The sequence below is a fragment of the Equus quagga genome, chromosome 6 (genome assembly GCF_021613505.1).
Source record: "Equus quagga isolate Etosha38 chromosome 6, UCLA_HA_Equagga_1.0, whole genome shotgun sequence".
NCBI classification, from domain to species: Eukaryota; Metazoa; Chordata; class Mammalia; order Perissodactyla; family Equidae; genus Equus; species Equus quagga.
The window spans coordinates 107319358-107600985 of record NC_060272.1 but is presented as its reverse complement, the minus strand read 5'-3'; the positions used below and the strand labels follow the sequence as shown (position 1 = coordinate 107600985).

At 36.2% G+C, this 281628-nt stretch overlaps 3 protein-coding genes and 1 pseudogene across 5 annotated transcripts; 2 read left to right on the top strand and 2 right to left on the bottom strand.

Moving 5' to 3' along the window:
- Positions 1-14645: 14645 nt before the first annotated feature.
- Positions 14646-19171, top strand: RLN1 (relaxin 1). The gene is made up of 2 exons (XM_046664689.1): positions 14646-15042; positions 18663-19171. The coding sequence occupies exons 1-2, from the start codon at positions 14832-14834 to the stop codon at positions 18995-18997; spliced, it is 546 nt and encodes a 181-aa protein (XP_046520645.1). The 5' UTR covers positions 14646-14831; the 3' UTR covers positions 18998-19171.
- Positions 19172-75715: 56544 nt separating this feature from the next.
- On the top strand, positions 75716-86691 carry INSL6 (insulin like 6). The gene is made up of 2 exons (XM_046664947.1): positions 75716-75995; positions 85386-86691. The coding sequence occupies exons 1-2, from the start codon at positions 75716-75718 to the stop codon at positions 85703-85705; spliced, it is 600 nt and encodes a 199-aa protein (XP_046520903.1). The 3' UTR covers positions 85706-86691.
- A 5608-nt stretch (positions 86692-92299) lies between these two features.
- LOC124240792 (26S proteasome regulatory subunit 10B-like) lies at positions 92300-93441 on the bottom strand (annotated as a pseudogene).
- Positions 93442-104981: 11540 nt separating this feature from the next.
- JAK2 (Janus kinase 2) lies at positions 104982-245153 on the bottom strand. Of its 3 annotated transcripts, XM_046664544.1 has the most exons (25): positions 244627-245153; positions 244237-244318; positions 201045-201290; positions 178390-178513; positions 169694-169811; positions 165919-166064; positions 159235-159556; positions 158336-158455; positions 155976-156133; positions 154214-154325; positions 151831-152017; positions 150815-150942; positions 148574-148708; positions 147365-147452; positions 141384-141511; positions 140461-140599; positions 138677-138828; positions 138367-138517; positions 137497-137633; positions 120061-120250; positions 119323-119447; positions 118980-119152; positions 110604-110721; positions 109010-109123; positions 104982-108763 (listed from the first exon to the last, which is right to left on the bottom strand). In XM_046664544.1, exons 3-25 carry the CDS (start codon positions 201265-201267, stop codon positions 108656-108658), a joined length of 3396 nt encoding a protein of 1131 aa, XP_046520500.1. In that variant the 5' UTR covers positions 201268-201290; positions 244237-244318; positions 244627-245153; the 3' UTR covers positions 104982-108655. The 3 variants fall into 3 exon arrangements, with proteins under 3 accessions (XP_046520500.1, XP_046520501.1, XP_046520503.1); XM_046664545.1 differs by lacking the exons at positions 244237-244318; positions 244627-245153 and adding an exon at positions 203711-203757; XM_046664547.1 differs by lacking the exons at positions 244237-244318; positions 244627-245153 and adding an exon at positions 197218-197320 and having other exon boundaries at positions 201045-201174.
- Between the last annotated feature and the right edge of the window lie 36475 nt (positions 245154-281628).

Genomic DNA, 281628 nt, shown 5'->3' with positions numbered 1-281628 from the left:
GTTCTAGCCGACTTAGTTTATGTTTGTGGGTAACGTTGAAGGGTGCTTTATGATGTAGTACTTAACTACACTGTAAAAGATGATAGCAGTGCCCCAAATCTACTCAAAACAGCTTTAATAGCAAATACTGAAATTATGGTCAAGATGTTAAAGAGAGAAGGGAGACCTTTAGAAATCGTCTGGTCTAAGCCCCATTTTATACTAGAGAAACTGGGGGCCCTTAGTGCTTTACCTAAAGTTCCACATCTGGGAATGGGAGTTTGTACTAAAATCTTGGTGTTTGGTATCCATGGCAGGATTCTTTCCAATGCAACATGCTGCCTTACTCTGAAAGGACAGTGACAATCAAAGTCAAAATCAGAGATCATTTTTGAAGACTATCACATATGTTTAGCCTCAGAGCCTTAGAAAGTAGTCTGAGGTGGGGTTAGAAGGGCACGGGTTAGAAGAGGATGGAGAGGGAGCAGACTCAGATTGCAAAAGTACTCTACAACCAATGTAATCCAAATATGAGCAATGTGAAATTGATAATCTATTTTATAGATTTCAACAGTTTTAATATACACATGTTCAAATGTGATATTCCAGAGACAATAGCCAAAAGCTAGATAGTTTTTCTGCTCCACTCTTTTGAAAGGAACAAACTCTTGCTGGGAAAATTTCTTTTTTTTTTTTAAAGATTTTATTTTTTCCTTTTTCTCCCCAAAGTCCCCCCGGTACATAGTTGTGTATTCTTCGTTGTGGGTTCTTCTAGCTGTGGCATGTGGGACGCTGCCTCAGCGTGGTCTGATGAGCAGTGCCATGTCCGCGCCCAGGATTCGAACTAACGAAACACTGGGCCGCCTGCAGCGGAGCGCGCGAACTTAACCACTCGGCCACAGGGCCAGCCCCGCTGGGAAAATATTTTTAAATAAAGCCCATTGCTCAGGTGCTGTGGTGTCTCTTGGCCTTGGAGAGTGTCTGTTCTTCTGTTCTACAAGAGGCATGGAAATGCTGCCTCAGGTTTGGCCTTGTGGATGTGCTCAGGAGATTTCAGGAATACCCTGCATACTATCAACTATCTAATGTGCAGAAATTAGTTTCTAATATTCGGAGCTATTTAGGATCTTTGCTGATTTTTCTACTAGTAACTTTGGGTCAGTCTTGAAGGTTATGAAGATTGGAACAGTACTTGGGCTGCCCGTGCACCAGAAAGCCCAGACGGGCTGGGGGAAGGGGAGGAGGAGTGAGGAGGCCTAGAAAATAAGAAGAGGGGCAAGGAAGAGAGGGATGGAGCTGAGTCAAATGCCTTTCACAGCAAACAGCCAAGAATGGCTGCCAGAGTTCAGTTACTGGCTTAGGTGGAGGAGCTGAGCCCCCAGGGACCAAAGTCACCCATGGGATCCCCTCACACGCCAGTCTATTCAGCTATACTAACTCGTTTCTCAGACTACTTGGATGACACTAAGAAGTATGGCTGGGGCAGTACCAATTCATCATGACTACTGATAAAAGCAACTGGAAATCCACATCTCACTGATTAAAGACTCATAGGCCTCACTGAGACTCAGGTTTGGATGACATTTCTGGTTCACAATTTGTCAGTCCACAAGTGTCACGAGGCTGAATGATGGAGCACTAACCTCAGTTGATTTATTTTTTTCTTGGGGGACTTCATCTGTGGTCAGCAGCAGTCTATGAATATTTTCTGCTCTGCCTGAACATGAGGGACAGGCAGACCCTGAATGTGAGTTGGTTTACACGTTTCATTTCATAGGAGGACAGAGTTCAGGATGTGTCCACATCAAGTCATGTCCTAGATTGGCAATCTGGGATTCCAGCTTGGTGAACATTTCAAAAACCTGTAAGAGAACAGCTCTTGATTGTATGTGAAAGTCAACGGATTAGAGATATTAGTAGACCCTGAAATGTGATAAGGGAGGTCTGTGAAAAACTGTCAGGATGTCAGGCTTTCAGGAATAGAGGTAACAGTTTTTCCGTCTCTTCCCACCAACCCAACACCATGAATTTACTGCTGATAAACATAGGACTTGAGTAGAAGGCAACACCAACTCTACCCAACAAGGTAATTTTGGGAAAAAAAGCAACAGAAGAGAGAGCGCTAGGAACTCAATATGGGTTCTGAGGTACTTGACAATTCCACGTCTTGTTAAAATACTGCAGAGAAAAAAACGTGGCCGCTGGAATACTTTTCTTTTCATCTTTAAGGAACTAAGAATTTTGAAAAGAGTCCAACTAATGCTCCCTATTTCAAACTAGCAATAATAAAAAGACACGTAGGGTTTGAATACGGTTTGTGCCTATCGATAGTTACTTCCCTGACTCAATAGTGCTTGGAAACACAGGGTACTGGACTGGCCTTCCAGCCAGTTCCCTTGTCTGAACTGAAGGCTTAGGACAAGCCCGCCACCTCTGAAACAGCCTGAAAGTCGAACGAGGCAGGCAAAGGGGGTTCTGTTCAGCTTCTTTACAAGTTCCAGGGGAGCAATTCAAGCAGAGACATCCATTTCCTACTAGACTAAGAGTGTTTTAGGAAAAGGAAAAATTCAGATAGCCTCATGGGTCATAGTTAAGACATTCCGTTCTCCTTTTGCTCAGAGATATTCACTTCTATCTCTTTTAGCTGTCTCCGTGTAGGATCTCCCTGAAGCAGACTTTGCAATAATGACTTTAGCAGTTATTGATTTGAAAGGTGATCCCAGAAATGCTAGTGGGGAAGTAGGATAGGACAGAGAAGGAAGCTAGTAAATGAAGTGTGACCCAGGAAGTTACCTCTGTGAGTAATTGGTGCTTAATCCTGCTGGGGACTCCGGGAAATGGTTTGGAAGACGCCCTGCCTTTCACCCCAGAGTTATGGCACCCGAGGAGTGAAAGAGCTGGGGTTTTATAACCCACTCTTGAGTTCATCAGTGGAGGGCTGCTCCTGGTGCATTTTCCCCCAGCACTTACGGAGTTCAGGCAAAGTGGGCTCTTGAGGCTGGAGAAAACCCTCAGGTCAAAGATGCAGGTGCTAGAAACTGGAAGTCAGATTAGCTCAAACCAAAATTGTAAGGGCCAATGGGAAGTAGTTGAAAGCAACTCATATTTTAGTTACTGACAGTGTTACTTTGTTTAACTTTACATCTCTAAGTAACATTCCAGTGTAGCTACTTCTTAATTTTCAACTTTTTAAAATATATTCTTTTTGACATACCATATAGATCATGAAGAATTAGCTCTCTTAACTCTCACACCCCACCACGTCCAGCACAACTCCCACTCACTTGCATCCTTCCCATTCCCCCATCCTACCAGTACTGTTATGTGATCATTTTGGTTGGATCGGTGTTCAGTGTTTACATTACACTGATGAGAACACTTTTCACAACTGTGCCATGTAGTAAAGTACAATTGCTTTCCCTTTCTTGCTCAGCTTCCTGCTTTCTCTGGAATTAGTAAGTCTGACTGTTGTTTTATGTGCTTAATGTTCTATATAATTATCACTCCCTTAACCTCAAACTCTTTGTTGGTTTCTAAATCTCCTCGGAAGACATCCAGTCACATCCATTTTTCAATCAATATCTTCTTGAAGAATGTGGAGACTTCTGACCTGCTCTCCCCTGGACTGTTGTCCCTCTACATCTGGTACTCAGCTTTCCTCCTGAGTTGTCCCTTCACCACGATGGTGCGGGTTCCCTTCTCGTGTTCCTGTGTTGTGTCTTTTGTTTCCTATATTCTACGTTGTGCTCCCTCATTTGCTGGAACTCAGCCTCCTGTAGCTTTCTGAGAAAGAGAGAATGGAGGAAAAATGTTGAGACCTTACATATCAAAAAGGTCCTGATGGATTGGCTGGGTACAGAAGTCCTGATTATTAATAATTTTCCATCAGGATTTCTAAGGCATGATCTGATTTTCTTTTTGTATTTTTCAGCCTGCTTGGGTGTCAGCACCCTGTGCCGGGAAGCCCTCCTACCCAGATCCCCCTCCTCACCCTGCCTGAGCTCCAACCACTCATGCTGGGCCACCCATCACATAGATAGATGTGCTCCTCATTCCACTCAAATGCCAACACCACTAGCCTGCTCCACTGTGCAGAAACCCTCCTTAACCAGTTCAGGCCCTCATACCTGGACCACTTTCCCTCTTCCCTGTCCCTAGTGTGGATGCCCTCCTCACTCTTCTCAGCTTCCAATACTCTCCTCTGAGCCACCACAGTCTTCTCTTACCCCTGCCAGCGTGGACACTTCCTCTGTTTTGTCCCTCCTATAGCTTTAGTGTGGAATTATGCAGAAAGCGAAGGGAAGAAGAAGAGGGAAAGAACTGAATTGTAACATTTCTCATCTAATATATATTTAGAATTTTTGAAACAAAAGTACTTTAAATTATATGTTAATGGTATTGATTTTATTGGTCAGATCATTTGATTTAGAATTTGAATATAGTTTTCACTAAAGAGTATTCATGCTGATTGGAGAAAAGTTCTCCAGTGAGTCATTCTGGCAATGCCAGCGAGCAGAAAGCAGGATTTCAAGGCCAAAGCAACCACGGAACAAAGGCCCTGGGAACCACGAACCTCCTCCTCAGCAGAAGAGGACTGAGTCCTGAGCCACTGACTAGTTTCTGTATGGGATACAGATACTCTCAAGAAGTGTGTGGGCCCTTCAAATATTTGAATATCCTCACTCGACCACTGAGAATTTGACTTTAAATACCAGCTTTAAAGCAATATATTTTAGAACTCACCAAAATACACTATTATACTCAGTATCCCAGACCAGTAGCCTAATGGTCTGTAATTACTGAAATAATTCTAATAGTGTATAATTTTAATAGTGTAAATGAAACTATTCTGTTGCTTTAATCGAGGATTTCTCAGCCTCAGCACTGTTGGGGCCAGATAAGTCTTTGTGGTGGGGGGCTGTGCAATGCATTGTAGGATGTTTAGCAGCATTCCTGGGCTCCACCCACTAGATGACGATAGCAACCCCTCTCGACCCCCGTTGGACAATCGGAGATGACTCCAAGTCATCTGCAGTTGAGAACCACTGCTTTGAATTTATAGTTCAATCATTTAGACTCTCTTCTGTCTTTGGTCAAAGTGTATGTTTTTTTCTCAAGAGTGATGAACAACCATTACTATTTAGCTTACCAGCCGCACAAAATTACCAGATGATTATTGAAAGATTGCTTGTGGTGCCAGCAACATAAGACGCTAATTTAAAATCTGCTGAGCTAATGCTACAACATTTCCGCTATTATCTACTCTTCAAGTTCCAAGACTTCCTATTGCATCCATTTTCAAGTAACTATATTCAAAGATGACTGAAAGCAAAAACAGAGCAATACAAAAGTATTGGATTTTAAAAATACATCCCAGGGAGAAAGTTTATCTGTCAAACTAAAACTTGTCAGCACTTTACAAAATGAATCATTTAACTTTAAAACTATTTCACTAGAGCTCCAGTTCGGTATTAACTTACTTAGTTTGGAGTTACATGAAAGATACTAATCTAAAAATCATGTTGAAAAAAAAAACAATTCCACTTTTCAATGGTGTTGTCAATGTTCTTGACCCATATGTGAAATGTACCAAAATCTGATTGGTATTTTGCTATATACTAAGTTAGAATATCATTTCTGCTATGATTTAAAAATAACAGTATAGATATTTTTCTTTATGATTTATCCTTTTTATTAGCTCATTTCTCAAGCCTCAAATTTTCGAAAGGTAAAGAGGAAGAGCCCACATCCCTCCCCAGGGATCTTAAGTAGGGCAGGACTTTAGAACTGGTATTTTAAACTTGTTGATGTGCTTTAAGTGGGTGAAGGAATTAAAGGGTTGGAGAATGTGTCTTTGATCCTCAAAGGATGAAGGTGTGTGTTACATATGTGCATATGCTAATTCTAAAAATCCAAACTGTAGTTAATTTTCAAAATCAAATCAATATGTCTTGGCTGTGTTGACTACCCGGTCGGCACTAAGGGGAGACAAAATTTTGGTGTGGTAGAAAAGGTACTGAATTCAACATGAAAAGTCTTTGCTTGAGTCCCACCAGAGACTCTCACTAATTGCGTGATCTCTGGCAAAGCACTTCCAAGTCCTACCCGTAAAATGGGGTAAATACCTACGTAACATGATTGTTGTGTGGGCAAAATGAAACCATGCTTGTCAAATTTCTCTGGAAAACTGTGGTCGATCTCCAGTGTTAAGAGCTCAAGCTCTGCAGACAGAGACTCTCCGTTTGAACCATCACTCTACCGCTCACCAGACCTGACTGTGTGACTGAATCTCCGTTCCTCCATCACCTCACTCGTAGTTTGGTGATACTAATATTACTCAGCTCAGAGGGCTGCTGAGAGGGATGAAAAATCAGATGACGCAGATAAAGTGTTTGCCCGATAATAAGCACTCGACATTTCCTAATGTAATTCATCTACGTTTATTGACATTCTCCGAAGCATGTTCCCTGTCTGTTACTGTTTTCATTCTACCCTATAACTTGCTGAGTTCTATTTAACAAAGAAGAAAATGATAACTGAAACTGCTGGCATTTTCTCAGAAAGTGACTACTCATTTTCTATGACACAATGGAGAGATTTGAGAACTAAAACTAGAGGAAGTGATGTGGTAAGTGGTCACATTTGATTGGTGCATTTAGATGACATTTCACACAAAAAGGTATAAATTCAACTAATGCAACCATGTATTAAACAAATGATAGTTTCTGAAAAGAATAAAACTGAAATCAGGGCTGTCCAGGAAAAGACAGAGTGTCAGGTCTCTGGGCCTGTAGACAAGGAAACCTGAAAGCAGGGAAATAGAGTGTTCAGAAAAAAATTGTGCCTATTAGGGAAGTGGTCCTAGGCATTCAAAACAGCTGGTTATTGAGTCTAATAGACTCAATCTCAGGAAACTAGTGAGAAGAAGGTCTCTTCACTCATTGCGATGAAAAGAGCAGATATTCTACACACACCAAACAGCAGAAAGGGGACTCTCATCAAAACTTAATACATCACTTGTTAGAAACCACTAAATCGGAGATGAAGAGAGCTCATAATCATACAGAGGCACACAACTTGCCCTAGAGTCTTAATCAATTTTTTTCTCCACTAGTCAGCTTAGTTCAGAATGCTTCCCTTTGTCAAATGCTTTTGGGTATCTCCCTCGCTTTTTAAACAAGGAGTATACCCAATCACAACTATCAACCGAGGTTGACAAATACAGAAGAATTAAACTTCATTTATGAGAAGTGCTATTTACAGTTCTGTTCAAACTTGCTGCTATGAAAACAATACTTCTTGCATATCAACAGAATTATATGCTTTTCCACAGCTTTACTATATCATCTGTGGCATGATAGGAAGTTCTTGAGAATCGCTTCAGAACAGTTAGTAAGGGATATTCTGAGATCTTTCAAGGTTGGTATATTGAGACAGGTACAAGCAAATATAAAATATAACTTAATTTCTCCATATATATGCATATTTAAGTGACATTTGATGTCCTTGCAAAATAAAAGGTTAATTTTGAAATTCAAGTAGGAAGGAATAAAGTAGGATTCTTCAGGTTCTATATTCATGACTGAACATCTTTGTACTAATTTTCACATGTGTTCCATTGTTACAAGATTGCAGTAGAGTGATTAATATGTTTCTATAAAACATTGGCTAGAACCTTAGACAAGTAAGAAAATATATATCCCTTTTCATTCATACACATTTGTTTTTCACCATATGAATTAGAATATCCTCGTATTACTGATGTTAGCTCTTTACAATACAATTTAAAGTGTTTCATAACCCATTTATGCTAAAGACTGGTGTATTTAAGAATTTTAACTTTATCAATTTCTTCAGGATTGGACAAGCAACAAATTCAATGGAATTATTCCCAAAATCATTCAACAGAGTCTTTGGGCAGTGGCTGCGAGGTAGTTTACCAACTATTCGGTGCACATCAGAAAACTAGGAACCTTTAAAACTACTGATGCCTGGTCCCCACACCAAGACACACTGATTTCATTGTTTTGGCATGCAACGTTAAGAGGGTTTCTCAAGCTTCCCAGATGGTTCTACCGTGCCACAATGTTGGGGAAACTTTGAGCTGGGGTAAAGGCCCAGGTTGGGAGTGGGAGACATGGATCATTGGCTAACCTGAAGCATCAGTCATCCTACTGAAGAAAAGATTCTAGATTACGGGGCATGGGAATAAGGAGGGTCCTGGGGCAACTCTTACACAATCGCCCAAGAGTTGTGAAATGTAAAGATGGAGCCAATTATTGGCCAGGGCATCCAATGCTGATAACTACGTGAAATTAGGCAACTGTGCTATCCTTCATCAGGGACATTCCAGTTAAGGGATGGAAAGCCGCAATATTCCACTGAATGTTGCTTCATCATGTATACAGTGATGATATTATCCATAAAGTGTACCAACTCCCATTATTGTTCACTCAGTTGATCCCAAGGGACTCTCCAGGAGCCAAGGAGTCTGCAAGAGGGGTACCCTACTCCAGCATCATGTCATCTAGCAAGGGTCTGAGGACAGGGGAGGTTGCCTCCTCCTTCAGGTCCAGGTTTGGCTCCATTCTGCAGCAAGGAGGCCTTGGTAGCCATGCTGAGCTTGAAGGGTGCTACTTCCATGACCCAGGACATAATGGGCAGCTAGGTATGCAGGGTCACAGGCCAGGGTCTCTCAGAGCCTCTATTTGCAGGAGAGGCCTGTATGTGGCCAGCAATTGCTGTTCTGATGGTATATGGTGCAGGGCCTAGGAGGACAGTTTCTTGCATCAGAAGCCCATGGACAATTTATGGCCATCATAGGTGGTCCAGAGACTCCAGGAGGCATGAAGGGAGGCTACCAAAGCCTCTACAATGAAGGTGTCTTGGAGGGCATTAACAGGAGTGCCCTCTGATTTCAAATTGGATAAATTCTAGAGCCTTTTGTTGGAGGGAACCCCATTTCAGGTGGGCCAATTTGTAAGTTACAGCCTCAGTGAGATTAAGTGAAAGTTGGAAATAAGGAATATGTTGACTCCACAACCCAACAAGGGCCAAAAGATGTCAGACTTGTATCAACATTGTGGGTGCTAAGAGGGTCAGTAGCTGTTTCTTGACAGTATCGAGGATGGATCAGCCCTCAGTTTACCAAATAAATTTTAGAAATTTATGGGAGGTGGTGGGGCCTTACACTATATGTGGGGCAATGGCTCATTCCTTTTTTGTGAGCTCCTTTGTGAATATTTGTATGGTCTTAACGAGTATATGAAATAAATCTCCTCAGAGGAGGATATCATTCAGGTCATCTCATGTCTGTGCTCCTGGAGAAAGGTGGACACAGTTAAGACTTTGCCTGCAAAGACTGTGTGATGGCAAGGCATCCCATAGGTACATGTGTATTGTGTCCCTTCAGAAGTGAAAGCAAATTGCTGCTGAGAGGCTATTGATATAGGCACTGAATAGAACTTAGTAGCCCAATCTATAATAGCAAAATATTGACCATTCCTAATTGGAGGGAACTAATCATTTCAAAACTATTGGGTACTGGCTCTTGGTACTTGGCCTTAATGGATGGGGACTATAGCATTAAGGTTAAGATAATCCACCTCCAGGAGCCATTCATTCATTCTGGGTTTAATTTAGAGGCCAAATGGGGCTGTTAAAGTGAGAAGCAGTGAGGATAATCACCCTTTAGTCACTAGGTCTTATAAATTGCCATCCTTGAAGACCCTGTTTTAATTTACCTTGGGCCATATTAGCTATTTTAACTCAGGGGGGAGGGAGTCTATTGGGTCCCATTTTGTTAGGCTGATATGTAAGTGCCAAAGACTTAACTTTAAAGCATCACCCATTGGGTCAGAACATCTATGCTTACTGTGGTCTATTTTAGGGCAATGCGTGCAATGGGGAATTTAGGCAAGACCACAGTTCTAACGGTTAAGGTGAGGCAAAACTATTTTTTCTCTATTTTATATGTCATAGCTCCCCTAGGATTATAGGGATTACCATGTTAATATTTACTGGGATCTCCATGTATAACTGTAATTTGAGCTCCGGTATTGATTCCGTCCATGAAAGTTTGCCAATTTGCACTTCAGCAGATGTTAAAGTTAATTCGAAATCTATGTTGTAGAGGTTCCAGAGCCAATCAGCACACTTTTATCTCTTTGTTGTATACATTGTTTGAGTACATTTTGGATTTCCAATTGGGTCAAATTGGGGACCTTTGCTTCCTTTTTTTTCCTTCCCCTGTAACCAGGTTCCTTCCTTCATTTTCTTTCTTTCTCCCCCTTCCTCTTTTGGTTGATCACTGGATATAATTTATTTTGGTGGGGGGTGGGAGGGGAGCTTCTTCTCTACCCTACTCTTATGGATAAATTTCTTCTTCCAAAGTCTCAAATCAGTGTCATCAGGCTTAGGGGCTACCCTCATGGCAATGGTTGCATTATAGGGTTTAAAGACTCTGGGCTTAAGTCAGGTTTCAATTAACTCCTGTGCTGTGACACAGGGATGCCATGGGGGTTTTCCCCTATAACCCTGAGGATCAGCATGTGTGTTGTGACAGAAGCATAGGCAGCAGCAGCAGAAGAGATATTTAAGGCATTTAAGGTAGCACTGCTATCTGCATTTAGGTATGTGAACCACAGCATGACACCTATTGGCTTTCATTTCTCTCTCTCTCTCTCTTCTCTCTGCACAGTCGCTCTCAGAATATTTTGTATTTCTAGCTGCAAAAAGTCGTGGCTTTCAGTTTCTGTCTCAGTCCGGTCACCCATTGTGCGCACCTTTCGGGTGGTTATGTGAAAAGTTCAGGAGCTCAGCAGCTGGCTTTGTAGGTAGCCACCTCCTCCTCCAGGAAATGCCAGTCAATCTCCCTAGGGTCAGGGTTCACATCCAATAAGATCATTTTGTCTATGGCCTGTGTGGGGGCCTTCAAGCTTTGTGACTGTCAGATTAGCCCTTTGGTATACTAGTGATTAGCAACACTAAGCAAAGCCTAGATCCATTGGATAGCAATTTTCTGTTGGGAGAGCAGTTGAATTACCTCCTCTGACGTTTTTGGAGGGACTGGTACCAAATGCTCCTTCCCCTTTCCTTTTCTCATCAGCATCTGACCACAGGCCTTCATGGATATGCACCTTGATACACAGGGGTTCAAGAGAATGCCTGCAAGAGCAGAAGGGGAAGCAACAGCACGGGAGATGAGCAAGGTCACTAACTTTGCCTAAGCAACAATTCTTCTTGAGCAATCAGGGTGCCATACTTCAGTCTCCCCAGGTTGGTGGTCTCCTTCCTTTCCACACACCTCACACGGGGCCATCCCTGAGCCTGTCCCAGGGGTGCACAATCACAGATAATATCCATATGGCTGCCTTCCAGCTGCCAGTGATGGTCACCAGGCTCGATGCAGCGACTAGATTGTTCTAGCTGGACCCTTGGTAAATGAAACTCAAGAGTCAAGCAGTTAAGGTTAGCTGTCCCTGCCTTTATAGGTGGAAGCTTAAAACTCTCATGAGAAACTGATAAATGTAAGCTTCATTTATTTCTCATATAAAACATCGACTCCACTTATACATATGTATCAATCAAGATTGTGTTCTCTGTAAATAACAGGAAATCCTACAACAGTGGCTTTCAATGAGCCTAGGGAGTAGGCCTCCAACCCTTTTTAGCATCTGAATGATGCCAGCAGGCACCTCCTACCTTTTCAGTCAGCTGTGCTCTGCACATAGCGCTTCCTCCTATGCTCCCCACCTCAAGGTCCCAAGATGGCTCCTGCACCTCTGCTCTCAGTGTACGTGTTTCAAGCAGGAAAAGAAGGGGACAGAAGAAGGCTTAGTGCCTAGATCAGAAAAGCAAGGGCTTTTCCAGAAACCTGCACATGTGTGTTTATGTTGCACTGGCCAGAACCATGTCACATGGACACTGCTGCCTGCAGGAGACATTGGGAAATCATTTCTAGGACTTGCAGCCTAGAGAGCTGAGGTAGGCAAAGGAGAAGGGTCTAGAAAGGAGATTGAGGTATCTGACCTATAGGTTCGCTTACTGCTTTGTACATACAGTGACTGTTTTAAAGACGTTAATAATTATCTATTGTTGATGCAAATAATCCACAATCAATCTATATCAAAATTGGGGTGAGTTTCTTATATGAGTCAGGTCTGGGGGCTATAGCCCAGGGAATTCCTTCTCCAAGGAAGGAAGCACTCTGAAGAAGTGGGGTGCACAGAGTGGTTATATACCATCTTGGAACAAAGAATATACATCATGTATAATAGGAATATCTCTTTTCCTATAGTCAGGAGATGCCTTGCTAGCATAGCAGTTCAGTGGTCACAAGGTGAAGACAGCAAGTTGATGGTCAGCAGGTCAGTGGTCACAAGATGAGGTAAAGCAAGTCAGTAACTAATCCTTAGCTGCCGGGAAGAAATGCTATCCTTAAAGAAATGCTGATATCCTGGAGGCAACATCCTTATCTTTAAGGGCAGCATTCTTGGCTTTGGGACACTATAAATGTTTATAGCAGATGTACAATGCATGCTCAACAGGCCACGTCAGGCCTTTCTGGAAAAACAACGTCAGGCCGAATTAGTTTTAAACCAAATAACTTCCTCATATAATCCAATATATCCTATTGCTTTCCATTTATTCATCACTATTAACCTTCACTATGCAGATTAATTTCAACTGGAGCTGGATCCAAGGGATACAGTGGAATCAAAGAAAGGGGGCTTTGGAATCCAGTAGACATAGGTAGCAATCCCAGCTCCTACACTTTCCAGACGTGTGCATGGCACACAATTGGTTGTTCCCTTTAATACGTGTTTTTGCTTTTTTGTTTGTTTTAAGAATATGAAATGCCTTTGACTTGTGCCTGTAAAGACTGTGAATCCTCCCTTTGCCTGTTCCCCTTACTAGTAGGGTAAGCCCACATCTGGCACTCACGCTACACAAAGCTGCACAAGTTACCTGACCACCTTCCCCTGCTTCCTCTCTCTGTAAAATAGGAGAATGGCCCCTTCCACTGCACAGCTGTGAGGACTCTGTAACACCACCTAGGCAAGGGGTTACAAAATTAAACCCTCCTTGGGAAATTTACGTTTTCAACAAGCAATTACTTTGGAGGACAGCCTTGCAAATGGATTATTTTTTGCAAGGACTGTCAACCACAGAAATGCCGTGAAACCTCAGTTTTGAGAAGCCTCTCCCAAACTGCTTGTCTTAGCAGCATTCAGTGTGAATGACTACACATGTGCCACCTTGGGATGCAGTTAGGCTATCTAAGGCCATTCTGTTTTGAAGGACCCCCTTGCTCATTAAAGACATTCCCTCTGACCATCTCAGAGCTTTGGTCAGATTTCTTTTGAAGACGTACATGATGCTTAGCATTTGACGAATGCAGTGGGCCCTGTTGAAATTAGCAGCAATCTAGAAATTACAATTATTCCATCCTGTAGCTTTGTTTATGACTAACATATTGTTGAGTTATTACTTTAATTCTAGCTACCCTAACTTCCTGCAAGGCTCTAGTTTACCTGGTGGAGCTGAGGTAATCTGAGTACATTATGAACACAAGCAAATACGATCCACCTATTTATACTTATAAGTTACTGTCCTAGAAAGATTGTTTAATGAGCATATCATCTCAAACTGCCTTGAATCTTTTTAAAAGTTAAATTAGGTGTTAAAAATTACCTCGACAGGGGCTGGCCCCGTGGCCGAGCGGTTGGGTTCGCGCGCTCTGCTGCAGGCGGCCCAGTGTTTCGTTGGTTCGGATCCTGGGCGCGGACATGGCACTGCTCGTCAGACCACGCTGAGGCGGCGTCCCACATGCCACAATTAGAAGGACCCACAACGAAGAATATACAACTATGTACCGGGGGGCTTTGGGGAGAAAAAGGAAAAAAATAAAATCTTTAAAAAAAAAATTACCTCGACAAATAAGCAAACATAGAATACAGTAAAAAGAGAAAAAAACATATGATTTTTGTGTTGTAACATGTGTTACCAAAATATTCTTTCTGAAACTGTAAGATTCCATACTTATTTTCTTTTTCTTTCGGTTTGTTTCTGTGTGTGTGTTCTCCAGTCTCTAGAGATATAGAATACTATCTCCAAGTAACATATTCAGGTAACTGGTTATAATCAAACTATCTCCCAGAGGGCTCGAAGGAAAGTGTACTGTAAACTTAACATATTGTACAAGCCTGAAGTGATGCTTTGAGAGTTTTATCGTTTTTACCATGATTTAGATAAAAAGTCATCAGTTCTCCGCTCTTGTCAACAACGTAGTCATTCATTAATTGTATTTTTATAGATTGATACGCCAGACACTATACTAATTAATCTAACATATTTAGATTCTAAGTTTATGCAGCAAATGTTCACGCTGGAAAACTCTGGGTGGTGAGAATATGGGTAACTTCAATTTCATTGTTGTTGATGCAATTTAATGTAGTAGCCACGCCTAGCTTTACCATACAGGAAAGACTTCAAATACTGACTAACTTTACGTAAGGATACAAAATGGTTTGAAGGTAAGAAAAGAGAAAAATAGAACCGTAAAAGGGCCAAGAGCAAAAAGATGGGCAACTGGAGGAAAGGTGGGAAGGGTGAGCAAGAGAAGCGGGCAGGGAGTGGGGGATTCCAAGGAGGTGGGTGGAAAATGGGGCGGAGCTTGGACGACTAACTCAAGGTCTAAGGGGTAGCCCCAAGGGCTATAAAGGCTTGATGGAGCCAAGCAGGAAAGGCAGCCTAAAGTCTAGGCACATACGCAGAGGCCGGTAGGCGACAGCAGCTGCAGTGTCTAGACAAAGGCAGAAACGTCCAGAGCAGCCGAGATCAGGTCCAGGATGCGGCGCCTGTTCTTGTCCCACGTGCTAGGGGCCTGGCTGCTACTGAGCCAACTTCCTAGAGAACTCTCAGGCCAGAAGCCCGACGACCTTATTAAGGCATGCGGACGCGAATTAGCACGCCTGCGGATCGAGATCTGCGGCTCCCTCTCCTGGAAGAAAACGGTTCTGAGGCTGGAGGAGCCTGGGCTGGAAGCCGGACAACCCGTAGGTAAGAGCTCCCGCCCCCGGCCGCTCCGCACTTCCCATTGGATGCTGTTGGAGTGCAGACCATCCAGAACCGCCAGGCTCCGACCCTCATTAGCGGCGCGCGCTCAGCCCCGAGTGCTGCTGGTGCCTTCAACGGCTTTTTGCGCGGAACTGGCGTTTCTAGTAAGAGTCTCACCGGGGAGGTCAGTAGAGGGAGGGAAAGCAGCGGGAACAGCAAACGGCCGCACCTGAAAGGCACTTGGTGCCCTTCATCTCCTGGCACCCAGGGTGAAGGGGTGGGGAGAAGGGGGAAGCCACAGACGAGGTAAGGCTGCCCAAAGATCCGCAGGAGGTGGGGCGCCCTCGGCCCTGACCCCAGAGTCAAGGTCCGTCGGCCGGATAACGGGCGTGCTGGCGGTTGGGGCAACTGCACAGGACATCTCGACTTGAGACGACTGCGGGCATAATTCCTGTAGAATATTAATAGAAGAGTACCACAGATTTCAGGGATTTACTGTTCAAAGGGCGGAAGACCAGATTGCATTGCGTTTGCTTTGTAAATTCACTTTTTCTGAACAAACAAGTAATATAGTCATATTAATAACTGAAAAATATACATAAATACAATAAGAAAAATGAAAAGCACTTATAGATATTAAAGACTTTGCAAATATGTTAATTTATTGAGAAAATGAAAATATCTATGTTAAATGAGGAACAGGAAAGCATGTTAACATTTGCAGATTTGTATGTATATCTCCAGCCTTTTCACTTAACATATTGTGAGCGGTTTCTCACATTGTAATTCTCCAAAAAGATAATTTAAAATTTCTTTGTAGTATTCCATGTCATAAGTCTACCATATATATTGAACCATTCCTAGCGGATCTTTAGGTTGCTTCCAAATTGTTGCCTGAAAATGGTTTCCCGAGCACATTTATATACAGCTATTTGGCCAAATTTCTATTTCTATAGAAGTTACTTGTGATTTTAAAGTATTTTTAGAGAACCATCTTTAATGATACCCTGTTACATAATTTAACCAGAAATAACCTAACTAAATATTGCCTGTAAGTGAAAATCAAGAGAAATGTTTACATTACTAATTAGAAACGTTTGGGAAGTTCATGTCAATAATTTGAAAGTCATCTAGTTTTAAAATCTCTATTGTTAGTTTCTATTTGTTTTTACATTGTAAAGTTGTTAGCTAACCATTTTTCCCACAAGTTGAGGGAAATACTCACAGTACCCCTTTTAAAAATAAGATAGACATTTTGAATTAGAAGAGATCTATATTAGTGAGATGTTAGTCCAAAATCTAGTGATTAAGAGGTGTTTGAATTCAGGTCTATTAGAATATTATCTTTTAGTTAGACTCCAGAAGCTGAAGTTGTAGATTGCAAAACGTTTCAAAACAAGTTTAAAAAATAATTTTAATAAAAGAGTACAACACAGACAACAAAAGAAAAATTAGACAAGTGGGACTACGACAAACTAAAAGGCTTCTGCACAACAAAGGAAATGATCAACAGAGTGAAAAGGCAACCTAGAGAATCAGAGAAAATATTTGCAAACCGTCTATCTGATAAGAGGTTAATTTCCAAAATCTATAAAGAACCCCTACAACTCCATAGCGAGAAAACTAATACCCCAATCTAAAAATGGACTAGACACTAGAATAGACATTTCTCCAAAGAAGACATACAAATGGGCAACAGGTGTAAGAAAAGATGCTCCACCTCACTAATCATCAGGGAAATAGAAATCAAAACCACAGCGAGATATCACCTCACACCTGTCAGGATGGCTATTGCAAAATAACAAAAGACAAGTGTTGTTGAGGATGTGGAGAAATTAGAACCCTTATATACTGTTGGTGGGAAAGGAAAATGGGGCAGCCACTATGAAAAACAGTGTGGAGCTTCCTCAAAAAAAAAAAAAAAAAAAAAACTCTAATTACCTTATGATCCAGCAATCTCCCACTTCTGGGTATTTAGCCAAAAGAACTGAAAGCAGGATCTTGAAGAGAGATTACCACTCCCATGTTCCTTGTAGCACTATTCACAATAGCCAAGATGTGGAAACAACTTAAATGTCCATCCGCAGATGAATGAAGAAAGAAACTGTCGTATAAATATTTACAAGGGAATGTTATTCAGCCTGAAAAAGAAAAGGGGGAAATCCTGCAATATACACCAACACGGATGAACCTGGAGGACATGATGCTATGGGAAAAAGACCTGCCACAGAAGGACAAATACTGCATGACTCCACTTACAAGGATCCAAAATAGTCAAACTCACAGAAGCAAAGAATAGAATGGTGGTTGCCAGGGTCTGGGAAGAGAGGGAAATGGGAAGCTGCAGAGCAACGTGTATAAGATTTCAGTTATGCAAGATGAATTGGTTCTGGAAATCTGATGTAATAACATTGGACCTATAGATAACAGTGCTGTGTTGCACACTTAAAATTCTGTTAAAAGGGTAGATCTCATGTTAAATGTTCTTACCACAATTTTAAAAAAAGAGATATGTGGGAACTCTGTCATATTTTTGTGAATTTTCTGTAACTTTAAAAGTATTTCAGAATAAAAGTTTATAAATTATAAAAACAAAAAAAAAGACTGCACCAAAACACAGCCTATGAATAAACATCATAGAAACTACATTTGTTTTGCCTGATTGGTCAACTGCCTTTAAGTATTTGGAAAGTTACTATCAGCCTTTCTCTGCATTCAGTAAGGTCCCAACTAGAGAAGGTTTAAGTTAGAGCAAGGAGAGGGTTTTTTTGGAGGTGAGTAGGTTGAATTAAACTTAGGATGTCTTCCTGGAGGAAAATGCCAAAACTTCTGACTACTAAAAAATGATATAAATTCTCATGTGTCGGTGCCAGTTTAGAACTTGAAGGAGAGAGAGCACTAGGAGGAAAGATGAAATGCTGAAGTACGTTTTCTTTCCACTGAAAACTCCAGCTGTTGAAATTTCTTTTTGGCTGAAAGGAGAGCAACTGAGACTCTTGCTACAGAATTCATAGGAGGTGGACCAGCCCCGGACCATTCCTGCCTGGATGAGGGGCATGGTTTTCTCTGATCAGTAGGCATCGCTGGTTACCCAGGAATCTACCCTCCATGCTGTGATTTGTATCTCTTGGCCACATTGTTTCCACTATTTCAAGAGTACTGCCTTAACACTAAGCTGAGAAGGACAGTCTTGCTCTCCATGAGGAAGAACAGCAAGAACTGATCCAGGTTTACACTCTAATTTAAACTTCATCTGTGTTTCTAATTTGTTTTGGTGCTAAAACTCTCAAAATTGTGTAATCAGGATAATTAAGGTTAGAAGAGAGTTTACATGACTGGAAGTTTTTTGAGTCAAAAGTGCTATGAGGAAATCATGAAGGGGACATGAGAGACGACAGAGGGTCAAGTGGAGTAAAGCTGAACCTTGGTAATGTTGTAGAACTTTAAGCTGTCCGACGATAAGAAGCTAAGTTGTTTAGATACCAGGATACTTACTGATTCTGTTTTAATGTTTAATTTACTTGAGACAATGCTTTCCTTTTTGTCTATGCAAAATTTTATAATTTTCCTGACGTTCTTTGACATGAATATTTTTTTCTCCTCTCCCTTTTTTTTAAATTTAGAAATTGTGTCATCCTCCATCAGCAAAGATGCAGAAGCTTTAAATACGATGTTGGGACTCAATTCTAATTTGCCAAAAGAGCAGAAAGCAACACTGTCTGAGAGGCAGCCATCATGGAGGGAGCTACAACAACCTGCATTAAAGGATTCAAATCTTAACTTGGAAGAATTTAAGGAAACCATTCTGAAGAGACAAAGTGAAGTAGAAGATGACAGTCTTTCAGAATTAAAGAACCTAGGCTTAGATAAACATTCTCGTAAAAAGAGAATGATTCAACTGAGTCATAAGTGTTGCTACTGGGGTTGTACCAGAAAAGAACTCGCCAGACAATGCTGAGATGAAGCTAATGATGCATTTCATATAGATGTTCATGTGTGTTCTCAATGACACACTCACTGATGCCTCTGTCAACTGCGCTAATTATTAGAATATGAGAAATCATTATTAGTGTTTAGATTTTTCATTTGTTGTCTAAGAAAATATTCCTTCAGTTATTGCAGTGTCTGCTAATAAAACTCTTTATGCAAAAAAGTACTTTTGTCTTTTTTGTTAATCATATAATTGTCATTTTTTCAATACTGTTAACCCAAAATGACAATAACATCTTTATCACTTTAACCACACACAACAACTCAAAAAAAAATTTAAAAATAGATAGCTTAGGGGGCTGGTCGGGTGGCATAGTGGTTAAGTTCACGTGCTCCACTTGGGCCGCCCGGGGTTTTCCGGTTCGGATCCTGGGTGCAGACCTACACTCTGATTGTGGAGCCATGCTTTGGCAGGTGTCCCACATATAGAATAGAGGAAGATGGGCAGATGTTAGCTGAGAGCCAATCTTCCTCAGCAAAAGAGGAAGATTGGTGATGCATGTTAGCTCAGGGCTAGTCTTCCTCAAAAACAAAAAGTAAAAATAGATAGCTTAGTAAGACGCTATGTCTTGCATTAGAGAGAATGGATAAGTCTACTTTTGAAATTTGTATTTGATAAATTATAATCTGTCATCCACTCTTTTTCCTCCAGATCTAATGCCCAAATGTTTTTTCCCTACTTAATATTAAATAAACTATTAAATTCCAAAGAAAAAGCACAAACTCATCTTACACAATGCCTAACACCAGGTACACAAAGTGGACCAAAATGTTTTTTATTAATATTAACTCTTAGACTGGATATACAAAGAATCATGAAACTTGGACATTTCTGGTAGATTTTAAAAGATTTCTGTGTCTTATTGAACTATTAATTGCAAACAATCAGAATGGACACTAAATCAATTTAACTTAGTTGGGGTCATATAAACTCAAGTATTTTTCAAACTATGGTTCTCTTAGTTCTACTGTCTAAGACACTAAAAAGTAAATTATGTTTTCTTAAGGAGAAAAATGAATAGACATATATATAGAAGAGAATAAACAACGTAGTGTGTGTAGAAGAACTGGTTTAGCAAGGGAAAACACTTTATGGTCACTATTTTAGAATTTGCAAACCATTTCTGTGACAAAACAACTGTGAAGCAATATAAAAACTTGTTCAGATAGTAAATTAATATAGTTATCATCTTAGTATTTAGCCAGTACCTTCAAGTTAAACATACCTCCATTTTTAGACTGCATTTAGAGGAAAATGCACTTCAGTAGCAAGTTAATCTCCATCAAATATCTATTAGGAGAATTTAAAGGAATTAAAACAGCAACTCCCATATTTCTAATTCCCACACATCATTAATCATAACCAGGCTTCTCGTTCATTAAGTCTTCACCAAGGCCGCCTTGTAAAACTTTGTAAGTGGCTGCAGAACCTCAGAGACCAGAAGCCACCTTGGACAAAGCCAGGAAGAGTGCTATCTGAAATAGAAATTTCAACCTAGGAGAATGAGGGCAGTGTCCAGGAAACTTACAGCCTGGACAGGACAAACAGGCATCTCCCCAGATCCTGCCCTGCCTGGGGTCCTTCATCTGCTCTTCCACAAAAGGCCTGGAGACAGTGCTCCTAGTCCCAGAATCTGCATTTGCTACCTCTGATAATTGGACCACTTTTTAAGTGGTACAAAGACAATCTGTAGCTAACCATCTACTATAAACACTCAAGTAACCAATTATGATCTTTAAGATGTCTAATTCTCATGCTACTAAAGTCCTCCTAAAACTCTCAGCAGAAACTGATGAGTGTCTGCTTATTTTATTTCCTGTTTAAAGTATTTAGTCTGTTTATATATATATATGTATCAGTTACAATTGTATTCTTTGTAATAACCGCAAAATCTGTAACAGTGACTTCAAAGAAGACTGTGGAATAAGCATCCAACCCTGTTTAGCATCTGAGTGATGCCAGCAGGCACCTCCCACCTTTCAGTCAGCTGTGCTTTGCATATAGGCCTTCCTACTATGCTCCCCGCCTCATGGTCCCAAGATGGCTCCTGCACCTCTGGGTCTCATTGTGCATGTTTCAGGCAGAAAATAAGGAGACAGAAGAAGGTTTAGTGCCTCAATTGGAAAAGCAAAGGCTTTGCCAGAAACCTCCACATGTGTGTTTATGTTGCATCAGTCAGAACCATGTCACATGGATGCTGCTATGTGCAAGAAACATTGGGAAATCATTTCTACGACTTAGAGGCTAGTGAATTGAGATAGGCAAGGGAGAAGGGTCTAGAAAGGAGATTGGGTCAGTCAACCTATAGCTTAACTCATGCTCGCTGCTCTTGTACCTACAATGACTATTTCAAAAACATTAATCTTTATTTATTAGCCTTCACCATTAAGATTAATTCCAACTGGAGTTGGATCCGAGGGATATCATGGGAAAAAGAAAGAAGTCTTTGGAATCCAGTAGACACAGGTAGGAACTGCAGCTCCAGCACGTACCAGCTGTCTGCATGGATACGTTTATTTTTTCTCTTTAAAAAGATGTCTTTGTTTCTTTTGTCTTCACTGAAAACATTTATTTTTATTTTTAAATTAGTAGTTGTTATTTTTTAAAGTAGTTTTCGGTTTACAGAAAAAATATAGTGGAAAGTACAGAGAGTTCCCATCTGCCTCCTCACCCACACAGTTTTCCCTATTATTAACATCTTGCAATAGTGTGGTATGTTTGTGTCAATTGATGAACTGATATTGATATATTATTATTATAATTATTATTAATTAAAGTCTATAGTTTACATTAGGGCTCATTCTTTGTGTTGTATATTTTATTTTTTTTAATTAATTGACTTATTTTTAGATGAGTTTTAGGTTCACAGCAAACTGGAGTGGAAAGTACAGAAAGTTCCCACACACTACCTTCCCCCCTACCCCAACCTCCCCTACCATTTGCACTTTTGTTACATGTGGTACATTGGGTACAACTGATGGGCCAACATTGACATAACATTATCAACCAAAGCCCATAGTTCACATTATGGTTCACGCTTGGTATTGTATATTCTACAGGTTTTGACAAATGTATAATCACATGTACACAGCCTTATAGGATCATACAGAACAGTTTCATTGCCATAAAAGTCCCCTATGCTCCACTTATTCATCCCTTTCCCCCCACAAATCCTTGGCAACCACCAATCTTTTACTATCTCCATAGCTGTGCCTTTCCAGAAACTCATAAAGTTATTACACAGTAAATAACCTTTTCAGATTGGCTTCTTTCATTTAGTAATATGCCTTTAAGATTCCTCCATGTCTTTTCAAGGCTTGGTAACTCATTTCTTGATAGTGCTGAGTAACATTCCATTGTACAGATATACCACAGTTTGCTTATCCATTCACCTATTGAAGGACACCTTGGTTGACAAATCCAACATCACTTAGATTTTCTCTTATGTTGTCTTCTAGGAGTTTTATAGTTTTGCATTCTTTTATTGTGGTAAAATACACATACCATAAAATTTACTATTTTAACCATTTTTAAATGTACAGTTTACTGGCATTAAGTACATTCACATTGTTGTGCAATCATCACTACTATCCATGTCCAGAACTTTTTCATTATCTACACTGAATCTCTGTACCCTTTAAAAGGAACTCCCCTATTCTACCACCACAAGCCCCTGGTAACCACTACAGGTTTTCCTCAACTTACGATGGTGTTATATCCTGATAAACCCATTGTAAGTTGAAAATATCACAAGTTGAAAATGTATTTAATACACCAAACCTACTGAACATCATAGCTTAATCTAGCCTACCTTAATCATGCTCAGAACACTTACATTAGCCTACAGTTGAGTGAAATCATCTAACACCAAGCCTATTGTATAATAAAGTGTTGACTGTCTCATGTAGTTTATTGAATACTGTACTGAAAGCAAAAAACAGAATGGTTGTACGGGTACAGAATGGTTGTAAGTGTATCGGATATTTACCCTCATGATTGCCTAGCTGATTGGGACCTGCAGCTTGCTGCCACTGCCCAGTGTCGTGAGACAGTATTGTATTGTTAGCCTGCGAAAAGATGAAAAAAATTTAAAGTATGGTTACATCGTTTTTGCAACCATTATAAAGTCAAAAAGTCGTATGTCAAACCATCATAAGCTGGGGACTGCTGTATTTGATTATCTGTCTCCATGACATTGACTTTTCTAGATACCTCATATAATATAAGGAACCATATAATATTTGTCCTTTTGTGTCTGGCTTATTTCACTTAGTAAAATGTTTTTAAGGTTCATCCATATTGTAGCATGTATCAGAAATTCATTCCTTTTTATGGCAGAATAATGTTTTATTGCATGTATACACTGCATTTTGCTTATCTATTCATCCATTGATGGACATTTGGATTGTTTCCACCTTTTGGCTTTTGTAAATAATGCTGCTATGAACATAAGTGTACAAATATCTGTTTGAGTCCCTGCTTTCAATTCTCTTGAGTACATACTTAGGAGTGGAATTGCTGGGTCATATGGCCATTCTATTTTTAACTTTTTGAGGAACCATCATTCTTTCCACAGAGGGTGTACCATTTTACATTCTCACTAGCAGTGCACAAGGGTTCCAGTTTCTCCACATCCTTGTCAACACTTATCTTCCTTTTGGGACAATAGCCATCCTAATGGATGTGAAGTGGCATCTCATTGTGCTTCTAATTTGCTTTTTCCTAATGACTAGTCATATTGAGCATCTTTTCATGTGCTTATTGGCCATCTTCTTTGGAGAAATGTCTATTCAAGTCCTTTGCCTATTTTAATAGGGTTTTTTTTTTTTAAATTGAGTTGTAGGAGTTCTTTATATATGCTAGATCTTAATACCTTGTCTGATGTGTAATTTTAAAATATTCTTTTCCATTCAGTGAGTTGCCTTTTCATTCTGTTGATAGTCTTTTTTTGGGGGCCAGGGGGTAAGGAAGATTTGCCCTGAGATAACATCTGTTGCCAAGCTTCCTCTTTTTTTCACTTGAGGAAGATTAGCCCTGAACTAACGTCTGTGGAAATCTTCCTGTATTTTGTATGCGGGTGGCACCACAGCATGGCTGATGAGTGGCATAGGTCCATGTCTGGGATCCAAACCTATGAACCTGGGTCGCCATAGTGGAGTGCACCAAAGTCAACCACTATACCACAGGGACGGCCTCTGCTGATAGTCTTTTCAAGCATAAAAGATTTTAACTTTGATGTATTCAAATTTACCTATTTTTTCTTTGTTTCCTCTGCTTTTGGTGTCACATCCAAGAAAAGATTCCAAAATCTGATGTCATGAAGTTTTCCCCTGTGTTTTCTGCTAAGAGACTTACAGTTTTAACTCTTACATTTAGGTCACTGATCCATTTGAGTTAATTTTTGTATATAGTGTAAGGTAAAGACTCAAACTTTATCCATTGGCATGTGGATATCCAGTTTTCCTGGACTATGTGTTGAAAAAAACATCATTTCCTCACTGAATGGTCTTGGTACTTTGTCAGAAATAATTTGAACATATATGAGCATTTATTTCTGGGCTCTGTATTCTATTCCTTTGGTCTATCTGTCTTTCCTAATGCCGCTATCACACTGTTTTGATTACTGTAGCTTTATACTGTTTTGAAAGCAGGAAGTATAATACCTCCAATTCTGTTCTTTTTTCAAGATTGTTTTGGCTCTTTGGGGTCCCTTCAGATCTCTTATGAATTTTGGGATGTGGTTTTCTATTTCTGCAAAAAACGTCACTGGGATTTTAATTGGGATTGCAATGAATCTACAGATTGCTTTAGATAGTGTTGACATCTTAACAATATTGTCTTTCAACCTATGAATATGAGATGTCTTTCCACTTAGTTATGTCTTCTTCTTTGTTTTTTGCTGAGGAAGATTTGCCCTGAGCTTACATCCATTGCCAATCTTCCTCCCCTTGCTTGAGGAAGATTTGCCCTGAGCTAACATCTGTGCCAATCTTCCACTATTTTGTATGTGGGTTGCCGCCACAGCATGGCCGCCAACAAGTGGTGTAGATCTGCACCCAGGAACCTAATCCAGGCCACCAAAGTGGAGTGTGCCAAACTTAACCATTAGGCCACGGGACCAGTCCCAGTTATGTCTTCTTTAATTTCTTTCAGCAATGTTTTCTAGTTTTTAGTGCATGAATATTTTGCATCCTTGATTACGTTTATTCCTAAATATCATATTCTTTTTGATGTATTTTAAATAGAATTATTTTCTTAATATCCTTTTCAGATTAGTGAAGAGAAATTTGATTGATTTTTCTGTGTTGATTTTGTATACTGCAACTTTTCTGAATTCATTTATTAGTCCTAACAGTTGTTTGTGTGTATATGTGTGTGTGCAAGTGTGTGTGTGTAATCTTTAGGGTTTTCTACATCATGTCATCTGTAAACAGAGAAAATTTTTTCTCTCCCTTCCAGTTTGGATGACTTTATTTCTTTTTTTGCAAAATTGCTCTGGATAGAACTTCCAATACTTGTTGAAAAGAAGTGGCAAAAGTGGGTAGCCTTGTCTTGTTCCTGATCTTAGAGGAAAAGCTTTCACTGTTTCACCATTGAGAACGATGTTAGCTGTGGGTTTTTCATATATTGCCTTTATTATGTTGCGGTATTCCTTCTATTCCTAGTTTGTTGAGTGTTTTTGTCATGAAAAGGTGTTGAATTTTGTCAAATCTTTTTTTCCATCAATTGAGATGATCATGTGGATTTTTTTTCTGTCATTTCTGTTTATGTGGTATGTTACATTCATTGATTTTCAATATTTAACTATTCTAGTATTCCAAGAATAAATCCCTATTGGTACTGGTGCATGATCTTTTGAATATGCTGCTCAATTTTGTTTGTTAATATTTTGTTGAGAATTTTTGCATCAATATTCATAAGTAGTTTTGGTCCATAGTTTTTTCTTGTAGTGTCTTTGGCTTTAGTATCAGGGTAATGCTGGCTTCATACAGTGAGTTAGGAAGACTTGCCTTCCTCTTCCATTTTTCAGAGGAGTGTCAGAAGGATTGATGTTAATTTTTCCTTAAATGTTACGTAGAATTAACAAATGAAACTAACTGACCTAGGGCTTCTCTTTGTTAGAAGGTCTTTGATGACCAATGCAATCTCTTTACTAGTTATAAGCCTATTCAGATTTTCTATGTCTTCATTATTCAGTCTTGGGAGGTTTTGTGTTTCTAGGAATTTGTCCGTTTCCTCTAGGTTATGCAATTTGTTGGTATACAATTGTTCATAGCGCTCTAATATAATTCTTTTTATTTCTGTAAAAGCAGTAGTAATGTCTCCACTTTCTTTTCTGATTTTAGTAACTTGTCTTCTCTCTTTTTTTTCATTGTTAATACAGCTAACATTTTGTCAGTTTTGTTGATCTTTAAAAGATTCACCTTGGGCTGGCCCCGTGGCCGAGTGGTTAAGTTTGCGCACTCCGCTGCAGGCAGCCCAGTGTTTCGTTGGTTCGGATCCTGGGCGCGGACATGGCGCTGCTCATCATACCACGCCGAGGCAGCATCCCACATGCCACAACTAGAAGGACCCACAACTAAAGAATATACAACTATGTACTGGGAGGATTTGGGGGAGAAAAAGCAGGAAAAAAAAGAATGTGTTCTTTAATTTCCACAAATTTGTGAATTTTCCAGTTTACCTTTCTCTGTTGATTACTAGTTGCATACCATTGTGATCACAAAAGATACTTTGCATGATTTCAATCTGAAAATGTATTAATACCTGTTTGTTGGTCTACCTTGTGATCTGTCCAGGAGAATGTCCCAGATGTACTTGAGAACAACATCTATTTTATTGTCGTTGGGTGGAGTGTTCTGTATATATCTGTTAGATCCAACTATTTATTGCGTTGTTCCAGTCTCTGTTTATTATTGATCTTCTGTCTGGTAATTCTATCCATTATTCAAAGTGGAGTACGAAAGTCTTCAAATATTATTGTAGAGCTGTTTATTTTTCTCTTTATTGCTGTCAATGTTTGCTTCATAGATTTTGGAGTTCATATGTTTGCTGTGTATAAGTTTATAATTGTTATGTCTTCTTGGTGAATTGACCCTTTTATTAACATATAATGTGGTTCTTTGTCTCTTATAACAATTTTTGACTAAAACCTATTTTGTCTGATATTAGTATAGTAACCCCAGGTCTCTTCTGTTAACTATTTGCATGGAATATTTTTTTCCATCCCTTCACTTTCAACCTATGTACATCTTTAGATGTGAAGAGGGGATATAGTCGGATCATGGTTTTTGGGTGTTTTTATTCTGTTCTACCACTGTATGCCTTTTGTTTGGAGAATTTAATCCATTTGCATTTAAAGTAATTTCTGATAAAGACTTACTTTTGCTGTCTTGTTATTTATTTTCTGAATGTCATGTATATTTATCCCTCAAATCCTCCATTACTACTTTCTTTGTGTTTAGTTGATATTTTTGTAGTGGCATGTTTTGATTCATTCTTATTTCCTTTTGTATATTCTACAGATTTTTTTTGTGGTTACCATGGAGATTACATACAACATCCTAAAGTTATCATCTTCTATTTTGTCTTGCTACTAACTTAACTCCAATCACAATACAAACATATTATATACCCATTGATGTAGATTTATAATTTTTTAATATATTTGTATTTTAAATCTTGTAGAAAATAAAAAGTGAGATTATAAACAAAAATTACAGTAATATTGGCTTTTATATTTGCCCATGTATTTACCTTTACTTCAGATCCTTAGATCTTCATATGGCTTTAAGTTACTGTCTAATGTCTTTTCAGTTCAACCTTAAGGACTCCTTTTAGCCTTTCTTGTAGAGCAAATATAGTGGTAATGAACTTCCTCAGCTTTTGTTTATCTGGGCCTGTCTTAATTTCTTCCTTGTTTTTAAGGACAGTTTGGTCGGATAAGAATTCTTGGGTAACAGTTTTTTTCTTTCAGCACTTTAAATATATCATCCCAGTGCCTGAGGACTTGCCAAAATTTCTCCTGAGAAATTGGCTGATAATCTTATTGAGGATCCCCTGTCTGTGATGAGCCGCTTTTCTCTCACCGCTTTAAATGTTTCCTCTTCGTCTTTGGCTTTTGACAGTTGGATTATAATGTGTCCTATTGTGGGTCTTTGTGTTTATCCTCATTGGACTGGTTGAGCTTCCTGATTTGTGGATTCATGCTTCTCGAATTTGAGATGTTTTTGGCCATTATTTCTTCAAATACTCTCTCTGCCCCTTTCTCTCTCTTCTGCTTTTGGGACCTCCCATAATACATATATTTGTCTGTTTGATGATATCCCACAAATCCTTAGGCTCTATCCAATTTTATTCCTTCTCTATTCTTTCTGCTCTTCAAATGAGATAATTTTACACGTCCTATCTTCAATTTTTCTGATTCATTTGTACCTTCTCCAGTTTTCCTTGAATCTTCTAGTGAAATTTTCAATTTGGTTGTTATATTTTTCAGCTTCAGTATTTCTGTTTTGTTCCTTTTTATAATTTGATATTGTCTTTCTGCTTATATGTCATCTTCCTGATTTCTTTTAATTCTCTGTCCATGTGTTCCTTTAGTTCTTTGAGTATATTTCAGACAGTTGTTTAAAAATCTTTGTGTAGTAAGTCTGATATCTGGTCTTTCTCAGGGATAGTTTTAGTCAATTTACTTTCTCACTTTGGATGGGTCATGTTTTACTGTTTGTTTTTTTCTTTGTATGCCTTGCAACTTTTTGTTAAAAATTAGGCATTTGCAAAACAGCCACCTCTCCCAGTCTTTGCAGACAGGCTTTGTGTCAAAGAAATTCTTCACTAATCAGTTGGACATGTTCTGAGCCTTGGGATTAGCCCAAGGAGACAGCTTAAGGTCCTCTCAGGTCTTGTCTGAGCATATATCTTACCAAGGTCTTTATGTGGCTTTTATTTACACTTCCATATACATATTGCTTTGAAATGTCTTAATTTTCCCAAAGAGTCTCACCTAGCTTCTCCTTAGGGCCTTGGATAATCTATTGAGTGTTTTCACCAATAATCTCTTGCCCCACACATCTGCGGCTCTTGGTATCTCCGCCGCTTTCCCAGCAATGCTCACTGTTTCTCCCTGCCTGACATCTGAGTTAGACAAAACAGAGACAGTCCTTCAAGCAGCCCTGAGATAGCTTAGAACACTGCATATATAGTCTGTTCTGCTTCTTCCAGTTTGAGGAAAATAATTGGATACTAGGATGCTACCTTACCCAGACCAAGACCAAAACACACCAGCAAGCAGATGGGGCAAGGGCAAGCAAAAGTACAAAATTTCCTGCTAAACAGAATATAAGTTTTCCTTGATTGGTCATTCATTTGATTGCTGTAGGCCTTTGACTCTTTCCCAGAGCTCCTATAAGGTTATTTTATCCCATTTTTCATTGTTTTTTTTGATGTTTCCATGGAGAAAGAAGAACTTGGAGCTTCCTAGCCAGCTATTTTGCTGGTGTCACTCCTATAGTTTGGCGTTTTATATATAGGACTATGATGCATTTTGAGTTAACTCTTGTGAAAGGTGTAAGGTCTGAATCTATATTCTTTTTTCTTTTTTTTTGCATGTGGATGTCCAGTTGTTCCAGTATCATCTGTTTAAACTAAAATCTTTTCTCCATTGAACTGCCTTTGCACCTTGGTCAAAGATCAGTTGAATATATTTGAGTTGAGCTATTTCTAGGCTCTCCATTCTGTTTCATTTATTCTATTTACATATTCTTTTGCCAACACCATACAGTCTTCATTATTGTAGCTTCACAGTAAGTCTTGAATTTGGGTGGGATCAGTCCTCTGACTTTATTCTTCTTTTTCATTATGTGTCTGCTATTCCATTTGTCTTTTGAGTTTCCGTGTAAACTTTACAATTAATTTGTCAATGTCCACAAGCTAACGTATTGGGGTTTTGAATGGGATTGCATTGAATCTATAGGTAAAGTTGGGAAGAATCTACATCTTAACATTGAGTCTTCCTATCCATGAAAATGGAAAATCTCTTCATTTACTTACCTAGTCTTTAATTTCCTTCATCAGAGGTTTGTAGTTTTCTTCACAGTGATCTTGTACATATTTTGTTAGATTTAAACCTAAATATTTCATTTTTTGGTGCTAATGTAAATAGTTTTGTGGTTTTAATTTCAAATTCCAATTGTTCTTTGCTGGTATATAAGAAAGCAATTGAATTTATATATTAACCTCATGTTCTGCAGCCTAGATGTATTTGCTTATTAGTCCTAGGAGGTTTTTTTTATTGTTGTTAATATTATAGGATTTTCTACATAAACAATTATGTCATCTGCAAAGACAGTTTTATATCTTCCTTCCCACTTTGTGTCACTTTTATTTCCCTTTCTAATCTTAGTGCATTACCTAGGACTTCCAGTATGATATTGAAAATGACTGATGAGAGGGGACATCCTTGCCTTGGTGGGAAAACCTTTAGTTTCTCACCATTAAGTCGCATGTTAGCTGTAGGTTTTTTATAGATATTCTTTGTCAAGTTGAGGAGGTTCCCTTCTATTCTTAGTTTGCTGAAAGTTTTTTTTACCACGAATGAGTGTTGGAATTTGTCAAATGCTCATTCAGCATCTACTGATACAACCATATGATTTTTCTTTTTTAGTCTGTTGATATGATGGATTACATTAATTGATTTTCAAGTATTGAACCAGCCTTCCATATCTGTGATAAATACTGCTTGGTCATGGTATATTATTCTTTTTAAACATTGTTGGATTTGATTTGATAATATTTTGTTAAGGATTTTTGCATCTTTGTTCATGAGATATAAGTCTTTAGTTTTTTGTTTTCATGCAATGTCTTTATCTGGTTTTGGTATTACAGTAATGTTGGCCTTATAGAATGAGTTAGGATATATTCTCTATTTCTACTTCTGAAAGAGATTACAGAGAATTGTTATAATTTCTTCCTTAAATGTGTGGTAGAATTCATCAGTGAATACATCTGGGCCTAGTGCTTTCTCTTTTGGAAGGTTATTAATTATTGATTCAATTTCTTTAATAGATATAGGTATATTTAGATGATCTGTTTATTCTTGTGTGAGTTTTGGTAGATTTTGTCTTTCAAGAAGTTAGTCCATTTCATCTAGGTTATCAAATTTGTGGTCATAGAGTTGCTCATAGTATTCCTTTAGTATCTTTTTAATGTCCTTAGGATCTGTAGTGATGGACCCTCTTTCATTTTTGATATTTGTAATTTGTGTATACTCTCTTTTTCTCTTGGTTAGCCTGGATAGAGGTTTATCATTTCATTGATCTTTTCAATAAACTATCTTTTGATTTCATTGGTTTTTCTCTATTGATTTCTCATTTTCAATTTCATTGATTTTGGGCCTAATTTTTATTATTTCTTTTCTCTGCTTACTTTGTATTTAATGTGCTCTTATTTTTCTAGTCTCCTAAGGTAGAAGATTAAATGGTTGATGTTGGATATTTCTTCTTTTCTAATATATGCATTCAATACTATAAGTTCCCCTCTGTGCACTGCTTTTGCTACATCCTACAAACTTTACAACATTGTACTTTCATTTTCATTGTTAAACATATTTTAAAAGTCTGTTGACATTTTTTACTTGATTCATTTTATTTATAAGTATTGTTATTTAATCCATGTGTTATTTAGAAGTTGTTCAATCTCTATGAATTTTTGGACTTTCCAGCTGTTTATAAGTTATTGCTACCTAGTTTAATTCCACTGTGGCCTGAGTGCATACTTTGTATGATTTTTATTTCCTTAAATTTGTTGTGTTTTATGACCCAGATTGGCATCTATCTTGATAACTCTCCTATCTCAGAAGGAAGGAAGAGAAAGAAAGGTGCCAGGGTAACTAAATGAGAAATTAAAGGGAACCAGAGTCCAGGGAAATTTGTCCTTCAGAAAACTATAGCTGAAAATCTGATTGATGCACTCAAGCATTTGGAAGTTTCCATGGATTTTCTTTAAAAGTGAGATTTCATGGAGCCAGCCCTGTGGCATAGTGGTTAACTTCAGAATGCTCTGCTTCGGCAGCCTGGGTTCGCGGGTTCCGATCCTGGGCACGGACCATCAGCCATGCTGTGGTGGCTACCCACATATAAAGTGGAGGAAGATTGGCACAGGTGTTTGCTCAGGGCTAATCTTCCTCAGCAAAAAAATAAAAGATTTGGGAATCAAGGAAAGTTCAATTCTGGAATGAGTTTAAAACTTTTTAAAGTCATATGATATTTATAAAGATAAATTGCAAGCTAAGTTAAAACTAGCAAGGGCAACTTTCAACTATGGTAATCAGTCTAATAGGTCATATTGAATTCTGAAAAGCCAAGATAACCTACCAATCATTATTTTATATTTAATGTAGGTGGCATAGTTTTCACATATGCAATGTATGATAAACAGAGCTACATTTTATAAGCTTTCTGCATATCCTACATATAAGTGACCCTTATGTAAAGTCATTGTGCACAGTAAATATATTTACTTTCATTTTATGGATTTAAGTAGGAGTATAAAGTTATTTACCTTTCCTACATTCTGGGTCAGAGTTTTGCAAGTTTTTACATATTCTAATATAAAATAAGGGAAGAGTACCAAGGAATATAACAAATTTTCTCACTCAAACTAGGGAAAAGCAGATTGTAGTCCATTTTGGTTTTTTATCATTCTTTTTCTGAGAAAATATGTAACAATGGTGATGTTTAAGTCTTTGAAAAATATACCTCAATTTAATGAGAAAAACAAAAAATACTCACGGATAACCAATGTTAAACATCTTGCATATATATCCAAATATATATACACAAATATATAAATGCAAAAATGGTGTTCACATGTAAGTTCTACCACACACATGCCTGCTTCTGAACTTTCCCTTAGCAACCCACTCCATACATGAGTCTGTTATTTTAGTAAAATAAGATGTAAGGAAACAGTATAAGAGAGAATGATCAAAAATGTTATCTGGTGTTTCTCATAAATCCGTTAGCCAAAAAATATCCAAAGATTTCTTTCCAGAAGAACTTTTAGAAGATGTGACTTTCCCTTATTCTTTGTTTAATTATTCTTTATAAATAGTATGACAACCTGAAGTGAAAGCAGGACAGGCATCTAGAGTGGTTCTAAGACCCCTGTATTATTAGCCTAGGGCTGCTATAACAAAGTACCCAAACTGGTTGCTTCAGGCAAGAAAAATTCATTGATTCCAGTTCTAGAATCTACAAGTTGAGACATGGGTGTTGACAGGGTTCTGATCTTTCTGAAACCTAGGGGATTATCCTTGCTGGCACATCTTAGCTTCTGGTGGTTTGCCAACATTCTTTGGCATTCCTTGGATTGCAGCTGCAGCACACTAGTCTATGCCTGCATCCTCACATGGTGTTCTCTCCTCTTGTATGTTATATCATCTTCTTAGAAAGACACCAGTCATATTGGATTAAGGGTCCACCCAGCTCCAGTATGACCTTATCTTAACTAATTATTTATGCAACGACCATATTTCTAAATAAAGGTACATTCTAAGTGTTTAGGACTACAATATGTCTTTTAGAGGACATAATTGAACCCATAAGAGACCCCCAGGAGAATCTGAGACAGGATGGCACAGTTGCTTGAAAGAATACCTCTCCCTCTATTTTATCTCTCTCCCTCCCTCCACACTTAAAAATAAAAATAAACCGTTCTGCAGAGAACATGAACCACACAAAGATTTCTCTTGGGAATATAAAATGGTACAATCAATCTGGAAAACCATCTGACAGTTTCCTAAAAAGCACACACACAACTTAATATGTACCTATCTTACAACCCAGAAATCACACTCCTAGACATTAACCAACATTTGAAAATTTATGTCCACACAAAATACTTTATACGAATGTTCATAGCAGGTTTGTTATTCTTAGTAACCAAACCCTGGAACCCCTACAAATGCCCTTCACATGTGAAAGTTAAACAAACCCTAGAACATCTATATCATGGAATACTACTCATCATTAAAAATGAACCAAGCACTGATTTTTGCAACAACCTGAACTAATCTCTAGAGAATTAGGCTGAGTTAAAAAAGCCAATCCCCAAATGTAATATATGATTCCTTTCATAAAATAATAACAAAATTATAAAAATGGAGAATCAGTTTTTCAAGGTTAAGGCCAGTGGTGGGGCATGGGAGGGAAGTGAATGAGACTATAAGGCTTCCTTGTGGTGCTGGAATAGATGTATACGATGACTGTATCAAGGTCAATATCCTGGTTGTTATATGGCACCATAGTTTTGCAAGATGTTACAATTGGGGACAACTTGGTAAAGTGTAGTCAAGATCACTCTGTACTATTTCTTACATTCATATGTGCAACTCTATAATGATCACAAAATTAAAAATTTAGGAACAACAAGAAGACAAATAATCTGATTCAAAAATGGGGAAAAGGCTTGAATAGACATTTTGCCAAAGAAGATATACAAATGGCCTATAAGCACATGAAAAGATGTTCAACATCACTAATCATTAGAGAAGTGCAAAACAAAACCACAATGACATACCACCTCATACCCATTAGGATGGCTACCATCAAAAAAACCAGAAAACAACAACTGTTGGCCAGGATGTGGAGAAATTGGGACTCTTGTGCACCTTTGGTGAGAATGTAAATTGTATCATTGATGTGAAAACAGCATGGTGTTTCCTCAAAAAATTGAAAATAGAATTGCTATATGATCCATCAATTCACTTATGGGTATATACCCAAAAGAGTTAAAAGCAGGGTCTCGACATATTTGTACACTCATGTTCACAGCAGTTTTATTCACAAGAGCTAAAAGGTGGAAGCAAGACAAGTTTCATTGATGGATGAATAGATAAGCAAAATGTGGTATATGCATACAATGGAATATTATTCAGCCTTAATATGGAAGGAAATTCTGACTATTACTGCAACATGGATGAACCTCGAGAACATTATGCTCAGTGAAATAAGCCAATCACAAAGAGACAAATACTTCATGATTCCACTTATATTAGATAGTGAAATTCATAGAGATAGAAGGTAGAATGGTGGTTTCCAGGGCCTGTGGGGAGGACGAATGGGGAGTTATTGTTTAATGGGTATAGTGTTTCAGTTTTGCAAGATAAAAAGCATTCCGACCTTGGGTGGTGGTGACGGTTGCAGAATAATATGAATGTACTTAGTATCACTGAACTCTACACTTAAAAATGGTTAAGATGGTAAATTTTATGTTATGTGTATTTTACCAGGATTTTTAAAAAATTAAGGAATAATGTCAGCAAGATAATAGAATAGGAAGCTCCAAGCTCTTGTGATCCCATAGAAGCGTAAAACCAAAAAAAACAGAAATTGCTGAAATAACTTTATAGGAGCTTCAGAAAACAGTCAAAGGCTTTGAGCAACCAAGTGAATGCACAGGCAAGAAGCCGCTTTCAGGACGGTAGAAAAGTTTTGCCATGTTTTTATCGCCCTTCCCACACCACCTCTCTGGTGCAACAGTGGTCTTGGTCTGGAAGAGCCAGCAGCTCTGTTGTCAGTTTCCTCTCTCAAATGGAGGGAGTAGAGCAAATTTTATTTTCAAATTATTATGTACAGCTGACAGCTACCTGAAGGACTGGCTCCTATTCTCCCTAACGTGGATTTCAGGTGGGAAAAGCAATGGGCATTACTCATGAAAGCTGCAGGAAGTCTACAGAAAAACACACCCACAGATGTTTGGGGAAGAGATTACATATGCAGGTATACAACAGACCATCTACAGGCTGAGAAGAAGTGGGGCAAGACTGTAAGAAATTAAGGTTGAAACAAGCCATGTATATTGGGGAATTGAAAAAGCACACACATTAAGAAAAGACCTCAGAAGAGCTTAAACTTTCATCTAGGGCTGGTCACTAGGCTCAGAGCAAACCTAGCTATACAATCAAGGACTTCCCTAATAGATAGTCAATCTGCAAAGAGTGGGATAGGTGGCTGTATTTTCAAATGTCTCCTTTTTGACATACAAAGCATACAAAGAAACAGGAAAATATAACCCAGTGAAATGAACAAAATAAATTGATAGAAACTGTCCCTAATGAAGTCCTCCTATGGGACTTACTAGAAAAATCTTTAAACAGCTGTCTTAAATATGCTCAAAAAGCCTAAGGAAAATAGGGATAAACAACTAAAGGAATTCAAGAGAACAATATATGAACAAAAGGAGAATATCAACAAAGACATAGAAATTATAAATAGGCATCAAACGGAAATTCTGAAGCTGAAAAATACAATAACTGAAATGAAAAATTCACTAGAGACCTTCTATTGAATATTTGAAGAAGAATTAACGCCAACATTTTTCAAACTCTTCCAAACAAATTGAAAAGGTGGGAACACTCCCTTATTCATTCTATGACGTCAGCATTATTCTGATATTAAAGCCAGACAAAAACATGAGAAAAGAAAACTATAGACCAATGTGTCTTATGAATATGGATGCAAAACTCCTCAACAAAATACTAGCAAACTAATTTCAGCAGCATCTTAAGAGTATTATACACCATGCCTATGTGAGATTTACTCCAGAATGCATAGATGGTTCAACATACAAAGACCAATGACTGTAATATACCATGTTTATAAAACAAAGGGGAAAGACTACCTGATTAACTCAATTGAGGCCAAAAAACCATTTGACAAAATCCCCCATTCTTTCATAATAAAAAAAACACTCAACAAAGTAGAAATACAAGGAAACTTCTTCAATGCTGTATAGTCTATATTTGCAAAAGACATAGCAACATCAAATTCAATGCTTAAATACTAAAATCTTTTCTCACAAAATAAGGAACAAGACAAACATACCCCCTTTCACCACTTCTATTTATCATAATATTGGAAGTTCTAGCCAGAGCAATTAGACAAGGAAGGGAATAAAATGCATGCACATTAGAATGGAAAGAGTAAAATATTCTGCTCGTGGAAGACATGCTCTTAAATCCTAAATATTACACACAAAAAGTTAGAATAATAAATGCGGCATAGATGCATAATACAAAAACAATACTCAAAAGTCAGCTTTATTCTATACATTAACCATGAAATATCCAAAAAAGAAAAAAAGAAAACAATTCTATAACTAATAGAATTTTTCAAAATCATTTTAGAATAAATTTAAACAAGGAGCTAAAAGACCTGTAAATGAAAACTACAAAACATTACTAAGAGAAATTAAAGAGGACAAAAATAAAGAGATATATCTTTTTTTTAAGATTTTATTGTTTTCCTTTTTCTCCCCAAAGCCCCCCGGTACATAGTTGTATACTTTTAGTTGTGGATCCTTCTAGTTGTGGCATGTGGGACTCTGCCTCAGCATGGCCTGATGAGTGGTGCCATGTCCTCACGCAGGATCCGAACCAGCAAAACCCCAAGCCACCAAAGTGGAGCACGCGAACTTAACCACTCGGCCCCAGGGCTGGCCCCAAGAGATATATCTTATGTTCACTGCCTGGAAGACTACATATTGTTAAGATGAAATATTATCTAATGTAATCTACAGACTCAAAGTAATCTCTATCAAAATCTCATAATGGTTACTTTTGCAAATATAGAAAAATCCATACTAAAATTTACATGGAATCTCAAAGGACCCTGAAAAGCAAAAAGAAAAAATCTTTGAAAAGGAATAAATATGAAGTACTCACACTTCTTCATTTTAAAACTTGCTACAAAGCAACAGTAATTAAAACAGTTGGCACTGGCATAAAGATAGTCATATAAATCCAATGAAATACAATAAGGAGCTTAGAAATAAGTCCTCACATATATGAACAAATGCTTATTGACAAGAATGCCAAGACCTTTCAATGGGAAAGTACACACTTTTCCAGAAATGGTGCTGGAAAAATTGGATGACCACATAGAAAAGAATGAAGGTGGACCCCTTACTTTATACCTTATATAAAAATGAATTCAAAACACATCAAAGACCTACATGTTAGACCTAAAACTATGAAAATCCTAAAAGAAAACATGGGAAAATCATCATGATATCAAATTTGACAATGATTTCTGGGGTATGATACCAAAAGTACAATAAACAAGAGGAAACAAATATATTGGACTTCTCCAAAATGAAAAACAATGTGCATCAAAGGACACTATCAAGAGAGAGAAAAGGCAATCACAGATGGGTAAAAAATATTTGCACATCATATATCCATTAACGAATTATTATCCAGATATTTAAAGAACATCTACAACTCAACCACACAAAAACAACCCAATTTTGAAAATGGATAGGGATTTGCATAGACATTCCTCCAAAGAAGATACACAAAAGGCCAATAATAAGCACATGAAAAGATGCTCAACATTACTAATCATTAGGGAAATGCAGATATAGTGTTCTCTTATAGTATTTGTATTTCTGTGGTATCCATTGTAATTTCTCCTCTTTCATTTCTAATTCTATTTATTTGAGCTTTCTCTCTTTTTTTCTTTGTGAGTCTGGCTAAGGGTTTGCCAATTTTGTTTATCTTCTCAAAGAACCAGCTCTTTGTTTCACTGATCATTTCTACTGTCTTTTTTGTTTCAATTTCATTTATATCTGCTCTGATTTTTATTATTTCCCTCCTGCTGACTTTGGGCTTTGTTTGTTCTTCTTTTTCTAATTCTGTTAGGTGTAGTTTCAGATTGCTTATTTGGGATTTTTCTTGTTTGTTAACGTGAGCCAGTCTTGCAAAGAATTTCCCTCTTAGGACCACTTTTGCTGCATCCTATTTGACTTGGTATGGTATGTTTTCATTTTCACTTGTCTCCAGATATTTTATTTCTCCTTTAATTTCTTCAATGATCCATTGGTTGTTCAGTATCATGTTCTTCAGTCTCCACATCTTTGTCCCTTTCTCAGCTATTTTCTTATAGTTGATTCCTAGTTTCATAGCATTATGGTCAGAAAAGATGCTTGAGATGATTACAATCTTCTTAAATTTATTGAGGCTTGCCTTGTTTCCCAACATATGGTCTATCCTTGAGAATGTTCCATGAACACTTGAGAAGAATGTGTATTCTGTTGTTTTTGGATGGATTGTTGTTTTGGATGGATCCATTAAGTCCATATGGTCTAGGTTTTCATTTAATTCCACTATTTCCTTGTTGACTTTCTGTCTGGAAGATCTATCCATTGATATGAGTGGAATGGTGAGGTCACTTACTATTGTTGTGTTGTGTTACCTTTTAGGTTTGTTAAAATTGCTTTATGTACTTTGGTGCTCCTCTGTGGGGTGCATATATATTTATAAGCGTTATGTCTTCTTGGTGGAGTTTCCCTTTTCGCATTATATACTGCCCCACTTTGTCTCTCTTTACCTGTTTTATCTTGAAGGCTACTTTGATATAAGTATGGCAACACCTGGCTTTCTTTTGTTTGCCATTATCTTAGAGTATCATCTTCCATTCATTCACTCTGAGACTGTGTTTGTCGTTGGAGCTGAGATGTGTTTCCTGGAGACAGTGTATTGCTGACTCTTGTTTTTTTTTAATACATCCTGCCACTCTGTGTCTTTTGATTGGAGAATTCAATCTGCTTACATTTAGAGTGATTAATGATATATGAGGGATTAATGCTGCCATTGTATAATTCATTTTCCAGTTCTCCTGCATTTTCTGTTTCTCGTCCCATGTATTTCAGACTTCCAATTGGGTTAGGTAGATTTCTATGCTGGTTTTTTCCTTATTTATTATTTGTGTCTCTGTTCTACTTATTTTTTCAGTGGTTACCATGAGGTTTGTATGAAAAATCTCATATATGTGATAGTCTATTTTCTGATCACCTCTTATTTCCTTAGACTAAGCCCATTCTGTCCTTTTCCTCTTCCCCTTCTAAGTTGTTTTCATCACATCTTATTCCATCTTGTGTTGTGAGTTTGTCATTAAAATGACAAGACTGTATTTATTTTTGGTGTTTTCCTTCCCTTTATCTTTAATGTTACACTTCAGTGTTTGCTAGCCTGTTCTGATGGATAGCTACAATTTTCTGATTTTGTCTACCTATTTATCTCCCTAATCTGCGCTTTGTAACCCCTTTCTTCTTCTTTTTTTTTTTTTTCCAGATGTGAGGGCCTTCTTGGAGATTTCTTATGGGGGAGGAGGGGTCTTGTGGTAATGAACTCCCTTAGCTTTTGTTTACCTGGAAAAGTTTTTATTTCTCCAACATATCTGAAGGATATTTTTGCTGGATAGAGTATTCTTGGCTGAAATTTTTTGTCTTTCAGAGACTTGAATATATCATTCCATTCTCTCCTAGCCTGTAAAGTTTCTGCTGAGAATTCTGCTGAAAGTCTGATAGGGGTTCCTTTGTAAGTTGTTTTCATCTGCTTGTTGCTCTTAGTATTTTTTCTTTGTCACTGACTTTTGCAAGCTTCACTACTATATGCCTGTAGCAGGTCTTTTTACATTGATATAGTTAGGAGATCTTTTGACTTCTTTCACTTGCATTTCCAGCTCCTTCCCCAAGTTTGCAAGTTCTCAGCTACTATTTCTTTGAACAAGCTTTCTGCTCAATTCTCCTTCTCTTCTCTCTCTGGAAATCCTCATGTTGTATTTCCTAATTGAGTCAGATATTTCTCAGAAAATTTCTTGATTTCTTTTCAGTCTTAGTTCTTTCTCCTCCTCCATCTGAAGCATTTCTATATTTCTGTCTTCACTATTGCTGTCTTGTTCCTCCATAATATCAGATCTATTGTTTGGGGAATCCATATGCTTTTTTATTTCATCCATTGTGTTTTCATCTCCAATATTTATGTTTGGTTCTTTTTTATAGTTTCGATCTCTTTTTTGTGAAGGTCCTGACTTCATTGAACTGTCTAACTGCATTTTCTTTAACTCCTTGGGATTTTTTTATGATAGCTATTTTGAATTCTCTGTCATTTAGATTATAGATTTCTGTGCCTTAGGGTTGACTTCTGGGTACTTGTCATTTTCCTACTGGTCTGGAGATTTAACCTATTTTTTCATAGTGCTAGACAGTGTGGATTTGTGCTTCTACATTGCGTTAGTATCTGATCATTGCTTCCACCTGCTGCCAGTGGGTGGGGCTAAAAGGCTGTGTATTCTGAGCCCACCGTGACCTATGGCTCATCTGCCTGCTGCTGAACTGGGTGCCAGGCTTGGGGGAGAGGTGCTTTCTTTCTCCTGCACAATCTCAGGGGCTTCATGCTCTGCCCTCTTTATCTGCTCTCCTGGGCTGTTAGCTTGATGAAGGCATCCTCACAATAGTTAGTCATTTCTGTGTGACTTTCCCCTGAGCTGTGAGGGACCTTGGAGAGCATGAGAGTGAGGAGAACACCTGAGGGTATTCCCATGGAGGGTTGCCCTCTCCCCCCTTTCCTCTCGGAGCTGTAAGCAGTCCCTGGGTTGTTGCCCTTTGGAAGGAAGAGAAGATTTCTCTTACCTCATTCCACTTCCTCAGGGGGGGCTCCAGCACCTCCACCTTCTGATGTATGGCTGTGTGGGTCTCTCAGACATCTTTTGTGTTGTGTGGATGTCTTCTGTTGGAATATGAATGTCCTTTTTGTTGTATCTTAGAGGGGAGAGTTTACGGGGAGAGCTCACTCCGCCATGATAATGATGTCACTCCAGGGAAATGCAAATCAAAAGCACAATGAGATACCACTTCACACCCTGAGGACAGCTATCATCCCCCAAAAGGAAAATAACATGCTACTTCATGGATGAAACTTGAATGCTAAGTGAAATAAAACAGACAAAAAATGACAAATACTGTCTGATTCCACTTATTTGAGGTGAGTGGAACAGGCAAATTCATAAGGAATTGAAGTAGAAAAATGCTTACAGGGGTTGAGGGAGCAAGAGAATGGGGAGTCATTGTTTAATAGGTAAAGAGTGTTAGTTTTAGATCATGAAAGTTCTAGAGACTTTTGGTGGTGATGGCTGCACAACATTGTGAATGTATTTAATACCACTGAATTGTACACACAAAAATGATTCAAAGGATAAATTTTGTTATGTATATTTTACCAAAATAAAAAATGCTTTGAAACTTAAAAAAAAATTAAATACTTAAAAAAATCCTCACAAGACTGGATATTCACAAGTACTGGGTTTGGTTTGTTTGATGATGATAAGTCAGACAGAAAGTGAGGAATTCATAGAAGATATGAAGTAGGAGGGAAAGATTGGTGGTGAAATATAAAAAACAGCAGATTTGATACAAATCAAGTGTGAATTTCTCTTAAATACCCAGAATACCTTGACTGGACGCAATGGAGACTGGAAAAGAGGCAGGTAGAAGACTGTGAGCAAGGGGATTCAGTAAATGAATGCAGAACTACAGAAGCCATAACCACCTGGGGAAAAAGTCAGATTATTGTCTAAAATGGAACTTACAACCCAGAAGAATGAGGGCAGTGACCAGGAAACTTACAGCCCAGATAGGAGAAGAAGGCATGTGCAGATGCAGACAGCATCTCCCCAGACTTGTACCCTAGCCCTAGTTCCTCTTTTGCTCTTCCTCAAAAGCCCTGGATGCAGAGCTCCTGGAATCAGAATCCTCATTCATTGCCTCTGAAAATAGACCACTTTTTAAGTGGTACAAAGACAATCTGTGGTTAACTATCTATTATAAATACTCAATAATTAGCATCTTTGAAATATCTACTTCTTATGCTATCAAAATCTACCTAAATATCATGAGAAATGGATCATTGTAGCTTTAATTTTATTCTCATAAAAAAGTTTTATTCTGCATATATATATAATGGTTAGAATTGCGTTCTATGTATATAACAGAATAACCTACAACAGTGGCTTTGAACACACCTATAGAGTAAGCTTCAACCCTGTTTAGCATCTGAGTGATGTCAGCAGGCTCCTTACACTTTTCCAGTCAACTGTTCCTAGCATACAGGCCTTCCTCCTATGTTCCCCACCTCATGGTCCCAAGATGGCTGCTGCACCTCTGGGTCTCAGTGTCCATGTTTCAGGCAGGAAAAGAAAGGGACAGAAGAAAGTTTAGTGCCAGAAAGCCAGAAAGAAAGCTTTGCCAGAAAGCTCCACATGTGTGCTTATGTTGCAATGGCAAGAACTGTGTTACATGGACACTGCTACCTGCAGGAGATATTGGGAAATCATTTCTAAGTCTTACAGCCTATAAAGCTGAGGTAGGCAAGGGAGAAGGGTCTAGAAAGGAGATTGAGGTAGTCAACCTATAAGTTTACTCATGCTTACTGCTCTTGTGCCTACAATGACTCTTTTAAAGACATTAATATTTATCTATTAACATTCACCATGCAGATTAATTCCATCTGGAGCTGGATCCAAGGGATACAGTGAAATCAAAAAAGAGGGCTTTGGATTTCATTAGTCATGCATAGGAATTCTGGCTCCAGCACTTTCTAGATGTGTGCATGGCACATTGGTTTTTTTCTTTGAATACTGTCTCTTTTTTCTTTTCTTTTTTCCTTTTTTTTTTTCTGATGAGGATCAGCCCTGAACTAACATCTATTGCCAATCTTCCTCTTTTTTAATTTTTTTTTGTTTGAGGAAGATTAAGCCTGAGCTAACATCTGTGCCAATCTTCCTCCACTTTATATGTGGCTCGCCACCTCAGCATGGCTGATGAGTGGTATAGGTCCATGCCCAGGATCTGAGCCTGCAAAGCTGGGCTGCAGAAGCAGAGCACCCCAAACTTAACCACTATGCCATGGTGCCAGCCCCTGACTGCAGTTTCTTTTTATGGACATGCAAAGCCTTTGGTTGTGCTTCAAAAGTCTGTGAACACTGAATTTCCCTGTGACCTAGTAAGCCTACATCTGGCATGTGTGCTAGTCAAAGTTGTACTGCAAAACTGCATGATCACTTTCAACTTGCTTCCTCTCTCTGTAAAATGGGAGAATGGCCATTTCACTGGATAGTTGTGAGGACTTCATAAGACTACCCATGTAAAGTGCCCAGTTCACAATAAGCACGCCACAAACATGCATTCTTTCCCCGCTTTTCACTTCCAACCTTATATCTGCTTAGAGATGCTCCATGATCCATTTGGCTCTGATTCATGGAGATAGGCCACAGGAAATATATCTAAACAGTTTCTGACTCACATGAATTAAAGACCATATCTTCTTATTCTTTGTATCCTCTATGACTTTGCTTAGTTTATTTGAGGTACTCCAGAAATGATTGTCTGAACAAATAATTCTTGCTGCATTCTTCAATTATTCCTTATATAGAACTAAGTTGATATTTTTCTTAATCAGCTAAGTTGATATGTGTCTTAGTCAGTTTGGGCTGCTGTAACAAACTACTAAAGATTTGGTGGCTTATAAACAACAAACATTTCTTTCTCACAGTTCTGGTGTCCAGAAGTGCAGGGTCATGGTGCCAGCATGGTCAGGTTCTGATGGGGGCCCTTTCAGGGTTGCGGGTTGCAGTCTTCTCCTTGCGTCCTCACATGACAGGAAAAGTGTGAGAGAGCTCTCTGGGACCCCTTTGATAAGGGGACTAATCCCATTCATGAGGGCTCCACACTCATGATCTAATTAGCTCCCACGGCCCCATCTCCTCATCCCATCACAGAAGGTTAAGATTTCAACATGTGAATTTTGAGGTTACACAAATATTCAGCCCATAATGACATTAAAGTAATTTATTTTGTCAATCACAAAATTGCAAAGGATAAAATAAAAACAATTCAAAAATACTAAAACATTCAACAACATTCAAAAGGAAGGTTTTGCATTTTTCTGTTAAATAAGATGTACTATTAGTGAAATGTGTATTTAGAAAACAATTACTAAATATTTAGAATAATTCTACCTTTCGCAATGTAGACCATATAAAATATTAACCCATCGACCACTCTGTTATTCCTGTGCATTGTCTTCTTTAGGTGCAGAAGAAATTAAATGCTTCTCCAGATAAAGTAACGTTCCCAAGATGTAAAAAAAATTATGTAAAAACATGAAATGATTTATAGCTATCATGATGTATTGAATTGACACACTTCAATTTATTTTTAAACATTTTCATTTTGCATTATATTATTTCAGCTTACTATAATTAAGAATATTATATAAAATATTCTTTTTAAATGAAATCAATTCTTTTTGAGGCTGCCATTGACATTTTAAAAATAGACTTTATTTTTTAGAGCAATTTTAGGTTCACAACAAAATCTGAGTAGAAGTTACAGAGATTTCACATATACACCCTCCCCCAGCATGCATATCTTTCCCCCATGAACAAAATCCTGCACCAGAGTGGTACATTTGTTACAAACAGTGAACCTACACTGACACATCATTTTCACCCACCCATCCACATCATGCATTATGGTATCATGCAGAATACTTTCACTGCCCTAAAAATCCCCTGTGCTCCTGCTGTTCAGCCCTCTCTTCCTCTTAAACCCCAGCAAACAATGGTCCTTTACTGTATCCATAGTTTTGTCTTTTCCAGAATGTCATATAGTTGGAATCATACAGTATGTAGCCTTTTCAGATTGGCTTCTTCCACTTAGTAATGCAAATTTAAGGTTCCTTCATGTCTTCTCCTGACTTGATAGGTCATTTTTTTAAATGATGAATAATACCCCATTGTCTTGATGTACGATGATTTATTTATCCATTCCCTTTTTTTTTTTAAGATTGGCACCTGAGCTAACAACTGTTACCAATCTTTTTTTATTTATTTGGTTTTTTTCTGCTTTTTCTCCCCAAATCCCCCCAGAACATAGTTGTATATTTTAGTTGTGGGTCCTTCCAGTTGTGCCATGCAAGATGCCATCCCAGCATGGCCTGATGAGTGGTGCCGTGTCTGCACCCAGGATCTGAACCAGGAGAACCTGGGCGGCCAAAGTGGAGCATATGAAACCAACCACCCGGCCACAGGGGTGGCCCCTATCCATTCCCTTCTTAAAGGGCATCTTGGCTACTTCCAAGTTTTGGTAATTATGAATAAAGCTGCTGTAAATATTCATGTCCAGGTTTTTGTGTGGATATAAGTTTTGCAACTCATTCAGGTATAAAACAAGGTATACTGATTGCTGGATTTTATGGTGACAGTATGCTTAGTTTTGTAAGAAACTGCCAAACTCTCTCCCAAGGCTGTTGCATTTCATTCCTACTAGCAACAAATCAGAATTTCTGTTGTTCCACAACCTCTCCAGAATTTGGTGGTGTTACTGTTTTTGATATTGGCCATTCTAATAGGTGTGTAGTGATATCTCACTATTGTGTTAATTTATAAATACTTGATGACATATGAACCTGAATATCTATTCATATGTTCATTTTACACTGGTATATCTTCTTCAGTGAAGTATCCATTTAAATATTTTGCTAATTTTTTAAACAGTCTATTTGTTTTCTTTTTATTGAGTTTTAAGAGTTCTCTGTATATTTTAGATAATAGTACTTTATCAGATATGTCCTTTGCAAATATTTTTTTCCAGTGTGACCTGTCTTCTCATTCATTTGACAGTGTCTTTCTTAGAACAAAAGATTATAATTTTAATGAATTCAGCTTATCAATTCTTTTTTCATGAATCATGATTTTGGTTTTGTATCTAAAAAGTCATCACCATTCCCAAGGCCATCTAGGATTTCTCCTATGTTATCCTCTAGGATTTTATGGTTTTGCAGTTTTTTTGTTCTTAATTATTTTTTTGAGCTTTATTGAGCACAACTGATGAAACTGAAAGATATTTAAAGTGTACAACGTGATGATTTGATATACATATACATTACTAAAGGATTCCTCCCAGTGAGTTGATGAAAACATCCATCTACTCACATATTTACCTTTTTTTTTTTTTTTTTTGGTAAGAACATTGAAGTTCTACTCTCTGAGCAAATTTCAATTATACAATACAGTTATCAACTACAGTCACCATCTTATACGTTAAATCCTCAGACTTTATCCATCTTATAACTGAAAGTTTCTATCCTTTTACTAACTTCTCCCTATTTTCCCTACACCCCAGCCCATGGAAACCACTTTTCTACTCTCTGTTTCTATTAGTTTGAATTTTTTTTTTTTTTAGATGCCACATATAAGTGATACCGCTAAGTCTTGTCTTTCTCTGTCTGGCTTATTTCACTTAGCATAATATCCTCCAGGTTCACCCATGTTGTCACAAATGCCAACATTTCCTTCTTTTTTAAGGCTAAATTATATTCCATTACATAGTAACATTAAGCGCATTAAGTAACATTAAGTGTCTGATAACAGACCTTTAAGTTGATTCCATGTTTGGCTATTGTGAACAATACTGGAATGAAAGTGGGAGTACAGATATTTCTTTAAGATAATGGTTTTGTTTCCTTTAGATATACCCAGAAGTGGAATTGCTGGATAATATAGTAGTTCTATTTTTAATTACTTGAGGAAACTCCATTCTGTTTTCCATAGTAGCTGTATCAGTTTACATTCCCAACAGTGCACAAAGGTTTCCTTTTCACCACATCCTTGTCAGCATTTGTAATCTTTTGACTGTTTGATAACAGACATCCTGACAGGTGTAAGATGATATGTCATTGTAGTTTTGATTTCCCTGATGATTACTGATGGTGAACATCTTTTCATGTACATATTGGCCATTTGTATGTCTTTGCAAAAATATCTATTCAGGTCCCTTGCCTATTTTTTCATTGGGTTTTTGTTTTTGATATTGAGTTGTATGAGTTTCTTATATATTTTGGATATTAATCTCTGACCAGATATGTGGTTTGCAAATATTTTATCCCAATTCCATAGGTTGCCTTTCTATTTTCTTGATGGTTTCCTTTGCTGTGCAGAATCTTTTTAGTTTGGTGTATTCCCAGTTGTTTATTTTTGCTTTTGTTGCCTTTGGTTTTGGTGTAAAATCCAAAAAGTCATTGCCAAGACGAAAGTTAAGGAGCTTATTCCTATGTTTTCTTTTAGAGTTTTGTGGTCTCAAATCTTATGTTCAAGTATTTAATCCATTTTGAACTGATTTTTGTCTATTGTGTAAGACAGAGGTCCAGTTTTCCCGACACCATTTATAGAAGACGCTATCCTTTCCTCATTGTATATTCTTGGCTCTTTTGTCGAAAATTAGTTGACCATATATGTGTGGATTTATTTCTTGGCGGTCTGTTCCATTGATCCATGTGTCTGATTTTATGCCAATACCATACTGCTTTGATTACTACAGCTTTGTAATATAGTTTGAAATCAGGAAGTGTGATGCCTCAAGCTTTGTTCTTCTTTCTCAAGTTAGCTTTGGCTATTTGGAGTCTTTTGTGGCTTCATACAAATTTTAGGATTGTCCTATTTCTGTGAAAAATGCCATTGGAATTTTTCTTGCCTAATTGCTCTGGCTGGGACTTACAGTACTATGTTTAATAAAAGCAGCAAGAGCATCCATGTTGTCTTCCTGATCTTAGAGGAAAAGCTTTTAGTTTTTCACCATTGAGTATGATGTTATGGTGGGCTTGTTGTATACAGGCTTTATTATGTTGAGGGATGTTACCTCTATAACCCAGTTTGTTGAGAGTGTTTACCATGAATGGAAATAGAATTTTGTCAAATGCTTTTTCTGCATATATTGAGTTGATCATGTGATTTTTATCCTTCATTTTGTTAACATAGTGTATCACATTGCTTTATTTCTGGATGTTGAACCATCCTTGCATCCTTGGAACAAATCCTGCTTGATCATGGTGCATGATCCTTCTAACGTATTGTTGAATTCAGTTTGCTAATTTCTTTTGAGAATTGCATCTTTATTCATCAGGGATATTGTCCTATAATTTTCTTTTCTTGTAGTGTCTTTGTCTGGTTTAGGTATCAAAGTACAGTCATGCATCACTTAATGATGGGGATACATTCTAAGAAATGCATTGTTAGGTGATTTTGTAGCTGTGCAAACATCATAGAGTGTACTTCAACAAACCTAGATGGTAAATCCTACTATACACCTAGGCTATATGACTAATGTTATGGGACTTCCAGCATATATGTGGTCCATTGTTGACTGAAAGGTCGTTATATGGTGCATGACTGTAATGCTGCCATTGTAAAATGACTTTTGAAGTGTTTCTTAATCTTCTATTTTTTGAAAGAGTTTGAGAAGGACTGGCATTAATTCTTATTTATATGATTGGTAGAATTCACCAGTAAAGCCATCTGGTCCTGGGGTTTTCTTTGTTGGCAGGTTTTTGATTAACTGATTCAACCTCCTTACTACTAATTGGTCTGTTTAGATTTTTTATTTATTCATGATTCAGTCTTGGTGGGTTGTATGTTTTTATGAATTATCCATTTCTTTAGGTTGTCAGGGTCGTTGGAATATAATTGTTCATAGTTGTCTCTTGCCATCTTTTATATATGTGTGGTGTCAGTTGTAATGTATCCTCCTTCAGTTCTAATTTCATTTATTTGAATCTCTTCTATTTCTTTGTAAGTCTAGCTAAAGGTTTGTCTAGTTTTCTTTTCAAAGAACCAGCTTAGTACCAGTGATTTTTCTATTATCTTCTTAGTCTTTATTTCATTTATTTCAGCACTGATTTTTGTTATTTTCTTCCTTCTACTAACTTTGGGCTTAGTTTATTCTTCTTTTTCTAATTCCTTAAGGTGTAAAGTTAGGTAGTTTATTTGAGCTCTTTCTTGTTTCCTAATGTAGGTGTTCACTATGAACGTCCCTCTTAGAACTGCTTTTGCTGCTTCTAACAAGTTTTGGTATGTTGTATTTCCATTTACTTTTTTTCTAAGATTGGCACCTGAGCTAACATCTGTTGTCAATCTACTTTTTTCTTCTCCTTCTTCTCTCTGTTCTTCTTCTTCTTCTTCTCCCCAAAGTCTCCCAGTACATAGTTGTATATTCTAGTTGTAGGTCCTTCTGGTAGTGCTATGTGGGACACTGCCTCAGCATGGCTTGATGAGTGGTGCCATGTCTGCACCCAGGATCCAAACTGGCAAAACCCTGGGCCACTGATACAGAGCATGTGAACTTAACCACTTGGCCATGGGTCTGGACTCTCCATTTTCATTTGTCTCAAGATATTTTTCAATTTCTTTTTATTTCTTCTTTGACCCAATGGTTGTTCAATAGTATGTTGTTTAATCTCCGCATATTTGTGAGTTTTCCAACTTTCAACTTACAATTGATTTCTAGTTTCATATCACTGTGGTTGAAAAGATGCTTAATAAGATGCTTAATCTTCTTAAATTTATTAAGTCATTTTTGTGGCCTAAGATATGATCTATCCTGCAGAATGTTCCATATGCACTTGAGAAGAATGTGTATTCTGTTCCTTTTGGATGGAATGTTCTGTAAATGTCCGTTAAGTACATCTATTCTAACATGTAGTTTAAATGTAATCCTTCCTTATTGATTCTCTGTTGGGATGATCTATTCATTGTTGAAAGTAGGGTATTGATCTACGTATTTATTTTTAATTTATATATGTCTTTATATTTAAAGTGGACCACATATACTTTCATCTTGTTTTATGATCCACTCTGACAATCTATATCTTTTAATTGCTGTATTTAAACTATTGATGTTTAAAGTGATTACTGATATAGCTGGATTAATATCTATCACATTTGTTACTTTTTCCTGTTTGTTGCCTTTGCTCTTGTTCCTATTTTTGTCTGTCATTACTTTTCTGTCTTTTGTGATCTTAATTCCACGTTCTATATGATTACATTTTCTCTCCTTCCTTAGCATACCAGCTATAATTTTTTTTAGTTCTTATGTGAATGCCTTAGAGTTCACAATATACATTTACAACTAATCCAAGTCCACTTATAAATAACAATATACCACTGCCTGTGTAGTATGTGTACCTTATAATAAGAATAATCCCAATTCCCCCCTCCTAGGCTGTCATTCATTTCACTTATACATATATGTAAGTGTATGTAATAATTTGATAGTTATCTAAAGGGTCCATTGTCTAGAAAACTGTGTTAATATGTTAAAAAAATTTAAAAGTGATAAAAATTTATTCTCTTACACACAATTAACACACAGAGAATCCAGGACTTAATCATGACAATATTAAATATTTTACAGGAACATGTGTTACATATTCCCTCTGGGATTGTTGGATTATACTGCCCAAGTAATCCTAAGAAAAAAGCAGAAAGCTGGAGGCATCACAATCCCTGATGTCAAAATGCACTACAAAGCTATAGTAATCAAAACAGCATGGTACTAGTACAAAAACAGACACACATATCAATGAAACAGAATTGAAAGCCCAGAAATAAAACCACACATCTGCAGACAGCTAATCTTCAACAAAGGAACTAAATACATACAATGGAGAAAAGAAAGTCTCTTCAATCAACGGTGTTGAGCAAACTAGATGGCCACATGTAAAAGAATGAAAGTAGACCATTATCTTTTGCCAAAAATTAATTCAAAGTGGATCAAGGACTTGAAGGTAATATGTGAAAGCATTAAAGTTCTAGAAGAAAATATAGGCAGTACATTCTTTGACATCAGTCTTAGCAGGATCTTTTTGAATACAATCTCTACTCAAGCAAGGGAAACAAAAGAAAAAATAAACAAATGGGACTTCATCAGACTAAAGAGCTTCTGCAAGGCAAAGGAAACCAGGAATAAAACGAAAAGACAACCCACCAACTGGGAGAAAATATTTTCAAATCATTTATCTGACCAGGGGTTAATCTCCAAAATATATAAAGAACCCACACAACTCAACAACAAAAAAAAACCCTGATCAAAAAATGGGCAGAGGATCTGAACAGACTTTTTTCCAAAGATGATATACAGATGGCTAATAGGCACATGAAAAGATGTTCAACATCACTAGTTATTAGAGAAAGGCAAGTCAAAACTATGAGATATCACCTTACACTCCCTAGAATGGCTACAATCACCAAGACAAGAAATAACAAGTGTTGGAGAGGATGTAGAGAAAAGGGAACCAGAATACACTGCTGGTGGGAATGCAAACTGGTGCAGCCACTATGGAAAACAGTATGGAGATTTCTCAAAAAATTAAAAATAGAAATGCCATACAACCCAACTATCCCACTACTGGGTATTTATCCAAAGAATTTGAAATCAACAATTGAAAGAGACTTGTGCACCCCTATGTTCACTGCAGCATTATTCACAATAGCTAAGATGTGGAAGAAACCCAAGTGCCCACTGACTGATGAATAGATAAAGAAGATGTAGCATATATATACAATGGAATACTACTCAGCCATAAAAAAGGACAAAATTGTCCCATTCTCAACAACGTGAATGGACCTTGAGGGTATTATGTTAAGTGAAATAAGCAAGACAGAGAAAGACAAACACTGCATGACTTCACTCATATGTGGAAGATAAACTAACACATGGACAAAGAGAACAGATTAGTGGTTACCAGAGGGGAAGGGGGTTGGGGGGTGGGCATAACAGGTAAAGGGGAACATTTATATGGTCACTGACAAATATAATGTACAACTGAAATTTCACAATGTTATAAACTATTGTGAACTCAATAAAATTATTTTAAAAATTCATGTAACTGATAACAACCAACCAATTGCCCAGCACTGTGAAAGAAAAGTAAGAATTGGTAGAAATTGATGAGTCTGATTTCCCACCATTGTAAGAAAAATTCTCAATTAAATTCTGTACTAAGAATTGAGAGATAGCCCTAGAAGCCTCTGTGTTTTCTCACTCCTTGTCATGATGTCTGGAGGACAGATGTATGTAAGATTCCAGTTTTCTGTAATACTGAATGGGATACTGCATTGTAAATTTTAAGCATTATTGTATGAGCCTAAAATAATTTTATTGGGAATTTTAATCCTTTCATAGGACTTGGCTTAAACATTGTCAGTTTTCTTTCAATTGTGAAAAATTTATCAATACACCCATTGGAATGCTATGGATGGATATACCAGTCACTAAAGTAATATAATTACAATCTTGATAGGCATTGCATTGAATCTATAGATGGCTTTGCGTAGTATTGACATTTTAACAATATTAATTCTTCCAATTCATGAACATAGGATACCTCTCCATTTATTTGTGTTGTCTTCAATTTCTTTCATCAATGTACTGTAGTTTTCAGAGTACAGATCTTTCACCTCCTTGGTTAAGTTTATTCCTAAGTATTTTATTGCTTTTGAGGCTATCGTAAATGGGATGGTTTTCTTTATTTCTTTTTTAGATAATTTTTGTTAGTCTATAGAAAGGCTACTGATTTTTTGTATGTTAGTTTTGTATCCTTCAATGTTACTGAATTCACATTAGATCTAACAGTTTTTGGGTGGAGTCTTTAGGATTTTTTGCATATAAAATCATGTCATCTGCAAATAGAGACAATTTTACTTCTTCCTTGTCAATTCTGATGCCTTTTATTTCTTTTTCTTGTCTGATTGCTCTGGCAGGACTTCCAATACTATGTTGAATAGGAGTGGTGCTAGTGGGCGCCTTGTCTTGTTCCAGATCTTAAAGGAAAAGCTTTCAACTTTTCACCACTTAGTATGATGTTAGCTGTGGGCTTATCATATATGGCCTTTATAATGTTGAGGTATGTTCCTTCCTTCTATACCTAATTTGTTAAGAGTTTTTATCATGAGCAGAGTTTGACTTTTGTCAAATGCTTTTTCTACATCTCTTAAGATGATCATATGATTTTTTTCTTTCATTCTATTAATATGATGTATCACATTGATTTGCATAAGTTGAACCATCTTGCATTCCAAATATAAATCCCACTTGATCATGGTGAATGATCCTTTTAACGTGCTGCTGAATTCAGTTTGCTAGTACTTTATTGAGAATTTTTTCATGTATATTCATCAGAGATATTGGTCTGTAGTTTTCTTTCCTGGTAGTGTCCTCTTCTGGCTGTGGTATCAGGGTAATGCTGGCCTCACAAAATGAGTTGGGAGTTTTCTCTTCAGTTTTTTGAAAGAGTTTGACAAAGATTGGCATTAATTCTTCTGTAAATGTCTGGTTAAATTCACCATTGAAGCCCTCTGGTCCTGGACTTTTCCTTGTTGGGATATTTTTGATTACTGGTTCAATCTCCTTGCTAGTAATTGATCTATTCAGACTTTCCATTTCTTCCTGATCCAGTCTAGGTAGTTTGTATGTTCCTAAGATTTTTTCTCCATTTCTTCTAGGTTGTCCAATTTGTTGATGTATAGTTATTCATAGTAGCCTCTCATGATCCTTTGTATTTCTGTGGTATCAGTTGTAATCTCTCCTTTTTCACTTATAATTTTGTTGATTTGAATCTTCTCTCTTTTTTCCTTGGTTAGTCTAGATAAAGGTTTGTCAATTTTGTTTATCTTTTCAAGGAACCAACTCTTAGTTTGGTTAATATTTTTTGTTGTTTTCCTGTTCTCTATTTCACTTATTGCTGCTCTGATCTTTATTATTTTCTTCTTTCTGCTAACTTTGGGCTCAGTTTGTTCTTTTTCTAGTTCTTTAAAGCATAAAGTTATGCCATTTATTTGGGATCATTCATACTTCTTTTTTTAATATTTTATTTTTCATTTTTCTCCCCAAAGCCCCCCAGTACATAGTTGTGCATTTTCAGTTGTGGGTCCTTCTAGTGGTGGCATGTGGGATGCCACCTCAGCATGGTTTGATGAGCAGTGCCATGTCCACACCCAGGATTTGATCCAGCAAAACACTGGGCCACCGAAGCAGAGCGCACAAACTTAACCACTTGGCCATGGGGCCAGCCCCATCATTCTTGCTTCTTAATGTAGGTGTTTATTGTTATGAATGTCCTTCCTTTTTTTTTTTGAGGAAGATTAGCTCTGAGCTAACTGCTGTCAGTCCTCCTCTTTTGCTGAGGAAGACTGGCTCTGAGCTAACATCTGTGCCCATCTTACTCTACTTTATATGTGGGACACCTACCACAGCATGGCATGCCAAGCGGTGCCATGTCCACACCCAGGATCTGAACCAGCGAACCCCAGGCCACCGAAGTGGAATGTGCACACTTAACCACTGCGCCACTGGGCCAGCCCCCTGAATGTCCTTCTTAAAACCCTTTTGCTGTATCCCATAAGTTTTGGTATGTTGTGTTTCCATTTTCAGTTGTCTCAAGATATTTTTTATTTCCCCTTTAATTTCTTCTTTGATGCATTGGTTGTTTGGGAGAGTGGTGTTTAATTTCCAAGTATTCATGAATTTCCAGTTTTACTCTTGTTATTGATTTCTAGTTTCATACTATTGTGGTCAGATAAGATACCTAGTATGATTTCTACTTTATTGAGTTTGTTAAGACTTTTTTATGGCCAAATATATGGTCTATCCTAGAAAATGTTCCACGTGTACTTGAGAAGAATGTGTATGCTGCTGTTGTCAGATAGAATGTTTCGTGTATGTCTGTTAAGTTCATTTGGTCTATAGTGTTTTTCAAATCCACTGTTTCCTTATTGATTCTCTGTCTGGATGATCTATCCATTATTGATAGCGGGGTATTAAAGTCCCCAACTATTACTGTATTGCTGTTTCTTTCTCTTTTTAGCTCTGTTAGTTTTGCTTTATGTATTTAGGTGCACCAAAGTTAGGTGCATAAATATTTACAATTGTTATAACTTCTTGACACCTTGACCACTTTATCATTATATAACGACTTTCTTTGTCTCTTTTTTACAATTTCTAGTTTAAAGTCTATTTTTGTCTATTATAAGTACAGCCACTCATGCTTTTTTTTTTTTTTTTTTTGGTTATCATTTGCTTGAAACATCTTTTTCTCCTTTCACTCTCACAAATACTTGTGTATTTGAGGCTAAAGTGAGACTTGTAGGCAGCATATTGTTGGATCTTGTTTTTTTATCCATTCAGCCATTCTAAGTCTTTTGATTGGAGAATTTAATCAGTTTATGTTTAAAGTCATTATTGATAAGTAAGGACCTGCTATTGCCATTTGGTTAATTATTTTCTGATTGTTTTGTAGATGCATTGTTCCTTATTTCTTATCTTGCTGTATTTTTTTGTGTTTTGATGTCTTGTGATATCAATATGATTTGACGTCTTTATCATGTCCTTTTGTGTAATTACTACAGGTTTTCCCCTTGTAGTTACTATGAGGCTTACATTTTATATCTTAAAATTGTTACACCCTATTTTAAACTAATAGCAACTTAAATATAATAGAATTCCTAAGCTTTGCACTTTTATTTCTCCCTCTCACATTTTAGGTTATTGATGTTCTAATTTACATATTTTTACATTGTGTATCTAATAACACATTATTAGAGTTATGGTTATTTACACTAAATTTCTTTTTTAACTTTTAAGCTAGAGTTGTAAGTGAATTACACATCACCATTACCTACACATTACATATAAATTTGACTATACATTTACTGTTACCAATGAGTTTTATACTGCTTTCTTTGTTTTTTTTTAATTTTTATTTGACTCAATTCTGATGGCTTGCAAACTTGAATCACTCATTATCATCTAATTAGCTAGTAAGTCAGTTATATTTTATTTTTTATTGAGGTAACATTTGTTCACAACATTACATAAATTTCAGTTGTACATCATTGTATTTCAATTCCTGTGTAGATTACATCATGTTCACCACCCAAAGAATAATTACCATCCTTCACCACACACATGTGCCTACTTACCCCTTTCTCCCTCCTCCCTCCCAACTCCCATTCTGGTAACCACCAATCTAATCTCTGTATCTATGTGTTTGCCTGTTGTTGTTCTTGTTGTTGTTGTTGCTACCTTCTATTTATGAGTGAGATCATATGGTATTTGACTTTCTACCTCTGACTTATTTCGCTTAGCATAATACCCTCAAGTTCCATCCATATTGTCGCAAATGGCAAGATTTCACCTTTTTATGGCCAGGTAGTATTCAATTGTTATATATGCCACAGCTTCTTTATCCATTTGTCCCTTGATGGGCACTTAGGTTGTTTCCAAATCTTGGCTATTATGAATAATGCCACAGTGAACAGAGGGGTGCATATATGTAAATGCATTTGTGTTTTCATGTTCTTTTGATAAATACCCAGCAGTGGAATAGCTGGATTATATGGTAGTTTTATTCTTAATTTTTTGAGGAATCGCCCTACTATTTTCCATAGTGGCTACAACAGTTTGCATTCCCACCAGGAGTGTATGAGAGTTCCCTTTTCTCCACATACTCTCCAACACTTGTTATTTCTTGTTTTGTTAATTATAGCCATTCTGACAGGCCCGAGGTGATATCTCATTGTAGTTTTGATTTGTATTTCCCTAGTAACTAGTGATGTTGAACATCATTTCATGTGCCTGTTGGCCATCTGAATATCTTCTTTGGAAAAATGTCTGTTCAGATCTTTTGACCATATTTTAATTGGGTTGTTAGTTTTTTTGTTGTTGAGATGAGTTCTTTATATATTTTGGAGATTAACCCCTTATCAGATATATGGTTTACAAATATCTTCTCCCATTTTCATTTCATTCATTTTGTTGATGGTTTCCTTTGCTCTGCAGAATCTTTTTAGTTTGATGTAGTCCTGTTTGTTTACTTTTTCTTTTGTTTCCCTTGCCTGAGAAGACTTGGTATTCAAAAAGATACTGCTAAGACCAAAGTCAAAGAGTGTACTGCCAATATTTTCTTCTAGGAGTCTTATGGTTTCAGGTCTTACATTCAAGTCTTTAATCCACTTTGAGTTAATTTTTGTGTATGGTGTAAGATAGTGGTCTACTTTCATTCTTTTCCATGTGGCTGTCCAGTTTTCCCAACAACATTTATTGAAGAGACTTTCCTTTCTCCATTGTACGGTTTGGGTTCCCTTGTTGAAAATTAGCTGTCTATATATGTATGGGTTTATTTCTGGGCTCTCAATTCTGTTCCATTGATCTTTGTGTGTGTTTTTGTGCCAGTACCATGCTGTTTTGATTACTGTAGTTTTGTAGTAAATATATATGTATATTTTTATATATGTATATATGTATATTTTTAGATTGGCACCTGAGCTAACATCGCTTGCTGATCTTTTTTCTTTTTCTTCTTCTCCCCAAAGCCCCTCAGTACATAGATGTATATTCTGGTTGCAGGTCCTTCTGGTTGTGCTATGTGGTATGCTGCCTCAGCATGGCTTAATGAGAAGTGTCATGTCCACATCCAGGATCCAAAGCAGCGAAATCCCAGGCTGCTGAAGTGGACCAGGCAAACTTAACCACTCGGTCACAGGGCTGAGCATACTGCTTTGTAGTATATTTTGAAATCAGGGTGTGACACTTCAAGCTTTGTTCTTTTTTCTCAGGATTCCTTTGGCTATTCAGGGTCTCTTGTTCCATATAAATTTTAGCATTCTTTGTTTTTTTTCTGTGAAAAATGTCATTGGAACTCTCATGGAGATTGCATTGAATCTGTAGATTGCTTTAGGAAGTATGGACATTTTAACTATGTTAACTCTTCCAATCCAAGAGCATGGAATATCTTTCCATTTCTTTGTGTCTTCCTCAATTTCTTTCAACAATATTTTATAGTTTTCATGTACATGTCTTTCACCACTTTGGTTAAATTTATTGCTAGGTATTTTACTCTTTTTGTTGCAATTGTAAATGGGATTGTATTCTTAATTTCTCTTTGTGCTACTTTCTTGTTAGTGTATACAAATGCAACTGATTTTTGTATGTTGATTTTGTATCCTGCAACTTTACCATATTCATTTATTATTTCTAAAAGATTTTTGGTGGATTGTTTAAGGTTTTCTATGTATAAAATCATGTTATCTGCAAATAATGACAGTTTCACTTCTTCCTTCCAATTTGGATCCCTTTTATTTCTTTTTCTTGCCTGATTGCACTGGTTAGAATTTCCAATACTATGTTAAATAAGAGTGGTGAAAGTGGGCATACTTGTCTGGTCCTGTTCTTAGAAGGGTAGCTTTCAGTTTTTCTCTGTTGAGTATGTGTTAGCTATGAGTTTGTCATATATGGCCTTTGTTATGTTGAGGTACTTTATTTCTATGCCCATTTTATTCAGAATTTTTATCATAAATTGATGCTGTATCTTGTCAAATGATTTCTCTGCATCTATTGAGATGATCATGTGATTTTTTATTCTACATTTTGTTAATGTGGTGTATCACATTGATTGATTTGTGGATGTCAAATCAACCCTGAATCCCTGGAATAAATCCCACTTAATCATGGTGTATGATCTTTTTAATGCACTGTTGTACTTGATTTGCTAGCAATTTATTGAGGATTTTGCATCAATGTTCATCAGTGATATTGACCTGTAATTTCCTTTTTGGTGTTGTCCTTGTCTGATTTTGGTATCAGGGTAATGTTGGCCTTGTAGAATGAGTTAGGAAGCTTCACATCCTCTTCAATTTTTTGGAAGAGTTTGAGAAGTATAGGTATTAAGTCTTCTTTGAATGTTTGGTAGAATTCACCAGGGAAGCTGTCTGGTCCTGGTGTTTTGTTTTGGGGGAGGTTTTTGATTGTTGTTTTGATCTCCATACTGGTGATTGGTCTATTCAAATTCTCTATTTCTTCTTTATTGAGTTTTGGAAGGTTGTATGATTCTAAGAATTTACCCATTTCTTCTAGATTATCCATTTTGCTGGCGTATAGCTTTTCGTAGTATTCTCTTATAATCCTTTGTATTTCTGAGGTACCCATTGTAATTTTTCCTCTTTCATTTCTGATTTTATTTATTGAGCTTTCTTTTTTTCTTGGTCACTTTAGGTAATGGTTTGTCAATTTTTTTTATCTTTTCAAAGAACAAGCTCTTCGTTTCATTGAATTTTTTCTATTGTTGTTTCAGTCTCTATCTCATCTTTTTCTGCTCTAATTTTCATTATTTCCTTCCTTCTCTTGATTTTGGGCTTTGTTCGTTTTTCTTTTTCCAGTTCCTTTATGTGTACTGTTAGGTAATTTATTTGTGATTTTTCTTATTTGTTGAAGTAGGCCTGTATTGATATAAACTTCCCTCTTAACCACTTTTGCTGTATCCTCTAAATTTTGGCATGTTGTATTTTCATTTTCATTTGTCCCCAGGTATTTTTTTTATTTCTCCTTTGATTTCTTTGTTAACCCAATCATTGTTCAGTGGCATTTTGTTCAATCTCCACATATTTGTGGCTTTTCCAATTTTCTTGCAGTAGTTGATTTCTAGTTTCATACCATTGTGGTCAGCAGAGATGCTTGGTATTATTTCAAACTTCTTACATTTATTGAGACTTGTTTTGTGACCTAATATGTGATCTATCTTGGAGAATGTTCCATGTGCATTTGAAAAGAATGTGTGTTCTGTGGTTTTGGGATGGAATGTTCTGTATATATCTAAGTCTATCTGGTCTAATGTGTCACATAAGGCCAGTGTTTCCTTATTGATCTTCTATTTGGATGATCTATCATTGGTGTCAGTGGAGAGTTAAAGTCCCCTACTATTTTTGTGTTGCTGTCTATTTCTCCTTTCACGTCTGTTAATAATTGCTTAATATATTTAGGTGCTCCTATGTTGGGTGCATAGATATTTACAAGTGTTACATCTTCTTGTTGGATTGTTCTCTTTATCATTATGTAGTGCCCTTCTTTGTCTCTTGTTATAATTTTTGTTTTAAAAGTTTATTTTGTCTTATATAAGTATTGCTACCCCAGCATTCTTTTCATTGCCATTTGCATGGAGTATCTTTTTCCATCTCTTCACTTTCAGTTTGTGAGTGTCTTTTGGTCTGAAGTGTGTGTCTTCTATGCAGCATATATATGGGTCTCCTTTTTTAACCAGTCAGCCACCCTAAGCCTTTTGATCAGGACCTTTAGTCCATTGACACTTAAAGTAGCTATTGATAAGAATGTACTCATTGCCATTTTGTTACTTTTTTTCTGGGTGTTTTAGTAGTTCTTCTCTGTTCCTTTCTTCTTCTCTTGTTCTCTTCTCTTTTGGTTTGATGGCTTTCTTTATATGTTTCTTTATATGTTTCTCGTTTGTGATTACCATGAGGGTCATATATAATAACCTATGTATATAGCAATCTATATTAAGCTGACGGTCTTTTTAGTTTGAGCTCTTGCTAAAAGCTCTACTCTTTTACTCACTTTCTCCTATATTTTATGTTTTTGATATCACATCTAACCTCTTTTTTTGTGCATGTGTATCCATTACCCTCTTATGACAGAAATAGGTAGTTTTAGTACTTTTGTATTTTGACCTTTATATTGGCTTCATAGGTAGTTGATCTGCTACCTTTACTGTATATTTTCCATAAACAGTAATTTTATTGCTTTTTTTTTGATAATTTTCTTATTCCTATTTGTGGACAATTTCTTATTCCCATTCCTTCTCTTTTTCACTTAAATAAGTCCCTTTAGCATTTCTTGTAAGGCTGGTTTCTCGGTAGTAAACTCCTTTAGTTTTTGCTGGTCTGGTAAACTCTATCTCTCCTTCCATTCTGAACGATAACCATGCCAGGTAAGGTATTCTTGGCTGTAGGTTTTTTCCTTTCAGCACTTTAAATATACCATGCCACTCCCTTCTAGCCTGTAAAGTTTCTGCTGAGAAGTCAGCTGATAGCCTTATGGGGTTTCCTTTTTATGTAACTTGTTGCCTTTCTTTTGTGGCTTTTAGGATTCTCTCTTTATCTTTAATTCTTAACATTTTAATTATAACATGTCTCAGTGTGGGTCTCTTTAGGTTCATTAAGCTCTCTGTGCTTCCTGTACCAGGATGTCTGTTTCCTTCCTTAGGTTAGGAAATTTTTCAGCTATTATTTCTTCAAATAGATTCTCTTCCCCTTTGTCTCTCTCTTCTCCTTCTGGGACACCAATGATACAGATGTTATTGCATTTGATGTAGTCCCGAGGTCCCTTAGAACATTCACATTCTTTTTAATTCTTTTTTCTTTTATCTCTTCTGCTTGGGTTATTTCCTCTAGTCTTCCATCCAGCTCACTGAGTGGGATAAAAACACAGTTAAGCAACAGACACATCATAATCAAAGCAAAAAACAAAAGACAAAGGCAAGGAAATAATCTTGAAAGCAGTAAGAGAGTAGCTATTTGTCATATACAAAGGCTCCTCAACCACATTATCAGCTGATTTCTCACTGCCAACCTTGGAATACAGAAAGTAGTGGGATGACATATTTAAAGTGGTGAAAGATAAAAACTGTCAAGCAAGAATTCTATATCTAGCAAACTGTCCCTCAAAAGTAAAAGAAAAAATAAAACACCTCAGATCAGCAAACATTGAGGGAGTTTATTACCACGACATCTGCCCTAAAAGAAATGTTAAAAGGAGTCCCTCAGGTTGAAACAAAACCATACTAGATACAACTGAAAGCTATATTAAGATATAAATATCTCCCTTAAAGGTAAACGTATGGTAAAAATACAAGCCAGTATTATTGTAACTGTGGTTTGTAATTCTACTTCTTATTTTGTATAGTATTTAAAAGGCACAAAGACATAAAAGCTATTTAAAAATGTATGATAGTTTGTACACAATGTAAAAAGAGGTAATTTATAACATCAATAATATAAAATGGGGAAAGAAATAGAGCTGTATAGGAGTAGAATCTTTGTTTGGGATTGAAGTTAAGCTGGTATCAATTCAAATTAGATGTTATAACTTTAGCATGTTGTCTGAAATCCCCATGGTGAGCACAAAAAAATACCCATAGAATATACACAAAAGGAAATGAGAAGGGAATGAAAACATGTCACTACAAGAAAATCAACAACAACAAAACCAAGGTAGTAATGCAGGAAATAAGGGACAAAAAAGCTTTAAGACATATAGAAACAAATAGAAAAAATGGGAAAAGTAAGTTTTTCCTTATCAATAATACTTTAAATATAAAGGAATTAAACTCTTCATTCAACAAGCTGAGATTGGCAGAATGGATGAGTAAATATGATGCAAATATATCACTCCTTTAATTCACATATGATGCAAGAGACTCACTTTAAATCTAAAGGCACAAATAGGTTGAACGTTAAAGGATGTAAAGACATTTCATGCAAATATGGACCAAAAGAGAGCTAATGTTTCTATATAGTATGGTCTGAATATTTATGTGCACCTCAAAATTCATACGTTGAAATCTTAATGCCCTATGTGATAGTATTAGGAGGTAGGGCCTTTGGGAGTTGCTTAGGTCATAATGGTAGAGCCCTCATGAATGGGATTAATGTTTTTATAAAAGAAACCTCACAGAGCTCCCTAGCTCCTTCCACTATGTGAGGACACAGCAAGGACTTGACAGTCTGAAACCTAGAAGAGACCCTTTACCAGAACCTAACCATGCTAGCACCCTGATCTCAGACTTCCAGGCTGTGGAACTGTGAAAAAGAAATGTTTGTTATTTAGAAGGCACCCAAGCTATGGTATTTTGTAATAGCAGACTGAACAGACTGATACTCTATACATATATCGATAAAATAGACTTCTAGTCAAAAACTGTTATGAGTGATGATGAGGAAATTTCATATTAATAAAAGGACTTATTCATTAAGAATATATAACAGCTACAAAAATATATATCTAACAATCTACAAGCTGCAAAATATATGAAGCAAACACTGACAGAATTCAATGGAGAAAGTTCTACCATAAAGTTGGAGATGTCAATTTTTGTTGAAAAGATCAACAAGGTTGAAAAACATTTAGCTGGTTGATTAATAAAGAGAAAGGAGACTCCACTTAGTAAAATCAGAAATGAAACTGAGGAAAATACTACTGATTATAGAGAAGTAGAAGATATTATAATAGAATATTATTAACTATTTCTATGCTCAAGAAAAAGGATATATTCCTAGAAAGAAACTATCTACCAAGAATGAATCATGAAGAAACAGAAAATCTGAATAATTCAATATCTACTAAGGAGATTGAATTGGTAATCCGAAACCTTCCAACAAAGAAAAGCCCAGGACAAGATGGTTTCACTGGTGAATTCTACCAAACATTTAAAGAAGAATTAAAACCAACCCTTGTCAAAATCATCCAAAAAATTGAAGAACACTTCCTAACTCATTCTCAGGGGCCAACATTTCCCTGATACCAAAGCAAGACAAATATGCTACATAGAAAATAGAACTACAGACCAATGTCCCTTTTGAATGTTGATGCCAAAGTCCTCAACAAAAAACAGCAAACTGAATTCAGCAGAATATTAAAAGGATGATACACCATGACTGAGAGATTTATTCCTGGAATGCAAGGATAGTTCAACATATAAAAATCAATTAATGTAATACACCACATCAATAGAATGATGATGAGTAAAAAGCATGTAATAAAAGAATTTGACAAAATTCAACACTTTGTCATCATAAAAAATCACCAGCAAACGGGGAATACAAAGACTCTTCTTCAAGAAGCTAAAGAGCATGTGTGATAAATCCACACTTATCATTGTCAATGGTGAAAGACTGAAAGCTTATCCCCTAAGATCAGGAACAAGGCAAAGTTTCTCACTTTTTCTCCTTTAATTCAATATAGTAGACAGAGCAATTAGATAAGAAAAAGAAAAAAAGGCATGCAAATTGGAAAAGAAGTAAAATATTCTCTGTCTGAAAATAATATGAGCTCATACATAGAAACACCTAAAGATTCCATAACACAACTGTTACAGCTAATAAACAATTTCAGTAAAGTAGCAAGATATAAAATCAATATTTAAAAATTGTGTGTATTTATATACACTAACAATGAAAATCCATAAATAAAATGGAGAAAACAATTCCATTCATAAGAGCATAAAAAACAATAAAATACTTAGAAATAGAGTTAAACAAGGAGAAACCTACAGATATTTCTAAAAGAAAATTTACAGGAGGCATAAATAAATGGAACACATTCTATGTTCATGAGTCAGAAGACTTAATATTGTTAAGAGATCGATGCTACCCAAAGTGATCTACAGGTTCAATGCTATTCTTATAAAAAATGCCAATGACATTTTTTGCAGAAGGAAAAGAAAGATAAATAAGAACAAAGGGTTTTTTTCCTTAAAAAAGAAGAACAAAGTTGGAGGACTCTACTTCCTGATTTCAAAACTTTCTACAGAGCTTCAGCTATTGTAATCAAAACAATGAGGTATTGGCATAAGGATGGTCATATAAATCAACAGAACAGAATAGAGAGCCCAGAAATAAACTCTTGTGTATTTGGCCAAATGATTTTTGACAAGGGTGCCAAGACCATTTAAGGGAAAAGACAATCTTTTCAACAAGTCATGCTGGGAACTGGATGTCCATCTGCAGAAGAAGGACGTGGATGCTGACCTCACACATGACACAAAATTTAACTCAAATGTATCAAAGACCTAAATGTAAGAGCTAAAAATAAAATTCTTTTTTTTTTTTTTTTTTTGCAGAAGATTAGCCCGGAGCTAACTACTGCCAATCCTCCTCTTTTTGCTGAGGAAGACTGGCCCTGAGCTAACATCCATGCTCATCTTCCTCTACTTCATATGTGGGATGCCTACCACAGCATGGCTTTTGCCAAGTGGTGCCATGTCCACACCCTGGATCTGAACCAGCAAACCCTAGGTTGCTGAGAAGTGGAACATGCAAACTTAACCACTGTGCCACTGGGCTGGCCCCTAAAAATAAAATTCTTGGAAGAAAACATAAGGGAAAAATCTTCTTGACATTGAATGTGGCAATGATTTCATGGATATTATACCAAAAAACACAGGCAACAAAAAAAAAAACATAAATATATTGGATTTCATCAAAATTTAAAACATTTGCGTATCAAAGGACACTATCAAGGCAGCTGGCCCTGTGGCATAGTGGTTAAGTTTGATGTGCTCTGCTTCAGTGGCCTGGGGTTCATGGGTTCAGATCCTCAGCACAGACCTAGACCTCTGGTCAGCCAAGCTGTGGCAGAGACCTACATACAAAATAGAGGAAGATTGGCACAGATGTTAGCTCAGGGCAAATCTTCCTCAAGCAAAAAGAGGAAGATTGGCAACAGATGTTAGCTCAGGGCAAATCTTCCTCAAGCAAAAAGAGGAAGATTGGCAATAGATGTTAGCTCAGGGCAAATCTTCCCTAACAACGACAAAAAAAGAACACTATCAAGAGAGTGAAATAAAAACTCACAAAATGGGAGAAAATAATTGCAAGTCTTATACAAGATAAAAGTTTAATATTCAGAACATATAAAATAGAAAACAATCTCTAGAAAGGATGTTTAGCATGACATGAAGAGACACTTGGAAATTCATTTTTAAATAATGAATTTCTTTTTAAAACAGTATTGTATTCATGGACTGTTCTTCAGTCAGTCAACTCATAAAAATACCTTCACAACCTCAGTTTTGAAAAGGGTCTCCCAAACTGCTTATCTTAATGAAAATTCATCCAAAATCACTACTCCAATCATCCCGTAGCTCTAGACAGGTGTTATGTCAAGAATTACATGATGTCCACTATTTGGCAAATGATGACTAGGCCTTCCTTCAATTGTGAGGGACCTAGATCATATTTTTTATAGTATTTGGTAAGAGTATTTTTAAAGAGTATTTGTTAGTTTATTTCAAAAGTACCATAACTTCCATCAAGCTGAGGGCTTACCTAAGTGGAACAGATATAGTCTGACTAGATTTTGAACACAAACAAATAAGGTTTATAAACATGTGGTCCTATTTGCATTTAAAAGTTTATGTATATGTACTTTGAGAGTTATCTATCGAGCCCACTGCCCTCCAAACTGTGCTGACTTGTTTAAAAGTTTGAAAAGTGATACAAACTTCTGATCACAGAAACAATAAATATAGAATACCATAAATCCATCATAAAGATTGAAATTTTTGTACACAAACGTGTTACCAACATACTCTTCCTAGGATTGTAGAATTCTATTGCTTTTTCCTTGTTGTGTGTGTATGTATATTCTCTATTCTCTAGAGATAATAATTATAATTTCTAATTAAAATATTCAGATAGCTGGTAACAATTCGCCAATCACCCAAGGAAGTCAAAATAAAATAAGAAATTGGTAGAAAGTGATAGAGTCTGATCACTTGCCACTGTAAGAACATCTTCCAATCCAGGGCTCTCCTAAGACTTAAGAGGCAACCCTAGAGATCCATGTGTTTTCTTACTCCTTGTCAGGATCTGTAGAGAGCAGAAGTTCCCTCTAAGCTTAAGATGCTGGTCCTCTGCAATAATGAATAGGAAAGTCCATGTAAACCTTAAACATTATGGTACAAACCAAAAGTGATACTTCGGAAGGTTAATACTTTTCACAGGACTTGGTTGAAACATCATCAGTTTTCTTTCTTTTGTGAAAAAATTTCCATCCACCCATCACAATACTATAGGTGGATATACAAGGTACTACAGAAATCAATCTAATTATAGTCTTTTAATGCTTTGAAGAAGAAATACAAATAAACGTGGGGGTAGTTTGGAAAAATAATAGGTTAAGTGGCAAGTGTTAACCGAGATAATCTCCAGCTGATGAGCTTACAGGTCAGTTTTATTTTTATTTTACCTATATTTTCTATCATGACCATGACATATCTTTACATAAGAAAACAACAATAAAAATTACAGATATTTGAGTAAGCATATAAGTAGTTATGATGGAGGAAAGGAAGAAAAAGAGGTAGATTCAAATTGTAAAACAGGCAAGGAGTAGAACGACATTGGGAGCACAGAGAGTAATGTGGGATTTGCCAAGGGTGAACAAGAGCAGAGAACAAATTCTTTGGAAGCTCACTGATTCAAGAGCTGAGTGATAGCCCAAGGGTTGTAAAAGCTACCTGGAGCCAGGGAGAGAAAGTATTCTGAAGCTCAGGATAGGCACACAGGGAAGGCAGTAGGTGACAGCAGCTGCAGTCCCTAGGGAAAGGCTGAAACACCAGGGCAGGAGAGATCAGGTCCAGGATGCAGAGTCCGTTTTTATCTCACCTGCTAGGAGTTTGGCTGCTGCTAAGCCAACTCTCTAGAGAAAGCGTGGCCCATGAACAATGAAAAGGTGAAGTTAGTGGCATCGAATTCCGGAATACCATGATGGTTATGTGTAAGAAAGACCAGAAGATGATCTACAACATCCAGGAAAAGTGGCTACTGAGGTCTGGAGCCCCAGCAGGTGACAGCACTCACCTCTGCTGGTCTGTATCTCCTGTCATTTGCCATCGGCTGGGTGTGAGACCTCATTTGCTGCCAATGCTCAGCCTCACTCTGCTGATGCAGATGGAAGTAATGTATCAAAATAGTATCAGGGAGAGTCAAAAATACCACGGTGAAAGCATTAAGATACTCATGGGATGAGTTCACAGAAGGGCTGAATGGAGGAAGCAGAATCTTGGTAATATTGTAGTACTTCAAACTTCCCAACTCCAAGTAAACTAAATTGTTCAGATATTAGAACACTTGCTGATTCTGTTTCATGTTTAATTATATTGAGGCAATGGTTACCTTTTGGGCTATGCAAAATTTTATAATTTTCCTGATTCTTCTCAACATGAATATTTTCCCACACTTCTCATCCCTTTTTTTTTTAACTTAGAAGTCGTGTCATCCTCCATCAACAATCTTGCAGAAATCTTAAATATGATGTTGGAAAACATTCCTAATTTTCTACAGGAGCTGAAGACAACACTGTCAGAGAAGCAGCCATCTTTGAGGGAAGTACCACCTTCCCAACAAAAGGAAAAGGAAGCTATCAATATAATTAACTTATGTTGTAAAAAAGGGCGTAACAAAAAAACTTTCTTAAAATATGCACAACATAGAATAATTGTTGACTTCTACCTTATCTTCATGTATTTTCTCAATGGTGCGTTTACCAATGTCCAAATCAGTCACTACTGATTATAAGAACATGAGAAATCATTATTAGTGTTTACATTTTTCATTTGTTCTGTAACAACGTAGTCTTTCCACATTGTGCTTTCTCGCAAAAATCAATCCTTTTTCTGCTGTAGTTTTTTTTACTAATGGTATCGTTGCATCAGTTGCTTTTTAATCTTATTAACTTTATAATGATTATAAAAGCTTTATTACATAACTAACATAATAACTCATTTTATACACACCTAACACCAGGTACATACTAAAGTAATAAAATTTTTTACTTGGTCTTGTCAGTATAGACCATGTGAACATTAAACCACAAAGCTTGCAATTTTCTACCTGAACCAACGTGGCTTTTTTGTCCTCTTGAAATAATGTTTGAAAAGAATCAGATTCAACACCAAATACATTTGGATTTGTTTGCCCAAATAAACTCAATTGTTTTTCAAGATAGGGTACCTTCATGCTTCTAAAAGATTCAAGTAACTATTTTTAAGTGATGCAAATGAATAGTGTACAGATAACTGAGTAACTATATTTTTTCTTAGAATAGAACTAGATTGATAAAGGAATGCATTTAGGTTCATCATTTTAGAATTTGTAGAACATTTATGTAAGCAAAATAAACTGTGAAACAATATGAACATTTGTTAGAATAGTAAACCAGCATGGTATAATCTTAGTATTTAGTCAGTTTCTTCAACCTATATTCCTATACATTTTTTGTTAGAGTTTGTAGAGAAAGTGTACTTATAATAATTTAATCTCCTCCATCAAGCGTCTGTCAACAGAATTACAGAAGATAAAGACAGCAATTCCCATATTGCAAATCCCCAGTCATGGCTAATCATAACCAAGCCTCTCAGGTTCATCATGTGCTCCCCAAGGCCACCTTAAAGAGCTTCTTCACATGAAGGAAGCAGAACCAATAGAATGTAACTTCAGGGAGAAAGTCAACATTTTTCAAGAGTTACACTTTCATCATGGAAACTTTGTTGCTGATTTCAACACTTTCATTCATGTTTTATTTATTCCCCAGCACATTGCTCATTGTCAATTCGAGAACTCCATTTGCTCCAAGGTCCCCTCCCCACTCGACTAGTTCTCAAGTCATACTTAACTGATAACACTGAGGTCTTTCACCACCATCCAATGACTCAGTTACTTTCACTTAGTAGTACATACCACTACTCCTATCCTAACTTTTCCTCCATTTTAGATGGAAAAGTACGCCCAAAATGTAACCCTCTACCTGCCCGTGTGAGTTATGACCCATACTTTTCTTATTTCTAAAAGACTGTGTCTATGCATAACAGACACATGAAATTGCAAGCACAGTCTCTAGTGTGTAAGAAATACCCAACTTCTTCATTTTTAACAAATCGATATAAATCCAAATTCTGTCACTGAGTTGGGAATTTAGCGTCAGATATTATTCTAATGGAGCTGCCTCATTAAGCTGTGCTTGAAACTGAGGGTCTCAGCACCAAAGCTTTATGTCCCCAGGATCCATAGTTTTCAATGCCTTGCATCATGACACCTACTACCCAAGCCTGCATGGTCCCTTCAATTCAGCTGCTTGCCTCCCTTGCTGAGGGTCAGCAGAACTTTGCCAAGAGTGCTTGTTCCTCTGCTCAGGGTCCTGTTTCCCTAGGTATGCCACACAGCTATTCCTTGTGAGGTCTTCACCTCTCCAGGGCATTGTCAATCAGCATCGCACAGCAATAATTTGTTATTTCAGGACTCTAGGCCTTCAACTATTTTCTAGTATAAGGAAAAACTCTCTCTCTCTCCTCTCTCTTTCTTCCCCTTGCTCACTCTCGTTTGCTTCCTCTCTCTTGTCCATTGGGAACATTTGCATAATTTTTGGCTAACTAAGGTATTTATAGGTCATGGGAAAAGCAACTTTAAGAAGCTTCTGCTTTCTAGCCTGCAAAAGTGTGTCATATGGGAAAATACTAAGGCTCTGGATACTTGGTTTAAGTTTGTGGAGAGAGTATGGAAAGCTGAACGGAAAAATACAGAAAGAAAAAGTATTATCTCAACTAATTATCTTGCTACACACTTTGACCTTGCACATTATCAACCCCTCCTTCTGCATGGGAATCTTCCTCTATTTACTTCTAACATTTTTTATAAACAACAACAACAAAAAATGGTCTTTGCATCAACGGTTCTTCTGCCAAACCAATAGAACTGTTCCTAGTTCTTCACTTCTCGTTCCCTTTGGGACCCACTATGAACTGTTCCCTACCTGACTCTTACCCTGTTAGATTCTACACTGGCCTCCTACACCAAAATTCGATCTTAACTCTCTTCTCTTTTACTTCTCTTTGATATTTGACTCCACTGATGACCGTCTCTTTTTAAAATTCTCTTCTGTTTTTGCTTTTATGAAATGACATCATTCTGTTTACGTCTTCTCTCTTATCTTCTTTTCTCCTTCTTTAACTCTTTTCTTGCTTCTTCCCACATGAAATTGCCTCCTTTCTGTCTTGAAACTGTATACCCATCAGTCGGTCCTGATTAATTTTTAATACTTTAACTCACAACTCTTTGCTGTTGACTTCCAAATCTGGATCTCCAGGCTGGACATCTCAGCATATTTCTAACCCCACGTTTTCATTTTCTTTGTTAGCCAACTCCTCTGGAATGTTTTACAGTCATCTGAAATTCATCATGTCTAAAGCTTTACTGTGGGATTAGATTCCTTCATGATTTTCCTCGATGTCATCAGCATTTTCATCCTCTACAACTCAAAGCCCTTGTCTTGTAAAATTACTCTTTCTCTCTCACATCCAGCTTACATGTAATGAGTCACCAAATCCTATGATGCTTTCTTTAAAAATCACTTCTATCAGTCTTGTTTATTCCACTCTTTCCATCCTATTCCTAGCTCTCACCAATACATGGATCAATAATGTGGACTTCCAGTTGGTTTCTCTACTTTCAATTCTTCTCCCTCCTCTTCTGTATACATTACAGTCAAATTATTTACCTCAAGCTTCAGTTTCATCTTGTCCACAACTTATCCACAAATTAGTTTATAATCTCCTACTAATCCCTAACACAACTATTATCTAGGTTCTTTTCCCTAGAATATACTTTGCTCACTTGCTTTCCATACCTTTGTACCTGCCATCTTCTCTTCTTCCTGAAGTGTCAGCCCTGCCTCTCCACTGCTTAACTTTCCATCAAAGCCCAGTTAAGTTCTGTCTCCAAGATGAAACTTCCAAGACCACTGCAGCCCACACTAGTCTCCCCCTTCTATTCTCTACAGTTCATTTTAACATTTAACCAGTAATGTTTTTACTCTATTACATTTTCAATATAATTAGAATAAAAAGTCTAAGCTTCTTGTGCTTAAAGATATTTCACTTATTTCATTTATATCTCCTGAACACCGAAGACTTTTTTCCATGCCGAATTAATGGAAAAATCTCTTCTTTTAGAGCTGGACCATAGCTATATTGACTGCATACTCTCTTTTATGTACTGGAAATAAAAAGATGAAAAATGATTTTAAATGTACTTTCTCAAACTCTGGCCAAATTAACAGTGATATCTGATATATAAAGAATACAACATTTATTTTAAAGAGCATTCTACCTATTACCTCATTGCATTCTCAGACTCGAATAAAATAGAGATAGCAATAATTATAACAGCTAATACTTATTGAGTATTATGTGTCAGGCACTGTATTTTCTCATTTATTATCTCATGTATTATCTCATTTAGTGTATTATCTCATTTAATGTATTATCTTATTTAATCCTTTAATAGCTTTATCAGAAGATACTATTATCATCTACTTTTAACCTATGGCATATGTTCTTATATTCATGATATACATAAAGAAACTGAGGTACATAAGTTCTGCAAGTTTGTATAGCTACCTAGTCTTGTTGCTGGGACCAGCCTCTAAATGTCTTTACTACCAATGGAGTAAATTTTTAAACCCATTCTGAGGAGATTACCTTAGGTTTGTGTGTGTGTGTGTGTGTGTGTGTGCAGGGTTTTTTTTATTTTTTGGTTCGAGTTATTATTTCCTCTAACTTAAGGTTTTTGTCTCAAAAGGTTTGCTTTGATATTATGATATCATGTACCATCAACACAAAACTAGATTATTTGTTTTTATAATCTTCTTTTGACAAGTTATGTAAAGTAGGTTAAGAGTTTGTGCTCCTGAAACAGACTATTTCTAATCAGGCCTCTGCCCCTTACTACCTCTGTCATTTTAGGCAAGTCTCTTAATCTCTCTAAGTCTGAGCTCTCTCATTTATAAAGTGGGGATAATTATAGTACTACTTGATATGATTGCAATAGGATTAAATAGGGTAAAACACATACAAGTACATAGAATAATGCCTGATATGGGGTAATCACTCAGCAGATGATATGTTATTATGATCATTCTCTCAAAACATATCTTTGAATATATACTATTTGTATATATTCAAGAATACATATTTGGTATAAACACCAAGAATACAGTGTTAACAAGAGCAATGTTATAGTAGGAAAGGCAGACAATAAATTGGACAGAAAGTAAAAAAGTAAATAAAGGAGACATTACTTGTATTATAAGCAAGCAAGTACTATAGTTATTATAATTAATTGTGCCCACAATTAATATTCTCAAACTAAAAATTTAAAGGATTAAACCATGGGGAATCCTAGTTCCCATATCGAGATATCAACATAAAATGCTAAAACATCTTGAGAAACAAACAAATATTCTAGTATAATTCCTAACAATCCCATATTCCATCTTGCATAACTGAAATTCTCATTTATAAATATTCAAATATAGTTTATTGGGCAGCTCCCATTTTATCACAATATTCTGGAATACGGTAGCTAGGATAAGATATTAATAAATAAATCAGGAATTCATTCAGCAATAATAGTAACTTATTCATTCAAAAAAAGTCATTTCACTAATAATTTGTTGAATTCAAAAGTTCATTAAATCTCGCTATGAGATTAATTAGTACTAGCAGTTAAGAACGTGTCCATTCATTCACTAAACATTTAATAAGCGTCTATTTAGCAGTCACCGTCCTGGGCATTGAATAATAAATATGAAACATGGTTCCACTCCTTAATGAGCTTACCACTAGCAGAGAAGAGATGATTACAATGATTTTTCAAAAATTCACCATAGTGCCATAAAGAACTATAATTATGACATAAGTATGAAACAGGGCATAAGGGAACAAGCAGCCAATTCTCAGGGAGTTTATTCATTCATTCACCAAATATTATATGATTGTCGGTATTATTAACATTTCACTTATTATTTGCTGTTAACATTACGAATTATAATTGTTAACATTAAATCATTACCAAAAATCTACTATGTGCCAGGCACTGTTCAAGGCAAAGATATCAAAGTAAACAAGATAAAAACCCCTGCCTGCATGGAGCTTACATTCTGGTAGGAGGAGACAGACAGGAAACACAGAGAAGTCAAGCATATAGGACATCAGTCTGAAGGGAACGGCACGGAGAAACACCCAGTAGGGCGCGGGGACGGACCATGCAGAGCGAGCGCGAGCATAAATCACAAGTGCCGGGTCTGACGCATATTGCTGGAGAGGTTTTTTTTGTTTATTTGCTGCTTTGTAATACTCCTCTCAGTATAACGAATATTTTCCTTTCTCACAGGGTTTCCCTGATAAATTTCTGACTAGGACTCACAGCCCACTATAGTTTGGACGTGACTCGTTTTTCGAGGAAGGCGAGGAAATTGTGCTAATCCAACGACGTCCATCTTTAAAAGAATCCGATCGCCAGTTAATTCGACAGCACACACGCATGCCCCTGGGAGGCAGGGCGAAGCCGGGGGAACGGAAAATGGAGAAAAAGACACAGAGGCGGAAGGCAGAAAGGAGAGGAGAAGGAATCCTGAAGGGAAGCGGTGACACTGCGCCGAGCAGCGCGGGTCGGGTCGCAGGCTTGGGCGTCCGGCCGCCCCCGCGCCTCGGGCCGCCCCGCGCTGCCCCCGTGCGGCCGCCGGGCCGTCCCTCCGACCAACTCACCGCAGGCGAACGACCCGTGCCGCTGCGCGGCGCTGCCCTGCCCCTTCCCTCCTAACGTGGCGAAACGCTGTCATTCTCAGCAGGCAAAGCCGCTAGGGGGCCCTGTCACAAACTAGTTACAATTTGGCAATAGACAAGCCTCCATAATCTAGCAGCGGAGGAAGCGCAGTGTACCCCCGGGGACCCTCTTTGTTCTGGAGATTGAGGCGAACGCCCGTGTCTCCCTGCGGAACTAGCAGGAATTTCCCGAAGCAGCTTTGAATCCGACTTTGAAACGCGCTGACACGTTCTCGAACACGCAGGTTTCAGCAGGTTTGGTTGCCGACAACGCGTCAAGCCCTGAGGAACAATGGAAACGAGCACGGACACAGGCACGGCCCTCAGGGAGCGTGGGGCTGTGGAGAAGTTGTTAAGCGCCCCAATAAGAGGGAACAAACCGGACGATCCAAACACCGTGAAGGAGACGAGGGAAGGTTTCTCTGAGGAAGCGACGCCCCATGAACAACCAGGCAAAAAGGGCGGGAAATGCATTCCACTGAGGGAGCAACATCTTTTATGGCTTCATCGGTTAACTGGGGCCCCGTGTTTCCTTTGGTGAGTCTCTCTAGTGACGATGGGAGGAAAAATGAAGCAATCATTTTAAGAATTAAGCCTTGTTGCCTTCAACGGTCTGAGAGCCCCGGGGAGCGCCTGAGCCCAAGCGGGCTCGCCACCCCAAGCCTCGCCTTGGCGTTCTCGCGAGGTCCGCACGTCGTCGAAAGACCCGCCAGGTGCGCGTGCGCGGTTCGAGCGGGCGCGGGAGCGGACGGCGGTTAGAACAGGAGCGCGGGGGCCTTGGCTGGGGCGCGGGGATGCTGCGGCCTCTCTGCGTGTGTGTGCTGTTGCTCGGGCTCCCGCTGGTTCGGGTCTCTCTCGAGCTACGCGACATCAGGGAAGCCAGGAAGCTGTGCGGCAGGCACCTCCTGCAAGAAATAGTAAAACTCTGTGGCGATGCTAACTGGAGCCACTTCGAGGAGGAAACCCCCCCACCGCTGCTCTCCCAGGCCACCGTGGGGGTGGAAACCTTCATCCCCGACCGCTTGGAAAGCACCCAAACCACTTTCCCGGTCTGGGGGAGAGGCGCAAACCCAGGTAAAAATCTAAACCGAAGGCATGTTTGTTTATCCCTGTACATTGCCTATCCCCAAATCTGCGCTCCCAGTCGGTGAGTTCTCCAGGAAATGGAATTGGTGCCTAGTACACAGGTAATTTAGAGTTTTTATAAACCAGTATGTTGAAGATATACCAAACTTCTGTGAAGCTTTTTAACTTACGAGAAATAAGTATACACATAGAAGTCTACACATTGATGTAGGAATGCTGCTCTTCCCCAGCTTTCTCTTTCTGGAATACCCTTGTCACCTGGCAAACTCCATTTTGTCCTTCAGAGCCTAACTTGGGTATCATTTTCCCCATGAAATCATCACTCACCCTTTCATAGCTACTCCATTCTCCCTTCTACGACAGTATCGGACACGTAGTTGTATTTGACTAGCCCAGGACCCGCTACATCATTGGCCCTGCCCGGTGCAAGATAAAAATGCAGGGCCCTTGCGCCAGCCCTGATGGCCTAGTGGTTAAAGTTGGGCTCTCTGAACCAGAAGGACTTTCAACTAGGCACTGGGGCTTTGGGAAGGAAAAAAAAAAAGATTGGCAACAGATGTTAACTCAGGGCGAATCTTCCCCAGCAAAAATAAAAGTCTCCTACAGAAAAAAAAATGCAAGGCCCCTTGTTCAAAAAGCAGGAAAGAGCCATTAAAAGTGCTAAAATATAAAGCTTTTTTCCTTTTTTGTGCATATCTCGTCTGCTCACAGACGTTATTTATTGTCACATCAGACTTCACTTAAAAGTTCACACACTTAACACTTCACTTACAAGTTCAAAGATAAAATTTTGAGAATTTGAAGACTGTGACAATAGCACCTTACAGGCACGCATTAACTTCTTTTTAAATGAATGAATGAAAAAGATTATTACTGCTAAGGGAATGAAAACTTTTAAAGACGGAAACAATGGAAACCATCAGACTGAATCTTCGTCATTTTCTATCAAAGCTACCTACGCATAAACTCACTTTATCCTTTTCTTACAGTGGAGGAAGTGTCTCTCCCCAAAGTCTTCTACTTCTGCTTTTATTACATCAGTGACTCTCACACTTTAATGTGCATGTGAATCACCTGGGGAATACTGTTAACATACAGATTCCAATTCAGTAAGTCTGGGGTGGGGCCTGAGAGTCTACAGTTTTACAAGCTCCCAGGTGATGCTGCTGCTGCTAGTTGGATAATGCTTTTTGAGTAACAAGGGTCTGCTTCACCTCTCTCTCTCCCTCTCTTGTTCTTTTTGCCCAGAAGTGCAAGGAGGACCTTCCCTTTCTACTTGATGTTGGATAGGCATTTCTTTCAAATCAAATACTGTGCTCTCACTGCCTCCTATAGACAAAATGTTACCGTCAGATATCCAAGCTCGAGTTTTGTTATTTAAAAAGAGCTTGACTTCCTTTTCTTGAAAACGAGACTATCTCAGACTGCTCTGGATACTACTTTCTTAATTTAAAAAAGTCCACGTTAAAGCTCAGAGCTGATTAACGACCCCTTTATTTCAGGTGTTATTCACACTCTCCTGGAGGAATAAATGTCATTAATTAATGAGGAGGAAGCTGAAATGAAACAAAATTTGTTGGAAATAAAAACATATCTGACAGTATTTCAGAATTGTCATACTCATTAAACATAGTTACAATGGGAACTATGTAAGGGGCAGTTTGCTGAAGTGGAAATATCATGTGGCAATAAAGCCATAGTTGTTTTAAAATGTGTGGAAGAATGAAAAATAGATTTAGGTTATCAATATGAATTTGTATTAAAATTTTTTTAATTATTAATCTGTAAGGAAAGATTACATTTAATCTGTCCTCTGAATTTCCAGTGAATAATTTAGAAGCTGTAGAGAGGTATGTGTTCCCAGTATAGAATTCCAATATAGAATATATAATTATGCCATTTCTTTTGCATGTGAATGTGGCTGAAAGTTGATTAACTTTTATTTAGCTTGTACCAGCAGGACACATTTCTGTTAGATCAAGTCAATAATCAACAGTTTTAATCTTAATGAAGAGATAGTTTGGTACACTCATCCAAAACGTTTTTTTCTAGAGCTATTCATATATAACTTGAATCTGAAATTGTGTGCTTCTTGTTAGTGGATCCTGAAGGTAGACCATGTCTCCAAGACCTACCCCAGAATGTGGCACCATGAAACTAACATCATATTTCTAAATTCTGGCTGAGTATAGTGCATCTCAGCTCTTAGTGCCAGGTGAAACCATTAATATTTCATCACCAGCTTTTCATAATCCGTAACTCCCTCCAGTTAGATTGGCCATATCCCCCTATTCTTGGTCTTCATTCATCTATTATTGGTTTTTTGTTTTTTAGATATCATTATCACAACTGGGCCATGCAGGACCCCTCTTTTTTTGTATTAATTCAACACAATTTGAGTGCCTGTTATGTGCCAGGTATTCTTGGCACCTTGCTTGGGACGTAAGAGGGAATGGTTTCATTCAGGAGGTAGTGAAGGCTCCTGTCCTCATGACGCTTACAGAATAGTGAAGATAGACGCTAATAGTGAAGATAGATGATAAACATAAGTAAATTATACAGTATGTTAGATGATTAGTCTTCACACATCTCCTTTCTCTACTCCCATTCTCCTCCTCTCATAGGCAGCCATTCCAACGTGTGTATTATATATTTTTTGTATATGTTTTTTGCAAATTGTGCGTTGTTTCCTGTGCATGTATCTTAAAAATATATCTAAATGGTATTTAAGATCTATATCCTATTGTTATATGAACATTTAGTCCATTGCTTTCAAGTGCTGCATAGTACTCACATGCGTTCCCCACATTTTACTTCCTCATTCTTTCAGCAATGAACACCTAACTTATATAGCCTGACACTATAAATAACACTGCCATGAACATCATTGTATGTGCCCACTTATGGACCTGTGTGGACATTTCTCTGGGTTATATACCTAAGGGTAGAATTGCTGTGTCATAAAATATATGTATGCTTAATTTGCTTGAGGTGTGTCAGTTTGCTCTGCAGAATGGCTACACCAATTTATAGTTTCATCACCAGTATATGAGGATTCCTGTGTTCTCATATCCATGCCAATAGTTAGCATTATACAATTTTTAACTCTTGCCAGTATGATAGCCAGTTTCATTTTTCTCTTACTTGCTCTGGATTTGAGCATCTCTTCATTTGCCTATTGGCCTTTTGGGTTTCTTTTTTCTAAAAGTTTCCTGTTTATATATTTTGTCCATTTTTTGTTGGAATTGTTATTTTCCAGTTGATTTGTAACAGTTATTTGAAATCTAGGTACAATAGTAACCAGTTGTTGGTTTTAGATATTGCAAATATGTCCCATTCTATCATCTATTAGCGTTGTTTGACAGAAAGCCCTAATTTTATATAATTAGGCAATAAGTGTTTTGCCTTATTGTTCATACTTTTGAAATTTTGTTTCAGAGGTCTTTTTCTGTCCCTCTGTTAACTTTATAGTTTTACATTTCTCATTAGGTCCTTAATTCTTCTAGAACCCATTTTTGGTTCGGTTCTGGCTAGAGATGCTGTCTTAGTCTTCTCAATAAGTCTTATTTTTTTCTCTACATAAGGAGCTAGTTTTCTGAATGCAATCTACTAGATCATTCTTTTCTCATTGATTTGTAGAGCCACTTTTATTGTTTATTAAGTTTGTCTGAGCTTCCTATTCTGTTTAATTGGTCTTCTTGTTTGACCTTGTACCATTACAACACTTTTTAATACTATGACTCTGTAGGATGTCATGTATCTGGGAGGGCAAGTCTCCAATGTTTATTTTTTTCCCTTTAAGATTGAATAAGCCAATCCTCAACCTTTATTCTTCCATATATATTTAAAAGTAAGCTTATTGAATTTTTTTTAAAAATCCATCTGGAATGTTAATTGGGATATATGGAATATGTAGATTAATTTGAAGAAAATTGGCATGTTTTTAACATAAAGTCATTCCAACCGAAAGCATAGAATATCTTTGTATTCTATTTTTAGAATTTTAAAGTTTTCTCTATGGAGACTTTCTTTATTGTTGGTTAACTTAATGCTTAATACTTTGGGTTTTTCTGCTATTGTAAATGCTTGTTAATTGTATTTTCTAGTTAGTGATTGTTGGCTAGAGAAATGTAATTTTCATAGGTTGATCTTTAGTAATTATGCTGAACTATCTTAATAGTTCTAACAGTTGGTTTCTGTGGATTTTTCTATCATTTGCAAATGATAGTTTTGTCACTTCCTTTCTAAACCTTATACAGTCTTCTTTTATTTTTCTTATAGCATTGGCCAGGTCCTCTAGCACTGTTAAGTAGTGATGATTGTGGGATGTTTCATCTTGTCCCCAATTTTAAAGGGGAATGCATTTAAATTTCTCCATTAGGTATAATGTGCTTAGGTTTGTGCTATATAACCTTTGCTAAGATAAGGAAGCTTGCTAAGAGGTACTTTTTTATCATTATGAATAGGGCTGAACTTTATTAAGGCCTTTTTTGGAGCATCCTTTTGCATAATCATATGATTTTTTCTTTTATTAATTAATTCAGGAAATACTTATGGGGTAGGTACCTGCTAAGTGCCAGGCACTACTCTAGACCCTTCGGATACATCAGTGAACCAAACAAAGATCCCTGGCATCATGGGGCTTTCATAAGTAAGAAAGGTAATAAGTAAATATTAGAAGGTAATAAAGCTATAGAAAAATAAAAAGTGAAACAGGACAAGGGAGATCAAGACTGCCGGTGGTTGGAGGGTAGGGTATAGTATTAAATAGTGTGATCAAGGTAGTCCTCATTGAAAAGGTGAGATTTGAGAAAGGAGGTAAAGGGGTTAGCCAAGTAGATAACTGGGGAAAGAATGTTTAGGCAGAGGAAAGATCAGAGCAAATACACTTCTGCCTTGTGTATACAGCAAGGAGGCCAGTGTGGCTGGAGCAGAGAGAGTGAGTGTTCTGGAAGTAGTAGAAGGTAAGGTCAGAGAGGTAACAGGCAGGCCAAATAAAATAGAGTCTTTTAGACCCTTGTAAGGTCTTTGGCTTTTACTCTGAGTGATGCAGAGAGTCAGTACAGACTTTTGAGCAGAGTAATGAAATAATTGACATTTTAAAGGGATCACTCTGGCTACTGTGTTGAAGATAGACTGTAGGGAGGCAAGAGTAGAAGTAGAGAGACCTGTTAGGGAGGATATTAGAGTTGATAGTAGTTGGATGAGGATAATAGCAGTGGAGGTAGTGAAAATTGTTATTTTGTAGATATATTTGGGTAGATTTTATGTGAGATATGAGAAAAATAAAAAATGACTCCAATATATTAAAAATAAGCAATTCCAAGCTTTTTGCTTTGAATACCTGGAAGGATAGGGTTGCTGTCACCTGAAATAGGAACGACCTCAAATGGGACAGGTTTGGAAGACAACATCAGTAGTTCACTTTTGGACACGTTGAGTTTGAAAAGTTCAGGTGGACTTTTAAACATGTTGAGTTTGAGACATTGAAGTGGAGAGGTTGAGTAAGTGGTAGGATATATGAATCTGGAGTTTGGAAGAAAAATCTTGCTTGAAGATAGAAATTTAGGAGTCATAGGTATATAGATGATTTTTTGAACCATAAGACTAGATGAGATCACCAAAAGAGTAAGTATAAATAGAAAAGAGTACCAAGGACTGAGCCCTGGGAGACAACAGCATTAAAAAGTTGAAGAGGAAGTACTTGCAAAGCAGTTAGAAAAGGGGAAAATGTGTAGGAAAAAGAGTGAATTGGTGTCCTGCAAACCAAGTGAAGAAAATGTATCAAGGAGTGTTTTTTGATAAGTCAAATAAGATGAGAATTCACTGTTGAATTTAGCAAAAGTGGGGGTCATTCGTGACCTTGAGAAGTTTTGGTGGAGTGATGGAACAAAAGCCTGATTAGAGTGGGCTTAAGACAAAATGAGAGAAGAGGAATGAATTCGTATATATAGAAAACTCTACCAAGGAGTTTTGCTACAGAGGGGAGAAAAGAAATAGGATGGTAACTGGCAGGTAAGAAGGGCCAAGAGAAGTGGGTTTTGGTTTAAGTGGGAGAAATAACATATTTGTTTGCTGATAGGAGAGATTCAATAGAAGCGAAAAATTTATGATGAAGGATATAGAGAAGCATTGCTGGAGTGATGTCCTGGAGTAAGCAAGAGGAGATGAAATCTAGTCCATAAGTGGAGGAATTGGCTTTAGAGTGGATAGTTCACCTATGGAAATAGAGGAAGGCAGAGTATATGGGTACCGATGTTAAGAGATGAGTAAAAAAATGATGAAGGGAGCAAATGTAAAGTTCTCTTCTGATTCCCTCAATTTTCTCATAAAGTAGAAAGTAAAACCAGCTGAAACTGATGATGAAAGTCTATTAATATGATAAATTGCATTGATAGATTTTGTGACCTTGACTATCCTTGCATTTCTGGGATAAACCCTTTTTTAATATATTTGTAAAATACGTTTATGGATTCAGTTAACTAATATCTTATTTCAGACTTTCAAATAAACATTTGTAAGTGAAATGGGCTTATACTTTTTTTTTTGAGTCTCATATTGTTCTTACCTAGTTTTGGAATAAAGATTATGCTAGCTTCGTAAAATGAGCTGGACAGCTTTTGCTCTTTTCCTGGAACAACTTGCATATGATTAGAATTTACTGTTCTTGAAAAGTAGGTACAACCTACTTTTAAAACCATCTGTGTGTGTCTTTTTTGAGAGGTGATAACTATGACTGCCCTTTTAATTTCTTTAAATATTGTCGGTATGTTTAAGTTTTCTGTGTCTCCATGTGCCAATTAAAGCATCTTGTATTTTTCTAGGAATTCATCTATTTCATCTTGATTTTTAAATGTATAAGCATTCATAATATTCATTTATTTAAACAATTGGTTATATATGTAGTTCTTTTTTTCCTACTGTATTTTCCTGTATTTTGTTCATTTTCTTGTTTCGTTTTTCTTGGTTAGTCTGGCTAGAGTTCTATTTTATTAATCCTTTTAAAGAACCGACTTTTAGTTTTCTAAACCTTTATATTGTTTTGGTTCTGTATTTTGTTGATTTCTTTCCTTACTTCTTTGGGTTCTCTCTCTTCCTCTTTTTCAAATCCATTGATTTAAATGCTCGTTTTAAACCTTTCTTGTTTCCTGATGCGTACAGCTTGTTTCCCTTTAAATTCCTTCTCCAATTTAATATGTAGTTTCCATTAGCTAGTCCCTAATTGCCTTCATTCATGAAAAAGTTTCCTTCTTATTGTCTGCCTTTTTTCCTTTAAGTGGCAGAACATGGCACATCTCATCCAGGAAGCCCTTTCTTCATCCTGCCTAGACGACCTACTTCACTTTTTCTCTTCAATTTTCTCTGTTAATTATGACATTTTAATTGATCACATATTTGTCTGTCTTGGATGACAGTATTTATTTACTACTGTCTCTTTAATATGTATCCTAATGTTTTATTGTTGCTCAATTCAGCTTAGGCATTTATTAAATACAAAGATTAAAGAGTATTCTAATAGGACTCTAACTGCAAGAGATAGTGATTCAAGTAAATAACCTCAAGAAAAAGTCAGGGGGGCGTAAATCATTATAAAAATAAGATCTAGAAATGGTTCTGGAAAGCCTAAGGAATTATATGAGCTCTAAAAACCACCCCCTCCCTCTCTCTCCCTGAATCTTTTCACCTCTAGTATTTATGTTCCTTTATAACTTTAGCTTGTCATGACAAGCCTCATAGTATCCTTTGTTTTGGTTTTCACTAACTCATCTTTTTCTCATTACTTCTTAATTCTAATTTCAAAGAGAGGAAATCTGATTGGGCCAGCTCCTTTTTTTCACATGGCATGGATTACTGGCCACTGTAGTAGACTGATTTCTTTGGGGTCAGGTGCCAACCTCCAGTCTGTTCAACTGTGGCTATAGGGTGGAGTCACGTGTTTCAGCACATGGCTGCCTAAGCAGTGGCTATGGGCAAATATATCCTCCTAGAAGGGAGTGTAGAGAGACAAGGGCAATGATAGAAATCCAGCAAGCCTCCAAATAGCTTCTGGAGTTATTTCAGTTTCTTTCCAGTATTACTGAATGAGTTAAGAGCAGTATAACAGTAGCAATCAGTTCATTGAGCATATCACCACTTCTCCATTTCTTTATATTTCGGTGAAGAACAAAATGGCTTTTACTAAACCACTTAGTTATAAGATGTGCATAAAAAGACAAATAGCCCAATTGAAAAAATGGGCAAAGCATTTGAATAGACATTCCTACAAGAGGATATACAATAAGCACGTGAAAAGATGCTCAGCATCATTAGTCATTAGGTAAATGCAAATCAAAACCACAATGGGATACTATTTCATGTCCTTTAGGATGACTATAATCAAAAAATGGAAACTATCGAGTGTTGGTGAGGATGTGGAGCATTTGACACCCTAGTATGTCAGTGGTGAGATTATAAAATGGTGCAGCCACTGTGGAAAACAGTTTGGCGGTTCCTCAAAAAGTTAAACAAATTGACCGTATGATCCGTCAATTCTGCTGCTAGGTATATACCTAAGAGAATAGAAAGCACATGTTCAAACAAAAGCTTGTAAGTGGATGTTCATAGCAGTGCTATTCATAATATCCAAAAAGTGGAAACAACCCAAATGTCCCCCAACTGATAAATAGATAAATAAAATGTGGTATATCCATACAATGGAAACCTTTTCAGCCATAAAAGGAATAAGGGACTGATACATGCTACAACATGGATGAACCTTAAAAACATTTTGGTAAGTGAAAGAAACCAGACACAAATGTCCACATATAGTATGATTTCATTTCCAGAATAAGCAACCATAGAAATAGGGAGTAGATTAGTGGTTGCCAGGGGCTGGAGAAAGAGGGCAATTGGAGTGATTGCTAATGGGTATGGGATTTGGGGGTGGGCGGGGTGGTGATAGAAATGTTCTGGAACTAGATAGCGGTGATGGTTGCACAACCTTGTGAATATACTAAAAAACACTAAATTGTATAATTTAAAATGCTGAATTTCATGGCGTGTGAATGATATCTCAAAAAATATTTTGTGTGTAAAAAATGTACAAAGTTTTCTAAGCCTTTTTATAAGAAAACACTATTTACAACTGTTTTAGTTAAAAATATATATTGCTTTTGAATAACTATTTTATTATTTAAAATGTGATTACTCACAACTAGAAGGACCCACAACTAAAATATACAACTAGGTACTTGGGGGATTTGGGGAGAAAAAGCAGAAAAAGAAAATGTGATTACCTATTTTTTAATAATTATCTGACTTTAGTATTCCATTATTTGATTAAATTTTCAGCTAAAGGAAGATTTTAATAAAGTAGGATTTTTTCTTGTCTCTCAACAGTCTCTACTTCTGCCTCTCAGGAAGAAGCAATAAACAGTTTGGAGATGCAGTCATTGCCTGAGCATCAGTATAAAAAGGCCAACTTGCCACCTGATAAGACAAGAAGATTTTCCTCTTCAAAAGATATCAATTCATATATTCACGAGATTGTAGAATTTCAGAAGAAAAACACAAACAAAATTAGAATCTTAAGCAATTTGTTTTGGGGGAATCATCCCCAAAGAAAACGCAGAGGATACTCAGAAAAGTGTTGTCTTAAAGGATGTACAAAAGAAGAACTTCGCATTGCATGCCTTCCGTATATTGTTTATAAAAACTAAAGCAAAAAGGATCATCAGTTGTGACTGAGATAGACTAACCATCATAGGAATTATACTAACTTAATAAAAACTTAACATATTTACTTTTAACTTATTTTTTTGGTAATTGTCCTTGTAGGGTTCTCTGCCGTAAACATCTGAATGTACTTGTAAGCACTTGACAATACTTTTTGGTGGTAATAGGAATCTTATATTTCCTTTCGTGACCCCTATTTTTCATATATTTTTATATTTGAAGAAGATGTTACTGGCATGATCCGTGTATACATCTAAGAATTACCTGTTCATTCTTGTTGTGGTGGTGGAAATTCTCTTAAGCTGCCTATAGATGGATTATGGAATGTTCTGCATTCCATCTATATGACATACAGACTGATGCCCATGACTATTAGGCTCACTCCAGTATGCCAATACATCTGTCCCACCAACTTAAAAATAACTAACCAACTGCCACTCCTAGTAGGAGTTGTTATACTATAATAGTAGGTACACTTTAAATTGCTTGAGTTTTATTATAGTAACTGATCAGAAATCTTTTCACAGTTTCTCCTGAGGACTTAGAATTCAATGAATGTCTTTAGGTTGTAAAATCTCTCCAAGATATTCTATCTTTGCTTTGAAGGTACTGATATAATGTGACACACTATTCTGGCTTAGTTAGAATATAGTGCTGACGGAGCTAGCAGCATTAGCATCACCTCAAAACTTGTTAGAAATGCAATTCTAAGGTCCCACCCCAGACCTCTTGAATCAGAAACTCTGGCTATGGGGCCCAGCAGTCTGCTTTTTTACAGACCCGCCAGGTCATTCTGAAGTAAGTTAAAGGTCGAGAACCGCTGGTAATAAAGTCACTATATGAACATTTTTGAAACCCTGCTGTTTATGTGCTTGCATTTCTCAACTCAATATAGATGTTACAACACTAAGTTTTTGGTGTATTTTGGGTGTATTGGACACTTTGGACACAAGGTGAAAAATATGTGAAATTTTTTAAATGCTACAAATAGAGCAAAGCTTAATCCAAAGAATCCAAAGTGGAATTCATACTTTCCACCATTAATTAAGGGATAAGCATCACTTGAAATCTTTCTCTAGTTTCTTTCCCAAATATGTACTGTAATGTTCTTTTCAATTAAATTTTTTATTCCTACTTGGCTCTGTTATTTCTTAGGACAAAGGTTCTTTTCCACATATGTCTACATCATATACACTTACAATGCATTAATAAATTTGTTTGAAATTTTTTTTTTACCAGTTCCAGGCTGTAGTCTACATTCAGTTATTTTTCTAAATATAGGGAGCCACTCGTTTAGATATAAAATAACAGATTATATCATGGTTGAGTGGTGGAGTTAGTCTGCTAGGTGTTAGATGAAAATGTCCCATTGAGAATTATCTATGCTTAGGCCAAAATACAGCCGTGCAGTTGAGCCAGTTTGAAGAATTATAGGTCTATACTTGTAGTTTAAGAATAAAAATAGTTTATTAGCTTACTAACCCATATATACACATCAAAAGTCCAAATTAGAAAATCATGAGATTAACCAAGTGTATTACTTGCATAGTTATATACTTCCCTACCCACTTTACTAATTTGTATGTTAGGCTGTATTTAATTTGCTTTTTAGCTTAGTGCCTGTCTTTTAATATTTATAATTATGCTAACAATAATTTTGTGCATTTGGATAGAACATTCCCATTTTCCTTATGGATTCCTTAAAGGAATCCTGAAGCAGAAAAAAAATGAATGAAAGCTGAGATACCTTGATATTAAGCAACTCGTTGAGGCTCATTCATCTTAAGTTCCTTGCTAGTTAGTGGTAGAGCTGGATCAAGATTCTAATCCTAGCATCTTGTTCAGTACTCCTGATGTCAAGAAATCATGAGCAGAAATTATCCATACATATTTGTTTGAAGTTTGTTTATTTGGCCTCTACTTTGTTTGGCATCTCTATTGGTTAGCAATCTATTGGCTCTAAGCCCCAAATCTCCTGTTCTTTATTCTGCTTTGTGATGCTGGGACCTGGATCCTGTAAATCACACTTTTCCTTTACTAGCTGGCTTCTTAGGTTCTGCCAGTGGGGCACTAGAGGGAACTCCTTTCCCTTTTGCTCCCTATTTCAATATCACCCAGCAGCATTTCTGCACACTGGTAGTGGCAGTTTGTTTCACTTTATCCTTAACTTCCATAACCAGCTTCATCACTTTCCCTCAGAGGTACCAACACCAGCTGACTGGTGCCCCTTTCTCAAATGTCTGAGTTCCAACTCTGTGGGAACCCTCCACCAAGCTCTTACGGTACAAGCATCAGCTGGGCAGCACATTCTCCTCAAAGATCTGGGTCCTAGCTTGTTGCATGCCCTTCTTCCAAGCTTTTACATGTTGATAATTTCAACGTCTTTCCTTTGTTTAGGCATGGTAGCCGCTTCGTAAAGTTTTTTTTAATCTCTGTATTACCTTAATGTTTGACTTTTTTTGCTTTTCAGTCCTCTAATACGTCTAACCAACTCTTTATATTAAATTTCCTGTTAAAATACCTGCTGTGGTTTCCGTTTTCTTGAGTGGGCTTGGATGATAAAGCTGCTGACAGTGGTTCAGAAAGTCGTTTTGAATTGGTTTAAGGCAAGGATGATAGTAAATGAGTTTCATCTTAAATGGAAACTCCAAATCATTAGTAGTGGCTTGCTTGTTTGCAGTCAATCCTGGCCCAGGTAACCACTGTCAATATTGGTAAGTCTTTCCTTTTCCAGAATTTAATATAAATGGAATCATATGGTATATTTTCTTACGTCTGGCTAATTTCACTTAGCATAAGGTTTTAGAGATACCTCAGTGTTGTTGCATGAATCAGTAATTTGTTCCTTTTAATTTTTCATAGCATTCCGTTTTATTAGGAATAGAGCTTCTATAAACATTCATGTACAAGATTGGTGTAGACATATTTTTTGTTTGTTTGTTGTAAGATTAGCCCTGAGCTAACATCTGCTGCCAATCCTCCTCTTTTTTGCTGAGGAAGACTGGCCCTGAGCTAACATCCATGCCCATCTTCCTCTGCTTTATATGTGGGATGCCTACCACATCATGGCTTGACAAGTGGTGCGTAGGTCCACACCTGGGATCTGAACTGGCGAACCCCAGGCCACTGAAGCAGAACATGTGAACTTCACTGCTGTGTCACCAGGCCGGCCCTTAGACATATGTTTTTATTTATCTTGGGTAAATATGTAGGAGTGGCAAAGCTGTGGCATATGATAAGTATAAATCTGACTTTGTAAGAAGTCGTCAAATTGTTTTCCAAAGTAGACTCCAATTGCTCCATTTCCTCACCAATGCTTAGTATTATCAGTCTTTTTAATTTTAGCTATTCTAGTGAGAGTGTTGTGGTATCTCATTGTGGTTTTATTTTGCATTTCCCTAATGACTAATGATGTTGAGCCTCTTCATATGCTTATTGATTATTCATATGTCTTTTATGAAGTGTTTGTACAAATCTATGCCCATTTTTAATTGGTTGTGTTTTTAAATTAATGAATTGTAAGACATTTTTATAAATTCTTGATACAAGTTCTTTGTCAGATATATGAAATGCAAATATTTCCTTCCACTATGTGATTTGCTTTTTCATTTCCTTAATATCTTTAAAAGAGAACTTTTTAATTTTTATGAAGTTCAATTTATCAATTTTTCTTTTATAATTGGTAATATTTTGCATTTTATATCGAACAAATCTTTTCCTTTTCCAAGTTCAAGATATTCTCCCAAGTTTTCTTCTAGAATTTTTATAGTTTTAGATATTATGTTAGGTCTATGATCCATTTGAGTTCATTTTTGTGTCTGGTGAAAATAGAGGTCAAGATTTATTTTTTCCAAATGGCTAACCAGTAGTTCCAGCCTATTTATTGTACACTATTCTTTCATCCAGTGACATTGGCATGTCTTACAAAAATCAATTGACCATGTATATAAGTGGGTTTATTTCTGACACTCTATTTTGTTCCAGTAATCTACACATTTTCCTTATGCCAGTATCACACAGTCTTGATTACTGTAGCTTTATAAGTCTGGAAACAAGGTAGTGTAAGTCCTCCAAGCTTTGTCTTCTTTTTCCAAATTGTATTGGCTATTCTTGATCCTTTGTATTCCCATATAAATTTTAGAATCATCTTGTTAATATTTATAAAATTCTACTGGGATGATGGTTGCAACTATACTGAATCTACAGATTAATTTAGGGAGAATTGAGTTGTCTGATCCATGAACATGGTATGTCCCTCCATTTTTTGGTCTTCATTAATTTCAGCAATATTTTGTAGATTTTAGTGTACAGTTCTTACAAATATCCTGTTAAATGTATCCTTACATATTTTATTTTTATGCTACTTTAAGTGCTATTTTTAATAATTTTATTTTCTAATTGTTGCTAGTATCTAGAAATAGTAAATTTTCATATTTAGGCCATATATCCTGCAATATTTAAATTCACTTATAAGTCTAGTAATTTATTTTTTTTGTAGATTTCTTAGGATTTTCTGCATAAATAACATCATCTATGGGTAGAGACAGTTTTATTTCTTCCTTTCCAATATGATGTCTTTTATTTTTTTCTTCCTCATTGCATTGCCTACGGCCCCCAGTAAAATGTTGACTAGAGAGCGTATCTTTGCCTTCTTCCAGTCCCAGGGGGAAAGCATTGATTCTTTCACCATTAAGTATGATGTTAGCTCGACTTTTGTAGATGCACTTTATCTGATTGAAAAACTTCACTTCTATTCCCAGTTTGCTGAGAGTTTTTATCATGAGGGAATGTTGAATTTTGTCCAGTGCATTTTCTGCATATGTTGAGATGATTATGTGGGTTTTCTCCTTTATTCTGTTAATATGATGAATTTCATTGATTGATTTTTTTGAAAGTTAACCTAACTGTATTCCTCAGATAAAATCTGAGGAATCTGTCATGATATATTATCATATATACATATATATATATATATATATATTTCTTTTTTCCTGGATTTGCTACTAGTTAAGGGTTTTCGTGTCAATGGTCATAAGGGATGTTGGTGCATAATTTTTTCTTACGTCTTTGGTTCTGATATTAGAGTAATGAGGGCTTCATAAAGGGAGTTGCGAAGTGTTGCTTCCTTCTTTACTTTCATAAAGAATCTGTGCAGGATTATATTATTTCTTCCTTAATTGTTGATAGAATTTGCCAGTTATTTCAGGTTCAAGTTTTCAATTATAAATTCAATTTAAAAATACATATAGTGCTATTTAAATTTTTTATTTCTTCTTGAGTCTGTTTTGGCAGTTTTTTCTTTCAAGAAATTAGTTACTAATATCTAAGTCCTTAGTCATATTTATTGGCATAAAGTTGTTCATAATATTTCCCTCATCATCCTTTATATGTCTGTAGGATCTGAAATGGTAACCTCTTTTATTTCTGATTTTGGTAATTTGTGTCCTTTTTTCTTTTTCTCTTGATAATTCTACCTGAGGTTATCAATTTTATTGATATTTTCAAAGTATCAGCTTTTGCCTTTGCTAATATTCTTTATTGATTTTTTCTATTTTGTTGAATTATGCTTCTAGCTTTATTTTTTCCTCCTCTTGAATTTAATTTCCTTTTTATTTTCTAGTTTCTGAAGTTATTGATTTTAGATCTTCCTTTTTAGAAGCATCTAAATCTATAAATTTCACTCTAATCACAGCTTTAACTGCATATATATTTTCATTTTCATTCATAAATATTTTCTGTTTTCTCTGGTATTTTTTCTTTGACCCATAGGTTATTTCTGTTTTTAAAATTTCCTATGTTTCACAGCAATTACCAGATATCTTTTATTAATTTCTAATTTGAATTGTGTTGTTTACAGAGAAGAATATTATTTTAATCTTTTAAAATTTCTTGAAAATTATTTTATGGCCCAGAATAATCTTCATGATTATTCCATGTGCACTTGAAATAAATGTATATTCTGCTATTGTGTGGTGTAGTGTTCTATAATTGTCATTTAGTCAAGTTGGTTGGTTGTGTTCAATGTTCTCTATCTTTACTGATCTTGCTGTCTTGTCGTTCCATCAATTAATGAGAGAAAAGTGTTGAAATGTAATTGTGCATTTGTCTATGTGTCATTCTAGATCAGTTATTATTTATAATTCTTCATGTATTTCAAAATTCTGTTACTAGGTGCATGTCATGTCTTATTGATTAATTGATCCTTTGGTTATTATGTTTCCCTTTGTCACTGGTAATATTCCTGATATTAATATAGCTGCTCCAACTTTCGTATTAGTGTTTCCATCATACATAATCTCTCACCCTTTTATTTTTAAACTATCTTCACCTTTATATTTAAAATTGGTTCCTTTTAAACAGCATTTCGTTGGTTCTTGCTTTTTGATTTTGACAATATATGCCTTTTATTTGGAATATTTAGATCATTGATTAATGTAATTGTCAGTATTGTTTGGGTTTAAATCTACACTCCTGCTATTTTTTATTTGTCCCATCTGATCTCTGTTCCTTTTTCTCCTCGCATTCTACTGGGTTGAATTTTTTTTTTATAATTCCATTTTATATCTTTTATTGGTTACTTAGCTATTTCTCGTTTTAATTTTGATATTTAGTGGTTGCAATTTAGAGTCCAATTTAGACTTTAGCTTCTTAAAATCAGCCACTTCTGATAGCTTTCCTGAAGTGTTTCTACACTACAAAGTCATGATCAGCATGAATTGTAAATATACCTCCTTCTTTGCAAACATTTCTCAGGTCTGCTCCATTAAAACCATCTGAAAGCTTCATAATTGCTTTTAATAATCTATTTTATCATGCTTTGTAATGATACCGTTATGGATTTTCAATATATCTAATCTTGCTTATAAATAAATCAATATATGTTTTTTCTATTTACCTGAAGACAGCAAAGCAGGATCTATTGTACAAGTTTGTAGCCATGATCATTTTAACTCTATGCAGAGTACTAAATCCATCCATTTGATTAACTCCATTAAAATCCTCTGAATCTATCAACTGGAGTACTTTCAGAAAACCAACACCCACCAATGGCATCTATTTTATCCATTAAAATGATGCATGGCTGATGATCTCTGGCATAATTAGACATTTCTCCAATCAAATGAGCACTTTCACCAATGTACTTGTCTATGATAGAACTAGATACAACTTTTAAGAAATTGCAATCCAGCTGACTCTTGCTATTAGTGTTTTTCCTATAACTGATGGTCCATATAACAAACAGCCTTTTAGAGGTATTATCCCTACATTGGAATAATTCTAGATTTGTAAGAGGTAGTTCTATTTCCTCTCTTAATTCTCTGATGTGTGCTGAGACACACACCTCCCTCCCCGCTCCAATCTCAGAAAAAGAAATATTCCCTGTGTCCTTATGAGACATGCTGTAAACCAGTGGATCTTGGTAAATATCAGTGTAATCATATCCAAACCAACTTATTCCTGGCTTCAGCTTACTTTTTTCAAGCTGACAATGACAACCCACAACATATCTTGGTCCATTTTTAGCTTTAACAGTGAATTTTTCTTCAATTAATTCCTTAAGTACTTCACCCACAATCTGCCCAGATCATTTTCAGACATTTAATATTTATTAGTAAGCTCTTTTAATTGTTCCCTTAAATATTTGACAGCTATTGATCTTCTTGTGCTCCAGAACCTTTTTTGTGATGTCTTGAAGCTCATGATCTCTATGTTCTGCCATGATGAGATGCCATCACTCATAGGCACTGGGGTGGGGGAAGAAGTGGGATGAGGGATGACAGCAGCACTGGAAGGAGGGGGGGTGGATGGCCCTGACCATTCCAATTGTCTTTAAAGGAAATCAAAAAGAAGAAAGAAAATATTTTCTATTTGCCCTCATATTCACCATCTGGCTCTCCTTATTCTTTTATTGTAGGATCAAGTTTCAATGTGGTATAATTTTCTGTCTGAAGAACTTCATTATTTCTTTTAGTATAAATAAGCTAATGATGAATTCTCTCAGCTTTTGATTTTCTGAGAAAGTCTATTTTGGAGGGTATTTTATATAAAATAAAAGTCTTTGGAGGGTATTTTTATTTTGGAGGATATTTTATATAATTCTAAATTAACACTTTATAATGTGCCTTGGTGTGGCTTTAATATGTTAATTCTGCTTAGGGTTTGTGATCTTCTTGAATTTGTGGATTTACCGTTTGGAATTTAGAAAAGTATCTGTCAAATTTTGAATTCTCCTCTCCTTTTTATTCTGGGACTCCAATATACAGATGTTATACTGCCTGATAACGTCCCACAGTTCAGTGTGGCTCTGTTTTTTTGTTTTCTCTTTTCTTTCTCTCTTGCTTATTATCCAGTGTCCAAATATAGGTGTTTCATGTTTTGTCCAGCTCTCTGGTTGCTTACAGGGGACAGGCAGATCTGGTCCAATTTACTCCATCATGGCTAAAAGCAGAAGTCTCAGCTTCATTTTTTAACAGATTATTGTGCTGAGGTCCTAATAGCTTATATTGTGAAATTTCAGTGGTATATTATTTGTCAGCCACCATATATATGTGCCCCCTTTACCTGTTATGCCCACTCCCCCAACCCCCTTCCCCTCTGGTAACCACTAATATGTTCTCTTTGTCCATGTGTTTATCTTCCACATGAGTTAAATCATGCAGTGTTTGTCTTTCTCTGTCTGGGTGATTTCATGTAACATCATACCCTTGAGGTCCATACATGTTGTTGCAAATGGGACAATTTTATCTTTTTAGATGGCTGAGTAGTATTCTGTTGTATATATATTCTACATCTTCTTTATCAATTCATCAGTTGATGGGCACTTGGGTTGCTTCCACACCTTGGCTATTGTGAATATGCAATGAACATAGGGGTGCATAAGTCTCTTTGAATTGTTGATTTCAAGTTCGTTGGATAAATACCCAGTAGTAAGATAACTGGGTCGTATGGTATTTCTATTTCTAATTTTTTGAGAAATCTCCATACTATTTTCCATAGTGTCTGTACCAGTTTGCATTCCCACCAGCAGTGTATCAGGGTTCCCTTTTCTCCACATCCTCTCCAACACTTTTTATTTCTTGTCTTGGTAGTTATAGCCTTTCTAACAGGTGTAAGGTGATATCTCATTGTACTTTTGATTTGCATTTTGCTAATGACTAGTGATATTGGACACCTTTTCATGTGCCTATTAGCCATCTGTATATCATCTTTGGAAAAAAGTCTGTTCAGATTCTCTGCCCATTTTTTGATTGGGTTGTTTTTTCATTGTTGATTTGTGTGGGTTCTTTATATATTTTGGAGATTGAACCCTTGTTGGATATATGATTTGCAAATACTTTCTCCCATTTAGTGGGTTGTCTTTTCGTTTTGTTCCAGATTTCTTTTGCCTTGTAGAATCTCTTTGGTCTGATGAAGTCCCATGTATTTTTTTCTTTTGTTTCCCTTGTGCAAGTAGACATGGTATTTGAAAAGATGGTTCTATTACTGATGTGAAAGGGTGCACTGTCTATATTTTCTTCTAGGAGTTTTATGGTTTCACGTATTACTTTCAAGTCATTAATCCATTTTGAGTTAATTTTTGTGTATGGCAAAAGATAATGGTCTACTTTCATTCTTTTACATGTGGCTATCCAGTTTTTCCAACAGCATTTATTGAAGAGACTTTTCTTTCTCCATTGTATGTTCTTGGCTCCTTTGTTGAAGATGAGCTGTCATTAGAAGTGTGGTTTTATTTCTGGGCTATCAATTCTGTTCAATTCATCTCTGTGTCTGTTTTTGTACCAGTACCATGCTTTTTTGTTTACTATAGCTTTGTAGTATATTTTGAAGTCAGGGATTGTGATATCTCCAGCTTTGTTCTTTTTTTCAGGATTGCTTTAACTATTAGGGGTCTTTTTTGGCCCAAGATGAGTTTTGGGATTCTTTGTTCTGTTCCCGTCAAAAATGTCATTGGGATTCTGATTGGGATTGCTTTAAATCTGTAGATTGCTTTAGGGAGTATGGGCATTTTAACTATGTTTGTTCTTCCAGTCCATGTACTTGGAATATCATTCCATTTCTTTACATCATCATCGATTCTCCAATAACGTCTCATAGCTTTCATTGTATAGGTCTTTAACCTCCTTGGTTAAATTTATTCCTAGATATTTTTTCTTTTTGTTGAGATTGTAAATGGGATTGTATTCTTGAGTTCTCTGTTACTTCATTATTAGAGTATAGAAATGCAACTGATTTTTGTAAGTTGATTTTGCACCCTGCGACTTTGCTGTAGTTATATTTCTAGTAGTTTTCCAATGAATTCTTTAGGGTTTTCTATATATAGAAGCATGTAGTCTGCAAACAGCAAGAGTTTCACTTCTTCCTTGCCAATTTGGATAACTCTATTTCTTTTACTTCTTGCCTAGTTGCTCTGGCCAAAGCCTCCAGTACTATGTTGAGTAAGAGTGGTGAGAATGGGCACCCTTGTCTTGTTCCTGTTCTCAGAGGGATGGCTTTCCATTTTTCACCATTGAGTATGATGTTAGCTGTGGGTTTGTCATATATGGCCTTTATTACGTTGAGCTACTTTCCTTCTATGTATAGTTTATTGACAGTTTTTATCATAAATGGAATTTTAGATCTTGTCAAATGTTTTCTCTGCATCTACTGAAATGATCATGTGGTTTTATTCCTCATTTGTTAATGGGGTGTATCACCTTGATTGATTCGTGGATGTTGAACCATCCTTATGTCCCTGATATAAATCCCACTTGATTATAGTGTATGATCCTTTTAGTGTATTGCTGTATTCAGCTTGCCAATATTTAGTTGAGGATTTTTGTATCTTATGTTCATCAGTGATATTGGCCTGTAATTTTCCTTCGTGTTGTCCTTGTTTGGGTTTGTGATCAGGATGATGTTGGCCTCATAGAATGAATTAGAAAGTGTTCCAACTTCTTCAATTTTTTGAAATAGTTTGAGACAGACGGGTATTAAATCTTCTTTGAATGTTTGGGAGAATTCTCCTGAGAAGCATCTGGTCCTGGACTTTTATATTTGGGGGAAGGTTTTTGATTACTATTTCAGTCTGTTTACTTGTCATTGGTCTATTTAAATTCTCTATTTCTTCTTGATTCACGTCTGGGAGGTTGTATGAATCTAAGAATTTATCCATGTCTTCTAGATTGTCCAACTTATTGGCATATAATTTTTCATAGTACTCTCTTAAAATCCTTGTATTTCTGTTGTATCATTGTCATTTCTCCACTTTCATTTTTAATTTACTTGAGTCTTCTTTTTCTTTTCTTAGTGTGTCTTGCTAAAGGTTTGTCCATTTTGTTTATCTTCTCAAAGAACCAGCTCTTAGTTTCATTGATCCTTACTACTGTTTGTTTGGTTTCAATTTAATTTATTTCTGCACTGATTTTTGTTATTTCCCTCCTTCTGCTGACTGTGGGCTTTGTTCTTCTTTCTCTGGTTGTTAGGTGTAGTTTAAGTTTACTTATTTGAGATTTTTCTTGTTTAAGGTGGGCCTATATTGCTTTGAATTTCCCTAACACTGCTTTTGCTGCATCCCATATGAGTTGGTAGGATGTATTTTCATTTGTCTCCAGATATTTTCTGATTTCTCCTTTAATTTCTTCATTGACCCATTGGTTGTTCAGTAGCATGTTGTTTAGTCTCTACATATTTGTCAATTTCTCAGCTTTTTTCTTGTAGTTGATTTTGAATTTCACAGCATTGTGGTCAGAAAGATGCTTGATATGATTTCAGTCCTCTTACATTTATTGAAGTTTGCCTTGTTTCCTGACATATAGTCTATCTTTGAGAATGTTCCATGTGCACTTGAGAAGAATGTCTATTCTGCTATTTTGGGATGGAATGTTCTATTTGTATCTATTAAGTTCATCTGATTTAGTGTTTCATTTAAATCCACTATTTCCTTGTTGATTTTCTGTCTGATGATCTATCCATTGATCTAAGCGGGGTGTTGAGGTCCCCTACTGTTATTGTGCAGCTATTAATTTCTCCTTTTAGATGTTAATAGTTGCTTTATGTACTTTGGTTTTCCTGTGTTAGGTCCATATATAAGTGTTATGTCCTCCTGGTGGAGTGTCCCTTTCATCATTATATATTTCCTCTCTTTGTCCTTCATTGTCTTTTTAATCTTGAAGTCTACTTTGTCTGATACAAGTATGGCAACACCTGCTTTTTTTGTTTGCCATTAGGTTAGAGTATTGTCTTCCATCCCTTCACTCTGAGCCTGTTTGTCTTTAGAGGCGAGATGTGTTTCCTGGAGGCAGCATATTGTTGGATCTTGTTTTTCAATCCATCCAGCCACTCTGTGTATTTTGATTAGAGAATTCAATCCATTTACACTTAGAGTGATTATTTCTTTATGAAGGCTTAACACTGTCATTTTATCACTTGTTTTCTGGTTGTTCTGTATTTCCCTTGTTTCTTGTCCCATGTATTTCTAACTGCCAGTTCAGTTTGGTCTTTCTCTATGATGGTGTTCTCATTATCATTTGTGTCTCTGTTCTGATTTTTTGTTTAGTGGTTACCATGACGTTTGTATAAAAGACCTTGTAGGTGAGATAGTCCATTTTATGTTGGCCTCTTATTTCCTTAGTCTAAGCAGATTCCATCCCACTGCTCTTCCCCATCTAAGTTATTGTTGTCACAACTTATTCCATTGTGTTGTGTTTGTGATTAAAATGAAGTGATCCTAGTTATTTATGCTTTCTTTCTGTTTATCTTTAATGTTATAAATTGCTTACCTCTTCTGACAGAGAGCTGCAATTTTCTGATTTTGTCTATCTATTCATCTCCTTACTCAAGGATTTGTAAAGGCTTTTCCCCCCCAGGTATGAGGGCTTTCTTGATCATTTCTTGTACATGGGGTCTTATGGCAATGAACTCTCTCAGCTTTTGTTTACCTGGGATTTTCTATTTCTCATCATATTTGAAGGATATTTACACTGGATAGAGTATTTTTGGCTGAAAATTCCTGTCTTTAAGAATTTTGAATATATCATTCCACTCTTTCCTAGCCTCTAAAATTGCTGCTGAGAAATCCACTGAAAGCCTGCTGGAGGTTCTCTTGTAGGTTATTTTCTTTAGCCTTGCTGCCTTTAATATTTTTTGTCATTGACTTTTGCCAGTCCTACTAATATATGCCTTGGAGAAGGTCTTTTTACACTGATGTAATTAGGAGTTCTATTAGCTCCATTTACATGTAATTCCAGTTCCTTCCCCTAGTTTTGGAAGTCCTCAGCTATTATTTCTTTGAATGAGCTCACTATTCCTTTCTTCCTCTCGTCCCTCTGGAATATATATGATCCTTATGTTGCATTTCCTAATTGAGTTGGCTATTTCTTGGGTAACTTCATTTGTTTAGTCTGTTCTCTCTCCTCCTCCATCTGCAGCATTTCTATATTCCTATCCTCTAAATTACTGATTCTGTCCTCCATAATAGCTCTGTTATTTAAGGACTCCAGATTTTTCATCTCACTCAATGTGTTTTTCATCTCCAACATTTGATTATTTTTTTTAATGAAGAATTTCCTCTGTTAACTTTATTCTTGAAATCATCAGAGTTTTCTTGTAACGCAGTGAGTTTCTTTATGATAACTATTTTGAGTTCTCTGTCATTCAGATTGCAAATTTCTGTCACTTCAGGATTGATTTTTGGGTACTCACCATTTTCCTTTTGGTCTGGACTTTTAATGTACTTCCGCATGCTATTTGATAGGGTGGACTTTAGTTATTGCATAGTAGATGTGTCTGGTTGCAGATTCCACCTGCCACCACTAACAAGTGGGGGGTGGGGCCAGGAAATGTGTTTCTGAGCCCTCTGTGACCCCTGGCAGATGTGCCAGTCTGTTGGAAGCTGTACCGACAGAGCCCATCTGCATTGGCCAGCTGGCCACTGCCGCTCTACACACGTTTACAGGTGCTCTGGCAGGGATCCCCTGCTCTGGCCTATAGACTGAACTGGTGTGCCAGGTGGTGGGGAGGGGTGCTTTCTTTCACCTGCATGATCCTGTGTGCCCCTGCTCTGCACTGTCTGCCCACCGGGGCTGCTCAGCTTGGTGTGGACATCCCACAATTGCTTAGCTGCCTTGGTGTGGAGTGTTCCCACAGGCAGAGAGGCAGTTCTGAGAGCACCAACATTCCTGCAGAGGGCTGCCTTCTCCCCCTTCTCCTCTCAGGGTCATGCACTGGCCACCACCTGAGGTCCTTTGCCCTAGACTGCTGCTGCTCAGGAGGGAGAGAAGAACCCCTTACCTCCTTCTACTGCCGCCTGATGGTTCCAGCACCCTCACCTTCAGATGTATGGCTGTCTGGATCTCTCAGATATCTATTGTGTTGTGTGAACGTCCTCTGGTGGTTTATGAATGTCTTTCTGCTATATCTTAGTGGGGAGAGACTAAGGGAAGACCTCACTCCATGATGCTGAGGTCACTCCCTCAGCTTCATTTTTAAGGTAATAATAATCAAAGCAGATTTTGATATACCATCAAATTACTAGTCAGCCAGTAATTTCACTTCAAACTTCAGTGATAAAAGAGAGTTAATCAGAGGAAAATGCTTTTCATGTTTCCACTATCAAATCTACAATCCTACCTGAATTTACCCCATTTTACCACTTTCCCCCTAGTTGGAATTGTAGAAATCTGTTAAAGACTCATTTCTGTCTTGCGCGATGCATCTCATTCAAAATTTCACTCCTTTTATAATTCTTTCCCCGATATCATCAGTCTCACCCTTTCTCCACAGCTTATCAGCATATAAACTTGGTGCAATATTTCTCAACTCAAAATCAAGAACCCTGTCTTCATGCACATATTAAGCCTGCTCCCCTTCACGGCTCAACTTCTCAAAAGAGTAGTCTACACTGTTTGAAGACAGTAGTACTGTCTCCACTTCCTTTCCAACCTTATAACCTCTTCAATGTGATCCAGTCTGGAAGCTGTCCTCCAATTATATGGAACTTACCCATCAGCTCACTGCAGCCAATCACAATGGTCAGCGCATGGTGCTCCCATTACTTGGTCCTCCGGTAAATAATATTCAACACAGTTGACCACTGTCTCCTACTTAACACACTGTTTTCTTGCTTTCATGAAACCCCACTATCCTTGTTTTCCTCTTACTTCACTGACCACTCTTTGTCTTTCTTTGGTGACTCTTCATCCTGCATCTAACCTTTAAATGTTAGACTGTCTCAGGTTCTGATCCTCTACTTGCTTCCTTTCTTTCACAACACTTCCTTAAGCTACTGTAATTATATGCATTTTAAGTAACTACTTATGTGACATCTCTCCACTTGGATATCCAATAGGCATCTCAAATTTAACATGTCCAAAATGGAATTCTGTCTAAACTCTCCCCTTTCCCATATAAGTAAATAGCTCAACCCTCCACCTAGTTGCTCAAACCAAAACCAAAGAGGTATCCTTGCTTTGCTCCTTTCTCTCATCCCTTCGATTCAATCCATCAGTAGTATACTTTCCTACTTCTTCCCATTTCTATACCCACCTCTCTAGTCCAAGCTACAAGATACTTTCAGGGAATGAATGGCAAATAAACCAATTTGGCTGGATTGGAAAATTATTGAGGAGTAATGGGAGATAAATCTAGGTAAGGCAGTTTGGGACATTTTGAAGGGCTTAGAATGACAGAAGCCTAGTTTATGAGGTGAGCAAAGGGAGTTACCCCTCCTGAGCATAATTCTGAAAAGTGGTACTTTTTCAATAATTTAAAATATGTTGGGGGCCAGCCTGGTGGTGCAGTGGTTAAGTTTGAGCTCTCTGCTTTGGCAGTCCAAAGTTTGCCAGTTCAGATCCCGGGTGCAGACCTAGCAACACCTATCAACCCATGCTGTGGCAGGTGTCCCACAAATAAAGCAGAGGAAGATGAAGATGGGCCTGGATGTTAGCTTAGGGCCAATCTTCCTCAGCAGAAAGAGGAAGATTGGCAATGGATATTAGCTCAGGGCTAATCTTCCTCAAAAAAAAAAAAACAAAAACAAAGAAACAAAAGAAAATATGTTGATATAACAGTTAAGATTATGATGAAAAGATGCCAGTGAAAGCAGTATGAAAGTAATACCAGGTGACAGGTGGGAAAAGTAGTCAGTTCAAAAAAAAAAAACCTTTCTTTCTTTCCAACCAAGGCAGTCCCTACCCCAGGCTTCCTTCTTTTTGATGTTAAAATCTGGTTCTGCCTCTGGTGACAGTCTAGGGGGCTAGACTTTATCCTGTAGGAAATGGGGAGAGGTGGAAAGCTTTTGAGAAGAGTGACATGGTTAAAACTGTGCTATAGGAAGAATGACCTGACAGTGACACACAGGCCTAATGAGAGAAGGTGGGAAGACTAAAGTTATTACACTAGTCCAGACATGAAATTATAAGGGAATACAAAAGAAGAGATTAATGAAGGAGACAGTGAGAAGGAAGAACGGAAAGAGAGTGCAAGAGATAAAAACAAAAATCAAAGGTTTTTACTCAGGGGTTCTGAGCTTCGATGACTTAAGAGAATTGTGGCATCATTATTATGACTAAAGCAATCAGGAAGGGAGGCAGTTTTGTGGAGAAAATACAATGAATTCTGTCTCAGAGTTCTGAACTGATAGCTGTGAATAGAACCTCTTATGTATGGCTTTACTTGGTGTAATTCTCTGGGTCATTCATCATCATACAAAATAGTTTTGCAACCTTGGTTCTAGGTTAAAATTTCCCAGGTTATTGATTTGATTCAAATATATTAAATATCTATTTGCTATATTTTATGCATAACTGATGCTCTTCAGTTTTACCTATCACTTATTTTCTTCTACCGCAAATTCATCAGAAGTAACTTCCTTCTAGAGATGCAGCTACTTAATGCTTTTTTCCTAAATATTTGCAAGTTGTCTTTGTAATGCTTTCTGAAGTCCCTTCTCAACTAAAAACCCCTTGAGGATATATCTGAACATCTTTGTTCACCAACAGTGTTTAGCATAGTGCCTTCTTCACTGTAGGCCCTCAAAAGATTTGTTAAAAGATTAAATAAGTAAAGTTTATGGTTTGTCTATAACCTAGGCTCATTTCTTTAAAAGGGGGTAATTTAACATGTTGGAATATAAAGAGCACCAATCAGAGTCAGAAGACCTGGGGTCTAGCCTGGCTTTGCTTTTGACCAGATCTGTGATGTGGGCAAGTTAAGGTAATTCCTTTGGACTTGGCTTCCTCAGGTGTAAAATGCATGGTTTCATTTAAATCTCTGATCCTTTTCTTGCACTGCAGTAATTCCCTTTCATGTAGCAAATATTATAGTGACTTTGGAAAACATGGTTTAGTTCCTGAAGCAACCAGAATTATGTCTATATTTGAGAGTGTCCAAATTAAATATACTTCCTTATATTTTGGCAGAGTATTCTGAGGCAAAGGTCATCCAGTCCATTTTTTTTTTAAGTTCATCTACTTTCAACTTTCTATCATTATCTAGCAAAAGGCAGTATTATCTCTTACACTGTTCCTTCTACAAAGACTTACTTTCTACATTGTATCAAATTGTTCACTTAAATTCTTTTGTTTGGAGGACAGAATGTGGTAATCCAACTAAAAATATATTCAAATAATTTCCACTGGGAACTGACATGATTTTGTCATCTTGCCACCTGGGAAATATAACCAAGGATCACTGCAGAAAGCTTATCTAGTTTATTGCTGCTTTATATGTGTACTGAAAAAGGTGTGAACGGCAGGATTGTGAAGTGGTTATAAACTCTGCCATTGGAGTCAGACTGCCTAAGTTCAAATTCCAGCATCCCTTTTTTCTACATGTGGGTCTTGGGAATTTATTATAACTTGCTAAACTTTAGTTTCCACACACTTAAAATGAGAAAACTAATAGTAGCTATCTCACAAAACTGTACGGATAAAATGAGATAATCCACATAAGAGGATACTATACCTAACCAAAGCAATCTATAGATTTAATGCAATCCCCATCAAAATCCAATGATGTTTTTTGCAGAAATAGAAGACCCCACCCTAAAATTCATGTGGAATCTCAAGGGACACCAAATAGCCAAAACAATTTTGAAAAAGAACAACAAAGTTGAAGATCTCACACTTCCTGATTTCAAAACTTGCTACAAAAGCTACAGCAATCAAAACAGTGTGGTACTGGCATAAAGACAAACATACAGACCAATGGAATAAAACAGAGAAACTCTGAATTAAACTCTCACATACATGGTCAAATGATTTTTGACAAGGGTACACCAAGATCACTCAGTGGAGAAAAGACACTCTTTTCAACAAATGGTGTTGGGAAAACTGGAAATCTACATGCTTAAAAAATAAAGTTGGACCCTTACCTTATGCTGTATAGAAAAATTAACATGAAATGAATCAAAGACTTAAACATAAGAGCTAAAACTATAAAACACTTAGAAGAAAAGATAAGAAAAAGCTTCATGACACTGGATTGGCAATGATTTCTTGGATATGACACCAAAAGTAAGAATAGATAAATTGGAATACATCAAAATTAAAAACTTTTGTGCATCAGAGGACACAGTCAATAGAGGGAAAGGGAAACCCACAGAATGGGAAAAAATACTTGCAAATTATGTATCCGATAAGGAGTTAATATCCAGGATACATAAAGAACTCCTACAACTTAACATCAAAAAACAAACAACCTGATTTTAAAGTGGGCAAAGGACTTAAATAGTTCTCCAAAGAAGTTACACAAATGGCCAATCAATTGCACATTTAAAGATGCTGAACATCATTAATCATTAGTGAAACACAAATCAAAACAACAATGCTATACCACTTCACAGTCTTTAGGATGGCTATTAAAAAATGCAGCCACATTTCTCAAAGATGAGTACTTTGTCTTCTGGGTAAATTTCATAAAAAGAATAAACCATATTTAAGCACCAACTAAGCAATGCCATCTGACATAAGCACAATAGAAATTAATTTCTTAACCTAAAGAACAACATATTGTAATAAAATAAAATTGATAGGGCTATAAACTTAAATAATTTAATATTTAGGTATACAATGTATGTTTTACTAAAAATTTGATTCATATGAAAGGCTATATATACATATGACATGAATTTGATTAATGTTGAAGGGGAATAAAATTTGTCATCCCAAAATATGCCTCTTTGGCATAATGATTATTTTAGGTTATTTTTAAACAAACAGCAGACATGAGAGAAGTTCTGAAAACCAAGTAGAAGTTACCCTTTTGTAAGAGACATTTACATTTACAATCATGTGCTGCATAACAACCTTTCAGTCAACAACGGGCTGAGTATATGATGGTGGTCCCACAAGATTAGTACCATACAGCCTAGGTGTGCAGTAAACTGTATGATTGAGGATCGAGGTTGGTCTAAGTACACTCTATGATATTTGCCAACAAAGTCGCCTATCAATGCATTTCTCAGAAAGTATCCCCTCATGAAGCAAGCAGGGCTGTATACGTAAAATCTCCATTTGTAAGGGAGTCTCCCTTGCTGTACTAGGAAGAGGGTGATAACAATCTCCAGAAACCTTTATCAGTGGAGAAGGCAAAGACTTAAATCTGCATCAAGGTTACCCTTGTTTACTGTGCTCTTCCTGGTTACCTCCCATCACTGACTCTTCACCTCCAACATCTTCTTTTGTCTTTAGCTGTAGATGGTATTTGGCTATTTCAGGGAGGCACTCAGTTTTCCTGGATCTCTCCCACATATACAGGAGGTATATAAGTTATTAAACTTTTGTTTGTTTTTCTATTAATCTCTCATATCAATTTGATTATTAGACCAGCCAAAGAACCTAGAAGGGAAGAAGGGAAAATCCATCCCCCCACCCAATGTGAAAGTTTTAAAAATTCTCTTATCTCGCTGTCATTACAAAATCTTTCTAATGTTATTATCAATGTTATGAAACACTTAGCAGCAAGTTATCCTGAAATTAAGTACAACCAGCCTAAATCTGGGAGTAAACGCAAAGTATTTTCTGATATTCATACTTTGATTTTTTTTTTCTTAAATAAAATGAAGCTTATTTCATATAACCTAGTCTTTTGTTTGGATAATCCTGCCGACTTATACTTACTGTGATTATTTATTCTAATATACCAAACTAGAAGATCTTTAGTAAGTTATACTAGAATATTAGAGAAACTTTCCTTAGCAATAATTTAAATACCCAAACTAAAGTGGATATAGCAATGTTCATAAAGAGCACACAGTAATTGATAGCAATCTTAGGAAGCATTTCTTAAAAAATTGAAAGATAGGCTTACTATTTATAAAAAGCGTTCTATGCACATGCCTAAACCAGTGTGTATACCCCCACTTCCTTGGTTTGGTGACAATACAAAAGAAAATGACTTCTGAATATTTATTACTTCGATATTTCAATTTTGTGGGAACATGCTGAAGGCACAATGAAGAAAACAGTCTCAATAAACTGACCACAAATACCACTCCATGGAGAGTGGCTCCCAGGTATAGAACTGTAGGTATTTTCTAATGTTTACTCCATAATAAAACTGTTTAAATAAAATTTAAATATCAGAAGTCTTAGTTGTGATAAAAACTTCACTTGACTTTAAAGCAGAAGTCTTGTGACAGCACTCTTCCACAGCAAATTATAGTGCTACTGGCAGCATAAATAGAAATAACATGAAGAAGTGACTATTTCCCAAAGCAGGTAGCCATGGATGTAGAAAACTGTTTATATAAAGATTGTATAACTTAATATACTAGAATATTTACAGAATTCTAAGAAAACTTTTCCCTCATTTCCAAAGAATATTAATTTGAAGAAATATTTTGGCATTAACTGGCACAATACTTACCTGTTTCTTGTGCAGAACAAACTAAACAGCTGCAGGGTAAATTTCTTTTTATGTACGGTCAGAATTAAAATTTAAAACATCACAAACCCTCAGTGAATAATAATTCTCTTGAAAACTTAGAATTTTATAAGGTAGCTATCCCACTCTAAAAACTTAAGAATGTTTATGTGGGCTTTTTTTCCCTAAAAGTAAAAAATTAAACATTAAAAAAACTTTTTAAAAGAAATCTAGTTAACATTCTTGTTTTTAAAAACAAAATGTTATAGACCATTAAGAATCTATCTTTAAGTACTTAGTTTTAGTACAAAAATCTGAAATCAAGTATATTGTATTATGATATGCTACTTTTGACTTGAAAAGTAGCCTAACGGAAGATCTCTTAATTGCATTACAATACAGATCCTTGAGGAGTCTTTACAAATTAAATAAAAATTATATTCAACTTTCTTCAAAATATCTACTAGAAATCTTTTAAAATCTAATATACTATCATTTTAGACAATTTTTGCCTTTGGTAACTACTGGTACTATTCTTTAAAGATAGTAAAAATCAAGAATTTCTTCTCTTTCCTTCCTTCCAAACGAAACATCTCAAATTTTATGTGTGAGGCTTTTTTTCCTTACATAATTTGCATTTTAAAACGAGCTCCAAAAAGTAGTCAGAAAAATAATCAAAAGTCTTAAGTACAAGTTTAAAAAAATAGCATAAACCACTGAAGATAAAGTAAGAAACTATTTTCTTTTTAGCCAAAATACCAAGTATTTTAAACTTTATATAAATAATACACATACACAAAACCCCACCGTATTTTAGGTATGGTGTCTAAAATGGAGTGGCACTAAAACCAATGAAGACAACAACAAATAACCCTTTATACTTAATTGAAAATATGTATACTCTCATTTTTCTTAAAGGCATACATTATGAATTTTCTACTGGCATTCTTGAATAAAATTAAGAAGCATACTTTCCACCAATTTACTCTCTTTTCTCCCTTGTATGTAAGAATCTCTAACAAAAGGAAATCTTTTCTATGACTGCAATAGAGATTTCTGAAAACCTAAAATATATAGTCTTCAGAAAAAAACATTCCTAACTCACTATGCATCTTTATAAGCTTATACATTTAAAACAAATCTGTTTTATGGCTTACATTCAAATTTAATGCATGACCACAGGTCCCAGGGATTGAAGAATCTTGTTGGCAGCCAATGGTTCAAGGGATGACAATATTCTTGGCATTCGTAATCTCAAAATTTTAAAAGAAAACTATTCACTGTAGTCTTAGAAAAACTTGTATATAGTTCTATTTAAAAAGCATACTCACCACAAACAGATACAAGAGAGACAAATAAGAAAATAGATTGTGTTATATCTTTGTAAACTTGTTCCATTTCAAAATGTATTCTTTAGGGTTAGGGAAATTTCCTATACAAATAAAACTAAACATTTGTTCCCTTTGCTTTGAAAAACATTTACAGTACATAGAACAACAAGCTAAAAGTATACACCTGTTTATATTGCTGGCCAGTGATATAGATGAACAAGGACACAAAGGTACTTATTCAATTATCTCAGCATCTTAATTTGTCTGTATAGAGAAGTTACTGTAGATTGACTATGGAAAAATTAGAAAACATCATTAGTGAACACTAGCCCTTGTGTAAAACATCACACAAGGTGTCAGAGTATTATACATTCACTGTGGTAAAAACTGTACATACATATTCTATGCATTTTTAACTTGGCAAAATTTACATGACAATTTTTTTCATCTCTTAAAATTCTGAGTTGAGAAAAGTCTATTTTTTTTTGTTTGGCAAAGAAAGGTGACTTAACTGACTGATTAGGTTCATGAAACTTTTTACAGTATACTTTGCTAAGGACTTTTCATCAATGTCTTTAACTGGTATCCTCATGAAGAAAAACTCAATAAACTTTGAAAGTTTTGAGCAGGTATTTCCACATCTTTGCTGGCTAGCATCATGATATACACAAAATGATATATGTAATAATAGTCCAGGGCAATGTGAAATACAAAACTTTGTTCTGTAAGTCTATTTTGGTCTCAGCGTGAAGTTCTTTTCTTTCATCCAGCCATGTTGTCCCTTATTTGATCAACTCGAAGAGCTAGGTCTCTGAAAGAGGGGCGCTGATTTACATTGTTGTTCCAGCATTGTGTCATGATCACATAAATCTGTAAAAGAAAATAAAACAAAATTACAATGCATACAAAGTGCCATCTTTTAACTGGCGAAAGCATGAATTCAGAACTCCAACTTAATTTTCCTATACAAGTATCATGGCTTAGATCCACAGTCATATGATTATGCTATTTATCTAAAAGCTCAGCAAATTAAATTTCATAAAATGACCTAACATCCTTGGGTAAAAGGAGAAAGAAAATGCATGACTACTGTGCATAAAAAGTTTTTTTTCTTACCTCATCTGGGCATCCATCTGGTTTTGGTAATCTTCCATTATTCTTTAGGAGTTCTATCAAATGAAACACAATCATCTGTCCTTGTTTGTCATTGCCAATCATACGCATAAATTCCTGAAAAACAAACCCATGTTTCAATGAGATTTTTTTGATATATTGAATTTGAAGCAAAATCCTTTCTCAGTTTCTTCCAGTAAATGGGAAAATGTCTGTATATGTATGTTTTCTTATATGTTGGAAACCTTTTAAAAACAGACTATTTTAAGAATCATTAACTTCCTTTTCAGTCATATTTCAGAAAGGACTGTTAAATGTGGAACCTCTATAATGCCATTATTCTCTGAGAAGAGATCAAAGTAAGTGAACTAAAAACATATTTACTTCGGTTTTTTGGTTGTTGTCGTTTTAACACATCATATTACATTTCACGTGAAATAAAAAGTTGAATGTAAAAGAGGCCATAATAAAAAGAAAATGCAGAATGAATATTTAAACATAAATGCAATGGAGAGAAAATGTTCATGTTAGAAATTCATAAAATTAAAGTTTGAACTATAAGCTAGAGAAATATTTACAATGAACATATCATTTATAAATTGGTAAGAAAAATTACCAATATGAAAATAGGCACAACACATGAGCAGACACTGCACACACACACATACTCATCCCAAATACCCAATAAATATGTACTGTCACGTTAGTAGGAGAAATGCAAATTAAAATTAAATATATACAACTTCTCTCCTATCAATTTGGCAAAATTGAATAAAAATATAATGGTCAATACTGGCAGATGAAGAAATGAACACGCCTAATGCACTGCTAATGAGAGTAATTTGGTAGAGCTTTTCTGGAAAGCATTCTGAAATAATCAAAACTCTTTAAAAGAGTTTATAAACTTTTCATTTATAATTATACTTTTATTCTAAGGTGACAACCAGAGATAAACAATATGTATGAGAATATTCACTTGTTCATTGAAGTGTTACTTAAGACTGAAAAATGAAAAATGATTGTCCAGAAATATCTTAATGATGAAATGCTACCCAGAAGTTGGACATCATATTTGCAGTAAATATTTACTAATACAGGGAACTATCCATGCTTAATACAAACTGGATGGTATGACCTTTATTTTATAAAAGAAATATTTTTAACAAAATTTCACTTTTATATACAAAATTAAAAGAAGCCTGGAAGAAAACATATCACAATATTAAAGTAGTTATCTCTGAGCAGTTGAATTAAAGATGATTTTTGTTCATACTTTCCTATATTTAAAAAAATCTATAATGTACAGGAAAAAAATTACTTTAAAAGGTTTACTTTAACCTTTGCAATAATTCCTAGAACAAATGAGCTTATTTGATTTACTAAAAATAATACTAAGACAACATACTAAAGAGTACTCAACGCCCCCTTTTTAAAAATTCAAGTTAATTTAATTAATAAGTTTAGGGTTATTTTCTCAGATGTTGTCTTACAAACAAGCAATAAGAGGCTCTAAAATGAGCCCTAAGATTAACATTATTCTTTGGAAAAATCTTTTCTCATATTAAAAAAGTTGAAAGTAAATAAAAAGCACACCAACCGCTGGTGGACTTTTACTCTTCTCAATATATGTGAAAAGTTCATACAGAACCACTCCAAAGCTCCAAACATCTGAGGCCACAGAAAACTTGCTCTCTGTCAGCGATTCTGGAGCATACCTGTAACACATTGAAAGCATTCAAAAGACAGTTACTTGATATGCCAATTCTTGATTTTACCTGCAAATCACTGGATTAAAAAAAAAGGGGGCCAGCCCTGTGGCTGAGCGGTTAAGTTCGAGGGCTCCACTTTGGCGGCCCAGGGTTTCACTGGTTCGGATCCTGGGCGCAGACATGGCACTGCTCATCAGGCCATGCTGAGGCAGTGTCCCACATGCCACAAGTAGAAGGACCCACAACTAAAATATACAACTATGTACTGGGGGGATTTGAGGAGAAAAAGCAAAAAACAAAAACGAAAGATTGGCAACAGTTCGTAGCTCAGGTGCCAATCTTTAAGGAAAAAAAAAATCATTGGGTTAAAAGGTGTACAGAAAAGAGTTAACATAGCAGGCCTGAGGCTGCCATCTTCGAAAAGGCCTGCTTGCTTACAATGTTGATACCTGACTGGTGCCTGAGAACTTAGATTTCAGGAGGGTTTCCACAATTCCCTAAATGGTAAGAGTGGCTCACTGTGCCTATATTGTTTCTGCAAACAATACGGTTTATTCTGAACATCTGCTTTCCTTCTGAGAATCTGGAATTTTGATATGTGTCAGGCAGAGTATGCCTATGTACCCAGTCCCAATAAAAACCTTAGGTACTGAGTCTCTAATGAGCTTCCTTAGTAGACAACATTTCACACGTGTTGTCACAATTTACTGCTGGGGGAATTAAGCATGTCCCATGTGACTTTACTGGGACAAGACCCTTGGAAGTTTGTCCTTGGTTTCCGCCAGGCTTTGCCTCAGATGCCTTTTCCCTTTGCTGATTTTGCTTTTATCTTTCCCTGTAATGAATCATAGTTATGAGTATTGTCACTGACTAACTGCCCCGCAGAACTCAAGGGAGGTTTCAGAAGCATTTAACTGTTTCTTCAAATTGTTTTTTTCTTTTTAGTTAAGAGATGTAATCACCAACCACCCTGAAACAGACCAAGCCCCACTGCAAGAGCAGCACCTGTGGGGATGCACAAACTGTGCCTGTGCAGGTGAATACCCACCTCTCCCTTTCGAATATTCATTCCCTATCCAAAATAAAAGGCCCCTGCTGTCCTGTGCTCTGGGACAGCCATGACTTCAGAAATGATTCCTAGTGGTCTCCTATTTGCTGTAAATAAGCTCTACTTTGTGTGACAATTACTTCTGGTGGAGAGTCTGATTTTAATTCACCAGGAAGTGAACCCACTTTGGTTCGGTAACAGTGTGGCTGTTTGCTGAGTCCTGTGAGTCCTCCTAGTGAATCATCGAACCTGAGGGTGGTCTTGGGAACCTCTGATACACAAAGATAACTAAAATCCAAAAAAATTTATTTTTGTCTCTATAGGTAACAGCAGTGTTAACTGCAAAGCACCTTCTAAGAACTGAAAAATAAGCTGCTCTTTGCAAGTTAAGCTTTAAATGAATCCTGATAAGTATCATAGTGGGGAAAAAATGGCTTCTAAGCTGGAGCAAGACTTGAAGCTATTAACATATAAAAGAAAGAACCTGTTAATCAGAAAGGGGGTAATGATGAGAGGGAGCACAGAAAATAGAAAGCCATGGGGGGAAATGGTGTCACTGTCCACTCATATATCAACACTATGCAAGGGAGAATTTTGGTCAATGCACTGAATACCATGATTCCATTGCTAATGGGTTTATCCTTATTATAAAGGATGGTGACAGAGATATGTTTTAGACTGATGAGATTAAAAGTATGAATTACATAAATTTAATCTCTCCTTCAAAGCAAATTTAAGTTTTCTCATTTCCACAAATCCTCCTCTGACTACTCAAGGTCTTAATGACCTTATGCTACTGAATTTCTAGAGTACTTAAAAGTCCATATTCCACAATTAACCACGTAAAGGTATATTCTTTTTATAGTTAGTTTTTAAGAAATTTTTAGATACTTAGTTATGTTATTTTTAAATGTATGTTAGTTTTATCCCACAAATGAAATATAATCTCTTTCAAGACAGTGCTACTCCCCCAACCCTTTCAAAGTATTTTGTTCCTTTGGTTTCCATGAAAGCACTCTTAGTAATTCCCACCCCACCAGCCCCATCTCCAAGGCTGTTTTTCTCTCTCCCATCATTTATATAAGGATAAATACAAATCAAAAAATAAAAAAAATAATTCTCCCTCTTGAAAATGAGGGGAAAGACTCTTCTTCCTTTTTTCTTAGAGCATTTACTTTAGAAAACCTCTAACTGTAAATTCTTTGTCTCTTTGAAATATATGTAAATCTTTATTAAAGCTTTTTCTTAAAAACCTCTTGCCAGATTTATGATCCAGGAATTTCTTTCTCAAGAACCTGAGAACCATCTCTTTGGAATGGAATCATCATGGAAAATAGCACCCTACCTCCCAGTTTCTGTGAGAGGATAGAAGCCTAACTTTGGCAGGTGCCTCCTTCCAAGTTGCAAAACTACCTCCTGTTGTAAAGATAGGAGAAGTTTATTTTTCCTTTGGATAAAGCCAATTAGCTAACACAGATGGTCACTCCAATTACCAAGTAAATTTAGGATGAACTATGGGTGACAAATGGTGCTGTCAAGTCCTCTTACTTGAGGACTAGTTATTGTTCATCTTGAGAACATGTATGTAACAGATTGACTCTCCTTGGCCACATGAAAGGGTGAGATTTCTTTCCGTCTTTGCAATCTCTTAGCAGATTGCTTGTGACGCATATTACTTTCTGGATTAATGCTTATTCAGTAATAAAACTGTTTTCCTTCTCTTCTATCTTTGTGGAGAGGTTTTCTAGGTTGGGAGGAGAGCTTATTTTGAATTATATTTCCCTAACACTAACCCGTCTTTTCTCCATTCTCTAAATTTGAGTTTCCCCAAAGTTCCATCATCAGATCTCTTCCCCTCTGTCAAAAACCTTCCCTTAGATAGTATCACCCACCTATTTACTAAAGTCTCCTAAATTTATAACCATATCTTTGACCCTTCTTTTTGTGCTTCAGACTTACTGAACATGTCCGTATTAAAGTTCTATAGGTAAACAGAACTCCATCCCCGCCTTTTCCAAAACCTGCTGATTATTTTACTTTCCCTATGCATGAATGGCATCACAATCTACCCAACTCCTGAAGCTGGAAATCTTAAGAATTATTTTTGACTCATCTTTCACTCCAATGTCCAATGAACCACCTAGTACCTTTAGAGTATATCTTAGAAATATCTCAAATCAGTCTCCTAAACCAAAATTGCTGTTACAGTCTTGGGTCAGATCCTTATCTCATGACTAGTACAGCGGTCCTCAAACCACGTGGAGTCACCCCAGGGATATATAAAGATCTTCCAAGGGGTACTCTACAGCAAGAACAGTATAAGGATCCTCTAGAAGTCTAAAATTCTGCTTCAACAATTTAAAAAAATATTTTAGCAGAATCATTTTCCCCTCAGTTCTTAATACCAACCCTAGGACATGCTGAAACATGCCGTTAGCTTAAAACAAAGAGCACTTCTGAACAACAAAAGCAATATAGATGACAAAGACTCTTTTAAACGATACTGTAATTTTTTAAAGATATGATGGCTAAATATTATGGATAAAAATTATGTGTGATTTCTTTCAGACTTCAGAGTTAGTGTTCATTATTCAATGTTAGCTAAAACCTATGTTATCAAATCATATTCTGAAATATTTATATAAAATTTAGTCAACCTCAATTAATTGAATAAAACATTTAATTTTTTTTGCTAATATAAAAATAAAACTATATGACTAGTTTTTAGTAGTATATAGCTTTTTCATTAAATACATAGGAAAATTTTGATCATGATGAAAATGATGTCGTTTCTGATTTTTATACAAGCTGCTTATTTAAAAAGTCAAACAGAGTTCAACACATACCTCTCCCCAAAACATTTACTGAAGGAATACTATGCATTTTGCCATATACTTTACTTCATAAGTTATAATCTAGCTACATTTTATTCTGTATCATTTATTGCAAATTAAGTAATGAGAAATTACTTATTTTCATAACAATATGAAATTAATTATACTAGATATATATCATTTTAAGCTTATCTTGACTGCCCTTGTGATTTATCTTTCCAAATATTCAGGGAGAAATACAGGGCCCAAAATTTATATAATCTGGGGGCTTTCTTTATGACAAAGAATATAAAATTACGTATAAAAGTGAGTATTTAAAATTAGAAAAGAAGGAATCTTGGAAGGAAGGCACTCTGGTGGATATGCTTTGTTAGCTTCACTATAAAAAAGCCTCTGCACATGTGTTCTGCAACTTATTTCTGTGTTTTAAAAAGTAATATTTCATAATATTGATATACTTATTTAAATTAAAAAATGAAGTCAGACTTTTTCTGTCAGAAATTAAGTGTGATTTGTTTATGAGGCCTAGCATTGCTAAACGGGTTGTATGAGGATATTCTTCATAAACTGACTCAACCTTTGAGGCAGCACAAAGGTTTGCCATATTTAAATCATGTATTTAAAATATTATAAAAGATGTTATTAAAAAATACTGTGTCAAAATTAACAATATATTTTTTTGCAACCTTTTTTGAATGTATCAATTTAAACAAGATGCCTCTAAATGAGAGTAACACCACGACTGCAATTAATTTGAACAAGTTTTTTGGTACACTTCCCAGAAACTGAGAATAACTCTAATAATTGGGTAGTAAATCCACTTTTGAAAATCAAGTGGGTTTAATTCTTTGCTTTCAATAAAATTGAAAAAAGAATGGATCTAATGAAATTGCCAGATATATAAATTTTAATGGTAGATCCCTGTATATATTTTTTTGCTACATATCTCAGGAGTCATAGAAATCAATATTGTTATAACAAAACTTCCATTCCTATCTACTTATTTACACAAATGAGTTTTCTCAGTGTTTACATCTATGAAATGGAAAATAAACCTAGGTTTTATGCTGAATCTGGTCCCATTACAGAAATAAATAACATTCTTCCAACAATATAGGAACTAATGGGGGGGCGGTGGGGAAGCTCCATTTATCTCTTTAAGAAATGTCTCCAATAAAAGTTTTTCAACAATTATCCAAATTTGTGAGTTATTTATATTGCTTTGGAAAATTTCATCCTGATAATAACTTCAGTGATAACTCAATCCAGAAGAAAAATGTGAACACTTAGGAGTTTTGTGGTCACAGGAAATTTAAAAATCAATTTCAATTTATGTACATATTTTGGTTACAAAAGAGATAGATGATCAAAAGATTTTCCAAGTATAAAATATAATACATTATGTAAAATTCTTGGTGAGAAGGGAAGTGGAAATATAATTTTAAGGACAAAAAGGAATGATGTAAAGTTTCTATCAAAAATAAAATGCCTGTTCCTATACATTTTAAAGTGGGTGACAATGGGTATCATATTGCTGTGGTACTTAGATTTCATCGGATACGTCTAAAGATTGATATAATTGTTATTTAAATGTCAATATTTTAGGAAATATATTATTTACAACTACTTAAATTTATAAGGAAAAAATTTAGCTATCAATTTAAAAATGTGCAAGAAAGGATACAGTTTTTCATAATTCTCCCAGTGGGTATAAATACACAAAGGTTTGAAAACCAATGGCCTAGATTCCTACAAAAGTTGCCTAACTAGCCTTCTCTCTACTGTTAGCCTCTCCTTAATACAACGTACCCTCTATACCAATAGTTCTCAAATCTTTTGGTCTCAGGCTCCCTATACACTCTCAAAAAGTACTGAAGTCTCCAAAAAGCTTTTGTTTATGTGGCTTATATCTACTAATATTTACTATATTAAATATTAAAACTAAGAAAATAGAAAAGTATTTAATTCATTAAAAATAATAAACCCAGTACATGTTAACGTAAATCACATTTTTATAAAAAATAACTTTCCAAAAACAACAAAAAAATTTGTAAGAGTAGCATTGTTTTACATTTGTGTAAGCTTCTTTAATGTTTGGTTTAATAGAAGACATATCTTATAGCTTCTGGAAAATTCCACGATATTCTCATGAAAAAACGAGAGTGAAAAAGGCAAACAACATCTTAATATTATTATGAAAATATTTTTAACCTTATGGAATCCCTAAAGTAGGTATCTGAGGTCCCTACACTTTCAGAACTGCTGTTCACCACCAAGAGTAGAGCTATCCTCCTAAAATATGAATCTCCTCATGTTATTCCCTCAGATAAAGCCTCTATAATTTCCCACCTACACACTGTCTACTGAATAAGTTCTGAACTCATTAACATAGTATACAGGGCTCAAACCTTTCCAGTTCCAATTACTCCCTATTTGTTCTGTGATGATGCCATTCACTTGGAAGCTCCTGATCCTCTTGTTCTTGTCATCCTCCTCATGGAATGGCCTTCTTGTCTATTTAAAAAACTATTAATCAATAGTTGAAATGTCATCTCTTAGTTGTAGTTTTCTCTGATTAATTTAAACCCTCAGCAGAATTATTTGCATTCTTATATTTTCCCAACTTCTTCTTCATTATTGCACTTACACAATGCACTGCAATGATCTGATTATACATTTGATTTTCCCCAAACTGTGAGCTTTTAAAGGGAAGAGATTATGAGTAGTGGACCTGTCAGTTGAATTGGCCTGCCATATCAAACTTTTCCTTTTAGTTCAGCCTTCCTAGTAAGAGACAGTTCTTTTTTCCCGTTGCTGATCCTATCTTCTTATCCCAATCTCCTTGTACGGTGTTTGGAACACAGTGGGTACTTAATAAAAGTTTATTACATTGTATTTATTAAGTATGCCCAAATCACTGGAAATTCATATAACTAATATTTATGGATTGCTAGTTAATTCCATTTAACTTCTTTAATTTCTTATTCTAGAAAAAAAGAATGAAATTCATGTATCACTGAGGACATGACCAAAATAGTCAAGTTTAGATGAGTCCTTTTTTTTTTCCACTTCTATCCTAAAAATAATTAGATGATGGTAATGCTAACAATTATCATCAGGATAGTCCTTAAAAAGTGTTTTTATCATCATGAGAAATTTCAAAAATATACAAATTAGAGAACAATGAATAACCATGTATCTGCCACTTAGTTAAATTCATTGCTCACACCTTGTTTTACCTACTATTCCCCACCTCCACCCCACTAGACTTATATGAAGTGAATTCCAGACATGACATTATTTCAGCCATAATTATTACAGTACGCATCTGTGAAAGTTAAGGATTCTTCTTTAAAACACATTCACGATACCAGTACAAATTATTCTTCTGTGCAAATAATCCATTTGTTCTAAAACATTGGTGTTTTCTTGCCTAATTTCTTTCCAGCCTAACAATTTGCAATAGCTGTAGATTACTGGGGTAAATTCTAAGATTCACAGATACAAAATAAAATGAAGATAAATAACACATACAGGTGATACATGAACTTAGCAGTAGCTAACTGAATAATCTATACATTTCTAATAATTCTGATAAATCCCAGAGAAATATTTATAAATTGACAGTTACATATTAGTAATTCTAAGTCAGATACCCAAGACGTAAAATAAAATATACTTAAAATAAATGAAACCCATTCCTTAACACTAAAATTTGATTGAAACAACATAATCTTAATAGTATTATTTCAGCAGATGCATAAACCAGAGTTAAAGTCTATTTTGAGTATATCCCAAACCAAACATTTAAATATAATTTCACCAATTATCCCTATAAAACAAAATGTACCTTAAATGAACTCAGGCATAAAAAAGAAAACCTTGCATCAAAGCACATATCAATGAGAACAATAATGTATACCATATAAAAAATTAGGTTTGTGTGTTCTTTGCAATTCACAATTTTAATGGAAGATCAAAAGTTACCTTTAGCTTCAAACTGCTGCAACATATAAAATATTTAATTAATGTCATGAGCACCATAATAGTTAAGAAAGCTTAAAAACACAAACTCTGGGATCAGACTATCCAGGTTTGAATCCTAGTTCTGCCATTTATTGATCACGGGACTGTGAGCAAGCTATTTAACCTGTCTACGCTTCAGTTCCTTCATGCTTAAGATGGAGAGAATAATACATATTCTCCAAAGGTTGTTATGAGGATTAAATGAAATAATCCATAAAATGCATTTAGCCCAATGTAACCATGTGATAAATTTTCACTATTATAAATATATAAATGATGAACTATTAATAATAGTAAAAATAAAGTTTGAAGTTTGTGCTCTAAAATTTCATTTTATTGTACTAAAATATACTCACCAGAATATGGGACTTTCACCAGGTTCTTTCACTTTGTAGTATTCTTTGTCTTGTGGCAAGACTTTGGTTAACCCAAAATCTCCAATTTTAACTCTGTTTTCATTTTCCACCAATATATTCCTTGTTGCCAGATCCCTGTGGATATATCTTTTTGTACCAAGATATTCCATACCCTATGGATAAAATAACATTTTTCTTTAGCTAGTTTTACAAACATAAACAATTTAAATGGTCTTATCTTTGTATACTTCCTTAATTATCTAAGAAAAACTCTAGAGAATTTCTTAACAATTACTTCAACATGCTCTCTTCATCTACAACAAATAGCCAGAATATTAGGTACCTTGCATATCTGAGATGTGTACTGCAGAAGTTTTTTATGATCTATCCGTTCTTTATGTTTTTGGAGATAGTCTCGTAAACTTCCATATGGTAAATATTCCATAATTAATCTTAGATTACGCCGGCCTTTTAATATACAAATGGGAACATAATGTTTTACTTTGCCATATTTTACTGATGAAATATTAGAAAATAACCACAGATGAATGATTTAAAGATAAATAAAATCTGAGTCTAAGATGACAAAACTTGATTATAAATTAAATGTGATGTAGTAGTTAATAACACAGGCTTTTTGAATCAAAAAGTTTTGAAAAGAAGCTTTAAAAATAGTTAAGTTTTAGTGTTCTGTAACCCTTTATGCAAACCAAAATAAGCTGATGAGAAAACTTCCTTTCTCCTCATCTATATCGAATAAAAGTATCTAACTTAAAAACAGTATTTTCATAGGAAATGTGAACAAAGACAACATTTCTTTAAAAATGATATTCTCTTGGTAAGTTTAAGCAAGAACAGTAATCAGCATCCTCAGTGAAGAGAATGACTAACCAATCAGCCAAAGACTTCCTGTACTTATATAGCCCACCATCACCAAGCGAAATCTCCAGTCATATAGAATGCTTCTCCCTCTGGGCACTGGTATATTATAAGTCCAGATCTTGAGACATTATATGTTTATACTACCCAAGATGCCAAAGACATACCTTGAGTTCAAAATAGGTTTCAATGGGCAACATACCAGCACTGTAGCACACTCCCTTGTACTTTACAATGTTGTCATGCTGCAGGGATTTAAGGATTTCAATTTCCCTTTCAAAGTCTCTGAGGTGCTCTTCAGTACTGTGCTGGAGCTTTTTCACAGCCACCACCTCCCCAGTGTTGTCTTGTAGAGGGTCATAACGGCACATCTCCACACTCCCAAAATTACCCTAAACAACACATCACATTAGGATAGAAATCTCAAGTTTTCTAGAAAAATTACTAACAATTTCCAAATATACAGGCAATTCCAGTAGCTAGAATTAGCAGACATAGCTCTAAGCTTACATTAGGCAACTTTCAGAACAAGAAAAGGAAATAATTATAACAGGTGGGTAGTAAACCTATATATTTAATTTCTTCAAAAGGAATTACAGACTGAAATATAAACAATTTCTAAAAATGCAATTTCCAAATAATACAATTTGTAAAAGCCTTTAAACAAATCATGAACATTAATTATTAAGATACATCAAGGGACATGCCAGGAAATTCCTAAATTTCTATCTCTAACTTCCAGGAAGAACTTTGCTTCTTCATAAGGTAACTTCTGATATCACTGTCAGTGAGCTGGATGGAATAAAGGTTTGTTATGGATTGAATGTCTATGCCCCCACAAAATTCCTATGATAAAGCTCTAAACCCAATGTGAGAGCATCTGGATGCAGGGCCTGCAAAGAGGTGATAAAGGTTAAACAAGTCATAAGGGTGAGGGCTTAATCCGACAGGTCTGGTGCCTATACAAGAAGAGATACCAGAGCTCTCTGCTATTTGAGGATACAATGAGAAGGTGGCCACATGCAACCAAGAAGACAGTCCTCACCAGAAACGAAACCCTGCTAGAACCTTAATCTCGAACGTTCCAGCCTCCAGAACTATGAGAAATAAATGTCTGTTGTTTAAGCCACCTAATCTATGATATTTTGTTATGGCAGCCAGAGCAGACTAATACAAGGTCTGATTTATTGCTTAAGGAAGTAAGAAATTCTTAGCTTATGGGGATGTTCCTATATTTTTTTAAAATGTAAGTCTTCAAAGAAATCTATTCTGTTTTTATTTAATATTCATTACCTATATAGAATTGATAAACTGATACACAACATTTAAAATTAAATTTTTTGGCATTAATCAAATTAGTATATTTTGGATATTATTGCACTATTAAAAAATAAAACAATGTAGTCCTTGAGCTACAAGATTCAAAGTGACTATATTTTCAATTATATACTTAAAGTCAGTTAAAACAAAACCTAGACCATACGTAAACCCAAAGTTAAACCTCCAATTACACAGGCCACACAGCAAGGTTGATAAGACCTGGGACTCTGGAGTCAGACAGATTGGAGCTAGAATCTTAGTCCACTACTTACTCTCTTTGGGACCTTGGGCAAGTCACTTCCCTCTCTAATACCAGCTTTCTACTTCTTAAAATGGAGGATAATAAAATATCTCATATTGCTGTTGTGAGAAATTATTCCAAAACATAATTTAAAAAACAAAAGTGGGAAATAATAGAGTGTCATATTCTTTCCTCCTAATTAACATTGTCAATAAAATTTATTTTCCAGTGCCATTATATATTCCTTGAAAATATGATTTTTAATTTTTGTATATTATCTCATGAACTTTTAAAATTGGAAAGATAAATGTATAATGTATAGAAAAGTTTTAAAAATTAATACATTCATGTCATTTCAATGATATTCATAACTATTTACGGACATCTCTATTAGGGATACTTTCTTTAAAGTGGAATTAGCTGTTTAAAGAATATGGATATTTCAAAGGCCCCTGATACATGCTGCAGCAGAAGCTCTCTTGCAGGGGCTACCAATTTATGTTCTAATAAACAGTGAGAAAAGTGTCAATTTTATCATATCCTGCCAACACTGGCCATTATAGTTTTGCTAAATCTTTGTCAATTTGATAGGCACAAATCAATCTCAGTGTTTTAAGTAGGAATGTCTCTGTTTTAGTTTGGAAGAAGAAGGTGAAAGCAAACACTGAGCGTGAAGAGATAGATTGAAGATAGCAAACGAGAAGGAACTGTAATGTTTGGAATGGGCACCAGAGAAGAAATCAAACAATGGAGAATAAAAGAGTCCTAAGTGCCAGTTAATGTTGGCAATCAATTTGCAACAAAGAAAATAAACATTTATATCTGATTTTTTCTTACACTGAGAGATGGAAGCACAAATAGAAAAAAAAAATTCTGAATTGTATTGTTTCTGTACTAGGAAATGACAGGGAAAATAAAACAGATAATCAAGGGATGAGGGTGATATAATTGTGGACACCAATGAAAGCAGAGTTTAAATGGTCCACCAAGAGATCTACCCAGCTTAGGAAAGGAGAGAGCTGAATCTAGAAGTTACTTAATAGCTTTTAGGAAGAGGAAAGGGTCAAAAACACCGGCAATAACAAAGATTCAAAAAGAAGGATTTATGTGTTGGGAAGAATCAAAAGAGACAAAGTTATAGTTAGACAAAGAGATTTCAGGGTCTGAAACTTCATAAGTAAAATTATTGTGAGGGATTATAGAGTTCAAAGTGAACTCATTTAACATAGACATAGATTCGGGGTATAGAAGTTGAGGAATTTTAAAAAGGTAATTGAAAGGTGCCCAAAATAATGACCTTATGTGAAGATGAAAACAATGAGCACCAAAAGTAGTCAAGGGATGTGGAGCACTGACTAAGATATTAGCCAATGATGAGACAAGGAGAGAATAACAATCACAGAGGAATATAAATGATGCTGATAGTTTGAAAGTGGTAGCAGTGAGGTCCAGATCTCTGTATCCCAGATCTGCACCATGGAGGAACAAGGAATAAAGAGGATTTTAAAAAGCTAGGTTTTAGTTGAGATGAAGAGGTAAACCATATAAGTATATGTAGGCATGAAGATAAAGGAAGAAAATACTCATTTTGAAACTCAATTAGCAGAAGAAAGGTTTCACAATATTTTCTTAGCTCTTTTTTTGAATATTAAATTAAAATTTACCATTATTTCTCTTCATGTAAAAAACACAGATATAATTTTAAGTAAAAATTCTTCTTTTGAATATTTCGCCATGCTGCTAATTGAAAAGGATAATAAAGGAATGTACATCAATAGCTGTTTTTTAATAAAATGAAAGGTGAGATGCATCACTTTTGTAGGAATGGCATTTTAGATTGTTTCAATAAGGCAATACAAATAGCCAAACAGACCACTGAACACATCAATTCTTTCAAACAGGCAAAGATGAAATTACTATTATAGTGTTAAATGCAGCCAGGAAATATCCACATTAAAATACCTACAATCGACTAAAGACCATACCATTTTCTTTTCATTTCCTGCAAACTAAATTACTGAGAAATTATTTGGTTGAAAATATATTTTGAAAATGCCTTCCTTACAGTCTCCTCAATTTTTATTATGTTTAAAATGATTTTAAGCCCAAAGAACTATGTAAAAACTAAAAATGTTAAAAATCAAAAGGAAAGTAACTCAAAGTTGCAATAAGGGGAAATGTTGTAAACAAATTATAGTACATTCGCTTTTAAAATTATGTTTCAAAAGAATATTAATAGGGGGCCGGCCCGGTGGCGCAGCGGTTAAGTTCACACGATCCGCTTCTCGGTGGCCCGGGGTTCGCTGGTTCCGATCCCGGGTGCGGACATGGCACCGCTTGGCATGCCATGCTGTGGTAGGCATCTCACGTATAAAGTAGAGGAAGATGGGCACGGATGTGAGCTCAGGGCCAGGCTTCCTCAGCAAAAACAGGAGGACTGGCAGTAGTTAGCTCAGGGCTAATCTTCCTCAAAAAAAAAGAAAAAAATGGAAAAAAAAGAATACTAATAACATATGATCATATAATAAATGAAAAATAGCAAGATAGAAAACTGTATATATATTATGGTTTCACTTTTGAAACAGTCTGTGTGTAGAGACTAGAATGAAGGAAATGCATGTGTATTTTCCAATTTCTCTACAAAAAATACATATCACTTTCATAACTTTAAAAAAGAAAAAATACTTTATAATTTAGTCTGATTTTTCCTCCTTGTTAACCTAAATTAGTGATGTTTTGAAGTACTCTTTGTTATGTCTATTTCTTAAATATCAGTATATATTGCTGAATTATAATCATTATACTCATTGTTTTACTTCAACATATGTACCTAGTAAAGTGTTAGCGGCTAAGGCAACATTTTTTTTTAACTTTTTATTGAGATTATGATAGTTTACAACCTTGTGAAATTTCAGTTGTACATTATTGTTTGTCAGTCATGTTGTAGGTGCACCACTTCACCCTTTGTGCCCACCCCATACTCCCCCTTTCCCCTGGTATCCACTAATCTGTTCTCTTTGTCTACATGTTTAACTTCCACATATGAGTGGAGTCATACAGAGATTGTCTTTCTCTATCTCACTTATTTCACTTAATACTCTCAAGGTCCATCCATGTTGTTGTGAATGGGATGATTTTATTTTTTTTTATGGTTGAGTAATACTCCATTGTATATATATACCACCTCTTCTTTATCCAACCATCAGTTGATGGGCACTTAGGTTGCTTCCAGGTTTTGGCTATTGTAAATAATGCTGCACTGAACATAGAGGTGCATGGCACTTTTGGAATTGCTGACTTCAAGTTCTTTGGATAGATACCCAGTAGTGGGATGGCTGGGTCATGTGGTATTTCTATTTTTAATTTTTTCAGAAATCTCCATACTGTTTTCCATAGTGGCATTCCCACCAGCAGTGTATGAGGGTTCCTTTTTCTTCCCAACCTCTCCAACATTTGTTACTTTTTGGTTATTTTTGCCATTCTAACAGGTGTAAGGTGATATCTTAGTATAGTTTTGACTTGAATTTCTCTGATGATCAGTGATGATGAGCATCTTTTCATGTGCCTATTGGCCATCCGTATATCCTCTTTGGAGAAATGTCTGTTTATGTCCCCTGCCCATTGTTTGATTGGTTTGTTTGATTTTTTGTGGTTGAGTTGTGTGAGCTCTTTATATAGTATGGAGATTAACCTTTTGTTGGATATAAGATTTGCAAATATTTTTTCCCAGTTAGTGGGTTGTTTTTTTGTTTCAATCCTGTTTTCATTTGCCTTGAAGAAGCTCTTTAATCTGATGAGGTCCCATTTGTTTATTCTTTCTATTGTTTTCCTTGTCTGAGAAGACATGGTGTCTGAAAAGATCCTTTTAATACTGATGTCAAAGAGTGTATTGCCTACATTTTCCTCTAGAAGCCTTATGGTTTTGAGTCTTACCTTTAGGGCTTTGATTCATTTTGAGTTTATTTTTGTGAATGGTGAAAAAGAATGGCCAATTTTCATTCTTTTACATGTGGCTGCCCAGTTTTCCCAGCACCATTTGTTGAAGAGACTTTCTTTTCTCCATTGTATGCCCTCACCTCCTTTGTCGAAGATCAGCTGACCATAGACGTGTGGTTTTATTTCCGGGCTTTCAATGCTGTTCCATTGATCTGTGTACCTGTTTTTGTACCAGTACTATGCTGTTTTGATTACTATAGCTTTGTAGTATGCTTTGAAGTCAGGGATTGTGATGCGTCCCGTTTTGTTGTTTTTTCTCAGAATTGCTTTAGCAATTTGGGGTCTTTTGTTGCCCCATATGAATTTTAGGATTCTTTGTTCAATTTCTGTAAAGAATGTCATTGGCATTCTGAGTGGGATTGCGTTGAATCTGTAGATTGCTTTAGGTAGTATGGACATTTTAACTAGGTTTATTTTTCCAATCCATGTGCATGGGATGTCTTTCCATCTCTTTATGTAGTCATCAATTTCTTTCAGGAAAGTCTTGTAGTTTTAGTTGTATAGGTCTTTCACTTCCTTGGTTAAATTTACCTCAAGGTATTTTATTCTTTTTGATGCGATTGTGAATGGGATTGTGTTCTTGAGTTCTTTTTCTGTTAGTTTGTTACTAGAGTATAGAAATGCTACTGATTTATGTAAGTTGATTTTATACCCTGCAACTTTGCTGTAGTTGTTGATTATTTCTAATAGTTTACCAATGGATTCTTTGGGGTTTTCTATATATAAGATCATGTCCTCTGCAAGCAGCAAGAGTTTCACTTCTTCATTAAGGTAACATTTTTTAAGTTAAAAAAAAACAGGCTAGTAAAAACCAAGATCTAATAAACAACAAAAGACTGCAATTAAGAACTAAATTGTGTGGAAGAGACAATAAATGCAATGCGATTCCAGAAAAGAGGAAAATCAGTGACAGCTGGAGACATTTTAGGAAAATCTTTATGGCATGGATAACACTAATATGGCACTCGCTATGTGAGGAAACACTAAGTATAAACAGAAATTTCTATTTTCCTTTTATTCAGGAATATGCTTACGATAAGATACTTAAGACAGTTTAAAAGTGAAATTAAAATTTTTAGTTATTTTAAGATGACAAAACTGGTGATGTGGGAGATATACTACAAATTTTACAGATAGAATCTAGGGGAAGGGAAGGTCTGATTTTAAAAAGCAAATTTCAAGGTTTATTATATCACTCTAAAAAGGGATTTTTGTTTGGTGGAGGGGTCCAAGATGGTGGCATAGGAAGACCCTGAACTCAACTTCTCCAACGGACACACTGAATCTACACCTACACATAAAGCAATTCCTCCTGAAGAAGAACTGAGAGCTGAAAAAACAGCTTCTGCACAACTAACAATAGAGGAACCACATAGAGATCAGTGGGAGATATGGAGACACAGTATCGACGGGAACTCCACTCCTGACACAGAGACCTGCAGTAGGGAGGGATATCACTGAGGGGCCTGCACACAGATGAGCCCGGCCTGGAGCACAGTGAAAAACAGTGGTTTAAGGGCATCCAGACTATCCATGAAGGAAATCCATTTACTAACCCTAGAGCATTTGCCAAAAGCTCAGGGAACTGGGGTCAGAGGTGCTAGTGAGCACCATTTTGTGTGCTCCCCCTCAACCTTGATAGCACGGGTGGGAGCACAGCCCAGGCACTCTAGCCAGCCTGCGAAGGCCACCGCAGCACACCCCAGGCCCACAGCAGCTCCAGCAGTCTTACCAAGGCCGCTCTCGCACAGTGTGCTCTGGGACACTCTGGCCCACACCCGCTTCAGCCATCCCATCGGGGTGGCCATTGTGTGAAATGCCCTGGGACTCTCCAGCCATGGCTCACTTCAGCTTTAGTCATCCCACCAAGGCAACCCCAACACAGCTTGCCCTGGGACCCCCTGACCCACACCTACTCCACTTCTAGCCAGCCTGCCAAAGTTGCCTGCCACCTGCAGTCTACACAAGGGATGCTCCTACAGAAGGTCACTCCTTCAAGACTTGGAAAGGTAGCTGGTTTTGCCTAATTCATAGAAACAAACACAGAAAGTCAAACAAAATGAAAAGACAAAAGAATATGTTTCAAATGAAAGAACAAAATAAAACCCCAGGAAAAAAATCTCTAATAAAATGGATATAAGTAATTTACCTGAGAGTTCAAAGTAATTGTCATAAGAACACTCACTGAACTCAGCAGAAGAATGAAAGAAGCCAGTGAGAACTTCAACGAAGAATTAGAAAATATAAGAAGGACCAAATCAGAGCTGAAGAATAAAATAACTGAAACGAAAAATACACTAGAGGGAACTAGCAGATTATCTGATACAGAAGTCCAGATCAGCAATCTGGAAGACAGAATAGTGGAAATCACTCAATCACAGCAGCAAAAAGAAAAAAGAATTTAAAAAAATGAGCATACTTTAAGGGAGCTCTGGAACAACATCAAGAATAGTGATATTCACAGTATAGGGATCTCAGAAGAAGAAGACATAGAGAAAGGGGCAGAAAACTTATTTGAAGAAATAATGGCTGAAAACTTTTCTAACCTGGGGAAGGAAACAGACATCCAGGTCCAGGAAGCAGAGTCCCAAACAAGATGAACCCAAAGAGACTCACACCAAGACATATTATAATTAAAATGGCAAAAGTTAAAGAGAATCTTAAAGGCAGCAAGAGAACTAGTCACATACAAGGGAAACCCCATCAGACTATCAGCTGACTTTTCAGCAGAAACTTTGCAGGCCAAAAAGGAGTAGCACAATATATTTAAAGTGCTGAAAGGAAAAAACTTACAACCACGAATGCTACTCAGCAAGGTTATCATTCAGAATTAAAAGAGAGATAAAGAGTTTCCCAGACAAGCAAAAACTAAAGGAATTTATCACTACTAAACTGGGCTTACAAGAAATGTTAAAGGGTCTTCTTTAAGCAAAAAAGAAAAGGCCATAACTAGAAATAAGAAAATACATGAAAGAAAAAAATCTCACCAGTAAAGGCAAATATACAGTAAAGGCATAGATCAGCCACTTAAAAAGCTAGTATGAAAGTTAAAAGACAAAAGTAGTAAAATCAACTGTAACTAAATAAGTAGTTAAGAGATACACAAAATAAAAAGGTGTAAAATAGGATGCCAAAAACATAAAACGTGGGGGGAGGGAGTAAAAATGTACTGCTTTTAGAATGCATTTGATCTTTAGTGACTATCAGCTTAAAACAGACTACTATATATATAAGTGAATATAAATGAACCTTATGGTAACTAAAACCCTACAACAGATACACAAAAAAATAAAGAAACCCAAACATAACATTAAAAAAAATCATCAAGCCACAAGAGAAAAGACCAACAGAAGAAAGGAACAGAGAACTACAAAAACCACCAAAAAACAATTAAAATAGCAATAAATACATACTATCAAAAATTAACTTTAATGTAAATTGACTTAATGCTCCAATCAAAAGACATAAGGTGGCTAAATGGATAAAATAAACAAGACCTATCAATATGCTGCCTACAAGAGGCTCAATTCAGATCTAAAGACACACAAAGACCAAAAGTGAAGGAATGGAAAAAAGTATTCCATGCAAATGGAAATGAAAAGAAAGCTGTGGTAGCAATACTCATATCAGACAAAACAGGCTTCAAAGCAAAGACTGTAACAAAAGACAAAGAAGGGCATTACATAATAAAGGAGTCAATCCAGCAAGAGGATATAGCATTTGAAAATATTTATGCACCCAACATAGGAGCACCTAAATAAATAAAGCAAATGTTAACAGACATAACGGGAGAGATTGACAAGAGTACAGTAATAGCAGACTTTAATACCCCACTTACATCAATGGATAGCTCATCCAGACAGAAAATCAATAAGGAAACATTGGCCGTAAATGACACATTAAACCAGATGGACTTAATAGATATATACAGAACATTCCATCCCAAAACTACAGAATAAACATTCTTTTCAAGTGCACATGGAACATTTTTCAGGACAGATCACATGTTAGACCACAAAACAAATCTCAATAAAGTCAAGACTGAAATCATATCAAGTATCTTTTCTGACCACGATGGTACGAAACTAGTAATCAGTTACAAAAAGAACTCTGAAAAAAGACACTAACACATGGAGACTAAACAACACACTATTAAACAACCAATGGGTCAATGATGAAATCAGAGAGAAAATAAAAAAATACCTTGAGAGAAAACCAAAATGGAAACACAACTCTCCAAAATCTATGTGACACAGCAAAAGCAGTTCTAAGAGAGAAGTTCACAGTGATACAGGCCCACATCAAGAAACAAGAAAAATCTCAAATAAACAATCTACCACCAACTTAAAGGAACTAGAAAACAAAGAACAAACAAAGCCCAAAGTTAGTAGTAGGAAACAAATAATAAAGATCAGAATGGAAATAAATGAAATGGAGACTAAAAAAACAATAGGAAAAAATCAATGAGACTAAAGCTTATTTTTATTGAAAAATAAAATTGATAAACCTTTAGCCAGACTCATTAAGAAAAAAAGAGAGGGGGATCAAATAAACAAAATCAGAAATGAAAGATAAGTTACAACTCACACTACAGAAATACAATTAATCATAAGAGACTACTATGAACCATTTTAGGCCAACAAATTGGAAAACCTAGAAGAATGGATAAATTCCTAGAAACACTAACTTTCCAAGACTGAATCATTAGTAAATAGAAAATCTGAATAGCCTCATTACAAGTAACAAAATTGAACTGGTAATTTAAAAACTCCCCAAAAAGTAACAGTCCAATACCAGAAGACTTCATAGGTGAATTCTACCAAACATTTAAAGAAGAATTAATGCCTATCTTTCTCAAATTATTCCAAAAATTTGAAGAGGAAGGAATACTCCTAAACTCATTTTACAAGGCCAGCATTATTACCCTGATACCAAAACCAGACAAAGACACCACAAGAAAAGAAAATTACAGGCCAATATCTCTGATGAACACAGATGCAAAAATCCTCAACTAAATATTAGCAAATCAAATTCAACAATACATTAAAAGGATCATATACCACAATAAAAGATGGTTCAGTATCTGCAAATCATTCAAAGTGATACACCACATAAAATGGAAGATAAAAATCACATGATCATCTTGATAGATGCAGAAAAAGCATTTGACAAAATTCAACATCCATTTATGATAAAAACTCCGAACAGGGGCTGGCCCCGTGGCCGAGTGGTTAAGTTCGCGCGCTCTGCTGCAGGCGGCCCAGTGTTTCGTTGGTTCGAATCCTGGGCGCGGACATGGCGCTGCTCATCAGACCACGCTGAGGCAGCATCCCACATGCCACAACTAGAAGGACCCACAACGAAGAATATACAACTATGTACTGGGGGGCGTTGGGGAGAAAAAGAAAAAAATAAAATCTTAAAAAAAAAAAAAAATTCCGAACAAAGTGGATACAGAAGGAACATACCTCAACATAATAAAGGCCATACATGGCAAACTCACAGCTAACATCATACTCAGTGGTGAAAGCTAAAAGCTTTTCCTCTAAGATCAGGAATAAGACAAGGATGACCACTCCTGCCACTCTTATTCAACATAGTATTGGAAGTCCTAGTCACAGCAATAAGGCAAGAAAAATAAATAAAAGGCATCCAAATTGGAAAGGAAGAAATAAAATTGTCACTATTTGCAGATGACATAATACTATGTACAGAAAATTCTAAAGACTCCAACAAAAACCTATTAGAACCAATTAATGAATTCAGTAAAGTTGGATACAAAATTAATATACAGTCATACATCGCTTAATGACAGGGATATGTGCTTAGAAATGCATCGTTTGGTGATTTCACCATTATGTGAACATCACTTGTATATGCAGTCCATCACTGACCAAAACTTCATTATACTTCATTATATGACTGTACAGAAATAGGTTGCATTTCTGTATATTAATAATGAGCTATCAGAAGGAGAAATTCAGAAAACAACCCTATTTACAATTGCATCAAAAAGAATAAAATACCAAGGAATAAATTTAACCAAGTTGGTGAAAGACCTGTACTCTGGCTACTATAAGACACCAATGAAAGAAAATGAAGACAACATAAATAAATGGAATGATGTACCATGCTCATGGATTGGAATAATTAATACTGTTAAAATGTTCATTCTACCCAAAGCAATCTACAGAGTCAATGCAATCCCCATCAAAATACTAAAGCCATTTTTCACAGAACTAGAATAAAGAATCCTAAAATTTGTATGGAACCACAAAAGACCCCAAATAGCCAAAGCAATCTTGAGAAAGAAAAATAAAGCTGGAGGTATCAAGCTCCCTGATTTAAAACTATACTACAAAGCTACAGTAATCAAAACAGTATGGTACCAGTACAAACACAGACACATGGATCAATGGAATAGAATAGAGAGTCTAGAAATAAACCCACACATATAAAGTCAATTACTCTATGACAAAGGAGGCAAGAATATACACTGAGGAAAAGACAGTCTCTTCAACAAATGGTGTTGAGAAAACTGGAAAGCTACATGCAAAAAAATGAAACTGGACCACCATCTTACACCTTATACAAAAATAAATTCAAAATGGGTTAAAGTGATAAATGTGATACCTGAAACCATAAAACTCCTAGAAGAAAACATAGGCAACCAGCTCTTTCACATCATCTTAACAATATTTTTTTGGACCAGTCTCCTTAGGCAAGGGCAATGAAAGCAAAAATAAACAAGTAGGACTACATCAAACTAAAAAGCTTTTGCACAGTAAAGGAAACCATCAACGAAACAAAAAGGCAACCTACTGAATGGGAGAAGATATTTGCAAATCACATATCCAGTAAGGGGATAATATCCAAAATATACAAAGAACTTATGCACCTTAATATTAAAAAAACAAACAACCTGATTAAAAAATGGGCAGGGGACTTGAACAGACATTTTTCCAAAGAAGAAATACAGATGGCAAACAGGCACATGAAAAGATACTCAACAGTACTAATCATTGGGGAAATGCAAATCAAAACCACAATGAAGTATCACCTCACATGTGTTAGAATAGCTATTATAAAAAAGACAAAAAATAACAAGCGCTGGTGAAGATGTGTAGAAAAGAGAACCCTCGTACACTATTGGTGGGAATGTAAATCGGTGCAGCCACTACGGAAAACAGTATAGAGGTTCCTCAAAAAATTAAAAATAGAATTACCATATGATCCAGCAACTCCACTTCTGGGTATTTATCCAAAGAAAATGAAAAGACTAACTCAAAAAGACATATGCACCCTATGCTCACTGCAGCATTATTTACAATAGTCAAGATATGGAAGCAACCCAAGTGTCCACAGATAGATATACGGATAAAGAAGATGTCAGGGGAGGGGTGTGTGTGTGCCACACATGGATATTTCTCAGCCATAAAAAAGAATGAGATCTTGCCATTTGTGACAACAAGGGGGGACCTAGAGTGTATTATGCTAAGTGAAATAAGTCAGAAATACAAATACTGTATGATTTCACTATATGTGGGCTCTAAAAAAACAAAACAAAACAAATGAACAAACAAAATGGAAACAAACTCCACAGAGAGATGAAACAAACTGGTGGTTACCAGAGTTGGGGGCAAGTTAGGGAGTGGGCGAAATAGGCAAAGGAGATTAAGAGGTACAAACTTCCAGTTATAAAATCAGTAAGTCATGGGGATGTAATGTAGAGCATAGGGAATATAGCCAATAATATTGTAATAACTTTGTATGGTAACAGATGGTAATTACACTTATCATGGTGATCATTTTGTAATGTATTTAAATATCAAATTGGGCCAGCCTGGTGGCACAGGGCGATTAAGTGCGCACGTTCCACTTCGGGAGCCCAGGGTTCACTGGTTCAGATTCCGAGTGCAGACATGGCACCGCTTGGCAAGCCGTGCTGTGGCAGGCGTCCCACATATAAAGTAGAGGAAGATGGGCACGGATGTTAGCTCAGGGCCAGCCTTCCTCAGCAAAAAGAGGAGGATTGGCAGTAGTTAGCTCAGGGCTAATCTTCCTCAAAAAAAATAAATAAAATCACTGTGATGTACACTTGAATAGAATACTGTATGTCAATTATACTTCAATTAAAAAAACTTGCTTTCAATGTTTTTAGAAAGCTTCATCCTTTAATATTATCACTTTCTTATTTATTTATTTATTTTTTACAAACAATCACTAGAAGTTCTGCACTAACTTGAGATTAAAATCTATCTGTTTTTAAAGGAGCCAAGAGATAGAGAAGATGCACACTTTGTTGTCTGGAACATTCATTTTCAAGGAACGGCTGAAAGCTTAAGGCTATTAGAAATACTCCATTACCTCCTAATTTACACTTCCTAATTCATTTCTGCCCCTAAATCAGTCTTTACCACATGCTATGAAAAAGTACCTTAACATTTAATAAAGAAATAACTGAATAATAGAAATATACAATTTTGACTAACTATCTAAATAAGCTACATGAAAAGTGCAGAACTGTAATTATATTTTAAGGAAGTTTACATATCCATTATTTTTAGAAAATGAAAAAATCAGAAATTTTAAATAAGAGTAGTCTGAATAAGTGAACAGTAAATCACAGGGTAGTAACTGAAATACTGAAAGGTAGTTTTATTAACTTGAAAGTTACTTTTCCTAAGTAACTACAATCTATGAATATATGTAAATATGTGTCACATTTCCTTGGATGGCTTATATGCCTAAATATTAGCCATTTATAACAGTGTATTTTAAGAGTGTGATTTACGTTTTCTTACATTTAGCTGTTTTACTTATTGCAGATATTGAATTAAGTCCAAATTCATGAGATTCTAGGGTAATTATAAAGAATAAGAAGTTCTTTGAAAACAAACATAACCTAATAATGCCAGATAATATTCCTAAAAATAATTTTATAATATTCTTGTTTAGATAGGTACACTACAATTTACTGCACAACCATTACCTTAGGAATAATTTCTGGATAATTCTAAACAAATTCCCATCAAGTACTGAATAACAACACGGTGTTGCATTCTATTTTTTAAAAAGTTCACTAAAACTAATAACCAAAATTATGTAAGGGCTATGTTAAAGAAACTTCGTATGAAAAAGCAACTTGTAATTAGGAAGCCATGTGATACCTCAAAATCAATACTTTAACAGTTCATAAATATACATGAAATAATTACAACATTGACATTTGTATTAAATCACATCTTATGAAAATCTTAGAAACTGTGATTAGGGTGAAATTTAAATAGAGTATATCTTATCACTCTGTTCCATCATTGTTAGTTTGCTACCCACCTCCTCCAAGTAAGCTGTAAACTTTACAGAGGCATTGACTATATCTCATAACCACAGTGACCAGTAGAGTACCTGGCACTTAGCAGGGACTCAAATATTTATATATTAAAACCAAATCATTTCAGGGAAAAAACTAAAAATTTCAAAGTAATTCAGATCTTCCAAAGATGTCTAGTTCCTAGATTGTCCTCAGATTTTCATCCACTGATTTAAAATGTTCTGACTCTAATAGTGAAGGATGGTTTTTCTTGGATTTTGGAATTTGAAATATTGACTTTTTTCCTATAAAATGGCCTTAAACATACAAATGCTCATATATTCATATTCATATTAAAAACTGAGAAAAGATGGAAAATTTAAAAGCTTGTTACAAACATCTATATCAACTGAAGATAATGAAATTTTACTAGATTACTCCCTTTCACTTCAAATAAATTGGATTTTATTTTCTAAAACTTTCTCTATAGTCTACCAAAAGAACCTCTGGGAGATACAACACCCATTAAAGCCTGGATCTAAGGACTAGAAAGATTAAATGGCTTGTTCAGTATCACAGAGAAAATAATTTTTTGTATTTTTGTTTGTTTGGGGTTTTTTGGAAATATTAGCCCTGAGCTAGCATCTGCCGCCAATCCTTCTCTTTTTTGCTGAGGAAAATTGGCCCTGAGCTAACATCTGTGCCCATCTTCCTCCACTTTATACATGGGACACCTGCCACAGCATGGCTTGATAAGTGGTACATATGCCCACGCCTGGGATACAGACCAGCAAATCCCAGGCCACCAAAGCAGTGTGCAAACTTAACCACTACACCACCAGGCCGGCCCCAAGAAAATAATTTTTAAAGTTTTCATGATTTTGTGACTAGTGACTATGGTGGTGAAAATATCTGCAAACAACTAATAATAAATCAAAATGTATTCAACAATAACCCCAGGAATAAGTCATATTACACTAATTTCTGCCTTTTCCAGAAAAAAATTTATTGTTTGCAATGTAATCCCTGAGTGGGAATAAAAAAATTACTTTCTTTATGCAGCAAAAAGATAACAATAGAAGATGATAATGCAACTGAAGCATACTCACACAAAGAAAATCAAACAATGTGAAATAGTAGAAATAGCATGGAAGTAGGAATAGGGAAAGGTTCTCATCTCATATCTGCTAACATCTAGCTGTTTGATCATAGGCAAGTTACTTAACTTTTCTGGACCTTGATTTTTCTCATTGTGAAATGAAGAGGTTACTCTTAAGTCTAAAGCATCTATTTCCAAAATTGTTCTAGAAAACACTTTCTATGAGATGTCAGTAGATAATTTGGTGGAGTAAGGGGCGGATAAAAAGGTCTAATAAATTTTGGACATGCTGCATACTACCAAGAAATTCATGCTATCAACACAGAATCATGGCCAAGGTCACCCAGTGTGGGGGGCAGCCTCTAAGATATTTCCCAATGTTCTCTACCTTCTGACACTCATAGTCTTCACAATCCCCTCCCCTTGAGTGTAGGCTGGATTTATTAACTCATTTATAATGAACAGAATTTGGCAGGAGTGATGAGATACCGCTCCTGAGATTAGGTTATAAAAAGACTGTGGTTTCTACCTTGGGTATCTGCTCTCAGCTGACATGTTGTGAGGCAGCCCTGTGGGGAGACCCATGTAAGTGAGCTTGAAAGCAGATATTCTGAGGCCTGTCAATACCCATGTGAGTGAGCTTGGAAGTAAATCTTCCCCTAGTCAAGCCTTCAGATGAGACCGCAAGCCCTGGCTGACACCTTGACTGCAATCTTGTGAGAGACCTTGAGCTAGAACCACCCAGCTAAGTTGCTCCCCGATTCCAGACTCACCTAAATGAGGTGATAATAAAGGTTTGTTGTTTTCAGCTGTTATGGTTTAGGTTAATTTATTACACAGCAATAGATAACTAATACACCCAAACACCTGTACACTTTTTTTTTGCCATTGCTACATCCCTTGAAACATTCCCAAGAATGTTTTACAAACGAGGAACATCAGCAAAGTATTAATATAGCTAATCCAATAGTTAATATAATCCCCAATGTTTAGCTCTGGTGAAGCTGGATCAGAACATTTAACTTAGATCCAAGGCCTAAGTGAGGCCTTCATAATGCGTCCATGCCAAAATCCAATTTACAAGGCCACACCATACAGACATCTTTACTAGCAAGCTTAGGGTAAGAAAGAGAGCTTACCACTATGATTGGACCTGCTAAGGCCTAAGTCTTTCCTGGTCTTACTTAAAATATGTACACTATGCATGAATGTCTGACCTTTGAGCAGATAGAGACGCTTTTTGCTAGTGAACATGGTCCAGTCAACATCTAGACTCTGAAAAATCAGATTACTTCCACCTGAGATGACTAAAAAAGGAGGTGGGTAGAAAGGCTTAACTGCTCATTTCTCTATTTCATAACTAAAGTGCTCTCTACCAAGAAGTCCCATGGTCAAGTCAACTAGGGAAATACTGCCTAATATATCATCCTCTTGGAGATGCTATATGCACATTACATGCTAAAGATTCCGAGAAGTGCTTCAGTAAAGACAGCTGTTTATTTAACGCAACATTTCTCCAATATCTAACAACTAAACCTTTTCCCTACAAACACTCCTTAAAATTTTGTGGAAAGTTAACTTTAGAGAATCTCTAAAGCCTTGCTTATTTCCTAAATAAAATGTTCTGTGATTATACTTTAACTATTTAAAAAACTTCTGACAATCTTACCTTGCCAAGTTGCTGTAGAAATTTCAAGTGTCTCTCTTCAAACTGCGTAGGGTCTCGGTCTTCAAAAGCACCAGAAAACCCTAGGGCACCTATCCTCATATTTGGTAACATGTCATTTTCTGTTAACAGCTCATAATCTAGAGAAATAACGAATATTACCACCATAAGCTGGCAAATACATTCTCTGGGTTAGACTGATATATATTCAAGCTAACCAAACTAATCAGAATGAATTAGAAATACTACATACAAACTGATATAGGGAAAATCAAATAGTTTAGATTATATTAATAAAAGTTTTTAATTATTACTCACAATCTGACAGGCTTCCAAAAAAGATTTTTGCAAAGAATATACGATTTCTTTCCAAAATAGGTATTTTTAGTATTTATAAAGTAAGATTATATTCTGGCTTATTGTAATGAGAATGGCAAGTAGTATTTGAAAAGGAAATACCTATATACATACATATTTAGTTACATTTTTAAAGAAGAGAACAAACAAAACCAAATCTACTTTATGTTTAGAAAATCAATTAATTATAAAATATATGAGAACTAGTTAAAAAAAACAAAGAATTGTTTTTAAAAAGTCAAATAAGCCAAATAAACTTCTATACTATACTGCTCTGGCAAACTAAAATTAGGTTATTGAAGGAGAAAAAGCCTTTTTTAAAAATAGAAAGACTGCTCAATCAAGGAGATTAGAATACTTATAAAGTAGGAAAAGTCATATGAACATAAGAAATTAAGAGGATCTAAAAGACATCAAGGAACTTCTTGGAAGGGATTACAAAATTAGTAAAGATTTGTTAAATACAACAAAGATAGAAAGCTGGAGAATCAATAAGATTGCTACATCAATACATACCTGGAGTAAACAAACTATTAAGATCACGTATGATGGCTCTGAAAGAAGGTCTAAAATCTGGTTCGTAATCCATACAACTATTGATAAGATTTGCTAATTCTGTCCACTTTGGTGCAGGAAGCTGGTGCCTATCTTCATAAAACTGTAGCTTCTATAATTAAAGAACCACACATTTAGAATAAATTGTATAATGCTATATCAACCTTCTTTTTAACATTAGATGGGTTAAAAAATATCAAAATCATGTGAAAGAAATATGAAAGATCACAGATATAGAGTAATCCCAACTTCATAGTCCATATAAACTCACTCTTTGAGAATCCAAAGCACTCAGAGGCTTATCTCCTCCACTGCAAATTTCCCACAAAGTGGTACCAAAACTCCATTTGTCTGTTGCCAAGTTTAGATTTTTAGGATTTTCAATGCATTCAGGTGGTACCCATGGTATTCTCTCCTGAAGAACTTTTAAATGATAGGAAAAAAATATGGTTAAAAAGTTTCCACAAGTAAACAATTCTTCAATATGCAAATAATTTTCAAACTGATTTGAATACTCAGGTCTTTTTTAATTTGTTTGGGGGGGGGCTGTGCACATAGCATGTACACACGCTTAAGAGCTAAAAGGTAACTTTGATATCATCAATTCACTATCTCAGCTTTAACAATGAAAACATTGAGAACCATAAAAAGTGAATAATTTACTCAAAGTCACACAATTTATGTTAGCAGCATGGAGAGAATTAGAATCCCGTACAATGAATCCTGGATCAACTAAACTTCTTTCCATTAAACCATAGTGTCTTAACTAGTATCCCACTCTCTTTACCCTTTCCTCTTAGCTCTAAATTCAATAAAAAAATTATTCCGTAAAATTTGTCCTAAAATTGCCTCTTGATTTTTTTTTTTGTATTTCTTTACAATGTGTAAGTAGTAAAGGTAACGTCAACATCATTCCCAGCTATTCTAATGATTAATAGCAGTGATGATTCTAACTTGTAGATGAAAAACCAAGGACCAACAGGCAGATGGATGACTAAATTATATCAAGATATTCTGGGTACATAATTGATACAGATAGGTTTTCTTCAGATCATGGCAATTCCCAAGTAAAGTTCTGTGGTCTTTGGCCCCATCAGAAAAATGATATTCAAAGGAGGGAGTACTTTAACTGACATTCTGGTATAGATAGGTAGATAGGTAGATATATAGGTAGGTAGGTAGATAAGAATGAAGGATAATCTGTTGCATCTTTTGGTATATTTTGATAAAGCAATGTCAATATTTTTGCAATAAAATTAAGAGATTAAAAAGTACAGGTTCCTTTCTCCTTCACCATATGAATATATTTTCTCCTTCTTTACCTCCCATTCCAAGGTGTAAAATTTCCCTTAGTAGCAGATCTAAGATTCTATAACATTTTCTGCCCCATTATCTCTGTCTTCACTATCAGATAAGCCATCAAGTTTAAGCACTATTGGCTCAAATAGGATATCATGCATCAATGCACAAACACTGATCAATTTAGATTCTAAATTTAGAAGATTCAATTAGAGAAATTAGCTAAGATAATGACATACAATTACAACATTATTTGGACCAAAAAAACTCCTCTTAACTATTTGACTGAAATTTTTACTTTAACTAACTGCGTTAAATAGGATAACAAACACAAAAGAAAGTATTTTTTTTTAAGTTTTAAAGTATCTGAATTACAATTAAACTAAATAAGATCTCAAACTAGATAATGTATCTTCTCAAATCTTTAGTGACTAAAGGAAAGAAAAATTCAGAAAATTTACTTGTGGCTCAAAGAATATTAGAAAACTTCTCATTAAAAAATGGATAAAATCTGACCCTCCACACATAAGGATTAAAACTCTTTTAGTCGATACTAACAAAATTATAAGAAAGGAGAAATGGAAAGAGATCGGGATGTGACTATAACTTAATTTAGATTACTAAAAATGGTAGCTAAATTTTATTATTAACAAAGAACATGTCAATAAAACAGAGTTTGAGAAAAATTAGAATGCTTTTTATACTACTCTTCAAGTAAAGCTTAATAAAGTTAAATGCAATCTCTGTAGAACTTACTGTCCTTTGGCAAAACTGTAATACTAATGCCAGGATCACTAAGTTTGATGAAAGGAGGATTTCCTGTCTTCCTGTCTTCTTCTCTGGTAAGTAGAATATTTTTGGCACACACATTCCCATGAATAAGGGTTTTTTCTTCCTATTAAAGTTAAATGCACATACATTCAAATACCAATCCACAAATATTTGAGTACTTAATATCTCCAAGGCCCAAAAATGGACTTAAGAAAAATAAGTAAGACAGTATTAACTAATAAACATTAATTTGGAGGAATGCTTTGAGATAATAAAAGGAAATTTTATGGCAGCACTGTGCTTTCTGTTTTACATTTTAAATGACATAATAATCTATACACATGATGAAACCAATACATTCAATCTACCCAATGCCACTTCACTTTCTAAAGCTGAGATTTTAAATAGTATGTATTTCTAGATGGTAAGTGACAATAAGAAATACTGTTTCTGTTCAGCAGCAACATTTAGGTGCATGCTAAGGGGTTTGATCACTTGGCTGGCCCTCTGATATTGTTTCTCTAGTAATATTGCTTTCGTATTAGACAATGTCCAATTACCCAAAAATGAAGTATTTTCTGCAGGGATTTTCTGCTATCCATAGTTAGCAGAACATGGTTCCGCATAATTTTTGTTAAATTCTCTAAACCCAAGTGACACAAACTACACACTGTCCATCAGCAGTTCTAAGAGATTGATGGGATGACAAAACTATTTCTTTCAAAAGTGATTTTACGTAAATAAACATATGCCTAAAATAGTCCCTTTCATCAACTAACAGATTATTTTAAATGACTCAACATCCATTTACAGATTTATTTCTTGTTCTCAGCCAAGATCCTTTCTACATTACATTGTTTCATAAGATAAAACAATAATTTTGATAAAAGAATAAACTAATTACTTACTAGAAAATGCATGGCCCATGCCAACTGTTTAGCTACTTCAAGTTTCCATAATATATTTATAGAATTTTTATTCTTTTTCAGATATGTATCTAGTGATCCAAATTTTACAAACTCCTGAACCAGAATATCTGCATTAAAATATAACAATAATAAGGTTCAAGTACAAATACAATACATAATTTTAAACTTTTATAAATACTTTCATAGTTATACGTAGGTATTATAGGTAGAGATTAAAATACATAAAATTCCCTAATTTTAAAAAACCTAACAGCTATATACATTGGGTTTTGGGGTTTTAGTTTATTCACAACAGCCAGAAGTAAGAGTCTAAACAATTATATATATAGAATATTATATATAATTATATATATAATAAATAATCGTTATATAGCATGTTATAACATTATTATATATTACATATATTGTATTATAAACACACACACACACTATATACTACTACTCCAGTACACCTTTATGTTTTAGTACTGAATTATGGTGGCTTTTTTGAAATAAATGAAAATTTCACACACAGTTAATTTCTCTTCCACAAAACTATTTAGATATTCAAAACTTGCTGAACTTCTTCCTCACACAAAACTAACAGCAATGACTATTCCATTGTAGGCATAAAAGAAAATTTGAGTTAGAACTCCATTCATCCTTTTAATTTATGCTACAAAAATGAGTGTTTTGCATTGCTTTAACTTAAAAACAATTTTTTAAAAACACTATTAAAATATATTTTGCCAGAGAAACAAGTGTTTGCTTCTAAAATCAGTCCTGACTGCCTTTAAGACACATAGAAAATTTCCCAACCCTGTTAGTATCGACCAAGTTCTTGAAAGTCAAGACTATTTCTACATAAAGGCACATTATATAATAGAGTAATTAACTGGGTTTAGGGTTTATTTATAGTCATTTAGTAATAATTTATAATGGAGTAAGCTCAGGTTCTCAATTTTAAATCTGAATTTATTGAAATTATTTTGTTTTTTCTAAAGGACAAATGGTAGGTTATATAAATGAGGGAAAAAAGGATTTTGGTGGGTTTTTTTGCTGGGAAAGATTCACCCTAAGCTAACAACTGCTGCCAATCTTTCTTTCTTTTTTCCCCCCTCCCCAAAGCCCCAGTGCATGGTTGTATATCCTAGTTCTAAGTCCTTCTAGTTCTTCTATGTGAGCTGCCACCACAGCATGGCAACTGACAGACGGGGGGGGGGGTGGTTCCGCAACAGGGAAATGAACCTGGGTCACCAAAGTGGTGAGAGTGTCAAACTTTAACCATTAGGCAATCAGGGCTGGCTTGGATTTTGTTTTTAAATTAAAAAATGGACCCACATCCGAAATGCAAATCAAAACTACACTAAGGTACACCTTACACCCATTAGAATGACAAAAATATCTAAAACTAACAGTAACAAATGTTGGAGAGGTTGTGGAGAAAAAGGAACCCTCATACACTGCTGGTGGGAATGCAAACTGGTGCAGTCACTATGGAAAACAGTATGGAGATTCCTCAAAAAATTAAAAATAGAACTACCATACGACCCAGCTATTCCACTACTGGGCATCTATCCAAAGAGCTTGAAGTCAGCAATTCCAAAAGTCCTGTGCACCCCAATGTTTATTGCAGCATTATTTACAATAGCCAAGACGTGGAAGCAACCTAAGTGCCCATCAACAGATGAATGGATAAAGAAGATGTGGTATATATATACAATGGAATACTACTCAGCTATGAAACAGAACAAAATCATTCCATTTGCAATAACATGGATAGACCTTGAGGGAATTATGTTAAGTGAAATAAGCCAGTTAGAGACGGATAATCTCTGTATGACTCCACTCATATGAGGAATCTAAAAATGTGGACAAAGAGAACAGATTAGTGGCTACCGGGGAAAGGTGGGGTGGGGGGTGGGCACAAAGGGTGAAGTGGTGCACCTACAACACAAGTGACAAACATTAATGTACAACTGAAATTTCACAAGATTGTAACCTATCATTAACTCAATAAAAAAAAAAATGGACCCATATCCAACATTATCCTGATACCAAAACCAGACAAGGACAGCACCAAAAGGAAAACTACAGGCCAATATCACTGATGCACACTGAAGCAAAAATCCTCAACAAAATATTAGCAAATTGAATACAATAATATTAAAAGGATGATACACATGATCAAGTGGGCTTTATTCCAGGATGCAAGGATGATTCAACATCCACAAATCAATCAATGCGCTACACCACTTTACAAAATGAAGAATTCACATGATCATCTCGATACAGAGAAAGCATTCGACAAGATACAGCATCCATTTATAATAAAAACTCTGAATGGGTACAGAAGGAAAAGACCTCAACATAATAAAGGCTGTATATGACAAAGCCACAGCTAACATCATACTCAATGGAGAGAAACCAAAAGCTTCCCTCTAAGCAGGAATAACACAAGGATGCCCACTTTCACCACTGTTATTTAACATAGTATTGGAAGTTCTAACCAGTGATCATGCAAAAAAAAAGAAGTAAAAGGGATCCAAACTGGCAAGGAACAAGAAAAACTATCACTATTTGCAGATGACATAATACTGTGTCTATAGAAAACCCTAAAGAATCCACCAAAAAGCTATTAGAAATAATAAACAAATACAGTAAAGTTGCAGGATACAAAATCAACATACAAAAATCAGTTGCATGTCTAGAGACAAACAATGAATAATCAAAAATACAATCCTATTTACAATGGCAACAAGAAGAATAAACTTAACCAAAGAGGTAAAAGACTTGTACATGAAAACCACAAAGCACTGTTAAAAGAAATCAAAGAAGACAGAAAGAAAAGGAAAGATATTCGGTACTCATGGATTGACAGAATTAACACAGTTAAAATGTTTATATTTCCTAAAGCAATCTACAGATTCAATGCAATCCCTATCAAAGGCCCAATGACATTTTTCACAGACATAGAACAAAGAATCCTAAAATTTATATGGAACAACAAAAAATCCTGAATAGCCAAAGGAATCCTCATGAAAAAGAACACAGCTGGAGGTATCACACTCCTGGATTTCAAAATATACTACAAAGCTATAGTAATCAAAACAGTGTGGGACTGGCACAAAAACACACACACAGATCAATGGAACAGAATCAAGAGCCCAGAAATAAACCTACACATCTGTGGACAGCTAATCTTTGACACAGGGACCAAGAACAAACAATGGAGAAATGAAAGTCTCTTCAATAACTAGTGCTGGGAAAACTGGACAGCCACATGCAAAAAAATGAAAGTAGATCATTATACTACACCATAAACAAAAATTAATTCAAAATTGATTAAAGACTTGAATGTAAGACCTGAAACCATAAAACTCCTAGAAAACAACATGGGCAATATGCTCTTTGACATCGGTCTTAGCAGTATCTTTTTGAATATCATGTCTTCCCAGGCAAGGGAAACAAAAGAAAAAGTAAACAAATGGGACATCAAACTAAAAACCTTCTGCTTAGCAAAGGAAAGCACCAACAAAGCAACTTAACAATTGGGAGAAGATATTTGTAAATCATATATTTGATAAGGGGTTAATATCCAAAATATATAAAGAACTCATACAACTCGACAACAAAAAACCAAACAACCCAATCAAAAAATGGGCTGAGCATCTGAATAGACATTTTCCCAAAGAAGATATACAGATGGCCAACAGGCACATGAAAAGATGTTCAACATCACTAATTATTAGGGAAATGCAAGTCAAAACCACAATGAGATATAACCTCCTGCCTGTCAGAATGCCTATTATTAAAAAGAAAAGAAATAACAATTGTTGGAGAGGATGTGGAGAAAAGGGAACCCTCATTCGCTGCTGGTGGGAATGTAAACTGGTGCAGCCACTATGGAGTACTGAGATTCAGTATGGAGATTCCTTAAAAAATTAAGAATAGAATATGATCCAGCTATTCCACTTCTGAGTATTTATCCAAAGAACACGAAAACATGAATGCAAAAAGATATATGCACTTCTATGCTCATTGCAGCATCATTCACAATAGCCAAAGTCTTGGACACAACCTAAGTGCCCATCAATGGATAAGGATGTGGTATATATACATACAATGGAATACTACTCAGCCACAAGAAAAGATGAAATCTTGCTATTTGCGACAACATGGATGGACCTTGAGGGCATCATGCTAAGTGAAAGAAGAGAGATGGAGAAAGCCAAATACCATAGGATTTCACTCATATGTGGAAGAAAACAACAAACACATAAATATAGAGAATAGATTGGTGGATACCAGAGGGGAAGAGGGGATGGCGAAGTGTGAAAGCGCTAAAAGGGCACACGTGTACGTGACGGGTGGTAATCAGATGTCAGGTGATGAACATGATGTAGTCCACACAGAAATGAAAATATATTGATGCACACTTGAAATTTATATAATGTTATAAAACAGTTACCTCAATAAAAGGGAAAGTTAAGATAAAGTAAAAATCACAAAAATTCAAGTAAAAATTTTAAGCATGGCATCATGATACATATTTTTAAAGAATCCGACAGACTTTCATATTGTAATCCATGTTAGTTCATGGCCCAGTAAACTGTTAAATATATATACTTCATACATGCCTATGCTACATGTATTTGCTTTAAACTGCATACTGTAGATCTAAACTCAAATTGTGATTCTGCTAGATCTAATATTAAAATTACTTAGTTTTCACTTGGTATATGACAACTGTTAGTGATAAAAGTTGCTTTTGAACCTTGCTGGGTAACTAGAACATATTTAACGAAAATTTTGCCTCCCATAATTAATTTGAGGAACAATTACATGCCAATCAAGAATTGACTGCAAGTACATTTACATCAGGGCAAGCGTCAAAAGAAAAAAGATCTATAAGTTACAATGAATAAGAACTTAAAAAATTTTACGTGGCATTTAAGACCATTATGTTTCAAGGATACCACTGTCATATGACCCATTATTTTATGTGTCATAAAAGAAAAAAAAAGCCAATTAAACTATGGCATGCCATTGATTATATCACACTTCCCAATTTCAGATACTTTTAAATGTGCAAAAAGTACATCACAGACTCAATGAAGTAAGTGAAAAAGCAAGTGCAAGAACCAGGACTATAACCTGTAAAACACTGTTTTCAAACTTTGTAAAGAAGTGTATTCTTTTTTTCCCCAAATGAAAAATTATAAGAAACATCAATAAATAAAAGAGATAAATATAAAACCACTCTAGTTGGGGGTGAGTGGGCAGAACTCTCCACTACTGCATTTACTTTTCCTCTCACTTCATCTACTCCGAGACATCCCCAGAGAACAGATTTCAAAACCATTGCCTTTGAAAAGACTATCAATTTTCAAAGATATGAAGAAATGTTATATAAGCATGGATATATATTTAATCCACATTACTAATAGAAAATGGGGAATTACATAAGTAATTTTCTGAATGTAAACTTTGTGAGTTTTTATGAACAGTCTAAATTATGCCACAGAATACAGCTAGCATCAACATCCAATCATTTCAGTCAGTTCCATTAAAAATTCACTCTATCATTTATATGCTTTGTCTTTATAATTCCAAATAAATTTGTACTGAAATGGCCAGTTATTCCACTGTTACGTTGAACCAGCCATACTCTGTATTGCTATGGTTAACAGAAAGGGTTAAAAGTCATTTACTTACTATATACTCTACTGTTTTGGTATTTTAACATAAGGCATATTAACTGTTTTCTGCATGTTAATTTCAGTCACTGGTTTCCTTTCTTAGAAGACAACTGAATAGTTCTACAACATTTTTGTTTTCAATAATATTTAACCCCTGTTAAATTACGGTTTACACTGATACCTAACTATGATTCTGGAATTGAATTTTCTATATAAAGAAAAATGGATGTTCTGAGAAAGGCATACCATTAACATAAGGAAGCCAGTGGTTTTACTTACTCTCCTCTCCACAGACACACACTCCATAATTTAAAACCAGATATTTGTGAGAAAGCTGGCTCATCATGCTTGCTGCTTCAAAGAAAGACTAAGGAAAAGAAAAACATACAAAAAATGCAAAATAATTAGTTTGTGTCTATATGTATTCACAGTTCAGAAAGATTCTCTCTGCCCTAAGAGAAATGCACTTTTTCATATCCTCAGCAGGACTACAGATAAAACTACAATGTGGTTTGTTCCCCTTATATGGACTTGCAACTGCCATCAACCTTGATGGTAGAGTTCATTCTGAGGAAACCCCTGAGTAAGCCTGGAATGAGGAGATAGCAATGACAGGGAGAGCAATATGATACAGGGCAACATGAATGATGCAAGATAAACAGGCTTAGACCTATAGTACCTAGAGTAGAGAAAAGAGGTACAAACAGAGGTAGACACCAGAGATAGTGATAAGGGACTGAAGTAAATAAATGGGAGCTTCAAATAACACTTCCTAAAGAATTAAGAACGATCTCTATGTGGGTAAAATATGACAAGTAGGTTCAGAAACTGGCATGGTATTAATGTCACTCTAACTCAAATGAACTTTTGACTAGAACTTCTGGGTGTGGTTCTTGAGGATCACAATCACCAACACTACAGTGTTCTGGATTAAAACAACTCTTCAGCTAGTATGTTTCACATTATCTCCCACTAACATCCTTTAAGACATTTTAAGTATCATAAATGTTTGTCATGTCATGTTTGGTGATGTCTTGCTACCCTAAGGACTCTGGCAACTGGCAGCTGGGTTTCTGCCAGCTAGCATATCTGTATGATGTCCAGAGGCATCGATATTTTACTGAGAGTGTTCTTAGTATGGTGCCTTTCAATTATTTTTTCCTTTTAAATAGATGAAATTGTGGAGGAAATCTGTGGAACCCATAAAGCTCTGAGGAGCCAAGTTTGAAAATCATTGCCTTAGTATATGTAGAGATGTAATAATACCCACAACACAATGCTAAAAGTAGTTAGTTTGGAAATAAGTTATTATAAAAAAATTTTATAATTTTCTATAGCCCAACCAGAATCCATCCTCAGAAAGATCCTTGATACATACACTTTTAAAAACTATAATTTTAAAAAGCTGAATGCTTGAATGTGTTGTGTGCATATGAGTGTATGTGTTTAAATACCATAAACTACATGAACCACACAAAACATACACACCTCTGAGTAGTTTCTATGTGATTTATCCAGAACTTTCAAAAGAACTTCTGTTTCATGCAGTTGACCATAGTCTCCTACTTCTCTTCTTACACCTTTAAAAATTTTTGTAAAAGTGCCTTGGCCAAGGCTTTCATTCTTTAAAAGAAAAGGAAGGAAAAGAGTAAAGATGGAAAAAAATGAGACAATTAGGAAATAAGTCCAATGACAAAGAGTCAAAAAAAATTCATGCGCAAATATTTCCCCAAAAACTGAACCCAGATTTGAGACTCCAAATTAATTATATTCTGCTTCCTTACACAGTGATAAAAGACAGAAAACAGGATTAATGAATAAAGTGTATTTTGCTTCCACCTTGTTCTTAACCCCCCTGAATTAGCTATAATTATCACTTTTTTATAGTGTCAATGTTTATCTACACATATTTACATTGAATCTTTTTCTTTGTTTGCCTTTCCTAATAGTGCAGCAGAAAGGCAAAAAGTATGGTTTGCGGTGGCAGAATGTCTGACTTGTTCCTTATTACCACTCACGAGTTGTGTTACCTTGCACAGGCTATTTAATCTCTCTGGGATGCAGCTGTCTTGGTTTCTTCAACTGAAGAATGGGGACAATATTTTTCCATAGGATTGTTATTAACAACAAGTGAATAAACACATGAAAGCACTTAGTACAGTCCATGACACTTACTAAATGCTCAATTACTATTACTAGTATTACTAGTATTTCTCGCATATCCTTACAGAATAATTGTTGAAAGCCTGCAGTCTGAAGCAGGGCTGCCTACGTTCAAATTGAAGCTCTACTATTATTACTTTTGTAATGTTAGGTTACTTGGTGACTCTTTGCTTCCTGCTATTTATATGAGGATTCATGTCTTTAAAATTCTAGATAATTCTATCTATTGTCTCTTTATAGAACTCAGACATCAGTTGGTCTTTCTCATTCTACTCTCCAAGTCCCTTATTCTCTGTCATAATTTCCATTTCTTTCTCCCTATTTGTGGCATCTGAGTAATTTTCAGGTCTATCGTCCAATTCACTAATTCTCTCTTTGAGTAATCTGCTTTCTAATCTGTCCATTTTGTTTTAATGTCAATGAGTGTATTTTTTCATTTCTATACTTTTTCCCCAAAATCTCTTTGGTCTTGTTTGATAATGTCTTGGGGCTTTCCCCCCCATATTTTCAACTCCTCTTATATCTTTAAACATGTTCTTTATAATCTGTATCTGAAACGTCTGTTATATGAAGTTCTTGGAGTTCTAATTTTGATTTGTGTTAGTCTGCTGACTCCTGCTTAATCCTGGATTATTTTCCTGTATGTTTTAAAATTTTTGACTAAAAGCTCATGTTTGGAGTCGTTTTATCCATGGGAATCCTGGGTTTTATCTTAAGAACATTAAGAGAATGTTCTTCCAAAGAGACTTTGTATTTGTTTCTGCCAAGAACCACAGGGTAATACTAGGGAAATACCACTTTTTATTTTAATTTAATTTACTGGCTTAGGTCTTCTCTGACCATGCAGGTGGTATAAAGAAATCCAAACTCAGAAGATTATGATTACAAATTCTCAGGAGAGAGGTTTTTTCCCCCAACTAAGAGCCCAACTAAAACAGAGAACACTCCTTTTCTTCTCCCTTGCTAGCAGGTAAATTTTTCACAATCTATATATTGTTTTACTGAGGATGTATTTGCTTGAGGGTCCCAGCTTTATTCAGAGATGGTCTCACTTTTAATTCCTCATCTTGCATACGCCTTAAGACTTTATACCCTTCTTTGTATTGTTTTTAGATCTTAATCCTCTTCACTAGTGAGACTAATGCTGACCCCCAAAACATCATCCTGCAGCCAAAATATTAGCTCTTACATACTACTATGTTTTCAGTTTCTTCTTTATTTTTAACCCCTTGAAGTTCCCTTACTTCCTTGAGAATTAAGATACAGATCTTTTGTAGAGAAGATTTTTAATTTTTAATGCAAGATTTATGAAGAGATACTGTTAAATTCCTGAAAAGAGAATACAATTCCATTCTTAAAGTAATCAATTTTGCTAATTTCTAACTCTGGTTCTGTACATTTTCACAAGAAATAAAAATATTTAAAAACTGCAATAAAATTTTTATAATATAGGCTACAATAACATAGTTCCAAATGTCACATGAAAGTAATGTGGGATAGAAAATGAACAAAACAGTTCTTTAAAAGGACCAAAAAAAAGACAATAATCAGCATCTAATGACTTACAAATATCAAATCTTCATTTCTGATTTTGTGAAACACCATTTGGTTCACATTATTATGCCTCTGTAATGTTGGTGAGGTCGGTACCTCAGAAACACCATTGGTTCTGAAGACTAGAAGGTTTGATTTATCTTTAAAAAAAAAAAAAGAAACAATGAAAAAATATATATAACCAAAATATACGGAGGATAGAAATTGCTCAAAGGAGTAAAATGTGTTCTATATTTAAGAAATGCTTAACAACTTATATTCATTTTTTTCCATAGAAAAGTTTTTTAGGAGTTTATTCATTGAACTTTGATGTACTCTAACCAGTTATTTCATACATTCAAAATTATGATCACTTCCTTAACTAATATAATTTTTCAGGAATTTTAATAATGATTTTTAATAATCCTGTTAGGGGCTTTCCAACCTTACCATCTTTATTTTAAAGGCAAAGAAATTAAAATTCTAAAAGAGTATGAAAGTTTTTACTTAGAACAACATATGAGAATTTAGCAGTGAGGTCTTTCAGTTTAATAAATGACTGATTTATACAAGGCAATTATTATTTTTTAAATGCCATTTATTTATTTTTTGCTGAAGAAGATTCACCCTGAGCTAACATAGGTTGCCATTCTTCCTCTTTTTGCTTGAGGAAGATTTGCCTTGACCTAACATCTGTGCCAATCTTCCTCTGTTTTGTGTGTGGGTCACCACCACAGCATGGCTGCCGATGAGTGGTATAGGACCATGCCTGGGAACCAAACCCAGGCTGCTGCAGTGGAGCATGCCAAATTTAACCCCTAGGCTACAGGGCTGGCCCCTAAATGCCATTTTAGAATTATGAAACTTCAAGTCACTTCGAAACAACCCAAACCAGACTGAACAATCCTATCTGAAGAATGAGACAAAATTAATTTGTTTTTAGAGTTGCCTCTTTCAGATTTTTTTTGAAATCAATATACCAAAGATATCTCCCACCATATACACAATCCACGACCAGTATTTTAAAAATAACTAGAAAATTATTTTACCTTTTGGCTTTGGGGGACAGCATTTAGTAAACTGGAAAATTATACTGTCTGAGCGAACAGTTTCCATCTGATAGCAATTCAAAAGATCTTTAAGACTACTGAAGTTCTTCTTAGTCCCACTTAGGTTGTATTCTCCATTCTCATTTTTTGTAATCAAACAGTGCTTATGTTCAATGACATTTTCTCGCTATGTAAGTTTAATTATAAAAGAGGGAGGGAAAAATCACAGTGGACATCATAGTGATTATTGTGACAAAAAGGATATCACAAAAACAACCAACAGAACATTAAGACATTTGAACCATGAATCCTAAGGCAGTACTGGTATAGGGTATAGGGTGACAGAGGTGCTTGGTTCCTCAAAAAGGCATCGGATTGAAATTGCATAGACTACAGAAATTACTTGAGTTGATTTTATTAAAAAGAAAGAAAGCCACAATAATTAACAACAATAATAATACCATCCTTAACAGTTTTCCATCATTTACAAGATAGAGTCTAAAACTAATTTAGCATATAAGGCCTTCCATGAGCTGGCTTCTGCCGCCATCTCCAATCTCAACTCCTGCCACTCCCAACATACATCCTATGTTCTGGCTCTATTAAGTGACTTAAAAATTTCAAGCAAGTGCCATGCTGTTTCATGTTTTGATAACTTGTACATGCTATCTCTCTACCTATGAATGCACATCCTCTCCTTCTGAGCAGTGGACTTTCATTCATTTCCTAAAACTCAGTTAACATACTGCTTTCTCTGTGAGGTCCTCCTTAACAACTCTCACCCTATTCCGAGAGCAAAGGTAATTACATATTCCATTGTGCCACTGTTGTATTTGTATAATTATCTCTAATATGGCAATTTTAATATTTTTCAGTTTTTCAATGTTTATGTGCTGTACTATGAACTTGTTCATTCATCTATTTTTTGAGCTGCTTATAAACTTATTCAACCTACTTAGAACCATTCATATAAAATCAACTAAATATCTCAAGTCCTTCCTACTCCAAAAGATCTTTCTAACAATTATAACCCCTTCTGTTATTGTCTATATTTGCCTATACTGGATAATTACTATGCTCAATTTAGTATTTTTGGAGGTATACTTTGTATTATTATACTTTAGTATTATAATATTTAGCATTATTTTTGTTTTTCCAAAAGATAAATTTATTGAAGCAGAGGTACATCACACATGCCCAAACATTACGTAACCCTATTAGGTGGGGCAAATACAGTAACCATAAAAAAATACACATTTTGATTTGACAATTAAATATAATGGACTGTCATATATTATAGTAAGAAGACACTGAAATTAGGAGAGATTATCAGTATTTTATAATGCTACATCCATGGAGGAACCTACTTTCTGTATTTATGGACAGTTAATCCATTCTACATACTCTAAATATAAGATTGTTGCACTGCATAAAAATTAAAATAATCGAATAAGAAAATCCTTTTTCTACTTTTAACAAGTAAGATAAGTCTTGGAAGCTGCTATAGAGGTTCTCAACATTATCATGAAACTGCCTTATAAGTGATATATCTTTTTAGATAATTTTGGATATTAAACAATCTTAGACAAGATCCAAAATGATCTGTATTAACATGAGGTTTCATTGTAGTTTTACACTTAAAACATACATTATAGATCTTTTCTTTTTTTTTTGGGTGAGGTAGATTTGCCCTGAGCTAACATCCATTGCTAATCCTCCTTTTTATTTCTTTTGATTAAGGAAGATTAGCCCCGAGCTAAGATCTGTGCTAATCTTTCTCCATTTTTTGTATGGGGGATGTCTCATGCGTGGTTGACAAGTGGAGTAGGTCCGCACCCAGGATCCGAACCCTCAAACCCGAGCTGTGGAAGCAGAGCACACAGAACTTTAACCACTCAGCCACGGGGCCAGCTCCCATAGTTTGTTATTCTTATACTGCAAAACCACTAGTTAAAAGTGCTATAACGTTTCTTTCTTCGTTACTCTCCTATTTCACTCTAATTTTGTAATCATTACTAGTAAAAGGAAAGTTTGCTTCTGATTTACTTTGTTCCACTTGTTTTTGTGAAGATTTCCATTTTTGTGAAAAGACTTCAAGAGACTTGACGAAACTTGACACACTGGTAACACTCAAACATCAAAAAATAAAATATATTCCAAATAAAAAGATAAAAAGACATAAATTATGTTACATTTTTATGTAAATCCTAGGAATCATATCTCATTTATTTATGTAGAATCTGAGGTAAATTAAGCATTATTATGCAGGTTATCATTTCCAGAGCTACAATTCTAAGTATTAAAAAGGAAACATGATAAACATAACAGGGAAGTTATACGGACTAAACAAAGCTGTTGCTATTAATTAATGTGACATACTAACCTCGACAGCAAAAGTCAGAAAATATTTATTAAAGTCCTTAGGACTGCATCGAAGTACATAGAGTCCAGTTTGATTACCTGCTTTCTTCAGCTTGCTGATGGCAAAATCCATTCTAAAGGTAAAGAATTTGAATGATAATGCATTGAGTACTATGCCATTATGACCAAATGTCATCTAAAAGATCAAAGTCAAATCTAAAACATTCAGAGCTTTTAGAAGTCTCCTCTACTTTATATGTTTATCAATAATCTTGCAAGGAAAAATATTAAAGTACCAAGCTATTTTGCAGTAAGTTCAAACCAACTGAAGGAGCAATTATATTGCTTTAAAAACAAATAAAAAGTATCATAAGACATAAAATCACAAAAAATAATTCATTTGAATTTTCTGCCTTCTGTACGAATTTAGCACTTAAAAAACCATACTCACTCTCATAAAATTTCATTTAACTATGCAAAACAATGTATCATAAAACACTTATGTCTCTTCTACCATAGCAATAACTAATATAAAAATTTATGTGCATTATTTTAATATTTAATGTAATACCAAAGTCTAGTAGAACACTCATGGCAAGTGGCAAAGACTACTGATTTTTAAAATTTGTTATGTTTTATTGAAGCTGCACATCTTGAAAGAAAAGTCAAAATGTAATCTACATGAAAGCAAGAATCATCTCTATTTCACTTAGCACTATATTTCTCATATATAAACCAGAACCTGGCACATATTAGGCACTCAGTAAACGTTTTATAAATAAACGAAAGAATGCTTGAATGGATGGATAATGAATGAATGAATGGTAGTTTTTAAAATACTGAATATGTAATTATATTAGAATCTTCAAATAGTGCAACTTTTTCATAACAACCATACCTACTATCCAGACATTAGGTACAGACTGAATCAAGTCTTAAATATCAGTCAGGATATGTTTTCTTCAAACCTGGTACCAATCAGAAAGCACATCCTAGCTGAGAGATAAGCAGGACTTGGACTAAACAGATGGTATGCATGATAGCTGGCTTTATCCAGTATTAAAGTAAGGGTCTACAAGTGTGTGGCTCAATATGGTAGCTAGTAGCCACATGTAGGTATTTAAATGTAAAGTTATTAAAATTAAATTAAAAATTAAGTTCCTCAGTTGCACTAACCACATTCCAGTGAGTGAATGTTATAGATATTCCCTCGTGCCTGTAGTGAACGTTTGATAAGTCTTATTTGAAGATGCTTCATATAATGCTGAATAGCCGCATGTGGCTAGTGGCTACTGTATTAAACAGCAAAGTATTTTCATCACTGCAGAAGTACTGCATAGCACTAGTCTAGAAATATGTACATCATATACATTTTGTGTTAGAAGCTTTCAGTAAAAGGAGCTGGATTATCCAAAAATAATGATGATTATCAAATTTTGCATTGGGCTCTCATGCAGTATTTCAAAATTAACGCAACATAAATTGGAAGGTTTGTGAAATTAAGACCCAAGAATTAATTAAACACACCTAGGCAACTAAATGTCAAACTTATACAAGTTAGAATTATTACAAATTGGGAAACAGATGGCAAATTATAACCTAAATAATTCTAATTATCATATGATCTGATTGCAAATAGACTTTTGTTAAAAAAAAAAAATTTCAGTCAAATTAGTATTTTTTCTAAACTCTTAAACGTATGTATAACAGTCTGTTGTGTAAAATCTTTTTTTATAAATATCTCATTTTTTTTTAAATTTAGTTTTAAAGTCTGTATTACTCACGAAATTGGGCCATGACAGTTGCTTTGTATATTTTCAAGCACCATTGGAGGTGCTACTTCTTTACAGAGGTAATGATGTGCATCTGCAGTTAATCTATAATATCCATCAATTAATGACACAAAAGACAAAGCTTCTCTCAATGAGCTAAGTTCAATTTCCTAAGTGGAGAAAAGAAAAAAATAATAGCAAGTATTATTTTAAAAGTCAACTACAGGGGCCGGCCCAGTGGTGTAGTGGTTAAGTTCAGTGTGCTCTGCTTTAGCAGCCCAGGGTTTGCGAGTTTGGACCCTGGGTGTGGACCTACACTACTCATCAAGCCATGCTGTGGCAGTGACTCACATACAAAATAGAGGATGACTAGCACAGATGTTAGCTGAGGGCTGCTCTTCAAACAAAAAAAGGAAGATGGGCAACAGATGTTAGCTCAGAGCCAATCTTCCTCACCAAAAAAAAGGTCTGCTACATATTGAAAATTTTCTTCACTCCATATTGTTAGATTAATTCTCCTAATTTTCTTTTAAATCACTCAAATGTCTTTAATGGCTCTCAATTACCCAATCTGAATTACAAATTCTTGTGTCAGATATTCAAGAGCTTCTCGAATGTGGGCTTATCATGCCTGTCCAGTTATAGTTCATTTTACATTCATAATATTTCTGCATTTTTCAACATCCCTATTAGGCAAATGTGCCAGTCATCTCTATTAGAAATCTATCTAATCTGATATAAAAGCTGGTACTAATTAGAAATAATGAGCATCTATTTTTACATATCAACTATACACTGCTAAGGTTAAAGTACTCATGCTATGCACTAAAATGTATGGAGTATAAACTAAAATCATATATAGTCATGCTATGATTGTATCATATATACATATGTGAATATATAATCAGCCTAAAATGCATCTTATTTAATGGGAAAACACCACAGCAACTTCTCCTAAAATCAGGAATAAGATAAAAAAGCCCATTATTTAATATTGTACTGTGTTGTATTGTATATAGCTAATATAATTAGGCCATAGAAAGAAAGTATAAATACAGAAATTAGAAACAAGGAAGTAAACTATTTGGAGGTTATATTTTATACTTGAGGAACCCAAAAGAAAACAGCTCAGGGCTAATCTTCCTCCAAAAAAAAAAAAGAACTTCTTTATTTTACTACAGGATGTTCACATTAGCATCAATAAACTCTTCTAGAAATATTTATTCTATAAATACCACACTTATAGAATAAATCTTTAATGTGTGTATATAGACTACGCATGTATTTGTCATATTTATAGAATAAATATTTCTTCTATAAATTCCACATTGAGGTTGATAATTATTAATTATTCTTTCATTGATCCATGAAATAGTGCTCTTTCTAAACCAGGCCCTGGAGGGCCAGTCACAGTGGCCTAGTGGTTAAGTTCGGCACACTCCACTTTGGTGGCTCAGGTTCAGTTCCCAGGTGCAGACCTACACCACTCATCTATCAGTGGCCATGCTGTGGTGGTGCCTCACAGACAAAAAGAGGAAGATTGGCAGCAGATGTTAGCTCAGGGCAAATGTTTCTCAGCAAAAAATAAACAAACTAGGCCCTGGAGCACTGTGCAAAGTGCAGACAGTAAAAACACACAAAAAAATATGATTCTTACCTTCAAGAAGCTCATAGTCTAGCAGGTAGAAGGTGCACACTACCATATTTTTATCTAAGAATAGGACAGAATGCTGACTAAAGTGAGTTACAAGTTGGTTATAATTTTGGTAATATAACTCTGAAATGGCCAGATAGGTAGGTCATACAGATACAAAATTTAAGAGCAGAATATAAAGGAATTAATTTCTTCCCTTTCAATTAAAATAAGTGAGATTTCTAGGGCTATTTAAAGAAAGGATTAATCTTCTAGAATCAATCATGTCTGACAGCTTGGGTAGGGCTGACCTGGGATTGATTTATATTTTGTTATATAAATTCCAGATAGTATTGTTCTGATTTCTCCTTTAGTCAGGCAGCATGACAGGCATTATGCACATCTCTATCAGTAAAAAAAAGTGTATAGGTGGAAATGAGTACTACAACAAGGAACTAGCACAACACAGAGTGTGGGGAAAAGTAACTAGTGCTTTGCTAATGATAAAAATGAGTGAAAAATACAGTAACGTACAAGAAACTCTGGGAAGACTGTTGGCAATGATACAAAAAGCTAGACGTAATAAAAAAGTTTACTAAACCGATGTTCATGTTTAGAGCTATATTTAATATGACAATGAAAATTTCTACAAGAAAATAACTTTGGTATTAAGATTCTGAAATACTTATTTCTGACACCTGTAAAACATAACCATTATTTACTTATGAAGCAAACTTACCAGAGTTTTACCATCTTGCTTATGGATAGTTACAATTCTGCTTTCATTTGAGCCTTCTTGGTGTGCTTGCTTAATATTGACATCAATAATATCAGGAAAATCACAATATAACTGTAAATTCTGCAATTAAGAGCATTTGAAATTAAAAACAGGTAGAATTTATGGAGCCATTTCAAAACAAGAGGATAACATTCATTTCAACTCTTTAAAATAAACAAGTATTGATAGCAATAGATAAGTATTAAATGAGATTTTCTCCCCCAATAATCTAACCCTAAGACTATACTGCATCTTGCTTTGAATTAAAATGAGAGCATTAAAGGATGCCAGGATGCTATAGTACTCTTCAATCCAATCAACATTAATAAGAACCATTGCCAGAAAATTGAAAATTTAACTACCAAAGAATGAAGATTAAAAAAATAAATAAATCTCTAATAACAATCTAAGAACAACATAGACATGAACAAACTTAAAACACATAACGCAAGCTAAAAAAACTAAATTATTTAACAGGTATATATCATCATAAAAACAAAATTAATCTTTTCCAATTAATCAAATTTTATGATTGTGTCTCCTACTATCAACAATAGCAAAAGAAAAAAAGGAGGCAAAACTACCTTAAAAATCACTTTTAATTTTCAAGCCTTTTCTGAAACTATAAGAACACCATTACTAATTATATTGTCACAAAAAATTAAATAAAAGACCATTTAAGAACAATGAGAAAAGAACTATAGATATGACCTTGATGGCTTCACACTATTAAAAATGTCCACTTCTATCAATGGGAGAAAAGAAGTGCAAGACCATGTTTCAAATGAGTAAAATTACTTTGCTTCTATTGCCATTTTACTTAAATTAACAAAGAATGAGAACGTATCATTAAGGATTACCTGTTCTGTCAGTGTCTCACTTTCTTTATGTTTCCCTCTTGACCACTGAATTCCACCGTTTCCAGTTATTATAATGGTTGCAAAAATCTCCTCACCTGAAGGACCTCTTCCAGGTTCTTTTACTTCAAATTGCTCTGTGTAGAAGGCAGACTGAAGAGTTTCCAGATTTATAAGATACTTAAGTTTCAAGTTTCTGGCAGTGGCTTTGCAATGGCTGAATTGCTCAATAAATCTGCGAAATCTGTACCTTATTCGTTTCCTTGTCAAAATATGATAGTCTTGGATCTTTGCTCGAACACATTTTGGTAAGAATGTCTTGTAGCTAGAGATAAAGAGCACACACAGAAAAGCAAAACAAATTAGGAAATAAATCTAAAACAAAATTAAGAGAAGTTACCTCCTTTCTCCATGATAGCTAAGTACTACAGCACAGTGGTCAAGTGGAGAAAGGTGACATAGCCACTACCTACACAGAATAAAACCTTAATGTTTCATCTGATGATGTGAATACATATATAAATTCTCTCTGAGGTACCATAAATGTTTAAAATAGGAGATGTTAATTTTCTTCCCCTAATTAAATGAAAACTTAGTCTAGTTAGTAATGGAGTCTAAAAATTTGTTTTCTCTGATTATCTTATATACTATCTTTTCGGCACTGTGTTACAAATATTTCCTATGATGCTGTACAGCAAAATTCATATAAATTCTGGAAATTATTACATTTTGTTGACTGCTACTGTTGTTCATTATGCAAACATACTTTTTTTGTATACATTATTGTCTTAGGCCAGCTTCAGTAATTCGTAATAATTCCTTTGTAATCCAAACAATTCCATTTGGAAATGTTCTGACTCTTTTGCATCTCCATCTCTATGAAAAATATCCTAAAGAAAGTAGATAACTTATTTTCCTCCTGCTCAAATATCTGACAAATGAAGAACATTTTACTTCTGCAGGTAAAACTGTATTAAATTTTCATGCCTTCACCTATGCTAATCCTTCTCCCCATCACCCATCTCCTATCTGATTAGCTTTTATTCATTCTACAAGTCTTAGCTCAAGCATCATCAAAGCTAGGAAACCTTTCTGGATCTCTATGACTATGTTAGATGCTCCTCCCTTTGTCTGACAGAATTCTATGCACCCCTCCATCATACCACTTATCACACTACGCTGTACTTGAGTATTTACAGCCAGTGCTGGAGAAGGCTCATGCTGAGACTTTATTAATACATTTTAAGGATTTTGAGCTGATTGTTAAACATCCATCATTAAAATTTAAGTTATGTAAATTTACAAATAAATAAACTATATTAAAAATACAGGTAATAGGGGCCGGCCCCATGGTACAGTGGTTGAGTTTGGTGCTTTGGCAGCCTGGGTTCACAGGTTCAGATCCTGGGCACAGACCTACATCACTCATCAGCCATGTTGTGGTGGCGACCCACATACAAAATAGAGGAAGACTAGCAGAGATGCTAGCTCAGGGCAAATCTTACTCAGCCAAAAAAAAAATCTATGTGTGAATATATATAGGTAATAATACTCAAAATGCATCCCTTCCAATTTTATACTTTTAATTTTATTTTAAATTTTACTACTAACTATGCTTTTGATGTCATTTATGGTTATCATATATGAGTATTGGAAAGAGTTGGCTATTGCTCATCTCTTCCCAATTCTGCATTTGATGACGTCAGGTTGATACCCTGAAATTGGCCATGGAGAGATTATTTACATGATGGATATCAGCAAAGATCATAAACAAATCACACTTTTTTTCCCCCAAGAACTGGTTGTTAAACATTTACCAGCACACCACTGCTTATTCCCTTTCCCACCCTACTCTAAACCCCTTGAGGAACGCTTAGTTTTATACTCAAATAGCCACAGCTGCTGGAGCAAGACAAGATAGATAGATTGCACTGTAACAAACTCATAATCACTAATTTCAAATGGGCTTTCATTACTACTGTCACTTTTACCATATTTCTCTGTTGAACTAATTTTCCCAAGTCCCACAACTATGTCAAACCTTCTCAAACTTCCTCAAACCTCCTACCTTTCTTCTGCCTCAAACTCACCTACATTCCTCCTCACTTGCAGCAGACTTTATCTCTTTCTCAGGGGAAAAATAAAAACAAAAAGGTTTCTCTAAGCAGAACTCACTCAGTATCCTGCTAGCAAACCTACATACATCTGCACTCATTCTCCATCCTTCTTCCCACCTATTACAATAAATAGGGTATAAACCTACTCATTAAAGCCATTTCTTTGACACGTACTTACTTATACCCTTCTCTCTTCCTCTAATATACATTCACCCTCTGGGGAATTTTTTACTCTATTTTTTCTCTTCTATCCACATGCTTTAAAAATACTAACACTCTTCCCATCTTAAATGTAAAATCTCTTTATCCCATATCTCCCTCCAGCTACATACTATCTGGCCTCTTTTTGAAAGTTTATTCAGCCAGTTCCATTTTCCTGCCTTCCATCTACTCCTCAGCTCACTCAAATCTGGCTTCTGCACCATCATTCCATAGAAACTGCTCTTGCCAAAAATCAAGAAAAACTTCCATGTTGCAATTTACATAAACAGCAATGGCTACTTGATTTAATAAAGTTTTGAAAACTTATCTGGAGACAAAAAGAAGAGTTTAAGATAACAACATAAAACAAGGCTTTCCACTTTGATGCTTATAATAAGGGACCAGATATACATCTTTTGAGAATACCATAGGAGTGTGAGGTTCTTGAATATGGTGAATCCACTTTCATGTCACGCTACCAGAAAGAGACGTTAGAAACACTAAAATTTTTCAAGAGACACAAAGTTGTTGACTCTGGAAGCATAAAACATTTCCCTGATGCTTTTCTTATATTGAGTTTTTAAAGATTCCTAAAAGTGAGGTTCTAAAAGGCTCTGAAATTCAGCCTTGCCATAGACAAGTAGTGTAAAACAAAATCTGCTTTTTATCATTACAATTGGAGTAGGCTACTGGAAACTTAGTATGGGTACAGTTGTTTAGAAAGGTCTAGTGATAGGAGGTATGTAGTTCAGTTGCTATGTAAGTGGCCTTGGCTCTGGCCTAGTGTTTGAAACTCCGCAGTCTCCTTTAAACTCTTTCCATTCTCCAGTTCTCTTCTTCCCACCCTTTAGCAAATTGAGGATTTTCAAGAGCAGATGAAGAATGAAAATGGAAAAATCTTATTTGTTTCCTTCATTTTCTGTAATCCAACACCTAAGTCAGAATGTTTAATTAGGAATTAGCATACAAAGGAATAAGTATCTAATACATAAACATACACAAAGAAATGCACAAACACATATACACAGGTGCATATGCACATAAAAGCATGGGCTCACAGACATAGACACACCTAATACAGAGGCACAGACATGCACCCTACATATATTTTTTTTAAGTCTGGGAAAGAATATGTATTTAGTTATACTAATCAAAGATTCATACCCTACTGGATATTTCCAGGAACAGGCAGTTTATTCATTCTGCCAAGAACTAACCATTCATCTGTTCTCCTGTCAATCCTGAATATTTAAACACTGAGTAGAGTTCCTTGATTATTTCTCAGAAATAAGCATTAAATAAGAATTCAAAAAAATCAGTGAGTTCAATTATATTAAGAAGGCAAGCAAGGCAGGCATGTTTTGCTTCAGAACAAGGATAAGTTATTTATCTAATATTAAAATATCATGGTACAAGAGACAAAAGAAAAATTAAATTAGACTGCGAAATTTAAACTCATGCTGCAAATGATACTTTTAAGAAAGTGAAAAAACAATCTATAGAATGGGAAAAATATTTTCAAATCATGTATATATAATTTGTATCTGGGGATTTGTATCCAGAATATGTGAAGAACTCAAAAAATACTGAATTATACACTTTAAATGGGTGAAATTTATCTCAATAAAGCTATTTTAAAATATCATGGAGTCTTATAATTAACGTTTAAAATCTATACAATTTTAAAAGTAAAATAAAGGAAAACAATGATACAGAATTTTGCAGATACATTTATATCCTGGTTAAGAGAATCAGAGAAATACAACTGCTCAACATTCACTGGGTTTAGGACACTAGACTAATAATGTAGGAAGAAGAATAAACAGATGGCATGATTCCTGACCTCAAAGGAAACATAACATACACAGAAAGATTGTGCTAAGACTTTGGACAATATCATGGTCTCCAAAGCAGAAGTGTTTCACCATAGCATAAGCCTAGAGATGGCTTCATTTTTTTAAAATTCACCTTCAGTGGCTCAAAGCTTCTCTGTTCTTCACCTGTGTTCTCTTCAATTCCTTTAATTTCTATTAACAATATCTAAGATACTCCTCCCCTGAATCTGTTCTACTATGGTCTCATACATAGCAGGTATTCAATAAATAGCTGTTGAATGAATGAATGAACAAAAGAATGAATGGCCGAGTTAATATCCTAAAGGGTGCCTGTCTGCATTTATTTTATTTTATTTTTTATTGAAGTATAATTGATATACAATATTATATTACTTTCAGGTTTACAATATAGTGATTTGATAATTTTATACATTACAAAATGATCATCAAGCTAAGTCTAATTACCATCTGTCACCATGCAACGTTATTACAATATCATTGAATATACTCTACACTGTACATGACATTCCTGTGACTTATTTATTTTTATAACTGGAAGTTTTTCTTCATGATCCCCTTATCCTATTTCACCCATTCCCTCCCTGGTGACCACTAGTTCATTCTCTGTATCTATGAGTCTGTTTTTGTTTTATTTGCTCATTTGTTTTGTTTTCCAGATTCCACATATAAGCAAAATCATATGGTATTTTTCTTTCTCTACCTGACTTATTTCACTTAGCCCAATCCCCTCTAGGTCCATGCATGTTGTTGCAAATGGCAAGATTTCATTCTTTTTGAAAGCTGAGTAATATTCCATTACACAAACACACACACACACACACACATGCATACCCCCTCCCAATCTTCTTTATCCATTCTGTCTGCATTTTAATAAAGATCAAGGCCTTAGAGGGGAAAAAAAAAAAATGTTTTGTTTTTCCTTTGGACTTTGGAATCTTCTCGATTCCTCAGTGAGCATACCCCATGGCCTACACCCTTAGGTTAAGGCCTAAGAGACATCTGAAAACAAAACAAGAATACTTAAAACCAAAGAGAGAAACACAGAAACTGATACACTGCAAATTGGGTATGTAACTGTTTTGACTGTTATGTGACAATGACTACATACATACATACTGTTACATACAAAACAGGAGTGACTGAAGCCAGTTATTGAGAGAAGGATTTCAAGGAAGAAAGAGAGTTTTGACCGGATTCATGACATCCTCAAATTTTCAATCTCAAATGTTACATGTAAAACACATATTTAGTCTTCAAAGAAAAAAAGATTCAAAGCATTCTCATAATAGTCATATAGACTTTTAAAAACAGTAGAAGCTTTATAATCATTAAAGCTGGGCTATAGAAGTAGTGTTTCAAAAACCGCTACTAGGCATGATTATCAAAATTCAAGGTGCAGAAGAAGAATTTGAAGAATGTGGAGTATGGATCACCTGTATAAGACATGTTGGATCAATTATAAGATGAAGAAGGTCTGAGGATCTAATGTTAAATGTGGTGACTATAATTGATAACACTGTATTGTATAATTGAAATTTGCTAAGAGAACAGCACTTAAATGTTCTCACCAAAAAAAAAAAAAAAAACACATATATATGCGAGGTGCTAGGTGCATTAATAAACTAGATAAGGCAATCCTTTCACAATGTATACATATAGCAAATCAACATGATATACACTTTAAATAGCTTACAATTTTATATGTCAATTATACCTTATCAAAGGTAAAATAAAAAAAAGTCTCCTGGAGCACTTGCAAAAATTCATATTTCTGGGCTTCACCTCAGATTTATTGGATCCACATTCTTGGGTTAGGGTCCAAGAATCTTCAATTTTAACAGGCACCTCAGGTGATACTAACTGAAATAAAATAAGGACCACTATTTGATAAATAGTGATTCAGAATTATTTATACAATTTGAAAATCTATCAGAAATTATGCTTCTAGGTGTTCATTACTTTGACTTACCTAGCCTTTTCAGAATAAATGAATCAAATAACAAATAAGTATTGAACATCTATGATATTTTCTGTAGTACTCCAACTCTCTCAATAATTTCTTTTAGTTATAAGATAAATAAGTACTTGGGATGTAGGTACAATATGATAACTATAAGTTAACACTGTTGTATGATAAATAAGGGAGTAGCTCCTAAGAGTTCTCATCACAAGGGAAAAATATTTTTTTTCCTTTCTCTTTTTTTGGTATCTATATGATAGATGTTAACTAAATTTACTGTGGCAATCATTTTAGAATACATGTAAGTCACATGATTATGCTGTATTCCTTAAACTTATACAGTGTTTATGTCAATTATATCTCAATAAAATTGGAAGAAAAAAACTAATTTATCCCACAAAATATGTGTTATACACAAGGAAGAAAAGTTACCCAATTTACTTTTAATTATTATAAAATAAAAATGTATGGGCGAATACAGAAAATACAAATAAATTATATAAAAACTCCAACTGTTCACATTTATGTATATGGATCTGCATAAAGAAATTACCTGATAGAGCTATAGATGGTCAGTGGGGTTTGATCCTTTTCTTTGGCTATTCTCATCATATCTAACACTGCCATCCCAAGACATTCTTCCTGTGTTTCATGAGTCACAGGTACTTTTACCCATCCATGCAAAAAGTCATGCCGCCACTAAAGGAAAAAAAATTTAGAAGGAAATATCTCATAAGTCTCACATCACATTTTAATCTACTACCGTATTTTAATCCATAACCTAATTTCCAGAACATATACAGATATATTCTGTTCATGAGGATATTCTGTGGAACTCATGCCCAAAAGACAAGAAATATACAAAAAATCAGTGAGAGCAGTGCTAAGAACATAATCAACCAAATACCCATTAAAGGTACAAAAGTGAAATAGAGTCCCAAACGCCAAAGCATATTATTTTAAACTAGCTTTCCGTAAACATCACAGTATGTAACAATTAAAATTTCATTTAATTAAAACTGTAAGAAAAGTAGTTTTTCATCTGGGTAGCTGACAACATTTGAACCAAGAAATTTCATCTGCATTCAGCCAGAAAAATAAGAAAATAGTTACAGTCACAAAATAAGAAATGAACCAAAGAAAGAACATAACTTTTTTTCCTGAATATATATGAATTAATTAAAGATTGTTCACATGGCAGCTGAGTAGCCATATTTGATGACATAAAGACAATCTTCAGAAGAAAATGAATTTAGAAGGGAAATCTCACTTTTGGCTTTTATTTGCTTAACTTTTCCAAATCTATCTTTCTACAGTACTGTCTTACATCCTTTAAAGATAGTTTAGTGGCTGAACTATTTTTGTAGTTATTTAAAAATGTCAACATATTCTTACACTCTGGTGATGTCACTGGTCAAATTTGCTTTATTCAGTCTACAATATGCATATAGTCTAATTTGGTAACAATACAATCTGAGAATAAGTTCATTACTACCTTATTTATTTTCTGGGCACAGATTTAGAGAAGCAGAAGCATTAAAAATAGAAAATTTCACGTGTTACTGTCTAGACACAATTTAGGATTCCACCATGAAGTTATTTTGCCATCCTAGATAAGAAATGCTCCCTAGGAAGACAAAATTGGAAATCACCCAGAATTTTTCTAGATCAGAAATATGAGCTATAACAGTATTAATATTAGGGTAAAGTAATTGAAAGAATAGGAGAATTTGCCTTATTAATGGGACTTAACTAGCATGACACCAAAAAACCCCAGCTTTGCAGCACAGATGAAATAATATAATCATAGAAGCAACAGAAAGCCATAAACTCATAGTATGCTATTCTCAGAAGCTTGTCTCTTTCTTTTCTTTTCTTTTCTTTTTTTTGGTGAGGAAGATTCCCCCTGAGCTGACATCTGTGCCAATCTTCCCCTACTTTGTATGTGGGATGCTGCCACAGCATGGCCAATGAGTGGTGTAGGTCTGCGCCAGGGATCTAAACCCGGGGCCACCAAAATGGAGCATGCCAAATTCAACCACCAGGCCATGGGGCTGCCCCTGTCTCTTTCTTTTCTTAATGTCTACTGAAACAAAGGAAGTTGTATAAATGTTGGTTGGTTGTCAAATGATTTTTGACAAGCGTGTCAAGACAATTCAACAGAGAAAAGACAGTCTTCAACAAATGATGCTGGAAAAATTGGATACCCACGTGCAAAAGAATGAAGTTAGACCCTTACTTTATACCAAATATCAGAATTAACTCAAAGTGGATCAAAGGCCTATATGTAAGGGCTTCAACAAGATAACACTTATAAGAAAATAGGGGGAAGGATTCATGATACTGGGGGTGGTAATTTCTTGGATATGACACCAAAAGCAAGTAACAAAAGAAAAAAACAGATAAACTGAATTACATCAAAATTAAAAACTTTTGTGCATCACAGGCCACAATCAACAGAGTGAAAAGACAACCTATGGAATGGGAGAAAATATTGTCAAATCGTATATCTGGTAAGGAGTTAATATCCAGAATTCATAAAGAACACTTACATCTCAACAATAAAAAAACAACCTGATTAAAAAATAGGCAAAGCACTTGAATAGACAGTTCTCCAAAGAAGATATATAAATGACCAACAAGCTTATGAAAAATGCTCGACTTCACTAATTATTAGGGAAATGCAAATCAAAACCACAATGAGATACCACTTCACACCTATCAGAATAGCTATTATCAATAAAACCAGAAAGTAAGGTGTGGTGACAAGGTGGAGAAACTGGAATGTTTGTGTACTGCTGGTAGGAATGTAAAACAGTGCACCCTCTAGGGAAAACAGTATGGCAGTTCCTCAAAAAAATTAAAAATAGAATTACCATATGATCCAATAATTCCCCTTCTGGATATACATCCAAAAGAAATAAAAGCAGGGTCTCTAAGAGATATTTGTACACCCAGGTTCATTGCAGTATTATTCACAAGAGTGAAAAAGTGGAAACAACTCAAGTATCTATCAACAGATGAAAGGATCAACAAAATGTGGTATGTACAATGGAACATTATTCAGCCTTAAAAATGAAGGAAATTCTGACACATACTACAACATGGCTGAACTTTAAAGACGTTATGCTAAGACAAATAAGCCAGCCACAAAAAGAAAATACTGTATAATTCCACTTATATGAGGTACCTGGAATAGGCATATTCATAGAGACAGACAGTAGAAAGGTAACTGCCAGGGGCCAGGAGGAGGCAGAAATGGGGAATTATTGTTTAACAGGTATGAAGTTTCAGCTTAGGAAGATGAAAAATGTTCTGGAGATAGAAGGTGGTGACGGTTGCACAACAATGGGAATGTACTTAATTAATGCCACTGATCTGTCCACTTAAAAATGGTTAAAATGGTAAATTTTATTAAGTATATTTTACCACAACTAAAAAAATAAGTTGGCTGCTCTCATACCGCAAAAGAAATATTTTTTAATTTGTTGCTCACAAACTTAACTAACCCTAATAGAAATCTTAGAAATGTGAACCACGAGGATCTGTGGGGTTATTTTCTCTGATATCAGCAAATCTGATTTAGAACTCCTTAATCTGACACTTTAGGGATACCAAGAGAATATCTTTATCCAAAAGCACTAACATCTTTTCTTTTCTTTCTTTAGTTTCTACTCCTCAGTCTAAGAACAAAACATTTCAATCACAGTTTAAATCAAGGTAACAGATAAGAAAGCACTACAAAATGTTCAAGTACACCACAAAAATTTAACATAACAGTATTAATAAACAAATAACTGGAACACAGCTCTCAGACTAAGTATCAAATCTAGCCACCCTCCTAGGAGGAGCTACACAAACTATTGTAGCTTAATTTTTATGCAGTTACCTACTTCTTTTACATTTCACTACCCAATATTTAAGTCTAAAATTTTTCAAGAATTAAAACAGCCTCTCTAAAGAAATTTTACTGTCTTATATTCCAGCCACTTATGTCTACATGAACCATGCTGTAAAACTCAGTCCAAACTTTGTGAAATCCTTAAAATGATCTAAAGGACTAAGATAAAAAAAAAGAAAATTCAAAAGGGCCAATTCAAGGAATCTTCATAAAATAGATTCTATTCTCCATAAACTTTGGGATTAAAAAATAGTGATAAAAAGACAATTTTGTTACCTCTCTGCAACTGTTATGCAAGACAGAACATCAATTTTCCCATATATGAAGATTTTTCTCATTAAGAGATACATTACACAGCAAGATATTTATCATTTAACACATGTACAAGTATCATTTAACACATGTACAAGTAAGATAATAATCATACCTGAGCAAAAAGGTAAGACATGACAAAGTCATCAAGAAGAGGAGCTTCAGCACCTCGAGATATTCCATGCCGATAGGTTCTGTTGCTGCCATTACAATACCAGTAAGGAAAGTAAAATCTACAAGACAATTAAAACATTCAGTCAGCCTCCAAAAAGATCAAATATAAACACAGTGTGTATATATATCCACTTCCATCATACTGAAAAGTGTTATCCCATTATCAGAAAACAAAGATAACAGTGTTTAAATACAAGCTTAGGACAAAAGGAAATATGGATAAGACTATTACAATAAGATACACAGAAAATACAAGAAATATAAATGTAAAATCAATATACTGCCTTCTGCCACGTACAGAATGTAGAAGCAATAACAGGAAATAGAGAAATGTAAAAATAAAACATAAACAGGGGTTAATATCCAAAATATACAAAGAACTCATACATCTCAACAACAAAAAACCAACAACCCAATTAAAAAATGGGCAAAAGATCTGAACAGAGATTTCTCCAAAGAAGACATACAGATGGCCAACAGGTACTTGAAAAAATGTTCAACATCATTAACTATCAGGAAAACGCAAATCAAAACTGCAATGAGATATCATCTCACCCCGGTCAGAATGGCTATAACTAACCAGGCAGGAAACAACAAGAGTTGGAGAGGATGTGGAGAGAAGGGAATCCTCGTACACTGCTGGTAGGAGTGCAAACCGGTGCAGCCACTATGGAAAGTAGTATGGAGTATTCTCAGAAAATTAAGAATACATCTACCATATGATCCAGCTATCCCACTGTTAGGCATTTATCCACAGAACTTGAAAACACAAATGCATAAAGATACATGCACCTCTGTGTTCACTGCAGCATTGTTCACAATAGCCAAGACTTGGAAGCAACCTAGGTATCCATCAAGGGACGAATGGATAAAGAAGATGTGGTATATATACATAATGGAATACTACTCAGCCGTAAGAAATGATGAAATCTGGCCATTTGTGACAACATGGATGGACTTTGAGGGTATTATGATAAGTGAAATAAGTGAGAGGGAGAAAGTCAAATACCGTATGATCTAACTCAAAAGCAGAAGATAAAAACGACAGACAAACACATAGCAACAAAGACTGGACTGGTGGTTACCATAGGGGAAGGAGGAAGGGCAAAAGGGATGATTAGTCTCACATGTGTGGCAATGGACTATAATTAGTTTTTGAGTGATGCACACAAAGTAATTTACACAGAATTCGCTATATATAATGATGTACATCAGAAAGCTATTTAATGTTGAAATCCAATGTTACTGCAATAAACGAATAAAAATTTTTTTAATGTTAATCCAGTTTTATCCTTAGAGGAATCTGGAAATGCTCATTTGGTGTGAAAAGAAATAATTGCTTCTTCTTTTAAGAAATGGAAGTTAAAAACTTGTCTCAAAGAAACAAAAAATATTCTATATTGCTTTTTTATTTACAGCTTTATTGAGATATCTCACATACCTTAAAATTCATCCATTTAAAGTGCACAATTCAATGTTTTTCAGTATATTTATAGCATTGCACAAACATCATCACAACCTAATTTTAGAACATTTTCAAGTCTCCTAAAAGAAACCCCATACTCATCAGCAGTCCTAGCCAAATGACCCCTATCCACTCCCCAGTCCTAAGTTACCACTAGTCTTTCTAGCTCCATAAATTTGCCTGTTCTGGACATTTTATATACATGGAATCATATAATATGTGGCCTTTTCTACCTTCTTTTCACCTAGCGCAATGTTTTCAAGGATCATCCACATTATAGCATTTATCAATACTTCGTTCCTTTTAATTGCCCCTAATACTCCATTGTATGGGTACATTACCTTTTGCTTATCCATTCATCACTTGATGGACATTTGGGTTGTTTCCATCTTTTGGCTAGTGTGAATAAATGCTGCTATGAATAGTCATGTACAAGTTTTTGTGTGTGTAGACGTATGTTTTCATTTCTCTTCCACATACCTAGGGGTGGAATTGCTGGATCATATGGTAATTCTGTTTATCTTTTTGAGGAACAGTCAAATTGTTTTCCAAAGTGGTTGCACTATTTTATGTTTTACATTACAACAGCAACATATGAGCATCCCAGTAGTTCACATCCTTGCTAACACACAGGTTGAGAGTTTAGCTAAATCACTCCATGGTATTGTTGCCTTGACATCCATTTTGTTTGGCCAGGAGGCCTGCAGTGACCTTAAATTGAAATTAGCCCTCTCATGCAAGAGCACGCGTGAGATAGCAGCCTGCAGAGTCACAAGCAAATATAAGTTCCTGATATGACTTCACCAATAGTCCTTGTGATCAACAATCTTCCCAGACTCCCAGTGCCTAACTCTTATGCTCCCCTTCAATAAGATTCCCAAGTGGTTTACCAAAACCCAGCTCTTTTGGTATGAATTGACCAATCTGGCCTCTGCCGAGGAACCCCAAAGTACTCTACCCACAGATGCTAATAAAGGCATGTGCCCCAGGTCCTATCTACACTCTGTCTTGACTTCCCCGTGTGGCCCCTCAAGGTATGCTGGGTACTTCCTCCAGGACCTGTGAGGACTAAACTTCTCTACTTCAGTTCCTCTTGTGGTCTGTTATTGAACTGAAGTTCACCACCCAGCAGCCTGTGCTACACTTAATAAGTATTAATTTGACGAATTCATAACAACTTGTTATTGTCCATCTATTTTACTTTTGCCATCCTAGTAGGTGAACTGGTATCCCACTGTGGTTTTGATTTACATTTCTCTAATGAATAACTATGTTAGGCATCTTTTCACATGTTTATTGGCCATTTGTATGTCTTATTTAGAGAAATGTCTATTCAAATCCCTTGCTCATATTTTCATTGGGTTATCTGTCATTGTATTGTTGAGCTATAAGTGTTCTTTACATATTCTGAATATAAAACCTTTATCAAATATATGATTTACAAACATTTTCTTCAATTCTGTGGGTAGTCTTTGCACATTCGTGACAGTATCATATGGTGCACAGACATATTTTGACAAATCCCAATTAATCTATTTTTTTGTAGCTTGACTTTTTGGTGCCATAGTGAAGAAACCATTGCCAAATCTAAGTACATGGAAGCTTTACTCCTATGTTTTCTTCTAAGAGTGCTATAGTTTTAGCTTTTAGATTTAGGTCTATGATCCACTTTAAGTTACATTTCTTTATATAGCGTGAGTTAGTGGTCTAACTTCATTGCTTTACATGTGAATATCCAGGTGTCCCAGCACCAACTCCTGAAAAGTATATTCGTTCTCCATGAATTATCTTGGCACCCTTGTCAAAAATCAATCACCAAGCACCCCTATGTTCACTGCAGCATTATTCACAATAGCCAAGATGTGGAAGCAACCCACATGCCCATTGACTGATGAATGGACAAAGATGTGGTGTGTGTATATATATACACACACACAATGGAGTACTACTCAGCCATAAAAAAGACAAAATTGTCCCATTTGCAACAACATGGACAGACCCTGAGGGAATTATGTTAAGCAAAATAAGCCAGACAGAGAAAGACAAACACCATATGATTTCACTCATATGTGGAAGATAAATAAACACATGGACAAAGAGAATGGATTAGTGTTTACTGGAGGGGAAGGGGGTTAGGAGGTGGGCATAAAGGGTAAAGGGGTACATATATATGGTGATAGACAAATAATAATGTACAACTGAAATTTCACAATGTTATAAACTATTATGACCTCAGTAAAAAAAAAATCAATCACCATAATATGAGGGATTATTTTTAGACTTTCAATTCTATTCCATTAATCTCTAGGTCTATCCTTAAGCCAATACCTTGTATCTTGATTACTATAGTTGTAGAGTAAGTTCTGAAATTAGGAAGTATGAATTGTCCAACTTTGTTCTTTTTCAAGATTGTTTAGGCTATTCCAAGTCCTTTTGATTTATATACAAATTTTATGATTAACTTGCCAATTTCTGCAATAAAGACAGCTAGGATTTTAGTAGAAATTGCATTGAATATATAGATCAATTTTGGGAACATTGCCATCTTAAGAATATTAAGTTTTCCATCCATAAACATGAGTCTTTCCATTTATTTAGGTCTTTCTCTAACTTCTTTCAATGACATTTTCTATATCTCAGTGTATAAGTTTACTTCTTTTGTGAAGTTTATTTCTAAGTATTGTTTTTTATGCTACTGAAATGGAATTGTTTTCTTAATTTCACATTTGGATTGGTTCTTGCTAGTGTATAGAAATACAAATGATTTTGGTATGTTGATCTTCTATCCTACAACCAGGCTGAGTTCATTTATTAGTTCTAATAGTTTATTAATTCCTTAGGATTTTTTATATACAAGATCATATCATCTGTGAACAGTTTTACTTCTTTTCCAGTATGGATGCCTTTTATTTCTTTTCTTGCCTAATTTCCCTGATTAGAATCTATGGTATATAGAAGTGGTGAGAGCAGATATCTTTGTCTTGTTTCTGACCTTTGGGAGAAAGCATTCAGTATTTCACCATCAAGTATAATACTAGCTTTGGGTTTTTCATAGATGTTCTTTACCAGACTGAGGAAGCAGCCTTCCATTCCTACCATGTTGAGTATTTTTATCACGATAGGGTGTTGGATTCTGTCAAATGCTTCCTCTGTATCTATTGAAATGATGACATGGTTTTGGTTCTTTATTCTACTAATATGGTGCATTATATTGATTGATTTAAGGATGTTAAAGCAACCTTGCATTTCCTGGGATAAATCTCATCTGGTCAAGGTATTTAATCCTTTTTATATATTGCTGGATTTGGTTTGCTAGTATTTTGTTGAAGATTTTTACACCTATATTCATAAGGGATATTGCTCTGTAGTTTTTTTTCTTCTGGATGTCTTTGTGTGGATTTGATATCAGGGTAATACTGAACTCATAGAATGAGTGGTGAAGTGTTCCCTCCTTTTCACGTTTTGTGAACAATTGGTATTATTCTTCTTTACATGTTTGACAAAATTCACTGGTGAAGCCATCTGGGCCTGGGCTTTTCTTTGTGGGAAGTTTTTTAAAATTACTAATTCAGTTTATTTATTCACTATAGGTCTACTCAGACATTCTATTTCTTCTTTTGTACGTTCCTATAGTTTGTGTCTTTCTAGCCATGTGTCCATTTCATCTTGGTTATGTAATCTGTTAGCATACAGCTGCTCCTCATCATCTTTATGCCTGTAAGGTCACAGTGATGTTCTGTCTTATAGTCATGATTTTAATAATTTAGGCTTCTCTCTTTTTATCCTGGTCAGTCTAGCTGAAGGTTTATTGACACTTGATCTTTTCAAAAAACCAACTTTTGGTTTCTTGATTTTCTCTATTGTTTTTCTATTCCATTTATTTCTACTCTGATCTTTACTATTTCCTTCCTCCAACTTGCTTTGAGTTTAACTCACTCTTTTTTTTCTACTTTCTTAAGGTGGAATCTTATTGATTTGAAAATGTTTCTTTTTAAATATAGGTGTTTATAGCTATGAATTCCCCTCTAAGCATTGTTTTAGCTGCGTAAGTTTTGATATGTCGTGTTTTCATTTTCAGCCATATCAAAGTATTTTCTATTTACCCTTGTGATTTCTTCTTTGATCCACTGGTTATTGAGAAGTGTGTCGTTAACTACCACACATTTGTGAATTTTCCAGCTTTCTTTCTATTGATGATTTGTAATTTAATTCCACTGTGGTCAGAGAACATACTTTACATGATTTCAATCTTTTTAAATTTATTGAGACTTGTTTTGTGGACTAACACATGCAGAATTTCTATTCTGGAGAATGTTCCACGTGCACCTGAGAGGAATGTGGATTGTGCTACTGTTGGGTGGAGTGTTCTATATCTAGCTGGTTTATAGTGTTTTTCAAGTCTTCTATTTCCTTGCTGATCTTCTGTCAAGTTGTCCTCTCCATTACTGAAAGTGAGGTACTAAAGTCTCCAACTATTATTGCTGAATTGTCTATTTTCCCCTTCAATTCTGTCAGTTGTTGCTTTATGTATTTTGGAGCTCTGCAGTTAGATCCAATTTATATCAATTATAAACAAATGTTATTAAGTTTTCCTAATGGACTGACACTTTTATCACTATAAAGTGTCCCTTTTTTGTCTCTAAGAAACAATTATATCTTAAGGTCAATTTTGTCTGATATTAATAGAGCTGCTCCAGCTCTCTTTGGGTTACTGAATGCCTGGTACCTCTTTTTCAGTCCTTTACTTTCAATTTACTTGTGTCTTTGCGTGTAAAGTATGCCTCTTATAGACAACATGTAGTTTATGTTTTGTAAATCTATTCCTCCAATCTCTGCCTTTTGATTTGAGTGTTTAATACATTTACATTTATTGCAGTCACTGTTAAGGTACTATTTATGTCTGTCATTTTGCTATTTGTTTTCGATATGGCTTATGCCTTTTTGTTCATCTGTTCCTCCATTACGCCTTTCTTTTGTGTTGAGGTATTTTCTAGGGTATTATATTAAGTCTCTTGTTGTTTCTTTTACTATATATTTTTAGTTGTTTTCTTAAAAGTCTCCCAGGGAATTACAATTAACATTTTAACTTAACCTAGCCCTTATTAATATCAACTTAATTTCAATAGTATACAAAAACTTTGTTCTATTCCTTTTGTTCTATTATTGTCATACAAATTACATCATAAGTCCTTCAACACAGTTTTATAATTATTGCTCTTTTATGTTTTTTTGACATAAGTTCTACATTTGTAATAAAGGAAATGAAGACTAGCCCATGAACAATAGGCTGGTAGGATTTTTAAACATTACATAAAATCTCCTTTTGGGCAGTTTCTGGTTAGATTTTCCTTGGAAATTCTGACTATAGGTAGCTATGGATATGTGCCCCTTTAACAATAAGAGGAATTCATGAATTTGATAGAAGAACCATTTTTAATTCTTTAGGTAAGGTCAGCAAACTATGACCCACAGGCCCAATCTGGTCCACTGTCAATTTTGGGGTTTTTCTTTTTAAAGATTGGCACCTTAGCTAACAACTGTTACCAATCTTCTTTATTTTTTTTCTGCTTTTTCTCCCCAAATCCCCCTAGTACATAATTGTATATTTTAGTTGTGGGTCCTTCTGGTCGTGGTATGTGGGATGCTGCCTCAGTGTGGCCTGAGGAGTGGTGCCATGTCCGTGCCCAGGATCCAAACCAGCGAAACCCCAGGCCGCCGAAGTGGAGCACGCAAATTTAACCACTCGGTCATGGTCAGTTTTTATAAATAAAATTTTACAGGAATACAGTCATGGCCATTCATTTACTTATTGTCTGCAGCTGCTTTCATGCTGTAATAACAGAGCTGAATAATTACAAGAGAGACACTATGACCTGCAAAACCTAAAATATTTACTATCCAGCCTTTTACATAAAAAGACTGCAGATCCTTGCTCTACATTTTAAAATAAAAAGATTCACTTGTTAAGTGAATAAAGTATACTGACTACAAAAAGTGATAAAAAAAATTCTTAAGATATTGATACTTCGTCAATCATATGTAGCATGTTAGTATGCTTCTTCAAACAATACACCTTTGTAAAGTCTTAAAACCTGCATAAAAGTCGTACATAACTTTGGATAGATTTACTCCTAGGTACCTTATTTTTTTTGTTATTAGCTGTTATTTGACCTCTTTTCTATTTGTTTGTTGTGTATAGAAATAGTTGACTTTTTAACATGTTGATTACATAGATCTGGCACTCTGTTGAATGCTTATTATTGATGCCTGCAGATTTGTTCGTATTTTCTACGTTAACAATCACATAATCTCCAAATAATGATTTTTTTTGCTTGTTTGTTCTTGATTACTAGGCATTTTATTTATTTTTGTCTTACCATACTGGTTAGGAACTCCACTAAAATCCTAAACAGAAGCAGTGTTTGTAGCTATCTTTGTTGTCTATCTTGTTCCTGATTTTAAAGACATTGTTTCTAACATTTTACCATGTAAGAATATTATTTACTACATGTTTTTCATAGATACCTTGTGTACTAGTTATGACATCTCTCTTGAGTCTTAGTTTATTAAGGCTTCTTTTTAAAGTCATGAATGATTTCATGTTCTTTTTTACTATGCAACACTGACTCTGTGTATGGAATGGATCTATTTCATAAGTAAGATCAAACTTATTTGTGTCATACTTTTGAGTAGAAAAGTACCTCTGGATTTCTCTAAATTGGTATTACATATTACCATTAATTAACTTATAATTTAAGGCTGTAAACAAACACTGGCAAAATCTTATTTTTCCTTCAACTTAAAAAAAAGTTATTGAAGAGATGTAAGATTAATTTTTATTGCACAAGACATCACATTTCCTGGGAAACTAGCAACATTCCAAACATTTACGATTTTGCTAGTAAAAACCATTCTCATCCTTTTTGAAATTTAACTATAATCACAAGTGATACAGTAGCATCCCACCAGAACAGCTTTATTTTCAGAGCATTCTAGTTAAAGAACATGTATGAACACTTCCTCTAGAGGAGAAACAGTCTTAAATTAAGAAGTTTAATGCTAATTGGTTCTAGTCTCTGATATTAAGTACCCTGCAATAAAAAAAAATGTTTGATAATTTCTCCCACTTTGCCCTTTCACTATTAACTGAGTCACTTCACTGGAGAAAGTACCTTATTCTGTAGAGTACACTGTGCCTGGCTGATTCATCTATATGGAAGACATGGTTGGGGGGATACCAGATTCTTTCTGTTTCACTCATTAAAGCGAACATACTGTGATACACAGGTGTGATTCCTAGGAAAGAAGCAGAAAAGAAATGATTACAGTTAAAAGTATATTTACATAACATCTATAATTTGTAATGGGGCTGAAGTAACAAATCTTAAAATCAGCATAAAATGCAGTAGCAGTCGAAATCTTTTGGTTCAATACAATTTACAACTGAATTTTTAATTAAATACCTTTTTTCCTCTATATTTTAAAATATGATTGCTACAACTCTCTCAAGCAGATTTTAGAAAACATTTTATCTAGCTTCTTAAATTGTTCTCTACAGAAAGATTGATCCAAATTTGTGCGGGTTTTAATTGATAATGACAGTATCAAATAAAGCATTTAGAAATCATTGGCTTCTCTTAAGAGAACAATGAAACAGTTTTATTTTTTAATGACAAGGTTTACACAATACACTAGTAATTATATCCTCTGCAGTATTTCAATTTACAATGCAAAATTTTAAATGTCAACTTACAATGCAAGGATGTGATTTTTTTCAAAAATATTTTAGGAGGTACATTAACAAAAGGCTGAAGGCCACTAAACTTTTTAAAAAGCATACAGAACACCTAAGCCATATAATTAAATAATGCATATTATTTCCAAGCAGATATAGAACATTCACACATACATATATACACACACACGTAAACACATCAATCACGTGGAGACTAAAAACAAGTCTCCAAAAATGCCAGAAAATAACCATACATACCATGTTCTCTAACCAAACTTCAATTGAATCAGAAATGAATACTTAGAAAAAATGTTTTAATCCTACATATTTGAAAACGTAAGCCTCACAATAAAAACCACTTTTATTCTAGGGATGTTTTTATTCTTTTCCACTGTAGACAAAATGACACCAACTTGATACACTGACAACAAAGATTTAAAATTTTTATTTAAATTATTAACACAACCATCTACTCATAGATATGTAATAATTTCAGTAAGTTGCATGTTAAAACATTATCCAGTAACAACTTTTAAACTGTATCCTTTCATTCATTCCTATATTTACAAATACTTCTAAATATCTCACAGATCATAGGAGAAATTATAACACAAATTAAAAAAGCATTTATAATGAATGATGATCAATACCATATATTAAAAATTATGGAATATAACTAAAGTGATACCCAAGGGGAAAACTAGCTTTAATCTGCTTATATTAGAAAATAATAGAGAATGATCTAAGATATCTAACACAATACATTAGAAAACAACAGAGTAATCCCAAAGACAGTTGTAAGGAGGACATAATAAAGTAGAAGTTAACAGGGAATAATGATTCAATAAAGGGAATCAATGAAATAAAAGCGGATTATTTGCAATGACTAATAAAATAAACAAGACTTTGTCAAGCCTGATCAAGAAAGAAAAAGAAGGCAGAGATAAACACTAAGGCATAGTATTTTAGTATTATTTTAAGGCATAGTATAGGTTATGAAGACAAAAAGACAGTGCCAGAATAAATTATGCCAATAAATTACAAAAATGTAGACAAATTTTTTCAACTATGTAACTTTAAAAATCAATTCAAGAATAAAAAACTTCAAAAGAACTATAACCATTAAAGAAACAATCTATCCACTTTAAAAAAAAATGGAGAAGAGAGGAGGAAGAAGGAAAGAGAAAAAAGGAAGAATGAGAAAGAAAGGAAAAGCCGACGCTCGCGGTGGCATAGTGGTTGGGTTTGCTTGCCTGGCTTCAGTGGCCCAGGGTTCGCTGGTTCAGATCCTGGGTGTGGACCTACACAGCACTCATCAAGCCATGCTGAGGCAGCATCCCACACAGAAGAACTAGAAGGACTTAAAACTAGGATATACAACTATGTGCTGGGGCTTTGGGGAGAAAAAAAAAAAGAGGAAGATTGGCAACAGATGTTAGCTCAGCACCAATCTTCCTCACCAAAAAAGAAGAAGAAGAAGAAGAAGAAAGGAAAAACCACCATCAGATCCAGATGAAATTTATGAGTTCAATCAAACATGGAAGAAAACTCCAATCTTAAATATACTACTACAGAAGAGAAAAAGAGAGGACAGAGAAATTGACACATTTTGTGAATTCAGTTTGACTACGATACCAAAACCAGACAAAGACATCTCGAAAGGATACTCTCACTTATTAAAATAGATAGAAAAAATCCTAAACTAAATACTAGCAAACCAAATCAAGCAATGTTTCTTTTTAGAAGAACTATGACAAAGTTCACTTATCCTAAGAGAGATGGCTAAATTATAAAAATCTATTAATGTAATCCATCACAATAACATATTAGAGAAAAATCTGAAAATGGCAATAGGATAACTTTGAAAAGTTGGGTGATGAGTACATTGATATGCATTATATTTTTCCTATATGAAGTATTCCCTATAATTTTTTTTCTCCCAAGTCCTACTACATGGTTGTATATCCTAGTTATAAGTCATCCTAGTTCTTCTATGTGAGCCGATGAGCTCACAGCATGGCAATTGACAGACAGGTGACATGGTTCCGCAACCAGGAAATGAACCCAGGCCACCAAAGCAGTGAGAGCACCGAACTTTAACCAGTAGACCATCAGGCCTGGCTATGAAATATTTTATAATAAAAAATCAGGACTAAAAAAGCAAAATAAAAAATGGCAAAATGTCATTCACAGTAGAGCAAATCAGTATGACTAATAAGCATGTGAAAGAATAGTAATACCTAGTATTGAAGAAAATGCAAATCAAACTTATGTGATTATCACTTAAAAATAATAAGAGGAATAACATCCGATGCTAATTGAATTGTAGTGAAAAGGGTACTATGTTACATAATTGCTAGAAATGTAAACTGGTACAGCTTCTGAGAAAGCAGTATCTATATAATTTTGAGAAACGAATGTCAAGAAAAATCTAAAACAACCTTTCAATCCAGCAATCACTCCTATGTACTCCTAAAAGTGCAGTACAGTAGTAAGAAAAGAGAAAGAAAGAAAATGCAAATTCAAAAGCAGAAGATATGAAAAAATTATGGTAGTATAATCCATATTGTGTACTACTATGAAATTCAATAAAAAGAATGAGTTAGGGTAAAAGTAGTTTGCTTGAATAGATTTTTTACAATATATGTTTTCATGAGAAAAGCAAGAAGAACATGAAAGTATATAGTAAGATTCCATTTTATAAAACAATGACCTCAAAATCCTAATCACTGTGTGTGTGGAAAGAAGGAGAGGGATCATTTGTCCATATATGATTACAGGCCAGCCTTGGCGGTCTAGTGGTTAAGATTTGACACTCTCACCAGGTTCATTTCCCAGTCAGGGAACCACACCACCCAGTCTGTCAGTTGTTATACTGTGGCAGCTACGTGTTGCTGTGATGCTGAAAGCTATGCCACCAGTGTTTCAAACGCCAGCAGGGTCACCCATGGTGGACAGGTTTCAGCGGAGCTGCCAGACTAGACAGGTTAGGAAGAAGGACCTGGCCACCCACTCCCCAAAAAAATCAGCCATGAAAACCCTAAGAACAGCAGCAGAGCATTGTCTGATACAGTGCCAGAAGACGTGAGGAGGGCACAAAAAGACTTGGCAGGGTTCTGCTCTGCTGTACACAGGGTTGCTAAGAGTCAGAATCACTTGATGGCACTAACATAAGATAACATGATCATGAAGAAAACTATGGAAGAGATTATTGCCCTAGTTACCAGGATGAGACTAAGGAAAAAGGAAGGTAAGAATACAGTGGAGAAGACACTACTTTTTTTTAAAAAAATGCATTAAATAAAAACAGTAAGCCCTCATGTCAAAAAGAAAGAAAAGTGAAAAGAAAAAGATAAAAAAGATACTAATCAATACCAAGATAAGGGTTCACCATGTAAATCACTTTGAAACTACAGAGAATGATTGCTTGTCATTCTCTAAACTTTAAAATAATCATAAGATGACAGGAAATAATGCCAATCAAATAATTTAAGAAATAGGTATTTTATCTGAATATTATTTTGATCTAGGTTAATTCTGCATTAAAAATATTTTAAACTTGAAAATTTGAAAAACATCATCTAATCAATCAAGTAGATAGCATCATAATCCCATATCTCTGTGCCTTGCACATACTAATTCTTTTATCTAGAAGTACTACCTCTCCTTTACCAACAAAAAGTTCACATAGCTGGTGTTCTCAGTACTTAAGAGACATAGTGGGAGATGAAACCACCCAGAAAGGGACCGTAAATGACCTGATAGAAGATTACCTTGGAAAGAGAAAATCCTGGGAAGATAACCTTAACAAAAACCTAGCATATAGTTTAAATGTAATCATGCAAATAAAATTGTATATGGAACCATTATTCTTAGCATATGATGATAGAGATATTTTTTAGAACAAAACAATGTCATGATTTTAAAACAACATAATCACACAAAGCAGGAAAAGTGACTTATACTGATGAATCATCAGGATTTTTTTAAATGATGAATAGTTATCTCTAACATAAGGAAGACTCCATACATTAATTATAGATATCAAAATAGGAAAATGAACGTGTCCATATAAATTGGCACAAAGGGGTCAGAAAAAGGGAATACACACCAAAAGAAAAATGGTTAGGTCAGCCCTGCAAACAAACAACGACAGACAGTTCTTAGATTCATGTTTAGTCACATCGATATCTTATTCCAAAATGGTAATTATGTATTAGTAGTTATTTCATTTTTTTTTAGTAATTCATGTTAATTGGGTTGTCCTAGAAAGGAAGAAAAAAGCAGTGACACTATATTTGAGGTATACAATATATTGAAAAGATAGGACCTCAAAGAAAGCTCAAAGTCATTTTTAATTCTCGCTCTTTCCTTATACATCAAGCCCAAATTCTTTTTATTTTTATTTATTAAAATCACTTTAATGTGTTTCTTTTCCAAGCCATTACCAGAATTATGATTCATTCCATATTGTTCTAGAGCAAGAATAGTCATCATTCCACTAATATTAACAGTTCCTATTTTATAATAAGCACAAGATGGGTATGGGAAACACAAAAATGAAAAACAGCACCTAACTTTAACGATCTCACAGTGTCATAGATGACACAGAGAAGTCACTGGAGAATTATAACTCAAGAGGGCAAGTGCACTGATAGTAAAGACCACAAGAAAACACAGAAGTACAGAGGAGAAGTGACAAAGATTCATTGCTTGACCAAATTTTAGTCAGGTTTCTCTGAACCCTCTCCCCAACATGGCTCATCCTACTTCCTTTCGTAGAATCCAGTTTTAGCAAGAACGCTGCTAAGTCCACTTAGGAAGAATTCCCCACCTTTGATATCAGATCAAACTCCTCATCCTTACTATCCCCAGGTGAAATCTGATCCCTTTGCCTCCCTTCAGCAAGAATCCTGTTAGGTTAGTTCAGCCAGGATCCCCCCAGACTTGATGTCTCCTCTTAGTAATATTCCATTCACCAATGTGCCACCCAACTTGCTCCTTGGCTATAAATCCCAACTTGTTCATATTGTATTCAGAATTAAGCCCCTTTCTACACTGGAGTATTTTCCCCTATTACAATAGTTTTTTTGTGTGTGTGTGTGTTTTTTTTTAACAAAATCCATTTTCATCACCTTAACTTCTGTCTGGCTCTGGTTTTCTTTACTAGAAGTACGAAATTTATCAAGAGGGTCAAGTGGACTAAAGATTTCAATGAAGGCTTCTAAAGAGGTAATGAAAGCACATGAGGATTTAGCTATTCTATGTAATTGCAGGCAGAGTATATAAAATGTGCACTGGCATGGAGGATCAGCTGCAAATACTCCTAGAGCTAAAATAGTTACACAGAAAAGAGAGGTGCTATATAATATAGTTACAGACAGAATGAACATATAACCTGGCTGGACTAAAACAGATTTGGTTTATGCCTACTGTCACAGCATAATTCTTAACAGCGTATCTTTTCATTTCAAAAATGTCCCAGTTTGAACAGTGGTAACCTAGCTGTATCACCTCAGCTTTGAGCCAGATATGGGTTAAGTCTAAGCTCAGCCACTTACTTGCTAGGTAAACTTCTGATAGTTAGACTCTCTAGACCTATGTTTCATCATCTATAGAATAAAAAGAAAACTGAGTTCATAGAATGGTTAGAAGGATAAAATGTGATAAGAATAAAATGCTTAGCAAAGTATATGGCACATAACATAGGTTCCATTGTAAACATCCCAGGGGTATAGCCTAACTGGGCTTTATAAGCTATATAAATAGATTTTTGTTTCCCCTAACTAAATGTATTAGACCAGTACTTTCCAAACTTTAATGTGTATAAGAATAACCTGGAGATTGTGTTAAAATACAGGTTCTTATTCACTGATTCTGGGATGGGGCCTGAGATACTGCATTTCTAACAAGCTCCCTGGTAATGCTGACACTGCTAATCAATGGACCAATAGATGGACTTAGCACACTACACACTGCAGAAGGTAGGATCAGTGAACACAAGTCAATAAAAAATTGAAGAACAAAAAATAACAGAATGGAAAAAACTGAATAGAGTATAACAGGCATGTGAGACATGTCAAAACGACCTAATTTATATATAATTGAAGAGATAATAGCCAAGAATTTTCCAAAGCTAAATAAAGACACTGACCTACAAATTCAACAAGTTCAGAAAGCCCCAAGCAAGATAAAGACAAAGAAAATAACACATAGGTACACCACAAGCTGCTTGAAAATGAACAACAGAAAGAAAAATCTTACAAGCAGCCAGAGAATACAGATGTATTACCTTCAAAGAAGGAATTAAAAGACTGGTAGGTAGTTTTTCAACAAAAACCATGGAAGCTAAGGGCCAGCCCAGTGGCATAGTGGTTAAGTTTACATGCTCCACTTCAGCAGCATGGGGTTCACAGGTTCAGATCCCAGGGGTGGACCTACACACCGCTCATCAAGCCATGCTATGGCAGCATCCCACATACAAAATAGAGGAACACTGGCACAGATGTTAGCTCAGCGACAATCTTCCTCAAGCAAAAAGAGGAAGACTACTAACAGATATGACCTCTGGGCCACTCTTCTTCACCAAAAAAACAAAACAAACAAAAACGATGGAAACCAAAAGATAATGAAGGAAATAACATCTTAAAAGTACTGAAAGTGGGATGAGGGGGAAGGAGAAGCCAATCTGGAATTCTATACCCTGTGACAATATTTTTCAAACTAAAAGGAAAAAGGAAAAGACATTTTCAAACAGACAAGAGCTGACAGAATTTGTCACCAGCAGATCTGCAATACAAAAAATACTAAAAGGAGCTCTTCAGGCTGAAGGAAAATGATGACAGAAGCATGGAACTACAGGAAAAAATGAAGAATACGGGAAAGGGAAAATAAAAAAGAATAACGACTACTTAAAGCAACAATAAGTGCCCTGTGTGGTTTATGATATACACAGAAGTAAAATATATAACAATAGCACCAAAAGTGAAAAGAATTAAATGGAGTTAAACTGTTGTCAAGTTTTTTAATTGTTTAGAAAATCGTAACATACTTGTGTGAGACTGTAATGTACTATAACGTACATTGTGATATCTAGGGTAACCACTGAAAGAATGATACAAAAACTATAACAAAAAATCTAATAGAAGAGATAAAGCCAAAAAATAAAAGATACTTGATCCTCTTTAAAAAAGGTAGGAAAGAAGGAAAACAAATAAATAGAAAACAAATAGCAAGATAATAGATTTAAAAACAAATATGTCAATAATTATATTACATGTAACAGTAAACAAGCCAATTAAAACACATGCCCTATCAGTCTGGATTATAAAAAAGACTATTATTTATGAGAGACACACTCTAACTGTAAGGAGATAGATAGGTTGAAACTAAAAAGAAGGAAAATGATACACCATGCAAAAACAAGGCAAAAGAAACCTGGTCAGTGAACACTAACATCTGACAAACTAAACTTTAAGGAAGAAGTATTAGTTGAGATTAAAAGGGAAACCTCCCAGTGATAAGAGGGTTAATTCAAGGGAAAACAAAAACATTAAATTGGTGTACAACTAATATCATGGCTTCAAAAAACATGAAGCAAAAATAAATAGAACTAGAAGGAGAAACAGACAAATTCAAAAGCTCTCAGAAACTGGGAGAAGACAAAAAATAAAAGGACATGAAATTTTAAAACTACTAATCATTTAGAGAACACTACAGCCAGCAAGTGCAGAAATACACACTGTTTTCAAATTCACGTGAAGCATTTAACAAAACAATTGATAATCTAAGTCACAAAGAAAGTCTCAACAAATTTCAGAAGATTGGCAACAGATATTTGCTCAGGGCCCTGAGCTAATATCTGTTGCCAATCTTCCTCTTTTTTCTTTTTTCTCCCCAAAGCCCCAGTATATAGTTGTACATCCTAGTTGTAGGTCATTCTAGTTCTGCTATGTGGGATGCCGCCACAGCATGGTTTGATGAGCAGTGCATAGGTCCATGCCCAGGATCCGAATGGGTGAACCCTGGCCTGCTCAAGTGGAGTCCGTGAACCTAACCACTTGGCCACGGAGTTGGCCCCTAAAATGTCCAGTTTTTAACAAAAGGATTACGAGATATGCAAAGAAACAGGAAAGTGTAATCCATGCACAAGAAAAAAAGGCAACAGGAATGTCTGTGAGAAGACCCAGATACGAAATTTAACAAAGACTTCAAAGCAGTCATTATAAATATATTCAAAGAACTAAAGGAAATCATGATTAGAGAAGTAGAGAAGAGTGACATCAGTGAAAATGGCATAGTAGGTAGCTCCAAGGGCCTATCCCTTGAATAAAATTGAATAAACAAAAACTGTCAGAATCAACTTTGTGAGAACTCTGGAAAATAGTCAAAGATATACAGCAATCAAGCAATTTTTGAATTAGGAAAAAGGCAACTAAAAAAATGGTAGGAAAATTTGGCAACATTTCTGCTTTCTCTTGCCTCAACCTCCTCCCTGCTTCAGGAGGGCTTAAGGATGGCAAAACCAGTGTTCTCCGTTTGAAACTCTGGTCCATGGTTCTGGAGTGAACAGAGCCAACTTTAATGTCAAGCACCTGATTTTGTCTCGTTTGACTTGACTGGAAACTGACAGAAGAACTGTAGCAAGGAGTTTACCTGTGTTTCCCCTCACCTGGAACTTTCTCAGGACAGAAAAGCAGCTAGACAGAGGTAATTCCCTGAAAACACTGGAAAGCAAATGAAAACCCTGCTGCCCCATGGGGCAAAGCTTTTAAAAAAGTTAAGGCAAACAATAGACACACAGAAAGCTGAAAAGGAAACACTGGGGAGCAAGTTTCTTTGTGAAATTAAAGCATTAAAAAGCACCCATGTATACCAGAGAATAAGAAAGCCACACGCATGCCCAAAGAATGACACTTAGAGAAGACCCCACACTTTTTACCTCAGGTTGAACTTTAAGCTGAGCACAAGCAAGAAGGGAAGGTTAAGGCACAATTCTAAACAGACTGGCTAAACATTGAAGGAGTGACTCAATACATAGCCAATCCACAAGGACTATTTTTTGTTCTTTTCATTTCTTTTCTTTTGGCTCTAGGAATTCAAAATAATCTCTGGCAAACAAAAGCTGACCACAAGCTAAAGGAACAGAGACTATACATGACAAAGGATACAGACTTTATAAACATAGTTTAGAGGTCAATAAGCAAATAAACAACTGCCACTCAAAGCAAGCAACAAAAACACTGAGAATGGAGAAGAATCAGATTTCCAGTTACTACATTATAAATTTGAAATGTTCAACATTCAGTGTTCAATCAAAAATTATGAAGCAGGCAAAGAAAGCATTCTCATTCAGAGGAGAAATTAAAAGAAAGTGTCCTTGAGGAGCTGAGATGTAGAATTTATTAGCCAATGACTTTAAATCAGCTGCCTTAAATATGCTCAAAGAGCTAGAGGAAGCCATGGACAAAGAGCTAAAGGAAACCAGTGGAAGAATGTATAAAAAAATAGAAAGCATCAGCAAAGAAATGGACCAAAAAAAAAAAAGAAATTCTGAAGCAGAGAAGTATGATAACTGAAACTGAAAGTTCACTGGAGGGTTTCAAAAGCAGATTCAAAAAGACAGAAGAATCATTTAATTTGCAGATAAGTCAACTGAAATTATCTAGTCTGAAAAACAGAAAAACGAAAATAATATGGACAAAGCCTAGGAGACTTGTGGGAGACATTCAAGCGTACCAACATATACATTATAGGGGTCCCAAAGGAAGAGAAAGTAAAGAAAGAGACACAAAGAATATTTGAAGAAATAATGACTCAAAACTTCCCAAATTTGATGAAAATATGAATCCACAAATTCAAGAAGCTCAATGTGTTCCAAGATGGATAAATACAAAGTGATGCATACTGGCACATATTAAAATCAAACTATAAAAAGCTAAGGATTCTTGCCTTGAAAATGGCAAGAGAGAAGTGATTCATTACATACAAGTGACAAAAATTGCAAGCAATAGGATATATTGGAGTATATGAGTAAGCCGTTGGGTGTAAACCTAATTTGGCCTGACTTTGTTTTTCCAAAAGGGCCTGACATGGCCATTGAGCATGCATTGTATATCTGCTTTAAGCATTTGCTATGTCCCAAAGGCAAGAATAAATGCCCTTAAGATAAAGGTAGAACTTCCCCTACACTGGAATTTCCTTAAGGATAAGCATCTCTCCCTAGGCTAGGAACTGACTGCTGCGCTAACCTGTGACCACCCAGCTCAAGACAACAGACCTGCCACCCTGCTGTGTCCACCAAGACAGCAGACCTACTTACCTGCTGTGTCCGTCAATCACCGTGCCGACAGAGCAGTCTTGTGACTACTGTAAAAGGGACATTTCAATCATATGTGAAACATGCTCTTTGAGGGTATATAACCACTCTGTACACCCCAGTTCTTTGGTGCCCTTCCTTCCTTAGGGAAAGAAGGCCCCAGGCTGTATTGGTCCTCACATTTGGCTCAGAATAAACTCACTCCAAATTTTCATTTATAGTTTGGTTATGGATTATTTGCACCAACACAAGGAATCCTCAATAAGACACTCAGTCGATTTCTCACCAAAAATCACTGAGGTGGTCAAAAGGCAATACGATGACATATTTAAAGGGCTCAAAGAGAAAATTGTCAAATAAGAATTTTATATCTGGCAAAATAATCCTTTAAAAATGATGGAGAAATCAACAAATTCTCAGACAAACAAAAGCTGTGGGAGTTCCCTGCTAACAGACCTGCCCTACAATAAATGCTAAAAAGTGTTACTCAGGTAGAAATGATAACTCAATAGACAGTAACTCAAAGCCATGTGGAGAAATAAAGAATTCTGATGAAGGTAACTACACAGATAAATACAAAAGCTAGTATAACTGGATTTTTTATTTTAATTCCTCTTTTGTTCCTGCATGCTTTAAAAGAAAAATACATAAACCAATAAGTATAAATCAATGTTAACGGGCACACAATGTATAAAGGTGTAATTAGTAAAACAACAACGTAAAGGAGGAAGGACAGAGGTGTATTTAAGCAAAGGTTTTGCATACAATTGAAGCTAAGGTGGTATTAATTCAAAATAGATTTTTATAAAGTTAAGAGACTAATTGTAATTCCTAGGGTAACCCGTAAGAAAATAACTAAAAAAATATACTGAGAGGAAAATGAGAAAGGAATCAAAATGATATAATAAAAAAAATTAAACACAAAATAAGGTAACAATGGAGGAACCAAGGAATAAAAAGATATGAGACATATAGAAAACGGAGCAAAATGGCAGAAATTAGTCTTATCACTAATTACTACAAACGAAAATGAACAAAACTATCCAGTTAAAGGCAGAGATTGTTAGAATGGGTAAAAAAAAACACGACAACTCTATGCTGTCCACAATAGACTCACTTTAAAGACACTTTAAGTTGAAGGGGAAAGAACAGAAAAAATTAACCCTGCAAATAGTAGGCAAAACAAAGTTTTATCGAAAACTGCTACAAAAGACAAAGAATAATATTACGCATTGATGAAAATTTCAATCCTTCAAGAAGATATAACAATTATAAACATACACATATCTAACAAGTTAGCTCCAAAAACTGAACACTAAAGGAAGAAACAGACTATTCAAAAATAATAGCTGGAGAGTTCAATACCTCATTCCCAATAACAGACATGAAAATCTGGAGAGAAAACAATAAGCAAACAGAGGATTTGAATAACACTATAAGTCATCTACATTGAACAGATATATACAGTACACTACTCCAAAATAGCAGAATATGCATTTTCTCAATGCACATGGCATATTCTCCAGGATAGGTCCAAAGACAAATCTCAATACATTCATAAAGACTAAAATCATCCAAAGTATCTTCTCTGACCACTGTGGAATAAAACTAGAAATCTTAATGGAAGAAAAACTGGAAAATTCACAAATACCTGGAAATTAAACAATACACTCTAAAATAATCAATGAGTCAAAGAAGAAATCACAAGAGAAATTAGAAAATACATTGAGACAAACGAAAACAAAAACACAACATTTCAAAACTTATGAGATGCAGCGAAACCAGAAGATAGAGGGAAAATTATACCTATAAACACCCACACTAAAAAAGAATGAAGTGGGGGCCAGTCTGGTGGCATAGTGATTAAGTTCACGCACTCAGCTTCAGCAGTCTGGGGTTCACTGGTTTGGATGCCAGGCACAGACCTACACACCATTCATCAGGTCATGCTGTGGCAGGCATCCCACATATAAAATGGAGGAAGATGGGCACAGATGTTAGCTCAGGGCCAATCTTCCTCAGCAAAAAGGGTGAGGATTGGCAGTGGATGTTAGCTCAGGGATAATCTTCCTCAAAAAAAAAAGAATGAAGTGGGGCTGGCATGGTGACATAGTGGTTAAGTTTGCACACTCTGCTTTAGCAGCCCAAGGTTCACAGGTTTGGATCCTGCATGTGGACCTATCACCACTCACCGAACCATGCTGTGGTAGCATTCTACATACAAAATAGAGGAAGACTGCCATGGATGTTAGCTCAGCAACAATCTTTCTCAAGTGAAAAAGAGGAAGACTAGCAATAGATGTTAGCTCAGGGTCAATCTTCTTCACCAAAAAAAAAAAAAAAAAAACTCAAATAAATAACCTCACTCTACATCTAAAGGAACTAGAAAAAGAGAGTAGACTAAACTCAAAGCCATTAGAAAGAAGGAAATAATAAAGACTAAAGTAGAGATAAGGGAAAGAGAATTGAAAAACAAGAGAAAATCAATAAAACCAAATGCTGGTTCTATGAAAAGATCAAGAAAATTGACAAACCTTTGGCCAGACTCAATAAGAAAAAAAATATTCAAATTACCAAAATCTAAAATAAAAGTGGGAACATTACTACTGACAGTACAGAAATAAAAAAGACTTTAAGAAAATACTATGAGAAATCATTTGCCAACAATTATATATCCTAGATGAAGTGGGAAAATTCCTAGAAATATACAAACTATCAGAACTGACTCAAGAAGAAACAGAAAATCTAAATAGACCTGTAAGAAATAAAGAGATTGAATCTGTAATCAAAAACTTCCCAACAAAGAAAAGCCCAGGACCAGATGGCTTCATGGTGAATTCTATCAATCATTTAAAGAAGAAATGACAATAGTTTTCAAAATCTTCAAAAAGAAAAGTCAAGAGAGAATACTTCCTAACCCATTCAATTAAGCCAGTATTACCCTGATATCAAAGCCAAGCAAAGACATTTCAAGAAAGCCTTAGATCAATATCCTTGATGAATACAGATGCAAATTTCCTCAATAAAATAGTAGCAAACTACATCCAGCAAAATATTAAAAGGATTATACATCATGACCAAGTGGGATTTATCCCAGGAATACAAGGGTGGTTCAACATATGAAAATAATCATCTCAATTAATACAAGACATATCTGACAAAATCCAATATTCCTTTATGACTTAAAAAAATATTTCAACTGGGAATAGGAGAGTACTTCCTCAACTGATAAAGGGCACTTATGAAACACCCACAAGTAAGATCATAATCTTTGATGAAAGACTAAAAACCTACATCTAAGATCAGGAACAAGACGAGGATGCTCACATTCACCACTACTATTCAACATTGTAATGGAAGTTCTAGCCAGAGCAATTAGGCAAGAAAAAATAAATAAAAGGCATCTAAATTGGAAAGGAAAAATTAAAACTGTCCCTATTTGCATAGGACATGATCTAATATAAAGAAAATAGTAAACAATTCTCCCAAACACTATCAGAGCTTATATAAGAAGTAAGCAAAGTTGCAGGATACAAGATCAACATGCAAAATTCAGTTCTATTTCTGCACAGTAGCAATGAACAATCCAAAAAGAGTAGTTAAAGAAATTCCATTTACAATAACATTCAAGTGAAAAAAATACCTATGAACAAATTTAAAAGGTAAAAAATTTATACAGTGAACATTATAAAACACTGCTAAAACAAATTCATGGACTGTAAAACTTTCTTAAGATAGCAATACTCCCATAATTGACCTATATATTCAATGAAACTCCTACTGAAATCTCAGCTATCTTTATTATAGAAATTGACAAGTTAATCATAAAATTCACATGAAAATTAAAGGGACTATAAGAGACAAAATAATCTTTAAAAAGAATAAGTTTGAAGACTGACACTTCCTGATTTCAAAATTTACTACAAAGCTAGCTACAGGATCCAGAGTGTGGTATTGGCATTAGGTCAGACATAAAGACCAACGGAATAGAAGGAAAATTCAGAAATAAATCCATTAATCCATGGCCAAACAATATTTTGACAGTGTTCTGACACTACTGAATGGTGGAAGTATAGCCTCTTCATTAAATGGTGCTGTGATTTGCATGTGGATATCCATTTGTTACTGGCTTCTTACATTTCATATGATGTTTATAAGATTCACCAACTTTGTACCATGTGTTTGATATTATTCAGCTGAATATTATTCAGCCATAAAAGAAAGATGTACTAATACATAGTACAAAGTGGATGAACCTTATAAACACCACACAAAGTAGGAGAAGTCAGTAACAAATGGATATTCACATGCAAAAGAACGACATTGGAGCCCTACACTTCAAACCATCTACAAAAGTTAACTCAAAATGGATCACAGCTGAAACTATAAAACTCCTAGAAGAAAATGCAGGGGCAACTCCACATAACATTGGATTTGGTAATGGATTCTTCCATATGACGCAAAAACACAAGCAACAATAACACAAATAGATAAACTGTTTTATTAAAGTTGAAAATCTTTGCTTCAAAGGACACTATCCAGATCTGGATAGTGAAAAGACAAAACCTAAAATGAGAGAAAATATTTCCAAATCATACATTTGATAAGGGACCTGTATTTAGAAAATATAACTACTAACAACTCAACAACAAAAACAAACAAATAAGCCATTTAAAAAGTGAGCAAAGAATTTGATAGATGTTTCTCCAAAGAAAATACACAATGGCCAATAAGCAATGCAAAGATGCTCAAAATTATTAGTAATCACAGGGAAAAAAATCAGAACTACGATAAGATATGACTTCACACCCACTAGAATGGATATAATTCTTAAAGGTCAAATAACCAAGTGTTATTAACAACATGGAGAAATCAGAAACCTCAGAGACTACTGGTATGAATGTAAAATGGTGCAGTCACTTTGGAAAACAGTGTGGTAGTTCCTCCAAAAGGTAAACATAAAGTTACCATTTAACACAGCATTTCCACTCCTAGGTATATACACAAGAGAAACGAAATCCACAGAAACATGTCCACAGAAAAACCTGTATACTAATGTTCATAAAAACATTATTTATGATAGCTAAAAGGTGGGAATCGGCCCAAATGTCCAACAACTGATCAATGGTTATGATCCCATTTTTATGAAATATCTACAATAGGCAAATTTATTGAGACAGAAAGTTGAATAATAGTTCCCCAAGGCAGGGGAGAGATGGGGAATTGGAAAGTGATACTCAGTAAGCACAGGGTTTCTTTTGAGGTGATGAAAATGTTCTAAAATTGATTATGTGACGGTTGGACAACAGTGAGTAAACTAAAAACCACTGAATTGTACATTTTAAAAGGGTGAAATGTGTGATATGTGAATTATATATCAATAAAAGCTTTTACAAAAAAACAAGATACAACGTCACATCCACTAGTATGGCTACCATCAAAAAGAAGGTAATAGGGGCCGGCTCCGTGGCCGAGTGGTTAAGTTCGCGTGCTCCGCTGCGGTGGCCCAGGGTTCGGATCCTCGGCGTGGACATGGCACTGCTCGTCAGGCCACGTTGAGGTGGCATCCCACATCCCACAACTAGAAGGACATGCAACTAAGATATACAACTGTGGGGGGGGGGGGGGGTTTGGGGAGATAAAGCAGGAAAAAAAAAAAAAGATTGGCAACAGTTGTTAGCCCAGGTGCCAATCTTCAAAAAAAAAAAACTCTTAAAAAAAAGGTACTAACAAATGTTGATGAGTACAGAGAAATTAGGGCTTTTGTACACTTCTGGTGGGAATATAAATGGTACAGACGCTTTGAAAACATTCTGGTGGTTCCACAAAAGATTAAGCACAAAGTTATTATATGATTCAGGAATTCAACTCATTGTCACAAAGAACCACAAGTTGCATGATTCCACTTATATGAAATCTCCCAAATAGACAAATTCCTAGAGATATAAGTAGATTGGTTATTAGGGGACCTAGGGAAGAAATGGTGAGTGACTTCTGATGGGTATGAGATTTCTTTCTGGGGGTGGTGAATATTGACATCATTGTTGCATAGCTCTGTGAATACAGTTAAAATATTGAATTATTTAACAAAAAAAAAGAAGGAAGGCTCAAAAGCCGCAAAATAAATCACAAGTTACCTAACTACATGGCGAGAACAAAGCCCATCACTACATTTAAGGAATACAACAAATCCAGCAGGCAGCAATGTAAATCACAATGTCCAACATCCAATCACAAACTGTAGGCCTTCAAAGAAGCAGTTGAACATGACCCATAAATAGAAGAAATATCAGTCAGTAGAAGGATATACAGAAATGACAGAGAGGGTAGAATTATCAGTGAATAAAGTCAAATCAGGTACTATAATGTGCTCCATCTACTAAAGATAGAGTAAACCATGAACATGATGAGCTAATGGAAATTATAAAAAAGCAATCCAAATAAAACTTCCAGATTAGAAACTTCAGAAAAAGATTGGTAAATGTGAAGACAAAGCAATAAAAACCAACCAAAATGAAATACACAGAGAACTAAGACTGAAAAAAAAGGCAAAAGTCAACTTGTCAGAAAATATCAAAAGGTCTAACTAATGAGGTCCAGAAGATGAGGAACAAGAAAGGATTAAACTCACAGATCCAAGAAGCTCGACAAACCACAAGCAGAAAAAACATAAAGAAAACTGCATCACAGTATATCATAATCAAATTCCTGAAAATCAGTGATAAAAAGAAAATCATAAAAACCATCAGAGAATAAAAGACATTAAATACAAAGAAACAAAGAACAACAGCTTATTTCTCATCAGAAACAATTCAAGCTGGAAATGGTGAAAGAAGTACTCAAAGAAAACATTGTATACATAAAATTCTATACTCAGCTAAAATGTCTTTCAAAATTAATGGTAAAATAAAGACTTTTTAATCAAACAAAAGGTGAGATAATTTATAGCCAGCAGACCCGCACTACAAAAAAATATTGAAAGTAGTTCTTCAAGCAAAAGAATAACACTAAATTGACATCTGAATTCACACAAAGGAATAAAGATTGCTGAAAATAGTAAATATGCAGATAAATATAAAACACATTTTTTTAATCTCTTTAAAAGTTTTTCCAAATATTAGAAATGCTGGTTTTAACCCTAGATAAGCAGGTTTTACAAACAATCCCACCCCAATGAGATCTTGGTTATTTTCCTCACATCACAATAGAGCTGACAATGGTTTCCAACACCATTTTATTATTCCCTTCCAACACCCTTTCATTATTCGCTTATTTACCTCTCTTTCCACAACAGAGCCAACCCATTTATTCATTGGTCAAGTGATTCAGGGTTATATGGTTCCACTGGGTTTTGGCTTGGCTGAATGAATGCCTGAACTATTAACAATTTTCCATGTTAAAGATTAGGGCCCTGAGAACTCTATTCCAAAACCACCAAAAGGAATTCTAAGGCCAGGTTAACAAATAAAGAGTAATTTGGGCAATTTCCTTATCTTTAGAAGAAAGATAACAATAGCACCTTGTATTGTGCTGGTCTCAGCCTATTGCTATTGGCCAGAAGCGCCTGCGGGCACTCACCTGGGCCTGAGGCAAGCCCCCACAAACATTTCCCATTTCGGAGTCAATGTTGTGGCTGGATAAGCCTTTGTGGTTATTATGACTGCAAGATACACTTCAGCAACAACCATCAGAGAACTTTGAAAAAAAATAAGGTTTATTACTCACAAATCCAGACATACACAGCACACCTGGGGCCACACAGCAAGGTTGCGGGCAGAGAGAGTGAGCACAGATGTGGGATTCTGTCTTTATTGAGGTTAATGTGGGGGTGCCAAGGGTTTCACAGGTTCACTCTTCATTGGTAAACTTAAAACATAAGAGCAGGAATTAAAGCACAAACAGGGAAAAGGAAGTGGTCAAATGGTCAGTTATCTTAGTTAACCAGACCTCTCAGAAAAAGGGAACTTCATGGGTGGAGTGGACTGGCTCTTTATCTAGTCGTGTAGCCGGCAATGTGTTTATTCCAGATGGATGCCTTTGAAGCGGATACCTGGCAATCAAAAGCTTAACATCAGGCCCTTATACTACAATCAAAAAAGCTAATTATCAGGCACTCACACTACAGTACCTACACACCCTAGTGTTATTGTTAAGCACTGAATAACGCACATAAAGCACTTAACACAGTGTCAATAAATTTTAGCTAGCAGAAAAACGTTTCTAATTTCCTCCAGAGGTGAGGGGTGTGCAGCTGTAAAATTAACTTCATAGTCTACTCTTTGGAGATTGAGAAAAGAATAAAGACCATTAAAAGAAAAAATCTCCCCTAAAGATTTTTACAGTTAGAAGTTACTATAATCAAGATACTTCATTAAATACAAACATATCAATATTAAAACTATATGTCTTTTATAACTTATTGTAAATTATTTTATCAGACAATCAAAGCCATACTTAAATAGTCATTAATATAAGTTGTGATTACAATTAGATATGAAGGGTATTTGGGGGTGGGAAGGGAAAGGTATATATGAAGATAGTAGGTACCTGAGCAGAACAGTCAAGGAAGAGTAACTGGCAAAGGGCTCAGAGAGAGGAGGGAGGATTCCAAAAGATAACTCTACATAGTTAATTTGTCTAGATTTTGTTGTCTCTATGCTATGGAAAATTATCTCATATCCTATATTTGACATATAACTTGTCAAGGTTTAAGATACAGCAGAATAACTGTTTCTCAGTTCACAGATTTCTGGATCAAGCAGAATAACACCTGGACACGATACAGAGAATATGAGGAGAGCCTGGATTTTGAGCCTGATGCTATAACTGGATGACACCTTTGGGTATCCTCCTTGGGGGAGGAGAAAGTTTGTTTTGAATACTGAAGAAAAGAAAATTAATATTTGTGACCAAGAGGGCAAACTGTAGTAGACTACATTATTGTTTGGCAAATATTCACTCTTCTCCTCTCCATCCCTGAGAGGACCACCCCATATGACTGACATTGGCTTGGTCATTTGACTCGGTTTGGCCAATGGAATCTAAGCACAAGCGAAAGTGTGTTGGTTCCAAGCAGAGGCATTAAGAAATATTTCAAGCTTCCAGCAGCCCTCATGTTTTCCTGCCTTCCACCAGGAGAATATCATGTCTCAGAAAAGGGGTACTCATTCACCCTGGAATCCAAACTGAGAACATACATGGAGCAAACATCTTTCAGCCACCTCAGTTTACGATGTCTGTCATGAGCCACAGCTCATCTGTATGTGGTATCACAACTTCCCATCTGATTTCAGATAACTTTCCTTCTATCACTTCACAATAATTCATAAACTACAACCTTTCTAACATCCACTTCTAGAAGCACACATGATTTTTTTAGGTAAAGTGACAAATTTATTGCAGCATTCGTATATTTCTTTACCATTTAACATGTTCTGTTTTTCTTGTTTTAGTTATTTATTTATTTTAATGTCACAAAGTTTTTTAGTGTGGTGCCCCTAACCTCATTTTTCCTATAAGTCCTGTGGCTTTTACTGCAGAGTTTTGTAGAGCATAGTGCATTTTAGGAACATGTATGTCACATTATAACATAACTGACTATATCTTAAAAACGAGACACAAATATTCATAATCCAAAGAGACAAGTTCTATAACTAAGCCACACAGCGGTGAAAAAGCAACTGAGCTAAGGGGACACCTTAAGCTTATGACTTAATCACCTTCCATAGGCCCCACTGCCAATGACATTGGGGGAATAGGAGGTTTCAATGTATTTGGGAGAGAGGGGCACAAATATTCAGTCTATAGTATTCTGCCCTAGGTCCCTCCAAATTAATGGCCTTTTCACATTCAAAATATATTCATTCCATCCCAAGAGCCCCAAAAGTCTTAACTCATTCCAGCATCAACTCAAAACTCTGAGTTCAAAGGCTAACGTAAATAGCATGTAAATCATGTTTGGGTGAGATTCAAGGTATGATTCATCCTGAGGCAAACCGCTCTCCAGCTGCGAGCCTGGGAAATCAAACAAGTTATGCACTTCCAAAATACATGGTGGGACAGGCATAGGACAGACATTTCCATTCTGCCCTCCAGGCTCCCTGGCACAGAGGTCTGGCTTACAAGACACACTAGCGCAGCATTCCTGCCCCTGCAGCTTTGCCAGGCGGAGGTTGGGCCCCCAATGCTCCTGGCAGCCCTGCCCCTACAGACTTGGGTAGCTCCTGTCCTTTGAAATCTAGGTGGAGGCAGGCATGCCCTCTGGGCCTGTGCAATTTCCACTACTGGAGATGGCTTACTCCATCAAAGTTTGCCTGCACTCTCCAGAGGCGCACCTTCTGCACCGGGGACTGCCAGAGCCACACTTGGGACAGCCAAGAAGCTCAGCACCCACAATGCACCAGCACTCAGCAGCAAGTGCAAGGTCTCCAAGGCTGGCAGCTCCTCCTCTGAAATCAGTTGGATCCCAGGGACACTGCACAGGGGCAGCCCTAATGATTTCTGAATTGCCTTCAGGGTCATTCGTCCATTCTCTTAGGGAATAGCTCCTGGTTTCTGTTGAGATATCCGATCCATACTAATCTTTTCAAATGGTTGCTTGGCCACAACCTTAGCACTCTCCTCCAACCAGGCTTTCTCATTTTTCACAACATGGATAAGCAGGGATTTTCCAAATCTTTAAGTTCTGCTTCCTTTTGTTTAACAATTCTGACTTTATTTTCTCTCTTTTCAGATTTTACTATAAGCAGTCAGGAAGAGTCAAGCTACACCTTCAACACTTTGCTTAGAAATTACTTCAAGTAAATATCCAATTTTATTGCTCTCAAGTTCTACCTTCCACAAAACACTAAACCACAATTCAGGCAAGTTCTTTGCCACTTTACAACAAGGACCACTCTTCCTCCAGTTTCCAATAGCATGTTCCTCATTTCCATCTGAGACCACAGCAGAATGGCCTTTATCATACATATTTCTACCAACATTCTGTTCAAGATTAATTAGTAGTCTCTAGGAAAATCGAGGCTTTCTCTTCACTCTCCTCTTTCCTTTCTGAGTCCTCACCAAAATCGCCTTTAAAGCTCCATTCACAACAATGTAAGCTTTTTCTAGCATGTACCTCAAAACTCTTCCAATACCCAATTCCAAAGCCACTTCCACATTTTTAGGAATTTGTTACAACAGCTCCCGCACTTCAGTATCAGTTTTTGTTTTAGTCCACTCGGAATGCTGTAACAAAAATACCATAGACTACGTGGCTTATAAACAGAAATTTATTTCTCACAATTCTGAAGGCTGGGAAGTGTAAAAATCAAGGTGCCAGCAGATTTGGTGTTATTGAGGACCCAATTCCTGGTTCATAGATGGTTGAGTTTCTGATTCTTCTTCTTCCTATGTCCTCACACGGGAGAAGGGGCAAAGGAGCTCTCTCAGGTCTCTTTTATAAAGGTATTAAACCCATTGATGAGGGATCCACCCTCATGACCTAATCACCTCCCGAAGGCCCCACTTCCAAATACCATCATGCTGGAGGAATAGGATTTAACATGAATTTGGGGGGAACACTAACAGTCTATTGCACTAGCCCAAGGCACATTTACCTTAAATTCTACTCTAGTAATGTTCTTATTTTATATGCATGTGACAACATACCTGCCAGCCATATAAGCATAAAAAGAACCAAAAATAAAGCATTATACATGTACGTTGTATTAGAGTAGTAATAATTAAAGCAACAATCTATTAATAAGAAAAATATACTGTTTTTTAATACTTACCGCAAGCTTTAGAAGCAGCAACACAAATTTCTTCCGCAACATACTCCCCAGTTGGAAACTTCAGGTAATCTCCTTCAGCTTTCTCAAGGGAATGATAAAGATACACCTGTAGGACTGGATCTACTTGCTTTACAGAATTAGCATTTCCAGGAATATCACCATTCTGATGCACAGACACAGATGTTCCTTCCATTTCTGCCATTGTAAGGCAAGCCATTCCCATGCAGTCTTTCTCAGAACATTGGTCTGTAAGAGAAAACAAAGTAACAAATGAAAGTGATATTGATAAGGTATCCTTCACATACAAAGAAGTCTTCACTGACAGCAGTGACTCTGTCAAATCCATTAACCAATTAAATATTATCTACTACTATATACAAAGCACAGAGAGAGATATCAAGGTTACAAACTTCCTGTAAATAAGGACAATAAAACTTAAGTTTATATCGTAAAGAACTATGATATAAATGTGACACTAACAAAACAAACAATATCAGTTACAGACAACAAAAGAAGAGATCCCATGAGTAGACATGATTTCTCAACAAATGAAATTACTCTGACAATTGCTTGTTGGTATCCGGAGAGAAAAAATAACATTTCAAGCTAGGATTAACTGATCAGTTTTATTAGAGGAAGTCATATTTAAAACTGATCTTAAACAATGGATTGGATTTGTCACTAGTTGCCCCGAGGTACTCAAGGGTGGGTCTGGAAGCATTTAACTGTTTTTCCCCTTTTGTCACGTTAAGGAGCTGCAAGCACCAACCACCCTGAACCAGACCAAGCCTCACCACAAGAGCTATGAGACACGCCTATGACTTTTACCTTATTTTTAATGCTAAGATCTCCTCTCCAGGAGGAGCTAGAGCCTTTTTACCATAACCTGCAGTGTATGTGGAAACATGTTTTCCAACTGAGCCTGTGCAAGAGAATACCCACCTCTCCCTTTTGAATATTCATTCCCCATCCGAAATAAAAGATGCCTACTTCCCTTTGTTCGGTGATGCCATGACTTTGGAAATGATTCCTCATGGTCTCCTATTTGCCACAAATATACTTTACTTTGTGAGATAACTACTTCTGGTGGAGAGTCTGATTTTACCCGCCAGGAGGTGAACTCACTTTGGTTTTGGTAACAGATTTAGATGGATGAAAGAAGGACATTCCGGGAGAGTGGAACTGTGCTAAAGAGTAGAAAGGCATAACACATGTTCAGTAATTTATTGGGCTAAGTGAAGTATTTGAGAATTTATACCATTTAGGAAAGGATTAAAAATTCAGATGGATACTTCTAGCAAAATTGCAACTACATAGCCAGTAGGCATTTTTCCCTTTTTTCCTTGATACAGAAACCCAATTTTGTTGGAGATATCAATATACCCCAAAAAACTGTCCTTGCCCACAGATGGATAGCCATGTGAACTAGTTTCAGCAAATGAGATTTAAGTGAAAGTTGTTGGGTGATATTTTCAGGATCATTCACTCCTTAAATGGAGGATGACTTAGCTGGCATGCCTCCTTTTGCTTTTTCCCCTTCAACTTCTTCCTACCTGAATCTGATCATGAATATAGGGTAGAGCAGTCACCTTAAAACCATGAGGCAATCATGAAGGAAAGGCCAAGAGAATAAATGACCTGGCAACTTTAAGCAGATGAATGAATGTCAAGAATAATCTATCTATCACTAGACATCTTGTTACTTGCAAATAAATGCAATCCTACCCGATAATGTACAAAACGAAGGAAGCTCTGAACATCAGACTGAAGGAGTTAAACTTCATCCCACAGTCAATGATGAATTAGAAAGATGAAGTGATGAATGGTTACAAAGCTACTGCAATAGTCGAGGCAGTAGTGAGATTCTGAACTGAAACAGCAACAGATGAATGATGAGAGATAATCTAAGAGCAAGACTTGATGCAACCTGGTAACCAACTGAATACAGAAGAATCCAGGACTGAAAGACAATGAGGATTTCAAACTTGAGAGTCCATAATACCATTAATGGAAATAAGGAAATGAAAAGGACTTTGCCCCTTAACATTGGAAAGTAAGGAGAATAAGGACTACTGTTTTACACACTTTCACTTAGAAATGTAAGTAGGGCAATTACACCAAAATTTAGCTGGCAGCTAAAACATGAGATGGGTATTCGGAAGACCTGAAAATTTGACAACCTTTCCCATAGATGTAATCATTTAAATCATAAGCAGAGCTATATGAAGGGAGAGGATGGGAATGCAGCAAACACTCATACAGTATTTACTATGTGCTAAGTACTGTTTTAAGTACACATATTAAAGAAAAGAAAAACTGATTAAGTTAATTGCAACGTGAAATTTAGTTCTATATTCAACTATAAGGATTTGAATCTATTAGAGAAAATACCTGAGTTAATAGCTATTCAAATAACATGCAACTATCAGCATATAAAAACAAAATAAAACAAAAAACTGGCAATTGCTAACAAAACTAAGATTTTCAAAGTTCATCTGCAAATGGATATGCAAATTTAAATAATTTTAATTTGTTCAAACATACAAAATTTAAAAAATAGTTCTCTCACTGTATTACACTTTGTTACTTGATTATAAAAGTCATCTAAAATGAATTCTTAGCCATTAAAGAGCAAATCTGCTAGAATATCATCAATTTGTGCTCACCATTATTTTGACTCCTATTGTCTTCCTTCTGGACCCACTTTTTCCTGCTGAAATATATCTTTCAGTAGATCTCTCAGTGAGGCCCTAAGTTTTCAAGTGATAGTCTTTGTTTGAAAAAAAATTTTTCCTGCTATACAGAGATATAATTGGCAAATGAAATTGTAAAATATTTAAAGTACACAACATGACGGTTTAATACATGTATACGTTGTGAAAGGATTTTCCTCCATTGAGTTAATTAACATATGCATTACATCATGTATTTACCTTTTTTTGGCGAGAGGTGGGGGGTGGAGGGAGAAGGTGGACATTTAAGTCTTATTCCCTTAGAAAATTTCAATTATACAATACAGTGTTAGCAATTATAGTTATCATGTTATACATTAGCTCCTCAGACCTTATTTATCTTATTATCAAAAATCTGTACCCTTTAACCAGTCTCTCCCTATTTTGCCCAATCCCCAGACCCTGGCAAGCACTTTTCTACAGTTTCTTAGAGTCAGACTTCTTTTTTTGGTAAGATTCCACATACAAGTGATATCATGCAGCATTTGTGGTGCTCTCTAGCTTATTTCACTTAGCATAATACCCTCCAGGCTGACCACGTTGTCACAAATAACAGGTATTCCATTTTTAAGGCTGAATAATATTCCTGTGTGTGTATGTATACACACACATACATATACACCATATTTTCTTGATGCATTCATGTGCTGACAAATACTTAGGTTGCTTCCAGACCTTGGCTGTTGTGAATAAAGCTGCAATGAAGGTGGGAATACAGATAACTCTTTAGGATAATGGTTAAGCTTCCATTGGATATATACTCAGAATTGGGATTGCCAGATCATATAAGAGGTCTACTTGTTATTTCTTGAGGAACTTCCACACTGTTTCTATAGTGGCTGTACCAGTTTACATAGCCACCAACAACATACAAGGGTTCCCTTTTCTCCACATCTCTCCATTATTTGTTATCTCTTGTCTTTTGGATGATAGTTATCCTAACAAGTGTGAGGTAATATTTCATTGTAGTCTTGATTTACATTTCCCTGATGATTAGTAATATTGAGCATCTTTTCATGTACCTATTGGCCATCTTTATGTCTTTGGAAAAATGTCTATTCAGGTCCTTTACTCACTTTTTAACTGGGCTATTTGGGGATTTTTTGCTATTTAGTAGCATGAGTTCCTTGTATATTTTGCATATTATCACCTTACCAGATAGATTGTAGGGAAATATTTACTCCCATTCCATAGGCTGCCTTTTCATTTTGTCGATGGTTTCCTTTGCCTTTGATGTAGTCCCACTTGTTTATTTTTGCTTTTGCTGTCTTTGCTTTTGGTATCAAATTTTAAAAAATCATTGTCGGGATCAATGTAAAGGAGATAACCCATATGTTTTCTTCTAAGAATTTAATGGTTTCAGGTCTTACGTCCAAGTCTTTAATCCATTTTGAGTTGACTTTTGTGTATGATGTGAGATACAGGTTTGTTCCATTCTTTCACATATGGCTATCCAATTTTCCTAACACCACTTATTAAAGAGACTATCCTTTCTTGTATCGTAAATTCTTTGTATTCTTTGCTCCTCTATCGAAAATTAAGTGACCATATACACATGGGCTTATTTAGGGGCTCTCTATTCTGTTCCATTAATCTATGTGTCTGTTTTCATACCAATACAATACTGTTTCGATTACTACCACTTTATAACAGAGTTTGAAATCAAGGATAGTAATGCCTCCAGCTGTGTTCTTCTTTCTCAAGACTGCTTTGGCTATCTATAACCCACAAAAATAACCTTAAAATTTAAGGCAAAATAAATATATTTTCAGATAAATGGATCCTAAGAGAACACACTACCACCAAGCCAAAACTATAAGAAATGCTAAAGAAAGTTCTCTGGATTAAAGGGAAATGATACTAGATGCAAATTCAGATTTGTAGAAAGGAATGAAGAACCCAAAAATAGTAAGCATGTGGGTAATTATAACACACTATTTTTCTTTCCTTTTTTAAAATTTTTCAAAGACAACAGCCAACTGTTTAAAGCATTAATGATAATAACATATGGTGGAGTTTATAATAGATGTAAAAGAGATGACAAGTGCCAAAGGGATGGAAAAGAGTTAAATAAAAACTATATATGAATAAATTTATGATAGCTCAGAAAAATAAGAAAATCAGCAAATCAAAAATTTAGAACAATTCCTAGAAGATCAATAGTAGATAGGAAAATGTGACAAGAGAAGCGAAAGTAGAGGAAATAGACACTATTTAAAATATACAGAGAAAGGGCATCAACAAGTATTAAAAAAAGTTTTCTGCACACACATACAAAAAGCACAAATATGCAAAGATAATCAAGGATCATCAAATATTGGGAATTGGATTGGGGGAAGGAAGCATAAAAGAGGAGAAACAAAATGAACAGCAGAACAACTGACCCCAGAATAAACTGAGATAATATAGGGAAGACAACTTAAAAAAAAAAAAATTCTACTTAGTATCCTCAGAGAGATTTAAGCATATTTTGAAAACATAAAGCATCATTTAGATGTTTGTGAAAAAGAAGTGTAAAATGGAAATAGTTTAAAAAATTGAAGAAAAAAGATGACAATTCAATGAACGGGCTGAATAATACAACTGAAAAGAACTAATTAGTAACTTGGAAGACAGAGTCAAAACGAACACCTAGTTTCCTAGATCAAAAAGAGAGAGAGAGAGAAATATGAGAGATCAATCCAGAATGTACAACTCTAAGAGCTCTAGATGGAGGAAGAAGAACACCACAAAGAAGAAAAAAACACTTTTTTAAATAAAGGAAGAAATTTTATTGGTGTTAAAGATGCCTGGGTTCATATTAAAAGGATCTTCTGAGAGGAGACAAAGCTTAATTTTAAGTCTTATACTTACACACATCAAAGGGTCATAACACCAAAGAATGAGGAAACTATAAAAGAGTTTGATTTAATTCTAACTACTCAGAGCTTCTACCTATACATATAAATATGATTGATGAAAACATGCATTCAGAGAGATCTTGTGAAGATGGCGGCATAGGTGGACTCTGAACTCAGCTCCTCCCACGAACACAACCAGATTACAAATATTCTTGGAAAAATTACCACAGAGAGAGACCTGAAAACCAGGTAAAAAGAACCCCCAAAACAATGGACAGTCCTCACTGAGGCAGAAGAGGCAGAAATTCCTTCTGGAGAGGAAAAAAGCCAGCTTCGGGAGTGGCAGAGCTTCACACCCAGCTGGGCAGGAGCCACCCTAAGGTACGCAGCCTTCCTTGGAGAAGTGGGGACCTTAACGGGGGCACATTACCACTATAAGCATCCTTCAGACTCAGCAGAACTGAGAGGAGTGTCCTACTATTTGGCTTCACTGGCTATTAATTGCAACAGGGAATACCCTCAGAAAAGCTATTGGACAAAAGCCAAAAATCTTGGCCCTTAAAGGGCCCAGGCACAAACTCACCCAGCTCAGAGAGCAACCTAAAATCACCAGACAGAAAGCTGCACAGTCCTTTGGTGAAAAGAGACTAACCTGGTAGGCTCTGGGTGCATCTCAGTGAGAGGTGAGACCTCTCCAGAGAATGAGACTTTGATGGCAGCCATTGTTGTGACCTAGTACAGGTGTGTTGACACAGACACTGGCAGACAACACTGAAGTTCTTCTGCTGGCCTGTTAGCCCAGGGGTCTGCCATAGCCACTGGAGGGCAGATTTAATCCAGTTCAGCCAGGGCAGGCAGCCTGCCCTAGGGACTGACCACACCCAACAGCAAGCCCTCAGGCTACTAGTCAGCTTGCATAGACTGGGTGCCTTGATCCTCCACAGGCAGGCAAGTGTGTCTACCTCTGTGGGGCAGGGCCTGTGTGAACACCATGTAAACTGTGGGGGACACTGGTGCAGAGGTAGGAGCCTCTGAAGTGGGGTGACTGGGTACACTCAAGGGAGTCAGGAAGTATGCATGGGCCAGGACTATGTTGAACTATGGGGGGTGGGACTTATCAGTGGCAGAAGACCTATCCTTCACAAACAGACACAAAGAGGATCAGTCCCACCTTCCAAAGCCTGAAACAATTGGGTGCTCCTGTGCCTAGGGCTAGCCCCACTCAGCTGCAATCCAAAGAGAGCTGACATCAGCCTTGCAGGCCTGAGGCCTACAACGGCTGTAAGCCCATGAGCCTAACATCTAGCCACACTGGGTGCGACTCAATTAACAGGAAAACTGCAAGAGGAGTGAGCTATTAGCCCTTGTAGCTACTGGTGCTGGTGCTTCAAAAACCCAATTTACAAACAGCCAGCCAGGGAGGGAAAGCCTAGACTCCCTGGGTACCTGCAGTAAGAGTAACCCTGCTACAGCAGCAGGACACAAGTAGCCTTGTGTGAACAGGGGTCACTCCTGGAATATCTGGACTGGTGACGAGAGGGAAGCACACAGTCAGACCTCAAAAAGCGTCTCTTACATAAGGCCACTTCTCCAAGATAGGAGACACAGCTGAATCACCTAACACACAGACATAAGCACAGAGAAAGAGGCATAGTGATGAGGCAAAGGAATACATTCCAAGCAAGAGAACACCACAAAACCCCCAAAAAAGAACTAAAAGAAACAGAAATAAGCAATCTACCTGACAAAGACTTCAAACAAAAACTCATAACGATGCTCATGGTATCGAGAGAAGACTGGATGAACACAGTGAGAATGTCAACAAAGATTTAGAAAATATTAAAAAAAAATCAGAAATGAAAAATACAATACTAGAAATGGAAAATTCACTAGAGGGACTCAATAGCAGAGTAGATGATACAGAAGAAGGGATCAGCGAGCTGGAGAAAAGACGAGAGGAAATCACCCAAGCTGAACTGATTAAAAAAAAAAGGACTTAAAAAGAATGAGAATAGACTAAGGGAACTCTGGGACAATATTATGCACACTAACGTTCATATCATAGGTGTCTCAGAAGGAGAAGAGAGAGAAACAGGGGCAGAGAATCTATTTGAAGAAATAATAGCTGAAAACTTTCCTAATCTAAGGAAGGAAACAGACATCCAAGTACAGGAAGCACAGAGAGCACCAAATCAACCCAAAGAGGCCCACACCAAGACACATTATAAATAAAATGTCCAAAATTAAAGATAGAGAATCCTAAAAGTAGCAAGAGAAAGACAACAAGTGACATAGAAAGGAAAGCCCAGAAGGCTATCGGCAGACTTCTCAGCGGAAACCCTACACACCAGAAGAGAGTGGCATGATTTATTTAAAGTGCTGAAAGGAAAAACCTACACCCAAGAATATTCTATCCAGCAAGGTTATCATTCACATTGGAAGGAGAGAGAAAGTGTTTCCCAGACAAGCAAAAATTAAAGGAGTTTATCACAAGGAAACCAGTTCTACAAGAAATGCTGAAGGGACTTATTTAAGTGGGAAAGAGAAGATCACAAATAGGAATAAGAAAAGTATAAAAAATGATAAAGGCAAAAATACCATAAAGGTAGCAGATCAATCACCTATGAAGATAATATAAAGGTTAAAAGACAAAAGTACTGAAATTACCTATTTCAATGGTAAGAGGGTAACTGATAGACATACACAAAATGAGATTAGATACGACTTCAAAAACATAAAATGTAGCAGGAGGGGAATAAAAGAGCAGAGCTTACAGAAAGAGGTCAAGCTAAAGAGACTATCAACTCAACAGAGAACACTATATACGTAGAATATTATATAGGAACCTCATGGTAATCACAAACCAGAAACCGATAATAAATAAAAAAATGAGTAAGAGGAAAGAAATCAAACATATAACTAAAGAAAGCCATCAAACCACAAGGGAAGAAAGCAAGAAAAGAAGCAACAGAGAACTACTAAAACACCCAGAAAAGAAAAAAAAGTAAACAAGGGATTTACAATAGCAAAAACAGTCCTGAAGAGCAAACTGGGAGATTTACACTATTAGACATCAAGATTTACAATAAGGTTAGAGTAATTAAGTCAGGTTAGCGTTAGCATAAATATGAACAATTAGGTAAACAGAACAGAGACCAAAAAAACATCCTCACATACGGTCACCCAATTTAGAACAGATATGTCACTGCATTTTGGTGGAGAAATGTTGGTCTTTTCACTAAATGTTTCTCAGTAAACTGGCTATTCATATAAGAAGGAGGAAAAAAAAGAACCTTGACCTCTACTTTACACCATACACAACTATTATTTTGAGATGGCTAACGTGTAAAAGGAATAAACATTTTTCTGGAATAAACATTCCAAAAAAATGGAAAATACCTTATGACATCTCTTAAACAGAACATTTAAAAAATCATTAAAAAACATTTAAAAACTAGACTTCATATATATATGCAAATCATCAGTTTAAATTACATGAAGCAAAAATGTGAAGAGAGAAATAGACAAAACAACTATTATAGCTAGAAATTTTAATACTCCTCTGTCAGGAATTAACAAAAATAAAAAATAAGTAAAAACATCTTTTCATGTGCCTGTTGGCCATCTGTACATCTTCTCTGGAAAAATATCTGTTCATATCCTCTGCCCATTTTTTGATCAGGTTGTTTTATTTTTTTGTAGCTGAATTGTATGAGTTCTTCATATATTTTGTAAATTAACCCCTTGTCAGATATCTGATTTGCAAATATTTTCTCCCAGTTTGTTGGCTGTCTTTTCATTTTGTTGATGCAGGCACATGAAAAGGTGTTCAACATCACTAATTATTTGGGAAACACAAACCAAAACTACAACATCACTTCACACCTGTCAGAATGGCTATAATTAACAACACAAGAACTAACAAATGTTGGAGAGTATGTGGAAAAAAGGGAACTCTCATACACTGCTGGTGAGAATGCAAACTGGTGTAGCCACTACAGAAAACAGTATGGAGATTTCTCAAAAAATAAAAACAGAAATACCATATGATCAGGCTATCCCACTACTGGGTATTTATCCAAAGAACATGAAATCAACAATTCAAAGAGATTTATGGACCCCTATGTTCACTGCAGCATTATTCACAATAGCCAAGACGTGGAAGCAACCCAAGTGCCCATCAGTGGATGAATGGATAAAGAAGACGTAGCATATACACATAGAATGGAATGCTACTCAGCCATAAAAAAGACAAAATCACGCCACTTGAGACAACATGGATAGATCTTAAGTGTATTATGCTAAGTGAAATAAGTCACACAGAGAAAGACAAACGCTGTATGATTTCATTCACATGTGGAAGATAAACACATCAAGAAGGAAAACAGATTACTAGTTACCAGAGGGGAAGAGGGTAGGGGGATGGTGAAAGGAGTAAAGGGGCACATATGCATGGTGATGGACAAAAACTAGACTACTGGTGGTGAACACAACGTGGTCTATACTGAAACCGAAATATAATAATGTAACCTGAAATTTACACAATGTTATAAGCCAATATGACCTCAAAAAGACTTAAAAAAAAAAAGAGAGAGAGAGAGAGAAAGCAAAGCAGGGAGGAGTAACAATATTGAAGACCTGAACATCACCAACCAAGTAAATGTAACCAGCAACTGCAGAAATGTACATCCTTTCCAAGTGTACACAGAACATTCATGAGTTATATCACATGCTGGTCTGGTCTATAAACGAAATCTCAGTGAATCTGGAAAGACTGAATTCATAAGAAGTATATTCTTGAACCTCAGTGAAATTAAATTAGAAATTTATATTAAAAGAATATCCAGAAAACCTCCCAATATTGCAAAATTAACATATTTCTAAATAACTCCTGGTTCAAAGAAGAAATCAAAAGGGAAACTGGAAATTATTTTCACCTGAATAATAATGAAAAAAACAATAAAATCTTGGGGATACAGCTAACATAGTGTTGAGAGAGAAATATTTAACTTTAAATGCTTATGTTAGAAAAGAAGAAAGATCTGAAATCCATTATCTAAGCTTCCAAATAGCTAGAAAAAGAAACCAGAGAAAGGAAAAGAAAGGAAAGAATGAGGAGCAGAAATCAGTAATATAGAAAACAATTTAAAAAAAAGTGAATAAAACCAAAAGTCAATTTTAGAAAAGATTAATAAAAGTGACAAATCTATAACAAGAAAGATCAATTTAAAGAGAGAGAGAAAACCATAAATTATCAATAGCAGGAATAAAAGCAGAACATCACTACAGATCTTATAGACAGTAAGTGGATAAGGGGTTCTAAGGGACAACTTTATGCCAATGATTTCAACAACACAGATGTAATGGACAAATTCCTTGAAAGATACAAATTACCAAAACCGACACAGGAAGAAACAAAAAACCTAAATAGCATCATATCTGTTCAATGAATTGAATTCCTCATTAAACACCTACCCAACAAAGAAATCTCCAGGCCAAAATGACTTCACTGGTAAAGCCTGTCAAACATTTAAGGAAGAAATAACAATTCTATACAAACTCTTACAGGAAACAGAAGTAGGAAATACTTCACAAATCATTTTATGTGGCCACAATTACCCTGGTACCAAACAGTAGCATAAAAGCAAATTACAGGCATATGTTCCTCAAGAACATAACAAAATAAGAGAACACAGCAATATATAAAAAGGTCAGAACATTATGACCAAGTAGGGTTTATCCCTGGAAGGCGAGTTAGTTTAACATTTGAAGGTGAACCAATATAATTTACCTTATTAACAGAATAATAGAACAAAACCACATGATCACTTCAATTGTTGCAGAAAAAGTACTTGACAAAAATCAACATCGATTCATGAAAAAATGTCTGCCAATAAATTAGGAAAAGAAAGGAACTCCCTCAATAAAATAAAGAACGTCTATAAACTATGTTCAGCAAACATCACATTTAATGATTAAATATTGAATGCTTTCTCCATAAGATCAGAAACAAGGCAAGGATGCCCACTATCATTTCTTATCAGAACTGGAGGGTCTATCTGATGCCATTAGGTTAAAAAATAAAACAAAACAAAAAACCTAAAAGTCTTAAGACTTAGAGATGGAAAATAAGTAAAATTGTCTTTCGTTGCAAACAACATGATTGTGTACATAGACAATCCCGAGGATTCTACAAAAAATTTATTAGAACTTAGTGAATTTACCAATGTCACAGGATACATCACACACAAAAAAACAAAACCAACTGTATTCCTATATATTGTATTAATTATGTCTCTTTATTCTATTCTTGATGCTTTGACATCTTGGGGCCTGGATGACCCTGAAAGGACTGCCGCTTCCATGGCTAGCCAATTCCTAGAGATAGCAAAGAACTCACCTGTGAGGGCACCTTTCCTATGCAAACCAATTGGTCTAGAACCCATAACCTCAATCACCTCCTCTATCAAGTTCTTACACTGGGTCTTAATCATCCCAGGGCCAGATATCGGACAACGAGGGACAGGTTCTGTGACCCAAAGCGCACTGAAATTATTCAAACTAGCCCATCCTAAATGCACTTACCTTGCCTTACCATTCCATCCCACAGAGACCACAATAAAGGCTCTTGCCTACACCTTCCCCTCACTCTCTCTGCCTCCTGACCAGCCCTGATCAGGTTTCCCTTTGTGCCCCTACATGGCATGGCATGACTCCTCCTCTTGGGATCTGTGAATGTAACAACTATCTTTGCAATGGCAATGGTTTCCTGCTCTGTTGGTGTTACCGTACCTGAAAAATAAAATCTACATTTTTAAACACATACGAACAACAAAATCACAAAATGAAATCTTAAAGGTACGATCATGATAGCATCAAAAAAAATATTTTAGGGATCTTTAATGAAAGATGTTCTAATTCAGCATATGAAAACTAAAAAACTTGAGAAAAATTAAAGAAAATCTAAATAACTTTTATGGAATGGAAGAATTTACATTGCTAACCTGTCAACTCTTCCCAAATTGATATACAAACTTAATACAATCCCAATCAAAATCCCATTAGTCTTTTTTTATAAAAATTAACAGGCTGATTCTAAAATGTACACAGAAATGCAAAGGACCCAGAAGAACCAAAACAATTTTTAAAGAAGACAAAGTTGAATGATTTACACTACCTGATCTCCAGATTTTCTATAAAACTACAGTAATCAATAGATGCGTATCAGCACAAGAATATACAATTAGATGAATGGAACAGACTAGACAGTCCAGAAATAGAACCATGCATATGGCCAAATGATCATCTTAGAGTGATAATGATTTCTTAGGCAAGACAAAGTACCAGCCATAAAAGAATAAAAGTATAAATTAGAAATTACCAAAACTTAAAGTTTCTATTCATCAAAAGATTCTGTTAAGAAAATGAATAGACAAGACAGGAAGAAAATACGTGTAATACATATGTTTGTCAAAGGATTCGTATTTACAATACAGAAGAAATTCCTATAATTCAATAATCAAAAAAAAGGGAGGACACAACACGAACAAACTTAACAAAAGGAGATATAAAATTGCCCAAGGCATGTGAAAAACTGCTAAATATGACTAATCATCAGGGAAATACAAATTAAAACAATGAGATACCATCACACACTCATTCAGATGGAAAAATTTTTAAAGACTGAAAATACCAAATGTTATAAAAGTTGTAGAGCAATTTGAACTCTCATTGCTGGTGGGAATGCAAAACTGAACAACTACTTTGCAAAACTGTTCAGCAGTTTACAGATACATCCACACTGTGCCCCAACAATTCCACTCCTTGCTGATGCTATAAAGGGCATACTTTTCCCTTGCCTCTTGCTCCTTTAGGCTACCTACAATGAAGACACAACATCTGGAGCTATAATGGTCCTCTTGCAACTACAAGGTGACCCTGAGGAAGGAAGTCAGTGCAAAGGTTGGAAGAAGAGAAAGATGGCAGGTAACTAATTTCCTGACAACCATGGAGTCACCAAGTCCATCATAATCTAGTTTCAAATTTCTTTTACATGAAAGAAACATAAATCCACCATTAATTATATTTTTGGTTATATGCAGCCAAACCAAATCCAAACTGATGCACTTCTCCAGATTTCAACTCTTCATGCAACCTAGAACATCTTAGTAAATAAATCAATCTTTTCTTTGAACTGCTGCCCTTCCAGGATACCCTATGCCACATTTACGCTAAATACTGCTTACGTGCAAACCCAGTCAAGAAGAGTTTAAAATCAAAAGGATTTCACACAAAAGAACATTTATTTTGGAAAAGAAATGTACTCAAAAAGGCATTCTCTCAGCAGTTTTAATCCTGAGGTCTGATTAGTAATTATAGCAGTTCCTGATAAAAGAAGCAAAAACAAATTGCTGAAGCCCAACATGGAAACAGACTCACTGTGAAAGCCTGTTGGACCTCAGGTGGTGGCTTAGCTCAAAATCAAGAAACTAGTGAGAAAAAGGTTATGACTAGAAAATCTATAACACGGAAAACCCTTTTTTTCTGTCCTTTGTCCATAATTCCACTCTCGAAGACAAATGGTTGTCTTCTCCATAATCCCTCACCCTTAACTAGTAAACCTAAAAAGTTGAGAATGATTTGAGAAATGTACAAAACCTATTGTTAAAGTTGTTAGGAATGATATCTAAACACAATTTCTCACTATTCATGTTCATATAGATTCTAGTTTTGCTTCTTCAATTTAAAACAAAAATGTATGGCTAGGGGTGAATCACATGGCATGTGAATTATGTCTCAATGAAACTTTAAAAAGCATGCCTGATCTTAGAAGAAACTAAAGAAATGTTAAACAATTTCCCCAGATACCTGTTAGCATCAAAACAAGTAAACTTTTGCTGTTTTTATCTCTTCTCAGTTCTCCTTTAGGTCTGTCTACTTCTACCAGATATCTGGCTATCCAAACATACTTTCAGGTTCACTTTTGGCCAATTAGATCTAATGCAATACCTCCCTAAACTATAACTAAACATCCAAGTATGGGTACAGCCAACAAAAGTTACACAACATGAATTGCACAAGGGCAGAGACAGTCCAATTTGAGCTTCTTGTCAATGGCAAGGGGAACATCTTGTCTTTAACAGAAATCATCAGTGAATAAGAATTTGGATCTACTTTTCAGGAACTATTGTAAGAAAAAAAAACGGTATCAGATATAAAACAATACATAAAATGTTGCAGAAACTGTAACAGAATATACAAGGTGAAATGATAGGGCTGAGTTCTACATAAATCTACCTTGATCACCAACTGGACACAAGGGAAAGAGAGGAATCTAACTTGAATCTGAGATTTCTGACTGAATGACGAGATATATAGAAAGCAGTGCTAAGCACCAAGATAGAGAAGAGTAAGTTTGAAAGGAAAAGTGAATTTTAGATAATATTTAGAATCTGAAGCACCTATGAGATAATTAAAAGGAAGATTTGTTGAAATCAGTTTGACAGATGAGGAGTTAAGAATAATTGCTTGGTTTGGGGTTTGAGAGGCTGGGTGTCCAGTGTTATAATTCACAGAATAGAACATATGGAACAAGGATAGTTTGGGGAGGAATGATGAATGCAGTTGGGCACATAATCAATTTGAGCTACCTATGATAAATCCATAGAGATATCCTGTAGCCAGCTAGATTTATGAAGGCTAAGGAGAACATTAGGTACTTTTGTTACAGATTTCAGAGTCATGAGGCATAAGGACAGTAGCTACAATCATCAACATATGTGATGCCCAAATCTAAGATATAAAGGTAAGAAGGGAAGAAGATCAGATACCAAATCCTCGAGCATAACATTTAAGGGCTAGCCAGACATGTTAGGGATGGGGGGCAGAAACAGGAATATAGCAAAGATCTTGAAAAGAAATGGCCAGAAGTAGAAGAAAAACCACGTGTTTACTTCATAAAAATACATTGATTAGCGTGCTTTTCTGTATGTATATTTTAATAAAAATAGTTTCCTTAAAAAAAAAAGAAAGAAAAGAGTTTCATGAGGAGAGTTATCAAGTAATATGAAGAAGTTAAATAAGAAACAGAAGGGAAAAAAATCCACTGAACTTGGCAATTAAGAGTTAGTAAAAGACTACCTGTAGGAAAAGGATCTGAAGGGTAAGGATAACTTTTCCTTTCCATTTTATATCATTATTTTGAATTTTCTAACCTCACGCATGGCTTTCAACTTAGAATTCTCACCCCACGGAATAAAGGCATTTTTCAAACATGCAAAGATTCACAGTTTACTTAAAAAGCAGCATTTAAGAAGTTACTTTCTTAAGATATAGCACACCAAACCAAAGGAGTAAATCAAAAAAGATGACATCAACTCCAGAAAACAGATTCAACCCTGGAAAGTAGTAAAGTTAAGTTGTATGATGACAGCTGGGCAGCAGGGCTGAAGCACATTCAGCCCAGGCAGGAGCAGAGGGACTGTGGAAGAAAGACTTCAGAAAAAAGTTAGTGTTAGACTGCTTGCTATGATGGAGTTCAAAACAAAACTACCCACAGAGGACATGATAAAGGAAAACAGTGAAAGGAAAAGAAGGCAATTTTAGTGGAAGAAAACGTTACAATACAGGACATGAAACAAACAATCCTCAATACAAGCACTGTTACTGTTTTTCTAATTTAGAATCACCTGCAAAGCACTACAGTGTTAAGTATGGTTACTGAACAGAATGTAAATGTTAATCTTAATATAAAAATACAAATGTTAGAGGCTGAGAGGCAAAAGCAAGGAGGTTAGCTAAAGAGAAGCCTGGGAGAGAGGCATTAATCTTAAAAAGTGAGAAATCAATAAATATTGCCTGTGGTTAATGGAACAAGAAATAAAGTTATAAATATATTATACCTTAAGTTACAATGATAGCCAAAATAGGAAATAAAAGAGTGAAATGAGTGATCTAAGGAAAGAAAAAGGGACACAGTGGTATAGGTGAAAACATGATTGCACTATCAGAAGTTAACAGAGTCAAAACTGGCACCCTCTGGAGAAAAGGACTAAAGTAGGAAGAATAGGGCTTCTAATTGTAGCTGGATTGTTTTGCATTATAAGCTCTTCTGTGTGATCCAACTTTTCAAACCAAAGTAAATGAAGCATTGGAGGAAAAAACTTAAGAGTAATCATGAAATAAGAAAATCAAGGTGGAAAGGTGGTTGTTAGATGTGGAAAGCAGAAAAAAAGGGTAGTTGCTGATAGTCAAAGATCAAAGGAGAATATAAAAATAAGCTAAAGTATATTCTTAAACTACCAAAGGGGGCAGACAGTGACAACATCAAAGAAAGAGGTGAAAAACAAAGTAGCAAGGTGTTTGCCATAGGGTGAACAGGAAGGGACAGGACCAAGAACATAGATGTGCAATAAGCAAGCTAAAAGCAGGAGGATGGGACCAGAGATTGGTATAATTAATAGTTTACAACTTCACAGATGGACTTATTTGAGGTGATAACAAGGTTTATTCAGAATGAGGTCATGAGAATGGAATATTGATGTAAATACAGTGTGGATGATGTGGGAGATCAGAACAGGCCACCCCAAACGTGTCTCTTTAGCTTGATTATTTTTAAGAACAAAAGACTCTGAAGAAAACTTTGACCTTCCCCCAACTGCCTAAAAGAATTTAAGATAGAAGGCCTATTCCAGGAAGGAATACTGTAACTGTGATATAATGTAAAATGGGTCTCATTGTCTATAGAGGGCCCAGCAAACTCTTGTTTAACAAACATTTGCTTTTCCTTCTCCACGTTAATTGCCTTCCTCCCCGTGAAGACCCAAACCGCTACCCTCAACATCCTCCTTTGTCCTTAGCTGAAGATGGTATTTAAGGTGGCAACTTTGGCCATTCTAGCTGAGTTACTCAGTTTTCCTTGGTTTCTCTCATGTATACAGGTTATTAAACCTTGTTTGATTTTTCTCCTGTTATTCTGTCTCATGTCAATTTAATCCTTAGACCAGCCAGAAGGACCTAAAGGGTACAGGAATTATCTTCCTCCTCTACAATGACATTGCAGAACTGACGATATTGAGAAGCTTTAAAGTATCTTTGGGTGAGTTCTTCAGATGGATAATGAAGTAACCTGTGATAGTGTCAGGAGAAGGAGTTTAGAGGAAAACTAAGTTAGATGTAAAAAAATTCTCAATTAATGACATGTGAGTAAGCAGAGAAAGAGCAGCAGAAGACAAGAGGAGAAAGCTGTATCATATTACTCTCAAAGGACAAGATTTTTGGTTTTGTATTACAGTAATAAAATGCTAAGGAAGGAGAAATGTAAATACTTCCTCTAGATCCCAAGGTAGGTGTGATAACAATAACTTTAAGCAACATTCAATGAAGATAAGAAGGCAGGAGACTGCTGCTGCAGAAAACCCAATTTACGAGGAAATAAGGAATTCAAAAGGATCCTATAAAAAGGACTGGAGGGGCCAGCCCAGTGGCGTGGTGAAGTTAGCACACTGTGCTTTGGTGGCCCAGGGTTCACGGGTTCAGGTCTCAGGCATAGATCTATGCACTGCTTGTCAAGCCATGCTGTGGCAGCATCCAAAATACAAAATAGAGAAGACTGGCACAGGTGTTACCTCAGGCACAATCTTCCTCAAGCAAAAAGAGGAGGATTCACAACAGATGTTAGCTCAGGGCCAATCTTCCTCACCAAAAAGAAAAAAAAAAGGACTGGAGAGCAATCAGCTGAAGAAGTAAAAATAGTAAGATGAGAAGATATAAGAAAATATTTTCTGGCAGTATATGAAAACCCTGAATACAATCAAGCCGGTAAAATACCAATTTACAGGAAATGCAGAGAACAGAGGAACACATTAAACTACACCATAAGGATGTGATCAGCAAAATCTGGACTATGGGAAACTACAACCAACCTGGTTATAAAAGGGAAAAGAGGGGCCAGCCCAGTGGTGCAGTGGTTAAGTTCACATGTTCCACTGCGGCAGCCTGTGGTTCACCAGTTTTGATCCTGGGTGCAGACCTATGCACTGCTTATCAAGCCATGCTGTGGCAGGCATCCCACATATAAAGTAGAGGAAGATGGGCACAGATGTTAGCTCAGGGCCAGTCTTCCTCAGCAAAAAGAGGAGGATTGGCAGCAGATGTTATCTCAGGGCTAATATTCCTCAAAAAAAATAAATAAATAAAAGGGAAAAGAGAACAGATGAAGGAAACAGAGATTAAGAGAGACTGTAAAGTCACAATGTGTGGCTCTTACTTGGATCCTAGTATAAAAAAAAGTAAGATACATCAGACAATTAGAAATTTGATTACTTCCTGGATGGTTAAATCCTAAGAAACTGTGATTATTGTATTTTAAAAAAACAGTTCTTATATTTTAGAGCTATATACTGAAATATTAATGGAAAAAATGATATGATGTCTTCAATGTCCTTCGAAATAATCCAGTAATAGGGAAAGTAGATGAGACAGAATTGGCTACAGGTTGTAAGGGCTACTGAGGCTGAGTGATTAGTATATGAGAGTTTATCATATTATTATCTCTACTTTTATATGTTCAAAATTCTCCATGAGAAGAAAGCTCTTTTAAAGGATGTCTGTTATAGTCTTTCTAGCATTTCTTAATAAGAGTGTTTTTGGGTTATTCAATCCGAAAATTTCAGGAAATGAAATCCCAGATTTTATTTTGTAATTTCTCTCTCATGCATGTTTAAAAGCAGAGATTGTTCATAAAATTTACCACAGTTTTTTTTTAACAATACTGATCTCTAAATACAATAAAAGTTTAATTCATTTCTATTCAGCCAAAACCAAAAATGTCACTAAGTATCCTTAAAAATATTCTAAGTAGAATATTTTTAAAGATGTTCAGTACTGACACCATTTCATATCTAAAATATCTAATCAAACTAAATAAACACTCTCCTTTACAAAAGCAATTTGAACAATTAAATATTCTGCAAGAAAAAATGTATTATAAGAACTTATTAAAGATACCTTTTTTACTTTTCATTTAATATAGATTTTTTTTAAGTATTTAATTTATAATCCAGTCTAAGAATTACTAGTCCTGAATGCTGGGAAGATGGTGGCATAGGAGGACTCTGAATGCACCTCCTCCCACAGACACAACAAATCTACAACTAACTGTGGAACAATTACCTCTGAGAGAGAACTGGAAACTGGATAAAAAGAACCACCACAAGAAGGGACAACAATGACTGAGGTAGAAGAGGCAGAAATACCTTTCTGCTGAGGAAAAAACCATATTTTAGCCACAGTGCTTCTTGGCTGGGAGCGATCTTAAGGCACAAAGCTTTTCCTGGAGGAGCAGGAAAGCTAAGCCATAATAAGCAGTTTTTTAATTCAGCACAACCAAGATGAGTGTCATAACACCTTGCTTTGCTGGCAATTAAAACCAATGGGGAATACCCCCAGGAAAGCTACTGAACATAAGAGAAAGAAAAGCCTACTCTTAAAGGGCCCATGCACAACTTCACCTATTCCGGAAACCAACACAAAATCACCAGAAAGATGCACGGTCCTTTGGTAAATGAGACTCACTTGATAAGCTCTGAGAGCATCTCAGAGAGTCAGGAAGCAGCTGGGACCACCTCCCCAGGGACTGAGACACTGGTGACAACCATTATTGTGACCTAGTACAGGCATGTGGACACAGAGAGTGGCAGAAACCAATAGATTTCTTCCACCGGCCTGTTAGCAGAGGGTTCTGCCCCCGTCCACTTGAGCACTGATTTAATCCACCTCAGCCAGGACAGGCAGCCCACCCTAGGGACTGGCCCCATCCACCAGCAAGCCTGTGGGGGAAATTGTGGGCCCATGTAGGTGGGGTGTATGGGACCTTGTGCAGCAGGGTGAATGAGTCTGCTTTGGCTGGTCAAGGCATGCATGCAGGGCAGGACTGCATTGGCAGGGGGTGTAGGCCTGCAGGCAGTGGACATTGTTGGCTGCAGCAGGCTTGAACCACTGGCCTTCTCAAACAGCCACATAGGGGATCTGCCCCATCTTTCAACCCCTGAAACAATTGTGTGCTGCCAGGCCTGGGCCAGCCCCATGCAGCTGCGCTCCTGAGAGAGATGACAACAGCTTCACAGGCCAGAAGCCTATAGCAATTGTGAGCCCCTGAGCCTAGCAACTAGCCACACTGGGAGCCTGACACATTTAAAACCAAAACAGCAGCAGGTGTGTGTTATTAGACCTTGCAGCCAGCTATGCAGGGGCTTCCCCAGGCCAATTAAGTGACTAAAGTAACTGTAGCAGCCACATGCAGCTGAGCCTTACAACCAGCCCACCATTGGGCCAGCCTAGCCTTCCTATGCACCAGCAGCCAGAGTGATCATGCCACAACATAAGGGCACATGTAGCCCATACAGGGGACACTCCTGGGACATTTGGAACTGGTTACAAAAGAGAAACACATTCCTGGGCCTCATAAGGCATCTGTACCAAGATTGAGAGTGTAGGGGAGGAGGAGATTTCCTCTCCCCAAATGGGTGTTCATCTGGCTGGAGAACAAATTAAATTCACATGAGACAGAACAGCAAGAGAAAATTAAACAAAGCTTTATGAGGAACCATGGCCCGGGGCCTTTCTTCCCAAAGGAAGAAAGGGCACCGAAGAAGTGGGGTGCACATAGTGGTTATATACCCCCAAATGGGGTGTTTCACATGTGACTGAAACGTCCCTCCCACAATAGTCACAAGATTGCCCTGTCGGCACAGTGCTTGATGGACACAGCAGGTAGTGGTCTGCTATCTCAGTGGGCGTAGCAGGAGGCAAGTCTATGTCTGGAGCTGGGCGGTCACAGGTGAGCGCAGCAGCAATCGGTTCCTAGCCTAAGGAAAGATGCTTAATCCTTAAGGAATGCCAACATTGGGAGGGGGAGGGAAGTCAGTTACAGGAGGTTACCAGACTAACACAATAAAATGCAGATTTTAAGTCCTTGCCTTTGGTATTGACTAAGAGTTTTTAGAGAGAAGGTCATCTCCTTTCTTCTTCCTGGTACAGAGAGGGAGGCAACTTTCACAGATAGAGATTTACCTTACAAATGTAAACGTGTCCTAACAAAGGGCAAGTTCCATTCCTCAGAGCCTCCTTCCCTGTCCCAGTTTATCAAAAGCAATCAGCCTCAAATAATCCTGATGCCAAAGAGACATATCTTGGGGTGGCCAATTCCAGGTCCCCACAAGAGACATAGCTGATCTACCTAATACATAAATATAAGCAGAGAGAAATAAGCAAAATGTGGAGACAAAGGAATATGTTCCAAATAAGGGAACAAGACAAATCCTCAGAAAAAGAACTAAATAAAACACAGATAATCTACCTGATAAACAGTACAAACTAATTGTCATAAGGATGCTCACTGATGTTGGGAGAAGAATAGATGAACACAGTGAGAATGTCAACAAAGAATTAGAAAGTATAAAAAGAACCAATCAGAAATGAAGAATAGAATAATGAAAATGACAAATTCATTAGGGGGACTCAACAGCAAAGTAGATGGTACAGAAGAACGGATCAGTGAGCTGGATGAAAGACTAGAGGAAATCACTCAAACTGAACAGATAAAAGAAAAAAGAATTAAAAAGAATAATGACACTCTAAGGGACTTTTGGGGCAACATTCATATTATAGATGTCCCGGAAGGAGAAGAGAGAGACAGAGGGGCAAAGAACCTATTTGAAGAAATAACAGCTGAAAACTATCCTAACCTATGGAAGGAAACAAACATCTAGGGAGCACCAGACAAGATGAACCCAAAAAGGCCCACACCAAGACACGTTATAATTAAAATATCTAGACTTAAAGACAAAGAGAGAATCCTAAAAGCTGCAAGAGAAAAGCAACAAGTTACATGCAAAGGAAACCCCAAAAGGCTATAAACTGACTTCTCAGCAGAAACCTGACAGGCTAGAAAGAAGTGGCACAATATAGTCAAAGTGCTGAAAGGAAAAAAACCTACAGCCAAGAATACTCTACCCAGTAAGGTTCTCATTCAGAATGAAAGGAGAGCTAAAGAGTTTTCCAGACAAGCAAAAACTAAAGGAGTTTATCACCAATAAACTGGCCTTACAAGGAATGCTAAGGGGAAATGTTAAGTGGAAAAGACAAGACCACAAATAGGAACAAGAAAATTATCAGAGAAAAAGAAAATCTCTTGTAAAAGCAAATATATAGTAAAGGTAGCGGATCTACCACCTTTGAAGCTAACACGACAGTCAAAAGACAAAAGTACTAAAATTATCTGTTTCAATGATAAGAGGTTGAGGGATACACATACACACACACACACACAAAAGAGGTTAACTGTGATATCAAAAACATAAAATGTGGGAATAGGGGAGTAAAAGAGTAGGACTTTTAGGAAGAGGTCAAACAGACCATCAACTTAACATAGATTGCTATTTATATAGTTTATTATATAAACGTCCTGGTAATCACAAACCAGAAACCTATAATAAATACACAAAAAAGAGAAAGGAATCCAAACATAATACCAAAGAAAGCCATCAAATCACAAGGGAAGAGAGCAAGAGAAGAAGAAAAGAATAGAGAACTACCAAAAAACACCCAGAAAAAAAGTAACAAAATTGCAATAAATACATACTTATCAATAGCTAATTTAAATGTCAATTGACTAAATGCTCCAACCAAAAGAGAGAGTGCGGCTGATTGGAGAAAAAAACAAGATCCATATATATGCTGCATTTAAGAGACACAATTCAGACATAAAGACACTCATAAACTAAAAGTGAAGGGATAGAAAAAGAAACTCCATGCAAATAGCAATTAAAAGAAAGATGGGGTAACAACACTTATATAAAACAAAATAGGCCTCAAAACAAAAACTGTAACAAAAGACAAAGGGCACTATATAATGATAAAGGGAACAATCCAACAAGAAAATATAACACTTGTAAATATCTATGCACTCAACAGAGGAGTACCTAAATATATAAAGCAATTGCTAACAGACAGAAAAGGAGAAATAGTAACACAATAATACTAGAGGACTTTAACACTCCACTTACATCAATGGATAGATCACCCAAACAGACGATAAATAAGGAGACACTAGCCTTAAATGAACATCAGACGAGATGGACTTAGTAGATATATACATAACATTCTATCCAAAAACCACAGAATACACAATCTCCTCAAATACATATGGAACATTCTCCACGATAGGTCACATATTAGGCCACAAAACAAGTCTCAATAAATTTAAGAAGATTAAAATAATACCAGGGGCCAGCCACGTGGCCAAGTGGTTAAGTTCACACGTTCCACACTTTGCCATCCCAGGGTTTTGCCAGCTTGGATCCTGGGCACAAATATGGCACCACTCATCAGGCCATGCAGAGGCGGTGTCACACACAGCATAACCAGAAGGACCTACAACTAAGATATACAACTATGTATATGAGGGCTTTGGGGAGAAGAAAAATAAAAAATAAAATAAATAAATAATAATACCAAGCATCTTTTCTGACCACAAGTGTATGAAACTAGAAATAGACTATAAGAAGAAAATTGGAAAAGCCACAAATATGTGATTAAACAAAATGCTACTGAACAACTTTTAGATGAAAGGAGAAATCAAAAAATACCTGGAGACAAATGAAAATGAAAATAGGACATGCCAAAATTTATAGGATATAGCAAAAGCAGTTTTAAGAGGGAAATTTATAGCAATATGGGCCTACTGCAACAAACAAGAAAAATCTCAAATAAACAATCTAACAGTGCACCTAAAAGAACTAGAAAAAGAAGAACAAACAAACCCCAAAATCAGTAGAAGGAAGGAAATAATAAAAATCAGAGCAAAAATAAATGAAATAGAGACTTTAAAAAAAACAACAGAAAAAAAATCAATGAAACAAAGAGCTGGTTCTTTGAAAATATAAACAAAATTGACAAACCTTTAGCTAGACTCATGAAAAAAGAGAGACAGCTCAAATAAATAAAATCAGAAACAAAGTGGAGAAATTCCAACAGCACAGAAATACAAAGGATTATAAGAGAATACTACAAAAAGCTATGTGCCAACAAATTGGATAACCTAGAAGAAATGGATAAATTCTTAGAATCATACAACCTTTCAAAACTGAATCAAGAAATAGAGAATTTGAATACATAAACTACCAGTAAGGAGATCAAAAGAGTAATCGAAAACCTCCCAAAAAACAAAAGTCCAAGACCACAAGGCTTCCCTGGTGAACTCCACCAAACATTCAAAGATTTAATACCTATCCTTCTCAAACTCTTGCAAAAACTGAAGCTTCCTAACTCATTCTGCAAAGTCAACATTACCCTGATACCAAAATCAGACAAGGACAACATAAAAAAAGAAAATTACAGGCCAATATCACCGATGAGCATACACGCAAAAATCCTCAACATCATATTGGCAAATTGAACATGAGAATACATTAAAAAGATCATACACCATCAAGTGGGATTTAATCCAGAGATGCAAAGATGGTTCAACATCCACAAATCAATCAACATGAAACACCACCTTACTAAATGAAGAATAAAAATCACATGATCATCTCAATAGATATAGAGAAAGCATTTGACAAGATACAGTATCCACTTATGATTAAAACTCTGAATAAAATGGGTATAGAAGGAAAGTACCTCAACAAAAAAAGACCATATATGATAAACCCACAGCTAACTCAATGGTGAAAACTGAAAGCTATCCCTTTAAGAACAGGAATCAGACAAGGATGCCAACTTTCACCACTCTTACTTAATATAGCATTGAAAGTCCTAGAGTCCTAGCCAGAGCAATCAGGCAAGAAAAAGAAATAAAATGGGATCCGAATTGGAAAGGAAGAGGTAAAACTGTCCATCTGCAGATGACATGATTTTATACATAGAAAACTCTAAAGAATCCACCAAAAAACTATAAGAAATAAAAAATGAATACAGTAAACTTGTAGGACACAAAAATCCGTTGTTTCTATACACTAACAATGAAGTAGCAGAGAAATTAAGAATACAACCCCATTTATAATTGCAACAAAAATAAAATACCTAGGAATAAATTTAACCACAGAGGTGAAAGACTTGTATGCTGAAAACTGTAAAACATTGTTGAAAGAAATCAAAGACACACAGAAATGGAAAGATACTCCATGCTCTTAGATTGGAAGAATTAACATAGTTAAAACACCATTCTTCCTAAAGCAATCTACAGATCCAATGCAATACCTATCAAAGTTCCAACATTTTTCACAGAAATAGAACAAAGAATCTTAAAATTTACATGGAAGAACAAAAGACCCCAAATAGCCAAAGCAATCCTGAGGAAAACAACAAAGCTGGAGGTATCACACTCCTTGATTTCTACATACACTACAAAGTTATAGTAATCAAAACAGCATGGTACTGGCACAAAAACAGAGACACAGATCAACGGAACAGAATTGAGATCCCAGAAATAAACCCACACATCCATGGGCAGCTAATTTTTGACAAGGGAGTCAAGAACATACAATGGAGAAAGGACAGTCTCTTCAATAAACGGTGTTGGGAAAACTGGACACACACACACAAAAGAATAAAAGGTAGACCATTATCTTCCACCATACACAAAAGTGAACTCAAAATGGATTAAAGACTTGAATTAAGACCTGAAACCATAAAACTTCTAGAAGAAAACATAGGCAGTACACTCTTTAACACTGGTCTTAGCAGCATCTTTTTGAAAACCATGTCTCAACAAGCAGGGTAAACAAAAGAAAAAATAAACAAATGAGACTACATCAAACTAAAAAGCTTCTGCACAGCAAAGGAAACCATCAACAAGATGAAGACAACCTAACAATTGGGAGAAAATATTTGCTAACCATATATCTGATAAGGGGTTAACATCCAAAATAAATGAAGAACTCAAATATCTCAACAGCAAAGAAACAAAACCCAATTAAAAGATGGGCAAAAGATTTGAACATTTTCCAAAGAAGATATACAGATGGCCAACAGGCATATGAAAAGATGTTCAACATCCTAATTATTAGGGAAATACAGATCAAAACTATAATGAGATATCACCTCACGCCCATCAGAATGAGTATAACAAGACAAAAATGTGTTGGAGAGGATGTGGAGAAAAGGGAACACTTAAACACTCCTAGCGGGAATGCAAACTGGTGCAGCCACTATGGAAAATAGTACAGAGATTCTTCAAAAAGTTAAGAATAGAACTACCATATGATCCAGCTATTCCACTGCGGGGTAGTTATCCAAAGAACATAAAAACACAAATGTGAAAAGATATTTCCACCCCTATGCCCATTACAGCATTATTCACAGTAGCCGAGACCTGAAAACAACTCAATTGCCCATCAAAGGATGAACGGATAAAGATGTGGTATTTACACACAATGGAATACTACTCAGCTATAAAAAAAAAAAAAAAGCTGAAATCTTGCCATTTGCAACAACATGGATGGATCTTGAGGGTATTATGCTAGATGAAATAAGTCAGACAGAGACAGTCAAATACCATATGATCTCACTCATAAGTAGAAGATAAAAACCACCACCACCAAATATACAGATACAGAGATTTAGACTGGTGGTTATCAGAAGGGAAGGAGGGGGGGAAAGGGGTGACACAGCACATGCGTACAGTGATGGATGGTAATTAGTCTTTGGGTGGTGAACATAATGTAGTCTACACAGAAATCAAAATACAATGATGTACATATAACCTTATATAATGCTAAAAACCAATGTGACCTCAATAAAATAAAAAAAAAATTACTAGTCCCAATTGTTGTCCCCTGTCTAATCTTAACACAGTATTCACCACAGTTATTCTTTGACTTCGTTCATCTTTAAAAGAATTATACAGTCACTGTACACCATAATGAAATAATTTAAAGCAATGGTTCTCACTCCAGCTACAAGTTAGAATAACACAGGAAACTTTTTATAAATTCCAGTGCCTGAACTCACTCAAAATCAAGGGAATAATATGGTCTGATAGAAACTTCAAAACAAATGCTAGTGATGCTCAAAGATAAAAGGGAAAGATTAACATTCATGAAAAGAACAAGAAGTTATAATAGAAAATAATTTCAGCAGACTATATGGGATAATGATAGTCTAGAAACAGATGAAGAGAAGAGTAGTAAATTGGGAGGTGGTACTAAGGAATTCACTCAGAAAGCATCAATGATAAAGACAAAAAAATTTCAAAATGTAGTTAACAGACATAGAGAAAGAATTGTAAGCCCCAGAGTACCTCTAATATGCATTCCATAAGAACAATTATTGAACACAATAATGGCTGAAAATTTTCCAAAACCAAATGAAGACATTATCAGGAGTCAGAGTAAGATAAATAAAATTACATCCACACCTAGATAATCAAAGGCAAACTGCAGAACATCATGCATAAAGAAAAACGCTGAACAGCTACCAAAGAGAAAAGAAAGATATCTATAAAAATTCAACTGACACCTTCTCATCAGCAACAAAAGATACCAGATAACAATGCAGTAATATCTTCAAATTGATGATGGAAAATAATCCAGGAAACTATTTTTCAGGAGTGAAAAAAAAGGTATTTTCAGACATTCAAAACTGAAATTCAGACAGACAAAATGGTAAACCACACGAACTCTACTAAAAGAACTATTAAAAGATACATTTTAATCAGAATAAGAATTCAGACAGAAAGCATATACTTCAAAGTTTTTCATGTCATATTTGTTACGGTGATCTATGACCAGTGATCTTTGATATTACTACTGTAATTGTTTTGGGGTGCGACAAACCACAGCCATATAAAATGGCAAACATAATCAGTAAGTGTTGTGTGCTCTGACTGCTCCACTGACCAACTGTTCCCTTGTCTCTCTCCCTCTCCTTAGGCCTCCCTATTCCCTGAGACACAACAATATTGAAATTAGCCAATTAATAACCCTGCAGTGGTCTCTAAATGTTCAAGTGAAAGGAAAAGTCACATGTCTCTCACTTTAAATCAAAAGCTAAAAATGATTAAGCTTAGTGAGGAAGGCATGTCAAAAGTCAAGACAGGCCAAAAGTTAGGCCTCTTGTACCAAACAATTAGTCAAATTGTGAATGCAAAGGAAAAGTTCTTGAAGGAAATTAAGTGTTACTCTAGTGCACAGTGGATAAATAATAAAGTGAAGCAGCCTTATTGCTGATATAAAGACAGTTTTACTGGTCTGGATAAAAGATTAAACCAGCCACAACATTCCCTTAAGCCAAAGGCTAACCCAGAGCAAGGCTCTAACTCTCTTCAAGTCTATGAAGGCTGAGAGAAGTGAGGAAGCTGCAGAAGAAAAGTCTGAAGCTAGCAAAGGTTGGTTCACGAGGTTTAAGGAAAGAAGCTATCTCTGTAACATAAAAGTGCAAGGTGAAGAGCAAGCGCTGACGGAGAAGCTGCAGCAAATTATTCAGAAGATCTAGCTTAGATAATTAATGAAGGTGGCTACATAAACAAGAGATTTTCCATGTACACAAAACAGCCTTATATTGGAAGAAGATGACATCTAGGATTTTTCATAGTTAGAAAGAAGTCAATGCCTGGCTTCAAAGGACAAGCTGACTCTATGTTCAGGGCTAATGCAGCTGGTGACTTTAAGCTGAAGTCAATGCTTATTTACCACTCCAAAAGTGCTTGGGCTCCTAAGAATGATCCTAAATCTACTCCACTTGTGCTCTATAAATGGAAAAACAAAGCCTGGATGACAGCACATCTATTTACAACACGGTTCACTGAATATTTGAAGCCCACTGTTGAAACTTACTGCTCAGAAAAAAAGATTCCTTTCAAAATATTACTACTCACTGACAACGCATCTTGTCACCAAGAGCTCTAATAGAGATGTACAATGAGATTAATGTTGTTTTCACGCCTGCTAACACAAGATCTATTCTGCAGCCCATGGATCAAGGAGCAATTTTGACTTATCTAAGACACACATTTCTTAAGGCTATACCTGCCATAGTGATTCCTCTGATGGATCTGGGGAAAGTAAATTAGAAACCCTTTGGAAAGAATTCACCATTCTAGATTTCATTAAGAACATTCATGATTCATGGGAAGAGGTCAACACATTAACATTAACAGCAGTTTGGAAGAAGTTAATTCTAACTCTCATGGATGACTTTGAGGGCTTCAAGACTTCAGTAGAGGAGGTAAGTGCAAATGTGATAGAAGTAGCAGGAGAACTAGAATTAGAAGTGGAGCCTGAAAATGTAACTAAATTGCTGCAATCTCACAACAAACTTTAACAGACGAGGAGTTGCTTCTTATGAATGAGCAAAGAAAGTTGTTTCTTGAGATGGAATCTACTCCAGCTTATGCATGCTCTGAAGATGACTGAAATCACAACAATGGATTTAGAATATTACATAAACTTAGTTGATAAAGCAGTGGCAGGGTTTGAGAGCAATGACTCCAATTTTGAAAGAAGTTCTAGGGGCCAGCCCAGTGGTGTGGTGGCTAAGTTCGTGTGCTCTGCTTCAGCAGCCCAGGATTCACAGATCCAGATCCCAGACACAGACCTACACACTCCTCATCAAGCCACACTGTGGCAGCATCCCACATGCAGAATAGAGGAAGACTGCCACAGATGTTAGCTCAGGGCCAATCGTCCTCCCAAAAAAAAAAAAGAAGGAAAGAAAGAAGCTCCACCTTGGGTAAAATGCTATCAAACAGCATTGCATGCTATGCAGAAATTGTTCATGAAATGAAGAGTCAGTCAATGCAGAAAACTACATTGTTGTCTTATTTTAAGAAAGTGCCACAGCCACCTCAACCTTCAGCAACCACCACCCTGATAAATCAGCAGCCTTCAACATCAAAGCAAGACCCTCACCAAAAAGATTACAGCTGGTTGAAGGCTCAGACAATGGTTAGCATTTTTTAGCAATAAAGTTTTTTATTTTTGAGGAAGATTAGCCCTGAGCTAACATCTGCCAGTAATCCTCCTCTTTTTGCTGAGTAAGACTGGCCCTGAGCTAACATCCATGCTCAACTTCCTCTCCTTTATATGTGGGACACCTACCACAGCATGGCTTAACAAACGGTGCGTAGGCCAGCACCTGGGATCCGAATCAGTGAAGCCCAGGCAGCTGAAGTGGTACGTGCGAACTTAACCACTGCACCACCAGGCGGGCTTCTAGTATTTTTTAATTAAGGTATATACATTGTTTTTGAGACACAATGCTACTGCACACTTAGACTACAGTATAGCATAAATGTAACTTTTATATGCACTGGGAAACCAGAAAATTCATGTGACTTGCTTTATTGTAATATTCACTTTATTGCAGTGGTCTGGAAGTGAACTATCAATGTCTCTGAGGTACGCCTGAATATATGATAAACTTTTTAAGGTAATCACTAAAGAAAAGATTCATAATCTAGAAGAAGGCAGGAAGGGAGAAAAAAGTAACAAATAGCACAATGTTTGCAATAGCATTATTTGTGGTAATAATAAAAAAACAGAAATAACCTAAATGATCATCAGTAGAAAAACATGGTATGTAAATTGTGGAATCTTCATACAATGGGAATATTATACATCAATTTAAATGAATAAACTAGAGCTATATATATCAACACACGGATAAATAATGTCATGAAGAATGTTAAGTGGAGATTAAAGGAAGTTGTAGAATGATATCTATGCATCACACCATTTATTTAAGGTTTAAACCCTAATTTAATACTATCATGTTATTTACTGATACATATATGTAGTAAAAGTTTAAAATATGCATGAAAATGATACTAACTTGAGGCTAGTGGTTACGTCTAGTGAAGTAAGTAGAGGAGAGAGACACAGGAATAGAAATAGGTAGACAGGCTTCAGCTCTATCTATGTTTATTTCTTAAAAAAGTAAGATCTAAAGCAAAAAGTGGCCAAAAAATTGTTAAAACTAGATGGTAAGAACAGGCAAATGAATTGTTTTATTTTTACTAATTTCCAATATGTTCAGAATATTTCCCAAAAAACATTTTTTAATACTAAAATGAAAAGAAAAAAGGAAGAACGTATGAGTTTGCCTATAGAAAATAAAATTGCACAGAAATTTAACCAATTCTCCTGTTAAAGTATTTAAAGCTATCTTTTGCTATTGATGTTGAAAACAATCTGAAAGTTATTTAAATTAGTACAAATTTAAGTTCATACTTATTTTAAAAATACTACCATGCCAAAAGAATCCTATTTTTGACATTCCTCTGAAATAATTATTTAAAGATTATAACGCATCAGATAATAAGTAAAATTAAGTATTTATGGATAAACAAGCAAAGAACAAGGAATACATAAGCATGGAGATGAAACATAATTCTCTAGACACTGAAGCATTTTCTGTTTTGGATGGATGGAGTTCAGTTCCTCATTAACCCATCATAAATCAGATAGACTTGTACTGTAATTCATTATTTTCTTCTCCAGGTCATTCCCCAAGGCCTAAAATCCTCCCTTAACGAGTCTTTCCATGTTAAATCTTTGTAAAACCAACATATCTAATTATATAGAGTAGTACTCATCCATTACAAAAGCTTAAAAAATATTATTCTAAGTTCAGTTTTTCAAAATATTAAGTTATAAAATCCAGACTCAACTTTAATTATATCTTCTCTGATCTCGTCAATTATCCAAAGATCTGATAATTCGCCCTTAAGTTAACTTCTCCTTAAGGGGTTCCAATTCTCAAATGATTCACCCTATCCTATGGACTGCTATTATGAAGTTACAAACTTCTCACGGTATGGAAATATGATACAGATAAAACTATACCGTGAATTGTTAACAATTAAAGGCCAAAAATAGATTAATAAGAGCAAACTCATAAGTTAGCAAATCCTCATTTATTAAATACAAAAAATAACACCTCATGATAAAGAGAAAAAAAGTAAAATGAAAACAGAAAAACCAAAGTTAACTCCAAATTTAAAAATAAAAATAAAGAGGGAAATTGCATAGAAGGAATTAAATTGAATAACTGGGGCAAAGACCTGCTTAAGTCCCTAAACTGTTAACTTACTCATTTTTTTCCAAACATTTGAATACCTCACATATGCTAAACATTATGCAGGACCTGAAAATACAGAAAGTAATAGAAATACCCTGACCAAAACTCACAGTATAGTTTTAACAATAGCCACAGTCTGAACAAAAGAGTCTGGAAATAGACTCAACTATACACACAATTTAAAACACCAGCATTTCACAGCAGCAGATAAAAGATGGATTATTCAACAAACAGCACTGGAACAACCAGACAACCTTCTGAAGGAAAAAAGCTGGATCCCATCTTAGACCTGACAAATAAAAATGGCAAGCAATAGGATATATTGGAATATATGAGGAAGCCATTTGGTATAAACCTAATTGGGCCTGACTTTGTTTTTTCCAAAAGGGCCTGACTGTGGCTATTGAGCACGCATTGCATACCTGCTTAGTCATTTCCTATGGCCAGAACAAAGGCCCTTGAGATAAAGGTGCAACTTCCCCCCACATTAGCATTTCCTTAGGGATAAGCATTTTTCCTTCGGCTAGGAACTGATTGCTGCACTCACCTTTGACCACCCAGCTCACCTGTGACCACTCAGCTGGAGACAACAGACTGCCACCCTGCTGTGTTCACTGAGACAGAAGACCTACCTGCTGTGTCCATCAATCGCTGCAATGACAGAGCAGTCTCTCGACTATCGTAAAAGGGACATTTCAATCCTATGTGAAACATCCTTTCTGGGGGTATATAACCAGTCTGTGCACCCCACTTCTTTGGTGCCCTTTCTTCCTTCGGGAAGAAAGGCCCCGGGTTATAATCCTCAGATTTAAGCTCAGAATAAACTCACCAAAATTTTCATTTATAGATTGGTTATGGATTATTTTCATCGACAGACCTTGCACCAATACAAATTCCTGATGAACCAAGAAAACACGAGAGTTTCAAAAACATAATTTCAGGGTTGAGAAGGGATCTAACTAAGTATGATCTAAAAAAAAAAAAAGAAAGCAATAAAAGGGATGACTGACAAAAAGAACAGCATAAAAACCAAAAATGTATGCAGGACCAAAAAAATCACACTATGAACAGAGTCAAAAAAAAAAACTACCTGGGGAAAATATTTACAATTCATTTCACAAACACATAGCTATTTTGCTTAGTATAGAAAAAGCTCCCACAAACCAAAGTAAAAGGCCAACAATCCAATAGAAAATAGGCCAGGATATGAGAGAACAGTTCCCAGAAAAGAAGAATTTAAAAGAAATTAAAATTATAATGAGATTCTATTTTTCATGTCTCAAATTGGAAAAGGTGAAACTACCTGAAAACAGGTGCAGAAAAGTCTAAACTGTCATTTCTATGGAGTTCTTGGCAGTATTTTTTGAAATTAGTAACACATCACTTTTCAATAAGCAATTTCTCTTCTATTTAATCTATAGTTATGGTCACATACATGCAAACTGGTATATATACAATGATATTTACTACTTATTGAATTCTGAAACATTTAAATGTCTCACTTGTTCAAAAAGCAGATAAATTTAAGAGAGAATAAAAACAGACAAATATAGACAACTCTTTCAAAGAGTTTTGTGCCACAGTGTAGTGGGAAACGGGGCAGTAGCTTGAAGAGAATCTGGAGTCAAGTAATGGTATAAATTTGGAATTGACAAACTACAGCTCACAGATCAAATTCAGGCAGTTACTTGTTTTTGCAAATAAAGGTTTACAAAAGTGCCTGTTCTACAAATAAAGCTTTACATGCTCATTCATTTGTGCATTGTCTATGGTAGCTTTTGCACCATTAAGACAGAGTTGAATAGTTGCAATAGAGACAATCTCGCCTGCAAAGCCTAAAATATTTACTATCTAGTCCTTTAAAGAAACATTTTGCCAACTGTTGGTTTAAATCAGTGATTCTCACAGTCTGGTCCCCAAACCAACATCATCAGCATCACCCAGGAACTTGCTAGAAATGCAAATTCTCAGGTCCCACTCATACTGAATCAGAAATTCTGAGGGTGGGGCCCAGCAAGAACTACTGGGCTAGGGAACAGTTCTAGTAAAGCCAGGAACAGATGAGGACCTATCTGAGGTTTCTGTTCACAAGTTTACAGGGCCTTGAGCAGACTTAATAGAACCTAACAGTCCAAAGGAGGCTGTCAGTGAGGGCTTAAAGGAAAGTGAGGAAAATGCTGCTGAAAGCTGAATGAAAGAGACCTTGTTATATAGTAGTGGAAAGTTCGGCAAAACTATGTCCTACGGTAACACAAAAAATAAAATATATACTTAACGAATTAAGGAGATTCTAGGTAGAATGCTGAAGAAGCAGCTGGCTTCTTCTAGCTGCCTTCCTAATTGCAAGAGCAGAGAGATGAACTAAAGAATGAGCTATTTACTTTTGCGTAGAATTTCAAAGAAATGTAAATGGCTCAGGACAGTCTTTTCAGCCAGCAAAGTGTTCTTAAAGTAAGAAAGGGCCTCAGGGCAAAGATCAAATCTAGAGTGGGACTGTAAGAGCCATTGTTAAGACCTGAGAAAGATCTAAATCAGTACCTCATAGACCCTTTCAGACAAAAGATTATCTAAGGATCTTAAGGGTGTTGTTCCACAGCAGCCACACAGGAACCTAAAGTAGGAAAAAGTTCCTCTCAGAAGAAATTCTTGAATATGGCTTTTGTCTGATGGAGTAGATGATGAACTGATACACAAGAAGTCCACGAAGTTTTTAAAGGAGTGATATTAGCTTAGAATGAAAGAGAGTAACTGTATAAAATAAAAGGAGGCCTTTGGACCATGAACTACTATAGGCAGAAAGCAAGCTCAGAAGGTTACTCAGTTGCAAACACAGATCAGTTCTTCTGGGAAAAAAACGAATGATTCAGAAGGTGAAGCCAAACATCAAAAGAAAAAGCCATGGCCCACGAAGAACCACCTCTGGGGAGTAGGACTGAGCCCTAATTAAGGAGCTGCCAACATGCACCCAGCCAGGTTTCAGAACTGCTATAGACTGCCCTGTAATTCCCTTGTCCTTTTTGAACAGGAATGTCCACTGCAGTTAATATGTGCCTTTCTAATCTTGTATGTTAATTATGTGGGAGTGTATTACTTGTCTCTTCACAGGTCTTCAGTTAAAGAGGAACCATTCTCAAGAAACCATACCCAAGGAAACTTATCTGCATCTGGACCTGATTTAGATGATGACATACTGGATTCTGAGTTGATGTCATGATGGGATGTGACTTAGAGGTCTCTGGGAAGGGGGTTAGTATAATTTGCATGTATTTTGTATGTGGGAGCAATATAAAACAATATCTCCCATTCCACATTTTTCCACAATGTGACCTTGCCACTCCCCAATTAATAAGTAAAGTCTAATTCCACCCCCTCCCTGCTGCCATGTTCACTGAAACACTTGCTTTTAAAAACCCTGACTCATCATGTAAGAAAGCCAACTACCCTGAGGCCCCCATATTGTAAGAAGTCCAGGCCACATGTACATGCTCCAGTTAACAGCTCTCAGTCAATAGCCAGCAGCAACAACCAGTCATGTGAGTGAAAACACCTTCAGGTGATTCCAGACCCCCACCTTCAAGTTACCCCCAGCCATCAAGTCTTCCCAACTGAGGTCCTAGACATTGTGGAATAGAAACAAGCCAAGGCTGATGCGCCCTATTTTAATTACTGACCCATACTATCTGTGAGTCTAATAAATGAGTTGTTTTACATCACCAAGTTTTGGGGTAGTTTTGTCACACAGCAATAGCAACCAGAATATATACTGATGGAAATGATCCAGTAGAGGGAAAAATTGAGAACGCAAGAAAAGGAGGGAGCAATACAGTGGCAAAGTCCTTGAAGGCTAAAGGGGATAGGTTCCTCTATACAAGTAGATGGAGAAGCCTTAGATGGGACATTGAGCAGTTCATTCATTGTAAGGGGAAACGGGCAGCATGTAGGTACAGGTACAGAATGGGCGGGGGGGTGGAGGGAGGCAGGCAGCGCACGGAGGTGTCTATTAATGACAGATTAAGTTATTTAGAAAGACAGCGGTAAGCACCAGAAGACACTTAAATGATTTGAAAGCAGTTTCCTGGAGAACAGGAATCAGGACGGGGGAAGGGCAAGGGGTTGCTGTTTTTTGTTATAAACATTGGTAAGCCATTTATGTCTTAAATTTTATACACATTTTACCACATGATTCCACCTTTTTAAAGTAAACAAAGGTTTTAAGAAAAGATTTAGTCTGCTCCTTCATTTTCCAAATGAGGAAAAAATAAGGTTCAAGGATTATGTGACTTGCTCAAAATTACACACCATGCTGACAGCAGTAAGTCCCTGATCTCCTGATTTCTAAAACAGGGCACTTCCTCACATCTCATTGCCTTTTATGTTACAAAAATACTACCTAGCGACATTATATTTCATGGTCAGAATTTATTAAACTAAAATCATTTAGTAAGCAATAACGAATGCCCTACTCCCAAGGACTGATACCAAAGAGCTGACAGAAAGATGTCCTTGGGAAGATCAAAATAACCATTTGAGCAAAACACACAGCCCATAGACTATCTCAACCTAGTTCACCTCTGGTAGCTATACTGTACAGGCTTCAAAAACAGTTAATGCTTCCTTTTGCCCTTTCCAATTCTCCTAACATAAACATTCTTAATCAGGCTACCTTCACTTTTCCAAATTATCTACCAAGAATTTCTCTTTCCTTCTAGAAATTAATACTTTACATTTTATTCAGATCTTACCAGAACAAAAGCACCCAGAGGCCACTTGTCTAATCTGCCAGACCCCTGAATATCTAATGCTAAACACTGAATGTCTAATCCTTCAAATAACACAAGGCTAATGCCTATAAGGAATAACAGTATCTGTGTAGTGTGATATGAGAGGACACAGATGAATGACAAAAGCTTTGTCATAAAATACCTCCTAGTCTTTGTTATGCCTAAAATTCTCATCATTAGTCTTAACATTGGAGAGCTTTGGATAGAAGTCTCCATTGATCACCTAAAAGTCAAATCCAAAGGTCGTTTGTCATATTAGAGAGAACAAAATATTAACAGTAGTTATTTCTGCAAGTAATTTTTTTTTCTCCTGCTTTTCTAGATTTCATGTTAGGAAAAACACTAGTACACATTTTTAAGGCCTTTTTCAGTTCTGATTCTTCTCATTTCTTGGCAGTGATCAATAATGATGAATTTGATAATCACTCTCACCTTCTTAATAATCACTCTCACCTTCTTAACCTACCCACCCACTTGCCTCTCATACTAACTGCTCCTTCTTTGTCTCCTTCGCTAATTCCTCTTCTTTCACTAATTATGTGCAATTCCCAAGGCTCAACCTCAGGTTCACGCTCTTCTCTCTGAGCACCACAATTCCAGCCTGAAATTTCTCTACCAAGTTCTAGTTAAATGTCCCACTGTATATCTATTTAACCTTGCCTATCCCACTGTCACCTCAACCTCAACATATCCAATATACAAGCCCAGCTGCCTGTATCCCCTCAACCAGCTTCCAATACTGTCATACTTATTTCTGTCAGTACTGCCATTAATAAAATTTTAGGGTTTTTTGGTCACTAACTAGGTGAGTAACTTTGGAAACATTTTTGAATCTCTCTGGGTCTCAGACTCCTAATGCACAAAATGTACAGACTGGCCCAAATGTTCTCAGATGTCTTGGAGTTCCAACACTCTTGGTTTCCTCTGTCACTGAGGATCAAAACTTGAAAGCCATTTCTGATTACTCCTCTTCCTCCCCCTACCAAATCCTCCTTTCTCACCGAGTCCATAGCAAAGCCTTATGTGATCTCTCTCCAGTCCTATGTCCACTAAATCCAAATCCTTATTACTTTAGGCCTAGATTATTTTCCTAGCTCTATCACCTCTCTTTCCAATTCATACTATACCTAGCACTGGTGCTACTTTCCTAAAATACTTCTTTCAGCAAGTTTTTTGTCAGTCCAAACCTTTTAAAGCTCCTCTGTTACCTGTGGTGCAAAGTACATTCTTCTCACCCTAGTACTTCAATCTATATCTAATTCCAATCCACATTTTCAACCTGATTTCTTACTACTCTTCCACACAAACCTTCATTTCAGTCAAGTTGTGCCTGTGTACTGTTCTCTGAATGTGTCATGCATATTTTGACTTTGTTTACCTCCTACACAAGTTCTTACCTCTTATGCAAAATCAAATCCTGCCCAGTTTTGATTCTAAAGCCTCTCGGGAGCCTTATCTGCGCACTTCAGCTCTAAATGGTCTCAAATACCTAAAACTTTTACTATTTATCTTATTTCCCCAAGTACATTTTAAGTTCTCAGAGAAAGGAATCTATTTTATATTTTTCTGCATCTCTTTTGGACATAGTAAAATACCTTTTACATTGTAGGTATTAATAAATATTTGTTTGGTGACTGACTAAAGTTCCTTTTTAATACACAGCATTTACTGAATGCTCCCCATGTGCTCAGCACCGTGTGTGTGTGTGTGTGTGTGTGTGTTTGTGTGTGTTTTTAATCTAGGTATTGTTCCACAAAGCATATCCAATCAACTTGAAAAGAAGGCTAACACTGGGAAAATAACTATCAAACAACCAAAGCAGGGTAAATAATTAAACTAGGTGAAGCTATTCAAGACTAAAAGAACTACAGAAATATAAAGAGGAAAAAAGCAATATTTAGTGAGAAACAGTTTCACCAGGAGTATAGTAGTACAGTCATGCATCGCTTAACAATGGGGATGTGTTCTGAGAAATACATACTTAGGCAATTTCATCGTTGTGCAAATATCACAGAGCATACTAAAGGGGAATAAAATTTGCCCTCCCCCCTAAAATTTGTCTCTTTAACGTGAGGATTATTTTAGGCTGATTATTTTTAAGAAACAAAAGACTCAAAAAGTTTTTCTTGTTACTGCCCCCTTAACTGCCTAAAAGAATTCAGATTTAAAAAATCTGTCTCAGGAAGCGAGCTATCACCTTAGCATAACACAAACTAGGTGGTAGGGAGGAACCCAGAAAAGCCTGTTTATTGGGCTCCCCTCCGTGTGGCCAGAGACATTTGTTTTCCAAATGTTTACTCCTTCTCACCTACCTGAGAATTGCCTTCCTTCTCTTTGAAGTCCCTCACTCTCCCTACCCTCAACATCTTCTTATGTCATTAGCTGAGGCTGTTATTTTAGGTGAGCACTTCAGCCATTTTGGTGAATTACTCAAATTTTCCTGGGTTTCTCCCATGTATACATGTTATTAAACTTTTATTTTTCTCTTATTAATCTGTCTCATGTCAATTTAATTCTTAGATCAGTCAGAAGAACCTAGAAGGGTAAAGGAGAATTTCTTCCTCCCCTACAGTATTTACACAAACCTAGATGGTACAGCCTACTACACGCCTAGGCTATATGGTACTAATCTTATAGGACCACAGTTGTATATGCAGTCCCTTGTTGACTGAAACATTGTTGTGCAGTACATGATTATACTAAAGCAGTAATAATCACAGTGACAACAAATAATTACAATAATAACAGCTAACACTTAAGAATGCTTAATGTCCCAGGGTGCTGGTCTGGAGGGCTTTTCAGGTATTAACTCCCTTAACTCTCACTACAACTCTATGGAAAAAGTACTACAATTCTCATTTTTCAGATGAGGAGACTGAGGCCCTGCTCAGTTAGTCCACAATTACTGAGTAGTGCAACAGGGTATAGAATTGGGCTTGGTGGAAGAAGGAAGGAAAGCATGAGTGAAAGTTAAAAGATAGAATAAGCATAGCTGTTATTAGAAAGTATGGGAAGCAGCTTGCAAGACTACAGAAGAGAATGCTTGTTGAGGGTCCTTAGACAAAAGAGTGAATAAATGAGGTAAGGATTGATGATAGCGTATCTTGAAAGCCAGGAAAAGGAAGTTAACTTTAGTAGGTAGAAAATGGGAAGCCACTGAAAATTTGGGGGCAAGAGAATGCCACAATAAGGAGTATTAGAGTAACATTTCTATTGAGGATAAAGAGAAGGAAGGATGCTGGATTGTGAGAGGTTGACATGACTTTCAATATTCTAGGCTGAGGAAATGAGTCCAGGTATTCAGGTGACAAAGTGGGGTAAGCAGAGATACGAGAGACAAAACAAATATGGATAGGACATCTTGAATGGATTAATATAAGAGGTAAATGAAAGAGGTAGTTTAAAGACGATGCCTAATTTAAAGCCTATATGACCAGGAGAGAAGGAAATTACAAAGGGGTATAAAAATGATGATTTTCATTTGGAGCATGTTGAGTTTAAGGAGATGCTCAAAAATACTAGTAAAAGACCAGTACTGAGAAAACCAGGAAGTGACCAGAATGACAAATAAGCAATAAGGATTAGTTTTAAAATGAAAGAACTAGGGAGAAGCTACAAAGATCTTAAATAGGAGAGGAAATATATTAAGCCATGATCAGCCGGTTTGTATCAATAATTTTATCAATAATTTTGGTGGGGAGGATGATCAATTAGTGACCAACATTTAAAAATGCAGTTTTTCCATTAAAAAAATTTTTATCAGAAAAACCAACCAAAAGCTAAGGCAGAGGTTCCCAAACTTTCTCCATTTAGGGAGTCCTTAGTCTTAGTAATTTTTTCATGGCATCCCGAGGCCAAAAGAAATACTTAAGTAGGTGGGCTCAAACCACTTAAATGTTAATGTCCTTACAACTTAGTGCCTGTTGGGCATTGTACAACTTCTCAAACCTTGGAATCAATCGGACATCACTTTCTCATTTCCTATATCATGTTGATTTTCATGCAGTAGTTACTTTTTATCAAAACAACCTCTAAAAATACAGCTTTGCAAAGACATGACATTGTAGAAAGGAATGTGTCAATCTAATGTTGAAACTGTGAACTACCTCAAAATAACAGTTCAATCCTCAGTTCACTGGTGCTCTGGGGCACCTCAGCACACAGTTTGGGAAACTGGGAGCAAAGGGAAGGGTCCTAAAAAGGGGGGGGGAGGGAAACGTAACTGGGGAGGAGCAAAAGAAAGTCCTTATTGGCACAGTTAACCACAAGAGGGCAGCACAATAGTTGGTAGGGCAGCACAAGGGGAGGGGGAGTGTTAAGGAGAGAGAGATAAGTCAAACCTTTCCATAAAAAGGCTACAAGACCCCTTAACCAGTTCAAGGCCTAAAAGTCCTTTTTCCCCTTACACTAAAAAGGAGGAAACACTGGTCACTGGCAGATCACCTTATGCAGAGTCATTCTGCCCCCCTTTGAATCTCCTATGCCTGCCCAGCCATGATAGTAGCCAAGACTAAAGTAGGCAAACAATGTACTGCTTTGCATGTACAATCTTATTCAACCCTCACAAGAATCTTATAAGAAAAGGGAGGCTCAAAGAGATTTTAAATAATACAACTATTAAGTGGTAGGAACACCAGGATTCAAACCCAGATCTGACTCCAAAGCCAATGCTCTTTCCTATTCTGCCTCAAAAGCATCTCATCTTTCAGCAATAGCCAGGTGAAGTAGAGAAAAGATAATCGTGTTGCCTTCCTATACATAAGACACCTGTCTCAAATCACCAGGAAAAACCAGTAAATGAAATAAGCTTTTCCTTAACCGGTCCCTAAAACAAGCTATAACCTCCAAACACAGGACATTCTGTTAGAGGAAAATAAAAAGCATTGTGTGCTTATCTAGTCAGCAAGTACTGCAGCTTTCCTGTACAGGTAAATACACGTACTACTAAGGCAAGTGTTGAACACATCTAGTTTACAGATATGTTACACACTAACAGATATGTGCACACACAAGCAAGCAATTCTCACATTTGAAGTGGTAAAAGGTGAAGTGGGTGGGGAAAGGGAGGCCAAAGGTTGGTTATTCATCTTCACATCTGCTGGGTGTTATATCAGAATATTTGCAGTAGCCCAACAACTCACTTGTACAAACCTATTATGAAACCAAAAGCAATCGTCATCTCTTTTATTCCCACTTCTGGTTTCCTTTTCCACATTTCTCCTCCCCTCTATGACATACTCAGCCGCTTCTACCCTTTCATTCAGAGAAAAGGAGTTTCTCTTGACAGATTAATAACCACCGGAAAGAAAACTGGGTGAATTCAACTGACACAGCAAACTTAGGCAGATAAAACTATCCGGGAAGCATTCATTGTGGGAGCAGAAACTCCAGCAAGAACAGCTAAGGTTAGGCCGCTCAATAGGTATTTCTCATTACTTGAACATGTTCCTCTTTGGAAGATTAAGAATCTCCAGCTGCTTGAGAAGAAAGGGTAACCGACAGCGTTTCCTCTGCAAAGCCATAACAATCAGCAGAGAAGGCAATGATGAATGTTTCTTAAAGGGTCTAAGAGCAACAACAAATTAAACACCTCCAAATACCCTCCCAGACCAACATTAAAAGTTCAGCACTGCCATTTTCAAAAGAGAATGAGCCCTGCCTGTCGACATACGCTTCCAACCTTCCTACGCACACACTCACAGCTAGACACCCTCTCCTCTACTGCAGCGATAAAGGACAGCAGCCAGGAACGCATACCCACCGCCGCGGGAAGGGGAGGAAGGGCCTCTGTTACTGCGGGAGAGAAACAGTTCACATCTTGTTTCCTTGCCTGCTTCTGAAACCTAAAAAAAAGAAGTAGCAGTTAGGGCCGCAGGAATCCAGGGGAAATGGATGCTCTTTTCTAGGCTGTTGAGATGTCTACACTATTTTAAAGAGGGATAAGGAAAGGGGGTGGGGGAATATCAGGGACACATGGATGCAAATATCAACAGCAAGACACTCCGTTGTCGGTTTCCTCTTAAAGAGGAAGATGGTCTTGCTGAGAAGTTTACTACCACTAGCTGGGGGAAAGCGGGGGTCAGGAGGTGGGAGGGAGGAGGAGAAACAACTGCTGCCCCCCACTCAGAGGCCAGGCAGCAACAACACTCACTCGCTGCGCGGATCGGGCGACGAGGACGCGCCCCCAAGCCCGCAGGGGCTGCTCCTACTCAGTGCCTCCGGCCCGCCAAGATCTGCGACGCCCCCCGAGCGGACACGGTTCCGAGCGTCCGCCAGCCTGGGCCCTCCGGGGCCCTCCCGCGCGGGTTCGGCTCCCACTCACATCCCTCGGCGGCGAGGACCAGGCCTCTCTCGCTGTGCGGAGGCAGCAGCTCTCCGCCTCGACGCGCGCCGCAAGACCGGGCCCAGGCGCCGAGCGGCGGCGGCGACGCGAACTCCCGAGCGAGCCGGGCGCCGGCCCAGCCGGTCAGCGCCCAGGGAGGCCGTTAGCGGCAGCCCCTGCTGCCCCCTTCTGTTCCTCTTCCTCTTAGCCCACACCACTCCCACTTCGGGCAGCCGGGAAGCCCGTCACAGTCGTCGTCTCCACCCTCTCCCTAGCCACAGTGTCTTCTCGGCGCCGCAAGCGGCACTGGGTCAGACGCCCTGTTTGTGTCCCTGCCTCCCAGTTGGCCTCCTGTCGGGCGGCCGGCTCACGGCTGACTGAGGCCGCCTCCGAGCAGGGCGGGGGCGGGGCGAGAGCTGGCGCGCGTCCCCCGACTGAGCGTGCGCGCGTGCGCCGCTCCGCCCCGCGGTGGTCCTCCGGGTGCGCGCCGCGGGGCTGACGGGGGCGTGGCACGCAGGACCGTGGCCTCTCGGGAAGCCTGTGGTCGCGCGCGGAGATTTGTCGGGCAGCCCCTGGGCGTGAGTGGGTGGGGAAGATGAGGTGGCGCGAGCTAGCAGGGCCCCCGGTCCTGTCGGGAGCTCGGGGCCCGCTGTGGGTCCGGCCCTACCCAGATGGGGCTATGAGTGGCCGCCGCTCGCCGTGGAGGCGGCTGGGAATGAGTCGGCCCGGCCAGGAAGGCGCCCCCTGCGCGCGGCCCGGCACCGCGCCGAGGCTTTCCCCTGCTGCCTACTGTCGTCTCTTTGCTGCTTTCGCTTCCACGTTCCGGGTGCGGCAAACCTGTCTTTCCCCAGTCCAGGCCCCTAGGCCGAGGAGAAGTTGCGCCAAGAGTTGGAGCAACGCCCTTACACGCGCCGCTCCGTGCCAGTGCAATCCCGAGCGCCTGACTCCAATCCGTCACCTCTGCTGGAAAGGGGCGAGAGGGATGAGGCTCCCAGCTGCCTGCAGATTGGCAACAAGGCCCGGTGAATGAGAAACAACTCCCCAAAGAGCCTCATTCGTTCATTCAGCAAGCGTTTACAGAGCACCTACTAGATGCCAGGCTGTAGGACCCCAAGGATGCTATGTGAACTCAACTCGCCTACTCGTCCTACTGGAGCTTGTATTTTGATAAAGCAGTGAAAATGCCTTGAATGTATAATGTGCCAGTGTATAATTGCCTCTAAGAAAAATAATACAAAGTAAAGGAGTAGAAAGTGAGGAGGCGGTGTGCTATTTTAGTCCGGGTTGCCAGGAAAGACCTCCCAGAGTAACCTACATTTGAGCAGAGATCTGAAGGATGAGAATGAGCCAGTCCTGTGACTATCTGGGAAAAGAGTTTCAAGCAGAGGGACTAGCAAAGGTAAAGACCCTGAGAAGGCAATGTGCTTGGCAAGTTCAAGGACCAGGAAAGAGGTCACTGTGCCTGGAGGACAGTGAAGGAAGGGGGAGTGGTAAGAGGTGAGGCCAAAGGAGTAGCCTGTGACCTGCTTCTGAAGACCTTTTTCACTTATTTTTAGTCCTCTTTCTGTCAATTTGAAAAAACATGCAGTTATAGCCCCTGTTTCTCCATACACGAATGATGCTGCGATTCAGGTCTAGCTTGTATTTAATGGTTTATTTAAATAAACCTCACCAAAGCAACCCCTCCATTTCTTCTTACATAAGACCCATTGCAAAACGTCTTTGAGCAAATGATAGCAGAATAGGAAGTGACTTGAATTAACACTGACTTCTTTAAAGTAAATAACTAGAGCCCTCTTTTCTCATAAGAGGCAGGGATTTACAGGGAAATTGCATTCCTATGGCTGCTATCTTACAGGCAAAATATGCTGGAGAGTCCTTCTTTTAATTTCTAAAAAGAAATTAGAGATAGGAATTGTGACTCAATGGCAAATCTAAAATCTGCTTAGAATATTGAGACTGAAATTACAAGCAGCAACCACCATGAGAGTTCCCTTTTCCTGGAAACGAAAACTGTGACTAGAGTAGAAATCAGAACACAGACCCACACAAAGAAGATAAAGTGCTGAAGGTGGCCTTAACATCAGGCTTAAAATGAAATGCATCTGAACTGTGGAAATAAAAATATTCTCTTTTGTGAGGAAAAAGAAATGCCTGTGTTAGAACTCTGAAACAGTGCAGATACATTCATTGTAGTAAGTGATGTTTCTCTATTTCGCAATGATGTGTTTATTCAGCCAGGCATGGTATCTTACTATCTACTGCCTGTTTGCAGGGAAAGCTATTTGGAAATAGTAAATATTGAGGGGTTTTTGCTAAGGGGGAGGGATTCTTTTTTATATTAGTGGTTTGGATATGGAAGACAGGGTAGACAAGGGAAATATATTACTCATAGGCTTACAGAATTGAGAAATCAATCTACCCACACAGAGAGATGAAGTGACTTGCTTAGTGTCATTCAGAGAATGAAAGCCTCTCTCCTCACTAAGGTTTTTAAGCCAATACAACCCCGGCTTTTTTTCACTATGTAGAGAATTTTTTAGCTCTTTATGTGATATCTAGAAATTTGTTTCCAGGGCAAACATTTGAGAAAGTATCCCCTATTGTTTGATAATGATAAAAGAGAATTCCAAGAAATTTGACCCATTCTTTCACACAATATGGAGAAACAAGAAATGTGGGTTGGATAGTAACATATTTAGATTCAAAACTGATTGTGTGGCCATATCTAAAAGTAAAAATCAGCAGCTAATTGCCAACCATGGGGCAGTGTGTAGTGGCACATGGCAAGATTCTGTCCTTCCACTGTAGTACAACATGGCAGTAGTGGTTCTTGACTGCCACTCCCCAAACCTGTGCCTGCAACAAGACTGTGACAGTACATGTGAGATGAGGCCTTGGCTTCTACCTCTTTTTAAAATTGGTAGGTAGTTTAGCTGCCAAGCCAAGGTTGAAAATCCACAGCTAAGGGTTTGAGAACTTAAACTTGAGAGTCTGGCTGACCCAGGTTTGAATCACAGCTTTCACCAAGGAAGTCATTTAGATTTCCTAAGTTTCCATTTCCTCATCGGTACAATGGGAATAATAATATCTTCCTTGAAGAGTTGGGGGTTTTGTTTGTTTCTTTGTTTTTGGTGAGGAAGACTGGCCCTGAGCTAACATCTGTTGCCAATCTTCCTCTTTCTGCTTGAGGAAGATTGTCACTGAGCTAACATCTGTGCCAATCTTCCTCTATTTTGTATGTGGGACACTGCCAAAACATGGCTTGATGCTTGGTGTGTAAGTCCATCCACGGGATCCGAACCCATGAACCCCGAGCCGCCCAAGCGAAGCACATGAACTTAACCACTATGCCACCAGGCCAGCCCCAAGAGTTGTTTTGAAGATTAAACAAAAAAGTATTTTTAAACCCTTAGCACAGTTATTAAATGCCTACTATGGTTGTGGTAGGGATAATTTACAGATATCACCAAGCTGGGAGGTATAAGAAATGTGTTGGATTTTCTTAGTAATCCTGAAGCATTTGTCACAATTTATTGCATTACACATAACTGTGTGGGTTGGAATGATAAGGGCTGAGTTGTAATACAGATAAATGCAAAGACCTGCATTTGGATTAAAAAAAAATAAACCACTACATCATTAAATGATGAAATGATGAAAACATTCTTAAGAAGAGCACAAATGTAAGAGCAAAGAAAGATATAGGAAAGACCCTGAAGGGGAAACAGGCTCATGTAAAGGGCTTGGGGAGAGATCTGAGAGTTAGTTTGTTTCCTTTCAACATAGGGAAGATGTACTTTTCTGAAGTTAGAAAGGAAGTAGCAATGGAGAGAGGCTGATTTATCCCAGGTCTAGAAATATAAGCCAAAGGCAAAGGCAGGAAGATGACATTACAGACAGACAAGTAAGCAGTGTTCTTTACTTTGAATCATTCAGTTATTTTAGGACTACTGTTTTCAACGTTTGGTTGGATATAGCAAAAAACATTTTCCCAAACCTCCTCTGCATTTCAGCATATCTCTATCTCTACATCAATCCTCTAACTCTTCCTTATAGTCTCAAAGAAAAAGGTGTTCCTGGCAAACGGGTCCCTCCTTCCCTTGAGATAACCAGATAAGTTTAACTTTGGTGCTTGAAAACCAAACCAACTTCCCCCTCTGTAAGCCAGGATTTAATACCCTCCTTCAGGTGAGGATAATTATTTGGAAAAATATGCAAAATGTCAATTATAATTAGGCTCTACTATACAAAAAAATTTTAACTTAAAACAGAGGTTTAACTACCAATTGACTAAAAATATTTATCTTTGTAAAAGGATTCATACCAAGATTCACTCTTAAAAATAGAAATTTCCTTGGCATAATTGTTCATTATAGAGCATTAATTCCTGAGTCCTTATTTAGATTAAAGACTCTTCCCCCTTTCTCTGAGAACTGTCCTCTTCACCCAGTGGCCACACTCTAGCCCCTACATAATAGTCTCTGACCTTGCCTCCACACCCCTTGATTGTACCATGAATTGTCACTGACTCAAGCTGGGCCATTCAGGGTCTACCTTCTGGGGAAGTTGGACCCAGGAATCAAAGTCTGATTGCTCAGACTTTTCTTATTCACCTAAAATGTAGTTACCCATCTAAAGTTTAGGCTGCCATTATGAGGTTGCCATCTTTATTCGTGTATATGGGGTTGCACAGAAAGCTGATTTGCTGTGGGAGAAGAGAATGACACAGACTGAAGAGAAGAGAGAGAACATGCCAGGTATGAGTCCTCATAGCTTTTCACTTTCCTCTTCCTTATAAGGCCCAAAGAAACTTCCTGTATTTGGTATCTTGAAAATACTTCCTTATGACATATTTCTCCTTTTTACTTAAGCTAGATCTAGTAAGTGTCAGAGTACTTGCAATGAAATAACCTGGAGTAAGACAGCTATAATAATATACTGATAAGAAGAAAAGAAAAATAAAAGGAAAAATACTCTCAAATTACAACAGGGAAAATGTCTGTCTTTTAAAAATCCAATTTATTCACAAATTTTGGAAGTCTATCTTCAGTCATAAAGCCAAGGATAAGTAGTAGTCACAATCTAAGACATTACACAGAACCCATAGGTTAGCAGAAAACAAGCTATCTTTGAGTATAGTGGATATTTCCTACAGAGAAATTTTCCTCACCCTCAGCTCCTCCTCCCAACCATCACTCCCCTCACCACTGTTCAGTTTTCTTTTCTCATTTGCTTCACTCTACTTTCTCTGTAACTTAATAATTTTGTGAATCTCCTGGGCTGTAGCTACAGTAATTGCTGTGGCCACTCCACTCTAGCTACACTACTGACCAAAGGAAAATCTGATTTGATATTAGAGCATGGTAATGGTGTGTTTAAATACTGTGTATTTCAGTTTACCTATGAAATACATAACTGGATCAGAAAATGTTGCATGAAACAGTTTTCGATTTTAACTTCTACTCCTATCTGGCTCCATACTCCCAATGTATATAATTTGTCCTTAACTAGACCCTTTTCTCCCCTTGATGCCTTCTCTAAGGTTTTGAGGCTGCACCTCTTTGTGCCTACATCATGAGAGTTGGTCAGAAGGAAAGCCAGTGTTTTCCTCCCAGCAGAGGCAGCTGGTGCTGAGAGAGCACCTTCTATAGGATGGTCTTTATCCACGTTTCTGTCCTCTCAGTTCTCTTCTAGACTTAAGATCCATCACAGTGACCTATGCCTGAATTTGTTTACCTGAAATTTGCTTTCTTAAAAAAAGACACCTATGTCATTCTGGACTATTGTTGAGATTCTTATAATTGAATGGCTATGAAGTGTTTTAAAGCCCACTGAATCAAAGTCTAATGCAAAAGTCATACATTTTAAATAACTGTTATTAATGACTGATCAGACTTCAACCCATTAATTATGAGTTGAATTGTGTCCTCCCAAAAGATATGTTGAAGTCCTAACCACCAGTACCTGTGAATGTGACCTTATTTGGAAACAGGGTCATTACAGATGTAATCAAGTTAAGATGAGGTCATTAGGGTGGGCCCTAATCCAATATGACTAGTGTCCATATGAGAAGAGAAGAAGACAAAGGGAGAAAACAGCTCTGTGACACAGAGGAAGAGACTGGAGGGATGGATCTATGGCCAAGGAACACCTGGGGCTACCAGAAGCTGGAGGAGGCAAGGAAGGAATCTCCCATAGAAGCTTTGGAGGGATAATGGCACTGCCAACACCTTGATTTCAGACTTCTAGACTCTAAAACTGTGAAAGAATAAATTTCTGTTGTTTTAAGCCACAATTTTGTGATATTATGTCACAGCAATCTAGGAATCTAATATACCACCCTACATTCCTCAAACTGAAACTGAGAAAAGCCGTGAGAATAACTTTCTCTTCTCTCATCCATACCTAATAGTCTCCCACTGAACATTGATATAACCATTCATTTTGAGAGAGAAAAAAAAAATACTGTTTGTTTGCTTTCTCCTTTTGTCTAATGGTGCTTTTTTTTATTTTGGTTGTTTGGGGTTTTTTCTGTCAGCTTCGTCTGTTACAGATCAAGCATAAAATGATGTAATAGACCTAAGGCAAACTCTTTTGGCTGGGTATGATAATGCTACAAGAATTTTAGTATTGTGTGCTATCCACTCAGATGCCAATTCAGCTCTTTTACTACTCACAGGAAATGTTCTGGGAACCAACAGCATTACAAGTAATAAAGTTTTCAGTAAGAATGATAACTTTGGAAATTTTTAAAAATAGCTAATTACTGGAATAGACATGTTTTAAAACTTGTCAAAGCTTATCTTGTACATTTTAGCATCTATTATCCTTATTAAAGAGCTTTTAAGTATATTTGTTGAGCAAGTTACTTTTTTCTTTTTTGATCACCCAGGTAAACATTAACACATACTACTTGTGGAAATCCAAATAATATAGACTATAAAGTATACAAAGTAGAAGTTCCTCTCGATCCTCTTTTCCCAGCCCTCTTCACTTCCCAGATGAAACCATTGATAACCATCTGATATATAATATATGGTGTATATTTTTTTCCAGACATTTTTCTAAGCATTTTCCTACATATTTCCTATAGATTTAGTTTTGAGCTCTGCAAACAAAATGGATAATTTTATGCTTTTTTTTCTGTTACCATTTTTTCACATCCTGGAGATCTTTCATTTCAATATGTATTGCTTTCTCTTCCTTTTTAACTCTTATACAGTGTTCATTAAAATAGGTCAGTCATAATTTATTAAATAATCCCCCATTCATGAACATTTAGGTTTATAATTTTCACAATTAAAAACAGTGCTAAATTTGACCGTCCTTTTACATACATTTCATGGGCAAAAAAGTATTTCTTAGGATAGACACTTAGACTCTCTGGGCCAAAAGAAATATATATTTAAAATTTGGTGGTTACTGCCAAACTGACTTTCAAAAATTTCATAGTAATATACCAATGTTCATTTCTCTATAATCTCACTAACTCTGGATATTATGAATCTTTAATTTTAGGTAATTTTAATTCCAAATCACATTCATTCCAATAGTTCAACAAATATTTATTAAACACCTCTTAAGTGACAGGCACTCTGCAAATGTTATATACTCACTAGTGTGTTATACAGCCACTATTTTACCTATCCTGGACTTCATTATTTGTCTTTAATACGTTTTAAAGTAGACATAATAACATTCTATTATAAAATTCACCAAGCATCTTGATCAAGCAAGCAATTAATCAGATTCCAATATACTTTTGAAATTGGCTTCCCTGGACCATTTTTCTTATGGTAGAAAATAACTCCTTTGGGAAAATGCTGGTGAAATACAAAGACCAGAGATTTTTACTAGCTGGTGGACCTTTCTGAACTTCTGTTATTCAACCTTCCTGAACTTCTGTTTCCTAGTCTCCACAGGAGGAATAACAGAGGTGCTTATCTTTTAGGACTTATTTTAAGTTATAATGAGGTAATATATAGAAAACACTGAACAAACTCCTGATAATAATAATAGGTAACGCTGGAGTACGAACACCATACCAGTCATTCTTCATGGGCTTTTTATGTATTAAATTATTTGAGCCTCACAACAATTCTATGAGGTGTTTACTTTAATTATCTTCACTTCAAAAGTAAGAAACCAAGGCACAAAAGAATAACTTTCCCAGAGTCTTCCGGAAATCCTGCAGGGCTAGGACTGAACCCCAGAGGGCCTGGCTTCAGAGCCAACCACATTCTATTGTCTCCTGAATAGGCAACCAAGCAATAAATATTATTTCCTTTATTCTTCCCATCTTATAGCAGAGTCTACTGAATACACATCCCTACCTACAGAAGGTTAAATATGGTGATGGAAGATGATTCATTAAATTCTTAAGGAATCAGGTAACATTATTTATGCACAATGTATAACAAAGGCCTTTCTACCCAGGGATAGATTCTTATTTGCTGGAACAGCTCCCACATGCTCCTATGTTGTGGAGCAGAGGTTCTCAAAATGTGATCCCTGGGCCAGCAGTATCAGTACTGTCTGGGAACTTGTTAGAAATTCTTGAGCCCCAACTCAGATCTCTTGTATCAAATTCTGGAGGTGAGGCCCAGCCACTTGTATTTTAAAAAGAGTTCCAGGTGATTCTGATGCGTATTAAAGTTTAAGAACCACTATTGTAGGGAATCCACATAATGAGTGAAGTGAAAAGAAAAGAAATAAGCCAAAGAGCTTAGGTTTACTTTCATAATAAAGTGATGCAGAGAAGAGAGGGAGTAGGGGGAAGATGAAAGATACATGACACCCAGATGTAGTACCCGACTTGAGGGATGAACAAAAAGAAGAGATCTTTATTTCAAGTTGCTGCAGTATGTACAGGGAAATAAGAGATGGTCAGCAAAAGAGAATTTTAAAACATTTTCTTTATGTTATAAATTGGATCCACTTTCATGCCCTTAGAAGAAAATCTCAAATTTCCTCTTCAATTGCTCTTGGCTATTAAACTTGTGTTTATTTGAATGCAGTTACTGTATAATGCATAGACCATATAGGAGCCCCTAGTTTTATTAAGGTTACATTAAGTTACAATGCAATGAATTTAAATCAAATAGCATTGAATACACTTACTACAAATCAAACAAATTCTAAAATTACAAAATATTGATGCCGAAGAAACTTACAGATCATAGAGATCATCAATTAGATACAAACATCAAGTTCAAATACCACATTCTACAAGTTACACAGCTTGCAAAGATGATGCAGCCCAAGAAATGTACCTATCTCTTGTCTGGTAGGGTTAGTGTAGGAAGAATCTTTTGCATAAGAACCCAAAGACACCCTTGTAGACAATGAAGGCAGGAACCATATATGTTTCATTCCCCACTGCATATCCATTATGAATTAAAGTTTGACATGTAGTGGGTGCTAAATAAATATTGTTGTATAAGTGAATTAATGAATAAGAGCAATGGCAGAACAAGGTGAGGGTTAGTGACCAAATCCTCTGTGCTAATAAGCTATCAGGAAACAAGTCACCACTTAACTTCCTGGGCAGAGGTCTGGATATGGAAGTAACTTGCCTTAAGGGAAGAATTTGAGGTGCAGAAGTTTAGCCTGGAGAAAATGACTCAGTATCAAGAGGTGTGTTGAGTAATAACTGAGTTCAGCACAGGATGGTGTTCAAGATTTCCCTCCAGCCCAGCCATCCAGCACCTATGTCAGAGTCAGGAACGGAATGGAGAGAAAGGGCTATAATTAAGAGAATGACAAATAAAATAGTTGTTTATCAAGGGCCTTTGTAAGAAACAGAGTCCCAGGCAGTGCTGTTTGTGGCTCGGTTATAGAGTGCAACCAGGGAGGTACCCCACTAGAAGAACTTGGTCTGAAGTAGTAGAAGTCAGAGTTGCTGCTTTAGGGAAGCCAATGTGAGTCATTACAAGAGATTCAACAGTAACTACAGCTGCAGACAGGAATCAGGGCAATGACCTTCCCTGGGCTCCTTCCCCACTTTCCTATATCCACTTGGCTTACACCATCACCTCCTTCAGCTGTGACGCAATTGACATTGCAATATCTCCCAGCCCCCAGCACTCCCTACTTGAGTTCCCTGATTTGTTTTTCTCCATAGCACTTACTACCATTTCATATACGACATATTTCACTTATTTATTTGTTGGTCCTCCCTCAATGAGAAGGTGAGTTCCATGTGTGTTTTTTTTCATACTGTATCCCTAGCACCTAGGACAGGGCCTACTACTTGGTAAGTGCCAATAAATATCTACTGAATGAATGAACTTTTCATTATTTTGCTGCACATTCTATTAGGTAAGTATTATTATCTCTATTTTACAGACAAAAGATGAAATTCAGTGAAGTTAACTGGCCCAAAATAACAGAACCACTAAGTATTAAAGTTGCTATTTGAAGTTAGCTCTGTCTCCCCACAAAGGATGTTCTTGCTAAAGTAGATGCCATTTGAGGTTAAAAAATGGGTAGTATTGGGACTGTTTTCCTAACTTACGTTGTTTCCTTTAAAAATTTACATTATATTCTGTAGCTACAACCTCCACATTTACTTAATTGTTAGTCCTACAATAAAAGAGATTCAACATTCATCAGTCATTTTGTACTGTTTCTCTGTTACCTCTCAGTTCATTCTTTAGTAGTTTCTTCAAGAAGGATTCAGGAGAACCAGTCTCTAATTAGTGGATGTTCAAAGATACTTTTCTGTTTCCTCTATACTTAAACAAGTTTGGTTACACATAATTTTCTTGGTTGTACTTTCTTTCCCTTGAGAACTTTGAAGGTATTTCTCTACTCTCTTCTAGTGTTGAGAATAGGATACTAAACTCTCCTAAGCCCCTCACTCACCTTCAGAACTATCAACATTTTGCCAATCTTGTTTTTTGTACTTCCCCCCACATTTTTTGCAAGCCTCAGATCATGTGATTTTTTCCTGTAAATACTTTAGTATGCATTTCTAACTAATAAGAACGTATTAAAAACATAACTACCATGCCATTATCACACCACAAAAAATTAACAATAATTCCTTAATATTATCTATTATCTGGTCTCAAAGAGCTCTTTTGATAGTTGGTGTGCAACTTCCACTTTAATCAAATCACTCTGGATCTTGTGTTGAGAATAGACTGCAGGGGCCAAAAGTATAAATAAGGAGACCAATAAGGAGCCTATTGCAATAGGCAGGTAAGAAATGGTTTGGATTGGACCAGGATGGTAGCCTTGGAAGTAGTGAGAAGCTACAGGATTCTGAATACATTCTGAAGATAGAGTTAACAGATTTGTAATGGACTGGATCTAGTGTGTGAAAGAAAGAAAGTAGTCAAAGATGACTCCAAGAAGTACTGTAAAAAAAGAGTTATCTTTGAGATGAAGAAGACTGGGTAAGAAGCAAGTTTAAGAGGTCAGTTTGGATATGTTAAGTATGAAAACCTTACTAGGTATGCAAGAGGAAAGTCACATAAGCAGTTAAATATATTAGACTGAAGTTTAGGAGAGATGTCTGAGCTGGAGATATAAATTTGGCAGTCATCAGCATATATATTACATTTAAAACCATGAGATTAGGTAAAATCGCCAAGAGAATGAATGTAGATGTAGATAGAAAAGAGAAGAGGTCCAAGGACACAGATGTGGAATACTCCAATGTTCAGAGTTTGAAGACATTAGAAGGAACCAGCAAAAGAGATTGATAAGGAGGAACTAATAAGATAGAAGAAAAATCAGTAGAGTCTGGTGATCTGGAAGCCAAATAAAGTATTTTAAAGAAATGCTAACTGCATCAAATATCGCTAGATCAAGTAAGATATGGACTGAGAAGTATCTATTGTATTTAACACTCTGGAGGTCACTGCTGATGACCCTGAAAAAAACAGGTATAGGCTAGTGGGGCAAAATCCTGATCTAATAGATTGAACAGAGAATGGGCAGAGGTATTGAGGATGGTGAGTATAGACAACTATTTTTTGTTATTAGGGTTGCTGCGTGGATTCTGACTCCTACCAACCCAGTGTACAGCAGAATGGAACCCTGCCTTGTCCTTTAAAGCCATCCTCTCATCTTCCAGCACTGTATCAGACAAACTCATAGCGTTTTCATGGCCAATTTTTTCAGAAGTGGGTGGCCACTTCCTTCTGGCTAGTCCTTCTAGTCTGGAAGCTCCGCTGAAAGCTGTCCACCATGGGTGACACTGCTGGTATTTGAAATACCAGTGGCATAGCTTTCAGCATCACAACAACATGCAGCTGCCACAGTATGACACCAACAGAAGGGTGGTGTGGTTCCCTGTCCCAGGAAACAAACCCGGGCTACAGTGGTAAGAGCACCAAATCTGAACCACTAGACCACTAGGGCTGGCTAGACAACTATTAGGGGGAGTTTTTATTAAAAAAGAAGAGACAAATGTGGAAAGCACTGGAAGGGGAAGTAGGGCCAAGAGTAGAATTGTTTAATTAATTAAACAATTAATTGTGAGAAATAACAGCATGTATGGTCCAATGGAATGGTTCAATAGAAAGGTAACAATTCATGATGAGGGAAGGAGAAAGGGAATTGCTTGAGCAATGTCTTTGAATAGGAAGAGGAGATAGGATCTAGATCATAAATGAAAAGTCTGGCCTTACATGGGAGGATAGAGCATTCATCCAGGATGTGTAAGTTTGGGTCCTATGAGAAGAAGTTGCCAGGATGAAATCAGACGTGCGAGAGATTTATCAGGAGAAATGCTTGTGAAGGATAGAGAAAAAAGAGAGTAGGAGCAGGTGGGAAGAGCCTTCAGACCATGATGCATGTCTAAGACCCATGAAAGAAAAGAAGGAATAAAAGAGGATTGTGTAGCTCCTTGAAAGGTTAAACATAGAGTTATCATATGTACCAAGAATTCCACTCCTAGGTATATACCCAAGAGAAATGAAAACAAATATCCTCACAAAAACTTGTATACAAATGTTCACAGCAATATTATTCATAATAGGCAAAAAGTGGAAACAACCCAAATAGCTATCAAGTGATGGGTGAACAAATAAAATATGGTATATCTATACAATGGAACATTATTCAGCAATAAATAGGTAGTACTGATACATGCTGCAACATGGATGAGCCTTGAAAGCATGCTCAGTGAAAGAAGCTAGTCACAAAAGACCACATATTGTATGACTGCATTTATATGAATTATCCAAAGGACAAATCTATACAGACAGAAAATAAATTAGTGGTTGTCTAAGTTTGTGGGGGTTGGGGGGTCTGGAGAGGGACAGCTAAAGAGTCTGGGTTTCTTTTTTTGGGTAATGAAAATGTTCTAAAATTGATTGTGGTGATGGTTGCACAACTCTGTGAATATAATAAAAATGATTGAATCATACACTGTAAATGGGTGAAATGTATTGTATGTGAATTATATCTCCAAAAAGCTTCAAAAAATGAGAGGAAAAAAAAGAAGATTGAATAGGAAGAGACTCAGATTGCAGTGCCACTCTGAAAAAGTCTTGACCTACTCAACAGGGAGTCTTCAAGCAGAGATTGCTTGTTGGAGGAATCGTATGTGGGACAAAAATGACCCAACTCTAGGACTCTCACCATGCTCAGTCATTGACTAGGAAAAGCCCAAAGAGGAGGGAAAGGGAGAGAGAGAAGGGAGAGCTCTCAGTATAAGTATAAACTCTGCAGTAAAACCAAAAGTGTGTCAACTGGAGGCCATCAGCCAACTTCACACCTCACAGCAGGTTCCATTGAGCTGAGCACCTCCATGGCTACCAAAGAGTAAGAAAAGTCGGGTTATATGGGTACAATACTGACAGGTGATTTTTTCTATTTACCAATTGATTCTATTTTTTTTTCTATGCATAGGGAGAAAAGTCATCAGCTGACAGTGAATTTGGGTAGGAGGGGGTGGAGATGTTTGAAGATACAAGTGAAGGCATGAAGAAGTCATCTAGAAGGGCATGAGGATGAAAGACCAAGGAAATGCAGTTTGATTACCAGGCAGTGTTAAGAGCCCACGAGACCTCAATAATTTGAAGTGAGACTCAGCAGCAGGGTTGTGGGTTTTTCTCCACCCATATTCAGCTGCGCCAGTCAAAGCTCAGAATGGAGAAAGTTCAGTTGAAGTGAGGTTGGAGTTTTTTCCAGGTGAGTAACAGGAAGTGAGAAAAGGGCAAGTAAGTTGGGAGAGTGTGCAAATAACTGATTACAATAGTCAATCATGGAGTTTTAGCTGGGTAAGCAAAGAAGTGAAGATATGTGGTGGATGAGGGCAACAGAAAAGAATTAATGGTTTGTCCAGTAGGGATTTGTTTGAAAGATCACTGGAGTTAGGGTACTAGAGGCAGTGACTTAGAAATAGAAGAGGTGGAACTACAGAAGGTAGTAGGGTGCAGGGAAGCTTCTGCTGCCAGCTTGCCCATCCTATTCCTATTATTTCAAATAGGTTTTTGCCTCTCAAATCAAGGTGTGCCTCATGCTTTGGAGAGCTGTCTTCTGCTGAATAAGCCCGAGTTCTGCAGCCATGAGGATTCTTCTCTTACACAGCCCCTCCTCATATTCGTGGTTCACAATTATAGGTATCTCCTAGATTTATTAAAAATGGCATTTACGGGGGGCCGGTCCAGTGGCGCAGCGGTTAAGTGCGCACGTTCCGCTTCAGCGACCCAGGGTTTGCCAGTTCAGATCCCGGGTGCAGACATGGCACCGCTTGGCAAGCCATGCTGTGGCAGGTGTCCCACATATAAAGTAGAGGAAGATGGGCACGGATGTCAGCTCAGGGCCAGTCTTCCTCAGCAAAAAGAGGAGGATTTTCAGCTGTTAGCTCAGGGCTAATCGTCCTCAAAAAAAAAAAAAAAAATGGCATTTACATTTCTGTTTCTCATTCTCCTCGTTGCATGTGGGCAATTACCAAGACCAAGAGAAAACTGCTGTCTTTCTTCCACCTTTTTATTTTTTTTAAACATAAGCTAGTATTTCAATATGTATTCCCTTTACACTGCAGTATTCCTTTAAGATTTAAAAAAGCAACTTCTTGTATCCACATCACTGCCTGGAATGTTTAGTCTGGTTTGGAGGATGTTGATTGGGCAAAGAGGTCAGGGAAGAACAAGCCTAATTCACCCCCATTTTCTTGTGAGCTTTGGCAATGAATGGACTGGAGGGAAGGGGTTTGGCCCACATAAGTGGGTTGGGGGAAAAATCACTTTTGGTTATTTTAGTTATTAACATATGTGGAAAGAAGGGCAACAAAGAAGCCTCCAGAGGAAAACCAAGATGTGAGAAACAGTAAAACAAAGTTTTTAATTGTTCACCTAATCCCACACAAGTTAGTCAAGTTCATCCTTTGGGATTGGCAGTGACGGCTCTGTGGAAGGGGTTTGAGAGGGACAGTCTAGTTGGAAGGGTGGTGCCAGGTCCCACTAGGGAACTTATATTGAAGCAACACTGTCTAGCAAGCACTCTGTTTTTACTTGAACTAAATTTTTATCGAAGTGGCTTTGGGAGGCCTGATAGAGATTGAGAAGCTAAAGACACTCATCCCCTCACCCTCGCTCAAGCTACCATCTACCACTGCACTAGGGTCAGGCAAATCTGAAGTTTGTGTGTGGTAAGATGTCCATGACACATGATTGAGTAAAAACTGCAGGTTACAGGACAGCATATATGATATACTCTCACTTAACAAAAAAAAAGGAAGAAAAGAAGGAAGGGACAACAAAAGAAGGTAAGAAAATGTGTATGCATAGTATATGTATATATATATATATATGCAAAGAAAGTCCATAAGTATATATGACAAGATGTTAATAGGGGTTGTCTCTGGATGATTAAATTATAGGTGACAGTTTCTGAATTTTGCTTTTGTGCAATTTTTCTGAAGTTTTTCATAATCCCATATATTTCAATTTGGGGATAAAAAATTATTTCTTCTGTTAATTTTGAATATATCTTCCCACTATTATTTCCATTGCCTAGAAATATGGCTGACTCATAATAAGCCAACAATGAAAGTTTGTTCTTTTTTTAATAAATCATGAATGACTAAATTAACCTTATGGCCACAAGTCATATCATATAAATAAAGATTTCATATTTACACTCAGCTTAAATCTAATTGAATTCCTCAGAATAGATTTCTGGTATTCTCTGTACACTGAATCACAGGATTTCAGTCTGTGCTCAGAGGGGTAAGAGGTTGTATGGAAACGGTTCACAGTTTCTAGAAACAGTGACATATCTTCCCCTGAAACAAAAAATTTTAAACAGCCTTACAAAATTAGTATAATTATTATGTCTGCTTTATGTAAGGGGTTTTGCAGATAAATTAAAAAAAAAAAAGTTCTACCACTCCTAAAAACTTGAAACCACTGCTTTAGTACAGTGAGCTACCCAAAGCTTAAATCTTTTTTAAACTCTGCCTGACAAGTGTTCTATCTGAGACATTGCAGTATTATCTGGGACTACACATTTTCCTTCATTGTTTTATTAAGCTGCCCAAATAAAATAGCATCTATTACCAGAATTTTAAGTACAGGCTAATTATCTATAATTAACTATTTTAAAGTGTGGATCTCCATATGAAATCCTATATTCCATTTTTTAATTTTGTTAATTGAAGTTTCATCCAGATGGCCATTTACATTTTCAAAGTATGGTCCCTTAACCAGCAGCATCAGCATCAGCTGGGATTTTGTTGAAAAGGCAGAATCTCAGCACCATCCCTGCTGAGCAGAATCTGCACTTTAACAAGATTCCAAGGTAATCATATGGACATTTATTTTTGAGAAGCACTGACATAATTCACTCAGAGAAAGGAGCACATTTGTATTCGGTATGAATGAGTTTAGATGGAGAAGAGGGATGTTCTCCAATGGTTCCCAAACTTGGCCGCACATTTTGATCATCTGGGGAGTGTTAAAAAATGCTGATGCCTAGGCCTCACCCCCACAGATTCTGACTTAATTGGTCTGAGGTGCAGCCTGGGTATCAGGATATTTAAAAATTCACCCAGTGATGCTAATGTGCAGCTGAGTTTGAGAACCATTACTCTAAATTAAAGGTTTCTATGAGTGGTTGCATAAGAGAATCACTTGGCGAGCTTTTAAAAATACCACTGCTGAAGCCCCGACCCCCAGGTACTCTGATTCAATGGTCTGGGGAGGAGCCCATGCACTGGTGTTTTTAAAGAGTTTCCCAGCGGATCGCAATGCACAACTAGAGCTGAAACACAATTCTACATGATGCTGACAAACCCATTCTCAAATTGAGGTGAGATTCACAATATGGGACTAGAATTGAGAAACTGTCCTCACCACCTCTTGCCCCATAAGGTATAGGAATCCAGCAGGCATGAAAAGGCACTCATGAACACTCATATTTAATTTGTGGGGCTTTGCATAGGCAGCAACACCTCTGGGTATTTCTGCTGTGATGGAGATCTGCAGCTGTGGCATATAGTTAGAGTGAAACCCTGTTCATTTAGCAGCCCTCAAAAGGCTTGAGGGTTCAGCATCCACCCAGTTTATCTAAAGAGAGCCGAAAATTCTCCAAATTTTCAGCTCCAAAATTTCTTCCCTAGAACCTACTCTGACAAAGCCCTTCAGCCTTTCCTTCACCATTCAGCACATTGCCTGCCTCAGCACAAGGGTCCCCAGCACCTCTGCCTATGTAGGTCCAGATCTATAAGGCAAAAATTAGGAGTACTTGGAAGAGGAGCCACAAAATAATTAAAAGCATCAAGAAAGAAGCAAAACCTTCCACAGAATCATTGACCGAATTAAAAAATAGAGCAAAAGTATCCTTGCCTTCATTTATTTTCCAAGATCATTTCCAGGAATGAACTCTACATGCAACTCTAAGCCATCAATGCCAACACCAGCAAATTAACCCTACTTTTCAAGGGTTTGACTCTTAATGTTGACATGGTCTTTGAAATTAGGTTCAGATGCAGTTACTTAGATTTCTTCACATGTTTGAAATACTGGATCTTATTACTTAATCCCTAGGGAGCCAGGCCACTTGGCTACTGAAGAATGACAACTGTCCTCATACCATGCTTAGCCCAACACTTTCTAGACTGACTATTGTCAATGAGGGCAAGGGGGTTAATATTAAAGCCTCACTGGATGGGGGTGTGTGTGTGTGAATTTTGTTTATTAAAAAGAGGCGTAAGTTACAGGCTGAGAAATATTACTTTGTAGGGGAATCTGTTCTCACCATTGCAACATGGTGGTATGTCTACTTATAAAACATGGAGTATCTGGGGACAGCCATTTCTTGAGTGAACAATTTAACATCTGTGTGGTCGATGAAAAATGGCTAGAAAATAGTGGCACTCAATTTTTTTCACCTTGCAATCTCTAATGCTTCAAAAACAAATCAACCTAAAACAACTTGCAGAATACCAAAAGGTGGACTGTCACAGTGACTTGTTTGCCAAGTTTCTCTCTGAACAAGATTATGTAGTAATTATTTCACAGGTTAAGCAATTCGGAAACAATTGAAAGATAACAATTTTATCTTATAGTTTTGTAGTTCTCACAAAGCCTAGAACAACAAATACTCTCTTAATAAATACTTTTTGAATTGAGTGGAGAAACAGAAAGGTCAAATAGTATGTCCAGAATTCTTTTATTCCACTGTTCTAACACTCTCATCATGAAGGGACAAAAAATAAACTTCCTCTATTATGTTAATGATCATAATGTATAAATAAATTGTGACATCCAATGACATAAACTTAAAATAATTTTTAATGTAATTTTATGGTTTATTTTTCAGGACATTGAATAGATGATTAAATTAGCCAATGCCTTGAGTGTATGTGGGTTGTATGCCTTGAGTAAATATACAAATATCTGTTAAGAAATTTGAATTTGTTTAGAATAGCAGTAATCTTTAAAATTGGCTTAATGAAAAATAAAGGTGTTGATGAACATCTGTTTAACTCGGAAAGGATATTCTTAGATGTATCTGTATACTATGTGAAATTTCTACAGAGAAATCTGTGATACCAAAGAGACCTATGCATTTGAATGAGAAAACTGAAAATGTTGCTTATCTAGATAAAAGACTATCTTCAACATTAATTTTAATATGAGGCATCAAGCCTCAACACACTCCTTACAAAGAGGAACTCTCCAAGCTGGGTTTTTTAGTCAAAACCACAGGCATTATCTCTAGTTTTACTCCCCTGCCCTCTGGGTTTTTTTTTTTTTTTCTTTTCTGGCTTTCATTACTATCAATAACAAGATTGCATCCTTTTCCTGAACTTTTATCTAATATAGACAATTTTGGGAGATTATTTTCTTTAGAACATTTTTTAAGTGAGTTTTTTTCAAACTTGCTTCATTTTCAACACTCAGGGAAGGCTTTCCTACTTCCTTCTCTACCTCAGCTTAAGCTTCAAGCTTTAGTCCTCACAGTGGGATCAGATCAGCATCAACAGAACAACTTAGGAGCTTGTTAGAAAAACAAGGTTTTAGGCTCCGCCCCAAGTGTGCTGCATCAGGTTCTACATTTTAACAAGATCTAGGGGTAATTTTTGCCCACATTACAGTTTGAGAAGTACTTCTTTAAAGCATTAAGAGGAAGTTAAAATATGTATTACTTCTCGTAAAGACTTTTGCCAGTAACAGAACCATTTCAGAAAAATTCAAAGTTTCCGATTATTTATGAGGTTGGAGTACAAACTGGTACAATCCTTTCAACAACTTGGTAATAGTATCCGGAATGTTACAATGGTTATACTCTCAGACCTAATAACGGTACTTCTGAAAATGTATCCTAAAGAAAGAATCCCATGAAATAGTGAAAGCTTTATGTACAAAGATGTTCTTTGCAGCCTTATCTAAAATATCAAAAATTAGAAACAAACTAAATATTCAACAATAGAAAAATTATAAGTAAATTACAGCAATCTACTAGATAGAATTTTATTCAACAACCCAAATTATGTTCATTAAAATATATAACATAGACTGAAAATGGTGGAGTAGAGAACTCCAGGGCTCTGTCCTTCTGCAAAAGCAACTAATGAGCTGGCTAAACAGTCAGAACCAACTTTTGCAGAATTCTCTAACCTACTCAAAAATTCAAAACAACCAAGCGAAGACTTGGTGAGGAAAGAAGCTGCTTCTTCATGCTAAAAGAGCACTGCAGTGTTTTAAATTGCCTACCTAGAATCTCCTATGCCCCAGATTAACAGAGGCCATGAGGATAGCCACCTGCAATCCTGGTGCAGGTTGCTAGTGCCAGAGGAAGCATATAAACCTTATCTCAAAGCATTGTGGTTATGGATCTTGACATTTGTTTTCCCTTTGTTTCATACTACTCAGAGCATTCCCAAGGCTGGGGCCACTTCCTGGGGAGGTTTGCTGAAAATATTTAAAGGAAAATGTATTGGCCACAGCACCCTGGAACAAGGGACCACACTTGGGACAATATAGACAGACTGAGAACCATGGAAAGAAAGAGATTAGGAAAGGAGATACATGGGAGAATAGAGATTTTTTTTTTCTGCTTTATCTCCCCAAATCCCCCCAGTACATAGCTGTATATCTTAGTTGCAGGTCCTTCTAGTTGTGGCATGTGGGATGCCGCCTCAACGTGGCCTGACAAGCGGTTCCATGTCCACGCCCAGGATCCGAACTAGAGAAACCCTGGGCCGCCACAGCGGAGCACACAAACTTAACCACTCAGCAATACGGCCGGCCCCAGAATAGAGATTTTAAAAGCTCCCATGTATAGATGGGAATCAAGAAGGCCATGTGCATACCCAGGGCAAGACACATGCTCAGAAAAGGCTCAAGAAGACCTTAAGCTTTCACCTATAGCTGGCCTGCAGCTTCTGTGCAAGCAAAAAGTATAGGCTAAAGCAGAGTTGTAAATGACCACCACTGAAGGAGCACCCCAACAAAGAACCAATCTACAAAGACTAGGAGAGGTATTTTTTTCTTTTATTGGCTCCAGGCACTTAAGGTAACTCTGTCAAAACCTGACCTAACATAACAAGCAAACAGAACACAGTCTTCAGTGGTCACACATGGCAAAGAATACACACTTTAGAAAAAACAGTTTAGAAAAGTCACTAAACAAGTAACAACAACCCACAACAGGAAAATACAACAAACCCTGGGGATGGGGTAGAATCATATTTCTAAAGTTCCCACATTATAAATGTCTATTATAAATTTTAAAATGTCCAGTTTTCAACAAAAAAAATATGATGCATACAAGAAACAAGCAAGTATGGACCATCCAAGGAAACAAATAGAAATTGTCCATGAGGAAGCCCAGGCATTGAACGTACTAGACAAAGACTTTAAATCAACAACTTCATATGCTCAAAGAGCTAAAGAAAATCAGGACAATGATTTCTCACCAAATAGAGACTATCAATAAAGAGATAGACACTATAAAAAGGCACTGTCTTAGTTATTTGAGCTGCTATAACAAAATTCCATAAACCGAGTGCCTTATAAATGACAGAAAAATTTATTCCTCACAGTTCTGGAGGTTGGAAGTCTGAGAGCAGGGTGCCAGCATGGTCAGATTCTGGTGAGGAACCTCTTCCAGGGTGCAGGCTTAGAGGTTGCAACTTCTCATTGTATCCTCAACATGATGGAAAGACAATGAGCTAGCTATCTGTCCTGTTATAATAAAGTTACTAATTCCATTCATGGGGCTCTACCCTCATGACCTAATTATCTACCAAAGGCCTTATCTCTAAATACCATCCCATTGGGGATTAGATTTTAACATGTGAATTTCAGGGGAACACAAACATTCACTCAACAGGCAGGAACTAAGTAGAAATAGAAATTCTGGATCTAAAAACTAAATAGCTGAAATGAAAAAATTCACTAGAGAGATTCAACAGCAGGCTTGAATAGGCAGAAGAAAGGATCAGTGAATCTGAATAGCTCATTTGAAATTATCCAGTTTGGGGAGCAGAAAGAAATAAAGAAGGAATAAAAATTAACAGAGCCTAAAAAAACTGTGGGGCATCATCAAGTATACCAATATACACATAATGGGAATTCTGGAGTGAGAGGAGAGAAACATGCAGAAAGATTATTTGAAGGAATAATGGCTGAAAACTTCCCAAATTTGATGAAAGACATGAATCTACACATTTAACAAACTCAGAGACTCCAAGCAGAATAAACTAAAAGAGATCCCCATGTAGAAACACATTAGAGGCGAATTGTCAAAAGCCAAAAATAAAGGAAGACTGTTGAAAGCAGCAAGATCCCTCATCGTGTACAAGGGATCCATAACAAGATTAACATCTAATTTCCATTCACAAACCATGGAGGCATGAGGCAGTGGGATAACATATTTAAAGTGCTGAAAGAAAAAAAGGTCAACCCCAAGAATCCTGTATCTGACAAAACTATTCTTTGAAAATGAAAGAGAAACTTAGTTTCTAGTCCACCATGTAAGGAGCTTGGAAGTCATCACTCCTTCCTAACAACAAGCAAGAAGGTGAACAAATGAAAAAATCAACAACTCTTCTTTGATCCATCAGAGAAGTGAGGTCAAAGGGCAGACAGCTGCCCAAAAAATTGGAGAGACAGACAGGCAGATACAGAGAATCAAAACTTACTGATGCAGAAACCCTTAAACAGAAACCTTCAAGGGAACCAGTGCCAGGGTAGGAAAACCTAAACTGTAACTGACACATTGCTGGAGTTTCAGTGTGGACACGCCTGAGAGACAAAAACTCAGTCACAGGGGGACCACCACACTTTTGTGAGTTTTACCTCCAAATGCTCAACCTGGTTCTCACAGTGAATATTAGAAAAAAATTCCCTCTTGTTTCTGGTAGGGGCAGGGAAAAAGTAACCATTTTGAAGTACAGGGTAGCATCCTGTTCTTAACAAAGCCTGGCCTCAAGAGAAACTATTTTACCAGAGCTTAAACTATTGGGGCTTTATCAGAGCATAAGTGACCTGGGGGAAGGGAAATAATCCAACTCCAGCCTGCTCAAGCCATCCTGTCCTATCTAATAGAAGAAAGGGAAACTGAGAAGTACTTGTGAAGTTCACAGTCCAGGGTCATTAAAAGACTGAGACTTAAGATGACTACAGAACACTTCCCCTCCCCCATACCTTATCACCACAGCACTAAAGGCCTATTTACCAGAGTTCCTTTTATCTAATACATGATATCTCGTTTAAAAACATTGCAAGGCATATTAAAATGCAAAAAACACAGCTTCAAGAGAGAGAGCACACATCACAAACAAATTCAGATATGGCAGAGGTTGGAACTATCAGACCAGGAATTTAAAACCTCTATGACTAGTACGCCAGGGGCTTTAATGGATGACTTGCATGAACATATGGGTACTGTAAGCAGAGAGAAGAAAATTCTAAGAAAGAATCAAAAAGAAATGCTAGCGATAAAATACTGTAACAGAAATGAAGGATGCCTTGATGGGCTCATTAGTAGACTGGACATAGCTGAAAAAAATCTCTGAACTTGAGGGTATGTCAATAGGAACTTCCAAAATGGAAAAGCAAAGAGAAAAAAGACTTTAAAAACCCCAGAATATCCAATAACTGTGGGACAACCATAAAAGGTGTAACATACATGTAATGGGAATGCCAGAAAGAGAAGCAAGAGAGAAAGAAACAAAAGAAAGACTTGAAGCAATAATGATTAAGAATTTCCACAAGTTAATGTCAGTCACCAAACCACATATTCAGGAAGCTGAGAGAACACCAAGCAGGATAAATGCCAAAACAAACAAACAAACAAACAAACAAAAACTGTACACCTATGCATATCATATTCAAACTGAAGAAAACCAAAGATAAAGAAAAAATCTTGAAAGAAGCCAGAAGAAAAAATACCTTAAATATAGAAGAGCAAAAATAAAAATTACATCTGACTTATCCACAGAAACCACAGAAACAAGAAGAAAGTAGAATGAAATATTTAAAGTGTTGAGAGGGAAAAAAACACCAGTCAAGAATTTTGTATCCCGTGAAATTATCTTTCAAAAGTGAAGAAGTAAAAACTTTCTCAAACAAACAAAAATTGAGGGAATTTGTTCAAGACCTACTTTGAAGAAATGTTAAAAGAAGTTCATCAGAGAGAAGGAAAATGATACAGGTCAGGAATTCAGATCTACATAAAGAAAGCAAGAGCACTGGAGAAGGAATAAATGAAGGTGAAATAAAAATGTTTATTTTTTTTATTCTTAGCTGACCTAACAGATAAAAGTTTGTTCAAAATAATAATAGCAACAATGTATTTGAATACATGTGTCTATATATTATATATATATATATATATCCTTATGCATGCTTATGTATAAGTGAAATGAATAACAGCAATGATACAAGGGATGGGAGGGAGGAATTAGGATTTTTTTTTATTATAAAGGACTTTCACTACCCTTGAAGAGGTTATTTGAAAGTGGACTTGGATTAGTTGTAAATGTATATTGCAAACTCTGGCGGAAACCACTATTAATCAAATTTAAAGAAAATTTAAAAAGTAGTATAACATATGTTAAGAAAGGGGAGAAAATGGAATCATATAAAATGTTTAATTAAAACTACAAAAGGCATAAAAAGAGTGGAAGACAAAAATAGGAACAAAGAAAAAGGGTAATGAATAGAAAACAGTAACCAATATCACAGAAATTAATCAAACTATATCAATAATCACTTTAAATGTCAATGGTCTAAATACACCAGTTAAAAGACAGAAATTATCAGAGTGGACCATAAAAACAAGACCCAACTATATGTTATCTACACAACCCACTTTAAATCTAAAGACACATATAGATTTACTAAGGAATTGCAAATTAAAACCACAATGAGATACCACTACCCACCTATTAGAATGGCCAAAATCCAAAACACGAACAACACCCAATGCTGGCAAGGATGTGGAGCAACAGGAACCTTCATTTATTGCTAGTGGGAATGCCAAATGGTACAGCCACTTTGGAAGACAGTTTGACAATTTTTCACAAAATTAAATACCCTTACCCTATAATCTAGCAATCATGATCCTTAGTATTTACCCAAATGAACTGAAAACTTATGTCTATATAAAAACCTACACACAAATGTTTATGGGAACTTTATTCATAATTGCCAAAACTTGGAAGAAAGCAAGATGTCCTTCAGTAGATGAATGATTAAAGTGTTGTACATCCATACAATGGGATATTATTCAGCAATAAAAAGAAATGAGCTACCAAGGCATGAAAAGACATGGAGGAAACTTAAATTCATATTACTAAGTGAAAGAAGCCAGTCTGAAAATGCTACATACTATATTATTCCAATTATATGACATTCTGGAAAAAGCAAAATGATGGAGACAGTAAAAGGATCAATAGTTGCCAGTGGTTGGGGGAGACGAATGAATAGATGGAGCACAGAGGATTTTTAGGGTAGTGAAACTACTCTGTCTAATACTACAATGATGGATACGTGTAGTTATACATTTGTCCAAACTGATAGAATGTACAACACCAAGAATGAACCCTAACATAAACTATGGGCTGTGAGTGATAACGATGTGTCATGTATGCTCATTGATTTTAATAAATTTACCACTCTGGTAAGAGATGTTGATAATGGGCGTGGCTGTGCATATGTGGGGACAGGGGCATAGAGGAAATCTCTGTACCTTCCACTCAATTTTTCTGTGAACCTAAAACTGCTGTTAAAAAAAATCTACTTTTAGAAAAGTGAAGGAGAAATTGACATATCCAGATAAATAGAAACTGAAGGAGTTTGTCACTAGTACACTTTCCCTACAAGAATGATACAGGGACTCCTCCAGGCTGTGATAAGAGGACACTAGACAGCAACTTTAAGACATACAAAGAAATAAAGAACAATAGTAAAGGTAGCTATATAGATAAATTTAAAGGCCAGTACTATTGCATGTTTGATTTGCAACTCTGCTTTTTTTCTGTATGATTTAAGAGAAAAATGCATAAAACAATAATTATGGGCCGGCTGGTGGTGCAGTGGTTAAGTTCGCACGTTCTGCTTCTCAGAGGCCCAGGGTTTGCCAGTTCAGATCCAGGGTGTGGACATGGCACTGCTTGGCAAGCCATGCTGTGGTAGGCGTCCCACATATAAAGTAGAGGAAGATGGGCACGGATGTTAGCTCAGGGCCAGGCTTTCTCAGAAAAAAGAGGAGGACTGGCAGTAGTTAGCTCAGGGCTAATCTTCCTCAAAAGAAAAACAACAATAATTACAATGCTGCATTAATGGGCACTCTCTCTATAAATATGTAATTGTGACAATTATAACATAAAGAGGAAAGGGATGGAGCTGTAAAGGAGCACAGTGTTTATATATTGTTGAAACTAAGCTGGTATTAATTCAAACTTCATTGTTATAAAGTTAAGATGTTAATTATAAGCCTCAGGGTAACCACTAAGGAAAAAACTAAAAATTATATAGAAAAAGAAATGAGAAGGAAATAAAAACAATAAAATAGAAGAAAAATCAATGAAGCACAGAAATGGCAGTAATGGAATAATAGGGGAACAAAAACATACAGAAAACAAATAGCAAAATGATAGAAGTACTTCTTTATCAGTGATTACTTTACATGTAAATGTATTAAACTCTCCAATTAAAAAACAGAGATGGGCAGAATGAATTTTTTAAAAAATACATGAAGAGGAGACTGACTTTTGATACAAAGACATAAATAGGTTGAAAGTAAAAGGATAGAAAAATGTAACTCTATGCAAATAGTAACCAAAAGAGAACTGAGATGGCTATAATAAATGAGGCAAAATGGACTTTAAGTAAAAAATTGTTACAAGAGACAAGGAAAGATATTGTATATTGAGAAAAGAGTCAATCAATCAAGAAGTTATAAAAATGATAAACATATACGCACCTAACAACAGAACTCCAAAACTGACAGAATTGAAAGGAGAAATACACAGTTCTACCATAATAGTTGGAGACTCACTATTTCATGGTCAATAACTGACAAAGCAAATGGAAGACCAATAATGAAACAGAGGACTTGAAAAACACTATACACCAACTAGAACCAACAGACACAAGTAGAACATTCCACTCAACAACAGCAAAATACACATTTTTTTAAGTGCACATGGAACATTCTCCAGGTAGAGCATAAATTAGGCCACAAAACAAGTCTCAATAAATTTATAAAGATTGAAATCATCCAAAGTATCTTCTCTGAACACAATGGAAGAAAAGTAGAAATCAATAACAGAAAGAAAAGTGGAAAATTCACAAATATGTAGAAATTAAACAACACACTCTTAGACAACTAATGGGTTAAAGAAGAAATCACACGTGAAATTAGAAAATACTTTGAGATGAATGAAAATGAAAACACAACATATCCAAACCTATAGGATACAGGGAAAGCAGTGCTCACAGGGAAATTTTATACCTGTAAATGCTTTCATTAAAAAAAGAAATAGAGGGGTCTGGCCCTGTGGTGCAGTGGTTAATTTCACATGTTCTGCTTCGGCGGCCCAGGGTTTGCTGGTTCGGATCCCAGGTGCAGACATGGCACCATTGTCAAGCCATGCTGTGGCAGGTGTCCCACATATAAAGTAGAGGAAGATGGGCATGGATGTTTGCTCAGGGCCAGTCTTCCTCAGCAAAAAGAGGAGGATTGGTGACAGATGTTAGCTCAGAGCTAATCTTCCTCACCCCCCCAAAAAAAAAGAAACAGAAGGGCCAGCCCCAGAGGCCTAGTGGTTAAGTTCAGCATGCTCTGCTTCAGCAGCCCATGTTCAGTTCCCAGGCGTGGACCTACACTGCTCTATTAGTGGCCATGCTGTGCTGGTGGCGCACATACTAAAAAATAGGGGAGGATTGGCATGGATGTTAGCTCAGGGCAAATCTTCCTCAGCCAAAAAAAAAAAAAAGAAAGAAACAGAGGAAATCAAGCTGGTGAACACCTAGTAAAGGTGAAGAGCTGCATGTGCTTCATCCACAGAATTCCACTCTAGGTTTATGCCCTAGAGAAACTCTTGAATATTTTCTCTGACATACATGTACAAGAATATTCAAAGCAGCAGTATTTGAAATTATAAGAATTTAAAAATAATTAAAATGTCTATTGGCAGAAGAACACATGACATATTTTAGCACATGCATATCCTTGGGCATTCTATAGCTCTGGAAATGAATTATATAGAGTTATATGAATCATCATGATACAATTTAAATATAAAACAGAAAACAATACTATATATTGCTTGAAGTTGCACAAATATATAATAAAGTATAAAGTAATAAATGAAACTTGTACACATATTGGAAAATGTGATCCAAGGGAATTAGGGAAAGATTCTCTGATTAAAATATCTTACATTTTAAGTTGGATTGTGAGTATACTGTATATTGCTATTCAGTATATAATTCTCTCTCTCTTCCTCTCAATCTCTCCTTTTTGAAATCACTTAAGCACAAAAATAAAATGTATAAGTATCAAAAAAAAGAAAAGAAAGAAACAGATGCCAAATCAATAATCTAACTTTATGCCTTAAAACTGGGTGGTGGGGGGGAGAGTAAGCTAAACTCAAAGCTTGCAGAAGGATGGAAATAATAAAGATTAGAATTGATATAAATGAAATAGAGAATAGAAAAACAATATAAAGGATCAATGAAACAAAATTTGATTGTTTGAAAATATCAACAAAATTGACAACCATTCAGCAAGACTGACCAAGAAAACAACTACCTGAAAGCACTAGAGAGGAAGCAAAGGCAGGTGGAAATTGAAGGGGTATCTGCAGGTGGATACTGGCAATATCACTGGGAGAGTTTCCTGGTTTTACAGGTCTTTGCCTGAGGCAAGCCTCAGTCAGTGCCAAACTGGGCAGTCAACACTCCAATATGAAACCAGTCTGCAGCCTTACTGGTTTAAAGAGCCAGATTACATGGTTTGGGGCAAACATGGCAACTGGAAAGTGAGGGCATAAATCCCAGTAAAGACCATATAAACTTTGTCCAAATCTCTGGCTGACCTCTGAATCACACATGCATAGCACAGACTCTAAACAGCCTAGCTCAACTATTCAGAGAGTTAATTTGTTGCATGTTACAGGAAGGACAGAGTTTGGGGTATGAGTTCAGCCAATTAACTACCCAGTAAAAGTAAAAAAGAAAAATAAGAATTCTTCAAAAGAATATAACAAAATTTAAGTATTTTCAATGTATTATTTACAATGTCCAGGGGAAATACCAAATTACTAGACATATAAAGAAATAAGAAAATGTGACTCTCCCCAAGAAAAAAGTTAATCAGTGGAGACTAACCCCAAGATGACCTGGCTTTAAGAATAAATAGACTAGGATTTAAAGTAGCCATTATAATTATGCTCAAGAATGTGAAAGAAAATATGCTCATGATGAATACCTGGATAGGATATCTTAGTAAAGAAATAAAAACTATAAAAAGAACCAGATTTTCTATTCTAGAAGTAAAATCTTCTTTACTAGAAGACTTTACTATTTCCTATTTTAGTAAAGTATTCTAGAAGTAAAAATACAATATGTGAAAAAAATTAAAATTTCCCTGGGTGGGCTTAAAAGCATAGTGAAGATGACAAATGAAAGAGTCAGTGAACTTAAAAATAGATAAGTAGAAATTACCCAAGCGGAAGAAGAGAAAAAAAGACTGGGAAAAAAATAAAACAGAGCCTCAGGGACCTGTGAGACAACAGCAAATATTTTTTTTTTAAAGATTTTATTTTTTTCCTTTTTCTCCCCAAAGCCCCCCAGTACATAGTTGTATATTCTTTGTTGTGGGTCCTTCTAGTTGTGGCATGTGGGACGCTGCCTCAGCATGGTTTGATGAGCTGTGCCATGTCCACGCCCAGGAGTCAAACCAATGAAACACTGGGCCGCCTGCAACGGAGCATGCGAACGTAACCACTTGGCCACGGGGCCAGCCCCAATAGCAAATATTTTAACATTTATCTAATTAAGTCCCACAAGAAAAAAAAGAAAGTAGAGTAGAAAAAAATATGTATGATAAAATAATAAATAAAATAATTTCCCCATACTTAATGAAAAATGAATTCACAGATTCAAGAATACCAATAAAATCCAAATAAAATAAATATGAAAAAAATGACACTAGGAACATCATAGTCCAACAGTCCTCAAAGGATGAGCCATGGACCTTTAGGAATCTCTGAGATCCTTTTGTGGAGTCTGCCAGGTCAAAACTATTTTCAAAATAATATGAAGATGACATTCACCTTTTTCACTGGTTGACATTTACACCAATGGCACAAAAGTAATAGTGAGTCAAACTGCTGGCACCTAACCATGAGTCAAGGAAGTGGCACCAAACCAGTAGCAATCATTGTCTTCTACAACACCAAAAACTCAGTTTTTAAGAAAGGAAGCCAGTTTTATTTAAGAATGTCTTAATGAATCTTGTCTTTTTTTTTTTTTTAAAGGGTGGCACCTGAGCTAACAACTGTTGCCAATCTTCATTTTTTTTCTGCTTTTCCTGCCCAAATCCCCCCAGTACATAGTTGTGTATTTTAGTTGTGGGTCCTTCTAGTTGTGGCATGTGGGACGCCGCCTCAGCATGGCCTGATGAGCAATGCCAAGTCCGTGCCCAGGATCCGAACCAGCGAAACCCTGGGCCGCTGAAGCAGAGTGCATGAACTTAACCACTCAGCCACGGGGCCAGCCCCTGTGAATCTTGTCTTGATGTAAAAGTTAGCCTTGTTAATTGATGTAAATCTTGACCCTTAAGTATGTATCTTTTTTTAATTAATAGACTTTATTTCTTAGAGCAGTTTTAGGTTTACAGAAAAATTGAGCAGAAAGGACAGAGAGTTCCCATATACTCTCTCCCTTCCCTACTCACAGTTTTCCCTATTAGAATCTTGCACTAGTGTGGTGCGTTGGTTACAACTGATGAGCCAATATTGATACATTATTATTAACTGAAGTCCATAGTTTACATTAGGGTTCACTCTTTGTGTTTTAAAGTTTTCTGGGTTTTGTATAATGCCCTATATCCACCATTACAGTATTCTGCAGAATAGTTCCACTGCCTAAAAATCCACTGTGTTCCACCCATTCATCCTTTACCCCCTCTAGCTCAACCCCTGCAAATCACTGATCTTTTTATTGTCTCCAAAGTTTTGCCTTTTCCAGAATGTCATAGTTTGAATCACACAGTATGTAGCCTTTTCAGATTGGCTTCTTTCACTTTTCAATATGCATTTAATGTTCCTCTTTTTGTGGCTGATCATTTCTTTTTATCACTGAATAATATCCCTTTGTATGGATGTATCATAGTTTGTTTATCCATTCACCTATTGAAAGATATCTTGGTTGCATTCAAGGTTTAGCAATTATGAATAAAGCTGCAATAACATTCATTTTTGTGTGGACATGTGTTCAACTTTTTTATGTAAATACCTAAGAGTGTGATTGCTGGATCATGTGGTAAGACTACGTTTAGATTTGCAAAAAGATGCCAAACTGTTTTCCAAGGTGGCAGTAATATTTTGTATTACTACCAGCAGTGAATGAGAGTTCCTATTGCTTCATATCCTTGCCAACATTGGGTAGTGTTAGCATTTTGAATTTTAGCCATTCTAATAGGTATATAGTGATATCTCATTTTAATTTGCATTTCCCTAATGACATATGATGTTTGCCATCTGTTCATCTCTTTGGTGAGGTGTCTGTTCAGATCTTCTACTCACTTTTGAATTGGGTTGTTTAGTATACCTCTTTTTAGTATTCTGCATGATGAAATCAGAATTATGCATAAAACACTTGAATTGCATACTGAACCATGATGGTTTTCTTGAGGAAAAATGCTGGAGTGATTGAGTTGTGAGCCAAATGAGCCGGTTTTTTTCACAGAGCACCATTTTTACTTGAAAGAATGACTTAGACAAACTATGGTTACTCAGAATTGGGTAATGGCAGACATTTTCTTGAAAAGAAATTGAATGAGCCTGTCATTTCAAGAGGAAAACTGACAGTATAAATATAAAATTCAAACTTTCAAGCAAAAATAAGAGTTTGGGAACATTTATATCTGCCAGCATAAACCTGACAGCTTTTCAATACTTAAAGACTTTTCTGATAAGATTGGTGGTGATATTAATGAGTGTTATTTTTAAACGTTGTATAATGAAATGTGTCAATGTTTGAAAGATCTGTACAACTGGGTGAAACAATATTCTTCATCAAAAGCCACTGCTAAGAAAACGAATATGCATAAACTGGGAGAAAAGATTTGCAAATCATACATCTGACAAAAGACTGTTATTCAAAAGATATAAAGTCCTATAACTCAATATTAAAAAGACAACCCAATTTAAAATGGGCAAAAGATTTAAGCTGAGATCTCACAAAGGAAGATATAGGAATGCTATAAACATATGAATAAATGCTCAAAATCATTAGTAAAGAGATACGAATGTAAATGCATCAGAGTGGCTAAAATAAAAACACTGAGAATACCAAATGCCAATGAGAATGTTCAACAATTGAAACTCTTATACACTGCTACTAAACTAATCTGTGTTGAAAAACATAGTATTGGTTGCACTTTGAGGAATGGGTACGTGGGGATTGTCTGGCAAGGAGTATGAGTGAACTTTCTGAGAAAATGGGAATATTGTATATTTTGACAGGGGTTTGGGCAACCCAGGTGTATGCATTTGTAAAAATTCATTGAATGGTGCACTTAAGATTGTGCATTCTCTACATGTAAATCTTACCTCAAAAAAACCCTCATAAATAAATACTGAACTCTAATTAATGATATGCATGCTGAACTATGACATGAAGTATACTATTGATATCTACAACTTACTTTTAAATGCATCAAAAAATAAGATGGATTGATGGATGGATAGAAGGATAAAAGATAGATGGTTGGATAAATATGTGAAAAAGCAAGTTAACTGCTAATGGTAGAATCTAGGTGGTCAGCACATATGAATTCACTATGCAGATATTTCAGTTTTTCAGTATATTCAACAATTTCTATAGTAGAAATATAGTATAGTTTCCTGGACAGGAAACACACAATTGACTTCAGATGTTGAAACTTTGGAAGATTTTTCAAGCTATTTATAATGATGCATATTAATTTTATAAAGAAAACATTTTTTAAACTTCCTACCAGTCCCACGAGGCAAATACAAATGGTTTTTTTTCATCTTATGCTCATCAGTGGAATATAGCTTTCTAAAACAATCCATTTTAAATGTAAACTTTATATTAAAGAGAAGAGGAAATGAACTTTATATCCCATAGTTAAATCATTTTAATATGGATCAATTACTTGAAGCACATTTTCTTTGAGGAGCCATAGGGCATTTTATGGCTTTCATGGGTCATATTTTAAATGTCTCAAGAGCTTCACAGTCTAATTATATCATAGGTACAAAGTAGTTGTGTGACTTTATATTTAGGAAGTGTAACCTCTCCATTAGAGGTATCTTTAAAATGGATATTAAAATGCCTGAGACACTTTATAAAATAATGTGAAATAAAATAAAATAATGGATATAAAGCCACTTTGAAAAATTAGTTATGATACAAACTCTGATGAGATGTTATTAAAACATTTTCCTCTCTTAGTCCTTATTGAATACTAGCCTTTAGAAAGCCATAAATATTACTTTTATGCATTTGTCAAAGAATTAATTAAATCTGCTGTAATGATTGCCATTACATGTTTAATTACCCCACTTTTATCTGTTCAAGAAAAAAACACCTCTTATGCCTATTGGAATCTTGCCTCACTTGATTGTTTCCAGAGTGCTGAAAAATTGTGCTCTCTTCATTAATTAGGGATAATTGCTGGTTAGTCAGAATGTGCAATTTCCTTTTCCCTTGGAAAAAGTCAACTAGATGTTATACTTCAAAGTGACTGTTCCATTTCAGGAGGACTTCCTCTAAGCTGGGACACAGAGTGTCAAACTCTCATGCTTCAGTATCCCCATTTATCTATGTAGACAACACTAGATAAATTTTCTGAAATTGAAATTACCACAACAACTGTTTCCGTCATTGACTGATTCCCCAGTCCCTTGTATCTATCCAACTGCTAATCCGAATCTAAAAAACAGAAAAATCTTGGAGAAATGCTCCTACTAACTTAAAAATCAAGCCAACAGAATTCTCTAACCTTTTCCTTGAATCCATTACTTTTTTCTGAGCTATCAGCTCTTCTTTCCTAGAGTTTAAAGTTGTTGTTCCAATGTAAACAGATCTATCTAGCTGGAACTCAGACTTTATTTATCCCTTGCTTTGCCTTTTGACATTAAAACAAGTACAAAATTTCCCTGAAAAGAGTTCTCACCTTGAAAAATTAAAACTGAAACATCTTGTTAAAAGCTCTTGCCTTAAATCAGCTTCTCTTTTTAAAGACGGCTTATTTTTGTAGAGACGCGCAACATAAAGTTTAAAACCACAAGGAACTTCTTTTCTTGAGTCACCTTTTCTTACTAAATAGTGGTTCTTACCAAGTGATTTCCTCTCAGGGCAATTTTACTCACTGGCTACAAACTCATAATGTACATGTACGTGTGTGTGTGTAACCCAAATCAGAAACTCACCTACAATTGAACCAATTCTTACTTGGCTAGACACCCAACATAGTCATAACCAGTAACTGTCACTAAAATATAGTGATATTGTATGTTCTATAAAAGAAATATATGGCAAGTGAGCTATTTTATTAAGTTTTCATTAGTCTAATTGGAAAAACAGGATTTTTTCACACATGGAGATGATGTCACTTATTCTGCAAGTTAGTAGGTATTCCTTTTGAATTATTTGAATCAATCTGTTTACACATTATCCCCTATGGTAATTTAGATAATTGTTCTCAATTCTTCACCCCCCTCGCTCTGCCATGTGAACTTCTAATGGGAGTTATTTCTCTATCTCATCGATGTTGGGTAGAGTCATGTACGTACTTTGCTTTTGCCAACTGGGTAACAGCAATCATAAGTGCAGTCCGTAATTAAGTGTTTTGACTTGGTCTCTTTTGCTTGGTGATCCACCAGGAAAAAACTGTGCCTCAGGTAGCTAATGGGATTGTGGGAACACATGGAGCAAACCTAATCCCAACCTGAAGCTTTAAGACAAGCCCAGCTGACCTGTAAGAGAAGTAGCGCAGTCCTAGCTTATCTACACATCCATGAACAAGGAAGACAAATGCTTGTTTTTATGAGCCACTGAGTTTGGGGGCTGTTTGTTACTCAGCTTTAGTGTAACAATAGCTGACTAATATATGCCATATTTTTTTGTGTGTTCAGTGGCATACATATGTGAGTAAACTGACTGGCAGAGTCATATGCTTATGGTGTTAACTCTTGATCCTACAATCTGCAATGATTGGACTTTGGAGACTCAAATAATCAAGTACATCCCAATAACCAGAGTTTCTTGCTACTATCAATGGGGACCCCAGGCAAATTGGAAACACTAGATAATCTTCCATAACGAAGCTGGAGAAGAAAAACAGAGTAAAGGAATCACCCAAAATGTGTGAAAATCCTAAAGCTTCTCTAAGAGCCCGGTAGAAATAGCTGGAGTGGGGAAGGTTTGTATTTTAACAAGCAATCTGCCTTCCACTCCAATGGCCAAAGAATAAGTGACAAAGTCTGGCTCTGAAGTCTCCTCTAGGTGTCAGAGGGCCTAGAGTGTCTCACTCTGCCAGCATTTCCTCCCCTTTCCTCCCTTTCATTTGCAGATAGCCACACTAGTACTTTTTCCCTCCAGAGCTCAGGGTAAGGTGAGCAGGGTATCCCAGAGAAGAGGCCCGGGGGGGTGGGGGGGGGGGGGTTTCTGTTAGCATCTTATTGTTACTTCAAAACTCTGCTTCTGGAAAAGCTCCTTTTCTTCTCTGTGGGTTCTCTCCAGTTTTGTAGAGGAGCAACACAGGAAGGAATAAGAGGTTGGATATATCCCTGAGATGCTTGTTTTTAGAGAGGGGTCTTTTACATCTACATTCCCAACAAGATTATAGTAAATAGTTCTGTTTCTGCTGGTCAAGGTTATTGATACAGTTCTTGGCAATAGTCCAGAGGAAAATTAATTTATATGGTAATTTTTTGTTTAAAAATGAGGCATTGGGTTACTAGAAGAATTATAAAATTCTTCTACCATAAGAATAATTTCAGTGGATTTCTTGATTACATGATTTTTTTATATACTGCAAGAATTTTTCATGTGACTACAAATGAGCTAGTCTCAACATTTTTCTGCTTCTACCTCAATAACTTACCTAAGACTTTTCCACTAAGGCCATCCAGAGTACATAAAGATTTTTTCATAATCATTATTTGTAATGGCTGCCTAATCTCTCACTGAGTATACCAAAATCTAATTAATCATTTCCTATTGTTGGATTTTTAGGCTGTGACCAATGTTTTGCTATTACAAATAACTTTCCTATAATGGATTGCAAACTTCCATCATATATTTTTTACTATTTTGGTTATTTCCATAGTACAAATTCCCAGAAGATTCTACTGGGCCAAAGGATATGGATATTTTAAAATCTCTTGATAAATATTGCTAAATCAATTTCTAAAAGACTTTTATATTACCAGTGGTAGCGTATGAGAGTACTAGTTTCACCCCTTCTTAACAAACATTGAATATTATTATGGGTGTTGCTTTGTTTTGAGGCTAAATGAATGGAAGAAAAAGGGTACCTCATTATCATTTTAATTGTTACTTCTTCTAATTAAAAATGAAGGGGAACATTTTTCCATGTTGGTTAACTAGATGATCTTCTCTTCTCAATATCTATTTACTTTATTAT

Excerpts from the sequence above, each read along its gene's own strand:
- RLN1 (XM_046664689.1), top strand. The coding sequence starts at position 14,832 with ATGCGGCGCCTGTTCTTGTCCCACGTGCTAGGGGCCTGGCTGCTACTG. Across the intron at positions 15,043-18,662 it reads GGAAGCCGGACAACCCGTAG|AAATTGTGTCATCCTCCATC; the intron begins GTAAGAGCTCCC and ends TTTTAAATTTAG.
- JAK2 (XM_046664544.1), bottom strand. The coding sequence starts at position 201,267 with ATGGGAATGGCTTGCCTTACAATGGCAGAAATGGAAGGAACATCTGTG. Across the intron at positions 166,065-169,693 it reads TGTCTTACCTTTTTGCTCAG|TGGCGGCATGACTTTTTGCA; the intron begins GTATGATTATTA and ends TTTTTCCTTTAG. Across the intron at positions 152,018-154,213 it reads TTCTGACTTTTGCTGTCGAG|CGAGAAAATGTCATTGAACA; the intron begins GTTAGTATGTCA and ends AAACTTACATAG.
- INSL6 (XM_046664947.1), top strand. The coding sequence starts at position 75,716 with ATGCTGCGGCCTCTCTGCGTGTGTGTGCTGTTGCTCGGGCTCCCGCTG. Across the intron at positions 75,996-85,385 it reads GGGGAGAGGCGCAAACCCAG|TCTCTACTTCTGCCTCTCAG; the intron begins GTAAAAATCTAA and ends GTCTCTCAACAG.